The sequence below is a fragment of the Musca domestica genome, unplaced genomic scaffold, assembly GCF_030504385.1.
Source record: "Musca domestica strain aabys unplaced genomic scaffold, Musca_domestica.polishedcontigs.V.1.1 13, whole genome shotgun sequence".
NCBI lineage: Eukaryota > Metazoa > Arthropoda > Insecta > Diptera > Muscidae > Musca > Musca domestica.
Genome location: NW_026712172.1, coordinates 7,918,006 through 8,206,363, shown reverse-complemented (window position 1 = coordinate 8,206,363; position 288,358 = coordinate 7,918,006). Strand labels below are relative to the sequence as shown.

General features: G+C 35.2%; 2 protein-coding genes and 1 long non-coding RNA gene across 6 annotated transcripts; all 3 read left to right on the top strand.

The window, feature by feature from the left end:
* Positions 1 to 3,333: 3,333 nt before the first annotated feature.
* Positions 3,334 to 4,011, top strand: LOC101899565 (uncharacterized). The gene is made up of 2 exons (XM_005175262.4): positions 3,334 to 3,451; positions 3,572 to 4,011. Exons 1-2 carry the CDS (start codon positions 3,440 to 3,442, stop codon positions 3,854 to 3,856), a joined length of 297 nt encoding a protein of 98 aa, XP_005175319.1. The 5' UTR covers positions 3,334 to 3,439; the 3' UTR covers positions 3,857 to 4,011.
* A 61,348-nt stretch (positions 4,012 to 65,359) lies between these two features.
* On the top strand, positions 65,360 to 66,081 carry LOC131800765 (uncharacterized). Its single transcript, XR_009341526.1, has 2 exons — positions 65,360 to 65,650; positions 65,722 to 66,081. It is a non-coding gene; the product is annotated as an uncharacterized LOC131800765 (long non-coding RNA).
* A 22,281-nt stretch (positions 66,082 to 88,362) lies between these two features.
* Positions 88,363 to 227,405, top strand: LOC101900427 (ELAV-like protein 3). 4 transcript variants are annotated; one of them, XM_059118601.1, is made up of 8 exons: positions 88,363 to 89,123; positions 102,928 to 104,171; positions 208,698 to 209,977; positions 210,051 to 210,095; positions 210,161 to 210,418; positions 213,426 to 213,672; positions 214,258 to 214,302; positions 217,843 to 227,405. In XM_059118601.1, exons 3-8 carry the CDS (start codon positions 209,788 to 209,790, stop codon positions 218,165 to 218,167), a joined length of 1,110 nt encoding a protein of 369 aa, XP_058974584.1. In that variant the 5' UTR covers positions 88,363 to 89,123; positions 102,928 to 104,171; positions 208,698 to 209,787; the 3' UTR covers positions 218,168 to 227,405. The 4 variants fall into 4 exon arrangements, with proteins under 4 accessions (XP_058974584.1, XP_005183430.1, XP_058974585.1 ...); XM_005183373.4 differs by lacking the exon at positions 214,258 to 214,302 and having other exon boundaries at positions 88,364 to 89,123; XM_059118602.1 differs by lacking the exon at positions 214,258 to 214,302 and having other exon boundaries at positions 88,364 to 89,123; positions 210,146 to 210,418.
* The last annotated feature ends 60,953 nt before the right edge of the window (positions 227,406 to 288,358 follow it).

The following is a 288,358-nucleotide window of genomic DNA, read 5'->3' as shown; positions in this document are numbered from 1 at the left end:
AGAGGGACTATATTTGGTATTGGGTGAAGGGATGGAGATAAAATTCTGAAATTTGATATTGAGATCTCTGTTAGTATCTGGAATTGATATATGAAGGTGGCTTTGAAAATGTGTACTATAATTGAACGAAAAGTACTAAATTGCACTATATTTGGTATTGAGTAAAGAAAAAGAGCTGATATGCTTTAATCGAAATCCAAAAGTATTAAGTTGTACTAAATTGGATATTGAATGATCGGATAGAGCTGAAACCATGGAATTTTATATTGCGATAACTGTTGGTGTCTAAGATTGAGATATGGAACGGTTTTGAAAATGAGTATTAAAATTATACAAAAAGTACAATTGATAAAAATATTAAGTGAATGTATAGAGTTTGAATTCCGAAACTTGATATTGAGGTCTCTATTGATTTTGTGGCGGTAGTTTTGCAAATGCGTACTAAAATTGTTCGAAAAGTATTAAATAGTAGTACGTTTAGATCTCTGTTTGTTGTCTAGGATGAAGAGATGTGGATTGTTTTGGATATGCATACTAAATTTGATTTGGATGTCAGTGTTGAAGCCTGTGATTGGGAGAAGTATCTGGTTTTGGATATGCGTACTAATTGTACTAATTGGTTGGCAATGGGGGAAATCGCAGAGCTAAAATATCGAAATTTGATACTCAGGTTTCTGTTGGTATCTGGACGTTGAGATATGGAGATTGTTTTGAAAATGCGTACTTTAGCGGTAAAAAAAGAACTAAGTGCTACTAAATTTAATATTGGGATTGATTGATTGATTGATTAGGGATATTTCTGGAATCCTGGTATTTGATATAGATGTCACTACTGGTGTCTGCAGTTGAGAGAAGAAGGTGGTTTTGGAAATGCGTACTATGAACGTACGAAAAGTGCAAAATGCCACAAAAAGTGCCATTGGTTAATGGGATAGAGTTGGAATTCTAAAATTTGATGTGAAGGTCACTGTTAGTGTATTTGGTGGAGAGAAAGAGGTGGATTATTGTTCGAAAAGTATTAAATGGAACTAAATTTGCGTTGAGTGAATGGATTGAACTTATATCCTGAATTTTGATAATGAGATCACTGTTGGCTTCTAGGATTTATATATAGTGGTGGTCTATTTTTATTAGGAAAAGACGTTGAAATAGTTGTGACCAGAAAAATTGGTCAGCCATGTGACTAGAGAGGGTATATATCATTTGATACGGCCAAAACGTGCCTCATCGAAATAATGGTTTCCGATCTCTTAGCTCTCATGAAACCAAATCCCTTTCAGAAGATTTGGAGTCAATCTAGCGATGTCCGTACGTCCGTCTGTCTGTCTTTCTCGCTTGCTGGTGCTCACGATAACTCTCGGAGGAAGTATCCGATTTGATCCAAACTTGGTACACCGTAATATTAATTCCAAACTTAGATCGAGTTCGGGGATGGGTAATACCGGTCAAATGCTTCTGTTACATCCCACAAATTTTCAAAAAAAAAAAATAATTTGGTGCAATGGACAAAATCGGTCCACCCCATCCCCCACAAAGGGTCAATATTTTGAGTAATTTCAATTCTTTTAAAATGTGACGTAAGGGTCGATTGCGTTCAAATTACACACATCAAGGTCTGGTGTAATGATGGAATATATCTGTCCACTCCTTATGGTACCTCCCCCACAAAGGTTCAACATTTTCAATAACCACGAAGCTTGTAAAACGTGAAATGAGCATCCGATTCCATTCAGACTTGGCACGTCTCAATATTTCTTTCAACACAAGATCTGTTGTAAAGACGGTAGAGATTGGACCATTCCTTTTAGTACCTCCCGCACAAAGGGTCAAAATGTTGAATGTCCATGAAGCTCATAAAACGCGAAATGAACAACCGATTTCATTTAGACTTGGTACATCTCAATATTTCAATCAACACAAAATCTGCTATAAAGATGGTAGAGGTCGGAACATTTCTTCTGGTACCTCCTCCACATGGGGTTCAAAATTTTGGAAAACAAACACTTTTCCTAACACAAGGTCTGTTGTGAAGATAATATTTATCTGCGGACCCCTTTTGGCACCTGACGCACCAAGGGTCTGTCAAAACTTGCGAAACAAGTCAGCGATTCCTTACAACTTGCTATATCTAAATATATGTCTCTCAACCAGAAACCAGAGAGATGAATATGAAATTTCCCATAATTTGGTCATAAATGTTCGTTTTTCTTATAATTTTCGCCATACCAATATATTTATCTGTATTAGATGAAGCATGAAAATGAAATACTTCGTTGGACTATATCTGGTACCTCACGCACATTTTAAGATTTTCAAAAAATTATCACATATCTAATATAAAGTGAAGGAAGTAATCAATATAGTCCAAACCTGGCACGTGGCAATATTTATATCATATATTTTTAGGTCCGCTACGAAATGGACAATATTGGCCCATTCTTTCAAACCCTACTCCATACAGGGTCAAGAGTTTGAATAATCATAAAAAGAGTCAAAATATTTTTAAATAATCGAACATTGGCTGAGGGTATACATTTGTCAGCAAAATCGACCGATACTTTTATAATTGTTATATTTAATTTTCGATAACTATTTCGATTTTCGATAACTATAAATATAACTGTAATAGTTAATATTTATCTGCCAATTGTCCACCTTCTATGCCTTCCTGCAAAAAAATCTAACACACTTTGATGACAATCATGCAAAACTCATATGACAAAACCACCAACTGTCATGAAAATTAATTTAGTTATTCGATACCCTTTTTTGGGGGTGGCGGTCTGGTGGTCTGTACGCCCCAAACTGATGACAATGCAATGAAATGAAAAAAAAAAAAAAAAAAAAATTGAAATATTTGGAAATCAATGCCTCGTTTCTGTAACGGTCTTATAACAGTTTTAAGTGTTGGAAAATATGACAAGACATCAGCAGTAGGTTAGATATAAGACAATAGACCAAAATAATTATACATGACCGTTGTTACATACTAACGTACAGTACACACACACAAATATTTATAGCTATGTACGAATAATTATATTATAGTTTTCAAAGAGGGGTAATTGAAGCCATTGTTTAGTTTAAAATAAATGCAGAAATAAAACGACTGGTGCTGCTGCTGTGGTGGACAGAAGGGGGTATTACATTGCCCCACTACCATACTGAGGAGGGCTTGCCCAGACAGCTGCTGCTGCTACTTCTGATGATGTTGAGGTTTGCTGGTGACGGACGACCAAACTGAGAGGGCTCCGAGCATATTGCATTTTAATATTCACCTCAGCTGCACCCAATGCAACGATGCAAAGGCAAAGACGGCTCAGACGATCTTCGCCAGTATAAATATGGCCACAGTTCGTCTACTAAACGTCAAAAGCAATTAAGCTCTCATACAAAAAGATCACAATCTTTTGAATAATTCTAAAAACCAACAAACATAATGAAATATTTCGTAAGTGAAGAGAATAGGATAAATACGAAGCAAAGGATAAACAAGGATAACAAATTAAAAATTTGAAAAGAAATCGAAAATTGTTTGAATAAAATATTAAAGAAATCCTTTTCGTTCCAGAGTGTTTTGTGCATTTTCCTCATCTTTGCTTTGGCCGCTTGTTATGCTGCCTCGGCTGAACCCAAATCGGAGGTGGATGCCTCCCTGGCCGAGAAGAAAACAGAGAAACGTGGCATTTATGGTTTCGGTTACGGTCATGGTTTAGCCGGCTATGGTGGCTATTATGGCCATGGTTTTGGTTATCCTCATTATGGTGGCTATGCTGCTGTCCATCATGGCTATGCCGCTCCCTATTATGGTGGTGGTCATGGTTACTATCCTTATCATCATGGATTCTATCATTAGGAGCGAACGAGCCACATAGATTTACAAAACTTTGGATTTGTAAAAAATAATTTGTTTTTGTATATAAAGCGCATCCAAAGGATACCATTTAAAGAGAGGTCAGTTTATGTTTCCAATAACCCCAAAAACAATTGTAAGGGGAAACAAAGTGTACATATTTCAAATAAAAAAATTAATTTTTTGTAAATAAAAATAACACTTTTTTCATAAAAAAAGTAAATAATCAGCTAAGTTAGGCCGGGCCGAACTTTTTATACTCTCCACCATTTGGAAGAAACTTGAAAAATTTCAAAAGAAATTCCGTTAAAAAATACCGATCAAATGAAAACCGCTATATAGGGGATATACGAAGACGGGGTCCAGCATAAGTAATTTGCGTAATAGGTTGTAGTAAAGGTTCCGAACTTTATATACGAAATTTGAGACAATTCCGGTGAATAATGTCGCAAAAATGATGAAAATACCGAATATCTAGGGGAACTGTTAAATACTATACTAAAACGTGGACCTATTTAGACAATTTTCTTCTAAGGAGTAAAGTACTCAGAAGGTACCCCTTGTGTAGATTTAAAAACAATTCCATTGAAAAATTTGGCTGAAATCTTAAAAATACTGAAAAACTCGTGGACCTACACAGATAATTCTTTTTCAGGATGCGGTGGACAATTCCACCCAAAATGTAGCTAAAATCATAAAAATAATGAATATCGGAAGGTGCCGTTATAGGGGGGATATACGATATCGTGGATAATTCTCTTGCAGGAGATGCATTACTCGCAAGGAACTCCTTGTGTGAATTTTCAGACAATTCCGTTGAAAATGCGACTAAAATCATGAAAATACCGAATTTCGGAGTACCGTTATATAGAGGCTATACGATATCGTGGTCCTATAAAAAATAATTATCTTCCAGGGGATTAAGTACTCAAAATGAACTCCTTACGTGGATTTTCAGACAATTCCATTGCTAAATGTGGCAAAAATCATAAAACGACCGAATATCGGAAGGTGCCGTTATATGGGGGATATATAGACTATTCTCTTTCAGGGGGTAAGGTGTTCACAAAGAACTCCTTTTGTAGAATTTCAGACAATTTCATTGAAAAATGTGGCTAAAATCATCAAAATACCGAATAACGGTGGTGGTGGTGGTGGGGGGGGGGGGGGGGGGTACCGTCATATGGGGGGTATACGATATCGTGGACCGATACAGCCCATTTCGAACTTGATCTGCCTGCAGACGAAAGACAGATCTGTGCAAAATTTTAGCTTCCTATCTTAATTCGTTTTGACTGTAGCGTGATTACAACAGACGGACTGATGGACGGACGGACGAACGGACAGTGAATATATATACTTTGTTGGATCAAAAATTATTACTTCGATGAGTTACAAACGGAATGACGAACTTTATATAACCTCCATACTATGTATGGTGGAGGGTATAAAAATAGCTGAGTGGAAAATCGAAAACATATTTTTTAAATTTTCTTGCATTTTAGGGCAATATTACGGTAAAAACCGGAGGATTATTTTGGTCAAATATTTTATTTTTCCTTTTTCATTTTTTTAAAAATATCTTTCAAAACTCCCTTTAAACGGGGATCACAGCAAGTCGAAATGTTCTACAAAATGATTTGCAATAAAATTCGACAATAGGTCCTAGAATACAACGCCTTCTATATCCTCACATGATACCAAATGGAACCATTTTTCCACCATTTAAAATCTTTTCATAACCTTAAAGTTCGAATTTCCAAAAAACTAGTTAAAAATTATCAATCGGGTTTGTATACCCTCAGTCAATGTTCGATGAATTAAATATATTTTGACATCTGTTATGATTATTAAAATTTTTGACTCTGAAGTAGGTTTCGAAGGAATGGGCCAATATTGTCCTCTTCGTATTAGACCTACATAAATATGATATAAATATTGTGACGTGCCAAATTGGGAGTATATTGGTTACTTCCTTCACTTTATATGAGATATGTGATATATGTTGATGAAGTATTGAGATGTAACAAGTATAAATTGAATTGGAGGTTAATTTCGCGTTTTATGAGCTTCATGAATATTCAAAATTTTGACCCTTTGTGGGGGAAGTACCAGAAGGAGTGATCCGATATATCACATCTTTACAACAGATCTTGTTCTAGTAGGAATAATGGGATGTGTGAAATATGAATATGGAGAGAGAATATGACGAGAACCGGATGCTTATTTCCGATTTTATAATCGTTGTGAGGGAGGTACCAGAAGGAATGGTCCTATCTCTACCATCTTTATAACAGATCTTTTGTTGATAGAAATATTGAGATGTGTCAAGTCTAAATTGAATCGGATATTAAGTTCGCGTCCATCTCCGAACTTGATCTAAGTATGAAAATGTTATTACGATGTACCAAGATTGGCCAAATCGGATACTCCCTTCGAGAGTTATGGTGCGCACCAGCCAGCCGGACTGGCGGATGGACGGACATCACTTGATCGACTGCAAATGTTCTGAAACGGATTTGGTCCAAAGAGACTTAGGGTCTGAAATCGTTATTTCGTGATGCAGGTTTTGGCTGTATCAAATCTATACAGAATTGCCCATATTCGACGGACCTTTGGGCCCTTTGGGCCCATTCCAATCGACGAGGCTTTTCCGCAGGCAACATTCTTTGCGTCAATTGAATTTTGTACGGGAACAAATGCAAATCAATGCGAATAATCCGTTGTAAAGTGGACTGAGCCATGGCCAACTGCTGAGAACGGCGTTTTTGGGATGTTCTTGGGGACCTCTCAACACTGGCTCGTACGGCAGCGATATTCTCGGCCGATCGCCTTGGTCGACTTTTATATGGCCTCTTCGGATTAGAAAGAGCCTTACCAGTCGAAAATTTTTCGTATAAACGCTTAATGCTGTTCTTAGAAGGCGCACTTCTCACATTTTTTAATGTTTTAGAAGCACGTTGAGTTTTCACAATTGACTTCTTCTGTTGAATGTAAATTTCAACTATTTCAGAGCGCTCGCGTGGCGTGTATTGGTTCATGGTAAATATCTGCTTAGACTGACGCTTCAAACGCGGTATGTCATTAAGCGATGTGACATCTCTGTCAAAAGTTATGGCGTTGCCAGATGGGTCCGTCAAATATGGACAACCCTGTACAACCCGATTTCAAGTATATTTTAGATTTAAGCTATTTTCGGGGTCTTGGACACTTTTTTCATTGTTTTTTGCCCTTATGTGGCATCATGGTTTCTAAGTGGGTAGAAAACCTCTTCGCAAAAAATTTTTCGAAATAAGACCCATTTTGATCTTGACCAACTTCATCAATTGATTTGGCAAAAAATTTGTATTACATCTTACATAAAATTGTCCACAAAGGCATTTATTTAAGGATCCACAGTCCCCACATTAGTGTACCCGAAAGTCGACTCTAAACTAATGTGTGGTCAGAAAAGAAAATTTTGTATTATATTGAATATTTAACCCCCCGAAATGTCAAACTGGGACTCATTCAGTGGGAAATTGTTGCAGAAACTGAATATTTCTTTTATAGTCATTGAATCATACTACTATGAAAAATATGGACTTTATGGGGTCTCCAACGCACAATTTAAATGACAAAAAATGAATTTCCATCTTACGTTATACAACCATTACTTTGAATATTCTGACATCATTCTGCCCTGAATTATGAGGTGGACAAAACTAAATACCACGCAGCACGTTATTCTAAACCAAATTACAGCTCATTTGATTGGAAAATATTGCTAAGCTTTTTACGAAATCAAAAATTGAGATGAGTTTTGCAAATGGGGATATTATAGATGTTCTAAATCATATAGGTTTTTAACAGTTAAATTAAAGCCTATGGCTGACAAATAAGTTCAGGCTATTCAAAATATCTCAAACCGACGGTGGGTGAACATCTCTCCCGATCTCGATAAAATTTTGCAAAGATATTTCTGAGCTATATTTGATATATTTCCCTGAATATCGTTGTTACGGAGTGCATATTACGGTGGTGGGTAACAAATATGACAAATCGGATGAACAGTATATATGGGAGCTATTGCTATATCTGAACCGATCAAATTTAACATACTAGCTTCTAGACTCAATTCGGTCGTAAGTGCCAAGCTCCGTCCCATTTGGACAAATATTAGACGTTTGGTGCACAATAAAAGTAAATCGGATGAAGTTATATATGGGCGCTATATCCAAATCTGAACCGACCTCGATAAAATTTAGCAAATGTATTTCTGAGCTGTATTTGATATATTTTTGCTCCAAATATTGTTGTTACAGAGTGCATATTACGGCTATGGAGAACAAAACTAACAAATCGGATGAACAATATATATGGGAGCTATAGCTATATCTGAACCGATTTCGATCAAATTGGGCATACTTATTTTCAGGCCTAATTTGGGTGTATATGCAAAATTCCATACAATTCAGGCTGATATTACACGTTTGGTGCACAATAAAAGGCAAATCGGACGAAGACACATATGGGAACTATATCTAAATTTTGACCGATTATCTCCAATTTCAATAGGGTTCGTCCTTGGGCCAAACAAATGATTTGTGCAAAATTTCATCTGAATAGGCACATAAATGCGAACTGTACTTTGTTTACAAAAATACACGGACAAACTGAGGGTATAAAAACTTAGTACATTCATCATTGACTCTCATTCCAATTTTTTTTTTTTTTTGAATCTTAGACAGTCATTTATTTCACTACTCTTTAATATATAGATTACCTTCACATATCGCTTTTTCTTAATATTCGGCACTTCACCGATCCCAATTCCAATTTCCTAACAAATGTGCTGCAATCTAGGGTTCGTATTGGATGGAAATTTGATGGACCACGTTATGATATATGCAATACATGGATGTTCTGTTCCGTGCGATTTTTATACCTTACACCACATAGTGGAAAGGGTACTATGTCTTTGTGCATTTGTTTGTAACAGGGAGAAGGATCGAGATGTATCCATAGTTACTTCTGAGGATATGCATAGAATCACTTTCTGGGTCGATTTATGCATGTCAGTCCATCTGTCCGTCCGTTCATGAATTCTTGTGAACAAAATGAAGGTCGCATTTATTTTCCAATTGAGATTAAACTTTCCAAACAATATTTCTTTGGCCCGAGGACGAACCCCATTGAAAGTGGCGATAATCGAATTTGATTTAGAAATAGCTCCCATATATATTCAACCGATTTAGGGATAATTTTGCACCAGTCCAATTGTGCAAATAATGGCTAATATCAGCCAAAACGGAGCGGATTTCGGAACGTATGTACGTTTCCATTTTGTGGATCTCGGCTCCTATATATATTTTTGTGTAAAATAATCCTTCTCGAAGTATAAAAGCTGTAAGTACAAATTTGGCAATTTTCAAAAAATAAAATCCGTAAAAAATTCTGTTAAAATCTTAAAAATGCCGAATGTAGCCGTCTATACGACGACGTGGACCTACATAGGAAACATTTCTCACAACCTATTACAATATTTAAATGCGAAACCTGAAAAAAATCTGTTTATAATGTAGCTAAAATCATCAAAATACCATATATAGGGATGCACCATGGGGTTATTAAACGTGAACTTGCACAGAGAATTTTCTGTTATAGGCTGTAGTATCCATTGCGAACTTCAAATGCGAAATTTGAAACAATTCTGGTAAATAATGTCTCTAAAATAATCAAAATACCGAATATCGGGGGTACCGTAACATGGGGGCTATTCGAAGACGTGGACCTGCACAGACAATCTCCAGTCATAGGCTGTAGTATTCATTACGAAATTTAAATACTAAATTTGAAATAGTTCCGGTAAATAATGTCGCCAAAATCATCAAAATACCCAATATCGGCAGGTATCGTTATATGGGGGCTATGCGAAGACGTGGACCAATATGACCCATTTTCTGTCTTAAGCCGTAATATCTATTACGAACTTTAAATACCAATTTTTAAACAATTCGGGTAAATGATAAAATAATAATCCGGTAAATAATCGGGAGGTACCGTTATATGTGGGGGCTGTACGAAGACGTGGACCTACATTTTCAATTCCAAAAGTCCTGCAGGCGTAATACACATTTGGATAAAATTTTATCAACCTACTTCATTTCGTTCGGAAGCTAGAGTGATTTCCACAGACGGATAGACGGACGGACATTGCTAAATCGACATAGAAGTTTATGCTGATCAAGAATATATATACTTTGTAGGGTCTAAAATGTATATTTCTAGGTGTTACAAACCTCGAAAAACTTAATATACTCTCCATACTATGGTGGAGGGTATCTTTCTTCTATCTATATCTATAAAAGAGGAAAATGTTTGTATGTATGTTTGTTTGTTTCTAATTTATGGACTCGAAAACCGCTGAATAAATTTCCCTGAAAATTTCCATATATATTGCAACATCGCCTGAATGTAACATAGGCTATATACATTTTTGAATTTCCATTTGGAACTGGAGATATAGCATCAGAATCGGAGGTATCTCCCAAAAATTTAGATTTTATATGCACATATCTATTGATCGCTTAAAGATACAGTCTCCAAATTTGGAATGCGTAACGGAATTTGGAACAAAAATAAGTTTGCCAAATTATATTGTAATCGGTTCAGATTTGGATATAGCTCCCATATATATTTTCGACCGATTTCGTTCATTTGATGCCTCAAACACAATATGCATGTTCGATTCCAACGAAATTTGAAATGTGTGACGGGATTTGATCCGAAAATAAATTTGTCAAATTATATTGAAATCGGTTCAGATTTGGATATAGCTCCCATATATATTTTCGACCGATTTCAAGCACCAAACACGCTATGTATCCCCAATTTCAATGAAATTTGAAAAGTGTGATAGATTTTATCTAAAAAATTGATTTCCCAAATTATATTGAAATCGGTTCAGATTTGGATATAGCTCCCATATATATTTTCGACCGATTTCATGTATTTGATGCACCAAACACGCTATGTATCTCTAATTTCAATGAAATTTGGAATGTGTAGCGGAAATTAAAACAAATATACATTTGTCAAATTATATTAAAATCGGTTCAGATTTGGATATAGCTCTCATATATATTTTCGATCGATTTCATGTATTTTATGCACCATACACGATATGTATGTTCGATTCCAAAGAAATTTGGAATATGTAACGGGATTTTGATTTGAAAATAAATTAGTCGAATTATATTAAAATCGGTTCAGATTTGGATATAGCTCCCATATATATTTTCCGCCGATTTCACATATTTGATGCACAAAACACGATACGTATTTCCGATTCCAATGAAATTCAGAATGTGTGGCGGAATTTGGTTATAATAATAAATGTGATAAATTAATTGGAAATTAGTTAAGATTTGGATATAGCTCCCATATATATATTCTCGGGCGATTTCACATATTTGACGCACGAATTTCAATGAAATATGAAAGGTGTGACGGAATTTGATGTAAAAGAAATTTTTTAAAATTATATTTAAATCGGATCAGATTGGGATATGATTTTAATACGAACCATTGACCCACAACGCCTTAGGCTAACACACAAAAAAAAAAACACTAAAAAACACAACAATTGATTTGAAATACGCTTATTACGGGAAGTATGTGGCTATCTCGAATTCACTAATTGCAATAGAAATGCCACTCAACTTCAAAAGTTTACTGCACGCTTGGTATTTGCTATGAAATAAATAAATACGAAGGACAAACCCTTCGTGTATGTATGTCATGTTTCTGCTTTTCTAATGGTTTTGGTTATTTACGCATTAAAGTAGTGCAGTATTTTTTTTAATTTTTAAATTTGTTTTTTTTTCTTAACCAACATATATTCGTAAATAAAATTTAGAATGCATATAAAATCAAAAGGGGTAGCGAAGCGCACCGGGTTCAGCTAGTAAAATATATTTATCGTAGCTGAGATCCACAAAATGGAAATGTACGTACATACAATGTTATTTGGTAAAAAAGATAAAAATGTCTTCGTCAAATTTGGGGAAAATCGATCCAGAATTGGATATGCCTCCTAGATATTAGTTCCCCCTGAAACCAAACTATAACTGATCTAAAGCCAAATGTTGGTCGGTGGTATGATCTACTTTAAATATATTCTTTTGTTACGGGAGTTCTACTAAATATCCATAGTGGTGTAGGGTATCATATAGTCGGCCCCGCCCGACTTTTCCTTACTAGTTTAGGTTGTATCCTTTTCTGCCAAGAGATCATTCTGAATAGTATTCTCATGTATTCTCATGTCAGTTGTTCCAAGGCTTATTTGATTTTTCACTTCTTACTTCCGAATAAAATAATTTTCCTATGCTATTTATGAACATGTTTTAGTGCCCGTTTTTACTTACTTTTAGGCTACCAAAACCTACTAAAACTAAATTCAAATAGTCTGCACTTTAAATGCTTCCATGTTATGAAACAAAGTGATATTAATGTTTGCCTAAAAGCTATTCAGTATTTTCTAATAAATTGTTTTAGGTTTTATAGAAACAACCCCTTTTATATACAAATACCCTTCCGTGCAACCCCATCCGCTTTCCCACGAAAGCAAAAAAGAAGCCCAACAAGAATTCAAAACAAAAACAAAAAATGATTCAAGTAAAAGTAAAAACCCTTGTAACTGGTCAGTGACGTTTGCTTCCTAGTTGAACGATGTCTATGACAAGCAAAGGGTTGAGACAATGGTAATGGATGGCATTTGAAAGCTATGAAAATGAAAGGAGCCACGGAGACGGGTTTAACAAAACAAAGGATTAACCCGAAAACAAAATATTGACGATTAATTTGGGAGGCTGTAAAAACTCAACTCGAACACAGACATCAGAGAAAGCTTGAGGTAGCCTCACGATTGCAGTTGAAATGTTGTTTTTGTAAACAGACAGACAGACGGACGGACAACAACAAAAACGTAAAATGAAATCATCATCATCATCTTCTCTCCTGACAAGGGTTATTCGTTGTGCGTTTTTTTGATGGACAAATGCATTCAGCTTTGTCCTATGAAAAAGAGTGATGCTGATGATGCACCCCACTTTTCATTTCAAAAGTCCGACAGCGAGCAGGAAAAAAGGGGTTAAACGAAAGCAAGAGCATGTAATAAATTTGACTTTTATTACAAACCTTAATCGGAATGAATTTCCATGCCGGAATATGTAAATCCAAACTCGTTAGTTTCATACATCGAAATCTACTCCCCTTCGTTACTTGCAAAGCGAGATGGACGGGATGGACAAAATGAAAATATAGGACCCAGCGATGACGCTGACAACATGTCAGCAAGGATAAAAATAACTGTCCGTCTGGTTGAAGGCAATGCAAATTAAAAATACCAAATGTCCGCAAGTTTAATCCCAACCACAAAGGTGAGGATGTAATCTTAATTGTCCAGCACGCCAAAGGCAAATGGCAACTATTTAAAATAGTTTCGATGTGTTTTGAATTAATTTGAATAATTTATACATAGCAGATGGAAGAAAGAATGGAAGGGAGGAAAATGGGTAGCAATGGTGCTGAAATATTGTCTTTTAATTTCATGTCCGCCCAGAGGTATAGATAAATCCTTAATGAAAGGCGTATAAAAAAGCGCTATGTTTGATGCATCGGTATATATGATCTGAAGGATATCTTGGTAGTGGAATAGGAAGTTTGTTGTGCGGTATCTATTTAGAAGAACAGAAAAGGATACGTCTCTTATTTTTGGATCACAATTTTAGAAAAATTTCTTATTAAATTAATTTACTTAGCTTTAATCCAAAATGTGGCGCCCAATGTGAGAGAGATTGCCTGGAAATAGTATGCAAAGTGTGATTTTTTAGTTATTATTTTTTTGCAACACTGATTTAAACAGCTGACGCATGTTTCGTGTTTTGTTTCACTGTCAAACATCTTCTGTTTGTTTCTATAATTTAACCATGAATCGTCTATAGTTTGTGAACTCTTGAATTTTATTATTCAAATAATATGCAACTAAATTTGTCGAATTTTAGTTGCATAATGGGTTTCTTTGACAATAGCAGCAGCAGAGAAAATAAAAAGGCTCAGTATCCCTTTAATTTTTTTGGGTTAGTGTTTTATTTCTGCGGGGTTACTAATTTGTTATGAAAATTGTAAAAAATATGTCATGTCAATGCATTACCTTAGCTTTGATTTGTTATGTGGCGCCCAACGAGAACAAGCTTACATTGATACTTTCATGGCGCCTAACGTATATTATAATTATAATTTTTGGAGATGTTCACAAAATTTTGACCAAAACACAGGATTTGTTTCTGATTTTAAGTCACTCTACAAGTCACAATAGACAACAGACGAAGTATTGATTATATCAGAACATAATGCTAACAGTGAAATAAACTATTATCGTGTGAAAAATGCCAACATTTTTACCAAGGATATTCCAAGGATATTTTTCACACGAAAAAGACACTTCTGACCTTCACAATGGTGCTAATTTCGTTGACGTTTATAGCAGATATATTCAAATATACAGAGGAATCTGAATTTTCAAGTCCAATTTTTAATTCCCATTAAAAGACAGAGGGTGTATATATTCACAACTACCAAGAAATTTGGCATGGTCTCTGGGCTAAGGCCCTTTTGGGACTTCAGAAAATAAAATCATTTTATTTTAGCACGAAATTCATATCTGGCGCCCAACGTGTGAGAAATTGTTCGCAATTAAAATGTTTAGAATTGAATCGGGGACTCTCCTATTACAATTTTCTCTTTTAGATTAAACTGAAAATTAGGCTCAAAGCTATGACAATGTATTTAGTACTTTAGCCAAAGCATTTTGGTGAGAATTTTCCAGAAAAAAGTTATTCGTGATGGAATTCAAGCGCGATAGTGTGATTTCTTTATATTTGGCTGGAAAACCACAAGTGGCTATCGTTAGAGCACTTCAGCATTTAAATCTGAATAAATCTTTTGTGTCTCGTACCAATGAAGTGGACGGAAGAAAACAACAACATCAGCAGAAATGGTTCGAAAAGTGAAGAAGCGACTTAATCGAAAGCCGCGTCGCAATGGCCGAAAAATGGCTCGTGAGCAGAACATATCGCAATATTCCATTCGGCAAATATTGAAAAATGAACTCGGGTTAAAGCCATTGAAATTGCAAAAAGTGCAAGAACTTACACCGCAACAGATAGAAAATAGAGTCAAAAGAGCTATAGAGTTGCTTCGCTTGGCCGAAAGTTGTGAACTATCGAATTTGGTTTTCTCCCAAAAGAAAACATTCGTTGTCCAGCAGTTTGTAAACAAACAAAATGATCGTGTTTACTTGCCAAAGAGGTTAGCTGAAAATGTGCACCTTCGGTTGGCCACCAGAACTCAAGCGCAAGTGCCGGCCGTGGTGATGGTGTGGGCTGCCATAACAGCCGATGGTTGCTTTCCGCTCGTATAAATCGACCGTGGCATCAGAATAAATGCTGAATATTGCATTTCGCGAAAATATTGTGGAGGGTGTATTAAAGCCTTGGGCACGCAAACATGTTGGCCACCGACCACCCAAAAAAGGTTACAGAATGACGTCCCTCGCTTCATATTCAGCGCACAATGGCCACCAAAATCTCCGGATACCAATCCATTGGACTATTGTATCTGGAGTATTTTGGAAAGCAAGGTTGGCACTAAAAAATACCAAAGTGTCGATCACATCAAGCAAGCGCTTTGCCGGGAATGGGTCAAAAAACCACAGAGCAACATTCAGGCAGCGTGTGATAGTTTCATTAGCCGTTTGGAGGCCCTAATTTTTGCCAAAGGTGACCAATGCGAACAAATCTAATCTAATTTTAAAATTTGAAGGAGATTTCGAGAAGGCGACTTCGAGCTGGAGGTCCTCGAGCGGCTGAGTTTTCCCTCAGAGTCATCCTTCTCTTGATCTTCTTCTCTTACAATGGATTGAACGGTAGAAAAAGATACTGAGCACTTTTTCTTTGGGCGGCATTTTTAGTTTTTTTTTTTTCACAGAAATCATGACATCGTTGATTTAGAGATAGATGTCGGTAGGCGTCGTGAACACCAACGTAGCCAGGATTGGGGCCAAGGGAACCCGGAAATGGTAAATTTGTAGAGAATTTTGCTTGAAAATCTCAGTCAGCAGGGCCCCTCACAATTGGTTTCGAAAGGGCATTCTGGCTACGCCGGTGGTCGTGGAGATTCATTCTTTGATCAACAATTGGATAACAGTTTTGTATGTTTTCTTCTCAGCCTTTAGTAGGACATATATTCACAAGCTGCGAGTTTTTTCTGGGAAATGACACATATCTATTTTCTAAAAATATTTTATGCACGTGTTCGAAAAAACTGACAATGTCACAAACAATGACGAGCTAAACCTCATGTAGCCACCAAAAAACCCAACACAAAGTAATGCTACGCATGCGTTCATCTCTTTTGGGTTGAGGTTAATTGCAGTAATGCCAGTAAAAATGATAGTACATTCTATCTTAAAGCTTAAACTATTTTCAATATATCCTCCTCGCAAATGGAAATCGCAAACATATGGGAAACTTATCGTCAACGTTTGGAAAACGTTTTGCTTCAGGAAAAACGACCCAACATTTTCCAGAGCTGAGCGTGCCTGTGCATGTTTGTCATTCGTTTTTAATTTTTTTAATTAAAAACAAAAGAACCCTTCGCTGGGGTTAGGCCGATTGTTGGGTCTCCTTCCTGTGTGCAGCGGAACAGAACGGAGTGTGTGCTGGTGAGCGAGTGTTCTTTGTTCTGAATGTGAAAAACAATGGACGAAAATGGATTTTTACAGCTTTCTGTGACAAAATCATTTACATAGACAATACGTTTTTTATTGGTTTGCCTTTCGCCATTGTCCTGATGGCTTTTCTCCCTGTTTTCCAAAGTTTCATTTTTCTACCTCTCCGATCGAACTTTTCATGCCAGTCAGCTAGGAAAACGAAAATACCGTTCATTTTATTTGTTTTCAATATCTCGACAACATAAAAGGACACGTGCTCTTGTAACAAGGAAGAAGAAAAAAATGTGAAAAGACATGGGAAAGGATGTAAACGAATTGAAGTGATGTGAATATTGCAACATTAACAAAACGAAAGGTTACATCCCTTACCTTTGCAGACGAAACCATTTTTGAAGAAACATGCCTTGTTTTCTTGTTATCCTTTTGAAGGATGAAATAAATGGTCTTTAGGTAAGATAGGTTAGGATTTTAAATGATGTTATCCGGTTTCAATAAAAGGTTTTAAAGATAAAAAGATACAATTGGGTTTCTTTTAATAGAACTTATAATAAAAACTCAAAAATAATGGTTTTAGATGTGGACGAAATCGGTTTTCGGAATTAGGCCAGGTGTAAAAAAGGGAAACATTGGTTTACTCTTTTTTGTAACTCACTCACAGAAGGTCAAAGTTTAAATATTAATAACTCCCATAAAATCGGAAAGATGTTCCCGTTTTCTTCAAGCTTCGTGTATGTCAATATTTTTAACAATATTAGATACCGCGTAATGATGGAAACCTATAGGTCCAATGATTCTGACAAGAACTAATTCTTTTCTTTCATAAAGGTGTCCATTACGAACTTCAAATACCAAATTTGCAACAATTCTGATGAATAATGTCGCTAAAAGCATGAAAGTGCCGAATATCGGGAAATACCGTTATATGGGGGCTATACGAAGACGTAGACCTGCACAGACAATTTTCAGTCATAGGCTGTAGTACCCATTACGAACTTGAAATACTAAATTTGAAACAATTCCGGTGAAAAATGTCGCTAAAATCAACAAAGTACCGAATTTCGGGAGATACCGTTATATGGGGGCTATACGAAGACGTGGACCTGCACTGACAATTTTCAGTCTCAGACTGTAGTACCCACTACGAACTTGAAATACTAAATTTGAAACAATTCTGGTGAATAATGTCGCAAAAATCGCCAAAGTAACGAATATCGAGAGGTACCCTTATATGGGGGCTATACGAAAACGTGGACCTGCACATACAATTTTCTCTCTTAGGCTGTAGTATCCATTATGAACTTCAAATACCAAAATTGAAACAATTCCGGTGAATAATGTCGCTAAAATCATCAAAGTACCGAATATCGGGAGATACCGTTATATGGGGGCTATACGAAGACGTGGACCCGCACAGACAATTTTCAGTCTTAGGCTGTAGTATACATTACGATCTTCAAATACCAAATTTGAAACAATTCTGATGAATACTGTCGCTAAAATCATTCAAGTAACGAATATCGGGAGGTACCGTTATATGGGGGCTATACGAAGACGTGGACCTGCACAGACAATTTTCAGTCATTGGCTGTAGTACCCATTACGAACCTGAAATACTAAATTTGAAACAATTGTGGTGAATAATGTCGCAAAAATCCCTAAAGTAACGAATATCGAGAGGCACCGATAAATGGGGGCTATACGAAGACGTGGACCTGCAAATACAATTTTCTCTCTTAGTCTGAAGTATCCATTAAGAACTTCAAATACCAAATTTGAAACAATTCCGGTGAATAATGTCGCAAAAATCATCAAAGTAACGAATTTCGGGAGATACCGTTATATGGGGGCTATACGAAGTCGTGGAACTGCACAGAAAATTTTCAGTCTTAGGCTGTAGCACCCATTACGAACTTGAAGTACTAAATTCAGGTGAATAATGTCTCTTCCAGTCCATTTTCAGTACCTAAAGCCCTGCAGACATAATATACATGTGAGTAAAATTTTATCAACCTACTTCCTTTCGTGCGGAAGCTAAAGTGATTTCCACAGACCTAAAATATATCTGAGTGAAATTTGATCAGTCTAGTTCATTTCGTTATTCCGCATTGGTTATAACATCAGCTTCTAGCCTCAATTCTCTTCTCCAGCGACATCCCTTTCCCCACACCACTTTATTTTTCTATTTATTTAATTAATTGATTATTGCCTTCATTCTCCCCGACTGACTGGTGGTTAACCTAATTCACCATTCTTGCCATCTAATTTTGAGTGAGAAAATGTGGGCTGAAAGGAGTGGTGTGGATATGGCTAGGTTTATTGAAGACCTGGAGGCCTTCTATTGCCTTTAAAAGGCTTGGTAACCTTCTATGGTCTATAGAAGGCATGGAGATCTTCTATTGTCTTTAGAAGATCCGTAGGTCTTCTATGGTCCTTAGAAGACTGGGAGGCCTTTTATAAATTGTAGAAGATCTGGAGGCATTCTATGGTCTAGGCCATCTACAGGGTGGGATGAATAAACTGCAACCAATTCCAGACTGCAGTCATTTATAAGCCACTGGTCCGACAGCTGTTAAAATTATTCCAGTGATAGCTCTTTATATTTTTTACAAGCATATAAAAGCATTTTGGTGAGAATTTTCCAGAAAAAAAGTTATTCGTGATGGAATTCAAGCGTGATAGTGTGATTTATTTATATTTGGCTGAAAAACTACAAGTGGCTAACGTTAGAGCACTCCAGCATTTAAATGTGAATAAATCGTTTGTGTCTCGTACCATCGCTCGTTACCGTGATACTGGTAGCGTAGCCCGACGTCAAGGAAGTGGACGGAAGAAAACAGCAACATCAGCAGAAACGGTTCGAAAAGTAAAGAAGGGCCTTGATCGAAACCCACGCCGAAGTGGCCGAAAAATGGTTCATGAGCTGAATATCGCCATATTCCATTCGGAAAATATTGAAAAATGAGCTCGGGGTAAAGCCATTGAAATTCCAAAAATTGCAAGAACTTACACCGCAACAGAAAGAAAATAGACTCAAAACAACTAAAGAATTGTTTCGCTTGATCGAAAGTGGTGAACTTCCGAATTTGGTTCCCTCCGATGGGAAAACATTCATTGTCCAGCAGTTTGTAAATGAACAAACTGATAATGTGCGCCTTCGGTTGGCCACCGGAACTCAAGCGCCGGCCATGGTGTGGGCCGCCATAATAGACGACGGTCGCTCTCCGCTCGTATTAATCGACCGTGGCATCAGAATAAATGACGAATATTATCCGAAAATATTCTGGAGGGTGTTATCAATTCTTGGGCAGGCAAACATTTGGCCGCAGACCTTGGACAGTGCAACAGACTCAGCACCATCGCACTCAGCACCCGCCACCCAAGAATTGTTACAAAAAGAGGTTCCTCGCTTCATTTCCAGCGCACAATGGCCACCAAAATCTCCGGATACCAATCCGTTGGACTGCCGTGTCTGGAGTATTTTGGAAAGCAAGGTTGGCACTAAAAATACCAAAGTGTCGATCACCTCAAACAAGCGCTTCGCCGGGAATGGGCCAAAATATCGCAGAGCAACTTTCGGGCAGCCTATGACGGTTTCATTGGCTGTTTGAAGGCCATAATACGTGCCAAAGGTGACCAATTCGAACAAATCTAAACTTATTTTAAATATTGATGCTATTTCCGACATTTTATGCTTTCATTCATTCATATTGACTTTGCTGCGGTTTTTTATCTCACCCTGTATGGTCTATGTCATCGCTAAATCGACATAGAATTTTATGCTGATGAAAAACATATATTCTTGATGGGGTCTAAAATTTATATTTCCAGATGTTACAAATGGAATGACGAACTTAATATACCCTCAATACTACGGAGGAGGGTTTTAACAATTACCGGTAATTTGTCCAGTGGTCGCTCAGAAAATATTGGTTTAAACCCACGTTTTTTGGCCTCGTAGTCCTTCAAAAATACATGACATTGAAGATCTATTTGTCCTGTCAGTTCCCCAGTAAATTCACCATACTCGCTCATATTAATTAATTCTATTGTATGTTTTGTAATATGTGCTGCAAATGCACCCTACTTTTATTATGGGTTTTCCAAATTTTTAATAACTCGAATTCGAATGGATTGCAGTTGCTTTTTATTTTCATGCATTCTGCCCAGCGCTGCTGACTTTCAACCCTTAGTCCTTGGGCAAAAGTAAGCTATTAAGAGCCACCAAATGGAATGACGTGTGTCTGTCCATTCATCTCAGAGCGTGTGTGTGTGTGTTGCGAAGCTAATCATATGGAAATCATTATTCAATTTCAATTTTGTTACTTCAGGTGTGTCAATGTTGCAAATAAACTTTTCCAACCCATCTTCATGCCCATGGGGTAGTTGCATCGAATGATGCTAGAGGTGTTGGTGGTGGTGGTTTCAAGTTCGGGGTTTCCTTTTTTATTATTTTTTTTTTGTTTATCAAAAATCTTTGGAAAATCCAGATTAGAGGGTTCTCTATTTAATAAACATTTTGCTTTTTAGTTTTTCTTTTTATCGAAAACAAAATTCTTGTCACACTTCGTCCATTACCATGGGCATACATTAAAAGGTCCAAACGGAAGTTTGTTGTGGCACAAGGAGAGTAAGGGAGTATTTGTTCCGCACAGAGTTGTTGGATTTTAAACGGAATGTGAATTCAAAGATGTTTTTGTTTGGGAACGAGGTTTTCCATTTTTTGAGATGGGTTCAAAGATTTGTTATTTTAGGTTACTAAAATATTTGCGGATAGAATTGAAAATGAAAATATATGCTTTCAAATTTATTACAGCTATTGGAAAAGATTAAAATATGAAGATTTCAAATTTCCTTATCAATGTCATTAGCATAAGTTTCTGACATTGAAAAATCCAAATAGAGGGGTCGTGCATTTCAACAGGACTTCAACTTTTTGTTAAATTTAAATTTTTATTTTTCTTGTTTTTAAGAAAAAGAAAACTTGGAAATGCCAATAATTTAACAGCTGAATTATTTTCAAGGGTGTTGGGTGCTGTGAAAAGAAAACACCACCGCAGGAAAAAATTGAATAAAATCCTAATACCTACCATCAGAGAACTTCAAAGGTAGCATTTTTCTTTATTTGTTTTACACCCTCAACGTTTGCGGATATCTATGAATGTTGTATGTACACACATACCTTAGTACCACTATCAGCGAGGAATCATGATAAACGAAAACCAGAAGAAAGCAGAAAAGTTGCACATATGTATTTTTATATTTATTTACATGAATAAATTCAGACTTAATTGTAAAGCTCGCTGGTTTATTAGAGTGCTCTGCAAAACTGTTGGGCTAATTTTGATTTTAGGGGAATGGGGGATTTGCAAATTTGGATGACTGATGTTATCAGTGGTTTGGTTTCGATTTCATAGTCAATCTCTTTTATGAATCTTTTGCAACCTAGATCAGAGAAAGAAATCAGAAATTATTAGTGTGATGGTACCCTGGAAAATTTTCCAAAATGTTCACGATATATACACTTATGATCCTTAGGAAATATTGACAAAATACACGATTATCGGTATCGGAGTATCGGTGTATATATAACAAATAAAAAAGCAGTAAGTTCGGCCGGGCCGAACTTTGAATACCCTCCGCCATATGGAACGAATTAGAAATTTTTCAAAAAAAAAAAAAATATATATATAATCCATTAAAAATTCTTTTATAATCTTTAAAATATCTAATATAGGAAGGTGCCGATATATGGGGGGATATACGATATTGTGGACCTATAAAGACAAATCTATGTCTGGGTGTAAAGTACTCACAAGGAACTCCTTGTGTGGATTTTCAGATAATTCCATTGGAAAAGTGGCTAAAATCATCAAAATACCGAATATAGGGGTGTACCGTTATATGGGGGGTATACGATATTGTGGACCTATATAGACAATTCCGTTTCAGGGGGTAAAGTGCTCACAAAGAACTCCGTGTGTGGATTTTCAGACAATTCCGATGAAAAATGTGGTTAACATCATCAAAATACCGAATATCGCGGGGTACCGTTATATGGGGGATATACGATATCGTGGACCTGTATAGACAATTCTCTCTCAGGGGGTGAAGTACTCACAAGGAACTACTTCTGTGGATTTTAAGACAATTCCATTGAAAAGTGTGGCTAACATCATCAAAATACGGAATATCGGGAAGTACAGTTATATGGGGGATATACGATATCGTGGACCTATATAGATAATCCGAGGTATAAAGTACCCACAAGGAACTACTTGTGTGGATTTTCAGACAATTCCATTGAAAAATGTGGCTAACATCATCAAAATACCGAGTATCGGGGGTACCGTTATATGGGGGCTATACGATATCGTGGGCCGATATAGCCCACCTTCGAACTTGATCTGCCTGCAGACAAAATAGAGATCTGTGCAAAACTTTAGCTTCCTATCTTAATTCGTTTAGACTGTAGCGTGATTACAGCAGACGGACAGACGGACGGACAGGGCTAAATCGTCTTATAATTTTACGCTGATCAAGAATATATATACTTTGTTGGGTCTAAAATGATTATTTCGATGAGTTACAAACGGAATGACGAACTTAATATACCCTCCATACTTTTTTGGTGGAGGGTATAAAAAAGCAGCTACGTTCGGCCGCACCGAACTTTTTATACCCTCCGCCATGTGGAAGAAATTTAAAAAAATTTCAAACAAATTCCGTGCTAAAAAGAAAGCTATACAAAGACGTGGTGCTGCATAAGTAATTTTTGTCATAGGCTATAGTAACTGTTCCGAACTTTATATACGAAATTGGAAACAATTCCAGTAAATAACGTCGCAAAAATCATCAAAATACCGAATATCGGAAAGAACAGTTATATAGCCGATATCGTGGACCTATATAGGCAATTCTCTTCTAGGGGATAAAGTACTCACAAAGAACTTCTTGTGAGAATTTTCAGATCATTCCATTGAAAAATGTGGATGTGGTTTCCGCTAATGCGTGGTGGATAGGGACAAAAGTGAAATCGGCCGTTATGTCTCGCCTTTGTTGATTTTTTCCATTTTCCAGACTTCTGGAATGATGTGGGTGGTTAGCGACACATTTAGAACTTTCGTCAAGAACTCAACTCCCGGCGTATCCACTTGTGTCAACATCACCATCAGATTCCTTCAGGACCCAATGCCTTGGACGATTTAGCGTTCCGAATGACATTTGCAACATTACCCTTCGTGTAGTGTGGTGGTGCCTTCGCTTCACCCTGTCGCTTTTGGGTTGCTCGACAAATTGTCGGTTAAAATGTCCAGCGCAACTCTTCGGATCAGCCACTGTTATCCTATCATCCTTTTTTCCAGGTTTCGAGAACAATTTAACCACTACCCACAGCTTACTAATATCGGTTCCAATATTGCACAACTTCAGATAGTCTAGCCACATCGGCTTGGAATGATGATGAGGCTATGTGGTGGTGCCTCCTCGGGGGAAAGAGATGCGATACGACTCTTCGCTTCACCCTATTGCTCTCGGGTTGCTCGACAAATTGTCGATTAAAATATCCAGCGCATCTCTTCGGATCAGCCACTGTTATCCTATCATAATTTTTTCCAGTTTTCGAGAACAATTCAACCATTACCCACAGCTTACTAATATCGGTTCCAATAGACAGATAGTCTAGCCTTATCGGCTTGGAATAATGATGATGCTATTCCTGCTGCTTCTGCTGGGAAATATGGTTGTATTTAGCGGCCTCTTTGATTATGTCTCAGAAAATCCTTTCTGCTACCCGAACATTAGGTGGGCTTGGAAGTTCTCGGAAGCGGAGTTAGTTAATTCTGGCAGATGATTCAGTTTCGTTGGCAAAAGTGCGGCGTTAAGAGGTAATTCTTTTGACTAGAAGATTTGTTGTTGGTGATTCAAAAATATTTTATCTTCCCTATTTGGCGCACCCTATTTGCTTTCATTGCCAACGGCAAGTAACACAGCTTTTACAGCATGTTATTCATCAACCTGAGTTATTTATTAAAAAAAAAAATACATATTTCGTGTAAGATTCTGCGAGAGAGCGAGAGAACAAGTATATAAGTGTGTGTGTGTGTGTATGAGAGTGCGGGTGATAAATACTGGGGATGAGCTAATTCATGTAAGTGGGTGATTGTGTCCTCTACGGCCAGCAAGTTGAATATGAAAGAAATTTCCAAATAAGGGTGGGCTGGGGAGGTTGTTGCATTACTCTGTCTGTTCGATTGTGTGCGTGAGCTGTTTTGTTAAATTCTCTCCGTGTGTGGTAAATTATTCAAATTACAAAAATTAACAGGCCACCAGAAGAACTCAGAAAGCAAAGTGTGTGTGTGTGTGTGTGTGTAAAAAACAGGAAAAAGTTGAAAGAAGGAAGAGGCAGATAGATAAGAAAACATGACCAGAGGGGCATTTGCGATGGTTCACTCAGGGGGAGATGTAGAATGAGGGCAGGAAATTTATTTTTTTTTTTCATTTGCTGCATTCACTACTACAACTGCTGCTCGAGTTGGTGTTGCTGCTCCTGCTGTTGTTGTGTTTTGACGCTTTTTATCCATTCCTCGTCGGGTGTTGATGTAATGTTGTTGGGAGCAAAAAAAGCTGGATAGATGAAAGGAAGCCAGAAACAAAAACAAATTTTCTGCTTCTTTCTGCTTTTGTGGCGGTTCTTGTTTTTTCGTTTTGTTTTCACTTTTTTTTTTTGCGATGTTCTTTTGAAATAAGGCTAATAATAATACCAGGACTGTGAGTGTTGGCCGAGTGTTGGGAGTTGCAGGGAAATCCTTTCGCTTTGCTTAGAGTCTCATCCATTTGAGACGATTGTGTTTCGTTCGTTTTTATATCCTCCACCATACTATGGAGGGTATATTAATTTTGTCATTCCGTTTGTAACTCCTCGAAATACTCATGTCAGACCCAACAAAGTATATATATTCTTGATCAGCGTAAAATTCTAAGACGATTTAGCCGTCCGTCTGTCTGTTGTAATCACGCTATCTTTCGAACAAATTAAGATAGAAGGCTAAAATTTTGCACACATGTATATTTTGCCAGTAGGCAAGTTAAGTTGGTAAATGGGCCATGTAGGTCTACGTTATCATATAGCCCCCACATAACGGTACCTCCCTGATATTCGGTATTTTGATGATTTTAGCGACATTATTCAACGGAATCGTTCCAAATTTGGCATTTAAAGTTCGTAATGGATACTACAGCCTAAGACAGAAAATTATCTGTGCAGATCCACGTCTTCGTGTAGCCCCCATATAACGGTACCCCCCGATATTCGGTATTTTGATGATTTTAGCGACAGTGTTTGCCGGAATCGTTTCAAATTTGGTATTTGAAGTTCGTAATAGATACTACATCCTAAGTCTAAAAATGAGCCATGTAGGTCCACGTCTTCATATAGCCCCCATATACCGTACCCCCCGATATTCGGTATTTTGATGATTTTAGCGACATTATTTACCGGGATTGTTTCAAATTTCGCATGTGAAGTTCGTAATGGATACTTCAGCCCATGCCAGAAAATTGTCTGTGCAGGTCCACGTCTTCGTATAGCCCCCATATAACGGTACCCCCATATTCGGTATTTTGATGATTTTAGCTACCTTATAAACAGATTTTTCTTCAAGTTTCGCATTTAAATATTGTAATAACTTATGACAAAAGTTGCCTATGCAGGTCCACGTCGTCGTATATGCATTCGGTATTTTTAAGATTTTAACAGAATTTTTAACGGATTTTATTTTTTTTGGAAATTGTCAAATTTGTACCAAATGCTGGGGGGTATTCAAAGTTCGGCCCGGCCGAACTTACTGCTTTTACTTGTTTCTTCTCTGCATTTCATCCACATGAGCAGTCACAGGAGAAATTCTTAAAAATGCATATGTGTTCCTTTTCGCTCCTTCTGGTAATTATGTGCCTTGAGACCATGTTGTGCGGGCATATATGGGTTTGTCCAATGCAAATTCCCTTTTCATCTGGGATACTCGACTCGACTCAGTTGCTTTGGTGACGACTTTCAGTTCAGCAAGAAAGAAATTCTGTCAACGTGTCTTGTTTCATCTCTTGTTGTTGTTGTTTTCGTCGTCCTGCAGTTATCCTTTATGAATTTGTTGCCATCCGATGTTTGGCTTGGTGTTGCATTACAAAGTTATGCATGCAACAAATTGTTCTTTGTTGTCGTTGTTATTGTTTTAATAAACCACCATTGTTATGGATTCCAAACGAAAGCTAAACAATTTGCTGAGATTGAAATCAAAGGCAAAACAAAAGTGCTGACAACAAAAAATGCAGCAAACAGTCTCTGCCATTGTTGGAATTATGCAATATGGAGATCATTATGAGAAACAAAATTATATTGAATTTTAGGTTTCGCAGATTGCAGAGATCTATTTTGGAAAAAATTAGATGACTTGACATTTCTATTTAAAAATCTGAATTGGCATTTCAATACCAAATTTTCTGAATAAATATGCTGAATTGACTTCTCCTAAAAAATTTGGCGGAAATTTCTGTTTCTATAGAATATCTGAATTGACTTTTTTGATAAATAGTATTTGATGAACTTGGTCTTAAGAAATCGATTACTAAGTAGGTGTTTTCGACACAAAAATGATTTTCAGATAAAAAAGTCACCAGAACTGTCCTCATACCCTACACCACATAGTGGTACGGGTATTATGTCTTTGTGCATTTGTTTGTAAGCGATATATACCCATAGTTACTTTTGAGGATCTTCATCCAATCACTTTCTGAGTCGTCTGTCCGTCCGTCCGTCTGTCCATGTATTCTTGTGAATGCGACCTGCATGCATTTATTACCCGATGGAGATAAAATTTTTGACCCAAGGACGAATCCTCTTGAAATTGGTGAGAGTCGGTTCAAATTTAGATATAGCTCCCATATATATAATCAATCGATTTTGGGTTAATTGTGCACCAAATGGCCAATATCGGTAGGAATGACCTAAATTTGGGCCGAATTTTTTCCAGAAACAAGTACATCAAATTTGGTGAAAGTCGGTTCAGATATAGCTATAGCTCCCATATACATGTTTTAAGTTCCTCACATGCGTAATATGAACTCCACAAGAAATTTATTTGGTATCAGATATCAGGTACAGCCCATATATACGTCTGCCCAATTTTATTAAAATAGGTTCAAATTTAGATATATCTTCCATATATATTTTCAACCAATATCAGTGTAAATGACTTCAATTTTGGCACATCTGACCGAATTCTGCATAGAAACAAATACATCAAATTTGGTGAAAATCAGTTCAGATACAGCTATAGCTACTATAGCTATGGTTCATCCATTTTGGTCGTTAAGTCCCTTATATTTGTAGTATGCATTCGACGACAATAATATTTGGTACCAGATATTTTATAGAGCTCGGAAATACCTTTGCCAAATTTTATCGAAATCAACAAAGATTTAGATTTAGCTCACATATATATCTTCAACCGATTTCGGGTTAATTGTGCACCAAATGGCCAATAGCAATCCAATATCAGACCTAAATTTGTGGCACATCCGACCGAATTCTGTCTAGAAACAAGTACTTCAAATTTTTTGTGAGAATCGGTCAGATATAGCTGTAGCTCCCTCATATATGTCTTATCCATTTTGGTATTTAAGTCCCTCACATTCGTAATATGCATTCGACGACAATAATATTTGGTACCAGATATCTTATAGAGCTCGGAAATACCTTTGCCAAATTTTATGGAGATCGGCTACGATTTGGGTATAGCTCCTCCATATATCCTAAATCGGATTTATTGTGCAAATAATGGCAAATATCACTCAAATATCAAATATTCAGAAGTGAATTTCGGGGCGTACGTTTCCATTTGGTGGAACTCGGCTCCGATACTTATATTTTAATGTACAGGGTGAGATACAAAAACAGGATGAGATAAAAAAAGCCATACTTCTTAAATTTTTTTTTAAAGTTATTGCATGAAAGCAAAAAATTTCGGAAATAGCATCAAATTTTAGAATAAGTTTAGATTTGTTCAAATTAGGCACGAATTATGGCCTTCAAACGGCCAATGAAATCGTCACACGCTGCCCGAATGTTGCTCTGCGGTATTTTGGCTCATTTCTGGGAATCTCCAGGGTCTGCGGCCAAAATGTTTGCGTACCCAAGGCTTTAATACACCCTCTAGAATATTTTCGCGATAATATTAGACATTAATTCTGATGACACTGTCGATTAATACGAGCGGAGAGCGACCATCGGCTGTTATGGCGGCAACATCACCATGGCCGGCGCTTGAGTCCTGGTGGCCAATCGAAGGTGCACATTTTCAGTTGATCTCTTTGGGAAGTAAACACGATCATTTTGTTTGTTTACAAACTGCGGGACAACGAATGTTTTCTCATCGGAAAAAAACCAAATTCGGCAGTTCACCACTTACGGCCAAGCGAACCAACTCTTTAGCTCTTTTAGTCTATTTTCTTTCTGTTGCGGTGTAAGTTCTTGTACTTTTTGGAATTTCAATGGCTTTGCCGAATGGAATATTGCGATATGTTCAGCTCATGAGCCATTTTTCGGCTACTGCGACGGGGATTTCGATCAAGTCGCTTCTTTACTTTTCGAACCATTTCTGCTGATATTGTTGTTTTCTTCCGTCTACTTCCATAATGTCGGGCCACGCTACCAGTATCACGGTAACGAGGGATGGTACGAGACACAAACGATTTATTCACATTTAAATGCTGGAGTGCTCTAACGATATCCGTTTGTGGTTTTCCAGCCAAATATTTAGAAATCACACTATCACGCTTGAATTCCATCACGCATAACTTTTTTTCTGGAAAATTCTCACCAAAATGCTTTTGTACGGTTGTAAACAATATAATGAGCTGTCACTGGAATTATTTTAATAGCTGTCGGGCGAGTGGCTTAGAAATGACAGCAGACTGAAGTTGATTGCAGTTTTTTCATCTCACCCTGTATAGTCCAAACCTGGCACGTTATCATATTTATTTCAGATACGAAATGGACAACATTGGCCCGCTCTTTCGGAACTTTCTCCTTAAAGGGTCAACGGTTTGAATTATCATAACGCAACTCAATATATATTCAAACTAGCAAGTACCTTAACATTTTAGATTCTTTACAAAATTTTGTGTTAGGTCGTTTAATACCCTTCACCAAACATAGTATGGAGGGTATAATAATTTCGTCATTCCGTTTGTAACTTATCGAAATAATAGTTTTATGTCTAAAAGTATATGTATTTGTGATCAGTGTAAAATTTAATAAAAACGACTTAACCCTGAACGTCCGTCCGCCTATCTGTCCGCCTGTTGTAATCACAGCCCCCAAATAAAGATTTTCCTTTGAGCCGCATTTTCGACGGAATTGGTTGGAAATTTGTAAAGTTCCTTCAAAATTATGGAGTGTATTCAAAGTTTGGCCCGGCCGAACTTAACTTTTTTGGGATGTGACATATTTGGGGAAATGGTCGATATATAAAGCAGGGCTTGGAGGAGGGTCGCACTTTTATGTTCCCTCAATTTTGTTAATCTCTGATTATTTTTTTTCGGCAATTGTAACTAGTTACTAACTGATTTTTTAAACCCTTCACCATTCTATGGAGGGTATATAAGCTTTGTCATTCCGTTGTAACTCCTCGAAATATTCATAATAGACCCTACAAAGTATATATATTGTGGATCAACGTAAAATGCCAAGACGATCTAGCGATGTCTGTCTGTCTGTTGTAGTTACGCTATCTTTCCAAAGAATTGAGATAGAAGGATAAAATTTTGCATAGGAAATTGTGTTTTAAGGAAGGTTAAGTTTGAAAATTGGCCACGGCGGTTCATGTTTTCGTATTTCCCCATATAACGGTACATCCCCATTTTAGGCATTTTTATGATTTTAGCGACATTATTTCTCGGAATTATTTCAAATTTCATATTTAAAAGTTCGAAATGGGTACTACAGCCTATGACAAACATTTTTGTATGCAGGTCCTCGTCTTCGTATAGCCCTCATATAACGCTACCTCCCGATATTCGGTATTTTGATGATTTCAGCAACATTATTCACTGGAATCGTTTCAAATTTCATATTGGCAAATCATAATGGGTAAGACAACCTATGGTAAAAAATTTCGTATGCATGTCCACGTCTTCAGATAGCCCCCATATGACGGTACCTCCTGATATTCGGTATTTTGATGATTTCAGCAACACTATTCACCGGAATCATTTCAATTTTCGTATTGGAAAATCGTAATGGGTACGACAACCTATAGCAAAAAATTTCGTATGTAGGTCCACGTTTTCGTATAGCCCCCATGTAACGGTTTTCATTTGAGTGAAAGTTTTCGGAATTTTATTTGAAATTTTCCTTCCAAATGGGGGAGGATATTAAAAGTTCGGCCCGGCTGAACTTAGCTGCTTTTTTACTTGTTTTTAACGTAGACCTGTCGCCCGGAATGAGTAGTATTATTTGGCGATTAAACATTTAAAATTTTTTGCTAATGATTCAAAGCATAAAGAAGTATAGAAAAAGCTTGTTTGAAATACAATAAACAACACAAAAACGCTGCATAGCCTCTGGACTGCCAGGCCAGAGAGAAAGAACTACACAAAACAAAAACTTCAGCCTCATTATTGTAAACAAATCCATGGCTTAGAAAGAAGAATCATTTAACAAAAAAAAAAAAAAAGTAAAAAAGCAGTAAGTTCGGCCGAGCCGAACTTTGAATACCCTCCACCATTTGGAACGAGATAGAAAATTTTCAAAAAAAATTAAATCCAATAAAAATTCTTTTAAGATCTTCAAAATATCTAATATAGGAAGGTGCCGATATATGGGGGGATATACGATATTGTGGACCTATAAAGACAAATCTATGTCTGCGTGTAAAGTACTCACAAGGAACTCCTTGTGTGGATTTTCAGACAATTCCGTTGAAAAATGTGGGTAAAATCATCAAAATACCGAATATCGGGGGGTACCGTTATATGGGGGCTGTACGATATTGTGGACCTATATAGATAATTCTCTGCCGAGGTATAAAGTACCCAAAAGGTACTCCTTGTGTGGATTTTCAGACAATTCCGTTGAAAAATGTGGGTAAAATCATCAAAATACCGAATATCGGGGGTACCGTTATATGGGGGATGTACGATATCGTGGACCTGTATAGAAAATTCTCTCTCAGGGGGTAAATTACTCGCAAGAACTACTTGTGTGGATTTTAAGACAATTCCATTGCAAAATATGGCTAAAATCATCAAAATGCCGAATACCGTGGGGGTACCGTTATATGGAGGCTGTACGATATTGTGGACCTATATAGATAATTCTCTGCCGAGGTATAAAGTACCCACAAGGAACTATTTGTGTGGATTTTCAGACAATTCCATTGAAAAATGTGGCTAAAATCATCAAAATACCGAATATCGGGGGTACCGTTATATGGGGGCTATACGATATCGTGGACCGATATAGCCCATCTTCTAACTTGACCTGCCTGCAGACAAAAGAGAGATCTGTGCAAAGTTTTAGCTTAATATCTTAATTCGTTTAGACTGTAGCGTGATTACAACAGACGGACAGACGGACGGACGAACAGACGGACAGGGCTCTTCTTAGAATTTTACGCTGATCAAGAATATATATACTTTGTTGGGTCTAAAATGATTATTTCGATGAGTTACAAACGGAATGACGAACTTAACATACCCTCCATGCCTTTTTTGGTGGAGGGTATAAAAAAAACTTCAAATGGTGAATGAATACCGAAGCAGGTCAAAGGAAGACAAACAGGAGCATAGCGCAGAGGTTAACAAACCGCCCACATTTTACCTATGATGATAACAACGACAACAACAACAATGAAAATTGCTACTAATGGCACAAAAGTTGGTCAAAAGCAAGATAAACTTTGTTTTCAGTTAAAGAGGATAAAGGATTCAACAAATTTAAGCTCACAGAAAATAATTTAATTTTTTCAGGGGATGATTGTAGTGAAGGCCAGTTTGTCATATGTAAAGTAGTATTTTTTATCAAAAGCATGTAAAGTAATATTGAAGAATACTTTAATACTTTAGAATATTTAAAATCAGTATGGAGAGGGTTAAAACTTGGGCTAGGCCGGTCATATGAGAATGCATATTTTGCAGTTCTATCCGTTAAAAAAAATACGTTTTATTGGTTATTTGAGGGAGGTATTCTTTCTGCTGTATGTCACGTCTCGAATATCTTTGCTATCGATGTATATAAAAGAGTAGTGAAATAACTGACTGACTTACTGAGAAATAACGCCCAGATAAAACGGCTGAAGCTTGAATCTAGAAATTTGCACCAGCGTCAGTCTTAATGCTGGGTTTTTCAAAACTCGTACCAAGAGGGTGAAAGTCCTAAAATGTACTAAAAATTTGATATATTGTATTGGACAAACAGAATTCTTAAATTTGGAATGAGATTCACTGATGGAGTGCAGGATAGATGTACTAAGGAATTTGTGGAAATTAAGGTTAAGAAAAGTTCAACAAGTAAAAAAACATTAAGTTCGGTTGGGCCAAACTTTTAATACCCTCCACTTTAGGGTAAAGAAAACATTAGAGCCCATTATGACCCACATACAGGGTTGCCCATATTCGACGGACCCATCTGGCAACGCCATAACTTTTGACAGAGATGTCACATCGCTTAATGACATACCGCGTTTGAAGCGTCAGTCCAAGCAGATTTTTACCATGAACCAATACACGCCACGCGAGCGCTCTGAAATAGTTGAAATTTACATTTAACAGAAGAAGTCAATTGTGAAAAAAAATGTGAGAAGTGCGCCTTCTAAGAACACCATTAAGCGTTTATACGAAAAATTTTCGACTGGTAAGATTCTTTCTAATCTGAAGAGGCCATATAAAAGTCGATCTAGGCGCCGTACGAGCCAGTGTTGAGAGGTCCGCTTTACAACGGATTATTCGCATTGATTTGCATTTGTTCCCGTACAAATTTCAGTTGACGCAAAGAATGTTGCCTGCGGACAAGCCTCGTCGATTGGAATGGGCCTATGGGTCCGTCGAATATGGGCAACCCTGTATACCAAGTTTTAGACATATTCATGGGAAAATATGCCAAAAATCATCAAAATACCGAATATTGGGAGGTACCGTTATATGAGGGCTATACCAAATCGTTGATCTAAACATGCAATGTTTCGCCAAAGGAGCTAGAACCCCTTATGGCCTACAAATACCAATTTTCAGACAAATCCGTGAAAAAATGTGGCAAAAATCATCAAAATACCGAATATCGGGAGGTACCGTTATATGGGGGCTATACCAAAACGTGGACCTATAATTACAATAACTCGCCACACGAAGTGGGACCCATTATGATCTACAACTACCAAATTTTCATACATCCGTGAAGAAATGTGTCAAAAATCATCAAAATACCGAATATCGGGAGGTACCGTTATATAGGGACTATACCAAAACGTGGACCTATAATTACAATTATTCGCCACACGAACTAGGATCTGTTGTGACCTACAAAAACCAATTTTCAGACAAATCCGTAAGAAAATGTGGCATAAATCATGAAAATACCGACTATCGGGAGGTACCGTTATATAGGGCCTATACCAAAACGTGGACCGCTTTATCTCATTTTCAATACCAACCATCCTAGACACAATACAAATTGCTCTGCTAAATTTTGGCACTCTACGTCAAATAATGTGGGTTGTATCGTGATTTCAACAGACAGACGGACCGACAGACAGACAGACGGACATCGTTAAATCTACTTAGAATTTTATGCTGATTATGAATATATATACTTTATGGGGTCTACGACGAATATTTAAGGGTGTTACAAACGGAATGGCAAAGTTAATATACCCTCCCTTCCAAGGTGGAGGGTATAAAAATGGTACTATTCATCTAAAATGGTACTATTTGTTATTATATAAACGGGGAGAGCTAAAAACCGGTACGAAAATCAAGGTAAGAAGTTTGATATATGAAGGTGGTCTTGGAGAAGTGTACTAAGTGTGCGAACTGTTCTAAATTTCGAAAAGTTTGATTTAGGTGGACGAATGAAGCCTAAATTTTGTACTGGGGTCCCTGTTGATGGTAGGTTTGGGATAAAGAGGTGTTTTTGGAAATGTGTACCGGAAGTGCACTAAATGGTGCTATATTTGGTATAGCTTATAAATGGGTGAAGATATAGCGCTTGCAGTTTGAAATTTTGTGTTAGGGTCGTTCTTCATGTGTAGCTTCGACATATTGAGGTGGTTTCGGAAATTTGTATCATAATTATACGAAAAGTACTGAAGGGTACTATATTTGATATTGGGTGAAAGAATAGAGATAAAATTTCGAAAATTTGATATTTAGATTACTGCAGGTATCTGTGTTTGAAATTTGGCGGTGGCTTGGAAAGTGTCCCATATTTCTAGGAAAAGTATTAAATGATACTTAAATTGGTATTGGAGTGAAGGGATAGAGCTAAAACAATGAAGTATTATATTGTGATAATTGTTGATGTCTGAGCTTTAGATATGGAGGTGGTTTTGGAAATATGTACTATAATTTTACGGAAAGTACTAAATAGTACTAAATTTGGTATTTGGTGAGGCGATAGAGCAGGAATGCCGAAATTTGATATTCTCTTGGTATTGGGTGTGAGACTTTGTGGTGGTTTTGTATGTCTGTACTATAATTGTACGAAAAGTACTAAACGGTACTAGCTTGGTTGGTGTCTAGGATGTAGTGGTGTAGATTGGTTTGGATATGCGTTCTAAATGCTAACTATGAATTCAGTGTCTCCTAGAACTTATCATATTTGCTCCGTACAATGTGCAATATTTCAAAATTGTGACAAAAGTGTGGTGATATAGAACAAATTGAAAAAGTCAGGTTTTTAAAAAACATTTCGTTATATCTTGTTTTTATTCCTACAAATATTCGTCTGAGATTTTCCACGGATGGTTAGTGAATTTGGAAGTGTAATCTTAAAATTGGTTCTCTATTAAGATTGTATGGCTTTTTATCTTTACAACTTTATTCAACTCATCAATTTTTTCGAGTGTAAAATTGCCTGAAAACCCTCCTGTTTTCTTATAAAACTATAGTTTTATACTCTTACTTGCCATTAAGTGTGTGTGGAGGAGTTTCTCTGTATACATAGTTACATACACACTAATGGGCGTTGTGAGATACGTTTTAAGAGTTATCTTCGAACTGAGAATGTACGGAATAAATCATTCAATTCTGCTTCAATATAAAAAGCTTTAACTTATTGAAAATTAAATGTTTTGAATTGGTATGGCATCGAGTGTAGTTGGGAAGAAATATATTTATTTTTTCGAATAATGGAAAGATAATATAATTACCACCAGATTTACGATAAATCTTATTAAGAATAATATGCAAATAATGAAATTCTGTTTAAGGAACCTTTTCTCTACCATACAGAAACCAGTAAAGAAAGTCTTAAAGTAGGGCGGGCCGACTTTATGTAGGGTATCATAATCAGGGTATACTTTGCTAATTTAGTAGAGCTCCACATAACAATTAAAAGTTTTTATGGGTGAATTCAATCATTCACCCTATGATTATAATTATAATTTAAAGTTCAAAGGACTAAATATGCCGAAGCATTTGTATCTTTTAAATTCGGACTTGTATTGCCCATTTGGTGCACAATTAATTTGAAATCGGATAAAGATATATTTGGGAGCTATATCCAAATCTGAACCGATCTCGATAAAATTTGGCAAAGATATTTCTGAGCTGTATTTGATATATTTCCCTGAATATCGTTGTTACGGAGTGCATATTACGGCTGTGGGTAACAAATATGACAAATCGGATGAACAGTATATATGGGAGCTTTAGCTTTATCTAAACCGATCTTCACCAAATTTGACATACTAGCTTCTAGACTCAATTCAATCGCAAGTGACTCAATTCAATCGTAAGTGACTAGACTCAAATTCCGTCAAATTTGGACAAATACTAGACGTTTGGTGCACAATAAAAAGTAAATCGGACGAAGTTATATATGGGAGCTATATCCAAATCTGAAGCGATCTCGATAAAATTTGGTAAATGTATTTCTGAGCTGTATTTGATATATTTCCACAAATACTGTTGTTGCAGAGTGCATATTACGGCGGCGGTGAACAAAAATAACAAATCGGATGAACAATATATATGAGAGCTATAGCTATATCTGAACCGATTTCGATCCAATTTGGCATACATATTTTCAGGTCTAATTTGGGTGTATATACAATTCGGGCTGATATTACACGTTTGGTGCACAATAAAAGGCAAATCGGACGGAAATATATATGGGAGCTATATCTAAATTTTGACCGATTATCTCCAATTTCAATAGGGTTCGTCCTTGGGCCAAACAAATGATCTGTGAAAAATTTCATCTGGATCGGGCAATAAATGCGACCTGTACTTTGTTTACAAAAATACATGGACAGACGGACAGACGGACGGACGGACAGACATGCATAAATCGACTCAGAATGTGATTCTATGCAGATCATCAAAAGGAACTATGGGTCTTTCTCGTTTCCTTCTGCCTGTTACAAACAAATACACAAAGACACAATACTCTGACCACCTTGTGGTGTAGGGTATAAAAATATTGAATTCCCGAAATATACTTCGAGACGTAGTAATTCAGAGACAGTCATTAGACATATCTGATATGAGTTTTGTTAAAATGTTACCATGTTCGCAGTTGGAAACAATTTTTTTCTAGGGCTATTATGGGTCTTAGACCGTATATTCAATGTGACTTTATGGCAACGTTAAAGTACATAAAGGTACTAGTATTAGGTCCAAATTTTGTTATTACTTTGCAATAGATCAACCATCAGAATTAGAATTTTAAAATATTTGTATGTTAGTCAACAGTGAGGATTTTGAAAATTAGTTATATATAATATCGTTTTGTTCGATGAAGGAGGTGGTTTCGGAAAGTCATGCTATAAGTGTACAACACATACTAAATTTTGTTTCCGTTGTTTTCTGAAATTGCATTTAATTGGAATTTGAAGATACAAACTGTAATATCCGAAATAAGGTTAGAAATGTTTTATAAGAACAGTCAGAATATTATATTAATCAGTTCATCATTATTTTTTAATTTGTATACGGCCTTAGAGTTTAGGAAAGGACAGACGGGTAAAATAGACCATGATTTTTGTGTGTAATAATTCCAACATTATCATTCAATATTCTTAATGTTGAAAGTCAATTTCCGGCGGAGTCACAAATACATGATAAGGGCACTGCTGGCCTTTATGTTGATGCTAATATTGAAGATGTTCCTAAATATGTGCAAAATATAATTTTTCCAAGGGACCCTAAATATGGAGCATTGCATTTTTGTATAATCTTAGCATAATTCGGTCAAAAGCGGGATAATATATTTTATTATTTCAATAATAAAATGTACCAAAACAACATGTACAGTATAGTTCGAAATTTATTGGCGACAAAATTCAACCCAAAATTCATTTCAAATTGTACATTTATTGTTTAACATTTGAATTTTTGTAGTAATTTCAACAATTTCTATATACAGGGTGATATAAAAAAACTGCAACAAAGTCAAGTGTCATAATATTTATTTTTTTTGTTTAAATTTTATTGAATGAAACAAAAAATGTCGGAAATAGCATCAAACTTTAAAATAAGTTTAGATTTGTTCGAATTGGTCACCTTTGGCCCGAATTTGTAATGTACAGGAACATATAAAAATGCTTGTTAGCATTTTTTTAACCTTTGACTAAGAGAAGGACTACGGGAGCCTTTTAATTGGGTAGCTGCAGTCGTTATTGGGGGGGATTCTTGTCCGCTTTTAGTCAATGCGAGTTCGTCTACAGGTATTATTATAGACTCCCAGATAAATAAAAAAAAACATTATAATTGAAATATGTACCGAGTATGCAAAAACAAAGAATGAAATAGAATTCGAAATTAAAATGTGGAATGTTGTTTTGATCGTAGGCTTTAAATGATGTATCTTCTCTGATGTTTTGAGAAGTAACCTCGAAACCCACGCCTACCTTTGTCCATAATGGCTAATGTTTCATGGACCCCTTCTTCCACTATTTCAAATCTAAATTGTTAAGGTAAGGAAACGTCTATTATTAGTTTAGCAGTTCATTCTGAATTTAACAATGATTTATTCATAACATAATAAAATGAAAAATAAAATAATTCATTTAACAATGTGTCTATATATGTATAAATCTCAATAAGATATAGAACTATTGACTATTTTCAAACATAGTCAAAAATTATGACTTTAGACCAATAAAAGGGTTAATAAATTAAACTGATAGTAATTAATCTCACCATAATAAGAAACATTATTTTGTGACATCGTTTTGAGAGCAATACATCAATGTTAGTGTTAAAAAATATCAAATAGAGATATCAAAGCAAAACAATAAAAATACTATTTTAAAAGCAGAGATGTAATGCTCTCATATTCATATTAAACAGAGAAATGCAAACTCACCACGCTCTCCTTATGGATGAAGGCCTTCTCCTGGAAGCTGGATACTCTTGATGCTTATGTGAAGATAGAATAATAAATCTCTTAAGGTCGTGATAAATTTATCTCATGCGATACTGATTTAAGTTATTCTATGTGCAATAAAAAAATAGATAATTAACTAGATTTTATACTGAGTGCAAAATGATATACAGGGTGATTGAATTAATAATATTAATACATAATAATTAATACGATTAATTCATAATAATTAAAAATATTAATTAATAATATAATAAAAATGTTAACAATAATTAATTTAATAAAAATTGGTTAAATCGCCATAATTTAACATATCATATAATGAATATATATATGATTTCAGAAAAATGTAATTTTTAAGAGGAAAAACCCCAGTGTATATCAAATTGGTTATGATCATCCTAATGATTTAAAGTATTATACTATTGGGCGTATTTTTAGATTTTATTGAATTTTGCCTTGAAAGACCATACTTGCTGTTGCTGAAGTACCGTCAAAATTATTCATTCCTCCACGTACAAAATTGTATTCTATTGCCACACCAGATCAAGGGGAGAGGTTAATGCGGACCTTACGGGAAGTTGGAATATCTACGTTGGGTTATGTTGACATCAGTTGGTATTTTAATTTTGCCCTCTCTGAATTATGGACTGCAAGTTCTGTTTTTCTGGGAGTCACTACTACTCTGTGGGTAGAGTGTCCCGAGTTGTAGATTGTACTCTGCGGTAATGTGGATAAAAAGTCCTGGGAGTGGCAAATAGATGAAAATACCAAATATTCCTTAGAAGTCGGATGACGTCTTGTGGTGCTAACAGGTCCTTTCGTAGTTATTCTTCAGGGTGAATTTTGAGGTAAGGGTTTTGCACTATTACAAGGGTTTAGTGTGTACTTCAATTGCCCAGAACCTAATTTTCCTAAAATCACTTGTTCTGGTTCTTTCAGCAGTTTTTAATAAAAAGGAAGAATTAATTCTGAAGTTAGTCGAAAAGAATATGAATGTGAAAGAGAACATCAGATTTTATATATAGAAAACACAGGGTGTTGTTGTTCGTAATTTTTGCGAATTTAAATAGATTTTTGGATTTACAAAATATATATCAGATTGACTAAATAAATATAGCAGTACTCGAAAATGATATTTAAATTTTGATTTGAGTGTTATTTTGGAGAATAAATGTAATTACATGTTAGATGGGCCTTATGTTTTTAGTAACCCTCACCCAACTCTCCACAACAGTGTTGAATATAGTAAGGTGTGCGAAAGACAGAAAAGTTATGAATGAATGAAATGTCAACGAAGAGAAATATAACAAAAACAAAAAAATGTAATGAAGAGTTACAAACATTTCATTCATGATTTTATTTCTAAAAAATGTGAGATCGCTACAAAAAACATAAGTGAGTAAAAAACCAGTAAAGAAAGTCTTCAAGTCGGGCGGGGCCGACTTTATGATACCCTACACCACTTTGCTAATTAAGTAGAGCTCCACATAACAATTAAAAGTTTTTATGGGAGAACTCAATCATACACGCTATGATTATAATTATAATTTAAAGTTCAAAGGACTAAATATGCCGAAGCATTTGTATCTTTTAAATTCGGACTTGTATTGCCCATTTGGAGCACAATTAATTTGAAATCGTATGAAGATATATATGGTAGCTATATCCAAATCGGAACCGATCTCGATAAAATTTGGCAAAGATATTTCTGAGCTGTATTTGATATATTTCCCTGAATATCGTTGTTACGGAGTGCATATACGGTTGTGGGTAACAAATATAACACATCGGATGAATAATATATATGGAGGCTATAGCGATATCTGAACCGATCTTCACCAAATTTGACATACTAGCTTCTAGACTCAATTCGGTCGTAAGTGCCAAATTCCATCCCATTTGGACAAATATTAGACGTTTGGTGCACAATAAGAGGTAAATCGGACGAAGTTATATATGGGAGCTATATCCAAATCTGAACCGATCTCGATAAAATTTAGCAAAGGTATTTCTGAGCTGCATGTGATACATTTCCCCAAATATTGTTGTTACAGAGTGCATATTACGGCGGCGGTGGACAAAAATAAAAAATCGGATGAAAAATATATATGGGAGCTATAGCTATATCTGAACCGATTTCGATCAAATTTGGCACACATATTTTCAGGCCTAATTTGGGTGTATATGCAAAATTCCATACAATTCGGGCTGATATTACACGTTTGGTGCACAATAAAAGGTAAATCGGACGAAGATATATATGGGAGCTATATCTAAATTTTGACCGATTATCTCCAATTTCAATAGGGTTCGTCCTTGGGCCAAGCAAAAGATCTTTGCAAAATTTCATCTGGATCGGGCAATAAATGCGACCTGTACTTTGTTTACAAAAATACATGGACAGACGGACGGACGGACAGACGGACGGACGGACATGCATAAATCGACTCAGAATGTGATTCTATGCAGATCATCAAAAGGAACAAACAAATGCACAAAGACATAATACCCTGACCACCTTGTGGTGTAGGGTATAAAAATAAGAGATAAAAAGTGTGTACTCTTAATCAGTGGGGTTTGTTCTTTTTTTGTTTGTTTGTTTTGATTGCAGTGAGCCGGGGATCATAAAATGTGTTTTGGAAGGCAACAGAGGTACCTGCATATAACCTACAATTACTTTGCTGCAATGGAATACAACATTTCAAATGATAATTTATCATATGTTTTATAGCAAGCTAAAGTGTATTAAGTTTTTGTTCTGGGGAAATTTTGGATTAGTGAGAAAATATGTTCTGAAAATTACAGCCTTTCTGTCACCACGTCCACCACAAATTATAGCCTTCAAACGGCCAATGAAACTGTCATATGCTCCCCGAATGTTGCTCTGCGGTATTTTGGCCCATTCCCGGCGAAGTGCTTGCTTAAGGTGATCGACACTTTGGTATTTTTTAGGGACAACCCTGCTTTCCACAATACTCAAGACACAATAGTCCAACGGATTGGTATGCGGAGATTTTGGTGGCCATTGTGCGCTGGAAATGAAGCGAGGAACCTCATTTTGTAACCATTCTTGGGTGGGCGTGCTGAGTGGAATGGTGCTGAGTCCTGTTGGAAAGTCCAATGTCTGCGGGCAAAATGTTTGCGTGCCCACGTTCGATTAATACGAGCGGATAGCCATCATCGGCTGTTATGGCGGCCCACACCATCACCATGACAGACGCTTGAGTTCTGGTAGCCAACGAAGGTGTACATTTTCAGCTGACCTCTTTGGCAAGTAAACTCGATTGTTTTGTTTGTTTACAAATTGCTGGACAACGAATGTTTTCTCATCGGCAGTTCACCACTTTCGGCCAAGTGAAGTAACTCTGTAGCTCTTTTGAGCCTATTTTCTTTCTGTTAGGCTGTATGTTCTTGCACTTTTTGGAATTTCAATGGCTTTACTCCGAGCTCATTTTTCAATATTTGCCGAATGGAATATTGCAATATGTTCAGCTCACGAGCCATTTTTCGGCTACTGCGACGTGGGACACAAAAGATATATTCACATTTAAATGCTGGAGTGCTCTAACGATAGTCACTTGTGGTTTTCCAGCTAAATGTAAAGAAATCACTCTATCACGCTTGAATTCCAACACGAAAAACTTTTTTCTTGACAATTCTCATCAAAATTCTTTTGTAACACAATATAATGAGCTGTCACTGGAATAATTTTAACACCTGTCGGACAAGTGGCTTAGAAATGACAGCAGTCTGAAGTTGGTTGCCGTTTTTCCATCTCACCCTGTATAGTGGTGTAGGGTATCCAATGATGGGCTCCGCTTGTCTATATCGTTTGCTTTATCGTAGGGCTTAAATGTTAAATTTTTCAGAAATTTCAATATTTTCAATATAAAATTCTAAATCAATATAACAACGTCCTTTCGTTTTTTGAAATCAAGGTAGAGATCACAATTGTTAATAGAGATGATAGAGATTAGATCATTTCTTCTACTAGCCACCCCCCACATAGGGTTCAAGATTTTGAAAAACAAAACACTCAAAGAAAGCGAAATAAGTATCCCACTCTCTTCATACTTCACACACCTAAATATTTTTGCTAGCGCAATATCTGTTGTAAAGATGATATATATCTGTCAACCCCTTTTGGTACCTCACCCACAAAGGGTCACAATTTCCAATGCATATATCTGTCATAACTTGCGAAACAAGTCATCGATTCTTTACAACTTGCTATATCTAAATATTTCTCTTAACCACAAATCTGATATGAATATGTAATTTATTGGAATTTAGGATTTTGCATAAAAGATAATAGAAATGTTCATTTTCCGTCAAATTTTGCACATACCAATATTTATACCCTACACCACAAGGTGGTCAGGGTATTATGTCTTTGTGCATTTGTTTGTAACAGGCAGAAGGAAACGAGATAGACCCATAGTTCCTTTTGATGATCTGCATAGAATCACATTCTGAGTCGATTTATGCATGTCCGTCCGTCCGTCTGTCCGTCCGTCCGTCTGTCCATGTATTTTTGTAAACAAAGTTCAGGTCTCATTTATTGCCCGATCCCGATGAAATTTTGCAAAGATCTTTTGCTTGGCCCAAGGACGAACCCTATTGAAATTGGAGATAATCGGTCAAAATTTAGATATAGCTCCCATATATATCTTCGTCCGATTTACCTTTTATTGTGCACCAAACGTGTAATATCAGCCCGAATTGTATGGAATTTTGCATACACACCCAAATTAGGCCTGAAAATATGTGTGCCAAATTGGTTCAGATATAGCTATAGTTCCCATATATATTTTTCATCCGATTTTTTATTTTTGTCCACCGCCATCGTAATATGCACTCTGTAACAACAATATTTGGGGAAATATATCACATGCAGCTCAGAAATACCTTTGCTAAATTTTATCGAGATCGGTTCAGATTTGGATATAGCTCCCATATATAACTTCGTCCGATTTACCTCTTATTGTGCACCAAACGTCTAATATTTGTCCAAATGGGATGGAATTTGGCACTTACGACCGAATTGAGTCTAGAAGCTAGTATGTCAAATTTGGTGAAGATCGGTTCAGATATCGTTATAGCCTCCATATATATTATTCATCCGATGTGTTATATTTGTTACCCACAACCGTATATGCACTCCGTAACAACGATATTCAGGGAAATATATCAAATACAGCTCAGAAATATCTTTGCCAAATTTTATCGAGATCGGTTCCGATTTGGATATAGCTAACATATATATCTTCATCCGATTTCAAATTAATTGTGCTCCAAATGGGCAATACAAGTCCGAATTTAAAAGATACAAATGCTTCGGCATATTTAGTCCTTTGAACTTTAAATTATAATTATAATCATAGCGTGTATGATTGAGTTCTCCCATAAAAACTTTTAATTGTTATGTGGAGCTCTACTTAATTAGCAAAGTGGTGTAGGGTATCATAAAGTCGGCCCCGCCCGACTTGAAGACTTTCTTTATTGGTTTTATCTGTAGTCTATGAAGTATGAAAATGGAAGACTTCGGTCCGCTATATCTGGTACCTCACGCATATTTCCACATTTTCCAAAATTTTGCACATATCTCATATAAAGTATAAGAAATAGTCGATATAATCCAAATCTGGCACGTTCCAATTTTTATATCAGTTTTACGTCAGATAGTGGCCAATTGCTTCGGAACCTCCCCCATAAAGGGCCAACAGTTTTTATAATCATAACTCAAGGCTGTGTTCATACATCTGTCGAAAAAACTGACTGATAGCATTTTACTTGTTATACCCTCCACCATAGTATGGAGAGTATATTAAATTTGTCATGCCATTTTTAACACCTCGAAATATACATTTTGGACCCAACAAAGTATATATATTCTTGATCAGCATAAAATTCTATGTCGATTTAATATTGTCCGTCCGTCTGTCCGTCTGTGGAAATAACTCTAGCTTCCGAATAAAAGAAGTAAGTTGATAAAAATTTACTCAAATGTGTATTATGTCTGTAGGACTTTTAGTATTGAAAATGGGCCATTTAGTTCCAGGTCTTCGTATAGCCCCCATATAACGGTTCCCCCCAATATTCGGCATTTTGATTATTTTAGCGACATTATTTACCCAAATTATTTCAAATTTGGTATTTGAAGTTCGTAATGGATACTACAGCCTAAAAGAGAAAATGAGCCATGTAGGTCCACGTCTTCGTATAGCCCCCATATAACGGTACCTCCCGATATTGGTTATTAAGATGACTTTAGAAACATTATTTACCGGAACTATTTCAAAATGGTATTTGAAGTTCGCAATGAATACTACAGCCTATGACAGAAAATTGTCTGTGCAGGTCCACGTCTTCGTAAAGCCCTCATATTACTGTACCCTCCGATATTCGGTATTTTGATGATTTCGTAATGAATACTACAGCATTGTCTGTGCAGGCTTATGACAAAAGTTGAGTATACATGTCCACGTCGTCGTATAGACCCTAATATACGGCTACATTATTTTTAAGATTTTAACAGAATCTTAAATGGATTTTAATTTTTTGAAAATTGCCAAATTTTGTACCAAATGGTGGAGGGTATTCAAAGTTCGGTCCGGTCGATCTTACAGTTTTTTATTTGTTTTTTTTTTTTTAATTACCGAATTCGTTCCAAATTGTGGATTCTTTCCAGACGAACTTACAGCTTTTTTACTTGTTCATATTTTACGAGTTTCATCCAAATGGCGGGGTTCATTTAAAATTCGGCCCGGCTAAACTTAGCTACTCTTTCAATTCAACTTTCTCAAAATTGGTATTTGAAGTTAGGCCTTTTCTAGCAGACAATAAGCCTTTTCTAGCAGATAATTGGTAATACAGACCCGCACTTTCATATAGGTCCCATAAAACAGAACCACCCGGTATTCAGTAAATAGAAAATTTTTTAGGTATTTTTTACATTTTGCAAGTTCATTTCAAATTGTGGATGTCTGGTCGAACTTATCAGCTATTATACTTGTTTAGTTTTAGGTACCGAGTTCGTAAAATGCAGAAATCAGAACAATGTTTCCTAAACAATTTTCATATAATCTATGTGTATTTCATGAGCCTTCGAAGTAATTGTTTAAGCCTTATGTGGCGTTTCCACTGCACTTGATTCGCTCTCTATTCGTTGTTTGACCCTTAACTATGAAAAAACTACTTAATTCTTCACACAAAATATCCTGAGCAAACACTCATATTTGTACATTGTTCAAATCAAATCACTCTCAGAACAACGAAAAAATATGTCCCATCCCTAACAAATGAGAGCATTTATCGAAAAAATTAATTATGACATTTAAAAATTGAAAATAGAAAATTTAATGAAATTTTGAAAAATTTTGGGAAGACTGAAATTTATGAATGAAAACTACAATGTAGAATAGCGTATGTACATTCAAACTAAAGTAAATTTTAAGTGTTTGTTTTCTCTTTCGAGACGAGCTTAATGATCTGAAATTTGCAGTGAAAAGGAAAGCCAGATAGACACTATCACACACTCACCACTATGCGACGCGTTTCGCCGTTGGTTAAGCGGCTCATCAGGCATATTTGATGTGGATGATGGCTTACAAGGGCCGTTCTCTGGAAAGTAGTATATATTTCGAACTTATTGCAAATTAGCATATGCGAATTATACACTAGAAATTCTCCAGGTTCGACTCAAGTTCTATTGGCAGATCTTTTTCACAGCAACGTTTTGTTTTTGTAGTGATGGATTTTTTGTCCACAACAACTACATTGCTTCCAATGCATACACTTGTTTTAGTGCTGCTTTAGGAAGACGGGTTAATGGCTCTGAACGTAGAGACGGCAACTTCTAGTTGGCTGCACACAGAGGTCCGCGGTTCAAATCCCACAGCCAGGCTCGGCTGAATTTTTGAGTTTTGCCTTATTAAGGCGAAGATCATATGTTTTATGATTTAAGTGTTTGTTTTCTCTTTCGAGACGAGCTTAATGATCTGAAATTTGCAGTGAAAAGGAAAGCCAGATAGACACTATCACACACTCACCACTATGCGACGCGTTTCGCCGTTGGTTAAGCGGCTCATCAGGCATATTTGATGTGGATGATGGCTTACAAGGGCCGTTCTCTGGAAAGTAGTATATATTTCGAACTTATTGCAAATTAGCATATGCGAATTATACACTAGAAATTCTCCAGGTTCGACTCAAGTTCTATTGGCAGATCTTTTTCACAGCAACGTTTTGTTTTTGTAGTGATGGATTTTTTGTCCACAACAACTACATTGCTTCCAATGCATACACTTGTTTTAGTGCTGCTTTAGGAAGACGGGTTAATGGCTCTGAACGTAGAGACGGCAACTTCTAGTTGGCTGCACACAGAGGTCCGCGGTTCAAATCCCACAGCCAGGCTCGGCTGAATTTTTGAGTTTTGCCTTATTAAGGCGAAGATCATATGTTTTATTATTTAAGTGTTTGTTTTCTCTTTCGAGACGAGCTTAATGATCTGAAATTTGCAGTGAAATTTTGTTTTCTCTCTCATCCAAGGTACGCATTTTGTCCACGAGTTGAAATTGCCACAGAAAACAGGAAACAAAAGAGGCAATATTTTCAAAATGTGTGTATCGGCAGAAAAAATGTTTGACAAGTGTCTCTCCAGCAGAATTTAAAAATAGAAAAATACAAAAATATGTTCAAAATGTCAACATTCACACAAAAAGTTGGAAACGTGAATGAAAATTATAAAATGAATGTTTTAATAAATCTTTGGGAGAAAAATAATCATTTCTTCTATCCATATTAGTGAGAATTTAATGTATTTTAGTATAAATTCCCATTAAAATCAACAAACAAAATTTTGAAAAAAAGGAATTATTTTACTATGAATTACGAATCGTGCCGTATGAACGGGTTAATTCGTGTACCTAATTCTGAGGGCGAACAACGTTGTTCGGTTTCCAATGGAAACATGCTATTACTGTATTTAATGTTGAATTTTACATTTATTGGATTATTGTTAATTAGATAAAAACACGAAGAAAACATTCTAAATTCATAATAAAAAATAAAAAGTGCCCATCCAAGGTAAATATTTGATTTTTATGAGTGCGCTTAACAAAGAAATATTATTATAGCAGTTATTAAAAACTTTAATGCAGATACATAAAAACCGCATGTCAGCAGATACTTAACAACCACAATTATTGTTGAAATACAAATAATAAAATAAACTTATACCTATTTACATTTGCAGATATTTGGGATTTTATTGGCTTTATTATCCCACAAAACAAAAAGCGGCATTTTCCACAATTTCATTACTGTCATTCGATTTTTATGGATTAATTTTAAATTTTACGCGAATGTTTTAGTATTTCCTCGTTAGCGGAGAACATTTCAACCACATCACGGATTTTCAACAACCCGCATGAATTTGATGATGGTTTGCTGCTGTTAATCACGATGTCTCCGCAGCAAGGGGGAGCGTGGTGGGTGGATGGGAAACCAAAGGAAATCAAATAAAATTGTTCAAATATAAAATGCAAACGATTCATTTGAATATCGTCGTCCTCGCCGTTCTCGTTCTCGTTTGTCGACATCCATTTTTGGTTGGTAGAATGTGAGTGGTTTTGGGCTCCAATACCCATAATCGGTGTGCAGTAAATAATGTTGGGTGGATTTACACTGACTGAATCAAATTCTGTGGATACTTAAAATCAATACAAAATTCGAAATTCAATTCCACAAAAAATTATCAACCTTTAACTTGATTCCAACTTTAAATTTTTACATTTATCCACAAATTTGTTGGCCAGTGTAAGCCATGCCACTCCAAATTGAAATTTAACGACTGTCTTTATGTTTCTCCATTCATCCTTATTTAAATTTTCCGAACAAATACAATTGTAAATTGGAAATGAGAAATGAGAAAAAAAGAAATCAATTGCATTTCTTTAACGAATAATTTCAGGAAGTTTGAATTTCAAATTGCCTGTCAGCAATGCTGTGCCACATTCAATATGGATGTACTTACGTGTGTACATATATATGGTAGCTGTTTATTAAGGAGTAGAGGGGAAAATAATAGAGGAATAGAATTTAATATTAAAATTTCGAAATCCTTATTTATTAGGGGCTTCTCACAAAAATAATCAACATCGTATCATCAAATTGCGATGGCATCTAATTGATAAATGAATGGTGCCTTTTTCTGGCATGCATATCTAAATGTGGTAGAGCTGGAAAACAATCGATGGTTCTATTGATTTTTTATTGCCTCTGTCATTATCGATTAATTATTCTCATTATCGAAAACTATCGTATCTCCTGAAAAGACTTGACATTATAAATAATTTTAATTGTAAACCTGTAACTGAAAACCAGTAAAGAAAGTCTTAAAGTCGGGCGGGCCGACTTTATTCTACCCTACACCACCACTTTAAAAGTCTTTAAAGGAGAATTCAATCATACACGCTATTATTATAATTATAACTTAAAATTAAAAGGACAAAATATGCCGAAGCATGTGTATCTTTTAAATTCGGACTTGTATTGCCCATTTGGTGCAAAATTAATTTGAAATCAGATAAAGATATATATGGGAGCTATATCCAAATCGGAACCGATCTCGATAAAATTTGGCAAAGATATTTCTGAGCTGTATTTGATATATTTCCCTGAATTTCGTTGTTACGGAGTGCATATTACGGCTGTGGGTAACAAATACAACAAATCGGATGAACAGTATATATGGGAGCTATAGCTATATCTGAACCGATCTACACCAAATTTGACATACTAGCTTCTACACTCAATTCGGTCGTAAGTGCCAAATTTCATCCAATTGGGGCAAATATTAGACGTTTGGTGCACAATAAAAGGTAAATCGGACAAAGTTATATATGGGAGCTATATCCAAATCTGAACCGATCTCGGTAAAATTTGGTAAATGTATTTCTGAGCTGTATTTGATATATTTCCCCAAGTATTGTAGTTACAGAGTGCATATTACGGCTGCGGAGGACAAAAATAACAAATCGGATGAACAATATATATGGGAGCTATAGCTAAATCTGAACCAATTTCGATCAAATTTGGCATACTTATTTTCAGGGCTAATTTGTATGTGCAAAATCCCATACCATTCGGGCTGTTATTACACGTTTGGTGCACAATAAAAGACAAATCGGACGAAGATATATGTGGGAGCTATATCTAAATTTTTACCGATTATCTCCAATTTCAACAGGGTTCGTCCTTGGGCCAAACAAATGTTGTTTGGAAAATTTCATCTCAATCGGATAATAAATGCGACCTGCATTTCGTTCACAAGAATACATGGACAGACGGACGGACGGACAGACTGACTAACATTCATAAAACAACTCAGAAAGTGATTCTATGGAGATCCTCAAAAGTAATTTTGGGTCTACCTCGTTTCCTTTTGCCTGTTACAAACAAATGCACAAAGACATAATACCCTTACCACTATGTGGTGTAGGGTATAAAGACCACCAAAATCTCTTTTTGTTCATATAAATTTCATACATCGTACAAACCTTTGAAATATTTCAAGTTTTTATACCATTTTATACCTCCACCATAGAGGGTACTTAAGTTCGCCATTCCGTTTGTAACTTATAGAAATAATAATTTTAGACCTAACAAAGGATATATTCTTGATGAGATGATTTAGACCTTCTTCAATGTAATCACCTTAGAGTTAAAACAAATAAAGATGAGAAGCTAAAATTTTGCACAGATCAGTCTTTTGTCTGCAGCCGGGTCAAGTTCGAAGATCGGCCATATCGGTCCACGATATCATATAGCTTCATGTAGACAAATTTTTCAATGAAAGTGTCTGAAAATCCACATAAGGAGTTCCTTCTGAGTACTTATAGAGTATTGTCTATATAGGTCCATGATATCGTATAGTTCACATGCAGCGGTACCCCCGATAGTCGGTATTTTGATGACATTTGGGTCATTACTCACTGGAGTTGTTTCAAATTTCGCATTTAGAGTTCGCAATGGGAACTACAATCTATGACAAAAAATTGTCTATGCAGGTTCAGGTCATCGTATAGATCCCATATATTCGGTAATTTGACTGCAACCAACTTCAGACTGCTATCATTTCTAAGCCGCTCGTCCGACAGCTGTTAAAATTATTCCAGTGACTGCTCATTATATTGTTTACAAGCGTACAAAAGTATTTTGATGAGAACTTTCCAGAAAAAAGTTATTCGTAATGGAATTCAAGCGTGATAGTGTGATTTCTTAATATTTGCCTGGAAAACCACAAGTGGCTATCGTTAGAGCACTCCAGCATTTAAATGTGGATATATCTTTTGTGTCTTGTACCATCGCTCGTTACCGTGATACTGGTAGCGTAGCATGACGTCGGAAGAAAACGGCAACATTAGCAGAAATGGTTCGATAAGTAAAGAAGCGATTTGATCGAAATCCGCGTCGCAGTGGCCGAAAAATGTCTCAGGAGCTGAACATATCGCAATAGTCCATTCGGCAAATATTAAAAAATGAGCTCGGGGTAAAGCCATTGAAATTCCAAAGGGTGCAAGAATTTACATCGCAACAGGAAGAAAAAAGACTCAAAAGAGCTAAAGAGTTGCTTCGCTTGGTCGAAAGTGGTGAACTGCTGAATTTGGTTTTCTCCGATGAGAAAAAACATTCGTTGTCCAGTAGTTTGTAAACAAAAAAATGATCGTGTTTACTTGCCAAAGAGGTCAGCTGAAAATGTCCACCTTGAGTTGGCCACAAGAACTCAAGCGCCGGCCATGGTGATAGTGCGGGCTGCCATAACAGCCGATGGTCGCTCTCCGTTCGTATTAATTGACCGTGGCATCAAAATAAATGCCAAATATTATCGCGAAAATATTCTTTAGGGTGTATTAAAGCATTGGGCACGCAAACATTTTTGCAGCAGCCCTTGGACATTCCAACAGGACTCAGCACAGTCGCACTCAGCACGCGCCACCCAAAAATGGTTACAAAATGTGATCCTTTGCTTAATTTTCAGCGCACAATAGCCAAAAAAATCAAGGTTGGCACGTGTGACTTTTTCATTGGCCGTTGGAAGGCCACAATTCGTGCCAAAAGTGACCAATTCCTACAAATATATACCTATTCTAAAATATGATGCTATTTCCTATTTTTTTGATTTCATTCAATAAAATTTAAAAAAAAAAAAAATGTAAAAATTTGACGGTTGACTTTGTTGCAGTTTTTTATATCACCCTGTATATCCCTTTCTGTTTTCTTCTATCATGGGTGGTAGGGATTAATGCGTGAAATTCGATTTATAACATATGACCTTTGCTAAAGGCTTAAATTTAAGATTACCCTTCGAATCCTTAAACTGGATAGTGTTTCAAGTTTCACACATGTCGATAGTCAGGGAAAGGATTGAATTGCGTAACTCAGTCACAATCACAGTCATGTCATAGTGTTAGTGTACAATAGCATATTTGGTAAGCAAACAAGTAAAAAAACATTAAGTTCGGCCGGGCCAAACTTTTAATACCCTCCACCTTAGGGTAAAGGAAACATTAGGTGAAATGTGGCAAAAACCATTAAAATGTCGAATATCGGGAGATGCCATTATATGAGGGCTATACCAAAACGTGGACCTTTAATTTCAATGACTCGCCGCACGAACTGGGACCCATTATGATCTACAATTACCAATTTTCAGAGAAATTCGTAAAAAAATGTGGCAAAAATCATCAAATTACCGAATATCAGGAGGTTCCATTATATGGGGGCTGTACCAAAACGTGGACCTTTAATTTCAATGACTCGCCGCACGAACTGGGACCCATTATGATCTACAATTACCAATTTTCAGAGAAATTCGTAAAAAATGTGGCAAAAATCATCAAATTACCGAATATCAGGAGGTACCATTATATGGGGGCTATACCAAAACGTGGACCTTTAATTTCAATGACTCGCTGCACGAACTGGGACCCATTATGATCTACAATTACCAATTTTCAGAGAAATTCGTGAAAAAATGTGTCAAAAATTATCAAAATACCGAATATTGGGAGGTACCGTTATATGGGGACTATACCAAAACTTGGACCTATACATGCCATGTTTTGCCACACGTACAGGGACCCGTTATGACCTACATATACCAATTTTCAAACAAATCAGTGAAAAAATGTGACATAAATCGTCAAAATACCGAATATCGGGAGGTACCGTTATATGGGGACTATTCCATAACGTGGACCGATATATCTCATTTTCAATACCAACCATCCTAGACACAATACAAATTGCTCTGCTAAATTTTGGCGCTCTACGTCAAATAATGTGGGCTGTATCGTGATTTCAACAGACAGACAGACGGACATCGTTAAATCGACTTAGAATTTTATGCTGATTATGAATATATATACTTTATGGGGTCTACCATGGTACAATGATATCAAGGTAGGGCTATGATACCATATGATTTCATTTTTTTTATTTTCTTGGCTTAATATGTCATCTTTATTTGTTTATGTATGTGTTTTCTTTTCAATAACAAAAAAATTGTTCAGAAAATGTTCAAATTCGGATGTTTTCAAAATGTTTATTTCATCGTATGCATCGACAAAATGTAGAGTTTTTGTAGCGAAATAATCCTTTAGAGATATATAGAACCTGGTTTTGAAAAGAAGTGTTGACCTTTCATTCAGTTTTCGCGGTTTTCAATTATTTATTCAAAATAAATGCAACAAGTTGTTTGATTTTGTTATTGTTTTGATACTATTTCTGACATTACAAGCCAAACAGGTAGACCTCTATACTTGCAATTTTTTTTAAAGTTGACCTACCTTCTCTTCATTGTACCATGGGGTCTACGACGAATATTTAAGGATGTTACAAACGGAATGACAATGTTAATATACCCTCCTTTCCATGGTGGAGGTTATAATAAAATGTCAGTGTTCTTCAAAGAAAACTTTAGAATAGTTCTTTAGGAGATCGGGTGAAATAAAGGAAACTGATTTAGGTGATTTAAAATACTCCACCTGGGATCATTTTTAAATTCTATATTTTAAACAATTCCATTGAAGACTGTTGTTGAAATCATGAAAATATCGAATTTCGGGTTGTCCAGCTACTTCATTCCGTTCAAAAGCTAGAGCCATTCGATATGTTTAAAATGTCCGCCTGTCTGTCTGGCTGGTGCCCACAATAACTCCGAGTATCGAACCTTGCTGCATCGCAATATTTTTATCAAACATAGATCGAACTTGATAGGGCAAACTCTTGCCCTATTTTTAGAGATTTTGTGATGCCTCACAAAAAAAAGAGAAATAGGCCAATAAACGTGGATTTTTTAAATAATATTTTTCAAGGACCATCCCAACAATAAACTTGAATTTTTTAAAGATTTTTTTTGTTACTTTTAATATTTTTAAAGAAGGATTTTTTAAAGAATATATTTCAAGGATCAACAGCTCACCAAACGTGGATTTTTTAAAAAGTATTTTTAAGGTCCATCAGACCAAACAATTTGGATTTTAAAAGCAAATTTTTTTAAGGAACAACGGTGGATTTTTAGTGATATTTTTTGAAGGACTGCCGTGGATTTTTAAGAATATTCATTGAAGGATTTTTGAGGGACTCTCTTTGATTTTTTTTAAATTTTTCTTGAAGAACGAGAATTTTTTAATATTTTTGAAAGTCTTGTATATTTTTCAAAAGCTTTTTTGAAGGACTATCTGGATTTTTTCGAATATTTTTATCAAAAAAAACTAAACTCCGTAAAAACCTCCAATTTTCGAGCAATTGTGCTCACGAGCAAGTTTTGTACTAAAAGACATAAAAAAGTGGATCCATTGTATTTGTCAAACGATAGAGCAAGAATTATGAAATCTGGAATGAGGGTCGCTGCTGGAGTGTGGGATAGATGTACTAAATTGGTTTTGGAAACTCGAACTATGAGTGTACCAAAATCACTTACTTTGGTACCACTTGATTTTCTGTGAACGGATAGAGCTAAAATCTTGACATTGGGTATAATAATTAACTTGGGGAAGTAGAGTTGATATAATAAAGTGGATCTGGAAATATGTACTATGTGTATGAACTCTACAAAATTTCGTACAACTTGGATTTATTCAACGAAAAATTAGAAAATGTTGTTAATTTGAATGTGGATCTGGGAATATGTTCAACGTACTAAATGGTATTATATTAAGCATTTGGGGAAGGAATATAGTTGAAGTATGGAAATTTGGTACAAGAATCAAGTTTGGGGATGTATATAATTGTGAGAAATATACTAAACGGTACCAAATTAGGTACAATGTGGCTTTGGCTGAATCGATAAAGGTGGAATGTTATTATTTAGCTTGTAGCGTTTATATAAGAAGGCTTTTTGGAAAAGCGTTCTAAACGGGATCATAGCTAGTCAAAATATTCTGTACTTGTATTTATAGCCTTACAAGCAAGTGCCGCTACTTCGTCAGCGAAAAGTCCACCGAATAATTTAAGATTAGTTTCAAAATTATATGTTAGGCGTTTAAGTATTCAAAATGTGCAAAATCTTCAGTTGGACAGAATTTTTTAATCAAAACTTCATACATCGTACTGAATTTTCAGACTTTCAAGCTTATAATTATTATTCATTTTTTTCGGAAAGAATAATGGGAAAATGTTTGCATTTTACACTAAAATATTTTCAAAATTTTGCATTTTGAAATTTTCCGAGGTGGATTTTATTAGTAAAATCATCGTACAATGGACCCACATCAAATTATTCTGTCCAAAACTATTCAATGTCTTCATGAATAGGCCCTAGAAATCAACAGTAATCTCAATATCAAATTTCAGAATTTCAGCTCTGTAATTTTCCCTATCGCCAAATTTAGTACAATTATATATAGTACGCATATTCAAAACCAGTGACATCTATATCAAATTTTAGTATTCCAGTTCTATTTTTTTACCCAATACCATATTTAGTACTATTTGTACTTTCCGTACACTTACAGTACACATTTCCAAAACCGCCTCCATATTTCAATCCCAAATACCAATTATCCCAGCTCTATCCCTTCAGCCAATATCCACATTTCCAAAAACACATCCATATCTTAACCACAGACACTGACATCTATATAAAATTTTTATACCCTCCATCTTGGAAAGGAGCTTATATTAACTTTGTCATTCCATTTGTATATATTCATAATCAGCATAAAATTCTAAGTCGATTTATCGATGTCCTTCTGTCCGCCTGCTTGTTGAAACCAATATACAGCCCACATTATTTGACGTAGAGCGTCAAAATTTATTTGACAATTTTTATTGTGTCTAGGATGGTTGGTATTGAAAATGAGATATATCGGTACACGGTTTGGTATAGCCCCCATAAAACGGTACCTCCCAATATTCGGTATTTTGATGATTTTTGTCATATTTTTTCACTGATTTGTCTAAAAATTTGTATTTGTGTGTCCTTATGGGTTCTAGCTCCGTTGGCGAAACATTGTATGTATAGGTCCAAATTTTTGTATAGCCCCACATAGCGGTACCTCCTGATATTCGATATTTTGATTATTTTCCCCAAATTTTCCCATGAATATGTCTAAAAATTGGTATTTTGGGGTCATAATGGGTTTTAGTGTTTCCTTTACCCTAAGGTGGAGGGTATTAAAAGTTCGGCCCGGCAGAACTTAATGTTTTATTACTTGTTAGATTCCAGCTCTGTGGGTTTCAGGTGGGCTTAGTACTTTTCGTAATATTATATAGTACACATTACCAAAACTATCTCCATATCCCAATCCCAGATATCAACGGAGACTGAATATCAAATTTTGGGATTCCAGCTCTATTCCTTCAACCAATACCAAATTTAGTACCACTCAGTACCTTTGGAATGATAGTAAAGATTTCCAAACCGCGTCCGTATCATAACCACAGACAGTAACAGTGGCATCTATATTAGTACCATTTTCGTATATTTATAGTACATGTTTTCAAAACCACCTTCATATATCAATTCAAGATACTAAAAGAGACCTCAATATCAAATTTCAGAATTTTATCTCCATCTCGTCAGCCAATACCAAATATAGTACCTTTCATCCACACAGGGCAAGATGAAACCAGTAAAGAAAGTCCTTAAGTCGGGCGGGGCCGACTTTATGATACCCTACACCACTTTGCTAATTTAGTTGAGCTCCATATAACAACTAAAAGTTTTTATGGGAGAATTCAATTCAATGGACTAAATATGCCGAAGCATTTGTATCTTTTAAATTCGGACTTGTATTACCCATTTGGTGCAAAATTAATTTAAAATCAGTTAAAGATATATATGGGAGCTATATCCAAATCTGAACCGATCTCGATAAAATTTAGCAAAGACATTTCTGAGCTGTATTTGATATATTTCACTGAATATCGTAGTTACGGAGTGCATATTACGGCTGTGGGTAGCAAATACAACAAATCGGATGAACAATATATATATATAGGAGCTATAGCTATATCTGAACCGATCTTCACCAAATTTGGCATACTAGCTTCTAGACTCAATTCGGTCGTATGTGCCAAATTCCATCTCATTAGACGTCTGGTGTACAATAAAAGGTAAATCGGATGAAGTTATATATGGGAGCTATATCCAAACCTGAACCGATCTCGACAAAATTTATCAAAGGTATTTCTGACCTGTATTTGATAAATTTCCCCAAATATTGTTGTTACCGAGTGCATATTACGGCTGCGGAGGACAAAAATAACAAATCGGATGAAACATATATATGGGAGGTATAGCTATATCTGAACCGATTTTGATCAAATTTGGCATACTTATTTTCAGGCCTTATTTGGTTGTATGTGCAAAATTCCATACTATTCGGGCTGATATTACACGTTTGGTGCACAATAAAAGGCAAATCGGACGAAGATCTTTCCATTTTCAATAGAGTTCGTCCTTGAGCCAAACAAATGTTGGTTGGAAAATTTCATCTCAATCGGATAATAAATGCGACCTGCATTTTGTTCACAAGAATACATGGACAGACGGACTGACATGCATAAATCAACTCAGAAAGTGATTTTATGGAGATCTTCAAAAGTAACTATTGGTCTATCTCGCTTCCTTCTCCGTGTTACAAACAAATGCACAAAGACATAATACCCTTACCACTATGTGGCGTAGGGTATAAAAACTGCAACAAAGTCAAATCCATAATTTAATTTGTTTTTTAAATTTTATTAAATAAAAGCAAAAGATGTTGAAAATAGGATCAAATTTTAGAATAGGTTTAGATTTGTTCGAATTGGTTCCCATTTCCGGCGTAGCGCTTGCTTGAGGTGATCGACACTTTGTTATTTTTAGTGCCAACCTTGCTTTCCAAAAAAAAACTCCAGACACAATAGTCCAACGGATTGGTATCCGGAGATTTTGGCGACCATTGTGCGCTGGAAATGAAGCGAGGAACCTCATTTTTTAACCATTCTTGGGTGGCGCGTGCTGAGTCCTGTTGGAATGTCCAAGGTCTGCGGCCAAATAGTTTGCGTGCCCAAGGCTTCAATACAAACTCCAGAATATTTTCGCGATAATATTCGGGGTTTATTCTGATGCCACGGTCGACTAATACGAGCGGAGAGCCACGATCGGCTGTAATGACGGCCCACACCATCAACATGGCCAGTGCTTGAGTTCTAGCATCTCTTTGGCAAATAAACACGATCATTTGGTTTGTTTACAGAATGCTGGACAACAAATGTTTTCTCATCGGAGAAAACTAAATTCGGCAGTTTACCACTTTTGGCCAAGCGAAGCAACTCTTTAGCTCTTTTGAGTCTATTTTCCTTCTGTTGCAGCTGTTGCGATGTAAGTTCTTGCACGTTTTGGAATTTCAATGACTTTACTCCGAACTCATTTTTCAATATTTGCTGAATGGAATATTGCAATACGTATAGCGAGCCACGAGTCATTTTGCGGCCACTGCGACGCGGGTTTCGACCAAGTCGCTTCTTTACTTTTAACACCACTTCTGCTGATGTTGCTTTATAAATGTCCAAGCTCTCTTCACTCCGTAGACTGATTCTTCCTTCTTATAACAAAAAAAAATGGAAATTTCATTTTATTTAAATTAGATTAAATATCTGGGGAATACGAGAAACTCAACCATAGCTATGCATAGCGAAACAGAGGCAATTCCAAGAAAACAAAACAACAAAGAAGACGTAAAAGAATTTTCAGTTTATCCTCGGCAAAGTGTATCTAATGAATGAATGACGATTATTTTTTTTTATTTTTTATTTTGTTTTTCTGTCATTCAATGGAAAACGAAGAGAAGACGATACAAAAAAGAAAGAATGCAAATTAAATATTGGCAAATTGTTGTTGATTCTATGGTTTGTTTGTTTATGTGGCACTTGGTACTCCCCTTTCCCCCTCCACTATCTTAATTCTGGCAGTGGCATCCATCGGATAGACACACTCATACACTAAGGCGAGAGGGAGAGGGAGGGTGAACTATGGTTTCTTTAAGTCATTCGTGTGAGGCCGTAGTTTCCTTTTTGTGAAAAATAAACACTTTGCTCTATTTTTCATTTCGGGATGTGAAGATGCTGGTGGTTATGTATTCATGTTGTTGTTGTTTTTGTCGCAGCTGTAGACAACTCCCAAAAGGACGGAAACATTTTAAAAACTCCATAACCGTATGTTGTGGGAAGACTCATGTGGGAGGCGGCTGTGTGTAGGTGCTCGCCTGCCATCTGGGTAGCCTATTCAGAGAGAATTCACATTGCCGTACTATAATTGCAGTTGAGAGAGGTCCAGGTTTGAATTTGAAAAGCTTTTATCTCGACACATCGCAAAAGCTTTCACTGCAATGATGTTCAAGTTGTTTCCGAGTGCTATCAGTTGGCGCTGTTGTGGGAGACCGTTCGTAGGGACGATGGAAATCAATAACATCAAGGGTTGCATTCCGATTTGTTTTTATTTCTATTTCACAGCTTCGTGAGAAAATCTTCGTGAGAAAAATACATTTTGTTGGCTTTCTTCGAAATGATGACGAAGGGGATGTCATGGCATGAAGTTGTAGATGGTGGAGATGCTGATGATGATGATGATATTCAATTCGGTTGTGGGTTCAAATGTTGTTGGGATTTTTGTGCTGCTTTTATAGCTGCTCTTGCTGTTTTTCTTTGTTGTATATAGAACAGGATATTGAATAAAATATTTAGGAATGTACATCCTTATATACCAGAACAAGAGGAGCAGTAGCATCATATATTGTTACTATTGTACGTATGAATGTCAAAGTTTTTTTTTCTGATTTTTTTTATTTTTAATTTTTAAATGGATTTTTCGAACACATATTTGTATAGATTTAAATACCGTCGGTTGTTGTGGCAGTTTTAAGTGGTCACGAAAATATATTATTAGTTTTAGAAAAACAAATGTCATTATGCAATCGATATTAGCTGTTTGTGTTAATAGGAATATTGTGGCTATGTTTGTGCACTGAGAAATAGAAATTGAAATTAATTACAGGACGAGATAAAAAAATGCAACAGAGTCAAATGCCATAATTTTTAATTTTTTAAATTTTATTGAATGGAAGCAAAAAATGTCGGAAATAGCATCAAATTTGAGAAAAGGCTAAGATTTGTTAGATGTGCACGAATTATGGCCTTCAAACGGCCAATGAAAACGTCACACGCTGCCCGAATGTTGCTCTGCGGTATTTTGGCCCACTTCCGGCGAAACGCTTGCTTGAGGTGATTGATACTTTGATACAATAGTCTAACGGATTGGTATCCGGAGATTTTGGTGAATATTTTGCGCTGGAAATAAAGCGAGGAAACTCATCTTGTAACCATTACTGGGGGGCGCGTGCTGAGTCCCGTTGGAGTGTCCAAGGTCTTCGGCCAAAATGTTTGCATGCGAAAGACTTTAATACACCCTCCAGAATATTTTCGCTATAATATTCGGCATTTATTCTAATGCCACGGTCAATTAATACGAGCGTAGAGCGACCATCGGCTGTTATGGCGGCCCACACCATCACCATGACCGACGCTTGAGTTCCGATGGCCAACCAAAGGTGCACATTTTCAGCTGAACTCTTTGGCAACTAAACACGATCTCACGATTTCTCATCGGAGAAAACCAAATACAGCAGTTCACCACTTTCGGCCAAGCGAAGCAACACTTTAGCTCTTTTTAGTCTATTTGTTTTCTTTTGCGGTGTAAGTTCTTGCACTTTTTGGAATTTCAGTGGCTTTACCCCTAGCTAAGTTTTCAATATTTGCCGAATGGAATACCGCGATATGTTCAGCTCACGAGCCATTTTTTTGGCCACAGCGACGCGGGTTTCGACCAAGTCGCTTCTTTACTTTTCGAACTATTTCTGCTGATGTTGTTGTTTTCTTCCGTGCACTTTTTTGACGTCGGGCAACGCTATCAGTATAACGGTAATGAGCGATGGTACAAGACACAAAAGATTTATTCACATTTAAATGCTGGAATGCTCTAACGACAGCCAGCCAAATATAAAGAAATCACATTATCACGCTTGAGTTCCATCACGAATAACTTTTATTCTGGAAAATTCTCACCAAAATGCTTTTGTACGCTTGTAAACAATATAATGAGCTGTCACTGGAATAATTTTAATAGCTGTCTGACGAGTGGTTTAGAAATGACAGCAGTCTGAAGTCGGTTGCAGTTTTTTTCATCTCACCCTGTATGTTTCTTCTGATTTGGTGTTTAAGTCCCTCAAATTCGTAATTCGCATTGATATTTAGTACCAGATATCTTATACCTCTGCCAAACTTTATCAAGATCGGTTCAGATTTGGATATAGGCCCCATATATATCTTCAACCGATTTCGGGTTAATTGTGCACCAAATGGCCAATACCTGTCGAGTAGTCCTGAATATATGGTACATTCGACCGAATTTAGTCCACAGGCAAGAACATTAAATTTGGTGAAAATCGGTTCAGATGTAGCTATAGCTCCCATATATATGTTTCATCCAATTTAATGTTTGAGCCTGTCAAATTCGTAATACGCATTTCGACAACAATGATGTTTGGTACCAGATATCTTATAGAGCTCGGAAATACCTCTGTCAAATTTTATTAAGATCGGTTCAGATATCTTCAACCGATTTTGGGTTAATTGTTCACCAAATAGCCAATATCTGTCAAATAGTCCTGAATATATGATACATTCGACCGAATGTAGTCTAGAAGCAAGTACATCAAATTTTGTGAAAATCGGTTCAGATACAGCTATAGCTCGCATATATATATTTCATCTAATTTAGTATTTAAGTCCCTCACATTTTTAAAATGCATTCGACAACAATGATATTTGGCACCAGATATCTTATAAAGCTCGGCAATACCTTTCCCAATATTTTCGAGAACGGATATAGCTCCCATATATATCCTTAATCCAATTTCAGTTTTATTGTGTAAATAATGACAAATATCAACCCAAATGGAGTGAATTTCGGGACGTGCGTTTCCTTTTTGTGGAACTCGGCTCCGATATATATTTTTATACCCTCCACCATACACAGTATAGAGGGTATATTAAGTTCGACATTCCGTTTGTAACTCATCGAAATAATTTTAGACCCAACGAAGTATATTCTTGATCAGTGTAAAATTTAGCCCTGTCCGTCCATCCGTCTGTTGTAATCACGATAGAGTCAAAACGAATTAAGATAAGAAGCTAAAATTTTGCACAGGTCAAGTTTGAAGATGGGCTATATCGGTCTATGATATCGTGTAGCTCCCATGCAACGGTACCCCACGATATTCGGTATTTTAATAATTTTAACCATATTTTTCAATGGAATTGTCCGAAACTTTACACCAAGAGTTCTTTGTAATTACATTACCCCCTGAAAGAGAATTGTCTATATAAGTCCGCGATATCGTATAGCCCCCATATAACGGCACCTCCCGATATTCGGTATTTTGATGATTTTAGCTAATTTTTATACCCTCCACCATACTATGGAGAGTATATTAATTTTGCAGACATGTATATTTTGCGAGTAGGCAGGTTACGTTCGTAAGTGGGCCATGTAGGTCCACGTTCTCATATAGCCCCCATATAACGGTACCTCCCGATATTCGTTATTTTGATGATTTTAGCGACATTATTTACCGGGATTGTTTCAAATTTGGCATTTGAAGTTCGTAATGGATACTACAGCCTAAGACAGAAAATAATATGTGCAGGTCCACGTCTTTGTATAGCCCCCATATAACGGTATCCCCCGATATTCAGTATTTTGATGATTTTAGCGACATTATTTAACGGAATCATTCCAAATTTGGTATTTGAAGTTCAAAATGCAGCATAAAACAGAAAATGGGCCATGTAGGTCCACGTCTTCGTATGGCCCCCATATACCGTACCCCCGATATTCGGTATTTTGATGATTGTAGCGACATTATTTAACGGGATTGTTTCAAATTTCGCATGTGAAGTTCATAATGGATACTTTAGCCCATGCTAGAAAATTGTCTGTGCAGGTCCACGTCGTCGTATAAGCATTCGGTATTTTTAATATTTTAACAGAATTTTTAACGGATTTTATTTTTTTTTTTTTTTTTTTTGAAAATTGACAAATTTTTGTACCAAATGGTGGAGGGTATTAAAAGTTCGGCCCGGCCGAACTTACAGCTTTTTTTCTTGTTTTTTTATGGAATTGTTTTAAAGTCCACACAAGGGGTTCCTTCTGAGTACTTTACCCCCTTGAAGAGAATTGTCAAAATACGTTCACGTTTTAGTATAGCGCCCATATAACAGTACCCCAGATATTCGGTGATATTTGCGACATTATTCACCGGAATTGTTTCAAATTTATAAAGTTACAGGCAATGACAAAAAATTACTTATGCAGGACCACGTTTTCGTAAAGCCCCCATATAACGATTTTTATTTGAGCGATATTTTTTGACGGATTTTTTTTTTTGAAATTTATGAAGTCTCTTCCAAATGGTGGAGGGTATAAACAGATCGGCCCGTCCGAACTTATCTGCTTTTTTTACTAGTTTTAATATAATACTTCTTCAATTGATACCATGCACTCTATAGCAATGGTATTTGGCATAAAAGATTAAAATGTCTCCGTCAAATTTTTGAAAATCGATTCAGAATTGTATATGCCTCCTACATATCTCTTTCTGAAACTTAACTGTAACTGCTCGAAAGCCAAATGTTGACAGGTGGTATGATCTACTTCAAATAAATTCTTTTGATACGGGAGCTCTACTGAACATGGTGGCATGGTGGTGTAGGGTTTCATATAGTCGGCTTCACCCGACTTTTGACTTTTCCTTAATGTATTTTATTTTTTGATTCGTCTGTATATTTGGGTGTCTTTCCTTAATGGTGGAGATCCCAACCAATTTAGTCGCTATTTTACTTGTTGTTTTCAAATCATTAGAGATTCGGAACAGTATTATTTATAGATTCTCATTATTCGAAGTTTTGCCTAATATCATTTACCATTGTTGTGGCTATAATCTAGTATTTAATATTTATCAATTTTGTAAACAGAATATGTAAATACAATTAAAATAATACAAACATTAAAAATTTAACAAACTAACATTATGATGCAGGAGGATAAAATGCATAATAATCCAAAAAATAAGGTAAACAATTGCATTTCACAATCCATTTATTTCCTATTGATTATGGATACAGTATATATTACTACATATACACATATCGTTGTTGTTGTTGCTGAGTTCTCTATATACTGTAGGTTTATAAAAACGTATCGTTATCATTGTTCTATGTGTAGATATTTATGGACAATGGAGCTATGTATTTTCCTATACATTGGGAAATGCATAAAACAATGCTATGTATACACACCTACACATATACATATAACTCTCATTCACTCTCACACACTCCCACAAATTTGAAATGTCCATTTCTATTATTCGCCACATTTGATGTTAGTATTCACTGTACCTATAACTCATCTAGTGGAAGCTGATTCTTCTTTCTGCTTTCTCCCATGTCATCGTCAGCTTCCGACCATCCGTCCCTATCATGCCTCGGGAATAAAAAACGAAAATAGTTCAATGGTTTGCATGGTAGAAATACCAGGTAGCAACATAGGCGAAAATTACAACAAAGCAACTTTTTTAGAAACTTGATATGTCAAAGTTTTAACCAGGGCGAATTTATTTGAAGTATAAAATTTGGGGCAAATTGGTTTGCACCAATCAGAACTCTTCATTCTGAAACATTGAATAAGTTTGTTTTGGTTTATTCATATGTATATATTAGTTGAGATTAGTATATTTTTTAACATATAAACTGAAAATACTACAATAACTGGAAGTGTATACGTATTATACCATCAGTCATATCGCTAGAGAAGGTCTGTATAATTTCATATGACCAAAATGTATCTGATCGAAATAACGCCTCTTTCGACGAAATCCGTTTCAGGACATTTGGAGCCGACCCGTCCGTCTGTCTTGCTGGTGCGTACGATAGCTGTAGAATGGATCATCATCCAAACATAGTGCATCGCAATATTATTAACAAACATAATGCGGAGATGGGCAATGTCGTCCCACTCCTTCCGGTTCCTCCCTCACGACATTTTTAACAGCACAGAATCCAGTGCGAAAATACAAAATATATGTTATGTTATCACTTATTTTGTATTCTCTTAATAAAATAAATAATTCTCCTTGTAGCATTAGATATAGGTTTTTAAGAAATGTGTAAAGATTCCAAGTTATCCTTTTGTATTAGAATTAGGGTTGATGCTTTGCCATTAAAAGTGAGTAAATAATAAATGTACATATATGCGTGGAACTTGTGAATTTAAACCTGTGTGTAACTTCGGTGGATCTATCGGAATTGTGTACAATATAAAGGTCCCCACTGTATTTTAATGATCTTACTCACATTTACCCACGGAATTGTTTCAAATTTGGTATTTAAAACTTGCAGTAGATAGAAATCCACTTAGTATAAATATGTCTATATAGGTTCATGTATTGGTATGACTCAAATGTAACGGTTCCACACACTTTATTGGCATTTGAAATCTTTAACTGCATTCTCCTACCGATCTCAGTCGTATTTGTAGTTTAAAGTGGAACATGTTTGAATCCAGATACTTTTGTATAAAAATGTTTTCTTAGGTAATGGTGGAGGGTATTCAAAGCTCGGCCCGGCCGAACTTAATGTTTTTTATATATCATTTGATACGGTCAAAACGTGCCTAGCCGAAATAATGGTTTTAGACCCTAAGTCTCTTTGAACCAAATCAGTTTCAGAACATTTGGAGTCGATCTAGCGATGTCCGTCCGTCCGTCTGTCTGGCTAGCTGGTGCGCACGATAACTCTCGAAGGGAGTATCCGATTCGGTCCTAACTTGGTACATCGTAGTATTTTTGTCAAACTTAGATCGAGTTCGGAGATGGGCAATATCGGTCCACTCCTCCTGGTACCTCCCCCACAAAAGGTCAACATTTTCATTGAAAATAATTTACCGCATATAAAGATAACGGATTGTTGGATTTTCTTCAAACTTTGCAAATCGTAATATTTGCGTTACCCCAAGATTGGGTGGGAGAATGGACAAGATTGGACTACTCATTCTAGTACCTCCCCCACAAAGGGCCCAAATTTGGCGTTTGGGTTTAAAGTGATCCCACAAATCGCACTCCACTTCAACCTCTTCGTCTCTTCCTTGGGAACATTGAAAAATGTTGCTTGTCGTTCACTATCCTTTCTTTTGCAAACAGCACAGCACCTCATATTCTGTTTTTTTTATTTGAATTATATCACAAAATTTGATTTTTATATTTTTGTGTTTATTTTTTCCTCTATGATGTTGGAATTTCTGTTATGTATTTCTACGGCGAATTCGAATTACAACAACTTGTTTGACATATCAAGTTGACTACAGCTGGCCTGAAAGGGTTACCTTGTAATTCTACCATGATGGTTTGTGTTACAATTTCATGAAGCGAATTCAATCGTATGACTTTGAGAACAATGGAAACGATTTCGATTCAAACAATGGCGAATTACACGAAGTTAAATGACTTAAATGTGATGAAAATTACAGACATTTGTTACAATTTTTGAAAGTGGGAGGCTATAGCAAGTGCCTGAGAAATTTCCGATATTTTAAAAATTTATGACAAGTTTGCGGTTAAATTTAAGAATATTATTAAATTTCAGGAATATTAGAAAATATAAATTTTTTACTGGTCATTTGAAAGAAGAATATGTCATACTTTGTTGAGTGTTAATCAAAATTTTCAAAAAAATAAAATTTTATTACGCTCATCAATGATCACATCAAGAAGACAACATTGAGAAAAAAAAAGAGAATGACTTATACTAGATACAGTGGGACATACAAACAAATTTTTAAGACAAAATAAGGAAATACTTATACTTAACTCTGACAAAGGGGGAAAAACTTTAGCGATGCTTAAAACGGACTATGAAACAAAAATGAACAATATTGTCATGGATATGTGTATGTATAGACGCCTGAGGAAAGATCCAACAACAGGACTACAAGAAAAGAATAACAAACTAGTCATGAAATTGTTTGACTTAAACATAATATCTGAAAATGATAAATTTCGGTTGCTAACAAAAACATCGGTTCCTCCAAAAATATATGGACTACCGAAAATCCACAAGCAAGGTATCCCTCTGCGCCCAATATGTTCGTTCAATAACTCGCCAACTTATGAAATATCAAAATATATGGCATCAATTTTAAAATGTTTAACCAGGGAATCTAAATATAATATAAAAGACGCTGTAGAATTCAAATCAAAGGTTAACCACCAATATATACAGGACACTGAAATACTAGTATCGTTTGACGTTGTATCTTTATTTCCAAGTATTCCTGTGAATTTGGCAATTAACACAATAAAAGAAAAGTGGAACATCATTCAGGAATACACGAATATGCCAATGAATCTATTCATAGAAATTTTAACGATATGCATAAAGGACTCCAGATATTTTGTATATAACGACAAAATATTTGAACAATTAAAAGGGATGCCAATGGGATCACCTGTTTCCCCTATAATTGCTGATATTGTCATGGAAGAGTTACTCAATGCAACCATGAAAACATTAACTTTAAAACCAAGAATATTAACAAAGTATGTCGACGACATATTTTGCATTGTGCAGAAGGACCAGGTTGACAACACCTTGAAGACACTGAATTTGTATAACAAAAACATAAAATTCACAATGGAATGTGAATCGGACCTCCAATTACCATACCTTGACGCTGTTGTACTAAGACAAGGCAACCTTCTATTTCTAGACTGGTATCAAAAACCAACGTCTTCAGGAAGATTAATAAATTTCCATTCCAAACATTCACGTAGAATCAAGGTAAATACAGCCACTAACTTTATTCAGAGAGTTCTAAACATCAGCGACGTCAAATTTCATTCTGATAATATTAACAAAATCAATAATATCTTAAAGATGAACGATTTCCCTGAAAATACGATTAATCAACTTATAAGACACGTGAGATACAAAAGACTGGACATAATTGAACAAAAACCAGAAAAAATTTACAAACGTTCCACTTATATACCTGGCTTTTCAGAACGTTTCTCTTATTCAAATTTGTACAATAAAGAAAAATATCAGTTAGCATTGAGAAGCACCAACACTAACAACAATTTTTCAGCAGAACAAAATCAAAAACTCCTCAAGATGACAAATCCAATGTTGTATACAAAATAAAATGCAATGGCGACGGGTCCAACGTATGCAATAAAGTATATGTTGGGACAACAAAAACAAAATTAAAAACACGGTTAAGTGGTCATAAATCTGACCAAAAAGCTAAAGACAAACCTCTTGAACAGAAAACAGCACTTGCCGCACACTGTGCAACAACCGGACATACTCCTAATTTAAAAAATGTTGACATATTAACACAAGAGAACAATTACAAGCGAAGATACATGTTGGAAATGCTTCACATAAGTAATGTCCCCATTGAAAATAGAATGAATTACAAATCAGACACAGAACACTGTGCGCAAATTTATAGAAACACAATAGAAAGACACCGAAAAGTTTAGTCTGAAAATCTCTGTAATGTGATGTGGAAGTGAAATTGTTTTTAAGAATATAAACAAATGTAATTATTATAATTGTTAATTATGTTTAAAAATTTTTTAAAATATTAAAATGCATGTTATTTGTTTTTTAATGTTCAATCCCTGATGAAGATCGTCGATACCGATCGAAATATTGGAAATAAAATGATGAAACAAAATTAATTGTTTTTTATTCTACTGACCTCAAGCCAAAACAAAATAAGAAAGATAATTTCAAATATAATTTCGTATTTGAATTTTTGAATCGGTCCTGACAAAAATTACTTATGCAGGTTCACGTCTTCGTTTAGCCCCCCAAATAACGGCTACTATTTAAGCAGTACGGATTTTTTTTTAATTTTACAAATTTCTACCAAGTGGTGAAGGGTTATCTTGGAGTTATCGCGCACAACAGACAGAGAGAGCTACTCTGTAGCTATATGGCTGAGAGTGTAAAAAGAGAACTTGCTAAGTTCAGGGTAGTTATCAAATGGATCCGCGACCAGAAAGACAGAGCCGTTCTTTATTGTGGAGTAAGATTCCAAAAACGGAAATCAGTTATTATAAAAATCCTAATAGGTTTGGTATTAAAAATAGGACATATCGATCCACGTTTCGGTAAAGCCCATATAGCGTTGCTTCCTGATTATCGTTATTTTAAAAGTTTTGACTACAATTTTAAATCAAATGATGTGTTACTTGACATTTAGAGTTCCTAGTAGGTATAATCTCTTCACGCAAAAACATTTAGAGTTCTGAGTAGGTATGCTCTCTACACGCTGAAACTTTTCAAGATTTCTTCAGTATTTGATGTATGCCCCATATTAATGTACCTCCTATTTTTCGGTATTTTGAAGGATCCGGCCACAATTTTAAACTCAATTATAAGTAACTTAACATTTTTACTTTTGATCTGACAAAATCTCTCCCTGCTTAATTTTGTCAAGATAAAGTTATGTATTGACCACATATTCAAACTGCTGTCATTTCTAAGCCACTCGTCCGGCAGCTGTTAAAATTTTTCCAGTGACAGCTCATTATATTGTTTACAAGCGTACAAAAGCATTTTGGCGAGAATTTTGCAGAAAAAAGAGTTATTCGCGCTGGAATTCAAGCATGTGCGATTTCTTTATATTTGGCTTGAATACCACAAGTGGCGATCGTTAGAGCAATCCAGCATTTAAATGTGAATAAATCTTTTGTGTCTCGTAACATTGCTAGTTACCGTTGATCGACGTCAAGGAAGTGGACGGAAGAAAATAGCAACATCAGCAGAAATGGTTCGAAAAGTAAAGAAGCGACTTGATCAAAACCCGCGTCCCAGTGGCCGAAAAATGGCTCGTGAGTGGTAAATATTGAAAAATTGGGCATTGAAATTCCAAAAAGTGCAAGAACTTACACCGCTTGCTTCGCCTGGCCGAAAGTGGTGAAGTGCCGAATTTGGTTTCCTCCGATGAGAAAACAAACAAAATGATCGTTTTTACTTGCTAAAATGTGCGGTTGGCCACCAGAACTCAAGCGCCAGCCATGGTGATGGTTGCTCTCCGTATTAGTCGACCGTGGCATCAGAATAAATGCCTAATGGAGGGTGTGTTCAAGCCTTGGGCACGTAAACATGTTGGACCTTGGACATTCCAACAGAACTCAACACCATCGCACTCAGCACGCGCCACCCAAGAAATGGTTACAAAATGAGGTTCCTCGCTCCATTTCCATCGCACAATGGCCACCAAAATCTCCGGATACCAATCCGTTGGACTATTGTGTCTGGAGTATTTTGGAAAGCTAGACTGGCACTAAAAAATACCAAAGTGTCGATCACCTCAAGCAAGCGCTTCGCCGGGAATGGCCCAAAATACCGCAGAGCAACATTCGGGCAGCATGTGACGGCGTCAATGGTCGTTTGAAGGCCATAATTCGTGCCAAAGGTGATCAATTCGAACAAATCTAAACTTATTCTGAAATTTGATGCTATCTCTATACATAAAAGAAACTTGTGTTAGTTACTACGCTTATAACTTAAGAACCGCTGGACTAATTCGGAATTTTTTCTTGGCCAAAAAGGATAAAATCCAGAAAAAATTCGCATAAAAATTTGAAATTTGAACATTATCATATTTGATTTTGAAATGTACAATCGTAATATTTTATTTAGCATGATTTTTTCTATTTTGACTTACTTTTTCGAATGTACATTTGTAGTGTTTTTTATATTTTTTTATATCTGAATTCGAAAATTAATACCAATTTATTTAATTGACTTGATTTCTTGAGAACTGAAATTAAAGGCGAGTTACATTGAAGTGTAGTACCGAATTATGTGGTGGCGAAACGGAATAGATGATATCGAAATAATTTAATGCGGTAACACCAAAGATAAAAGATAATTACTTTTTCAAAATCGCTAAAAAATCACGAAAAAAGAGATCTCATGGCAAAAATTATAAAATCGGGAAAAAATTGAGAAAAATCGAAAAAAAAATTTCAATGGAATCGAATTTTAAAGTAATAGTACATTCTATTGACAAACTTCGTAAAGACCTTTAAACTTTTGCTGTAAAAACTCTTTGAACAAGTTTAATGGCTTGGCGGATTTTGACAATTCATGCAATTTTGGAATGGTATTCTGGTAAAGAAATCGCAGTAAAATATGCCAATAAAAATGTGAATGAAAAATATTTTTGGTGTGATTTTTTTTTTCAATTTGACATACTATATTGAAGTGAATATCTTTTTATACCCCACAACACTATGTGTTCACGAAGCCATGACAAGGTTACTTCTGATCTTTACATTGATGTTAACATCCAACAAATCGGATATATAGCAAAATATGTGCGATATATATGTCTATCAAAGAAGATATGCTTGAGAGATCTCTTATATGTCGAGAACGGCTGAACTGATTTCGACAGTTTTCATTAATTCAGAATGGCCTCTTGGCAGGAAACAAAAAACGTCTAAAAAAATCGCATAAAAATATCTCTCTAAAGATGAAAATATTGATTTTGTAAAATTTTCTCATATTTTTTCAATTTTGTCATATTTTTGGCATATTTTCATTTTGAATTAAATATTTGGTAATATTTCTACAGCTAACAAAACTAAGTAGTTAGGATATCAGGATATCATATACAGATCGCATTTATGGGATAAGATGAGGGTCAGAATAGAAGCCTACTCTTTTTGGAGATGATCGCCATACATTTAGGGGTTGAAATGGACCAAAAAACTGCAAAATTGTCAGCAGGTCGTAATTATCGCCCGATCCTCACGCACATTTGAATGGGGGTTACCGGACATTGCAAAAGCCAAGCAGTTTTGGATGGCCATCCAAAAATGTTCAATGTGTGAAATAGTTTTGTAGACAAAATACGAAAATGTCCATTCCAGTGACTTTTTGGAGAATTCACAAATACAGAAAAGACGCACTTCTGACTATTTCGTTAACGCTGATTTCGTGGAAGAATATAGTCAAATGTCTGTATCTCATATAGATGCGTTTCAGTCAAAAACCAATAATAAATATTAATCTTTTGCCACTTCTGAGAGATTATAGCTCTTTGGGAAATATTGGTTCCAGATCTAGGAAGACCATTTAAATGCAACATCTACCAATAAATTGGAAATTAGCAAATTAGTTTAAGTTGCTATTATTCGAAAATTAGAGAACGAAACCTGATGGTTTTCTTTTATAATTTGTCACAATATCTTGTGAAATTCTTTCGAGTATCTCGCCTATATAAACAGTATCGTTTATTATAGTGTTGTAGGGTATTCAATAAAAATCAATTGTTGTTTGTTGGTAACGGAATCAGTTGAAAACGGCTGGACCGATTTGCAAAATTTTTTGTACAAACGTTCGTCATACCCCGAGTTAGGATTTTAAAGAAAAAAATATTGACCACGCCTCCTTTTACGCCCACTATTACGATTTATCTAAAATCTTTATATTTGCCAAAATAGTGAAGATATCGGTTTTAGAATTATTACACAAGATGCTGTTGGCTTTCCATCCAACCCTAAGTACTTATTTAGGGGCCGAGGAACGCGCCTACTTTTAAATCTATCTCTCTATATGTAAAAGAAAGTTGTGTTAGTTTCTACTCTTATAACATAAAGACCGCCGATCTGATTTTAACGATTCGGAATTGCCTCTTGGCAGAAAAAAATAAAATCCAAAAAAACTGCGTAAAAATGTGAAATCTGAACATTTTCATTTTGACTTTTAAAATGTACAATAGTAATGTTTTATATTGCATATTTTTTTCCATTTTGACGAATGTACATTTGTGGAGTTTTTTTTTTGAATTCTAATATGATGTGTATGTTTTTTTGGGTAGTATAAAGCCACAACGGATAAAACTGTTATTTATAGATTTTATGTATTTATTCGTAATACCCAATAAATACATAAATTCTATAAATAAAAATTTTATCCGTTGTCGCTTTATATGAAAATTCCAAAATCAGGAAAAATCGACAATTTTTCAATGGAATCGAATTTCAAAATAATAGTACATTCTACCGACAAACTTCATAAGGTCCTTTAAAAATTTGCCGCAAAAAAATCAGCGAACCAGTTGATGATTCTTTTTCTTTTTTCTATATTGAAGTGTACATTTTTTTATTGGTTTGAATTCTGAATGAATAATATTAAAAAATGAAATGAGGGTCAAAACGATGTTAAATGCTTTCTACTCCAGGACCTACATCGTGCTTCAGCTGGAAGATGCGAACACATTTAAACAAACAAAAATGACCGAAGAAGCGTTATGAGGTTAATTTCAAAAAGTGGAACTGCTTCTTCCATATTACAATAAATTGTCAAATGAGAACACAAAATGCAAAATACATTGGGACTGCAATCAGTCAAATACCGACTATAAAGAACGCAAAATAGAAATTCTACCTAAACATTCAAGATACCTTTAATCGCTTTGGCAGGTCATGATATGGGTCATAACCCCTGATAACGGAACAACCCGATTTCAAGTATAATCTACATTTTAACCATATTTTTCGTACTAATTTTAGCTTACGTTGATAATTTAAGAAGAAACCATCTTTGCAAAAAATAATCACGTTTTGGTATCACCCTCATATGATTTAAGTTATTTTCGAGGTCTTGACCACTTTTTTCATTTTTTGGCTCTTATTTGACATCGTTGTTTCTAAGGGGGAAGAAAACCTCTTCTTATAAAATTTTTATTTTTCGGAAAAGTGCGCATCTTAGTCTAGGGGCTACCTGAGGTAGAAAATCATCTTACAGATAATTATCCTCATAGGCATTTATTTAAGTATAGTCACCACATTAGTATACCCCCAAGTCCACTTTCCCAACCAATGTATGGTCAGAAAAGAAAATTTGGTATTCTATTGAATTTGTAACCCCCAAGAGAATATTGGTTGGGAACGTAGATTTGGGATGTACGTCTATATGAAATAAACTCCGAAATGTCAATCTGGGACTCATTCAGTCGGAAATTCTGCCAGAAACATAACAAAATACGAAATTATAAAGTAACTTTATTGGATCTCCACCGCACAATTTAAATGACAAACAATTAATGCCCATCTTGCGGTAATCGGAGCAAAAGAGTATTTTTTTTGGCTATTCTGACAACATTCTGCCTTCAAGTATGAGGTGGACAAAACTGAATACCACGCAGTACGGGATTTTAATCGTTGGAAATACAAATTTTAAATTATAGCTCATTGGAATGCTTTTTACAATATCAAAAATTGAGCTGAATTTTCACATGGGACTATTATAGATGTTCTTTATCATGTAGGTATTTAACACTCAAATTAAAGCCTATAGCTGAAAAATAAGATCAGGCTATTCAAAATACCTAAAACCGACGGTAATTATCATTTTTGCCATGAATATTAATTTATATTTAGTCATGGAGTCATTATTCATAATCAAGTCATTACATATAATCAAAATCGGAGTCATTATAATGGAGTCATTACTTATAATCAAAATTTTGCCGCCTACATAAGTCAGATCTGTGATTTAATATGCTTTAAAGACTAAAAGTACGGGCCGGCAACGCGGACCGGGCCAGCTAGTTCTATATATAAAAGGAAGTTGTGTTAGTTACTACGCTTATAAAGAACCGCTGGACTGATTTTAACGATTCATACAAATTCGGAATTTTCTCTTGGCCGAAAAGGATAAAATCCAAAAAAAAAAAAAAAAAAAAAAAAAAATCGCATAAAAATTTGAAATTTGAACATTTTTATTTTGACTTTTGAAATGTACAATCGTAATGTTTTATTTAGCATGATGTTTTTCCATTTCGACTTACTTCTTTCGAATGTACATTTGTAGTTTTTATTTCTGAATTCGAATATTAATACCAATTTATTTAATTGACTAGATTTCTTGAGAACTGAAATTAAAGGCGAGATGATATCGAAATAATTTAACGCGGTAACACCAAAGATAAAAGATAATTACTTTTTCGAAATCGCTGAAAAATCACGAAAAAAAGAGATCTCATTGCAAAAATTATAAAATCGGGAAAAAATGGAGAAAAATCGAAAAAAATGTCAATGGAATCGAATTTTAAAGTAATTTTGTATTGCCCATTTGGTGCACAATTAATCTGAAATCGGATGAATATATATATGGGAGCTATATCCAAATCTGAACCGATCTCGATAAAATTTAGCAAATGTATTTCTGAGCTGTATTTGATACATTTTCTCAAATATTGTTATTACAGAGTGCATATTACGGCTGCGGAGGACAAAAATAACAAATCGGATGAACAATATATATGGGAGCTATAGCTATATCTGAACAGATTTCGATAAAATTTGGCATACTTATTTTCAGGCCTAATTTGGTTGTATGTACAAAATTCCATACTATTCGGGCTGATATTACACGTTTGAGGTACAATGAAATGCAAATCGGAAGATATATATTGGAGCTATACCTAAATTTTTCAATAGGGTTCGTCCTTGGGTCAAAAAAAAAAAAAATGATTCGTGCAAAATTTCATCTGGATAGGGCAATAAATGCGAACTGTACTTTGTTTACAAAAATACATGGACAGGGGGACAGACGGACGGATATGCATAAAACGACTCAGAATGTGATTCTATGCAGATCATCAAAAGGATCTATGGGTCTATCTCGTTTCATTTTGCCTGTTACAAACAAATACACAAAGACATAATACCCTGACCACCTTGTGGTGTAAGGTATAATTACAAATATTAGAAAGTAGCACGGGACCAAACTTTTGTTTAATCGTCATTGAATTATACTACGATGAAAAATATGGACTTTATGGGGTCTCTAACGCACATTTTAAATGAGAAAAATAAATAAATTACATTCTTACGGTAATGTGTGTAGAACAGTAATTATCTTTGACTATTCTGAAATCATTATGCCCCTAATTATGAGGTGGACAAAACTAAATACTACACAGCACGGTATTCTAAACGTTGTAAATACAAATCCCAAATTACAGCTCATTTGAATGGACAATGTTGCTAAGCTCTTTATAATACCAAAAATTGAGCTGAGTTTTCACATGGGGCTATTATGGATGTTCTATATCATATAGCTTTTTAATACTCAATTAAAGCCTATGGCTTGAAAAAAATTATGATCAGCCTATTCAAAATATCTAAAACCGACGGTGTGTGATTATTTATTACAATTTTTGCCATGAATTTTTATTTCTTTTTAGAAATTACTATGGAGTTATTTTACTTATAATTGTGCCGCTTACATAATTCAGATCTGTGTTCTATTATCCTTTAAAAAATGTGCATAAAAGACTAAAAGTACGGGACGGCAACGCGGACCGGGCCATCTAGTTTTCAATATTTTTTGCTTTCATTCAATAAATTTAAATATGTAAAATTATTGGGTTTGACTTTGTTGCAGTTTTTATACCCTCCACCTTGGAAAGGAGGGTATATTAACTTTGTCATTCCGTTTGTAACATCCTTAAATATTCGTCGTAGACCTCATAAAGTATATATATTCATAATCAGCATAAAATTCTAAGTCGATTTAACGATGTCCGTCTGTCTGTCTGTCTGTCTGTTGAAATCACGATACATTATTTGACGTAGCAGAGCAATTTGTATTGTATCTAGGATGGTTGGTATTGAAAATGAGATATATCGGTCCACTTTCTGGTATAGTCCCCATATAATGGTACCTCCCGATATTCGGTATTTTGATGATTTATGCCACATTTCTTCACGAATTTGTCTGAAAATTGGTATTTGTAGGTCATAACGGGTCCCTGTACGTGTGGCGAAACATTGCATGTATAGGTCCACGTTTTGGTATAGCCCCCATATAAAGGTACCTCCCGATATTCGGTATTTTGATGGGTTTTGTCACATTTTTTCACTGATTTGTCTAAAAGTTGGTATTTGTGGTTCATAATGGTTCCTAGTTCGTGTGGCGAAACATTGTATGTATAGGTCCACGTTTTGGTATAGTCCCCATATAACGGTACCTCCCAATATTCGGTATTTTGGTGATTTTAGACACATTTTTCACGAATTTCTCTGAAAATTGGTAGTTGTAATAGGTTCTAGCTCCGTTGGTGAAACATTGCATATGTAGGTCCACGATTTGGTATAGCCCCCATATAACGACACCTCCCAATATTCGGCATTTTAATGGTTGTTGTCACATTTCTTCTAATGTTTCCTTTTCCCACTAGGTGGAGGGTATTAAAAGTTTGTCCCGGCCGAACTAAATGTTTTTTTACTATTTGCCACAAGAGGTAGCACCCATTACGAAATATAAGTATACTTCTGGTTGAAAATGTGGCTTAAGTCACTAAACTACCTTTATATAAGGGAACTAAACCTTCAAATACAAAATACACATATGTGCAAAAGTTAAGTCTTTCATCTCAATTCGTTCGCAAGATAGAGTGATTACAACAGACAGACGGTAAAGGTGGTGAAAGACATCGCTAAATCTGGTATGGTCTACCATGAGTATTTCGAGGAGTTACAAACGGAATAAAAAAATGAAAATATCCTCCATACTTTGGTGGGGGTAAAAAATGGATTTAAATCACAAAACGTCACATTTATACGTAGCATTCCTTGTCAATAAATAAATAAATATTAAAATAATTATTTTTTTTACAAAACATTGAAAAAGTTGGAAAGAATTTTTCTTTCAAATTTGTCAAAAATTATTTGATTTAAAATTGTATTACAAATTAAAAAAACCACATTAACTAAAAAATTCGAGAACGATTTTAACAATGTGATACATCGTGGACTATTAGCCAGTCGAGGATGCCGCCTATTTCACGGTACCCTTCAAATGCTAATACATTTCCAGCAAATACATTTTCGCGATGCAAATAAGGATCTGTTTTCCATAAGACGAAAATCTATTGACGGTAAGTCTATTGGCAAATAATTGATTTTTCTCAACAATGGGCCGCAAACAATTTATAGGAGTCAAGGGAATTAATTTTAGGGATATTATATCCTGGTTGTCATTTAACTGATGTGACCTAAATAAACCTAGCAATAAGTCGGAATCTATAGAATATGTGATGAAGAGGATAGTCACAATAGATCGGACCGGATGACAATAAAAATATCCCTTGGGGCTGAAATCTCGTTCTATGAAATTGTGAAATGGAAAATATTATAAAGGAAAGAAATGTCAAATGAAAAATTTTAAACCTTAAAAACGGAAACCTTGACAATACATAAAAGCAAGTGGCTATACGTAAAAGTAGTCTCATATAACCCATTTACAAAAATCTCTTATTCAAGTTACGCTGCAAAAGACATACGAACATCGTTAAATCGATTTTGAATTTTAAAATTGAAGAATTTATATTCGCATTTTTCATAGTTTTGCATTAACAACAACAGGTCTTTATTATTTGAAAACTTCACGTTTTGAAAAAGCTTTCCAAGTGTAGGCTGGTCTCTTACTTGAGATTTGCTTGGAACTGTGTCAAGCTCATCCGTAAAGTATAACATTTACCAAAAGCTTAGCTCAAAACAAAAAATAATTAGTGGTAAAATCCAGTAGATTCTGATAGTACAGCTAAAAGAAGACACGTGTATCGGCGTTTTAAAAGCTACATCGAAAATTAACTCAAATGGAAGGAGGAAGTTCCCCCCCTCTTCCATACTTTTGGAAATTTTCGAATTAAGAATCCTCGGAGCCCATAAATTTTAGGTATAGAGTGTCTTCGGCAAGTATATCAGAGTCATAAGGATTATTTTGGTCGAAAAAATGTACGCCTTTAGCGGGCAACAATGGGGTATTTTTGGTTCTTTTTTTAAATTTGTTTAAAACTCTCTTTAAACGAAAGAAGACGTCAAGAGTCTTAGTTTTAACAAAACGCCAAAAACGAATATCTATATCTATAAAAGAGGGAAATGTTTGTATGTTCCGCTGAATAGATTTTTCTGAAAATTTCGAAGTATACTACAACATCGGCTGAAAGTAACAATTTTTATATAATTTTTTTTTAATTCCACATGGAACTGGAGATATAGCATCAGAAAAAATTTGATTTTATACATACATATGTATTGATCTATTAAAAATTTGGAGCAAAAATACATTAGCCAAATTATATTGAAATCGGTTCAGATTTGGATACAGCTCTTATATACTTTCGACTGATTTCGTTAATTTGATACACCACACACGATATGTATGTGCGATTGCAACGAAATTTGGAATGTTTGACGGCACTTGATCAGAAAATAAATTTGTCAAACTATGTGGATGTCGGTTCAGATTTGGGTTTAGCTCCCATATATATATTTTCGGCCGATTTCACATAATTGATGCCCCAAACACGATACGTATGTCCGATTCCAAGAAATTCGGCATGAGTGACTAAATTTTGTACAAAAATAAATTTGTCAAATTATATTCAAATCGGTTCAGATTTGGATATATTTGATTTGATTTGGATATAGCTCCCATATATATTATCGCTTGGTTTCGATTATTTGATCCACCAAACACGATATGTATGTCCGATTCCAACAAAATTCGGACAGAAATGCCACTCAAATTCTAAAGATAGCAGTTTTCTGCACGCTTGGCATTTGCTATTAAATTAATAAATCCGAAGCAGGGTTGGGCATATTGCACTAAATTTTTAGTGCACTAAGAATTAAATAATTAGTGGTAGTGCAATTTTTAATTCCACTACCACTAAAGGGTTAGTGGTAGTGAAAAATAAATTGCACTACCACTAACCCTTTAGTGATATTTAAAAAAAAATTGCACTACCACTAAATTTTAGTGGTAGTGAAATTTTATTAGCACTACCACTAAATTTAGTGATTTTTCAAATAAAATTTGCACTACCACTAAATTTTAGCGAAGCCAAAAAAAGCACTATGTATATAAGTATTATACCAGCTATAATGTAGTTTATTGAAGTGAGTAGGGAACAACAATCCAGAATATATAGTACATATTCATAAAATTTGATTACTTTTCAAAATAGCACTAATTTAGTGCTATTTTTTATGAAATACCACTAATTTAGTGCAAGTTTTTTCAAATACCACTAAATTTAGTGGTAGTGCTATTGAAATTTCACTACCACTAAAATTTAGTGGTAGTGCAATTTTTTTTTAAATATCACTAAAGGGTTAGTGGTATTGCAATTTATTTTTCACTACCACTAACCCTTTAGTGGTAGTGGAATTAAAAATTGCACTACCACTAAATGAACAGTGATAGTGAAATTATTAGTGCACTAAAAATACAGTGCATTATGCCCATCTCTGATCCGAAGGACAAACCTTTCGTATATGCTGACAAAATTTGGCATGTTCCGGCTTTTCTCATGGTCAACTGTTCCTGGCATTCGCGTGGTGAGGCCGAGCTATTTCATTTTTTACGCTTTAAAGTATTACAATAATTACGTTTTCTAAATTTTTGAATTTGTTTTATTAGTTCAGCTACCACTTTGTGTGATTTTGTGCGAAATCCCTACTTCCATTGTATTCAAAAATATTTTCATCAATGTTCCGAAAAACCCCGAAAATATTTCTTAATTTTTTTGATCAATTTTCCCCAGACTTTTTTCGATTTGTCGCCAAAGAAAAGAAATCCCTATTTCCCCTGTATGCTAATAAAATATTTGCATCAACGTTTTCAAGGAACCGAAAATATTCCCAATTTTTATACCCTACAACACTATGTGTTGGGGGTATTATAAGTTTGATTGGGCCAACAATTATGTAACACCTCGAAATATTGGTTTCCCACATAGGTACATATGGATCTTTCTATCTCGCCGAGCTAAGCCGATCTAGCTATGTATGTATGTCCGCCCGTCTGTTAATTTGTGTCGTCATGTTCAATTGTAATCACTCTACAGGTCGCAATTATGAAATTTAGAATGTGGATGGGGCTAGGGCCAGAATAGAAGCCTATTGCTTTTGGAGATGATCGCATAATATTTTCCTGATTTTGCAGTTGCTCTACAGGTCGCAATTATGGACCAATCATCGTGGAAGTTGGCATGGGGCTAGATCTTAGGTCTGTGCAGAAGTCTTTCAATTTTGATGGTTATCGGGTAATATTTAGTGGGTGAAATAGACCATAACATTTGTGTTAAATAAAAAAAAAATAAATCGCGAATAAGGCCAATTCTGATCGTTATGTAGATGCCAATAGCAAATATATCGGATGTATATAGCGAAATATATACAATGTGTATATAGAAAGGAGGTTAGCTAGAATGTTTATATCTCAAGAATGGCTGGACCGATTTTGACAAATTTTGTCAATTTAGAATGCCTTTTTGGCATAAAAGTATAAAATCTTAAAAGATCGCATTCAAAGATGTCAATAATGATGTAACTATTGGTTTTGTAGTATTTTGTGACATTTTTTTTATTTTTTTATATTTTTTATCGCATGCGACTTTTTCAGTTTGACTTATAATATTGAAGTGTATATTTTGTACACAGGTTGGGGTTATTATATACAAATTGCAATTATCGTCCGATCCTCAGGAAAATTTTCATAAGGGTAGGGTTAGGCTCAGATAGGCTAGGCCTATTGTATTAAAAGATGTCCGCAATATATTTAGCGGTTGAAATGGACCAACAACTAAAAATGTTTCTGATTTTGCAGCCGTTTTAAAGGTAAAAATAGAAAGCAAATTACACGAAATCTCGCATGAAGTTAGAGTTTAATACAGAGGGTAGAACGGACCACTACTTTTGTGTGAAAAAATACCAACATTACTTACAGGCGATATCCGAAATACACAAAAGGCGAACTTCTGGTTTTTTATACCCTCCACCATACTATGGAGGGTATATTAACTTTGTCATTCCGTTTGTAACTCCTCGAAATACTCATGTCAGACCCAACAAAGTATATATATATTCTTGATCAGAGTAAAATTCTAAGACGATTTAGCCATGTCCGTCTGTCTGTCTGTCCGTCTGTCTGTCTGTCTGTCCGTCTGAGATAGAAGGCTAAAATTTTGCACACATGTATATTTTGCCAGTAGGCAGGTTAAGTTCGTAAATGGTCCAAGTGGTAGGTCCAAGTTATCATATAGCCCCTATATAACGCTACCTCCCGATATTCGGAATTTTGATGATTTTAGCAACATTATTCACCGGAATTGTTTCAAATTTGGCATTTAAAGTTCGTAATGTATACTGCAGCCTAAGACAGAAAATGGGCCATGTAGGTCCACGTCTTCGTATAGTCCCCATATAACGGTACTCCCCAATTTTCGGTATATTGATGATTTTAGCGACATTATTTACAGGAATCGTTTCAAATTTGGTATTTGAAGTTTGATACTGCAGCATAAAACAGACAATGGGCCATGTATGTCTACGTCTTCGTATAGCCCCCATATACCGTACCCCCCCAAATATTCGGTATTTTGATGATTTTAGCGACATTATTTATTTCGCATGTAAAGTTCGTAATGGATACTTCATCCCATGCCAGAAAATTGTCTGTGCAGGTCCACGTCTTCGTATAGCCCCCATATAACGGTATCCCCTATATTTTTGTATTTTGATGATTTTAGCTACATTATAAACAGATTTTTCTTCAAGTTTCGCATTTAAATATTGTAATAACTTATGATAAAAGTTACCTATGCAGATCCACGTCGTCGTATAGGCATTCGGCATTTTTAAGATTTTAACAGAATTTTTAACGGATTTTATTTTTTTTTTTTTTTTTGGAAATTGCCAAATTTGTACCAAATGGTGGAGGTATTAAAAGTTCGGCCCGACCGAACTTACAGCTTTTTTACTTGTTTATGCTGATTTTGATGACGAATATAGCCAAATATCGGAGACAAGCATATCATATAGATGAGTCTAAATTTGGAGATACAGAAGGGCCTCTTGCTTTTAGAGATGATCGCAAAATATTTAGGTGTTCAAATGAACCAAAAACAGAAAAAAATCCTGATCACTCAATTGAAGCCAATCGACACTCCCGAGAAAATAGTTAAGGACAGGGAAGAGTTCTAGAATTTCGGATGACCATTTGATTGTATTTAGTTGTAAAATGGATCACAACAGCTAAGCGCACGACGGAGTTCGTAAATATTAAGCAAATATCCCTGAACAGAAAGCTAAGGGTAATATTTGGGCAGTGACATCATTTCTTCCAAAATGGATTTGGACATAAGGGGGCTCTTACATATTGTAGTGCTGTAGGGTATCATATGGTCGGCCCCGCACTACTGTAGCTTTTGCCTACTTGTTTGTTATCAAATTTTCCTCGGACTTTTTCGAGTTAGCACCTGAAAGTAAGATAAAATTTCATTTATTATTCTAGATCAAATTTCATTGTGAGTCTCTGAAAAAAGAAATTTGTATACTTAATATGTACCATAAAAGTAGAAACAATTTTTGTTAGTAAAAAACCTTTTTTATCTCTGAGAACTTTACTGTACATTTGCCAGTCTACATTGTGGATAGTAGTCGGTTTAAGATCAAAACTCCAAAAGAGTTTAAGGTTCTTAGGCCAAATTTTATTAACGCCCTTATATACTTTGGCCATATACAATGGTTTATGATATATTTTGCAATATTAAGGATAGAGTTTTGAAATTTGAAAGAGATCTATAGACTACCTCCAGAATCATTTTTACTCCCAGGGGTTATGTTTTTCCATAAAATTATATTAGTTATATAATTCTTTTTCAAGCTAAAAAATAAAAACTTACTTCTCACGATTCCTTGTACCTTTAACATAATTACCAAAGTAAAATTAAAATACTTCACCTAAAGCTTTCGCACGAAATGTAGGGTATAATAATGGATAAATGCATTTCCTAGGTTCATTCACCATATAAAGGAGAAAACTCACTCGCATACACACACATATATATACATTTTGCCACACATACCAATGCACAGCAGTGCAGCGTACACATCACAAAACAACAGCAATAAAAATCCGGTCAAAAAAGTAGGTAGACGCGATTGCAGTGGGATTGGTTAGAAGTGAAAATCGTTTGAAAACAGAGAGTCGGAGAGAGAGAGAGAGAGAGCAGGACATGTTGTTTGGTTGTGTGTGGTCGTGGAGAACTATGGAGATTTCGTTGGCAAAAAGAGCTGTCATAAATAAATTGAATTAATAGGTTCTCCAATAAAAAAGGATTCCTCTCCAAATAAATATTTGTGCTTTGTTGTGTGTTTGTTATTAAAATGTGCCTCTCTTCAAGGAAATGAATTAAAGCATGAAGAGGAATTTTTATTTCCATACAAACCGGCTAAGAAGTTTGAAAAAAGCTTTTAAATCCCTGTACCTGCATGGGTTGCCAATAAAAAGTGAACCAAAAATAAAAGAATTGAACAAATAACATGTAAAAAAGTAGCTAAATTCGGCCCAGCGGAAAATATCGCTCAAATGAAATCAGGTATATGGGGGCTATACGAAGACGTGGTACTGCATAAGTAGTTTGTGTCATAGGCTGTAGTAACTGTTCCGAACTTTATATACGAAATTTTAAACAAATCCGGTGATTAATGTCGCAAAAATCATGAAAATACCAAATGTCTGGGGGTACCGTTATATGGGCGCTATACTGAAACGTGGAGCTATTTAGATAATTCTCTTCTGAGGGTAAATTACTCTAAAGGAACCCCTTGTGTGGATCTGAAGACAATTCCATTATTTTTTTTTTTCAGAAATCATCAAAATATCGAAAATTGGGTGGTACCGTTATATGGGAGTATACGATATCGTGGACCCATATAGATAATTCTCTTCCATGGGATAAAGTTCCGCAATGGAACTTCTTGTGTCGATTTTCAGACAATTCCATTGAAAAATGAGGCTAAAATTATCAAAATACTGAATATAGGAAGGTGTCGTTGTATGGAGGGTATATTAAGTTAGTCATTCCGTTTGTAACACCTCGAAATATACATTTTAGACCCCACTAAGTATATATATATTCTTGATCAGCATAAAATTCTATGTCGACATTATTTACCGGAATTGTTTCAAATTTGGTATTTGAATTTCGTAATAGATACTACAGCATAAAACAGAAAATGGACCATGTAGGTCCACATCTTCGTATGGCCCCTATATAACGGTACCCCTCGATATTCTGTATTTAGATGATTTTAGCGACATTATTTACCGGTCCTCGTCTTCGTATAGTCCCCATATAACGGTACCTCCCGATATTGTGTATTCTGATGATTTTGGAGACATTATTTATCGGAACTATTTCAAATTTTATATTTGAAGGTCGTAATGAATACTACAGTCTATGACAGAAAATTATCTGTGCGTCTTCGTATAGCCCCCATATAACGGTACCTCCCGATATGCGGTATTTTGATGATTTTAGCGACGTTATTTACCGGAATTATTTCAAATTTGTATTTGAAGTTACTACAGCCTACAACAGAAAATTGTCTGTGCAGGTCCACGTTTTATAACCCCCATGGTACCTCTCTATATTCGATATTTTGATGATTTTATCTACATTATAAACAGATTTTTTTTCAAGTTTCGCATTTGAATATTGTAATAGCTTGTGACAAAAGTTGCATATACAGGTCAAAGTCGTCGTATAGACCAATATAGACCCACATTCGGTATTTTTAAGATTTTAACAGAATTTTTAACGGATTTTATTTTTTGAAAATTGTTAAATTACACCGGGACTTACAGCTTTTTTACTTGTTTTAGCATTGGTAAGTACTTACCAAAACGCCATCACGGGCCAAAATAAAGTTAAATTACCAGTAAAGGGAGGTCTAAAGCCGGCCCCTGATGCCCTACACTACTATGCATATTTAGTACAGCTACCCGTAAAAAATAAACGTTTACCTTTTTTGAATTCGTATTATAAATGGGAATCCGAGGAAAGAAATGAAACTCTGAACCGATTTCCACTAAATTTAAGCCGCTTGAACCTCTCGTACCCAATAACATTGCTTTAGAGTACATTATATGACTTTAAGAAGGAGTATATTTAAAAATATATATTGGAGCAGTAGATATATGCGAACCTAGTTTCGTCAAATGGAAACGTTCTGTTCAATGTGCAGAATTCCATCCAATTTTGGCTGATATTACATATTTGGCACACACCAACCGTGAAATCGGATGAATATATATATAAGAAAACTATTTTTAAAATTGAAGCGATTTCAATCAAATTTGGCAGAGGTATATATAGATATATCATAACCATAGACATATCATAACCAATTTTCACCACATTTGAAGTACTTGTACTTGAAGGAAAAGTCTCCGCATATAACTGTCTATATGGGTCTAAAATTTCGTGTCGGAAAAAACATCAAATTTTAGAATAAGCTTAAATTTGTTCGAATTGGTCACCCTTGGCACAAATTATGGCCTTCAGACGGAGATTTTAGTGGCCATTGTGCGCTGGAAATGAAGCGAGGAACCTCATTTTGTAACCATTCTTGGGTGGCGCGTGCTAAGTGCGATGGTGCGTAGTCCTGTTGGAATGTCCAAGTTCTGCGGCCAAAATATTTGAGTTCCCAAGGATTTATTACACCCTCCACAATACTTTCGCGATAATATTCGGCATTTATTCTGATGCTACGGTCGATTAATACGTGCGACCTTCGGCTGTTATGGCGGCTCACACTATCACCATGGCCGGCGCTTGAGTTCAGGTGGCCAACTGAAGTTGCACATTTTCAGCTGACCTCCTATAATTTTGCTTGTTTACAAACTACTGGACAACGAATGTTTTCTCATCGCAGAAAACCAAATTCGGCAGTCCGCAACTTTCGGCCAAGCGAAGCTACTCTTTAGTAAGTAAACAAAGCTAAACTCGAATTTCTACTGGTACCTAATAATAGATTTTCTGCTGATTGGACCAAATCGGTAGCACGAAACGTTAACTTTGGCGAAATAGGAATATTATTTGGTTTTGGCATCCCTGGTTGTAACCCATTTCCTTAATTTGTGGCGCTCTTTCTCACGCCTCTTTCTATTTTGTATCAAGCTCATTCTCTCGCTCTCTACCTCTCTGAATCCAGTGTAGAGTTTTGTGACATGACAAAACTAGGTGCCTTGTATTGCCGTTCTAGCCCAGTGGGAGTGTAGCCAGAATGTATGTAGGTGATGCAGAAATGTGTAACAAAAACAAAATCCTAGCTGGGTATGAAAAAGACATCGAAATCAAAATCCATGTCCTTTTCATTATTAGGACGATGCAGTGTGAGTGTCGATGGTGGCTGGTGGCTGACTGCCGCTGTGTGGGCCATGTGGGAAGAATGTGTGTCGCCAGCCCAGGCTAGGCATCATTGCCACCATCAACAGCGCCATACAACGCAACACCACAGTCGCTGTGATGTGATGTGTTATGTATGTGGTGGCTTGCTGGCTGGTTGGCTGTTCGTTCGGCTGCCTTGTTGGCTGGCTGGCTGGCTCAACATTTACTGTGTTGGGACACTTTTGCATTTCAGTACGAGTCAAGCGGTCTTCAAAGTATCCAGCAAAGAGAACGCGGTTCTTTTTAAGCGCGTTTTTATTAAATTCTACTCATATAATTTATAATTTGCGTCGCTATATAATTTCTCCTTGTTTCGTAGAATCAAACCAAAATCAATCAATCAATCAATCGATCAATTCAAATAAACACGTAAATCAACCACAATCGATTTGGAATTCCGTTGAATTGGGATTTAGCCCAAAAATCAAAAGAACAGTTTCGTTTCGAAATTTTCCCTTGAACGGAAATTGGACATCCTCAGGACAACGCAGAGCAAGTAAGTGCGGCGGTTCCTGGCACAAGACAACTTGGCAACAACTGGTTTGACCCACATCCACCAAAACAAAGAAAAAAAGGAAGCCAAAGTTCGGGAACAATTCCTAAAGTGAAAAAGACCTTAACAAAAATTTCTGATCTAAGAAACCATTGGGACACCTTGGAAACCAACTATAATTTTCCAAAGATCTCTATCTGGACAAAACATATGTCTTGTTGATTTTTTCGGTTCGTTCAATTCTCATTCACAAAATATCGGATTGGTTCGTTCAACTATACATATATGCACTCTATATAGACTACATACGTACGTACGCATATATAGATTGTCGATTGACTCTTAAGTTCGGTGTATAATTTTTCTCTACTTCGGAAAGTGGAAACCTATTTTCTACGAATATTTTCGCTATACTCCACCAAGATCGAATCGTGGCTCGCTGAACGAGAAATTAAGGTAAGTTGCATATAGGGTCCAGCCCGGAAAACCCGAACTCTATAAGGGAATTGGCCAATAATGTATCCCTTGAACTTTGCAAAAGTTTGCAGCTAGCTGCAGTTTGAGTCCAAGCACCCACCCCTCTCCGTGTTTGTGATTCTTGGCAAAATTGCAATTTGACCTACATTTGCGCTTTTGCCCTTTTTTCATGCCAGCCATAATGAGAGTGGAGGAGTGAAAATGCATGATTGTGCCAGTGCGTGTATGCGCTCCTTTAAAGAGAGTTCCTTGTTGTTGTGTTGAACCTATAGGTGCCGGTGATTGTATGTTGTTGTTGTCGTTGTTGTTTTGCGCACAGGTATACCTACACAAATGTACCACGCCCTAAACAACAAGCAAAATAACAATATTCACTTGCATGTCGTCAAGTGAGAGCAGAAGTTTATGAGAGAGAACTCGCGCAAAAAGAGAGTAATTTTTATCCTGTATATCCTCAAAATATTCATGTGTGTGTGTGTATGGCTGTGTTTTGCTTTTTGGGCTATTGCCAGTAACTTCTGTTAATGCCACTGGCAATAGTTTTCTTCCTCATTACTGCCGGTTTCCACCCGTCCCTCAAGTGTTTCCCGGTGCCATATGATTTTAACATTGCAAACCGCGCATACCGTTTTCTATCTATACCTCCTCAACACTTAAAGCGTATGATTGTTATGCAAATAACAACAGCAAAAAAATATGTAGCAGAGTTCGTGGTTTTTATTTTCGCCCTGAATAATTGAGTTGTTGAACTTTCAGTTAACGTCGATATGAGTTTGAGTTCGATGTCAATAACTCGACCCACGGAACGACCAACCGACATCCATTAACTCGGCTATTGCGTTTGAATGCATTTTAGCTGGGTCACTGATTTTCTTTTTTGAATAGAAATGGCTGACAGTTACTTTATAATTTCGCAATCGTGATTTGGTTGAGTTTTTTTTCTGAAATCATGGGTGTCAGTTTCCTAGGGGTCCTTGGGCTTAGACAGGTAAATGATGTCGCCCTCTTTGTGGAATATTTTCGTAGCAGTGGTTTGTACCAAAATCGGGCGGCGGGTTTCGTGTTCAGTGGGAAGTTACATTCTCAATCAGGTGTCGGTCTCTCGAAAGACAAGAATTTAAATCGTGTACTAAGATGTCAGACTCAACAAAGTATATATATTCCTGATCAGCGTAAAATTCTAAGTCGATTTAGCGATGTCTGTTGTAATCCCGCTATCTTTCGAATGAATTGAGATAGATGGCTAAAATTTGGCCCACATGTTTATTTTTCCAGTAGGCAGGTTAAGTTCGAAAATGGGCCATGTAAGTCCACGTTTTCATATAGCCCCCATATAACGGTACCTCCCGATATTCGGTATTTTGATGATTTTAGCGACCTTTTTTCCCGGAAGTAATTTAAAATTTGGTATTTGAAGTTCAAAATGGATACTACAGTTTAAGACAGAAAATTGTCTGTGCAAGTCCATGTCTTCGTATAGCCCCCATATAACGGTACCTCCCGATATTCGGTATTTTGATGATTTTAGCGACATTATTCAACGGAATTGTTTCAAAATTGGTTTTTGAAGTTCGTTATGGAAACTACAGTCTGTGACAGAAAATTTTCTGTGCGGGTCCAGGTCTTCGTATAGGCCCCATATATCAGTATCTCCCTATATTCGGTATTTTGTCGATTTTAGGTACAATACCCACCGAAATTATTTGAGATGTGGTATTTGAAGTTCGTAATGGATGCTGCTACAGTGACAGAAAATTGTCTATGCTGGCCCAGGTCTTCGCACAGCTCCAATTTAACGGCACCTCCTTATATACGATATTTTGATGATTTTAGGTACATTATTCACAGTTTATTTCAAGTTTCGAATTTGAATATGGTAATGGCTTATGACAAACAATGCCTATGTATGTCAACGTCGTATAGACCCCAATATAACGGCTATATTCGGTATTTTTAAAATTTTAACAGAATTTTTTAAGGATTTTATTTTTTGAAAAATTCCAAATTCGTTGCAAATGGTGGAGGGTATTAAAAGTTCGGCCCGGCCGAACTTACAGCTTTTTAACTTGTTGAAATTTCATTTGGAAGATATGGCATCAGAATCGTACATCCCAAAAATTTAGATTTTGTATGCACATATCTATTAATAGATTACAGATACAGTCTCCAAATTTAGAATGCATAAAGTCATTTGGAACAAAAATAAATTTGCCAAATTATATAGAAATCGGTTCAGATTTGGAATTTAAAACGAACACACATTTTCCAAATTACATTGAAATCGGTTTAGATTCGTGTTTAATGCACCAAACACGATATGTATGTTCGATTCCACATATATATATATGTATATATATATATATATATATATATATATATATATATATATATATATATAACTATACTCTGGGGGAAATTGTCGGATATCTCCTCTTTTTACACCATATCTTGCGTTGATAGAAATATTGGAATATGCTAAATTCTGAGACAATCGGAATTTTATTTCACATTTTAAAATACTCCCCTCGAGAGTTATCGTGTACACCAATCCGCCAATCGAAACGTGTACGCCAATCGACTCCAAATGTCCTAAAACGGGTTTCGTGCAAAGAGATCTAAGATCTAAAACATTTTCTTTCGACGAGGCACATTTTGAGGCATGTAGCTCTGTAACTACATGGCTGAGTGTTTTTATTGAGTGAAAACGTTTCCATTGATCTAAGTGGGCTTCCTAAATGTCCGTACCTATACAGGGTTGCCCATATTTGACGGACCCATCTGGCAACGCCATAACTTTTGACAAAGATGTCACATCGCTTAATGACATACCGCGTTTGAAGCGTCAGTCCAAGCAGATTTTTACCATGAACCAATACACGCCACGCGAGCGCTCTGAAATAGTTGAAATTTACATTCAACAGAAGAAGTCAATTGTGAAAAAAAATGTGAGAAGTGCGCCTTCTAAGAACACCATTAAGCGTTTATACGAAAAATTTTCGACTGGTAAGGCTCTTTCTAATCCGAAGAGGCCATATAAAAGTCGACCAAGGCGATCGGCCGAGAATATCGCTGCCGTACGAGCCAGTGTTGAGAGGTCCCCAAGAACATCCCAAAAACGCCGTTCTTAGCAGTTGGGCATGGCTCGGTCCACTTTACAACGGATTATTCGCATTGATTTGCATTTGTTCCCGTACAAAATTCAATTGACGCAAAGAATGTTGCCTGCGGACAAGCCTCGTCGTTTGGAATGGGCCCATGGGTCCGTCGAATATAGACAACCCTGTATTATTCATCCTATTTGTTGAATTTGTCCTCCACATCCGTAATATGCACTCCTTTGTAACGTTATTCGGAGAAATATATATCAAATACAGCTTAGAAACAACTTTAGAAAATTTTATCGAGATCGGTTCAGATTTGGGTATTGCTATTATAAGTCCTATTGCTATTATAAGTCCGCATGCAATAGATTTTGGCCAATACGACCGAATTCAACCTGGAAGAAAGTGTGTCAAATTTTGTGAAAATCGGTTCACACATAGCTATAGCTATAGCTCCCATATATATTGTTCATGCGATTTGCTATTTTTGTTCCCACAGTCGTAATATGCACTCAAAAACAACGATTATATGTGCGCTATAGGAAAACGTGGACCTAAATATTTAATGTTCTGCCATCGGAGCTAAAACCCATTATGAAGTACAAATACCAATTTTTAGACAAATCCGATATAAATCATTTTCAATACCAAATACAAATTGTTCTGCTAAATGTTGGAGATCTACGTCAAACAATGTGGGCTGTATCGTGATTTCAATAGGCAGACATACGGACATCGTTAAATCGAATTTTATGCTGATCATGAATATTTATATACTTTATTGGGTCTACGACGGGCATTTGTACAAATCCGAGAACAAATGTGGCTTAAGTGATCAAAATACCTTTATATATGGGCTATGCGAAAATGTAGACCCATACAATAATATTCCGCTACCGGATATAGAACCCATTATGACCAACAAATACCAATTTACTGAATATTTCGAAGTGGCGAATAATAGATGGAAGGGTGTTTAAATATAGTACAAAAAGTAGCGGACCTAAATGGCTACCTTGAGGAACAGCAGAATATACTGTTATATTTTTAAAGAGAATATTGTTAAAATAAAATTTTTGGGTACGGTCATGCAAATTAGACGAAATCCATTTTAGAAGAATTGACGAAAAACCCACAGAATCAAGTTAGATACTATACATGTTACAAAATGAGTTATTCTTTGTGTAACCAAAAGCTAAAAAGTTTGGGAATTGCACTCAGTCTTGTCCCAATAACACATTGTCACATATAACACATCTAGTGTTAAAATTTATGAAGTGGAATAATAAAGCCCAATCGCCAAATGAGTGGAAAATAAACTGGGATTAACGAAGCAAAACAAAATAGTTATAAAGGAGTAATTTCGGTCGGGCTAAACTTTGAATACCCTTGAATACCATTGAGAAGAGACCTGATAAATTTCAAGAAAAATTATACCGAAAAATACCGCTCTAATAAAAACCGTTATATGGGGACTATACGAAGATGTGGTAATAATTTTGTCATATGCTGTAGTAACGGTTCCGAACTTCAAATAAGAAGTTTGAAACAATTCCGGTGAATAATGTCGTAGAAATCATGAAAATACCGAATATCTGCGGGTTCCGTTATATGGGCGCTATACTAAAACGTGGACCTATATAGAGAATTCTCTTCTATGGAATAAAGTACTCACAAAAAAGTCTTTGATTAGAATTTCAGACAATTCTATTGAAATATGTGGCTAAAATCAACAAAATACCTAATATCGGAGGGCTACAGTTATGTGAGGGCTATACGATATCGTGGACCGATATAGCCCATCTTCGAACTTGACCTGCCTGCAGAAAAAAGATAGATCTTGACAAAATTTTAGCTTCCTATCTTGTTTCGTATTGACTCTAGCGTGATTACAACAGATGGACGGAAGTATAGGGCTAAAACGTCTTAGAATTTTACGCTGATGTCCTTGCAGACAAAGTACTGATCTGTGCAGAATTTTAGCTTCATATATTTATTCCTTTTAATTCTGGCGTGATTACAACAGACGGACGCTTATATGTACTTCGATGTGTCTAAAATTATTTTTTCAATCAGTTACAAAAGTAATGTCAAACTTTATATACCCTCCATACTATGTATGGTGGACGGTATAAAAATGGAATCCGTTAACAATCTGTTGAAATCTTAAAAATGCCGAATGTAGGATGTAGGATGTTAGTGTTATTTTGGGGTCTGTACGTAGATGTGGCCCCGCATAGACAATTTTCCATCACAGTTTGTAGTACCAATTAGGAAGTGCAAAACCTGAAATTTAAAACAATTCAGGAGAATACCGATAGAATACCGAAAATAGGAAGGTAACGATTTTTAGGGGTTATACGAAGACCTGGACCTGAATAGACAATTTTCTTTCATAGACTGTTGTATCCATTAGGAACTTCCAATACGAAATTTGAAAAAATTCCGGTGAATAATGTCGGTGAAATCAGTAAAAATGCTAAATATAGGGAGGTACCGATATCTGGGGGGGGCTATACGGAAACGTGGACCTGCATAGTCAATTTTCTGACATAGACTGCAGTACCCATTAGGATCTTCAAACACGAAATTTGAAACAATTCTGGTGAATAATGTCGCGAATATTGTCAAAATACCGATTATAGGAACTGCAGAGACAGGAACTTCAAATACGAACTTTAAAACAATTCCGGTGAATAATGTATCTAAAGTCATAAAAAACTAACGTAGGGAGGTACTGTTATAAGGAGGCTATACCTAAACGTGGACCTATATAGCACATTTTCAATGCTAAAAGTCCTGCAGATGAAACCCACATTTGAGTAAAATTTTATTAACCTACTTTAGTTAGTTCGGAAGCTAGAGTGAAGTCTACAGACGTGCAGACAGACGGTGGGTCATCAATAAATCGACATAGAATTTTATGCTATGTTGACCCTCTATTGGACTTAAATACATATGGTAAATACCTATATCGTCACATGGCAGGCTTGGGCTATATACTTTTCCCCCGTCACGTAATATGAGATATGTGATAATTTTTGGAAAATGTTAAATATGTGTGGTGTGCCAGATATAGTCGATCGAAGTATTTCATTTTCATAATTCATCTAATACAGATAAAAATATTGGTATGTGCAAAATTTGAAGGAAATCGGACATTTATATCCAATTTTATGCGAAATCACAAATTTCGATAAAATACATATTCATTTCAGATTTCTGGCTAAGAGAAATATTTCGATATAGCAAGTTGTAAAGAATCGCTGACATGTTTTGCATGCTATGACAGATGTAAGTATTGAAAATTGTGACCCTTTGTGGGTGAGTTACCTGAAGGGGTTGGGAGATGTATGCCATCTTCACACCAGATCTTGTGAGATGGACTTGGATGCTTTTTTCGCTTTCTTTGAGCGTTCTGTTTTTCAAAATCCAAAATTCTCCTATGTGGTGGAGGTACCAGAAGAAATGGTGCAATCTCTACCATCTTTATAACAGATTTTGTGTTGATGGAAATATTGAGATGTGCCAAGCCTGAATGGAATCGTATGTTATTTTCGCGTTTTATGAGCTTCATGAATATTCAAAATTTTGACGCCTTGTGGGGGAGGTACCATAAAGAGTGAACCGATTAGTTTAATCTTCACACCAGACATTGGGTTAATAAAAATATTGTGATGTGTGTAATTTGAAGAGAACCGGATGCTTATTTCGCATTTTATGATCGTTTTGGTTATTAAAAATACTAACCCTTTGTGAGGGAGGTTCTAGAAGAAATGGTCCGATCTCTACCATATTTATAAAATATCTTGTGTTGATAGAAATATTGATATGTGCTAAGTCTGAATGGGATCGCATGTTATTTTCGTGCTTTGTAAGCTTCATGAATATTCAAAATTTTGACACCTTGTGTGGGAGGTACCAGAAGGAGTCGATCGATAAATTTCATCCTCTAACCAGACTTTGGGTTAATAAGAATATTGTGATGTTTGTAATATGAGGACAATCGGTCTCTTTCATCACATTTCATAAGAGTTTGTGACGGAGGTACTTGATGGAGTGGACCAGTATGGTCCATTTTCGCACCTGGAGCAAAATTGGATTATGCCTTCTCTTTCTGTGCAGTAAATTATTTTATTTGAAAATATTGATATATTGTGGGGGAGGTACTAGAAGGAGTGGACCGATATTGCCCATTTTCGAACTCGATTTAAGCTTGACAATAATATTCAATATACGAAGTTTGGACCAAATTGGATACTTCCTTCGAGAGTTAACGTGCACACCAGTCAGCCAGACAAACGGACGGACATCGCTAGATCGACCTCTGTAGCCATATGGCTGAGGGTATAAAAATTAAAACCAATATTTTCCCTTTAGCATTATAGACAGGATTGATTTAACTTGTTTGTTTGTTCGGACCAAAACGACCTCTTTGGTTACCCAACCCGTATTGTTAACAGTTATATTGTCGAATACACTCTATATCTATAATACGGATTCTGAGGGATCTTAATCCAACAATTGTAAAAAATATAGAAGATATGGGAACATTTCGCCTTTATTTCGACTATTGCATTTTGTAAAGTTTCAAAACGATGTCGTATACTCTACTCTCATACTTTACTGGATTTTTTCAGTAATTATTGAAAAATAAAATAAAATTTGTCGCACTGTAATCGTATCATAGAATATATGAAAATTGTCTAAGATGTTGGCGCTTCTAAATAACTATTTCTGTGGGCTGGGAATTGAAATAGGTGCACCGTGTCATGTGGGCCTGTGGCACACGCTCTTCTGCACATTGCTGTCAATCCACCATCCAGATCTTAATTGTGCTGAAACTACTCCGCTTTGTCTGCTGTGATGCAAGGAGGATGGTCTCCGAGTATGGTATTCATTCTGTATTCCTCCATGACTTCTGTGACCGCGTCAGAGTGAATACCATTCGGTCCTGCGATATCCCTGTTGATCTAGAGGTTCTCTCATATATTTTTTTACATCGAGCCAAAAATATGATGTCATGTAAATGGCCGCCGCCACAATTTATTGTCATTTGAGCCCTTTTTATGGAATTTTTATAACATTGGCCAAAACTTCCGGCGATAGGTAATCCTTACAGATATTGTCTTTAAGAGTTCAAAGAGTCTGAGCTTTGTTGACATAAACCCACGACTTCGGGTGTAATGACTCTTCGTAGGTTGCGCGCGGATTTTCAGAGCGTAATTATACCCTACACCACACCCTACACCGTCTGTCCATGTACTTTTGTAAACAAAGTACAGTTCGCATTTATTGTTTGTTTAGCCCAAGGACGAAACCTATTGAAATTGGAGATAATCTGTCAAAATTTAGATATAGTTCCCATATCTTCTTCGTCCGATTTGCCCTTTTTTCTGCACGAAACGTCTAATATTTGCCCAAATAGTTTGGAATTTTACAGATACAACCAAATTAGGCCTGAAAATAATTATGCCAAAATTTATCGAAATCGGTTCAGATATAGCTATAGCTCCCATATATATTGTTCATCCGATTTGTTATTTTTGTCCTCCGCAGCCGTAATATGCACTCTGTAATAACAATATTTGGGGAAATATATCAAATGCAGCTCAGAAATACCTTTGTTAAATTTTATCGAGATCCGTTCAGATTTGGATATAGCTCCCATATATAACTTCGTCCGATTTACCCTTTTTTGTGCACCAAACGTCTAATATTTGTCAAATGGGATGGAATTTGGCACTTACGACCGAATTGAGTCTAGAAGCTAGTATGTCAAATTTGGTGAAGATCGGTTCAGATATAGCTATAACAACCATATATAATGTTCATCCGATTTGTTATAGTTGTTACCCACAGCCGTAATATGCACTCCGTAACAAAAATATTCAGGGAAATATATCAACTACCGCTCAGAAATATCTTTGTCAAATTTTATCGAGATCGGTTCAGATTTGGATATAGCTCCCACATATATCTTTATCTGATTTCAAATTAATTGTGCACCAAATGGTCAATACAGGTCCGAATTTAAAAGACACAAATGCTTCGGCATATTGAGTCTTTTAAACTTTAAATTATAATCATAGCGTGTACGAACTTTTAATTGTTAAGCGGAGCTCTACTAAATTAGCAAAGTCGGCCTCGCCCGACTTTAAGACTTTCTTTACTGGTTTTTACATCAAGTCGAAAATATGATGTCATGTAAATGGCCGCCGCCACAATTTATTGTCATTTGAACCCTTTTTATGGAATTTTTATAACATTGGCGAAAACTTCCGGCGATAGGTAATCACATTCTTTACAGATATTGTCTTTAAGAGTTAAAAGAGTCTGAGGTTTGTTGACATAAACCCAAGACTTCAAAAAAAACCGCACAAAAAAAGGCTGGAGCGGTCCATTTGGCCCGCAACGTCTTCGAAGAAAAAATATCCAATGACTCCACCAGCAAAAAACCATACAGTGACTTTGGTTAGGTGTAATTGTTCTTTGTGGGTTATGCGCAGATTTTTAGATTATTTACGTACCCGCTAAGATGGAAATGGGACTCACCACTCATGATTATTTTTGATAAAAAATCATCTTCTTCTTGGTGGTGATTAAGGGTGGTTTGAGCGTATGTTAGACGCGATTGGCGGTCAACAGCTAACAGCTGAAACACCATCTGGACTTTGTACGGAAACATTTTCAAATCTTGTACCAAAATTCGCTGTAAAGACTCCGCTGATACCTGTCGGCATGTCGTCTGGTCGATGTCGACGACGTTTTCATATTCTCTGCATAATGGATACTCCGTGGCAGCTTCTTTTGTTGCGCCAGTCTCTTCAAGGCGAGCGGCTAAACGTCGAAGTGTTTCACCAGTAGGCGTTGGAGGGTGATGAAATCTGCGACAAATTCACGTTGTACCAAAGTCACCGGCCGATTATTGGTCAAATAAATAGTCACCAATATTCCGCGTTCTGGAGCAGTGTAGCGTAAAATTGTTTATTAACGTCTATTTTGCATGTGTTTACTACAAAAATTTTGCGCCACATGTTCCCTCTCTCTAGATTTTTCCCTCGCAGAGGACATTAATAATAAGTGCGGACACATAAGAGTACAATCATCCGCGTACGTTATTATTTCTACACCGTCGTAGGTCGTAGAATACCAGAAAGGTGTAGGTTAAACATCACCGGAGATATGGTATGTGTGGAAATTGCATGTTGTTGTGCTTTGCAATTTCCGGATGCATGTTGATGATCAGCTACTGGAAAAACCTCTTTTATGGTGGTTCCTCGGTGGTTCCTACTTCCTAGCTACTTACTACTCCCATACTTTCCATGTATGGATCACAAATTACAATTTTGAAACCTGTCAATGTACAGGGTTGTCCATATTCGACGGACCCATCTGGCAACGCCATAACTTTTGACAGAGATGTCACATCGCTTAATGACATACCGCGTTTGAAGCGTCAGTCCAAGCAGATTTTTACCATGAACCAATACACGCCACGCGAGCGCTCTGAAATAGTTGAAAGTTACAAGAAGTCAATTGTGAAAACTCAACGTGCTCAACGTTAAAAAACTTGAGAAGTGCGCCTTCTAAGAACACCATTAAGCGTTTATACGAAAAATTTTCGACTGGTAAGGCTCTTTCTAATCCGAAGAGGCCATATAAAAGTCGACCAAGGCGATCGGCCGAGAATATCGCTGCCGTACGAGCCAGTGTTGAGAGGTCCTCAAGAACATCCCAAAAACGACGTTCTCAGCAGTTGGGCATGGCTCGGTCCACTTTACAACGGATTATTCGCATTGATTTGCATTTGTTCCCGTACAAAATTCAGTTGACGCAAAGAATGTTGCCTGCGGACAAGCCTCGTCGATTGGATTGGCCCAAAGAGTCATGGGTCCGTCGAATATGGGCAACCTAACTCTAATTCAAGTTTAGATTTCTTCAATTTTGGAGATTATTGGCAGAAGGTTCTAGAAATTATTTATAGTCGGGATTAGCATAATTAACGATGTACGTCTGTCTGTTGAAATCAAGTTACAGCTTATAATTATTTGACGGGCATACTAGTCAGCAGTGTGTCCAGAGCGATTGGTATTTAAATTGAGATATAACTATACCTCCGACATTCGGTATTTCGATTAGTTTAGTAACATTTTCCAAAGAAAATTGTTCACAGTTGGTGCTTAGACTTTGTAATGGGTTCTTCCTCATGTGATCGAAACGTTGTCTATATACAGGGTGAGATGAAAGAACTGCAACCAACTTCCGACTGTTTTCATTTCTAAGCCACTCGTCCAACAGTGACAGCTCATTATATTCTTTACAAGCGTACAAAAGCATTTTGGTGAGAATTTTCCCGAAAAAAAAGTCATTCCTGATACAATTCAAGCGTGATTGTGTGATTTCTTTATATTTGGCTTGAAACCCACAAGTGGCTATCGTTAGATCACTCCAGCATTTAAATGTGAAAAAATTCTTTTGTGTCTCATACAATCGCTCGTTACAGTGCGATTGGAAGTGGACGGCAGAAAACAGGAACATCAGCAGAAACGGTTCGAAAGTTAAAGAAGCGAGAAGCCGAAAAATGGCTCGTGGGCTTAACATATCTCAATATTCCATTCGGCAAATATTGAAAAATGAGCACGGAGTAAAGCCATTGAATTTCCAAAAAGTTAAAGAACTTACACCGCAACAGAAAGAAAATACACTCAAAAGAACTCAAGAGTTGATTCGATTGACCGAAAGTGGCGAACTGCCAAATTTGCTTTTCTCCGATGAGAAAACATTCGTTGTCCAGCAGTTTGTAAACCAAAAAAAGATCGTTTTTACTTGCCAAAGAGGTCAGCTGAAAATGTGCACCTTCGGTGGGCCACCAGAACTCAGCCGATGTTCGCTCTCCGCTCGAATTAATCGACCGTGGCATCAGAATAAGTGCCGAATATTATCGCGAAAATATTCTGAAGGGTATATTAAAGCCTTGGGCACATTTTGGCCGCAGTCCTTGGACATTTCAACAGGACTCAGCACCATCTCACTCAGCACGCGCCACCCAAGAATGGTTACAAAATGAGGTTCCTCGCTTCATTTCCAGCGCACAATGGCCACCAAAATCTCTGGATACCAATCCTTTGGACTATTGTGTCTGGAGTATTTTGGAAAGCAAAGTTGGCACTAAAAAATCACCCCAAGCAAGCGTTTCGCCGGAAGTGAGCCAAAATACCGCAGAGAACTTTAGGACATCGGTTTCATTGCCCGTTTTAAGGCTTAAGGTGACCAATCCGAACAAATCTAAAATTATTCTAAAATTTGATGCTATTTCCGATATATTTTGCTTTCATTCAATAAAATTAAAAAAAAAAACTATGGCGTTGGACTTCTTTGCAGTTTTTATACCCTGCACCACATAGTGGTAAGGGTATTATGTCTTAGTGCATTTGTTTGTAACATGGAGAAGGAAGCGAGATAGACCCATAATTACTTTTGAGGATCTCCATAGAATCACTTTCTGAGTTGATTTGTGCATGTCAGTCAGTCCGTCTGTCCGTCCGTCCGTCTGTCCATGTATTCTTGTGAACAAAATGCAGGTCGCATTTATTATCCAATTGAGATGAAATTTTCCAAACAAAATTTGTTTGGCCCAAGGTCGAACCCTATTGAAATTGGAGATAATCGGTGAAAAATTAGATATAACTCCCACATATATCTTCGTCCGATTTGCTTTTATTATGCACCAAACGTGTAATATCAGCCCGAATAGTATGGAATTTTGCACATACAACCAAATTAGGCCTGAAATTAAGTATGCCAAATTTGATCGAAATCGGTTCAGATATAGCTATAGCTCCCAAATATATTGTTCATCCGATTTGTTATTTTTGTCCTCCGCAGCCGTAATATACACTGTGTAACAACAATATTTGGGAAAATATATCAAATGCAGCTCAGAAATACCTTTGCTAAATTTTAACGAGATCAGTTCAGATTTGGATATAGCTCCCATATATAACTTCCTTCGATTTACCTTTTATTGTGCACCAAACGTCTAATATTTGCCCAAATGGGATGGAATTTGGCACATGCGATCGAGTTGAGCTAGTATGCCAAATTTGGTGAAGATCGGTTCACATATAGCTATAGTTGCCACATATATTGTTCATCCGATTTGTTTAATTTGTTACCCACAGCCGTAATATGCACTCCGCAACAACGATATTCAGGGAAATATATCAAATACAGCTCAGAAATATCTTTGCCAAATTTTATCGGTTTAGATTTGGATATAGCTCCATATATATATTTATCTGATTTCAAATTAACTATGCACCAAATGCCGAATTTAAAAGATACAAATGCTTCGGCATATTTAGTCCTTTGAACTTTAAATTACAATTATAATCATAGGGTGTATGATTAAATTTTCCCATCAAATCTTTTAATTGTTATATGGTTAAATTAGCAAAGTGGTGTAGGGTATCATAAAGTCGGCCCCGTCCGACTTTAGGACTTTCTTTACTGGTTTTTATCTCACACTATAGGTAATCAATTCGTTGTTGATCAACAACATATGCATGTACCAATTTTATATATGTATCCTAGATCTAAGTTGGGCGCCACAAAAGTGTGGACTGCTCACCCTTTCTTGTATCGTTATTTTTGACAATAATTTATTTTCATAATTACAGGTATCATCAGGAGTCAACGTTCTTCAAAAAATTTTGATTTAAAAGAAGAAGAATGAAAATAATACAGCGACAAACTAAAGGAGAAAAGAACGAATTTAATCAAGATTAAGGCGCTCACAAACTCAACAACAACAAATCTACAGTATTGAAGCAAACCAAACAAATAAAACTAAAAAATACAACAAATATTGAATTTTCACAAAGAGAAAATTCGCCAACAGAATCCCATTAAGAAAAGTTGTGGTCTGATCATAAAAAGAGTGAATATTTTTTAAGAACTACTCTCGCCCGGTTATTGCTAAGAAATATCCGACAGAAATACAAAGACAAACAATAATACCCTCCCCCGCCCCAAACACAAAATAAACTAAAAGATAAGCAATTTTCATAAATGGTGTGTATGTGCATTTTATATAGAAAATAAGTGTAAGACAACAAAACTAAGAAAACATTTTTTAAAAGAAAACAAGTCGTAAAACTCCCCACAAAAAAGAAAAAAAAAAATATAAAAATATTGATGTTTTATATATTTACACAAGGATATATGAGTGTTTAAGGATTTTGAGCAAAGACTTTCGTAATTAATAAAAACAAAAAAGAGTTGTATAAGCCCCAACAGGATCTCACTCACTACCAGTACACCCTTAACACAGACACCCACACACACCCACACACGTTTACAACAAGAAGGACTTCCAACGATTTTAAGCTAATCCAAGACGACGAAATTTTCTGTTGAAAAACCAACACGACAACTTTAAGAACTTTCTTCTTTTTAACAACAACAACAACAAAAAAGCAACAACAAACATTTCAATGGTTAACAAATAAAAGAACTTTTTTTCTTTGCAAAAAGGCCAAATTTATTGAAATTCATTATCAACAACAACAAAACAACTTTAAAACTATTTCTAAGGCAGAAGAAAAAACTATTTAAATTTAAAACAAAAAAGCACTGCAATAAAAGGGTTTGTGACTTTAATGATAATTTTTTAATAAAAAAAACAGTTTTTATAAACAATAAAAAGACATTTTATAAAAAACAAAAAAACTAATTAAACGAAAAATTCCAAAAAAAGTAAACAACAATTTTTAGACAAGAGAATAAATCAGACAAATATATTGTTAAGAAAAGGTGATTTTTTTAAAGAAGAAGAAAAGACGTTTCCTTAGAATCTGTGTGTACTAGAGGCGAGTTTAATCCGCATTAAATTAAATATCAACTGGAAGAAATATTACACCAAGTAAGGTAAGTTTTTGAGATTTTAGAAAATACATTAAATATTTATATTTAAATTGGGTACATGGCTACGAAATCAATTTTATATACTCTTCACACAGAGAAGAAATTACATTACTTTATGCTGCGCTAACTTGACTTGACAAATAACACTGTGCAAGCAGAAGTAAATTTTTCAGTTACTTCGAAGTAGATCTAGCAGACTATGAAATTAGAGGTAACAAGTAAAAAAGTTAGGTCGGGCCTAGTTTTGAACACCCAACACCATTTGGAACGAATTTGGCAATTTTCAAAAAAAATAAAATACGATAAAAAATTCTGTTAAAATCTCAAAGATACCGAATGTAGCCGTAATGTTAGGGTATATACGACGACGTGGGCCTTCATAGGCAAATTTTGTCATAAGCCATTACAAAATTCAAATGCGAAACTTGAAAAAAAAAATCGGTGAATAATGTAGGTAAAATCATCAAAATACTGAATATCGGGAGGTACCGTTATATTATGGCTACACGAAAACGTAGACCTGCATAAACAATTTTCTGTCATAGGCTGTAGTATCCATTACGAACGTCAAATGCCAAATTTGAAACAATTCCGGTAAATAATGTCATCAAAATACCGAATTTCGGCAGGTCCCGTTATATGGGGGCTATACCAAGACATAGAACTGCACAGACAATTTTCTGTCGTAGGCTGTAGTGTTCATTACGAACTTCAAACACCAAATTTGAAACAATTCCGGTAAATAATGCCGCTAAAATCGGGAGGTACCATTACAGGGTGAGATAAAAACTACAACAAAGTCAAGCGCCATAATTTTTACATTTTTTAACTTTTGTTGAATGAAAGTAAAAAATTTCGGAAATAACATCAAATTTTAGAATATGTTTCATAATGACCTTTTAACGTCCAATGAAACCGTCAGACGATGTCCTAAAGTTGCTCTGCGGTATTTTGGCCCACTTCCGGCGAAACACTTGCTTGGGGTGATTGACAATTTGATATTTTTTAGTGCCAACCTTGCTTTCCAAAATAATCCAGACACAAGAGTCCAACGCATTGGTATCCGGAGATTTTGGTGGCCATTGTGCACTGGAAATGAAGCGAGGAACCTTATTTTGTAACCATTCTTGGGTGGTGCGTGCTGAGTACTGTTGGGATGTACAAGGTCTGCGGCCAAGATTGTTACGTTCCCAAGGCTTTAATACACCCCCCAGAAAATGTTCGCTATAATATTCGTCATTTATTCTGACGCCACGGTCGATTAATATGAGCGGAGAGCGACCATCGGCTGTTATGGCGGCCCACACCATCACCATGGCCGTCGCTTGAGTTCAAGTGGCCAACCGAAGGTGCAAATTTTTAGCTGACTTCTTTGGCAAGTAAGCACGATCATTTTGTTTGTTTACAAACTGTTGGACAACGAATGTTTTCTCATCGGAGAAAACTAAATTCGGCAGTTCACCACTTTCGGCCAAGCGAAGCCACTCTTTAGCTCTTTTGAGTCTATTTTCTTTCTTTGCACTTTTTGGAATTTTTATGACTTTACCCCGAGGTCATTTTTCAATATTTGCCGAATGGAATGTTGCGATATGTTCAGCTCAGTAGCCATTTTCGGCCACTGCGATGAAGGTTTCGATTAAGTCGCTTCTTTATTCGAACCATTTCTGCTGATGTTGCTGTATTCTTCTGTCCACTTCCTTGACGTCGGGCTACGCTACCAGTAACGAGCGATGGTACGAGACACAAAAAATTTATTTAAATGCTGGAGTGCTCTAACCACTTGTGGTTTTCCAGCCAAATATAAAGAAATCCCTCTGTCACGCTTGAATTCCATCATGAATAACTTTTTTTTCTGGATAATTCTCACCAAAATTCTTTTTGTCGGACTTTTAAAGTATTCTAAGACCTATAGTAGAATCTTATACAAAAAAAAAAAAAATTAAAATATTTTGAAAGACTGTTGTCACATTAAAAGGTAGTTTCTAACCATATTTTGAAAAAAGAGACCCGAAATTACCCCTTTGACTATTCGCTTGTGGGTTAAAATTTCTGATGAAAATAATCCGCGTATTATTGTCTGAAATATTGCCGAAAACACTATATACATAAAATAAACGAATTTCCTGAAATTCTAATCCAAATTTCATAATCGGCATAATTCAACAAAGAATGTAAAAAATTGGCTAAATTATATATGAAAATATGGTTAAAAAATCTTGAAATTATTCCTTATCCTCATTTAGGGTATATATCTATAGCTCAAAATTTTTTTTTAAATATGTCGCTGTTGAAAACAATATTTTAGAAAAACAATTGATGACATTTTTTACGCCCTTCAGCATAGATTATGTTCCGTCATTCCGTTTGTAGCACCTCACAATATTCATTTTACCATTTTTCAATTCTAAGTCGATTTAGCAATGTCCGTCCGTTTTAGAACAATCTCTCTGCTTTGTAAAAAATGGGCAGCCTCCCTTCTGATCTCAAATTTTAGATTTTTGGGGATTTGTTCACAGTTTTATAATCGGGAAATTAGAGTTTTCGGAGTGTTTTACAGTGCTCCGAAAAGCATGATATTGAAATTTCAAAACACTGTACAATATTTATTTGTTATACCCTCCACCATACTATGGAGGGTATATTAATTTTGTCATTCCGTTTGTAACTCCTCGAAATACTCATGTCAGACCCAACAAAGTATATATATTCTTGATCAGCGTAAAATTCTAAGTCGATTTAGTGATGTCCGTCTGTCTGTCTGTCTGTCTGTCTGTCTGTCTGTCCGTCCGTCTGTCTGTTGTAATCACGCTATCTTTCGAACAAATTGAGATAGAAGGCTAAAATTGTGCACGCATGTATATTTTGCCAGTAGGCAGGTTAAGTTTGTAAATGGGCCATGTAGGTCCAAGTTATCATATAGCCCCCATATAACGATACCCCCGGAATCGTTTCAAGTTTGGTATTTGAAGTTCGTAATAGATACTACATCCTAAGTGAAAAAATGAGCCATGTAGGTCCACGCCTTCATATAGCCCCGATATAACGGTACCACCCGATATTCGGTATTTTGATGGTTTTAGCGACATTATTTACCGAAATTGTTTCAAATTTCGCATTTGAAGTTCGTGAAGTTCGATATTACAGCCTATGACAGAAAATTGCCTGTGCATTATAAACAGATTTTTTTCAAGTTTCGCATTTCAATATTGTAATAGCTTGTGACAAAAGTTGCCTATGCAGGTCCACATCATTTTCAAGATTTTAACAGATTTTTAAGGGATTTTATTTTTATTTTTTTTTTTGAAAATTGTTAAATTTGTACCAAATGGTGGAGGGTATTCAAAGTTCGGCCCTGCCGATCTTACAGCTTTTTTACTTGTTTGTGTTACTTTCTACAATTTAAAGTTCTATCTAGCTTAAAAAACACACTTTATTAAACCTCAAATGGCATTTAAATGAGATATATCATTTCACATTTTCGTATAGCCCCCATACAAGGATTCCTCCCGATCATCGGTATTTTGATGATTTTTGCAACATTTTTCCACGGATTTGTCTTAAAATTGGCATTTGTAGGGTTCCAGCTCCGTTGGCGGAACATTGTACGTAAAAGTCCATGAAAACGTGGACCTCCTGATATTCGTTATTTTTATACCCTCCACCATACATAGTATGGAGGGTATATTAACTTCGTCATTCTGTTTGTAACTCATCGAAATAATCATTTTAGACCCAACAAAGTATATATATTCTTGATCAGAGTAAAATTCTAAGACGTTTTAGCCCTGTCCGTCCGTCTGTCCGCCTGTTGTAATCACGCTACAGTCTAAACGAATTAAGATAGGAAGCTAAAATTTTGCACAGATCCCTCTTTTGTCTGCAGACAGGTCAAGTTCGATGGGCTATATCGGTCCACGATATCGTATAGCCCCCATATAACGGTACCCCCCGATATTCGGTATTTTGATGACTTTAGCCACATTTTTTAACGGAATTGTCTGATAATCCACACAAGGAGTTCATTGTGGTAAATTATCCCTTGGAAGAGAATTCTCTATATAGGTCCACGACATCGTATATCCCCCATATAACGGTACCCCCGGTATTTTGATGATTTTAGCCATATTTTCCTATGGTATTATCTGAAAATCCACACAAGGAGTTCTTTCTGAGCACTTTAACCCCTGAAAGGTAACTGCCTATATAGGTCCACAATATCGTATATCCCCCCATATATCGGCACCTTTCGATATTAGATATTTTAATTATTCATTCTGTTAAATTTTTAATGGATTTGATGTTTTGAAAATTTTCTAATTCGTTCCAAATGGTAGATGGTATTCAAAGCTCGGCCCGGCCGAACTTACTGCGTTTTTACTTGTTTGCCTTCCGAATGGTGGAGGATATAAAAAATTCGGGCCGGCCGAACTTAGCCGCCTTTTTGCTTGTGTAAGTGTAAGGGCTAAAAGAAATCTCAATCCGAATTTTTTCTTTTTCTTTTTTGAAATTTGTTCGTTTTGTAAAACATTTTAAATAAATAATGTGACAGGTACTATTTTTTGAAACCAATTGACAATTGATATTTTACTAGCTTTACGCAATGACCTGGAGGTCAAGAGGTATCACGTTGACCTATTCTACTTTTGGGGTCTACGATTTTATTCCTCGTGATAGATTCTTAGCGGTCTTCAGAAGCCAACCCACCTTGACCCAGTATGTTATAAATATTATACCTCATAACATCTTTGTTCATTTTTATATCCTCCACCTTGAAAATGTATTAAAAATGAGATATATCAGCCCACATTTTCGTATAGCCCCCATATAAGAATTACTCAAGATCTTCGGTATTTTGATGATTTTTTGCCACATTTGTCCACAGATTTGTATAAAAATTGGTATTTGTAGTTCGTAGTGGGTTCCAGCTCCGTTGTCGGAACATTGCACGTAAATCCCATATAATATTTCGTATTAACCCCATATAACGGTACTTCCTGATATTCCTTATTTTTATGTATTTTGCTACATTTTTCCACGGATTTTAAAATTAACTAAAGGCACTCGTTTCGGTATGGCCCATATAACGGCATCACTCACATTATGGGTTTTTTATAAGTTTAACTGCATTATCCAAACGGTTTTATTGTTATATGAAGTTTAATGTTGAACACTCTTGAATTCAGATACTTTTATATATAACTAGCTGAACCCGGTGCGCTTCGCTACCCCTTTTGATTTTTTTTACAAATATTGGTTGTTGGTTAAAAAAAAAAAAAAAAAAAAACAAATTTAAAAATTAGAAAATAAAAATTATCGCACTACTTTAATGCGAACCAAAACTATTAGAAAAGCAGTAACATGACATACATACACGAAGGGTTTGTCCTTCGGATTTATTTATTTCATAGCAAATACCAAGCGTGCAGTAAACTGCAATCTTTTGAAGTTGAGTGGCATTTCTATTGCAATTAGTGAATTCGAGATAGCAACATACTTCGCCGTAATAAGCGTATTTCAAATAAATTGTTGTGTTGTTTTTTAGTGTTAGCCTAAGGCGTTGTGGGTCAATGGTTCTTATTAAAATCATATCCCAATCTTATCCGATTTAAATATAATAAAAAAAAAATACTTTTACACCAAACTCCGCCACACCTTTCATATTTCATTGAAATTGGTGCGTCAAATATGTGAAATCGGCCGATAATATATATATATGGGAGCTATATCCAAATCTTAACTAATTTCCAATTAATTTGTCACATTTATTATTGTAACAAAATTCCGCCACACATTCTGAATTACATTGGTATCGGTCATATATATCATGTTTGGTGCATAACATGTATGAAATCGGCCGAAATATATATGTTAGCTATATCCAAACCTCAACTGATTTCAAAATAATTTGGAAATTTTTTCTGGTGACAGATTTTGTCTCTCTCGCTTTGGGTGCATCAAATATGTGAAATCGGCTGAGTATATATATGGGAGCTACAATCAAATCTGAGCGGACTTGAATATAATTTGTCAAATTTATTTTTGTACCAAATTTAGCCACTCATGCCGAATTTCATTGGAATCGGATATACGTATCGTGTTTTGTGCATCAAATATGTGAAATCGGCGGAAAATATATATGGGAGCTATATCCAAATCTGAACCGATTTTAATATAATTTGACTAATTTATTTTCTAATCAAAATCCCGTTACATGTGGCCGAAAATATATATGGGAGCTATATCCAAATCTGAACCGATTTCAATATAATTTGACAAATTTATTTTCGGATTAAATCCCGTCACACATTCCAAATTTCATTGGAATCGAACATTCATATTGTGTTTGAGGCATCAAATGAACGAAATCGGTCGAAAATATATATGGGAGCTATATCCAAATCTGAACCGATTACAATATAATTTGGCAAACTTATTTTTTTCCAAATTCCGTTACATATTCCAAATTTGGAGACTGTATCTTCAACCAATCAATAGATATGTGCATATAAAATCTAATTTTTTGGGAGGTTCCTCCGATTCTAATGGTATATCTCCAGTTCCAAGTGGAAATTCAAAAATGTATATAGCCCATGTTACTTTCAGGCGATGTTGCAGTGTATATGGAAATTTTCAGGAAAATCTATTCAGCGGTTTTCGAGTCCATAAATTACAAGCAAACACACAAACATTTTCCTTTTTAATAGATATACAAATGTTTCCTTTACCCAAAGATGGAGGTATTAAAGGTTCGGCACGGCCCAACTCAATGTTTTTTTACTCATTTTAAAGAAAATTTGAGTATCATAAAAGATAATTGATTGCTATAAAATTCATTATTAATGACATAATTTTCTGAAAATGTAAATAGAAATTTATGTAGTTCATCTTGCCTATTATCAAATATGCTGAAAAATCTATTCAATTTTCAAAAGTTTTCTCTTTTGAAAAAGCTTCTTTCTGCATAAACTAAAATGATGCAATGCACTTAAGGACACTTAACAAAAGCCATCAAACACATTTGCCATAAATTTTTAACGATTTCAAAATAAATTAGTCCAATTTATATGGTAGAACTGCGAATAAATTGTTCATACTAGGACTTTTGCAGTGTTGCACAACACACACACACATGTCAAAGTTTGTTAATGTGTGTATGTGTGAGAGCAGAGAACAGAGAATTAACAATGTACCATTTATTATAGGAAAATCAGAAAATGCACACAGATGAAGCGCCGAACAAGGACTTTTTGTTCAAATATAGAAAAAGTGGCATACACACAGACACATCATTTGTGTCTACATACATTATACACATGTATGTGAAATGCATATTGTTATTGCAAATTGAACCCAAACAAAATCATTATGTATTCTGTCATCTCATATATGCCAAATGCATATTTAAGTTATGTGGAAGGAGTGGTATTATACATACATACATAAAATATACATAGCCATTTTGTGTATACATACATGGCGGAACCACCTACCTACCACCAACATCACGGCCACCAGCACCACCCTAAATAGCAAATATGACCAAATTTGCAAAAGGATATGCAAAATGGTTTCACACACACACATTTATATCTCAGTCCAACGTCAGCGAGTACCCCGTCAGAGATGAGTTGATCTGCTACAAAGCTCAGACAGACAACCAGGCGCAGGACTTAACATTTCAAAGTGGTTACAGGGCAAGTGCATGTAGATGAAAATGGATCAGCAAATTTTATTTTAATTTATTTTTTCAAACACACACACACATGTTAATACATAATATACGAAGTGTGCTGCATGTGTGCGTTTCTTTTGAGATAAGTAAAATACTTTTTAATGTTTTAACGTTCTCGAATTCATTCATTCATAGGTAACAATTTTATTTTACTAATGGAAATGGACTTTTTTGTATTATTTTCTACGAAGAATTTAAAATGAGTTGCATTAAAAATTATTAAATTTAGTTTAGGAAATAATCTATATATATAAATGAAAGTTGTGTTAGTTACTACGCTTATAACTTAAGAACCGCTGAACTGATTTTAATGATTCATACAAATTCGGAATTGTCTCCTGTCCGAAATGGATAATATACAAAAAAAAAATCACGTAAAAATGTGATATATTAACATTTTCATTTTGACTTTTGAAATGTACAATAGTAATGTTTTATTTTGCATGATTTTTTTCCATTTTGACTTACTTTTTTCTAATGTACATTTGTAGTGTTTTTTATATTTTTTTATTTTTGAATTCGAATATTAATATCAATTTATTTAATTGACTTGATTTCTTGAGAACTGAAATTGATGACGGGTTACATGGAAGTGTAGTACCGAATTATGTGGTGGCGAAACGGAATAGATGATATCGAAATAATTTAACGCGGTCACACCAAAGTTAGAAGATAATAACCTTTTCAAAATCGCTAAAAAAAATTACGAAAAAAGAGATCTCATTACAAAAATTCTCAAAACGGGAAAATATCGAAAAAAATGTCCAATGGAATTGAATTTTAAAATAAAAGTACATTCTATTGACAAACTTTGTAAGGATCTTTAAACAGTTGCTGTAAAAAATCACCGAACAAGTTGAAGATTTTTTCAATTTGTTATTATTCTTTTGTCATTTTTTTTTTCAATTTGTATTATCATATTGAATTCAGTGGATTTTTTGTGAACGAAATAAAGAATAATTTTTCACTATATACAATTTTTCACCAAAAAATGAAATAAGTGCGAAATACGATTGTAACTAACACCTACCTTTCAACTCCAGGGCCTACATCGTGCTTCAGCTGGAAGATGCGCAGACATTTAAACAAACAAAAATGACCGAAAAAGACTAATGGGGCTCATTTCAAAGCGTGGACCTACTTCTTTCATGTGACAATAATCCGTCCAATGAGAGCTCAAAATGCAAAAATTTTTGGGACTATAATCAGTAAAGTACCAAATATAAAGGGTGCGAAATAGAAGAGCGAATGGGACTTTTAGTAAGAAAAGGATTTCTATCCTTCCAAAAATTCTTCCCGAACATTTAAGATACCTTAAATCGTTTTTGCATGACCTGCAATATGATATATGATATCGATCATAAATAACCATTGTATGATTTAAGCTATTTTTGGAGTCTTCGTCATTTTCTTCTATTTTTGGCCCTTATTTGGCATCTTTGTTTCTAAGGGAGTAGAAAATTCTCGGAGTAGGGCCCATATTGGTCTTGACCACTAAAAAATTGTATTTATGCTACCCTGGCGTAAGGAACCATCGTACAGATAATTGCCACATAGAAATTTATTCATGTAAAGTCCCCACATTGGAGTATCCCAAGTCCACTTTCACATCTAATGTGTGGTCAGAAAAGAAAATTTTGTATTCTATTGAATTTGTAACCCCCAAGAGAATATTGGTTGGGAACGTAGATATAGATGTACATCCCAAATCAAATAAATTGTGAAAAACAAGAACAAATTATAAATATAAGAAAGTAGCACGGGACCGAATATTTGTTGAATCGTCATTGAATTATACTATGATGAAAAATATGGACTTTATGGCGTCTCCAATTTACAATTTAAATGACAAATAAAATTAGTTCCCATCTTACGGTAATTGGAGTAAAATAGTAATTATATTATATTATAATTTGAAATATATATTATATTTCAAATTATATTTCAAATTACTGCTCATTTGACTAAAAACTAAAAATTAATCGACCAATACATGAACACTTATAACAGTCATATCTTTGAATAATTATGCTTTGACAAATATGCATAATAGACTAAAACTACGGGCCGGCTACGCGGACAGGGTCAGCTAGTTTTAAATAAATTTAAATACAAACAGGGAAAAAACAATCAGTTCGGCCGGGTCGAACTTTTAATACTCTCCTTCATTGGGTAAAGCAATCATTTTTATATAAAAGTATCTGAATTCAAACGTGCTCCACTTTAAACTACAAAAGACTGTTTGGATAATGCTGTTAAACTTTTCAAAAATCCATAAAGTGGGTGAGGACGTTATATGCGGGCCATACCAAAGCGGAATCCCCCATAGACAATTTTATACTTCAAGAATTGTCATCTACCAAATCTTCTTAAATATCAAGTTTGAAACAATTTTGTGCGTAAACGTGACTAGGATTATCAAAATACCAAATATTGGTGGGTTCGTTATATGTGCGCAATAGAAAAACGTAGACCTAAATATTCCATGTTCTGCCACTGGAGCTAGAACCCATTATAAAATAGAAATTCGAATTTTTGCACAAATCCGTGGAAAAATGTGACAAAAATTATCAATATACAGAATATCGAGAAGTACTGTTGTATGGGGACTATACAAAAACGTGGACCGATATATCCCATTTTCAATACCAACCATCCTACACACAATACAAATTGTTCCGCCAAATTTTGCAGGTCCACGTCAAATATTGTGTGGCTGAATTAGAATTTTATGCAGATCGTGAATATATATACTTCATGGGGGCTACGACGAATATTTAGGGATGCTACAATGGAATGACAAAGCTAATAGATCCTCTTTTTCATGGTGGAGAGTCCGACATTATAAGACGAAGGCTTTGGCGTTTTACAAACTTAAATCGGCATGCACTCGAAGGAAGGCGGGGAAGTTCCACACATTAAGTTTGTCATTCTGTTTCAAACACCTAGAAATATACATTCGTATAGTCCCAATATAACGGCACCTCCTGATATTTGGTATTTTGATGATTTTAGCGACTTATTCAACGGAATAGTTTCAAATTTGTTGTTTAAAGTTGTCTGTGCAGGTCCACGTCTTCGTATAGCCCCCATATAATGGTACCTCCGTATATTCGGTATTTTGATAATTTTTTTCAAGTTTCGCATGTGAATACTGTAATGGCTTATAACAAACGTTGCTCATGCAGGTCCCGTCGTCGTATAGATCCTAATATAAGATTTTAATAACATTTTTAACTATTTATACCCTACACCACATAGTGGTAATGGAGAAGGAAGCGAGATAGACCCATAGTTACTTTTAAGGATCTCCATAGAATCACTTTCTGAGTTGATTTATGCATGTGAGTCCGTCCGTCCCTCTGTCCATATATTCTTGTGAACAAAATGCAGGTCGCATTTATTATTCGATTGAGATGAAATTTTCCAAACAACATCTGTTTGGCCCAAGAACGAACCCTATTGAAATTGGAGATAGTCGGTCAAAATTTAGATATAGCTCCCATATATATGTTCGTCCGATTTGCCTTTTATTGTGCACCAAACGTGTAATATCATCCGAAAATTATGGAATTTCGCACATACAACCAAATTAGGCCTTAAAATAAGTATGCCAAATTTGATCGAAATCGGTTCAGATATAGCTATAGCTCCCATATATATTGTTTATCCGATTTGTTATTTTTGTCCTCTGCAGCCGTAATATGCACTCTATAACAACAATATTCAGGGAAATATATCAAATACAGCTCAGAACTATATTTGCTAAATTTTATCAAGATCGGTTCCGATTTGGATATAGCTCCCATATATAACTTCGTCCGATTTACCTTTTATTGTGCACCAAACGTCTAATATTTGTCCAAATGGGATGGATTTTGACACTTACGACCGAATTGAGTCTAGAAGCTAGTATGTCAAATTTCGTAAAGATCGGTTCAGATATAGCTATAACTCTTCCCTTTAAAGGGAGTTATTCATCCGATTTGTTATTTTTGTCCTCCGCAGCCGTAAAATGCAAATACAGCTCAGAAATATCTTTGCCAAATTTTATCGAAATCGGTTTAGATTTAGATATAGCTCCCATATATATCTTTATCTGATTTCAAATTAATTTTGCACCAAATGGACAATACAAGTCCGAACTTAAAAGACACAAATGCTTCGGCATATTTAGTCCTTTGATCTTTAAATTATAATTATAATCATAGCGTGTATGATTGAATTCTGCTATAAAAACTTTTAATTGTTTTGCGGAGCTCTACTAAATTAGCAAAGTGGTGTAGGGTATTATAAAGTCGGGCCGCCCGACTTTAAGACTTTCTTTACTGTTTTTTTTTTTTTTTGGTTTGAAAATTGCCAATTTTTTTCAAAATGGTGGAGCGTATTAAAAGTTCTGCCCGGCTGAACTTAAAGCTTTTTTACTTGTTAAATTTTGAAATTACTCAAGTTTGATTCTTAAAAGAAAAATCCAAAACTTAGATCGAAAGCATCAAAAAGAACCGAATTTTTTGTACCCTCCACCATTTGGAAGGAACTTACAAACTGTAAAATAATTCCGTTGAAACATTTTGAAATAATTTTAAAATTTCCGATATCAAATGTCACAGTTATATGGGGTTATACGCAAACGTGGATCTCTATAGTCAACTTATTGCCAGAAAAGATATTACCTATTGCGAATTCCGAATATGAAAGCATTCTAGGGAAAAATGTGGCTAAAAACATCAAAATATCGAATATAGCTATGCACCGTTTAATTGGGACTATATGAAAACGTGGATCTAGGTAGCGAATTATTTTTATAATCGAGGAATCTTAAACATAAAATTTCAAAATGCGTGGAAGATGGCGGGGAATTTGTCCTCTCTATTTAAGTTACTTTGCGATGTAAACTTTCAAAACGTCGATACAGGTGTCTTCTTTATTAACTCTACTCTCATATTCCGATATTCAGAATTGTTTTCCTGTTCAAAACTATGTAACTTTTGAACGGTTGTTTTCATTATCGTACAGGAAACCATTTTTGAACTTTGTTTTGTAAGGTTCTTCCGAATCTGTGAATTTCAGGCATATAATGTCTTCGGTAATATTGCAGAGAAAAAATCCGTGAAATATTTTGGTCTAAAATTTTACCCTCTTGCGAGTCAAAAAAAGGGGCCTTTTCTAGGTCCTTTTTTAAAAAAATATGACTACTCCCCTTAAAGAGAATTATAACAAGTCAAAATATTTTACGAAATTATTTGTCATAAGATTCTGCTATAGGTCTTAGAAGATGTAAAATGTTTAAATATTACCTAAACGCCAGGATCTCTTATATACAGGGTTGCCCAAATTCGACGGACCTTTGGGCCCATTTCAATCGACGAGGCTTGTCCGCAGGCAACATTCTTTGCGTCAATTGAATTTTGTACGGGAACAAATGCAAATCAATGCGAATAATCCGTTGTAAAGTGGACCGAGCCATGCCCAACTGCTGAGAACGGCGTTTTTGGGATGTTCTTGGGGACCTCTCAACACTGGCCCGCACGGCAGCGATGTTCTCGGCCGATCGCCTTGGTCGACTTTTATATGGCCTCTTCGGATTAGAAAGAGCCTTACCAGTCGAAAATTTTTCGTATAAACGCTTAACGGTGTTCTTAGAAGGCGCACTTCTCACATTTTTTAATGTTTTAAAAGCACGTTGAGTTTTCACAATTGACTTCTTCTGTTGAATGTAAATTTCAGAGAGCTCGCGTGGCGTGTATTGGTTCATGGTAAAAATCTGCTTGGACTGACGCTTCAAACGCGTTATGTCATTAAGCGACGTGACATCTCTGTCAAAAGTTATGGCGTTGCCAGATAGGTCCGTCGAATATGGGCAACCCTGTATTAAAGAGACATTTTAGTGTTAATGCCATACTTTATGCGATTTTATGCAAAAATCTCCGAAAAAACGTAATTTTAGAAAGATGATGGTAAAGACGAAATTATTCCGCATCAAATTTCATTATAAGTAAATTAACAAAATAAATCCGAAAATATTTCTTAATTTTTTGATACATATTTCTTTAGTTTTTTTTTTTTTCGAGTTGACGCCTGAAAATGGCATAATGTGCCTTTTTTAGGAACGAGATTTAAAAAGAAGAAATATTCCACACATAATTTTACTAAAAATCTCGGAATTAATCATACATCTAGGTATAAGAGTTTTTATGGAAATATCTCATAGCAATAGCGAAATGTATGTATGTACTTCAAGTCAAAATTATGTGATTGCTTGTTTTTCTATTAATTTACTACGTTTCCAATCAAAGACAAAATCTCCCTTTTTACTTATTTTTTTGGAGAAAGTTTCAAAGAAGAATTCTTGTAGATCAAATTTATTGTGAGTCTCTAAAAAAAATAATTTTTTTCAATATGTATCATAAAAAAATATCATCAGTTTTGGTTAAAAAAACAAGGTTTTGTTTATTTCTAAGAAATTTAGCAGATTTTTTTTTATAATTTCACTGTACAATATGGGATGTGGAAAATGTCAAATGGACTTTATAGAGCACGTTTGTAGACCAAAACGCCAAACGAAGTTTCGGATTTTTAGGCTAACAATTATTAAAGTCCTCTTATAATTTTGACTATGTACAAAGGGGCCACTAAAGTTTGAAATATCTTTTCCTATATTTAAGATTGGGCTTTCAAATTTGATAAAATCTTTGGATTAAATCCAAAATCATTGATACGGGAGACCCATTGTAGAAGATTTTTCCATGAACCCACAAAAAGTACGACTTTAGCTATATCATGTCTTTTTAATATACATATTCATGTATGTGGCATTTAGGTAAGATTTGGACTTTTGGCGTCTTCTAAAAACGGTGGAATTTTATAACAGGTGAAGTGAAACTGATGCTTTGTAGGGGAGTTTTTGCACTCACATGAAGAACGACTTTAACCTTAATAAGTAAACGAAGGCTATGGTTGGGTGGGGTCGACCATTTGATGCCCTATAACAATACAATTGGCGGTAAAGTTTTTGCAGATCAGAAAACTTTTGACTGGAATGACGACTCCTCTAAGAAACACTCCCATATCATTTTGAATCTAATTGCTTTTCGAAATTTAAAAAAAAAAAAACATCGGTACTGTTCTTACTACGTCAAATACCTAATTCGGTGCTTCGGAATGAACAGAAATTTCACATTCACATATTTTCGATTTCGCTAATTTGTAATCTTTTCACACAAAATTGTTGACCATTTAACCAGTTAAATATTATTCGATGATCATCCAAAATGCCTGGCTTCAGCGCTGTCCTAAATTCTTACTTCATAAAAATTTCCAGTTGAAGATGGTAGGGCAAAAGCAAAATCTGGACAATTTTTGGTTTTGTAGACCATTTAAAACACTAAATATTTTGAGAACATCTTCTAAAAATTTGCGATGTTTCCAGAATTTATTCTTTTCTGTCAAAAATCCATTCTGAATTTGTGAGAATTTACAAAATCCTTCCAGCCGTTCTTGAGTTATAAGCGCTCCACCAAACATCCTCTTCTTTGAGATTGTATTTTTTTTACGGTCAGAAGTGAACTTTTCGTGTATTTGTGATTTTGCTGCAATTAAAACAAAATATGGGCAGGGCTTCTGTCCTATGGATCCATGCAACATTTCAAGTCGATTGGTCTATAATTGTGGCCTCTAGAGCAACTGCAAAATAAGTTTTTTCTGTTTTTGGTCCATTTCAACCCCCAAATATTTTGCGATCATCTCCGCCAACAATAGACATCTATTCTAACATTGACCCCACTTCCATGCAAAATTTCGTGAGGATCGGGCCATAATGCGACCTGTAACGAAACAGACGGAAGTACATAGCTTGATCGACTCAGCTCGGAAGATCTGCATATAGTTTTGGTGTTACATAATTTTTAGTTCATTCAAACTTATAATAACTCTAACATAAATGCTCCGTTCTAGAACCTGAAAGAATTTACTAAATATCTGGCCAATTCTTTTTAAATGGAGTTTTAAATCATATTTTGAAAACAGGATAAAAAATAGTCCTTTGGTGACACGTTTAAGGACTAGGTCAGTTGTAAGATGTAAACTCAATGGAGCCCTCTTCCAAATGAACTTAAGTGTTCAAGTCTCCGTATTTTTTATTGATTTCAGTGAATCGATCAATAGAACCTATTATTTCGTGTACTTTACAATGCTGAAGCAGACAAAATTGACTTGAACCCTAACTAGTCTTTTAATATATTTCTTTGCCCAACCTAACATACACATGTATATACATGAATATTGGATAGGTTTTGGAAAGTGAGGTTAAGAAGAACGGCAGTTGGGGAGTTTTATTACTCTTCCTTTAGTGCTAGCCTTCTCAGAAAAAAGAGGCTGGGTAGCGTATAGATTTGCATGTGAGGTTAAATTAGAAAGTGTATACTAGTGTGTATGAGTCGCACATCCTGTTCATTTATATAGCCTTACCTTGTAGAATGGGAATAAAAATGCATAGGTAATCTTTTTTGGGGGAGTTGTGCGAAAACGCCAGGGGGAAATAGCCAAAAAGGCTTTCATAACGATTTGTATGGCATGCCAGGAATATTCTGGCCTGATGATGTGCCTCTCCACACTGCACAATGTGGTCAATCAGTCTGCACGATGATGATTGCTTATTGCAATTTCAGGGGTTGGTTGTGGTCTGTCTGTCTGTCTCTCGGTCTGTTTTTTTTTTTTCCTTTGGCCCACTGGGGGCGGATAGTAAATATTTTTTTCTTTGCCTTAATGGCCATAAAATAAAAATGAAATTCTCTATTCGCTGCTGTTTTCTGTTTCTTTTTTTTCTGAAAGGCCAGTAAAATTCCCGTTAAAGATGTAATTTTTGTTATTTATTTGCAAAGTGAAAGACAAACAAGTTTTTTTCCTGCAGTTTCAGAGTATGGAGCCATGGTGGTGGGTGTTAAGTTGGCAGCGGAAACATGCCGTCATTAAGCCTCTGCTCTAGAATGGGCCAATGTATCAGCAACACCAACACCACCACCCTCACCCCCACGCAAAGGCACAAAAGAGTTTGGCAACTTTTTATTGAATTTTTCTAACAACCAAAAACCTGTGGGTTGGCCTGTTTGGCATTTCTATCTGGCGGCGTTGGAAGCGAATTCGGAAGCCTCCCTCTGTTGTTGCGTTTTGTAACAATAAACTTTTTTAATTGCATTGTTGAAACATAAACGAGATATGTATTATTTTTCTATTAACTTTTCCTAGCAGAGTGCTAACAACGAAAAAGTTTTCTTTTGAGTAGTTTTTTTTATTTCTATGTTATTTTGTTTAGGTTCACGTTTGGAGGAAATAAAATAGAGTGAATTTTTAAGAAGGGTTGTGTTGCCGAGTTGTCGAAAGTTTTTTTTTTCGTTCTTTTTGTTTGATGGCGAAACAAAGGGATTTGGCGAAAAAGGAGACGAATTGAAATAGCTATTTTAAATGTCTAATTAAAGGCCTTTCAAAAGATTGTAAAAGTTTTTGCTAAATGGCTCCTTGTTTCGTGGCGGGATGGCGCTTGGAATGGATGTTTTATTTTTATCTGCCCCCATTTTCGTGAACATAATTATAGGTAAACGTTTAATTTGCTTTTGTGGAAAAGAAAAAAACTGTGTTATTTTTTTCGTTATATAATTAAACATTGGTATGTCTCCACTTTTTATACCCTCCACCATACATAGTATGAAGGGTATGTAAGGTTCGTCATTCCTTTTGTAACTGATTAAAAAAATAATTTTAGACATATCGAAGTACATATAAGCGTAAAATTCTAATACGTCCGTCTGTTGTAATCACGCCAGAAACAAAACGAATAAAGATATGAAGCTAAAATTTTGCACAGATCAGTATTTTGTCTGCATGGATTTCCCTCTGAGTACTTTACCCAAAGTGTAAAGATAGGACAAGACAGCGAAACAATATGGCAACCCTGTGAAAATACCTCTGTTGTTATGATATCATAACAACATAGTTACCAATGTTAACTGATTTAAACCGCTAAGGCAATATGCAAATTTTCGGAAAGATCTATGGAATAGAATTTTGAAACCTAAATGTTGGATTTTTCAAATTTTTATTTGTTATCCGTTTCTGTAATTGTAGTTTTTATATTAACATGTCTCTGCCATGAGCTGTTACTCTATGTATTGTAGACACAAACCATTTGCTCAAAATGCATTTTGTCTAGTCTTTACCATTTTAAGTCTTTGCTTTACCCCCTGGAAGAAAATTGTCTATAAAGGTCTACGTTTTAGTATAGAACCCCTGTGACGCTACCCCGAAATATTCGGTATTTCCAGGATTTTCGCAACAAATTTTGTATTTGAAGTTCGTAATGGGTAATACAATCTATCACGGAAAATTGTCTATGCAGGTACAGGGTTGCCCATATTCGACGGACCTTTGGACCCATTCCAATCGACGAGGCTTGTCCGTAGGCAACATCCTTTGCGACAATTGAATTTTGTACGGGAACAAATGCAAATCAATGCGAATAATCCGTTGTTAAGTGGACCGAGCCATGCCCAACTGCTGAGAACGGGATGTTCTTTGGGATGTTCTTGGGAATCTCTCAACACTGGCTCGTACGGCAGCGATATTCTCGGCCGAACGCCTTGGTCGACTTTTATATGGCCTCTTCGGATTAGAAAGAGCCTTACCAGTCGAAATTTTTTCTTGTAAACGCTTAATGGTGTTCTTAGAAGGCGCACTTCTCACATTTTTTAATGTTTTAAAAGCACGTTGAGTTTTCACAATTGACTTCTTCTGTTGAATGTAAATTTCAACTATTTCGCGTGGCGTGTATTGGTTCATGGTAAAAATCTGCTTGGACTGATGCTTCAAACGCGGTATGTCATTAAGCGATGTGACATCTCTGTCAAAGGTTATGGCGTTGCCAGATTGGTCCGTCGAATATGGGCAACCCTGTATATAGGTCTATGTTTTAGTATAGGACACATATGACGCTACCCCGAAATATTCGGTATTTCCAGGATTTTCGGGAGATCATGCATCGAAATTGCGTTAAATTTTGTATTTGAAGTTCGTAATGGGTACTGCAACCTATGACGGAAAATGGTCTATGCAGGTATACGTCTTAGTATAGCCACCATACAATGGCACCTCCCTTCATTCGGTATTTTGATGATATTAGCGACATTATTCGACGGACTTGCGTATTTATTTGAAGGCCATATTATTTGAAGGTCGGAATCGTTACTACAGCCTATCACAAAAATTACTTATCCAGCACCATGTCTTCGTGTAGCCCCCAGATATCATGGTATCTCCCTATATTCGGTATTTTGATGATTTTAACTAAATGTCTAAAAATTCATACTAGAAGTTATTTCTAAACACTTTACCCCCTGTTAGAGAAATGTCTATATAGGTTCACGATATCGTATAGCCCCCATACAACGGAACCCCCCGATATTTGATATTTTGACGATTTTAGGGACATTATTCACCGGAGTTGTTCAAATTTCGTATTTTGAATCCGTAATGGGTGCTACAGCCTACGACAAAAAATCGCGCATGCATTCCCCTCGTATAACCTCCATATAACGGTACCCCAGATATTCGGTATTTTGATGATTTTACGCACATTTTTCAATAGAATTGTCTGAAATTCTACGCAAGGAATTCTTCATGACGATATCGTTTATCCCTTACTTAACAGTTCCTCCCGATATTCGGTATTTTGATAGTTGTAGCCAAATGGAATTGTTTGAAAATCCACACATGGAGTTCTCTCTGAGGGTGAGGGCGAGAACTTCAGAATGCTGTCATTAATAAGCCACTCGTCCGACAGCTGGTAAAATTATTCCAGTGACAGCTCATTATATTGTTTATAAGCGTGTACAAAAAGCATTTTGGTGAGAATTTTTCAGAAAAAAAAAAAAAAAAAAAATATTCGTGATGGAATTCAAGCGTGATAGTGTGATTTCTTTATATTTGGCTGGAAAACCACAAGTGGCTATCGTTAGAGCACTCCAGCATTTAAATGTTAATAAAATTTTGTGTCTCGTAGCATCGCTCGTTACCGTGATACTGGTAGCGTGGCCCAAGGAAGTAGACGGAAAAAAACAGCAACATCAGCAGAAATGGTTCAAAAAGTAAAGAAGCGACTTGATCGAAATCCCCGTCGCAGTGGCCGAAAAATGGCTTGTGAGCTGAACATATCGCAATATCCCAATCGGCAAATATTGAAAAATGAGCTCAGGGTAAAGCCATTGAAGTTGCAAAAAGTGCTAGAACTTACACCGCAACAGAAAGAAAATAGACTCAAAAGAGTTATAGAGTTACTTCGCTTGGCCGAAAATGGTGAACTGCCAAATTTGGTTTTTGACAAAGAGGTCAGCTGAAAATGTGACCCTTCGATTGGCCACCAGAACTCAAATGCCGGCCATGGTGATGGTATTTTTAAATTTGATGCTATTTCCGACATTTTTTTCTTTTATTCAATAAAATTAAAAAAAAAATGTAAAAATTATGGCGTTGGACTCTGTCGCAGTTTTTTATATCTCACCCTCTTTTGGAGCTAAATTAGAATTCGAATTTCATGTACTTGATTCTAGATTTGAGTCGGTCGCATGTGTCAAAATTCAGATCATTTGAACTTATATTAGCCAATTTGTGTACATAACCCGAAATCGGTTGAAGATATATGGGAGCTATATTTAAATCTGATCCGATTATCACCAATTTCAATAGAGTTCGTCCTTGGGCCAAACAAATATTGTTTGCAAAATTTCATCCCAATCGGATAATAAATGCGGACTGCTTTTTATTTTCAAGAATATATGGACAGACGGACGGACAGACGGACTAACATTCATAAATCGACTCTGAAAGTGATTCTATGAATATCCTCAAAAGTAACCAGTAAAGAAAGTCTTAAAGTCGGGCGGTGCCGACTTTATGATATCCTACACCACTTTTCTAATTTAGTAGAGCTCGGCATAACAATTAAAAGTTTTTATGGGAGAATTCAATCATACACGCTATGATTATAACTATAATTTAAAGTTTAAAGGACTAAATATGCCGAATCATTTGTATCTTTTAAATTCGGACTTTTATTGCCCATTTGGTGCACAATTGACTTGAAATCGGATAGAAATATATATGGGAGCTATATCCAAATCGGAACCGATCTCGATAAAATTTGGTAAATATATTTCTGAGCTGTATTTGATATATTTCCCTAAATATCGTTGTTACGGAGTGCATATTACGGCTATCGCTAACAAATACAACAAATCGGATGAACAATATATATGGGAGCTATAGCTATATCTGTATCGATCTTCACCAAATTTGGTGTACTGCCTTCTAGACTCAATTCGGTCGTATGTGAAAAATTTCATTCAATTTGGGCAAATATTAGACGTTTGGTGCACAATGAAACGTAAATCGGACGAAGTTATATATGGGAGCTATAGCTATATCTGAACCGATCTTCACCAAATTTGGTATACTACCTTCTAGACTCAATTCGATCGTATGTGAAAAATTCCATCACATTTGGCAAATATTAGACCTTTGGTGCACAATGAAAAGTAAATCGGACGAAGTTATATATGGGAGCTATATCCAAATCGGAACCGATCTCGATAACATTTGGCAAAGATATTTCTAATCTGTATTTGATATATTTCCTTGAATATTGTTGTTACAGAGTGCATATTACGGCTGCGGAGGACAAAAATAACAAACCGGATGAACAATATATATGGGAGCTATAGCTATATATGAACCGATTTCGATCAAATTTGGCATACTTATTTTCAGGCCTAATTTGGTTGTATTTCATACTATTCGGGCTGATATTACAAGTTTGATGCACAATAAAAGGCAAATCGGACGAAGATATATATGGGAGTTATATCTAAATTTTTACATCACGCCAACAAAAATCTTATGGAGAGGTCACCGGTCGTAGGTCACGTATAATTATCGCACATGTGGCAAGTCGATTTCACTGGCTAAAAAAGAAACTCCCCGATACTTTTATTTTCTAATGTTTTCTTTACCTGATGGTGGAGGGTATTACAATATCGGTCCAGTTGAACTTTAGAACTCCACTTATATCAGTGAATGCATTTTGACCTTAAGGACTTACGGTTTAGCTTTTAATTATTCATTTCATGGTATTTAAAATGCACTTTTCATTTAATAAAAATTAAATAAAAATGTTAATTTATTACAACACATATTTATTATTTCGAAATCATTTACATTTTAATTCAATCAAAATTGTTTTCATCTCAACGTTCATTTGTCATCGTCAGTCAGACTGTCCTTTGAGAAGTAATTATTTCAATAACAAGGAGTCCAAACGAACAAACGCCGAATGAAATTCCAATTTCGGCTCATATCAGCAATTTTCATTTTCCTGCATTTCTTCTATGCCAAGTATTGACAAAAAAGCCAGTATATTTTTTATCATTCGTTTGTGTTTTGCTCCCTCTGGTCGTTACAGTTTTTTAGAATTTCAAATTATTTTTCGTTTTCTTCTATCCCGACAATTGGCATATTTTAATATTTAAATGGATTTTCCCTTCCTTTTGGAATTTTTCCTTTTTTTTTTTGTTTGAACTTAAGACGTCTTACTAAAAGCCGGATGGCGGAAGAAAGTGATTAACATAAATGTGTAATTTATAAAAGGAAGACGAAGTATAGAATAAAAAGAGCTCAAGAAGTAGTCGACAAGTCAACATTTCAAAATGTTAGTAAAATTGAAAAGAACTTAGGTAGGAGTGTTAGGGACAAACAAACAGTGAGTCAGAAGTTGGAGGGAGATATTGGGCAACGATTATATACCAATTACATTTGATGTTATTACCCATAGAGTGAGGAAATCATTTTGGCTTTGCGTATCATTGTGAGATGCGAAGCCGTAAAAGATACCGATAAAATTAAAAACCCATTAAGAAAAGGATCAAAGTATGGTGGAAATTTAAATTAACATTAATAACAAGTAAAAAAGCAGCTAAGTTCGGCCGGGCCGAACTTTTAATACCCTTCACCATTTCGAAAGAACTTGAAAATTTTCCAAAAAAAAGAAACATTTCGAAAAGTATCACTTAAATGAAAACCGTTATATGGGGACTATACGAAGACGTGGACCTGCATACGAAATTTTTTGTCACATGCTTTAGTGCCCTTAACGAACTTCAAATAATTACGGTGAATAATGTTTCAAAAATCATGAAAATACGGAGTATCGGGAGGTACTGTCATATGGAGGCTAAATCGCAAAATTCATGAAAATACGGAGTATCGGGAGGTACCGTTATATGGAGGCTATAGAAAACGTGGACCTGCATACAATTTTTTTGCCATAAGTTGTATTACCGGTGAATAATGCTGATGAAATCATGAAAATGCCGAATATCGGGAGGAACCGTTATACATGGACCTGCATATAAAAAATTTGTGATAGGCTGTAGTACCCATTACGAACTTCATTACGCTAAAACTATGAAAATACCGAATATCGTAGGGTACCGTTATATGGGGGCTATACGAATATCGGACCTGTATAAACAAATTTTTGTCATAGGTTGTAGTAGCCATTAGGATCTTCCAGTACGAAATTTGAAACGATTCCGTTACACATTCCAAATTTCATTGAAATTAGAGATACATAGCGTGTTTGGTGCATCAAACCGATCAGATCTGAACCGATTTCAATATAATTTGACAAACAAGTTTTTTAGACAAATTTCATTACACATTTCAAATTTTATTGAAATGTGGCGTACACAGCGTGATTAATGCATCGAATACTTGAAATCTTCCTATATCCAAATTTGAACCGATTTAAATATAAATTTGCAAATTTAATTTTTGTTCCAAATTCCGTTATGCATTCCAAATTTGGAGAGTGTATCTGTAATCGATCATAGATATGTGTATATAAAATCTAAATTTTTGGGAGGTACCCCCGATACTGGTGCTATATCTCCAGTTCCAAGTGGAATTTCAAAAATGTATATAGCCTATAAGTATACTTGGAAATTTTCAGAAAAATCTGTGCAGCGGTTTTCGAGTCCATAAATTAAAAACAAACCATCGTACAAACATTTTCCTCATTTAAAGATATAGGAGAAGATAAGGACCCTTATAACTCTTAAATGGAATTGTATAGGGAAATTGAAATTTCCCATATTCCATAAAAGCGAAGTAGCTAGAAAGTCATATTGAGACTATTTCATTGGCAAAAATTAAAGTTTTTCATGTAAAAAATCAAGAGTATCAGATGATTCAGAAGAAGTACTCTTGCAGACCAATGTAAATGAAACGAGTAAAAACAAGTAAAAAAGCAGTAAGTTCGGCCGGGCCGAACTTTGAATACCCTCCACCATTTGGAACGAATTAGAAAATTTTCAAAAAAAAAAATAAAATCCATTAAAAATTCTTTTAAAATCTTTAAAATATCTAATATAGGAAGGTGCCGATATATGGGGGGATATACGATATTGTGGACCTATAAAGACAAATCTATGTCTGCGTGTAAAGTACTCACAAGGAACTCCTTGTGTGGATTTTCAGATAATTCCATTGGAAAAGTGGCTAAAATCACCAAAATACGGGAATATAGGGGAGTACCGTTATATGGGGGATATACGATATTGTGGACCTGTATAGACAATTCTCTCTCAAGGGGTGAAGTACTCACAAGGAACTACTTGTGTGGATTTTAAGACAATTCCATTGAAAAATGTGGGTCAAATCATAAAATACCGAATATCGGGAGGTACCGTTATATGGGGGATATACGATATCGTGGACCTATATAGATAATTATCTGCCGAGGTATAAAGTACCCACAAGGAACTCAGACAATTCTGATGAAAAATGTGGGTAAAATCATAAAAATACCGAATATCGGGGAGTACCGTTTTATGGGGGCTATATGATATTGTGGACCGATATAGCCCATCTTCGAACTTGACCTGCCTGCAGACAAAAGAGTGATCTGTGCAAAATGTTAGCTTTCTATCTTAATTCGTTTAGACTGTAGCGTGATTACAACAGACGGACAGACGAACGGGCAGGGCTAAATCGTCTTAGAATTATACTTTGTTGGGTCTAAAATGATTATTTCGATGAGTTACAAACGGAATGACGAACTTAATATACCCTCCATACTTTTTTTGGTGGAGGGTATAAAAATGTTTAATAACCTCCACCATTTGGAACGAATTTGGCAATTAAAAAAAGAAAATCCGTTAAAAATTTTGTTGAAATCTTAAAAATACCGAATGCAGCCATTATATTAAGGTCTATACAACGACATGGACCTGCATAGGCAACTTTTGTCATAGGCCATTACAATATTCAAATGGGAAGCTTGAATAAAATTCGGGAAATAATGTAGCTAAAATCATCAAAATACCGAATACCGTTGACCTGCACAGATAATTTTCCGTCATAGGCTATAGTATCCATTACGAACTTCAAATACCAAATTTGAAACAATTCAGGTGAATAATGTCACATAAATCACAAAAATAGGGAGGTACCATTATATGGAGGTTGAACCAAAACGTGGCCCATTTTCAATACCAAAAGTCCTGCAGACATAATATACATTTGAGTAAAATTTTATCAACCTACCTCATTTCGTTCGGAAGCTAGAGTGATTTCCACAGACGGACCTCGCTTAATCGACATAGAATTTTAAGCTGATCAAAATAATATACACTTTGTGGGGTCTAAAATGTATCTTTCGAGTTGTTACAAACGGAATGACAACTTAATATGCCCTATGGAACATTTACTATGGTTGGGGGGGGAGGGGGGTATAAAAAATCAAGGGTATTCCGATGATACAGAAGAAGAACCTTAATCCTTTCATTTCATATCAAGTGGGGAATCTCAGCAGTTCTGCTTCGTAAGAATACATTTTTTCATGACCTCAAAACCCTTTGCGGAAAGTTGAAATGAATGGCCTAGATCATCCCCAAACAATTAGCCCTTGCTTTACATGATTTGATTTTTGTTTTTATTTTGCATTTAAACAGGAATAATTAAACATTTCCATTAATTACCACATAAATTTAAATACACCATATGGCAAATTTATTATGTGTACGTACGTACATATGTAAAGTAATATGCACATGTGGAATCAATGAGTACATATTATAGGCTGTGCTTTGGCCTCTTGTGTCCCCGAGTCAACATACAATTATTTGATTTATTTTTCTTTCACTCAGTTCGGATCCTCATTTTTTCTCCGCACCCCAAACCACTTCGTTACAGTAAATTTCAAACAAACATAATTTACATACTTTGGCAATTAATTTGCCTTATAATTTGTTATTCTTCCATTATCCTTTGCCCAAGTTACATTTACAGAGACAAACATACAGCAACAAAATAAAATTAAAAAGCAAATAAACATTCCATTGCTCGCTCACCCACACATCCATCCACTCTGCACAGCATTTTTAAATACTTTGTCAGCCATGAAGTTGTCGTCGTTGTCGCCATCATTCTGTCCATGACCGCATCGCATACCCACACCCTTTTCCTCCACTGGCCACCATCCGCTCACCCATTCGTTTACATCACATTAAAGACTGGCAATTGTTTTATTGTGTAATCGGCTCAAGCCTGCTTCAATTTTAATGAATTTATTTGGTAAACATCACATTTTTCAAACTCGAAAGATTGCAATGGCAGATGTCCTTCCCGCCAGAGTGAAACGCTAAGATGATGGTGGTAAGAAATTAAAAGCTTTTTTGTTTTTGTTTTTTTTTTATTTAGATCCAGTCAAGTATCTTTCGGTGCTAATTAGTTTTTCAAACACTTCAGTGCCCTTTTGTTAATTATCTTGGGGGGGAAAGTTGGAGTAATGAATGAATGAATGAAGGAAGCATTAAAAATTTAGAATACCGAAATACAAACAACCAAGTATCTCCATTAAAATACAACAACTTTGATAGGTTGTAATATACCACAACAACGTTTATTTTACCTCCGGGATATACTTTGGAGAATTTTACTTTTCCAATGAGAAAGATAAAAACTAGTCAAGTTTGCAAATATTAAGATAACTTAGAGGGTTGAAATGTTCTGAAATAAAAATCAAAATAAACAAAGGCTATAGTCGACCAGAACTGAGCATGTGATAACCCACAAATCCCATATTTGCGGTAAATTTTCGGAAGACCTGTATTCCTTTTATCACGAATGAACGAAACCCTTATAACTACCACTTTGAAATTTCTTTCAAATATAACGGCTCGTTATCTAATGTTCGATATATATGGATATAAATGCTGAGTTAATTTCCAATTTAATAGTCGCATGCAATCTTTTCTGAGCAATCCTCATGAATCTGAAATAATTTTTTTTCCGGAACACTATGTTAACTTGGAAATTATTACACGAATGATCCATTTAATTCTTGCCAAAGAGTTATATAGATTTTCGATCAGACCCACGGTTCAATTGCCCTAAATTTACGCCCTCTCTCGTATGAATGGGAATGCTAAACAGCAAAATTTTAATACTTATGTATATCTTCGGTTTCAGACTATATACTACGAAATCAGCATCAACAAGTAAACCAGTAAGGAAAGCTCAAAAGTCGGGCGGGGTCGACTATATGATACCCTACACCACTATGCATATTTAGTAGAGCTCTCGTAAAAAGGTTTATACAGGGCATTTCAGAGCTCTATGAGATATTTGGTACAAAATCAAAATCTATCTAATTCTATCGTGCATTTTACGAAATATAACTACCTGTGAACCGGATTTCTCCAAATTTGACGTATTAGCTTCTAGACTGAATTCGGTCTTATGTACGAAAATTCAGGTGATTTGGGCTGATATTGACCATTTAGTGCACATTTAACCCGAAATCGGATGAAGATATATATGGGAGCTATGTCCAAATCTGAACCGATTTCGATAAAATTTAAAACAGCTATTCATGTGCTCCATCTAATACCTGGTACCAAATATCGCGGTTGTGGAGTGAATATTACGAATGTAAAGGTCTAAAACACTAAATCAGATGAAACATATATATGGTTGCTATATCTAAATCTGAACCGATTTTCACTAAATTTGATATACTTGCTTCTAGGCTGAATTTGGTCCGATGTACTAAAATTCAGTCCATTTGGACTTATATCGGCCATTTGGTGCACAATTAACCCGAAATCGGATGAAGATATATATGGGAGCTATATCCAAATCTAAACCGATTTCGATAAAATTACAAACAGCTATTTCTGGGCTGTATCTTATATCTGGTACCAAATATCATTCTTGTGGAGTGCATATTACGAATGTGAGAGGCTTAAACACCAAATCGGATAAAACATATATATGGGAGCTATAGCTGTCTCTGAACCGATTTTCTCCAAATTTGTTGTATTCGCTTTAAGGCTAATCTCGGTCACATATGCCAAAATTCGGGCCATTTGGGCTAATATTGGCCATTTGGTGGTCAATTAACCCGAAATCGGATGAAGATATATATGGGAGCTATATCCAAATCTGAACCGATTTCGATAAAATTTAAAACAGCTATTTCTGTGCTCCATCTAATACCTGGTACCAAATATCACGGTTGTGGAGTGCATAGTAGGAATGTGAGGGACTTCAAGATCAAATCGGATGAAAGATATATATGGGAGCTATAGCTATATCTGAACCGATTTTCTCCAAATTTGATATACTTGCTTCTAGGCCGAACTCGGTTGGGTGTGCCAAAATTAAGGTAATTTGGACTGATAGTGGACATTTGGTGCACATTTAACCCGAAATCAGATGAAGATATATATGGGAGCTATATCTAAATTTGATCCGATTCTCACCAAATTCAATAGGGTTCGTCCTTGGGCCAAGAAAATATTGTTTGGAAAATTTCATCTCAATCGGATAATAAATGTTCACAAGAATACATGGACAGACGGACGGACGGACGGACGGACAGACAGACGGACTGACATGCATAAATCGACTCAGAAAGTGATTCTATGAAGGTTCTCAAAAGTAACTATGGGTCTATCTCGTTTCCTTCTCCATGTTACAAACAAATGCACAAAGACATAATACCCTTACCACTATGTGGTGTAGGGTATAAAAGCAGGTAAGTTCGGCGAGGCCGAACTTTTAATACCCCCCGCCATTTGGAAAGAACTTGAAAAATTTCCAAAAATTTCCGAAAATACCTTTTAAATGATGATCTTTATATGGGGGCTATATGAAGACGAGGGCCTGTGTAGTAATTTTTATACCCTCCACCATAGTATGGAGGGCATATTAAGTTTGTCATTCCATATGTAATACCTCGAAACATACATTTTAGACCCCACAAATATATTTCTTGATCAGCATATAATTCTATGTAGATTTAGCGATGTCCAGCGGTCTGTCGGTCTATCCGTCTGTGGAAATTTCTCTCTTGCTTCCGAACGAAATGAAGTAGGTTGATAAAGTGTTACTCAGATGTATATTATGTCTGCAGGACTTTTTGTATTGAAAATAGCCCATGTAGGTCCACGTTTTGGTATAGCCCCCATATAATGGCGCCTCCCTATTTTCGGTATTTTGATGATTTAAGCGACACTATTCACCGGTGACGTTTCAAATTTGGTATTTGATGTTCGTAATGAATACTACAGCCTATGACAGAAAAATGTCTGTGCAGGTCCACGTCTTCGTATTATACCCATATAATGGTACCTCCCTATTTTCGGTATTTTGGTGATTCAAGCGACATTATTCACCGGCGATGTTTCAAATTTGGTATTTGGAGGTCGCAATGAATACTACAGCCTATGACAGAAAATTGTCTGTGCAGGTCCACGTCTTCGTATAGCCTCCCGATATTCGGTACTTTGATGATTTTAGAGGCATTTTTCACCGGAATTGTTTAAAGTTTGGTATTTGAAGTTCGTAATGGATACTACAGCCTACGACAAAAAATTCTCTGTGCAGAACCACCCCTTCGTATAGCTCCCGTATAACGGTACTTCCGATATTCGAAGTTCGTAATGGGTACTAAAAACTATGACGGAAAATCGTTTGTGCAGGTTCACGTCTTCGTATAGCCCCCATATAACGCTACCCCCCAATATTCAGTATTTTGATGATTTTAGCGACATTATTTGCCGGAACTATATCAAATTTAGTATTTAAAGTTCGTAATGGATGCTACAGCCTATCATAGAAAATTGTCTGTGCTGGACCACGCCTTCGTATAGCCCCCATAAAATGGTACCCCCGATCTTCGGTATTTTGATGATTTTAGCGACATTATTTATCGGAATTGTTTCAAATTTCGCATTTACAGTTCGTGAAGTTCGATATAACAGCCTATGACAAAAAAATTTCTGTGCAGATCTACGTTTTATAACCACTATGGTACCTCCCTATATTCGACGATTTTGACGATTTTAGCTACATTATAAACAGATTTTTTTCAAGTTTCGCATTTGAATATTGTGATATAAGTTGCCTTGTGACAAAAGTTGCCTATGCAGGTCCACGTCGCCATATAGACTCTAATATACGGCTACATGATTTTGACAGAATTTTAAAATCCTTTTATTTATTTATTTTTTTTTTTTTTTTTGAAAATTGTTAAATTCGTACCAAATGGTGGGTATTCAAAGTTCGACCTGGCCGAACTAACAGCTTTTTTACTTGTTAGTTTTCAAGTTTCGCATTCGAATATTGGTTTATGACAAAATTTACCTATCCATTTTCCATGTCGTCGTATAGACCATAATATTACCACAACATTCGGTATTTTTAAGATTTTAACAGAATTTTTTCGGATTTTATTTTTTTGAAAATTGCTAAATTCATTCCAAATGGTGGAGGGTATTCAAAGTTCGGCCCGGCCGAATTTACAGCTTTTTTTACTTGTTCTTAAAGTATTTTGTACAACTTACGTTGTGATTGTTGATGCTTTTAGATCTGTATGGGGGAGGTTTCGAAAGGATTGGTTAATATTGTCCATTTCGTATCTGACTTAACGGTTTTGGTCCAAAGAGACCAGGGTCTAAAAAAATTCGATGGGACATGTTTTGACCGTATAAAATGACATATAAAAATAATGTGAAAGTGAACATGTACACAACCAAATGACTCATTGCAAATGTGGTTACCAATCCATTATTTTAACAAGGTATTGTCTCATGAAATATGTAGTGGTTTTCTTTAAATAACTCCTTATATAAGACTTTTTCTGGCCAAAGTCGATAAAGACTTAAACTTATGTAGTCGGGGCAAAGAATAACTACTTATTGAAATAATGGCTTGATAACCAAATTTGTAATGAACATTTTTGCTGAGTGCATACCAAAGGTCACAAAGTTTAAAACTTCTTATCACCTTCAATAACTGCAACAATAAAATTTAATGTAATTTTAATAAATAACCCACAATTTAATCCACTTTAAAGTAAAATCCCGTTAACAATTCGCTGCAAATGCCAAGCCGCCGCTTTTGTTACCAAGGTACACACTTGGTGAGCAAGGGGTCTCCTTGACAAATGACAAAAAACTCCCATTGGATTTTTTGTTTGCTGTTGTTCTTGTTGTTTTGGGACAATGTATGTATGTTGAATGGTCGGTTGTTATGTAAACAAGTCTCAGTTGGACTTCTGCCCTGTGCATGACAATTGTCTGGCGAATTGTTAAATACATATCTTGCATTTTCCAAAAGAGTTTTTCATGTCTTTGGTTAAAAAAAATACTGCCTTGTTTCCTGTTCACCATTTAACAATTTCATAGCGTTGGCCTGGACAACAAATTGCAGCAGAATAAAGTTAAAATGAAATAAAAATAAAATGTTAGTACCCTATATGGCCGTCAAAGTGAATGGTTGCTGTTAAATAATTTCGTTCAACTCTTTCCATTATGGTTTTGATTAACGAATTGGCACAACGGAAAAGAGAGGAAAATAAATCGTCATCATCTGCAGCAGCATCAACGTGGTTTCTGTCCACTCATATGGTCATTCAGTCCACCCACCACCAGCTTGTACTCGTTAGAGACACTGTTCGGCCAAAAAAAAAAAAAAAAAAACCAACAAAAAAGCGGACCACCGGAAACTGTCCTTTTCAATTAAACAGAGCTTAGAGACGTACAAAGGAAGATATTTGAGATTTTAGGGGAGGATTATCAACAAAAAAAGCTACGTTCCCATCCATTCGCTAAATCCAAATTTTGAGATTTTTTGGAAATGTTGTTCTGAATTGACAGCGGTTTCTAGTTTATACTAGAGATTTGAGGCAATTCAAGTACAGCGGAGCCAAAGCGACTCTCAAATTTTAATATGAGACTAGGTAAACGTACAGGGTGAGGTGAAAAAACTGCAAAAAAGTAAAACGCCATAATTTCTAGATTTGTTCGAATAGATTACCTTTGGCACCAATTATGGCCTTAAAACGGCCAATGAAACCGTCACACGCTGCCCGAATGCTACTCTGCGGTATTTTGGACCATTCTCGGCGAAGCGTTTGCTTGAGTTGATCGACACTTTGGTATTTTTTAGTGCCAACCTTGCTTTCCAAAATACTCCAGACACAACAGTCCAACAGATTGGTATTCTGAGATTTTGGTGGCCATTGTGCGCTGGAAATGAAGCGAGGAACCTCATTTTGTAGCTATTCTTGGATGGCGCGTGCTGAATCCTTTGGCAAGTAAACACAATCATTTTGTTTGGTTTTCAAACTGCTGGACAACAAATGTTTTCTCATCGGAGAAAACCAAATTCGGCAGTTCACCACTTTCGGCCAAGCGAAACAACTCTTTAGCTCTTTTGAGTCTATTTTCTTTTTGTTGCGGTGTAAGTACTTTTTTGGAATTTCAACGGCTTTACTCTTAGCTCGTTTTTCAATATTTGCCATATGGAATATTGTGATATGTTCAACTCAAGAAGCATTTTTCGGCCACTGCGACGCGGGTTTCGATCAAGTCGCTTCTTTACTTTTCGAACCATTTCTGCTGATGTTACTGTCTTCTTCCGTCCACTTCCTTGACGTCGGCCTACGCTACCAGCGATGATACGAGACACAAAAGATTTATTCACATTTTAATGCTGGAATGCTCTAACAATAACTACTTGAGATTTTCCAGCCAATATAAATAAATTACACTATCACGCTTGAATTCCATCACGAATAACTTTTTTTCTGGAAAATTTTCACCAAAATGCTTTTGTACGCTTGTAAACAATATAATGAGCTGTCACTGGAATAATTTTAACAGCTGTCGGACGAGTGGCTTAGAAAAGACAGTAGTCTGAATTTGGTTGCAGCTTTTTTTATCTCACCCTGAATTTTTGAGGGTCAAAACTGAGACCACATAAAGTGTTGGTAAATTGTGATATTGTATGAAATGTACCCCGCGACTATATTAATATGGTTTGACCTACTTAATAAGTTGTTGAAAACAGCGCTAAGGTTTTTCATAGTGGAAACTACATATAGCTACTTCCTCTCGATTTACGATAGTTTCAACATTTTTTCAATGTTATTGAAATGACTGCTGTCAAAGATCTGTACGTTATCTGCATACATGTGAGTCAGACTATTAGATATGTTAACAGAAGAAGTAGGTCGATATATCCTACATTCTCGGCAGACTATGCATTGATAGAAATATCGGGATGTGTCATGTTTGAAAGGAAGCGGATGACCAGGTCGTGTTTTAAGAGGTTTAAGATTGTTAAAAATTTTAACCCGTTATGGGGGCGGTACCAGTTCTTCATACCAGATCTGGTGTTGGTAGAAATGTTGGGATGTGCGGACTCTTATTTTACATTTAATAAGAGTTATATTGATCTAACATTTTCATCCTAGAACCTGTAAAAATATTGTCATTTGAAAAGTCTGCACAAAATTGGATGATCTTTCCGTTTTCTATTAGGATTTTTTTTTTAATTTTGATTTAAGAGAAGGGGTGTTGGGGTGGATTCAAAAGCACCAAAAGGAGCGGACTGATACTGACCATCCACGAAATCCATCTAAGTTTCATAATAATATTACGATCTACCTAGTTTGGACAAATTCGAATACTTCCTTCGAGAGTTACCCGCATCAGCCAAACAGACTGAGGGACGGACACTCCTAGATAACCTCCAAATGTCCTGAAGCGAATTTGGTCCAAAGTTATTTTGAAGAAGCATTTTTTGGCCATATCCAATGATATACAGGGTGGGATGAAAAAACTGCAAACCAACTTCAAACTGCTGTCATTTTTAAGCCACTTGTCCGACAGCTGTTAAAATTATTCCAGTGACAGCTCATTATATTATTTACAAGAGTACAAAAGCATTTTGGTGAGAACTTATTCGAGGTGGAATTCAAGCGTCATTGTGTGATTTCTTTATATTTGGCTGGAAAGCCACAAGTGGCTATTGTTAGAGCACTCCAGCATTTAAATGTAAATAAATCTTTTGTGTCTCGTAACATCGCTCGTTAGCGTGATACTTGTAGCGTAGCCCGACGTCAAGAAAGTGAGCGGATGAAAACAGCAACTTCAGCAGAAATGGTTCGAAAAGTAAAGAACCGACTTAATCGAAATCCGCGTCGCAGTGGCCGTGAGCTGAACATATCGCAATATTCCATTCGGCAAATATTGAAAAATGAGCTCGGGGTAAAGCCATTGATATTCCAAAAAGTTACACCGCAAAAGAAAGAAAATAGACTGAAAAGGGCTAAAGAGTTGCTTCGCTTGGCCGAAAGTGGTGAACTGCCGAATTCGGTTTTTCCGATGAGAAAACATTCGCTGTCCAGCAGTTTGAAAACCAAACAAAATAATCGTGTTTACTTCCCAAAGAGTTCAGCTTAAAATATGCACCCTATGGCGTTTGACTATAGTGGCTGAAGGTATAACAAGTAAAAAAACATTAAGTTCGGCCGGGCAAAACTTTTAATACCCTCCACCTTAGGGTAAAGGAAACATTAGAAGAAATGTGGCAAAAACCATTAAAATACCGAATATCGGGAGGTACCGCTATATGGGGACTATACCAAATCGTGGACCCCTGCATGCAATCTTTCGCCACCGGAGCTGGAACCCATTATGACCAACAAATACCAATTTTTAGACAAATCCGTGAAAAAATGTGGCAAAAATAATGAAAATACCGAATATCGGGAGGTACCTTTATATGGGGGCTATACCAAAACGTGGACCTATACATGCACTGTTTCGCCACACGCACAGGGGCTCGTTATGACCTACAAATACCAATTTTCAGACAAATCCGTGAAAAAATGTGGCATAAATCATTGAAATACCCAATATCGGGAGGTACCGTTATATGGGAACTATACCAGAACGTGGACCGATATATCTCATTTTTAATACCAACCATCGTAGACACAATAAAAATTGTTCTGCTAAATTTTGGCGCTCTACCTGAAATAATGTGGGCTGTATGTAGTAGGCGGACAGACAGGCAGGCGGACATCGTTAAATCGAATAATAGAATTTAATGCTGATTATGAATATATATATATATATATATATATATATATATATATATATATATATATATATATATATATATATATATATATATATATATATATATATATATATATATATATATATATATATATATATATATATATATATATATATATATATATATATATATATGGGGTCCACGACGAATATTTAAGGATGTTACAAACGGAATGACAAAGTTAATAGTATGGGGGGTATAAAAATATTTTTTTTTACATTATAAACCACAGTGCCTGAATATCACGCGATGTTTTATTGCATTTTGACTAGTTGTTTGCTTAAATTCCTTTTTAAATCCTCAAAAAAAGCTGTTGTAGCGAAAACGTTAGTGTTTACATTCCTTTTTTGGGGGCGAACGTTAAGGGATGTAAGCCCTCAAAGTTGTTTTCTTTTTCATCTGATGAATACAGTTTTACAAACTGCCTCTGAGTCTGATGCCAATATTTGTTTTGTTATTGTTGTTGCATTCGAAATTCCTATTTGGTGTTGTTATTTGAAGCTCATGTTGTTCTTGCTGTATTTTTTGTATATAAATCCCCTGCCAAAAAGTGTACGATGTGCTTGGATATGGCCTGTCCATTGAGATTTTTGTTGTTGTTATAGAGTTTCCTTTTTCAAAATTTTGGCCACTGGGCTGCTGTTACTGCGGCGTATGGCTTTGCTGTAGTTGTTGGTGGCTTCACTTTCAAGTGCACTTTGCTGGATGCATTAATTAAAAAAAGTTCTTCTCTCGACTCGACATTTGTCTGGCCAACAATATGCCCTGCTTAATGACGACGACGATGTTGATGCTGGCGATGATGCGATAGTGTGATATCAGATTTGCCTTTCATGCATTTGTGTACAAAGGTTCTTTCTCTTCCATAGGGGATGATTTTTGATTTTTTGATTGTTTTGCTTTTTGTATTACATTTCCATCAAAGTTTTGACAAATTAAAGTTGAAGATTCTGTTTTGAAGTTGTTATTAAATTTGAACAGAGAATGGCAGGACGCTTTTGGAGGACATACTTATGAAGGTGCAGTAATTAAATTAATTTGAAATAAGTTGTATTTCGTTCCAACACCTTACTAAAAGTTATATTTACAACTCATAAATTTTGAAATATTTATGTACGCTTTTTTTCTTAAATCGAAGAACGGCAATGTTAAAATAGTTATCAGTCTGAAGTTCAAAGTACTTCGAAAGTCTCAGCCGACAAAAATGAATTTTCTGAACTTATCAAAAAAAAAAAAAAAAAACAGTAAAGAAAGTCCTAAAGTCGGGCGGGGCCGACTTTATGATACCCTACACCACTTTGCTAATTTAGTAGAGCTCCGCATAACAATTAAAAGTTTTTATGGGAGAATTCAATCATACACGCTATGATTAGAAGTATAATTTAAAGTTCAAAGGACCAAATATGCCGAAGCATTTGTATCTTTTAAATTCGGACTTGTATTGCCCATTTGGTGCAAAATTAATTTAAAATCAGATAAAGATATATATGGGAGCTATATCCAAATCTGAACAGATCTTGATAAAATTTGGCAAAGATATTTCTGAGCTGTATTTGATATATTTCCCTGAATATCGTTGTTACGGAGTGCATATTACGGCTGTAGGTAAAAAATACAACAAATCGGATGAACAATATATATGGGAGCTATAGCTATATCTGAACCGATTTCGATCAAATTTGGCAAACTACCTTCTAGACTTAATTCGGCTGCAAGTGCCAAATGTCATCCCATTTGTGCAAATATTAGACGTTTGATGCACAATAAAAGCTAAATCGGACGAAGTTATATATGGGAGCTATATCCAAATCTGAACCGATCTCGATAAAATTTAGCAAAGGCATTTCTGAGCTGTATTTGATATATTTCCCCAAATATTGTTGTTACAGGGTGCATATTACGGCTGCGGAGGACTAAAATAACAAATCGGATGAATCATATATATGGGAGCTATAGCTATATCTGAAACGATTTCGATCAAATTTGGCATACTTATTTTGAGGCCTAATTTGGTTGTATGTGCAAAATTCCATGCATTTCGGGCTAATATTAAACGTTTGGTGCACAATAAAAGGCAAATCGGACGAAGTTATATATGGGAGCTATATCCAAATCGGAACCGATCTTGATAAAATTTAGCAAATATAGTTCTGAGCTGTATTTGATATATTTCCCTGAATATTGTTGTTATAGAGTGCATATTACGGCTGCAGAGGACAAAAATAACAAATCGGATAAACAATATATATGGGAGCTATAGCTATATCTGAACCGATTTCGATCAAATTTGGCATACTTATTTTAAGGCCTAATTTGGTTGTATGTGCGAAATTCCATAATTTTCGGATGATATTACACGTTTGGTGCACAATAAAAGGCAAATCGGACGAACATATATATGGGAGCTATATCTAAATTTTTACCGATTATCTCCAATTTCAATAGGGTTCGTCCGTGGGCCAAACAAATGTTGTTTGGAAAATTTCATCTCAATCGGATAATAAATGCGACCTGCATTTTGTTCGCAAGAATACATGGACAGACGGACTGACATGTATAAATCAACTCAGAATGTGATTCTATGGAGATCCTCAAAAGTAACTATGGGTCTACCTCGTTTCCTTCTCCATGTTACAAACAAATGCACAAAGACATAAAAAACGTAGGGTATAAAAACGCTTTGAAATGCCTTGCATAGTCAGTATCAAACCATCCAGGATTTGGCCAGGATTGGGCCAAAAATTATGTAACACCTCGAAATATTGTTTTCCTACATAGGAAAGTATATATGGATCTTCCTATCTCGCCGAGCTGAGTCTATCTGGCTATGTATGTCCGTCCGTCCGTCTGTCGATGTTAATTTGTAATCACTCTACAGGTCGAAATTATGGTCCGATCTTCACGAAATAGGGTCAGAACCCTATTTCTTTTGGGGATGATTGCATAATATTTAGGGGTTGAAATGGACCAAAAACTGAAAAAATTCTTGATTTTGCCGTTGCTCTACAGGTCGCAATTATAGACCAATCAAAGCGGAAGTTAGCATGGGACTAGAGCTTAGGGCTGGACAGAAACCTTTCCATTTTGATGGTCATCGGGTAATAATTGGTGGGTGAAATAGGCCACAACATTTGTGTTAAATAAAAGTCAAATTTTCCATTAAACCGCGAATATTTTTAATTTCGGTGAACAGGTCATTTCTGACCGCCGATATTAAATGTATCGGATATATATAGCGATATATACACAATGCGTGTATACAAAGGAAGGGGATGTTAGCTAGAATGCTTATATCTCAAGAATGCCTGGACCGATTTTGACAAATTTAGTCAATACAGAATTCCCTCTAGGCAAAAAAGAATGAAATCTAAAAAAAAACCGCATAAAAAGATGCCAATAATGCCGTTAATATAGATTTTGTGCGAACTTCTGATTTTTTTTGCTGATTTTGTTGACAAATATAGTCAAATATCGTAGACAAGCAAATCATATAGATGAATCTGAAATTGGAGATATAGAGGGCCACATGCTTTTGGAGATAATCGCAAAATATTTAGGGGTTCAAATGAACCAAAAACAGAAAAAAATCCTGATCACACAATTGAAACCAATCGACACGCCTGAGAAGAGAGTTAAGGACAGGAAAGAATCCTAGCATTTTGGATGACCATTGGATTATATTTAGCTGTAAAATGGACCACAACAACTAACAGCAGGACGGAGGGCGAAAATATTGGGCAAATGTCCCTGGTCATCCTCCAAAATGGATTTGGACATAAGGGAGCATCTAACATATTGTAGTGTTGTAGGGTATCACATGGTCGGTCCCGCACGACTATAGCCTTTGCTTACTTGTTTTTACATATTTTTTTTTAAATTTTATTGAATAAAATCAAAAAATGTCGGAAATAACATCAAATTTTAAAATAAGTTTAGATTTCTTCGAATTGGTCACCTGTGGCACGAATTATGGCCTTTAAACGGCCAATGAAACCGTCACATGCTGCCCGAATGTTGATCTGCGGTATTTTGGCCCATTCCCGCTTGCTTGAGAAGATCTACAATTTGGTATTTCTTAGTGCCAACCTTGCTTTCCAAAATACTCCAGACACAATAGTCCAACGGATTGGTATCCGGAGATTGTCCAGAGATTGTGTGATTGTGCGCTGGAAATGGAGCGAGGAACCATTCTTAGGTGGCGCGTGCTGAGTGTGATGGTGCTGAGTCCAGTTAGAATGTCCAAGTTCTGTGTGCCCAATGCTTTAATACACCCTCCAGAATGTTTTCGCGATAATATTCGGCATTTATTCTGACGCCACGTTCGATTAATACGAGCGGAGAGCGACCATCGGCTGTTATCGCGGCCTGCACCATCACCAAGACCGGTGCTTGAGTTCTGGCGGCCTACCGAAGGTGCACATCTTCATCTGACCTCTTTGGCAAGTAAACACGGTCATTTTGTTTGTTTTCAAACTGCTGGACAACGAATGTTTTCTCATCGGAGAAAACTAAATTCGGCAGTTCACCACTTTCGGCCAAGCGAATCAACTCTAGCTCTTTTGAGTCTATTGTATTTCTGTTGCGGTGTAAGTTTTTGCACTTTTTGGAATTTCAATGGCTTTACCCCGAGCTCATTTTCCAATATTTGCTGAATGGTATATTGCGATATGTTCAGCTTACGAGCCATATTTCGACCACTGCGACGCGGGTTTCGATCAAGTCGCTTCTTTACTTTTTGAACCATTTCTGCTGATGTTGCTGTCCACTTCCTTCACGTCGGGCTACGCTACCAGTATCACGGTAACGAGCGATGGTACGAGACACAAAAGATTTATTCACATTTAAATGCTGGAGTGCTCTAACGATAGCCAGCCAAATATAAAGAACTCACACTATCACGCTTGAATTCCATCACGAATAACTTTTTTTCTGGAAAATTGTCACCAAAATGCTTTTGTACGCGTGTGAACGGTATAATGAGCTGTCACTGGAATAATTTTAACAGCTGTCGGACGAGTGGCTTAGTAATGGCAGCAGTCTAAATTTGGTTGCAGTTTTTTCATCTCTCCCATATAATATAACAACACAAGATTCTATGTTGATTTAGCCATGTCTTCCCGTTTGTTCGCCTGCCAGTTTGAAACGTAATTGATTCATAACATTTTTTGAGATACAGTTTAGGTCTGAAAAATTTTGGGTATTGAAAATTGACATATGGGTTCATATTTTGATATAGCCCACATATAACTGTTCCGTCAGATGTATGGTGCCGTATTTTTTAACAGAATTTGCTGTAAGTTGACAATTTATGTTTTCTATATGGTGCAAACATCCTGCAAAAACTGTTAATAGACCCAAATCTAGGTATATATGACAGTACCCCTATATTCTGTATTTTAATGATTTATGTCGCATTATTCACCGAAATTGCATCAAATTTGGCCTCCCATCATATATGTATGATATTAGCTAAATTTTTCTAAAAAATTAACTCAATCTTGCAGTTTGTGGATTTCGTAATAGGCACCTCCCGTGCTGGCCTGATATTCGGAATTTCTAAATTTTTGGGTCATTTTTCAAAGGAATTTTCAAACATTCTGCAAGTTCCATTCAAATTGACTGCTTTTTTACTTGTTGTACTAATAAAAGTACCAAAAATATACAAAATGTGATGGAGCAGAGCCGGAATCTAGAAATTTGGTATGCTGGTCATTTCGGGTGTGAAGGGGTGAACAACTGTGGGCTGTATTACAATTTTCTCTCAAAAGCACTAAAACTACGCTAGACAAAATATTATACTTTTAGAGTTAGAATATTGATGTTTCGCAAAAAGGAGCGAAGCCTGAAATAAAGTAGAATTTTCTCAACTTCGTATTTAAAATTACTAAATATTTTGCTAATACATCTACAATTCTGATATATGGATTATAGCTCTGAAATTTTGGCTTAACTTTAGTTTATTAAGAACTTATTGATTTTTTGAAACGTTGTCCAGAGATAGGTGTTTGTTTTCTGATTCCGGGAAAGTATTTTTTTTACGGATACTTAACCAGAAAGTTCGGTTAGACTTGGATCTAAAAAACCGATATGGATAATCTATATCTATAAAAGAGGAAAATGTTTGTATGTTTGTTTGTTTGTTTGTAATTTATGGACTCGAAAACCGCTGAACAGATTTTCCTGAAAATTTCCATGTATACTGCAACATCGCCTGAAAGTAACATAGGCTATATACATTTTTGAAATTCCACTTGGAACAGGAGATATAGCATCAGAATCGGAGGTACCTCCCAAAAATTTAGATTTTATATGCACATACCCATTGATCGATTACAGATACAGTCTCCAAATTAGGTATGCGTAACGGAATTTGGAACAAAAATAAGTTTGCCAAATTATATTGAAATCGGTTCAGATTTGGATATAGCTTCCATATATATTTTCGACCGATTTCGTTAATTTGATGCCTCAAACACGATATGAATGTTCGATTCCAATGAAATTTGGAATGTGTGATGGGATTTGATCCGAAAATAAATTTGTCAAATTATATTGAAATCGGTTCAGATTTGGATATAGCTCCCATATATATTTTCGGCCGATTTCAAGCATTTGATGCACCAAACACGCTATGTATACCAATTTCAATAAAATTTGAAACGTGTGATGGATTTAAAAAAAAAAATTGATTTCCCAAATTATATTGAAATCGGTTCAGATTTGGATATAGCTCCCATATACATTTTCGGCCGATTTCATGTATTTGGTGCACGATATGTATGTTCAATTTTAATTAAATTTAAAATAAGTAACGGAATTGGGAGCAAAAATGAATTTGTCAAATTATATTGAAATCGGTTCAGATTTAGATATAGCTCCCATCTATATTTTCGACCGATTTCATGTATTTGATGCACCAAACGCGCTATGTATCTCTAATTTCAATGAAATTTGGAATGTGTAGCGGAAATTAAAACGAATATACATTTGTCAAATTATATTAAAATCGGTTCAGATTTGGATAAAGCTCTCATATATATTTTCGACCGATTTTATACATTTGATGCACAAAACACGATACGTATTTCCGATTCCAATGAAATTCGGCATGAGTGACTAAATTTGGTACAAAAATAAATTTGACAAATTATATTCAAATACGCTCAGATTTGATCATAGCTCCCATATATATTCTCAACCGATTTCAAGCATTTGATGCACCAAAAGCGAGAGAGGCAAAATCTGGCACCAGAAATAATTGCCAAATTATATTGTAATCAGTTGAGGTTTGGGTATAGCTAACATATATATTTCGGCCGATTTCATATATGTTATGCACCAAACATGATATATATGGCCGATTCCAATAAAATTCAGAATGTGTGGCGGAATTTGGTTACAATAATAATTGTGACAATTTAATTGAAAATTAGTTAAGATTTGGATATAGCTCCTATATATATATATTATCGGCCGATTTCACATATTTGATGCACCGATTTCAATGAAATATGAAAGGTGTGGCGGAATTTGGTGTAAAAGTAAATCTTTTAAAATTATATTTAAATGGCATCAGATTGGGATATGATTTTAATAAGAACCATTGACCCACAACGCCTTAGGCTAAAACTAAAAAACAACACAACAATTAATTTGAAATACGCTTATTACGGGAAAGTATGTTGCTACCTTGAATTCACTAATTGCAATAGAAATGCAACTCAACTTCAAAAGATTGCAGTTTATTGCACGCTTGGTATTTGCTATGAAATAAATAAATCCGAAGGACAAACCCTTCGTGTATGCATGTCATGTTACTGCTTTTCTAATGGTTTTGTTTATTTACGCATTAAAGCAGTGCAATATATATTTTTTTTTAATTTTTAAATTTGTTTTTTTTTTTTTAACCAACATATTTTCGTAAATAAAATTTTGAATGCATATAAAATCAAAAGGGGTAGCGGAGCGCACCGGGTTCAGCTAGTAATGATATAATTGGAAAGTTAATGAGAATACTTATCCAACAAGTGGTCATGATTGAAACGGTTTGGGAGTTGTATCAAAATTATCGTTTTTGGTACCCGAAAACTTAAAAAATCCCCAAAAATAGAACAAGACCCCAAAATGCTACAGCATGTGAAATTTTCATTCCTGGATCCAAAGATATAGGTATTTGAATCCAGTCGACCCGATTCTGTTCTGTTCAGTTCATTAAAATGATGTTTTGATGCAGTATAACAAGTAACCTTAGTGTAAAGGAAACATTTGAACCCATTATGACCCACAAATACCAATTTATAGACATATTCGTGGGAAAATGTGGCAAAAATTCTCAAAATACCGAATATCGGGGGGTACCGCTATGTAGGGCTACACCAAAACGTGGACATATATAAATAAAATACTGAATATCGGCAGGTACCGCTATATGGGGCTATAGCAAAACGTGGACCTATACATACAATATTTCGTCAACGGAGCTAGAACCCATTAGGACTCACAAATACCAATTTTTAGACAAATCCGCGAAGAAGTGTGGCAAAAAACATCAAAATACCGAATATCGGGAGGTACCGTTATATGAGAGCTATACCAAAACGTGGACCTATACTAAAATTTATCGCCACACGAACTAGGACTCATTATGAGCTACAAATACCTAATTTCAGAAAAATCCGTGAAAGAATTTGGCAAAAATCTTCAAAATACTGAATATCGATAGGTACCATTATATGGGGACTATATCAAAATGTGGACCGATATATCTCATTTTCAATACCAGCCAACCTAGACACAATACAAATTGTTCTGCTAAATTTTGAGGCTTTACGTCAAATAATGTGGGCTGTATCGTGATTTCAACAGACAGACAGACGGATATCACTAAATCGACGTAGAATTTTATGCTGACTATAAATATATATACTTTGTGGGGTCTACGACGAATATTTAGGGGTGTTACAAACGGAATGACAAAGTTAATATACATCCTTTCCAAAGTTAATATACATCCACCCAGAGGAGAAAATTTCGAGCTCCGGCCAAAACCGTCAATTTAAAATGTAAGCCAGTAAAAAAAGTCTTAAAGACGGGCGGGGCCGACTTTATGATACCCTACACCACTTTGCAAATTTAGTAGAGCTCCACATAACAATTAAAAGTTTTTATGGGAGAATTCAGTCATACAATCTACGATTATAATTATAATTTAAAGTTCAAAGGAAGCATTTGTATCTTTTAAATTCGGACATGTGTTGCCCATTTGGTTTACAAATAATTTAAAATCGGATAAAAATATATATGGGAGCTGTATCCAAATTTTAACCGATCTCGATACAATTTGGCAAAGATATTTCTGAGCTTGATATATTTCCTTGATATATTTCCTTGAATATCGTTGTTACGGAGAGCATATTACGGCTGTGGGTAACAACTATAACAAATCGGATGAACAATATATATGGAAGCTATAGCTATATCTGAACCGATCTTCATCAAATTTGACGCACTAGCTTCTAGACTCAATTCGGTCGTAAGTGCCAAATTCCATCCCATTTAGACAAATATTGGACGTTTGGTGCACAATAAAAAGTAAATCGGACGAAGTTTTATATGGGAGCTATATCCAAATCTGAACTAATCTCAATAAAATTTGTCAAAAATATTTCTGAGCTGTATTTGATATATTTGCCCAAATATTGTTGTGGCAGAATGCATATTACGGCTGCGGAGGACAAAAATAACAAATCGGATGAACAATATATATGGGAGCTATAGCTATATCTGAACCGATTTCGATCAAATTTGGCATACTTATTTTTAGGGCTAATTTGGGTGTACATGCAAAATGCCATACAATTCGGGCTGATATTACACGTTTGGTGCACAATAAAAAGCAAATCGGACGAAGATATATATGGGAGCTATATCTAAATGTTGACCGATTATCTCCAATTTCAATAGGGTTCGTCCTTAGGCCAAGCAAATGATCTGTGCAAATTTCCATCTGGATCGGACAAAAAATACATGGACAGACGGAGGGACATGCATAAATCGACTCAGAATGTTTCCGTTTCCTTTTGCCTGTTACAAACAAATGCACAAAGACATAATACACTGACTTCCTTGTGGTGAAGGGTATAAAAAGACTTTAGTTCACGTAGCCGAATTTAGTAGATTCTCTTGAAAAGAGCAATTGTAACACATGCGAAATTTTTTGGGAGGTTGAATGTGAAAATGGTTTCAAGGGTTTATATTCAATAAAAAATTTCCAATTGTGGAGGGGATACAAATTGTCTTAAAACTTATTTTTTTGTGAAATCCAAAAACTGCAACCGGGGAATTCTCTGTAATTATATTATATTGATTATCAAACCAGCCAGAATATTCAAAATTTTTTCAACACCTTACAATTCTCACCAGAAACTCTATATATTCACGATCTATGTAACGAAAATTGGGAATTCATACCACTCGAACCACTTTACTTTAAATTTTTAGACATAAGTGGTTTAGAAATTGTCCATGGTTAACGTTTTAAATCGAGGTCAAAAATGGAAACATAGCATTATTCAAAGAAATTTTGGTATATAGTGTGGGCAAATTCAAAAAAAAAAAAAAAAAAAAAAAAAAAAAACAAGTTAAAAAGCAGTAAGTTCGGCCGGGCCGAACTTTTAATACCCTCCACCATTTGCAACGAATTTGGAAATTTTCAAAATATAAAATCCTTAAAAAAATCTGTTAAAAATAACAAATATAGTCGTTATATTGGGGTCTATACGACGTGGACATACATAGGCATTGTTTGTCATAAGCCATTACCATATTCAAATTCGAAACTTGAAATAAACGGTGAATAATGTAGCTAAAATCATCAAAATATCGTATGTAAAAAGGTGCCGTTAAATTGGAGCTGTGCGAAGACCTGGACCAGCATAGACAATTTTCTGTCACAGGCTGGAGCATCCATTACGAACTTCAAATACCAATTTTGAAACAATTCCGGTGAATAATGTCGCTAAAATAATCAAAATACTGAATATAGGGAAGTACCGTTATATGGGGGCTATACGAAGACGTGGACCTGCACAGACAATTTTCTGTCTTAGGGTGTAGTATCCATTTTGAACTTCAAGTACCTAAATTTGAAACAATTCCTGTGAATAATGTCGTTAAAATCATCAAAATACCGAATATCGGGAGGTACCGTTATTTGGGGACTATACGAAGACGTGGACCTACATGGCCCATTCACGAACTTAACCTGCCTACTGGAAAAATAAACATGTGTGCAAAATTTTAGCCATCTATCTCAATTCATTCGAAAGATAGCGTGATTACAACAGACAGACAGACAGACGGACATCGCTAAATCGACTTAGAATTTTACGCTGATCTAGATTCTTGATCTTTGTTGGGTCTGACATGAGTGTTTCGAGGAGTTACACGCGGAATGACAAAGTTAATATACCCTCCATAGTATGGTGGAGGGTATTACAAAAAATATAAATAGAATAATTAAGTAAAATTCCGTTTGAGCCATGTGTCGTTTATTCTGTAAAACTGCAATTGCGAACACCGACTCTATGCATTTGAAATATTTCAGATACATTGTGTATGCCTTAAATATATTTACTGCATTTTCCTTTCCTCCACTTCTATTGCCTTCTTTCAAAGTTCATTTAGTTGGGTTTTCAATTTTCGCTGAATGCTAGGAATTATTTTTGATGGCTTCCCATTCTTTTGTAGTACTAACACAAATGTTTGTCGAAGTGAATGACTTTTGTGAAAATGCTTAATATGTATATGGAATTTTTGATTATATATAAGATATTTCTCTACTCTCTGCCAGGAGGTGTGTGTGTGTGTGTGTGCACGCTATTTGGTGGGACCTGCGATGCATCGAGCAAGGCAACGCCAGCACTTGCGGCATGCTGGTGGATGCCAACGGAAATGAAAGTTAATTTCCCAATTCCCATTGTAAGGGAATTGGAGGTTTTAATCAAAAATATCTCCCCAATTTAATATTTCCTGGCCATTGTATGGGCTTACATACATCCATATCCATAGCACATATATAACAACTGACTTGGTATTTCAAGCGTGTTGATTTCTATGTGTGCATACGTATGTGAGGGATCCTTAACTTAATTGTGTGACTTTCTATTGGCCTCCAAAGCATGTTCGGAAAAGATGTTGATGTTGTTGCTGATGCGAATGATGATTTTGGTGTTGATAGATATTTTGTACGGCAAGCAAGAAGTTTGAATTTCTTTTATTAAAGCGAAATTTCGTTTCATACATGACTGCAAGCCAAAAAGACGAGAAGAAAGAAAATTCCAATTAAATTTAAGAATAGTTCATTGAAGCAATGAACCTCCCCAAACACTCGCCCACACACACATTGATAAAGGTCTCTTAATAGGAAAACATTGTCAGAAAGGAATTCCAGAATTTGTCGTGTACGTGTACCCACCAACCCAACAGTTTCATAACAATTACATGTGTATGTATGGGTATACAGCATACTCTGAGGGATATTACACATGTATTGTATGTATGTACGTACATATGTACTTTGCCAAAACTTGGTTAAAGCCCAGGACAGACAAGCGAACCAACTTTGAAAACTTAGGAAAATGGGAAAGGAAGTGATGTTTCTCTTCATTCAACTTTTACATTGCGTGTTAAATGTTTTGTGCCGACAAAAAAAAAAATAGGCAAAGACGGCAAGCACAACAATTGCCAATAATTTGGAGGGTGTGTGTGTACAAAACGTATTTGTACGTGAGCATTGTTAAACACACACACACAATGTCACGTACAAAACTTCCACTTGCCATACTCCCAAAATTTTGGCAACAACAATTTCCTTTTGCAAACTTTTCCGCCCGCTCTAATTGTACACCATCCAATTCCATTTCTCTTGCCAAAAAACCGCACTCCTACACACACACACACATACACTTAAAGACTCACACCAATACACTCATTTGGTTCTCTATTCCATTACGTTATTTCGTTAATATGGAAAATTTCCGTATGGCAGATATTGTTTTCCTTTTTTTTCGGGGAGAAAAATCAATATGGCGCATGCGCATTACCCCAAGCAGGAATAAAACGAAATTATCCTGTTTTATGCTTATGTCCTAAAATGGAAAAACAAAATACGAAAATTATGGAAAACTTAAAATAAGCCAACCTAAGATTGCGTTGTTTGTTTGGCTCAATAAAGGTAAATTTTCTTAGGCACAAAGCTTAGATGCTTTGTTGAAAACAAAGCAGGTCAAACGAAAATATAGAGGATATTTAAGGAAACATTTCTGATTTCCATAACTAACCAATATTGGTGGTATTTAGTTAAAGTGCTGCAGGGATTTTTTTTAAGATTTCAGTGATTTAGGATTAAATTCTTTGATAAATATATATTTACATGGTACAAAATTAAAAAAAAAAAAAAAACAAGTAAAAAAGCTATAAGTTCGGCCGGGCCGAACTTTTAATACCCTCCACCATTAGGTAAAAATTTGGCAATTTCCAAAAAATAACAAGTAAAAAAGCAATAAGTTCGGCCGGGCCGAACTTTGAATACCCTCCACCATTTAAAACAAATTAGAAAATTTTCAAAAAAATAAAATCCATTAAAAATTCTTCCATTTGGGAAAATATTAGACGTTTGGTGCACAATAAAAGTAAATCGGACGAAGTTATATATGGGAGCTATATCCAAATCTGAACCGATCTCGATAAAATTTAGCAAAGGTATTTCTGAGCTTCATTTAATATATTTCCACAAATATTATTGTGGCAGAGTGCATATTACGGCTGCGGAGGACAAAAAAACAAATCGGATGAACAATAAATATGGGAGCTATAGCTATATCTGAACCGATTTCGATCAAATTTGGCATACTTATTTTCAGGCCTAATTTGGTTGTATGTGCAAAATCCCATACTATTCGGGCTGATATTACACGTTTGGTGCACAATAAAAGGCAAATCGGACGAATATATATATGGGAGCTATGTCTAAATTTTTACCGATTATCTCCAATTTCAATAGGGTTCGTCCTTGGACCAAACAAATGTTGCTTATAAAATTTCATCTCAATCGGATAATAAATGCGACCTGCATTTTGTTCACAAGAATACATGGACAGACGGGCGGACGGACGGACGGACTGACATGCATAATTCAACTCAGAAAGTGATTCTATGCAGATCATCAAAAGGAACTATGGGTCTATCTCGTTTCCTTTTGCCTGTTACAAACAAATGCACAATGACATAATACCCTGACCACCTTGTGGTGTAGGGTATAGTGGTCATTATAGTATGTATATACTTATGAAGGACAAAGCCTTCGTATAGTCCCATTTTAAAGGGTTTCATTTGAGATGCATGTCTTACAATTTTTTTTTAAGTTTTTCTAGTTCCTTAAAAATGATGGAGGGCTTTGTTTACTTGTTTAGCTCTACATTCATAATCTTCTGGATTTTCCTCGTAATTATTTGAAAAATTAATGCTTTTTCGCACAGTGTAATGGAATATTCCATTGATTGATTGATATGGGATATTTACAAAATTACATATTAGCCGAAGGAATTAAAATTGATTTTTACTTCCAAATTGAAATTGATCTCTCTTTCGTTTTTGATCTATTTTGATTTTAGACGCATTAAATGCCTATGCAATTCTAATCTGATTTGAATTTTATTCTTTTCTTTCAGATTTCCAACCACTGTGCAATTTTTTGTGTGATGTAACCGATATCCTTTGTGTTGATATTCTTAAGCGGCAGTCAAGTTGGTTTCTTCCCAAAAATACAACATTTCAGTTGATGGTATGCTCAAATCTCATAAATATTTACGATTACGGAACGTTCCGGTAAGAAGGAACACAAACGACGACAACTGCACAATAAAATGTAGCGAATAGTTGAAACATTAACATAAATCTGAAGTCATAAACTTTTGGGTGTGCCGCCTTTCAGTTGCTGATGGCATACATACAAAAAGTGTGCAGAGAAATCATTACAGTTATAAAAAAAATATTGGAGCCAGTAATGAGAGTGATAAGGATAGCATTGAGAGAAAATGAGAAAAGAATTCTCTCTCTCTCTGTGTCTCTAGTTTTCTGACAAAATTAAGAGAGAACTAATAACTAAGAGAATTCCTCCTCCAGAGAGCCAAAATCATTTCCATCATTATTCCCCGCTTGTGAAAAACTAATTTGAGAGCATTTTCCTTTATTTATGGAATAGAGTATTTTGTTCACAAAATGTTCTTGAACAAGGCGCCGGTCCTTGGCTCTTCTTGCTCACGACCTGTGAGAGCATTTTCTTTATTGGAAAGCCTTATGCGGCTAATGCAATTTGTTTGATTGCGACCAAACAAACCAAAAATAAAGCAAGAAAAAAAGGATTACATTTAAGCAAAGTAATTTTAAGTATATCTTAGTAAGACTGTGTAGATTTATGGGTTTAGTCGACAAATAAAATAGGATATAATGTTACGCAATCATAACGAACAAATAACCCAAGGATGAGCCAAGATTAAGGACAAAAGGGATGGGCTAAAGCAAAAAAACACAGATATGTTGTGTATGGTTATGTAAATTCTTTGGTCCTTTAAAATCCAGTGTAGTTCTTCATCTGTGTGTTTGCCCTTTTTCAAACAGCAAAAGTTCAATATCCTTTGCCAGTCAACGACAGTAAAACCAGGTGACTTGTTTTCCTTTTTCTTGCTTTTCTTTCTGCATGAGCAAACAAAACACTCCCTATTTGTATGTACGTATGTATGCATATATGCCCGAGTGTGTTATGTCCTTAGTGTTGATGTTGCTGCTGTTGTTGAATGGAATGTGTGCAAGAAATTATTTAAGGAGTTCCCTAGCATTCCGAAAACCGGCTGAGATTTTATAGACTTTTGCCATTTGCCAACACACACTCACAAAAGAATATTTACACATAATTATGAATGTGTGGAGGAAAAATTCATCTGTTTACCCAGTAACAGCTGTAGTTGAGGAAATTAAGTTGTACTGCTTCCCAAACCACCAGGACTCTTGGTAACCCAGAGGGGCTAAAACTAGAAAAAAATGTGTGTATGTGTGTGTGATTTGATATCCCATTTTTCACAACAGCACGGCTGGATGGATGGCTGGCAGGCAGGTTACATAAAGAAACAGCCTTCCAACCAACACCCACCCCTAATAAAAGAAAACACCATGCCATACTATCTTAGATTTATAAATCTTCCAAACAAAAAAGTGTTTTTTTTTCGTTCTTCTTTTAAGATTCATAAAGCAAACGAAGTTATTTTTGTGAATGTAATATAACACAAAACAGAAACCTTCTGCCGCCATCCCAATTGGCAATATTTTTGATTGTCGTTTCCTGAGGTCCTTTATCATTCGTCCTTCGTCAGAGCCGCCTTTCTCTCAAAATCGCACAAAAGATAAACCCGAGCTTGTTTTAAACATTCACAACTGTTTTGTTTGTTTATTAATGTAATAATTTATGCTCTCTCTCTCTCTCTCTCCATGGCTGTTTATAGGCCTTCATTGACGTGATTAAGTGGTTCCATAAAACAGCGGCATTAATGAACCTTAACAGTGTAACATATTGAGGGCGTTTGCTTTCGTATCATTATAGAATAAACAACATCATAAATTATCAACTAACTTGGAATAGAAATTACGTTTAGGATCTGCGTTTTAAACCTGTCCTCACTGGCATCTCACTACATCATCAGAGTATCTAAGATATGGGATAAACATTTTTTAAATTTTTTTATTGTTACAAATGTAAATTTAATAAAAAACGAGCTCGTAACAATATATAATAAAGGTCGAATTAAATATCTAAAAATCAAATTATTTTTATACCCTACAACACTATGTGTTGGGGGTATTATAAGTTTGATTGGGCCAAAAATTATGTAACACCACGAAATATTGATTTCCCACATAGGAAAGTATATATGGATCTTCCTATCTCGCCGAGCTGAGTCGATCTAGCTATGTATGTCCGTCCGTCCGTCCGTCCGTCCGTCTGTCCATGTTAATTTGTAATCACGCTACAGGTCACAATTATGGCCCGATCCTTACGAAATTTTGCACGAAGGTGGGGTTAATGTCAGAAAAGAACCCTATTTCATTTGGAGATGATCGCTAAATGTTAAGGGGTTGAAATGGACCAAATACTGAAAAAATGTCGGATTTTACAGTAGCTATACAGGTCGCAATTATAGACCAATCGACGGGGAATTTCGCATGTAGCTAGAGTTCAGGCCGGGGAAGAAGCCTACCAATTTAGGTGGTCATCGGATAATATTTAGCGGGTAAAATAGACCATATCTTTTTTGTTGAAAAAATTCAAAATTTTTCATTAAACCGCGAATATTTTAAATCACGGCGAAACCACAAAACCATTACAAGGTTACTTCTGATCTTTACATTGATGTTAAGATCCAACAAATCGAATATATAGCAAAATATGTGCGATATACATGTCTATCAAAGAAGATATGCTTGAAAGATCTCATATATGTCGAGAACGGCTGAACTGATTTCGACAGTTCTCTTTAATTCAGAATGGTCTCTTGATAGAAAAGAAAAAAACGTCTAAAAAATCGCATAAAAATATCTCTCTAAAAATGAAAATATTGGTTTTGTTACATTTTCTCATATTTTTTCAATTTTGTCATATTTTTGGCATATTTTCATTTTGAATTAAACATTTGTTAATATTTCTACAGCTAACAAAACTAAGTAGTTAGGATATCAGGATATCATATACAGATCTCATTTATGGCCCGATCCTTACGAAATTTTGCATGGGGATAAGATGAGGGTCAGGATAGAGGCCTACTCTTTTTGGAGATGATCGCCATATATTTAGGGGTTGAAATGGACCAAAAAACTGCAAAATTGTTAGCAGGTCGTAATTATCGCCCGATCCTCAGGCACATTTGAATGGGGGTTACCGGACATTGCAAAAGCCAAGCAGTTTTGGATGGTCATCCAAAAATATTCAATGTGTGAAATAGTTTGCCAACTTTTGTAGACAAAATACGAAAATGTCCATTCCAGAGACTTTTTGAAGAATTCACAAATACAGGAAAGACGCACGCTGATTCCGTCGAAGAATATAGTCAAATGTCTGTATCTCATATAGATGCGTTTCAGTCAAAAACCAATAAAAAAATTTAAACTTTTGCCACTTCTGAGAGATTATAGGTCTTTGGGAAATATTGGTTCCAGATCTAGGAATACCATTTTCGTGCAACATCTACCAATAAATTGGAAATGAGCAAATTAGTTTAAGTTGCTATTATTCGAAAATTAGAGAACGAAACCTGATGGTTTTCTTTTATTATTTGTCACAATATCTTGTGGAATTCTTTCGAGTATCTCGCCTATATAAACTGTATCACTTATTATAGTGTTGTAGGGTATTCAACGGTCGGCCCCGCTCGACTGTAGCCTTTGCTTACTTGTTTTTTATTATTTTCCAAAAGAAATAGGATGCTTTCCAAAACGAAAAACCAAGTTAATAGCCGCCATATATTATATTCTTGATCAGTAACAAATAAATATTTATAAATGGGAAATTATGAGTATGGGAAATTTCACCAGATTTGAAGTACTAGCTTTGAGGCTAAATTCGGTGAGATGTGTCGAAATGCATCCCATTTGGACAAATGTTGGATATATGGTGCACAAGAAAATTTAAATCGGACGAAGATATACAGAGTGAGATAAAAAACACCAGTAAAGAAAGTCCTAATGTCGGGCGGGCCGATTTTATGATACCCTACACTACTTTGCTAATTTATTTGAGCTCCACTTAATAATTAAAAGTTTTTATGGGAGAATTCAATCATACACGCTATGATTATAATTATAATTTAAAAAATTCAAAGGACTAAATATGCCGAAGCATTTGTATCTTTTAAATTCGGACTTGTATTGCCCATTTGGTGCGAAATTAATTTGAAATCGAATAAAAATATATATGGGAACTATATCCAAATCTGAACCGATTTCGATAAAATTTGGCTGAGCTGTATTTGATATAGTTCCCTAAATATCGTTGTTACGGAGTGCATATTACTGCTGTGGGTAACAAATACAATAAATCGGATGAACAATATATATAGGAGCTATAACTATATCTGAACCGATCTTCACCTTCTAGACTAAATTCGGTCGTATGTGCCAAATTCCATCCCATTTGGACAAATATTAGACGTTTGGTGCACAATAAATGGTAAATCGGACGAAGTTATATATGGGAGCTATATCCAAATCTGAACCGATCTCGATAAAATTTAGCAAAGGTATTTCTGAGCTGCATTTTATATATTTTCCAAATATTGTTGTTACAGAGTGCATTTTACGGCTGCGGAGGACAAAAATAACAAATCGGATGAACAATATATATGGGAGCTATAGCTATATCTGAACTGATTTCGATAAAATTTGGCATACTTATTTTCAGGCCTAATTTGGTTGTATGTGCAAAATTCCATACTATTCGGGCTGATATTACACGTTTGGTGCACAATAAAAGGCAAATCGGACGAAGATATATATGAGAGCTATATCTAAATGTTTACCTATTATCTCCAATTTCAATAGGGTTCGTCCTTGGGCCAAAAAAATGTTGTTTGCAAAATTTCTTCTCAATCGGATAATAAATGCGACCTGCATTTTGTTCACAAGAATACAGGGACAGACGGACGGACGGACGGACGGACGGACAGACGGACTGACATGCATAAATCAACTCAGAAAGTGATTCTATGCAGATCATCAAAAGGAACTATGGGTCTATTTCGTTTCCTTTTGCCTTTTACAAACAAATGCACAAAGACATAATACCCTGACCACCTAGTGGTGTAGGGTATAAAACCACAAGGTGGTCACGCCATAATTTTTACTGAATGAAAGCAAAAAATGTCGGAAATAGCATCACATTTTAGAATAAGTTTAGATTTGTTCGAATTGGTCAAATTTGGCACGAATTATGGCCTTAAACACACGCTGCCCAAATATTGCTAGCGCTAGCTTGAGGTGAACGACACTTTGGAATTTTTTAGTGCCAACCTTGCATTCCAATATACTCCAGACACAAAAGTCTAACGGATTGGTATCCGGATATTTTGGTGGCCATTGTGCCCTGGAAATGAAGCGAGGAATCTCATTATATAACCATTTTTGGGTGGCGGGTGCTGAGTGCGATGGTGCTGAGTCCTGTTGGAATGTCCAAGGTCTACGACCAAAATGTTTGCGTCCCCAAGGCTTTAATACACCCTCCAGAAAATTTTCGCGATAATATTCGGCATTTATTCTGATGCCACGGTTGATTAATACGAGCGGAGAGCGACCATCGGCTGTTATGGCGCTTGAGTTCTGGTGGCCAGCCGAAGATGCACATTTTCAGCTGACCTCTTTGGCAAGTAAACACGATCATATTGTTTTTATACCCTACACCACAAGGTGGTCAGGGTATTATGTCTTTGTGCATTTGTTTGTAACAGGCAAAAGGAAACGAGATAAACCCATAGTTCCTTTTGATGATAGTTCCTTTTGTTTGGCCCAAGGACGAACCCTATTGAAATTGGAAATAATCGGTCAAAATTTAAATATAGCTCCCATATATATCTTCGTCCGATTTGCCTTTTATTGTGCACCAAACGTGTAATATATGTCCGAATTGTATGGAATTTTGCATATACACCCAAATATGTATGCCAAATTTGAGCGAAATCGGTTCAGATATAGCTATAGCTCCCATATATATTGTTCATCCGATTTGTTATTTTTGTCCACCGCCGCCGTAATATGCACTCTGCAACAACAATATTTGGGGAAATATATCAAATACAGCTCAGAAATATCTTTGCCAAATTTTATCGAGATCGGTTCCGATTTGGATATAGCTCTCATATATAACTTCGTCCGATTTACCTATGATTGTGCACCAAACGTCTAATATTTGTCCAAATGGGATGGAATTTGGCACATACTACCGAATTTAGTCTAGAAGCTAGTATGTCAAATTTGGTGAAGATCGGTTCAGATATAGCTATAGCTTCCATATATATTATTCATCCGATTTTTTATATTTGTTACCCACAACCGTAATATGCACTCCGTAACAACGATATTTAGGGAAATATATAAAATACAGCTCAGAAATATCTTTTCCAAATTTTATCGAGATCGGTTCCGATTTGGATATAGCTCCCATATATAACCTCGTCCGATTTCAAATAAATTGTGCACCAAATGGGCAATAAAAGTGCGAATTTAAAAGATACAAATGCTTCGGCATATTTAGTCTTTTGAAATTTAAATTATAATTATAATCATAGCGTGTATGATTGAATTCTCCCATAAAAACTTTTAATTGTTATGTGGAGCTCTACTAAATTAGCAAAGTGGTGTAGGGTATCATAAAGTCGGCCCCGCCCGACTTTAAGGCTTTCTTTACTGGTTTTTTTTTTACAAACTGCTAGACAACGAATGTTTTCTCATCGGAAAAAACCAAATTCGGCAGTTCACCACTTTCGGCCAAGCGAAGCAACTCTTTAGCTCTTTTTTTGGAATTTCCATGGCTTTACCCCGAGCTAATTTTTCGATATTTGCCGAATGGAATGTTGCGATATGTTCAGCTCACGAGCCATTTTTTGGCCACTGGTCAAGTCGCTTCTTTACTTTTCGAACCATTACTACTAATGTTGCTGTTTTCTTCCGTCTAGTTCCCTGACGTAGGGCTACGCTATCAGTATCACGGTAACGAGCGATAGTACGAGATACAAAAGATTTATTCACATTTAAATGTTGGAGTGCTATTACGATAGTCACTTGTTGTTTTCCATCCAAATATAAAGGTTCGCAAGATCCTTTAAATTATTATATATATAGTCAGGAAGTTCTTGAATATTTTTTTAAATAAACCTTGGTTTATTTATAGCCTTGAAGTCAAAAGAAATATACATTTCTAAAAAGTCCACAAATCCGGCTGGAAAAATCTACGATCTATATCTATGGCAAACATTTTTATAAATTCCAAAATGTATTTATATTACAATATTAACAGTTTGTGTATAGTCAGGAAGTCTATTTTTTTATCAAACAATTTATTTATACCGAGGAAGTCCTTGATGAACTTAAAAAAAATTCTCGATTTATAGATGTAAAGTCCTTGATTTTTTTTTAGGAAATCCAACAATTTTTTATGTGTGGAATTTAATGAAAAATATTGGGATTGGACTCCTAAAATAACATTTATACTGTAATTGTTGATGGCATTTGCGACCGCTTCAGTATGATTGCCACTCAGACCTGGTATCGTAAACTGGAAGTTATCTCTTATTGTGTTGGACCTTCGTCTCCAGATCATTTAGGTCCTTCTAGACGCTAGTTGACTCACACGATTACACTCAAGCAGGTACTGTGACAAAAGGATGTTGCTATGCTGATGTACGGGAAGGACCTTCATCTCCTCATGTAGGTGGTCCACTGGTATATGCGACAAGCGCCGCAAGATAGGTGTTCCATGAGTATCGGGAGATGGCCTGACCCAGGAGATATGACGGGTTGCGAAGACACGTCACTTATCAGACCGGCTGACAAAATCGATAAGTTTGCCGAACTGTGACACTCTCCTTTTATTCGAAGGAGATCTTTCCTCAATCACATAAACTTTATAGGCTGCAATTTTTCATTGAGCTTGGTTTCCTGCACCGCTGCAATGAAAATATTCCTCCGATTCATAAATTACATTATCTCATATATTTCGGCTCAGAGTGGGGATCGCAAGAATGATACACAATCCGGAGTTTGAAAACATTAACATATGGCTTAAGGTTCTGTGGTATAGGTTGCTGTTCGAGAGATTGCGATGGAGTTCCGTATTCCGACGACGACTTAGATGGGGACGACGTAGGCGTAGATTCGTTGGGGCAGCAACATTGCAACCTAATCCTTTTAGCAATAGTCTGGCAGTTTTTAAATAATTCGGAAAGAGTTCTCAAGTTCACCCATTATATGTATCTATTACATTGCACCGAAACACATCTGTGGTGGATAACTTTCTGATAAACCGAGCAGAACCAATGTCTGGGATTTTTTTCGATCCCGGCATGGTCACCAAAAGGAATCCAAAGTAGTAAACAGCTAAGTTTGACCGGGTTGAACTTTCCCTCCACCATTTGGAAGGAACCTTAAAAAAATACTTCGAAAAAGACCACTAATTGAAACCCGAAGATGTGGACTTGTATACGCAATTTTTTGTCTTACGCTGTAGTATCTATTACGAACATTAAATACAAAATTTGAAACAATTCCGTTAAAACATGTTGCTAACATCGTCCAAATAGCGAATATCGTGGGTTCCGTTGTATGGGGGCTATACGATATCGTGGCCATATATAGAATTTTTTTCAGGTTGTAAAGTACTCAGACAATTCTGTTGAAAAATGTGGCTAAAATCATCAAATCGGGGGTACCATTATATGATGGCTATACGATACCGTAGACCGATGTACAGGGTTGCCCATATTCGACGGACCCATGTTTTTTTTAAAAATCAAAGAAAAAAATAAAAATTTGGCGGTTGGCAATGTTAATCATTTAATTTGTTCCAAGTAGATTTGTTTACATCAATTTTTGAATATGATATCTCTCAAATGGCCGCCTCTGGCGTTGATAACGTATTGTGCCCTTTTTGCTGCATTTTCCAACGTTTTTGCCAACATTTCGGTCGGAATAGCGGCTATTTCTTCACGAATGTTGTCCTTGAGCTCTTCTACGGTCCTTAGCTTGTTAACGTAAACCTTTGATTTCAAATATCCCCACAAGAAGAAGTCAAGCGGCGTCAAATCGGGCGAACGCGGTGGCCAGTCCAAATCACCACTTTTCGACATCAAACGGCCCGGAAACAAAACCAGAACTGCCTCATACGCTTTCGACGAATAATTGGCATCACAAAATTGGTCATCATGTCGCGATAACGCTCCTGATTGATGGTAACACCAATGCCATTGCCATTTTGGAAGAAATACGGCCCAATGACCGTTTTCGCACTAACGCGGCACCAAACGGTGACTTCTTCGTCATGAAGAGGCACTTCTTGAATCTCCTGAGGATTTTCAGTGGCGTAAAAACGGCAATTTTGCTTATTTACGGTCCCATTCAATGTGAAATGGGTTTCATCGGATATGATAATTTTGTTCCAAAATTGCTCGTCATCTTCGGCCATTTCGATGACTCTTTGGGCCCATTCCAATCGACGAGGCTTGTCCGCAGCCAACATTCTTTGCGTCAATTAAATTTTGTACGGGAACAAATGCTAATCAATGCGAATAATCCGCATAGGCTCGTACGGCAGCGATATTCGCGGCCGATCGCCTTGGTCGACCTTTATATGGCCTCTTCGGATTAGAAAGAGCCTTACCAGTCGAAATTTTTTCGTATAAGCGCTTAATGGTGGTCTTAGAAGGCGCAATTCTCACATTTTTTAATGTTTTAAACGCACGTTGAGTTTTCACAATTGACTTCTTCTGTTGAATGTAAATTTCAACTATTTCAGGCGTGTATTGGTTCATTGACATCTCTGTCAAAAGTTAAGGCGTTGCCAGATGGGTCCGTCGAATTTGATCTGCGTACAGACAAAATATTGATCTGTGCAAAATTTTAGCTTCCTGTCTTAATTCGTATTAATTCTACCGTGATTACAACAGACGGACAAACGGGCGGACAGGGCTAAATTGTCTTTAAATTTTAAGCTGATTTAGAATATATATTTTGTAGGGACTAACTTAATATACAAAGGAACTAGTGGATCTGGTGGGTCCAAAAAGACAACTTGGAATTTGTATACGCTGAGGTGGCCGAAACTGGGATATTGTCGCTCTAGGTCAATCCGGTCCGTAAAATTTGCTGCCGTAGAATCGAATACCTTTGGTCGGGTAGACAGCAGAATAAATGGTCATATGATTCCCGTTTCAATAAAAACGTATATAATATTAGCAGGATAGCTCCATTGCTCCAGAATTTATATTGCAAAATTCCTTAACATTTCCAAGATGCCATCGTTAAGTTAATTAAAATGTCATCCAGCTATGTGTCCATTGAACATCCTCCATTCTTAATTGTATTTGCTTCTAACGTGATAAATTCCAATAATAAATTAGTAATCTAAAAAAAATCTCAACCAAAAAATCTAATCTTTCTTAAAGACGGAAGTAATTTAAAAGAAAAATATACCATTCAGTGATGAAGATAACAAACTTCCAAGTTGTGGTCTTCCAAGTCCCCGCGAAGGAATAATTACGTTTTATATTTTATTTCAACTCAGTTGATATTCACTGACATTTCTATTGCATTACCTTTACGCTTTACTGGCATGACATTCTCGTAAGCATATCATGCTCATGCTCCCAACTCCCACTTGAATATCCTCTTTCTAGAGAAATAAAAAAACAATTTCTATTCACACACACAATCAACCACTACACGTGTATCTATGCCTCAGTCCACTGACATGGAAAATGTAAATAAGTCCATGGTTTAAATACAGGATACAGGAGACTATATTGTTGATGTCAAATATTAACCTTGTAATGGCCATAAACACGTGTAGATTATTCAGCAGTTTTTCTTAGTCCTTACCATCCTTAGTTATATTTCTTTACGCTTTGTTTTTTCATCTATGTTTTATTTATTTTTTTTTTTTTTTTGGTAAATGTCATAATATCTTGGAACGTGTACTGCATAATTAAGCGTTTTAGCAAACCGTTATGACATTAGGCCAGTCACTTGGGTTAAGAGGCATTCTCGTTGATAAGAAATGAAATTAAATGTTAGATAAACTTAATGCAGGATTTAAGAGGGCTGCGCCTGTGACTTTGAGAATATAACAGGATGAGATAAAAAAACTGCAACAAAATCAACCGCCAAATTTTTTCCATTTTTTTGTTCAATTTTCTTGAAAGATAGCCAAAAATGTCGGATTTTAGAATTAGTTTAGATTTGTTCGAACTGTTAACCTTTGCCACATATGATGGCCTTCAAACGACCAATGAAACCGCACACGCTGCCCGAATGTTGCTCTGCGGTATTTTGGTCCATTCCCGCCGAGGCGCTTGCTTGAGTTGATCGCCACTTTGGTATTTTTTAGTGTCATCCTTGCTTTCCAAAATACTCCAGACACAACAGTCCAACAGATTGGTATCCGGAGATTTTGGTGGCCATTGTGAGCGGGAAATGGCCAAATTTTTGCGTGTCCAAGGCTTTAATACACCCTCCAGGATATTTTCGGTATAATATTCGGCATTTCATTTCTGATGCTACGGTCGATTAATACGAGCGGAGAGCGACCATCGGCTGTTATATCGGCCCACACCATCACCATGACCGCCGCTTAAGTTCTGGTGGCCCACCGAAGGTGCACATTTTCAGCTGACCTATTTGGCAAGTAAACACGATCATTTTGTTTGTTTACAAACTGCTGGACAACGAATGTTTTCTCATCGGAGAAAACCAAATTCAGCAGTTCCCCACTTTCGGCAAAGCCGAGCAATTCTTTAGCTCTTTTGAGTCTATTTTCTTTATGTTGCGGTGTAAGTTCTTGCACTTTTGGGAATTTCAATGGCTATACCCCGAGCTCATTTTTCAATATTTGCCGAATTTGCGACGCAGGTTTTGCGACGCAGGTTTCGATCAAGTCGCTTCTTTACTTTTCGAACCATTTCGACTGATGTTGATGTTTTCTTCCGTCCACTTCTTTGACGTCGGCCTACGCTACCAGCATCATGGTAACGAGTGAGGGTACGAGGCACAAAAGATTTATTCATATTTAAATGCTGGAGTGCTCTAACGATAGCCACTTGTGGTTTTCGAGCCAAATATAAAGAAATCAAAATATCACTCATGAATTCAATCACGAATAACTTTTTTTCTGGAAAATTTTCATCAAAATTGTTTTGTCACTGGAATAATTTTAACAGCTGTCGGACGAGTGGCTTAGAAATGACAGCAGTCTGAAGTTGCAGCTTTTTCATCTCACCCTGTAAATAGTTTCCTATGTCGGGGACCAATATTTCGAGGTGTTACATAATTTTTGGCCCAATCAAACTTATTACCCCGAATACATTGTGTGGTTGGGTATAATTGAAATTTAAAGAACTTAAAGAATGGATTTCTCTGGGGAGCCGGTTTGTTATGGTTTGCAGGGGTAATTTTATTTATGTTCCATGACAGAGGTGAAAACCTTAATTATGTATTTATGTCTACTAAATGACCCTTTGCTGTTGTCCGACAGATGTTCTGAGAAATAAAGGGTGACAATAGTAATTTATGACTATATTATGATAAATAGAAAATACAGAGAATTAATTTTAAAATAGTTTTTTTTTATGAAAATTCAAATTATATTTATTTTAATGAGCTCCAACGAACAATCCTTTTCGTCTGCCATTTGTGAGTTATAATTTTCTGTTATATACAATTAATGTCTATAAAACCATGGTAGAATCACATGTTTAAAATTTTCAAAAAAAAAAAATTAATCTGACAATCTCATTGTCAAAGTATTTATTTTAAAATCCATTGTGTATTCCGAAATCAGAGATGGGAACCTGTTTTCTACATAGTGTAATTTAACATAGTAAATTACAGAAAATGCAGAGCTGGATATGTCTATTTGAAAAGACTTTATCTTCTCCATTCTACCATGGATTAAACCCTTTGCAAAATATCTTTTAAAAGCAAAACTTATTTTTATACCATAGTATGGTGGAGGGTATAAAAAACTTAAGTATACCTTAAGTTTGTCGAAACATACATTTTAGAACCCACAAAATATATATATTCCTGTTCAGCATAAAATTCAATGTGGATTTATCTAGGAATGTCCGTCTGTGGAAATTACTCTAGCTTCCGAACAAAATGAAGTAGTTTGATAAATTTCTAATTATGCCTGCAGGACTTTTGTTATTGAAAATGGGCTATCTAGATCCATGTTTTGGCATAGTCCTCCCGATATTCGGTACTTCGATTAATTCAGCGACATTTTTCACCGGAATTTTTATACCCTACACCACAGGTGGTCAGGGTATTATGTCTTTGTGCATATGTTTGTAACAGGCAAAAGGAAATGAGATAGACCCATAGTTCCTTTTGATGATCTGCATAGAATCACATTCTGAATCGATTTATGCATATCCGTCCGCCCGTCCATCTGTCCATGTATTTTTGTAAACAAAGTACAGTTCTCAATTATTGCCCTATCCAGATGAAATTTTGCACAAATCATTTGTTTGGCCCAAGGACGAACCCTATTGAAATTGAAGATAATCGGTCAAAATTTAGATATAGCTCCCATATATATCTTCGTCCGATTTGCATTTTATTGTGCACCAAACGTGTAATATCAGTCCGAATAGTATGGAATTTTGCACGTACGATCAGATTGAATCTGAAAAATATTATGCCAAATTTGATCGAAATCGGTTCAGATATAGCTATAGCTCCTATATATATTGTTCATCAGATTTGTTATTTTTGTCCTCGGCAAACGTTATATGCACCCTGTAATAACAATATTTTGGGGAAATATATCAAATACAGCTCAGAAATACATTTGCTAAATTTTATCGAGATCGGTTCGGATTTGGATATAGCTCCCATATATAACTTCGCACATACGACCGAATTGAGTCTAGAAGTCTCTATGCCAAATTTAGTGAAGATCGGTACAGATATTGCTATAGCTCCCATATATACTGTTCATCCGAATTGTTATCTTTGTTACCCACAGCCGTAATATGCACTCCGTAACAACGATATTCAGGGAAATATATCAAATACAGATCAGAAATATCTTTGTGAAATTTTATGGAGATCGGTTCCGATTTGGATATAGCTCCCATATATATCTTTATCCGATTTCAAATTAATTGTGCACCAAATGGGCAATACAAGTCCGAATTTAAAAGATACAAATGCTTCGGCATATTTAGTCCTTTGAATTTTAAATTATAATTATAATCATAGCGTGTATGATTGAATTTTCCCATAAAAAACTTTTAATTTTTATGCGGAGCTCTACTAAATTAGCAAAGTGGTGTAGGCCCTCCCGACTTTAAGACTTTCTTTACTGGTTTTAAAGTAAGTATTTGATGATCTTAGTGGGTACCATAATCTATAACAACAAATTTCGTACACAGGTCTACGTCTTCGTAAAGCCCCCATATAACGGTACCTCTCGATACGCGGTATTTTTATGATTTTTGCGACATTATTTACCGGAATCGCTTCAAATTTCGTATTTGACGTTCGTAATGGGTACTACAACCTATGGCAAAAAATTTCGTATGCAGGTTCATGACTTCGTATAGCCCTCATATAACGGTACCTCTCGATAGTCCGTATTTTGATGATTTCAGGAAAATTATTCACCGGAATCGTTTCAAAATTCGTATTTGATGATCTTAGTGGGTATTACCATCTATGGCAAAAAATGCCGAATGCAGGTTCACGTCTTCGTATACTTCCCATATAAGGTTACCTTCCGATAGTCGGTATTTTTATGATTTCAGCAACATTATTCCCCCATATAACGGTACCTCCCAATATTCGGTATTTTCATGATTTTAGCGACATTATTCACCGGAATTATTTCAAATTTCGTATTTGAAGTTCGTAATGGGTACTACAGCCTATGACTAAAAATTTCGTATGCTGGTCCACTTCTTCGTATGGTCTACATAAAACTGTTTTCATTAAGGTGGTAGTTTTGAAATTTTCCAAGTTCCTTCCACAGGGTGGAGGGTATTAAAAGTTCGGCCCGGTCGAACTTAGCTGCTTTTTTACTTGTTTCGTTTACTCTTAGAATAAAACATAAAATAAAATAATAATAAAAAGAAGTTGTGGCCTTTTCTAAACTTAATAACCAAGTACTGACTCAAACTGAACTATTGTTATTCCAATCAGATAAAATAATTCAATTAACACATTTTCCCATAGCAAACATAAATTTCCTTTGCTTCAATCTTTTCTTGTGCCAAAATATATATATTGTTCTTTCTATTCAAGCATATAAATAGTCACGTATTTTTACATACTATATTTGTAATTATTCTATTTACACACATACATAACTACAATGTTCATAAGCATGTAGTGCATAATTAAGAGCAAGACAAAGCGATTGGGTCGATTATGAAATACCAAAAACGACGGACAATAACGAAAGAAAGAAAGCAATGACCTGCAATAAAAGCCGTTCATTGGGAATTTGTTACCGAACAGTGGCCGCACAGGCATGACACAGTCAAATAAGGACAAAAGGTGTCTGATGACCCACCGCACCGCACACACAAAACATGTGAAAATAAAACATAAAAGAGAATAGAAAAATGGGAAACTAAAAACCAGGAAAAATTACTGCTACGAACAGGACACGCGCTCTAATTATGAGCATTGATAACAAGCAAACGGTTCGTTGGACGGTTGGTTGGTTGGTTGTTCGTTGTCTGCATAACAACACTAATACCCATGTAGAAACAGGAAAATCCGTAGTTTGGGAGTTCATTAACCCAAAAAGCCATGTTGTTGTTTCTAATGTTTGCGGTTATGCAGAACTAGTTTTATTTGTTTTTGTGCCTTTCTAAGAAGTTGAGACTCTGGCATTTTAAAGTCCTTTAGATCCAGTGTCAGCTGTTTAAGGTGTAACTCCATTTCGGTATCCATTTGTTTGTTGTTGTGGTTACAACGTGTCATATTGCCATGCCACATTTGGAAATCTGTCAAAGTGAAACGTACTCATTTCTTTGTTTTTTTTTTTTTTTCATTTTTGTGGTGTTATCCAATTTATTGGATTGTCAAATGAATGCCTATTGAAATGCCAAATAATTGACATATCGTTATCCTGATAAAAAAAAGAAACACAAGAGTGGATGATTTGAATGTTAAGTTGGGGGGAAAAGAGGAATTTAACACAGAATACTCAATGGCGTATCGAATAACAAATAAATGAGAATCAAACTTTCTATAGGGGTTGTCATTTGAAAATGCTCGAAATATCCATAGCCTGAAGCATTTAGGCACATTTTGCTTACAATGGTGAAATTTATTTGACTCAATCCAAAAATTGGTTTGTTTAGTAAAGTTTAGTATAGCTATTGACAAATTAAACGACAATATATAATTGTAGCCATAATACTGTAACAGAAATTTTCCAAAAAAGTAATAATAATAATAATAATAATAATAATAATAATAATAATAATAATAATAATAATAATAATAATGATAATAATAATAATAATGATAATAATAATGATAATAATAATAATAATAATAATAATAATAATAATAATAATAATAATAATAATAATAATAATAATAATAATAATAATAATAATAATAATAATAATAATAATAATAATAATAATAATAATAATAATAATAATAATAATAATAATAATAATAATAATAATAATAATAATAATAATATAATAATAATAATAATAATAATAATAATAATAATAATAATAATAATAATAATAATAATAATAATAATAATAATAATAATAATAATAATAATAATAATAATAATAACAATAATAATAATAATAATAATAATAATAATAATAATAATAATAATAATAATAATAATAATAATAATAATAATAATAATAATAATAATAATAATAATAATAATAATAATAATAATAATAATAATAATAATAATAATAATAATAAAAATAATAAAACGTATCAAAAATACACACTTCTTCTAATGTTCCAATTCTGGTTTGTGAGTGCCCGTAAATATAGAGAAAATCCGAGTTTCTTGGATTTTTAAATTAACTTAACTTTTTAACAAAGCATTTTTTTATATTCGACCGTTAAAACATAGCATATTTACATTGGTTTAAGTGTGAAAAGAAAGAACAGGAAATTTTTTCGCCCTCTACACTGCAAACAGTAGTGTTATTTATTTTGCTAAAAAGGGAATATTATAAGCATTCAAAAAAAACCACCTTGAATACAAAAGTTTGGAAACAATGAAAGCACGAAAAGCTCTTCGTTTTTGTGTGGGATGCCATATCATCCCATGACGAATTAACTGAAGATAATATTATTATCGAAGTTATTTTTTTTTTTTAACAGCCATTCCTGTTTTATAAATTTGCATAGGTATATAATACATATTAAAATATCCGAGGTAAGTTGCTGCAAATATATGAAAATGTTCTGCAAAACCTCTCTCTCTCTTTCTGTCAGTGAATAGGGACGCCGTTAAGATATTACACGAATATTTGAAATGCTAGGATTTAATACTAGGATTTGCAATGCAAACATTGACACGGACGATGTAATGGAGTGCTGTGATTTTTTGAGAGCCTTCGTTTTCATGTTAAATTTGAGTTTTGTTTGCACATGCTAGTGAAAATGTAAATTACTCTAAAGTGTTCAGTTACACAATTTGTTATGAGAAAAAACAATTCAAATTAATCCCATTGACAAAATGAAAACAAGTACAAGCATGCCCAAATGGCATGTTGAGAACAGAAATGTAAGGATACATTAAATAGCGTTATATAATATCTTTCTCAAATGCGTTGAGGAATTAATGCAGATAGAAAAATAATTTCAACTTTTATTTAAAAAACTTCTTAGAATTTATTGGATTCTATATTTAAAAACAAGTAAGCAAAGGAAGCCCCTTTATGTCCAATTCCATTTTCGAAGATTTTGCTTTTGAAATTATGCCCCGAAGCACTGCCCAAATATTATCCTTAGCATTTTGAACAGGGACATTTGCCCTGTATTTACGCACTCCGTCGTGCTGTTAGTTGTTGTGGTCCCTTTTTGCAGCTAAATATAATCCAATGGTCATCCAATATGCTAGAATTCTTCCCTGTCCTTAACTCTCTTCTCAGGCGTGTCGAATTTCTTCAATTGTGCGATCAGGAATTTGTTTCTGTTTTTGGTCCATTTCAACCCTAAATATATTGCGGACAACTTTGAAAACGATAGACCTAGCCCTTCTAAGCCTAACCCTACCCTTGTGAACATTTTCTTGAGGATCGGACGATAATTGCAATCTATATATAACCTGTATACACCTAACCTGTATGTTGTCAAAGATCTAAAATGGTAAAGGCTAGACAAAATGCTTTTTGAACAAATGGTTTGTGTCTATACAACCTAGATAACACCTCATGACAGGACCATGTTAATATAAAAAACCGATTTATAGGAAAAAAGACAAACAAAAGTTTGAAAAATCCAAAAATTGGATATCAAAATTCTGTCTATAGACATTCCCAGTTAATTGCATATTGCCTAAGCGGTTTAAATCGCTTAACATTGCTAAGTATGTTGTTACGATATCATAACAACAGACGTGTTTACACAGGGTTGCCATATCTTGACTCTGTCTTGTCCCATCTTTATACTTCTATGTCTTTGATTTTGTAAGGTGAAAAATATTACAAAATATACATTTCAATATTGAAATTGAAAAAATCGCATGCGCTAAAAAATATAATAAATAAAAAAAAAATTTCACAAAATACTACAAAATCTACATTAACATCATTATTGGCATCTCTTTATGCGATTTTTTAAGATTTTATTCTTTTATGCCAAGAGGGCATTCTGAATTGACAAAATTTGTCAAAATCGGTCCAGCCATTCTTGAGATATTAGCATTCTAGCTAACATCCCCTTCCTTTGTACATACACATTGTATATATTTCGCTATAAATATCGGATATATTTACTATCGGCATCTACATTACGGTCAGAATTGACCTTTCCGTCCATTTTGTGATTTCACCGGGACTAAAAATATTCGCGGTTAATGGAAAATTTGACTTTTATTTAATACAAATGTTATGGTCTATTTCAACCACTAAATATTATCCGATAACCATCAAAATTGGAAGACTTTTGCTCAGCCCTAAACTCTAGCCCCCTGCTAAATTCCACGTCGATTAGTCTATAATTGCGACCTGTAGAGCAACTGCAAAATCAGGAAATTTTTCCGTTTTTGGTCCATTTCAACCCTTAAATATTATTCTGACCCTAGCCCCACCTCCATTCTAAATTTGGTAAAGATCGGGCCATAATTGCGACCTGTAGAGTGATTAAAAATTAACATGGACAGACGGACATACATAGCTAGATCGACTCAGCTCGGCGAGATAGGAAGATCCATATATACTTTCCTATGTGGGAAACGAATATTTCGTAGTGTTACATAATTTTTGGCCCAATCAAACTTATAATACCCCCAACACATAGTGTTGTAGTGTATAAAAATCAGAAAACTAACACTTAAATGAAAACCGTTATATGAAACTATACTATAACTATAAGAAAACGTGGCCCTGCATACGAAATTTTTTGTCATAGGCTGTAATACCCATTACGAACTTTAAATGCGAAATTTGTTACAATTTCGGTGAATAATGTCCCAAAAATCGTGAAAATACCGAGTATAGGAGGGTACCGTCGTATGGGGGCTATACGAAGACGCATACGAAATTTTTGCGTAGATTGTAGTACCCATCAAAATACCGAAAATCGGTTCGGTTTAGGTTTAAAATGCAAGAAACTTTCATTTTCTCTATAATTACCGTTATAAAATCAATTTTCGAAGTGACACAGAAATTCCAAAGGCATATTCGTCATCTGTGGGCTCCCACAAACCACAATTAGAACTATACAGCAAGTGTGTTTTTTACTGTCGCACAGTGTAGCGATAGGAAACCCCCTGTAGATTACGAAAGAAGAGCTAACAATCCAAAATACAGTTAAGCTTGGCGGACGAACTTTTTATACCCTCCACAATTTTGGAATTCACTTATGCAAAAATATGTCTGTAATTGCGGAAATTCCAGCATTCGAGGAGCATGCAAAGAAAAGTTGGCTACAAAATATCAAATATTAAGAAGATATGAGCTATAGAAAAATCTTGACTTATATAGAAAATGTTTTATATAAACAAAAATACCCATTACGGGATTCAAATGCTGAATTTCTATAAGTTCCGTTAGAAAAATTGTCTAGAATCATTAAAATACGGAACACTGGGAAGTATCTTCATATGGGGACCATGGAAAACGTGTACATATAGGAAATGTTCTGTCTCAGGAGGTAGAATATATTTTCAACTCTAAACTCCGAATTTTGAACTATTCTGTCAGAAGTTGTGGCTAAAATCGTGAAAAAATTGAATATCGGGGGACAATTATATGGTGGCTATACGAAAAATCCAAGGGAGATCCTATTACGAACTCTAATTACCGAATTTTTAACTATTACGTTACAAAGTGTGGCTAAAATCCACAAAATACCGAATACATATGAAATGGGTTATTTACGAATTTTAAATACGATATTTGAAACAAATCCGGAAAATATTGTTGCTAAAATCATCAAAGTGCCGAATATTGGGAGGTACCATTATATGGGGGCTAATGGAAGACGTTTACACCTGCCCACTGGCAAAATACACATGTGTCCAAATTTTAGCCTTCCATCTCAATTCATTCGAAAGATAGCGTGATTACAACAGACGGAGTTTATTATACGCCGATTAAGAACGGATATACTTTGTTGGGTCTGGCATGAGTATTTCGAGGAGTTACAAACGGAGTGACAAAATTAGTATACCCTCCATAGTATGGTAGAGGGTATAACAAGTAAAAAAGCAGCAAAGTTCGGCCGGGCCGAACTTTTAATACCCTCCACCATTTGAAAGAAACTTGAAAATTTTCAAAAATACGAAGTAGTGGATCTGCATATATTTTTTTGTCATAGGCTATAGTATCGATTCCGATGTTTAAATTCGAAATTTAAAACAATTCCGTTGAATAATGCCACTAAATAATCATAACATCGAATATCGGGAGTTATCGTTATATTTAGGACAATGCGAAGACGTGAGCCTGCATGTTTTATTTTTGTTTGTCATAGGCTGTAGTACCCACCGATTAATAGCCAGATTTTAATCCGCTATTGGTAGACAAAAACCGCCTGATACTAGGGGATTTTACCATGAGTTGTGGCATTCTGTCCTAGGTAATGACCAGAGGTTATCAGCGCTGGCAGACCGGAATAAACGAGGATGCCCCACCCGAATAAGAAGAGAGTGTCGCAGTTTGCCAGACTTAACTATAGTGTCACCCGGTCTGATCAATGACGTGACTTTGTAACCCGTCATTTCTCTTGAGTCAGACAGTCTCGTGATAATCGTCTCCACAAGCCGGTCGCCCGATTTCATAATTTCTGAACGCCGAACTTCCCTTAACCATGACCAGTGAGCGGTCAGAATTCGGAGAGTTCACCAACTTTCGCTTCGAAGGACTGGTCTGCGCTTCTGATGTTCGGGTAGCAGAAAAGATTTTTCGAGATATCATCAAAGCTGCAGCCGCTCGTTATATACCTGTTGATCGAATATCCCAAATACGACCAAATTCCCCAGCAGAAACAGCGAGACTAGCAATGAACCACCTCGTTCCAAGCCCACTGATCCAAGAATCATTGAATTGGCAGTGAAAGTCCACAGCAGCAGAAGACGAAAATGGCTAAACTATCTGAGGGGTTGCAACATCGGAACCGATATGAAAAGGCAATAGTTAACGGTTAAATAGCTCTGGGTTCAAATAGAATCTCAATGATAATGTTGAAACAACTCTACACGCCGGTTCTTTAGTATCTAACAAAAGTTCTCAACTTGTCGCATTGCTCCCGATGCCTGGAAAATGGGCAGGGTTGTCCCGCTACTGCAACCAGGCAAAGATGCCAGGAAAGACGAAAACACGTATTCCGTCCACAACATAGTACCACAACAGCATGGTACGTCATATCCACACATTTCAGTCGATGATTAAATTAAAACAACCCGTGTCACGGAACAGTGTTGGTAGCCCACGAACGATCGAAGGCGTTTGATACAGACAATGTAGAGAGACCTACTCTCCTGCCAACTTTGAAACGTAGGATAATCGACTAATGTGTGTACCCCCGTTGTACGTAGTTTTCCGAAACAAGAAGTCCAAACCCCGTAGAATATAACAGGGAGTTCCCCACGGGGGGGCGATATCTCCGGAATGCCGATAATTGTACGGTAATGGTATCGTGATCAGTTGTTTATGACATATGTGTTAAGTTGAAAACCGATCTCGCGGAGGTTATGTATATTTATTACTATATATTAAATTTGTCACTCCGTTGTTTTTAACTTCCCTAAATATTCGTCGTGGAACCCATAAAGTATATATATTCATGATCAGCACAAAATTCTAAGTCGATTTAATGATGTCCGTCTGTCTGTCTGTTAAATCACGATACGGACCACATTGTTTGTCGTAGAGCTTATTTGTGTCTAGGATGGTTGGTATTGAAATATATTGGTCCACGTTGTCGTATAGCTCCCATACAAGGGTACCTCCCGATATTCGGTATTTTGATGGGTTCCAGCACCGGTGACAAAACATTGTATATATATGTCAACGTTTTTGTATAGCCCCCATATAACATACCCTACCGATATTCGGTATTTTGATAAGTTTCGTCACATTTTTTTACGGATTTGCCCAAAAATTGGCAAGTTGGTAGTTCGTAATGGGTTCTAACTCTGGTAGCGGATCATTTTATACGTATATACACATTTTCGTACAGCCCCCACAAAATGTACCTCCCGATATTCGGTATTTAGTTCGGATTTAGTCACATATTTCAACGGATTTGTCTAAAAATGTGTATTTGTAGTTCATAATATGTTCTGGCTCCGGTTGCAGAACATTGAATATCTAGGTCCACGTTTACCTGTAGCACACATACCGGTATTCGGTATTTTGATTATCTTAGTCACATTTACCCACGAAACTGGTATTTAAGACTAGCAACAGATACTAATCCTTTAAGTATAAAATTGCCTATATAGATTCCCGTGTTGGTATGGCCCCAATATATCGGCTTTACCCACTTGATGGTGTTTTCGAAAGTTCAACTGCATTATTCAACAGGTTATACTGGTATTTGTAGTTTAAAGTGGAACACTTTGAACCCAGATACATTTATATATAAAAATGTTTTCTTTACTTAATGGCGGAGGGTATTAAAGTTCGGTCCTGCCGAACTACATGTTATTTTTACTTGTTTTCTACTAAATATAATTATTACAGTAAAAAAGCGAAACATCCCAAAATGTATATAAAACAAGTTAAAAAGCAGTAAGTTCGGCCGGGCCGAACTTTAAATACCCTCCACCATTTTGAATGAATTTGGAAATAAAATCCTAAAAAAAAAACTTTGTTAAAATTTTAAAAATACCGAATATTGCCGTTATATTGGTGCCTATACGACGTGGAACGGTGAATAATGTAGCTAAAATCATCAAAGTATAGAATATAGGGAGGTACCGTTATATCGGAGCTGTGCGAAGACCTGAACCTACGTAGACATTTCTTTGTCATAGGCTGTAGCATCCATTACGATCTTCAAATACGACATTTCAAACCATTTCGGTGAGTATTGTACCTAAACTCGTCAAAATACCGAATATAGAGAGGTACTGGTATATGGGGCCTATACGAAGACCTGGACCTGCATAGACAATTTTCTGTCACAGACTGGAATTTCCATTACGAACTCTAAATGCGTAATTTGAAAAAAAATTTGTGAATAAAGACACTAAAATCACCAAAATACCGAATATAGGGTGGTACCGTTATATGGGGGTTATACGACGTGGACTTGCACAGACAATTTTCTGTCCTAGGCTGTAGTATCCATTGCGAACTTCAAATACCAAATTTTGAACAATTCCCATTGATAATGTCGCTAAAATCATCAAAATACCAAATATCGGGATGTACAGTTATATGGGGGCTATACGAAGACGTGGACCTGCACAGACAATTTTCTGTCTTAGGCTGTAGTATCCATTGCGAACTTCAAATACCAAATTTTGAACAATTCCCATTGATAGTGTCGCTAAAATCGTCAAAATACCGAATATCGGGAGGTACCGTTATATGGGGGCTATATGAAAACGTAGACCTACATGGCCCAATTACGAACTTAACCTGCCTACTAGAAAAAAAGCACGTGTGCAAAATTTTAGCCTTGTATCTCAATTCGTTCGAAACATAGCGTGATTACAACAGACAGACAGACGGACTGACAGACAGACAGACAGACGGACATCGCTAAATCGACTCAAAATTTTACGCTGATCAAGAATATATATACTTTGTTGGGTCTGACATGAGTATTTCGAGGAGTTACAAACGGAATGACAAAGTTAATATACCCTCCATAGTATGGTGGAGGGTATAAAAACAACAAAATAACTGACAAGCCCTTTTTTCATTTTAATGAAAAATATTGAATTTCATTTCTGTTGACATTTCTTTTGTTTTTCTTTATTTAAATTATGCATAAATGATCAAATATGTCCTCTAATTTCCAAATCCTCGAAACCTTAAATATTTCAACATATTTTATTTTGTTTTGTAAATTTCCTCCAGCAACCCTTGTTCGTTCGTTTGCTAGGCCTTAAGCATTTTAATTTTCATTGAGAGCTAATTATGCAAAACTTGAGATGGATTCGAGAGTGAGCAAGCGAGTGAGTTTGTGTGTGTGTGTATCCTCAAGAGTGTGTGCATATTTAAATAAATAATTTGACAGAAAACCATAACTAAAAAGTCCTTTAATGGCAAGAAATCACAGAATACAAAAAAAAAACAAACCCAAGCCATATGTTTTAATTTTCATTGCATATTTTCAGGCGGTGGGTGTTTTGGAAGTATACCCTACATTATAAAGGAAAGGAACTTCAATTGCATTAGTAGTAGGAAAGTCAAAATGAATCTTGAAGATCACTATGTCATCAGATACCCGTTCATCTTTTAAAGCCTCTCTAATTCCTTAATTGTTTGCTATTTGTCTGCAGGTCTCATTGTACTCCATATTCCTTGAAAATCTTAAGATCTATGTTGTTGGAATATTTTCTGGCAAAAAGTTTTGCAAGGGTCATAGAGTTCTCCCAAATTCCCTTAACAAATATTTTGGATCCTGTTCGTTGTCGATTTCATGTCATGCAAGTACCTTGATTTTAAAGCGTGTTACAAATTCTTGATATCTGCTTAAATTTTAATTTTCCCTATTTGCATTGTTCCACCCATCTATAAGATTGATTGTTGTTTTTGCTTTTAATTTAAACAGCAGCAGGAACAACAACAAACGTCATTAATGTGTATGAGTCCTAATGCAACAATATTAAGTCAACCGAATAGGGCAACGACAAAAACAAAAACCAGAAAGAGTTTGAGACATACTTGAAATGTGTGTGTGTTGAGTTGAAAGGACATTATTAAGGACTTGCGGTAATAAATCTGTATGAGGGCACATACATTTACCCGCTTCAGTGGTCTGTCTAAAGCATAAGCAGTGGTTTGTGGCTCCACCCTCCTCTTGTCAATCCAAATGGATTTTAACCCCAGTAAAATGCCAAAGGGCCTCAACATCACACCATATTTGTTGTGAGATGTGGACATTTTTTTCATTCAATTTTAAAAGCATGAAAACTTTTCAATTGTCCTGACAATGTTTGTATTGACTTGAATCCGGTGATGAATGTCGCTTGAAACTAGACACGACAGCTAGTATTACAGGTACATATACAATGATATGGCACATATGTTGAAATATTATTACAACCTAAAACATTAGACTTTATCAGTAATTAAAATTTGACTCGGGTTGTTATGTTTTTAGATTTAGAATTTTGGAAATTTATATAAAATTCATATAAAATTCAAACTCAAATTTTAAATAAGATTTTCATATATAACAATATAATTGATTTATTAAGTTTTTCAGCACTGCCACCTATAACACTACTTACTTATTCAAACATGTTTTTTTTTTTTTTTTTTTTTTTTTGGAAAAATTGAATTTGTGCTTTCTTTCACTGCACTTCAATCTTAGTTTTTATACCCTCCACCATAGTATGGAGGGTATATTAAGTTTGTCATTCCGTTTGTAACACCTCGAAATATACATTTTAGAGCCCACAAAGTGTATATATTCTTGATCAGCATAATATTCTATGTCGATTTATCCATTTGTCCGTCTATTCGTCTGTCCGTCTATCAGTCTGTTCGTATATCCGTCTGCTAGCTTAGATCACTCCATACAGATCAATAAAATTTTACTCAAATGTAAGTTATGCCTGCAGGACTTTTGGTATTGAAAATTGGCCATGTAGGTCCACGTTTTGGTATAGCCCCCAAACAACCTCCCTACTTTCGGAATTTTGGTGATTTTAGCGACATTGTTCTCCGGAATTGTTTCAAATTTGATATTTGAAATTTGTAATGGATATTACAACCTATGACAGAAAATAGTCCGCGGAGGTCCACGCCTTCGTATATCCGCCATATAACGGTACCTCCCGACATTCGGTATTTTGATGATTTTAGCCACATTATTCACCGGATTTGTTTCAAATTTGGATACTAGAGTCTATGACAGAAAATTGTTTGCGCAGGTCCACGTCTTCGTATAGGCCCAATATAACGGTACCACCCGATATTCGGTACTACGAAGATTTTAGCGTCTTTATTCATCGGAATTTTTTTTTTAATTTGGTATTTGAATTTCATAATGGATACTACAGCCTGTGCCAAAAAATTGTCCGTGCGCGTTCCAGCCTTCGTATAGCCCTCATATAACGGCACCTCCTGATATTCCGCATTTCGATGATTTTAGCGACATAATTCATAGGAATTGTTTCAAATTTGGTATTTGAAGGTCGTAATGGATATAACAGCCTATGGCAAAAAATTGTCTGTGCAGGTCCACATCTTCGTATAGGCCCAATATAACGCTACCACCCGATATTCGGTACTACGAAAATTTTAGCGACATTATTCATCGGAATTTTTTCAAATTTGGTATTTGAAATTCGCGATGGATACTACAGCCTGTGCCAAAAAATTGTCCGTGCGCGTTCCAGCCTTCGATAGCCCCAATATAACGGCACCTCCCGATATTCGGCATTTTGATGAATTTGGCGACATTATTCACCGGAATTGTTTCAAATTTGGTATTTGAAGTTCGTAATGGATATTACATCATATTACAGAAAATTCTCTGTGCAGGTCCAAGCAACCAACTTCCTACTGCTGTCATTTCTAAGCCACTCGTCCGACAGTTGTTAAAATTATTCCTTATATTGTTTAAAAGCGTAGAAAACCTTTTTGGTGAGAATTTTCCAGAAATGAAATTATTCGTGATGGAGTTCAAGTGTGACTTCTCTATATTTGGCTGGAAAACCACAAGTGGCTATCGTTAGAACACTCCAGCATTTAAATGTGAATAAATCTTTTGTGTCTCGTATCATCGCTCGTTACCGTGATACTGGTAGCGTAGCCCGACGTCAAGGAAGTGAACGGAAGAAAACAGCAACATCAGCAGAATTGGTTCGAAAAGTAAAGAAGCGATTGGATCGAAGCCCGCGTCGGAAAATATTGAAAATGAGCTTGGGGTAAAGCCATTGAGCTCGGGTTGAAGTGCAACAACATAAATAAAATAGACTCAAAAGAGCTAAAGATTTGCTTCGCTTGGCCGAAAGTGGTGAACTGTCGGATTTAGTTTTCTCCGATGAGAAAACATTCGTTGTCCAGCAGTTTGTAAACAAACAAAATGATCGTGTTTACTTGCCAAAAAGATGTGAACCTTCGGTTGGCCACAAGAACTCAAGTGCCGGCCATGGTGATGGTGTGGGCCGCCATAACAGCCTATGGTTGCTCTCCGCTCGTATTAATCGACCGTGGCATCAGAATAAATGCCGAATATTATCGCGAAAATATTATATCCTTGGGCACGCAAACATTTTGGCCACAGAACTTGGACATTCCAACAGGACTCAGCTCCATCGCAATCAGCACGAGCCACACAAGAATGGTTACAAAATGAGGTTCCTCGTTTCATTTCTAGCTCACAATGGCCATGAAAATCTCCGGATCTCTGGTTGGCACTAACAAATACCAAAGTGTCGAACACCTCAAGCAAGCGCTTTGCCGGGAATGAGCCAAAATACCGCAGAGCAACATTCGGGCAGCGTGTGACGGTTTCATTGGCCGTTTGAAGGCTACAATTGGAACAAATCTAAACTTATCCTAAAATTTGATGCTATTTCCGACAAGTTTTCCTTTTATTCAATAAAATTAAAAAAAAAATTGAAAAATTATGGCGTTTGACTTCGTTGCAGTTTTTTTTATCTTACCCTGTATGTCCACCTCTTTATATCAATCTTACTTCCAATCCGTTTACATGATACCAAATGCTTCGTACTTTTATGCACTAATAGATGGAATTTCCAAAAATAATCGGACTCATCTACACACGGACAAACAAATTTGAAGATTCTAGGTTTAACTGTTGAGCCTGGGGCTAACCATTTGACAGTTTACACTTATAAGCCTTGGTTATAACATCAGCTTTTGTATAAAGTTTGAAGAAACTAAATCGTGCATTCCAGAGAACATCAATGACAAACACAATGCAATTTTTATACCCTCCACCATACTATGGAGGGTATATTCAATTTGTCATTCCGTTTGTAGCTCCTCGTAATACACATGTCAGACCCAACAAAGTATATATATTCTTGATCAGCATAAAATTCTAAGAAGATTTAGCCATGTCCGTATGTCTGTCCGTCTGTCTGTCTGTTGAAATCACGCTATCTTTCGAACAAATTGAGATAGAAGGCTAACATTTTGCACACATGTATATTTTGCCAGTAGGCAGGTTAAGTTCGTAAATGGGCCATGTAGGTCCAAGTTATCATATAGCCCCCATATAACGGTACCTCCCGATATTCGGTATTTTGATGATTTTAGCGACATTATTCACCGGAATTGTTTCCAATTTGGCATTTGAAGTTCGTAATGGATACTACAGCCTAAGACAGAAAATTATCTGTACAGGTCTACATCTTCGTATAGCCCCCATATAACGGTACCCCCCGATATTCGGTATTTTGATGACTTTAACGAGATTATTTGCCGGAATACTTTCAAATCTGGTATTTGAAGTTCGTAATGGATACTACACCCTAAGTCAAAAAATGAGCCATGTAGGTCCACGACTTCATATAGCCCCGATATAACGGTACCCCCCGATAATAGGTATTTTGATGATTTTAGCTACATTATTTAACGGAATCGTTCAAAATTTGAATGGTATTTGAAGTTCGCAATAGACACTGCAGCATAAAACAGAAAATGGGCCATGTAGGTCCACGTCTTCGTAAAGCCCCCATATAACGGTACCCCCCGATATTCGGTATTTTGATGATTTTAGCGACATTATTTACCGGGATTGTTTCAAATTTCGCATGTGAAGTTCGTAATGGATACTTCAGCCCATACCAGAAAATTGTCCACGCCTACGTATAGCCTCCATATAGCAGTACCCCCTATATTCGGTATTTTGATGATTTTAGCTACATTATATACAGATTTTTCTTCAAGTTTCGCATTTAAATATTGTAATAACTTATGACAAAAGTTGCCTATGCAGGTCTACGTCGGTATTTTTAAGATTTTAACAGAATTTGAAACGGATTTTATTTATTTATTTATTTTTTTGGAAATTGCAAAATTTGTACCAAATGGTGGAGGGTATTAATATTATTACAGCTTTTTTACTTGTTATACCTTAAACCGCACGGCTACAGAAAGGCATTTGATACGGCCAAATCGTACATCATCGAAATAACACTTTTATAATCCATGGCTCTTTAACTCAAGGGATTTGGAGTCGATTTGCTTGTGTCCGTCCGCCCGTCTGTCTGGCTGGTGTGCACGAAGAGAATATTCGCAATGGTCTAAACTTGTAATATTATGAAATAGTGCAAAAATGGACAATATCGCTCTACTATTTATCGTACCTCCACAAAATTTTGGAGAAAGATTTTAATGCCTGACTCTTCTGTAAAGAATTCTGTTCTCTTCTATCCCCCGAGCAATCCATATTACCATATTTTTCACAATAAATCCAGAGCCCCACTAAAAGACAATTAAGTTCACTGACGACTAAATTGAAATTTTGTTCTCCCTGTGATTCTCATTCCAAAAAAAAATCTATGTGCCGAATTTCCAGGCTTCGGCATTTTCAGCGATTTTAATCTGGTTTCTCTAAACGAGGAAAACTTATATTCCATATTCTTCCATTCATAATGTAACATAACAACATTACACATTTACAAAAATCTACGAACATTGCATTATTTACGACAGTATCTTTGCCTTTTTTTTTCCGTTTGTAAAACAAAGATGGTGTCAGCATTTTAGGACGGCTCTTTTCGCTAATTGTCGATTCCTTTGATTTCCAAATGAGATATTCTTTTTTTTTGGCAAATTTGAAGATGGAAAATGAAACATCCTTTTTATTTTCGCAACATAATACAATTAAGCAGGAAATTTTATTTTTAAATGCTTTGTCTTTGAACATTGAACAAAAGCTGATTAGTACGCACAATATTTCACAGGGTGTCGTATGTCTGTTTGTGTGTGTGTGCGTCTTGCTTTGAAGTCTGAACTAATGGCCAAATGCAATTATTATTGGTATTGTCCTCTCTCTATCGCCCGCTCTCAGTTGGTGTCGGTTGAGGCCTGGATGGAAAATAGAGAGGAGTAAAAAAATGTATCAAGCAAAGTCATGACATTTCCCCATCCCTTCATTAGGTAGGGAATTCTGCTCACCACAGAGGCCAAGCCCTCTTAACCCTCCCTTTCCCTATGGCAAAAAGTTGGTGTATTGAAAATTTTACAAAGATTTCCAATTTTCACTTCTGTGTATTTTTAAACGGTCCTTTACAAATGCCCGCCGATTTTTCATTTGAAATGCACTCTAGAATAAAAATCACATTTGACACGCCCGAATAAAAAACAACATTTGAAAACGCAAACGAGAGCCTTCGCTGTGATGCTGCACAACCAGAAGAGGGCGAATTATTTTTTTTTTTGCAAGGATTCCAAATGTTCAACAAGGATACCAAATGAAATATGATCCCGCATTCAATTACAATGACATGACACCTAAGGAACAACAACACACACAACAAGGACCAATAAACATTTTGTTCAAATATTTCAAAATGATTTCTAAAAAAGCGAAAATTAATATTCAAATCTTGTTGAATCCGAGATTAATAACTGACAGAAAATCATAATGGTCCTACTGACTAATTGAAACTGCTTAGCAAGGATATGCTAATTTGGTATTTGGCAAAATATCGCAGTTAATTCCCTTTTCGGAACTGGTCGCAACCCCTAAAATTGGAAAGTTAGACTAACAAGGGATTTTGTGCGAATAGCTATTACGTGTTGTTGTTGTTGTAGCCCTTGCAGTAATGTCATCAGGAAAGTCATTAACAGGAATTTATGACTGGCATGCATTGTTGAAATGCGTGCAACAAAATGAAAATCAATAATCGTTACATTTTTCGATGTTTCGATGATAAAAGTTCAACGAAGTATTGGAAAAAATATTACTACATATGAGAAAGGTAAAAAAATATTCCTTGCAAATTTGGGATAATTTTGTTATGTTTTAAATGGACATCTGTTTTGTACACACTTGGTATTCGAATGTTAAATATGGTTTCTAAGATGGAAAAGCTATATATTTAGAATTAGAGAAATATATTAGTGCAAAAAAACATCACAAACGCATTATGAACTTCGAAACAATTTCGATCAATTCCATTGAAATATGACTATTACGGTTAAATGTGGCTATTACGAATTCGAAATACTTTGTGATAATTATGTTGGAAAATGTGGCTAAAATCGTCCAAATACCGAATACAATGCTACAATTATATGAGGGTACTACTATTATATGGGGACTACCGAAGACGTGAATTTATATGGGAAATTTTCTGTCATAGGAAGCAGTGACCACTGGTAATTCCAAATTTCGAATTTGTAATAATTTTTATGAAAGATATAGCAAAAATCGTCAAAATACGGAATACAGCAAATTCAGTTTGAAAGTGTGACTAAAACACTCAAAAAAAGCCTTAAATTTACCGGCAAAATTATATGAGGACTATACCATTTTGGGTACATAATGTGTTCGCCAATATTTCTTGCAAAAATCTCGCGAGCTATCAGTTGAGCTATAAAAGTGTTAAATTGATCTGTTCAAACCCAGCGATAGCTCCCATATACAGGGTGAGATGAAAAAACAGCAACCATTAAAAATTACTCCATTAAAAATTACTCCATTAAAAATTACTCCAGCTCATTATATTGTTTACAAGCGTACAACAGCATTTTGGTGAGAATTTCCCCAAAAAAAAAAAAATATTCGTGATGGAATTCAAGCGTGATAGTGTGATTTTTTTTTATATTTGGCTGGAAAACCACAAGTGGCTATTGTTAAAGCACTCCAGTATTTAAATGTGGCTAAATCTTTTGTGTCTCGTACCATCGCTACGCTACCGTGATACCAGCAGCGTAGTCCGACGTCAAAGAAGTGGACAAAAAAAAAACAGCAACATGAGAAGAAATGGTTCGAAAAGTAAAGAAGTGACTTGATCAAAACCCGCATGCAATGGCCGAAAAATGGCTCGTGAGCTGAATATATGGCAATATTCCGTTCGGCAATTATTGAAAAATGAGCTCAGGGTAATTCCATTGAAATCTAAAAGAGTGCAAGAACTTACAGCGCAACAGAAAGAAAATAGACTCAAAAGAGCTAAAGAGTTGCTTTACTTGGCCGAAAGGGTTGAACTGCCGAATTTGGTTTTCTCCGAGCAGTTTGTAAACAAACAAACAAAATGATCGTGTTTAGTTGTCAAAGAGGTCAGCTGAAAGCGCCGGCCATGGTGACGGTGTGGGCCGCCATAACAGCCGATGGTCGCTCTCTGCTCTTATTAATTGACCGTGGCATCAGAATAAGTGCCGAATATTATTGGACAGTGTATTAAAGCCTTGGACAAGAATGTTTACAAAATGAGGTTCCTCGCTTCATTTCCAGCGCACAATGGCCGCCAAAATCTCCGGATACCAATCCGTTGGCCAATTGTGTCTGGAGTATTGTGGAAAGCAAGGTTGGCACTAAAAAATACCAAAGTGTCGATCGCCGGGAATGGACCAAAATACCGCAGAGCAACATTATTGGCGGCTTGAAGGCCATAATCCACAGTTCTCTGCATACTGGGAACTCATAGTCCGAACATACAGCAAATTCGGTTTGAAAGTGTGAAACACTCAAAAAACCTTAAATCTGCCGGTACAGGCCTATACCAAAACGTGGGCCTATATATAGCCCATTTTAGGTACATAATGTTTTCGCCAATATTTCTGGCAAAAATCCGGCAAGCTTTCAGTTGGGCTATTAAAGGGGTAAATTGATATTTTTCTTCAAAACCCCAATTCAGCCTAGAAACAGGTATATCAAATATTGTGAAAATCTATTTAAACCTAGCGGTAGCTCCCATATATATGTTTCATCCGATTTGGTATATATCTCCCTTCCAATCGTAATATGTACTCCACAACAATGATATCTGGTATCAGATATGAAACGTTGATTAAAAATACCTCTACGGATGTTTGTCGACATCGGCTCAGATTTGGATATAGCTCCCATATATATCTCTATCCGATTTTACGTTTATCTTGCACCAAACATGTAAAATCATAAATAGGATAGATTTTGGCATATTGATAGGAATTTGACCGGGAAATAATACGACAAATGTGGTGAAAATTGGTTCAGATATAGTCTTAGCTCCGATATATATGTTTTAATTTAACCCTTCCAAAATATGTTCGACATGTATCAATGGTATTTGTTAGGGGAGATTCGTCAAATTTAGTGAAAGTAGTGGATATAACTGCCGTTTTTATTTCCCCTCGATTTCAGATCATATCTTCTCTATTGCCATGATACGCATTCAAAAATAATCATAGTTGGCATGGTAAACTTCACAAAAATTCCCACGGTAAACGTTTACTTGCATATTATGCATTGTAGTGTAGGGTTTCATATAGTCGGCACCGCCCAACTCTTGACCTTCCTTTACTGGTTTATTTTAAGCTATTTCCGGCTTTGATGTATGCTTTAGAGTTTTGGTGTACTCTCTGGCCTACAGCTAAATTGTATGACAAACAATTTTGTATAATATTTTGATCTGATACGTTTACATATTTAGATCAACTTTCATAATCTACCCGTTGTTTTCTCCGGTAATTATGATTTGTGTTGCACAGAGTAATGGAAATTAATACTGCATAACCAAATAGCAAAAAAACAGTCCGATGTCTTCGAGATCTAAACGAATTTCATTTCTGAGGTCTTGGGGCCAGCGACGCTCCAGGTTAGGTTAGGTTAAATGACGTGCGGTTACCATATGGCAACCGCTCCACTCGGAGACCTATAGGTCCATTGTGTTTATCCTAAAAGAATGTTAAGAAATGAGGAAAAAGTAATTGGTAGAAGAGGTGAAGATAAAAGATAAAGTTGTAGAATGTGATCTACGGCTGAGGAGTTTGCCGTGTCGTCTTTAGCCACTTGAATCATCTGGCTAATTGAAGGATTACTATAGGGTCAGTGTTAGAAAAAGAAAACAGGTCATGTGACACTAGTTCTCCCAATAGCCTGTGTCTCACATTAATGAGTGCTGGGCAGTGGCAGAGCAAGTGTTCGACTGTCTCGATTTCTTCTTCATCTTGACAGATCATACAGTAGTCAATGTCGTCGCTGTCCCATTTCGAGGTCATAGCCCTCACCTTACAGTGACCTATGATGATACGCACCACAAGTTTTAAATCAGATTTTGACAATGACATCAGCGACCTTGTTCTCTTCCCTGAGAGTGTGGGCCAGATTCTTTTGGGGATGGTGCATCCCATTTCGTCCAGCCATTTTGTTGGATTCTCTCAGAGTAATGTCTGTGAATAACCTGTAGGAAATGGCATGGTGGTGGTTTAACCGAGTTGTCTACTTCAATTGTAGTTGATTCGGATCCCAGTCTGGCCAATTCGTCTGCAGTGTCGTTACCTGGGATGTTATAATATCCAGGAACCCAACAGAGCTTGATGGGCAACCCAGAGTTTTCCAAGGCTTCCCTGCAGTTCAAAACAGCCCTAGACTTGATAGTAAAGGACATATATAGTCACCGGACCGCTGACCTTTATGCTCCTCGTGACCAGCAGGTCTATGGCCTATTTGACCGCAACGATTTCCGCCTGAAATGCGCTACAGTTGTTTCCAAGCTTGTAGGATTCACGAACATTAAGGGTATCACAGAAGACAGCAGCTCCCGTACAACACTCCATCTTTGAACCGTCGGTATAAACAGCTATGCCGCGGAAAGGTGGGTTGTTATGGGCCCAGGCGTCTCTATCAGGTATGTGTATGTGAGGTGGGTAGAAGCTTAATCGTGGTGAAATATAGTCGTGGTGAAATATAGTCAGCGACGCTCCAAGTGAAGAAATCGCTATGTGTTAAATCAAAAGATGTCGATGGACAATTTTGATCACCTTTCCTAATAATGTCATTTTTAGGAAATGTTTCTCCTAAAAGAATAATTGCTTCATGGATCGAAGATCATTGCTTATGTGGATCGAAGAGCCATCTTGTTGAAAATAAACTTTGTGCAGATTAATACCATCCAATTCCGACCAAACATAAATCATGAAACTTTGAAAAAAATAATCTTGGCATTCTTCCACAATTTGATCACAAACTTCTTCCGACTGTTTGTATATGAAAAATTGCACTAAATTCATGGTTGTATAGTGAGTGGAGGGTACTCCGAGCATAAGTCAGTGTCCTAGGAAGCATAACTTTTCAAAAAATATTAAGCGTTTCAGTAAATACTTTCCCAATATCCCACTGTGTTGGTAGCTTTTCTTTATCTCTTTTTATCCGGGCACTGTTAAATGTAGTCGACCGTTTTTTCCCGGTAACAAACACTGGCACACTCAAACACATATGCACACACATACACACACACTTGTGTCCCCAAGAGCTTTGCATTGTGTTCCTTTCTTTTTGCTTAAATTGCAGTGAATTATGTCCTACCCCAGTTGGGATGAAGGAAAACCTCAGCTCGCTAAGAAATACTAAATTGCAGTAACAACAAAAACAACATGGCAATCGTGTTTGACTTTTTGTTATAAATATATGGAAGGGTGGTAGTGGTGGTGACAGAGGCTAAGGTCCAGCACATAAGCACTGAACTGCAGGGACGTAATGCACGCACCAGGATGTGATGTGATGGGTGTGTGTGTGTGTGTGCGTGCGTGCATGGCAAGGGATTTAGAAGAAGTGAAACGTAGCAAACCAAAAAGAAAATACACGCAACAACAATGCCTGGAAGGATTGTTGTTGTAGTTACTTTTTTGTTATTTTGGAACAGTTTTTAGCCCTTCTGCCGGCAGAAATTTAGTTAACGACGTCGATGATGATGATGATGGCGACGACGACAGCAACCATAACAGCGGGCACCAGGCACGCGTTTACATGACAACAGACATTAAAGGATACAGGTGAGAGAAAAAACAAACCAAGCGTGGTTTGAGTATGGGGTGAAAAACTGGAAACTAAAAACCAGGATATAAAAAGAAACCTAAAAAAGTTTTTCCAAACCATTTTGGGGATACTTCCTTCTTTTCGTGGTAATTATTTTCTCTTAATAATAAACACCCCTCAGCTAGAAACTCTCTTAATTGTGATGGCTCTCTTTGCGGCTGATTTTTCCCAAAAGGGTGTGAATGCCGGCATTGTTTCAACAGCCACAAAAGCGTTAGCTAAAAGAGTTCAGCTATATGTCTTGTTGGGGTTGTTGTTCTCTCCTCGTGCTCTCCACACAGGATATTCCAATGTTTCCAATTCGATTGCACAGCGAACGGGAGTTAACGTGCCAGGACATCGGGCAGCTGGGCACATACTGTTATCAATCGACAAACCATAAGGATCGTCGTCCTCAGTCGTACGTGTTCGTTTGTTGCTTTCGTTCGTTCATTTTTCGAGAACATTCAGTTTTAATAATCTTTAGTTTATTGTTTTCGGACTCCTCTGCACTCTATAAATGCAATAATTTTGTGTTGAAACCAACCAAAAAGGGAAAACTAGCTAGGAAAATACCCAACAAATCCAAGGAAACCTAAGAAAATATAAAAACAAAAAGCAAAAACAACATCATCACCAACAACAAAAAAAAAAAACACCTTAAGTAGGTTTTCAGTTTCAACCTCTAGTCCATTCAAAACTCGGTTCACAATTTTGACTTAAGTTTCGTTAAAAATTGATTTTTGACAACAACAACAACCAAGACAAACCAATACCGGCTTCCAAACAAATCAAAGAAAAAATAAAATAAAAATAAACACTACTCAAATCCGAGTTGTATTTGGCAAAACTGAAACAGAACAACAGCCAAAAAACAAAGAACACCACCAACCAAAAGTAAAACAAGGAGGAAAAAAGATTTTATCGGGCAGTTTGCAATACTATTTTCTAACGTAAAAAAAATTATTAAAACAACATTCGTAACAATTTATTCAAGATAATTGTTAAGAATACAAAAGGCCAAATTATTTAAAACAATCTAAACTTTGTTAAATTAATACAATTCTCTTCGAAAAATATCTTCGTCTATGTGTGCATAAATTGTGTTCAACGTCGTGTTTTTCTAGTCAAATTTTGTTGAGTAAAAAAAAAAATAATTAAATAAACGGTTTAAATAAAATTTTCCCCGCTACCCATTTTCTTTTGTCTGCTAACATTCGGTTATATTTGAAATTTAGTATAAAATACATTTCCGAGAGACTTCAGGGTCTACGTTTACTGGTACATGGAACAAAATATCTTCAGCAAATAGAAATGTAAGTATGGGAATATAAATATTTGTATCCGTTAGAGGGGTAAAGAAGACAACAATCTTAGGTCATTTGAAATGAATAACTCCCTAAAAGTAGGCTGCATTTAAAAAAATAAAATCCCAAAGGCAGGCCTGTCTACATATCTGGTTCGAGTTGTAAATAAAGTCAATTTTTCCCATTTTATATATATTGTTCTTCCAATAGTATATACTGTACAAAACTATATATAATATAGGGTGTGATAAAAAATGCAACAAAGTCAAACGCCATAATTTTTATTTTTTTTTAATTTTATTGATGTCGGAAATAGCATCAAATTTTAGAATAAGTTTAGATTTGTTCGAATTGGTCACTTTTGGCTCGAATTATGGCCCTCAAACGGCCAATGAAACCTTCACACGCTGCCCGAATGTTGCTCTACGGCAGCTATGATCAGCCTCGGACGAAAAAGTATAAACAAACCAACACGAACTCGCAATGAGAATAAGAATCAGTCGTCGATGAGACACCGACGAATGAAGACGTGTGTGGCTGCACGCATTGCTACCGTTGATGCACTTAGCGAAACAATAGTTTAATTTGCATTATTTTATTTCAGCTTAACTACATGCCAGAATGCTACAATCATATTTTATGGTTAAAAATGCTTTCGATAATATTCAATGCATTTTATGTGGCAAAATAAAAAATATGACGTCATTTTAAGAATTTTTTTAATGTAAATATTAATCTTTTTATTAAGTGTTCCCTGTTTCAAAAGCCTTAAATCTCCATTTTTTATTTAACTACTTTTGTATCGATTATTTTTAAATTAATCAGTGAATTGTTTTTTTTTTTTTTTACATTTAATTTTTTTATTTATATTTTTAGTTGAATTAAAATAAAATTTATATATTTGTATTTATACAAAACAAAACATTTCCCCCTATAATATGGTAGTACACTGTAATAATAATAATATCATTATGCATTAGTTGCCGCCAACAACTCATGAAATTTCTTTGAGTGGACGTTCACTCTCTCGCACCAATACACATTCATTTTTTGTTTTGAGCATCCCTGCTCTACGGCATTTTGACCCATTCCCGGCGAAGCGCACGCATGAGGTGATTGATACTTTCGTATTTTTTAGTGTCAACTTTGCTTTCCAAAATTCTCCAGACACAATAGCCCAACGGATTGTATACGGAGATTTTGGTGGCCATTGTGCGCTGGAAATGAAGCGAGGAACCTCATTTTGAAACCATATTGCTCTACGGTATTTTGGCCCATTCCGGGCGAAGCGCTTGCTGGAGGTGATCTACACTTTGGTATTTTTTAGTGCCAACCTTGCTTTCCAAAATTCTCCAGACACAATAGCCCAACGGGTTGGTATCCGGAGATTTTTGTGGCCATTGTGCGCTGGAAATGAAGCGAGGAACCTCATTTTGTAACAATATTTGGGAGGCGCGTGCTGAGTCCTGTTGGAATGTCCAATGTCTGCGGCCAAAATGTTTGCGTGACCAAGGCTTTAATACACCATCGAGAATATTTTCGCAATCCTATTCGGCATTTATTCTGATGCCACGGTCGATTAATACGAGCGGAGATCGACCATGGGCTGTTATGGCGGCCCACACCATCACCAAGGCCGGCGCTTGAGTTCTGGTGGCCAACCGAGGGTGCACATTTTCAGCTGACATCTTTAAGTCAGTCAGATTTTGACTATTGATGTCTTCTGAAACCTATGGTAGAATTTTATGACAAATAATGTTTTTAAGCAAATTTTAAAAGTAGGGCCTAACTGACCCCTTTTCAGAGATTCAAAGGAGTCAAGGAGTCTTAATACGAAATGTTCAAAAAAGTGGGAAATTTCCTCCTTTCCCCGTAAGAGTAAAATATTATGTACTACTTATAAAAATTATGTTTGCATTGCCCAATGCGTTCTAAAGGAGAAAAATTTCCAAGGGATAACAGATATACATGATTTCGGCAAAATATTGTTTAAAAAGCATACACATAATGTTAAAATCGTATGTAAAGTTACTTTTTTCACATATATGTTAAACATTTTTATCACATGCTTTAAGGAGCTTCACACAATTTGTAGTCGGCAAGGAAACGCTTTATAAATAAATATAATATCTGTATATTATATAGCACATAGTACAGTATACAGGGTGAGATAAAAAAAAACTGAAACAAAATAAAACGCCATAATTTTTCCTTTTTTCAAATTTTATTGAATGAAGGCAAAAAATGTTGGAGATAGCATTAAATTTCAGAATAAGTTTAGATTTGTTCGAATTGGTCAACTTTGGCACGAATTATGCCTTTCAAACGGCCAATGAAACCGTAACACGCTGCCCGAATGTTGCTCTTCGGAATTTTGGCCCATTCCCGGGCGAAGCACTTGCTTGAGCTGATCGACACGTTGGTGGTTTTGAGTGCCAAACTTTCTTTCCAAAATACTCCAGACACAATTGTCCAACTGATTGGTATCCGTATATATTGGTGGCCATTGTGCGCTGGAAATTAAGAGTGAAACCTCATTTTGTAATCATATTTGGGTGGCGCGTGCTGAGTGCGATGGTGCTGAGTCCTCTTGGAATGCCCAATGTCTGCGGACGAACTGTTTGCGTGGCCAAGGTTTTAATACACCCTCCAGGATGTTTCCGAGAGAATATTCGGCATTTATTCTGATGCCACGGTTTATTTTTAAGGTTTATTATTTGGCAGTTCACCACTTTCGGCCAAGCGAAGCAACTCTTTAGCTCTGTTGAGTCTATTTTCTTTCTGTTGCGGTATAAGTTCTTGTACTTTTTGGAATTTCAATGGCTTTACCCCGAGCTTATTTTTTCAATATTTGCCGAATGGAATATTGCGATATGTTGTCGCTTCGCTTCTTTACTTTTCGAACCATTTCTGCTGATGTTGCTGGTTTATTCCGTCCACTTTCTTGATGTCCGGCTTCAGACTTAAACGCTTGAGTGCTCTAATAATGGCCACTTGTGGTTTTCCAGCTAAATATAAAGAAATCACACTATCACGCTTGAGTTCCATCACGAATAACTCTTTTTCTGGAAAATTCTCTCCAGAATGCTTTTATACGCTTGTAAAGAATATAATAAGCTGTCACTGAAATGATTTTAACAGCTGTCGGACGAGTGGCTTAGAAATGACAGCAGTCTGAAGTTGGTTGCAGCGTTTTCATGCCCATATTCGACGAACCTTTGGGCCTTTTGGGGCCCATTCCAATCGACGAGGCTTGTCCGCAGGCAACATTCTTTTCGTCAATTGAATTTTGTACGGGAACAAATGCAAATCAATGCGAATAATCCGTTGTAAAGTGGACCAAGCCATGCCCAACTGCTGAGAGCGGCGTTTTTGGGATGTTCTTGGGGACCTCTCAACACTGGCTCGTACGGCAGCGATATTCTCGGCCGATCGCCTTGGTCGACTTTTATATGCCCTCTTCGGATTAGAAAGAGCCTTACCAGTCGAAAATTTTTCGTATAAACGCTTAATGGTGTTCTTAGAAGGCGCACTTCTCACATTTTTTTTCACAATTGACTTCTTCTGTTGAATGTAAATTTCAATTATTTCAGAGCGCTCGCGTGGCGTGTATTGGTTCATGGTAAAAATCTGCTTGGACTGACGCTTCAAACGCGGTATGTCATTAAGCGATGTGACATCTCTGTCAAAAGTTATGGTGTTGCCAGATCGGTCCGTCGAATATAATCTGTATCGAATAATATCTGTATATTTTATTACATTGTACAGCATGTATTTGGACATCCTTTAAGTTTAAAAACTCTAACACGATGTGGAAACTGGCTTAAGCAAATTGTCATGAATATTTTAAATATTTGTTATCTGTTTAGCCTTACCTTTGAATTTCAATGTTTTTTATGAGCTCCTCAAAGTATGCTATAAAATGTTGAAATATAAAATGTGGAAAAAGTCATTTTACATGTGTTTCTAGCATCATGTGTAATCTGGCTTTTACTCTCTGTTACAGAGGGTATTTTTTTGTTCAAAACGAAACTGACACCTTTGCAATTTTTGCTGATCGTTACCAATATCGTCAATGGTCACATGGCTTTTTCAGCTTTTCGATATGATGACTTTGGTGCATAACAAACTCTATTATTGAAAATCAAGCTCTCAAGTAAATGAGGATCACACTCAATTCTTTAAAATAATATATTTTGCATATGTACTTCAAGGGACTTACACCCATTAAATCAAACCCTACAAATTGAAGATTTGTGGGGTTGATAGATACAATGAACATTTGTTCTTTTGCTTTTTTTCATAAATAACGTTTGGAAATACAAATATGCTGTAACTGCTCGGCTTTGTGAGCAAAATTAATAAAATATATTAAAGCCAATATGCATTTATGGAACCTCTTAAATAGAATCCCTACTTTTAGGAATTCGATACGTTTTTTCTTCATAGTAACAGAACCTTTTCTTTTCATTTTTTACATTGTCGTTGAAATTATCACAATTTGTTATGCTTATCGAACATTAACAATCTCCATATTAAAATTATTACAATATCAGCTGTCGTTTTAGGGGACAAGGCATAGAAATGAAATGAATGACAGGGGGAAAATAAATAACAGCAGGGTTCTATTTCAGTCTAAATAATGCGTTATTCTGGAGTATCATTATTAGCAGACGGTTGTAAAATATTCAAGTAGCATTCAAGTAGTAGTAGTAGTAAACAAACGAATCTTTTCTAAGAAACATTTGTGATATTAATTTTCTTAATTTTGCTAAAATTAATTTAAAATTAAGGGGCAAACAAATCTAACAAGTATTTTATGTGTAAATTAATTACATGATTAAGAATTAAATTTATATATCAATTATTATAATATAAATAAAATGTACATATTTTTTTTAAATCTATTTTATACTCAACTTTAAGCGTCACACCCTTCTTTGGAAATTTTTATCTATCTATGTGACCATCATCACCATCAACTCTCAGCTGGATTTGTTTCTTTGTCATAGACCATTCTGCTTTGTTATCCTGGCTGTGTGGCTTCAGCAAATAGTGGTTGACGGCAAGAATATAGTGTCGGCAGGGTTGTTTAACAGCGCCAGCACTTGATGTTGACTCTTTTTTTCACTTGTTTGCTCTGCTCTGCTAGGCCAAACCGAGTCAAATTGCTTGAATAGATACAGAAAAATATATTCCATACTTCCAAGCTGGTGGTATTGCTGCTGATATTTGCCTAGCTAAAGAGATTCTCTATTAAATGATGATTGTTTCCCTGGAAACTAAGAAGTATGAGTTGGAGAAGAGGAAAATCATCACTTCTTGGTACTCTGTGTGTGTGTTTAACTCTTCCCCCATCCATATTATACGTAATAGTTCAAGCAAAGCAGGAAGCTGTAGCTGTTTTTATGTATCACAAATTCGCCGCCACCACCCTGTCACTGCTTTGCCGGCATATCTTTCCAGTTTTGCTCTCTTGAAGCAAAAACCACTGGCCGGTAGATTCCCCAAAAAAAAAAATACTACATGAAAGAGATGTCCTTTATTACATTTAGCTATTAATTGCCTCTGTGGGAGAGGGATGGGGTGTTGGTTTTCATTTTATTTTTGGCGCATGCACTAAAAATAACACAATTTCAGAGAATTATTTTTCCATTGAGAATTTTCACAAAATATGGAAAAGGGGTGAAAATAAGGAAATGCAAAAAATCAAATAAAATGATATAAATGGGATTTGCAATAAAAGGTGAGGGATATGGTAACACAATATTTCAGAAATTACAGAAAAGTCTTTTCCAAAAAAAAAAAAAAAAAAAAAAAAAAAAAAAAAAAAAAAAAAAAACAAGAAGAAAGGATCAATGGGAAACAGGCTAAAATACGTAAAGTTCGACCCTCCACCATGAGGTAAAGGGACGGTTTAAAAATTAAAATATCGGACTTAAATATTCGGTCCACTTGCATTTTTGCCAGTGAAATCGCTTGGTAAAAAGTATTCACACCCCGGTATAGGTTTCCTGCGAAGTATTTGATATGTATTTTAAATTTTAAATAACAAATTAAAAAAAAAAAAAATAGTTAAAATGTGGCTAAAATCGCCAAAGTTCCACATTGGAAGATACCGTTATATGGGGGAAGAGGAAGACGTGAACAATAATTCCCCAAAATGTTCGAACTCTAAATACCAAATTTTTAAGCAATCCCGTTAAAATGTGGTTTAAATCATCCGAATACCGAATAATGGGATGTACAATTAAAAAAAAATTAAATGTGAGTCAGCCCACTCCGACTCGCATATAAAATTCAGAGAGTCATTATGTTTTTTTTTTGTCAATTCTTTCAACATCTTTTTTTTGTTCGGAAGATAAGAAAATTTGAAGAATATATCGCAGTTTAAAATACGAAACAAGATCTAAAAATTTTGGGCAGATTCTGGTGGAAGTTTAGAAAATAAACCGGGTAAACCAGTCATAATTATGAAAATGTATAGTAGAACCCATTATGACCTACAAATACCAATTTTTGGACAAATCCGTTGAAAAATGTGGCAAAAATCATCACAATATCGAATATCGGAAGGTACCGTTATAAGAGGGCTATACAAAAACGTGGACCAAAACATACAATGTATCGCCACACGATCTAGAACCCATTATGACCTACAAACACCAATTTTTAGGCAAATCGTGAGAAAATGTCCCGAATATCGAAAGGTACGGTTATATAGGGGATATACAAAAACGTGGACCTCTATATACAAAGTTTCGCCACTGGAGCTAGAATCCATTATGACCAACAAATTCTAATTTTTAGACAAATCTGTGAAAAAATATGGCAAAATCAACCAAATACCGATTATCGGGAGGTACCGTTATATGGGGGCTATACCAAAATGTGGACATATACATACAATGTATGGCCCACGAGATCTAGAACCCATCATGACCTACAAATACCAATTTTTGGACAAATCCGTTGAAAAATGTGGCAAAAATCATCACAATATCGAATATCGGAAGGTACCGTTATATGGGGGCTAAACGAAGGCGTTGACCTGCACAGAAAATTTTCTGTCATAGGCTGTAGCATCCATTACGAAATTCAAATACCAAATTTAAGTTCCGGTAAATAATGTCGCTAAAATCATCAAAATACCGAATATCGGGGGGTACCGTTATATGGGGGCTATACGAAGACGTGGACCTACATGACTCATTTTCTGCCTTAGGATGTAGTATCCATTACGAACTTCAAATACCAAAATTGAAACAATTCCTGTAAATAATGTCGCTAAAATCATCAAAATACCGAATATCGGGGGGGGGGGGGGGGGGTACCGGGGGTACCTACATGACTCATTTTCTGCCTTAGGATGTAGTATCCATTACGAACTTTAAATATTAATTTTGAAACAATTCCGGTAAAAAATGTCGCTAGAATCATCAAAATACCGAATATCGGGGGGTACCGTTACATGGGGGCTATACGAAGACGTGGACCTACATAGCCCATTTTCAATACCAAAAGTCCTGCAGACGTAGTACACATTTGAGTAAAATTTTATCAACCTACTTCATTTTGTTCGGAAGCTAGAGTGATTTCCACAGACGGACAGACGGACGGACATTGCTAATCGACTTTGTGGGGTCTAAAATGTATATTTCGAGGTATTACAAACGGAAAGACAAACTTAATATACCCTCCATACTAAAGGTGGAGGGTATAATTAAAATGACAACAAAATTATATCAACACTGCAAAAACAAGAATTCGAGCCACAATATTATCTAATATATTTCCTAATGTTCTTCTTAAACAAACAAACACACCCTTTCGCTCAAAAAAACTATAAACATCTAAATTCTAGCTATTTTTCTGACATTTTCTTTCATTAACAAAATACAAAAAATCCTCCATCTCACTTATAGGTATATAAATTCTAACCCCCACCATGCAATCCGTATTGTAACCCATAAATCTAGCAAAGCCAAGAGAAGATATATTCTCTAAACCATTAACATATTTTATACATTTGCATGTCTCTTTACTTTGTTTGATACATTAACATTTTCTTTCTGTCAAAAGGGGACCATCGGGGGAAAAATGTGTCACGTGTTTTTGTAATTAGCTCAGCAGCAAGCCAAAGCACCAAACCCTTCTCAACCCGCAAAACACTTAAATTTCTTCTGTTTTTTTTTTTTTTTTTGCTGGGTTCCTTTTTTCATACCTATCTTTCGTTTTACAGCATGTTGCATGTCCTGGCATTGTCTAATAAACAAAACGCCAGACTGTCAGCCAGACCCGGCCGGCTTTCATCCCCTGTCGAATGATCCATGAAGTATGAAGAAAAAAAATGGAAAACAATCATAAAAACGAGGTCAATTTTTTTCGTATAAAAGAATATAAGTGTATGAAAATAAAACCGAGTAGAAAAAAATATGTGTTGAGACACATTCGCACATACTCAGCGTGTGTTGGCTCGTCAAAAGTGTCAATTACATGTCGGAGGGTATGTTTTTATTTTCAAAAGTTCTTTGGTTTTTTTTTTTTTTTTTTTTTTTTTTTTTGTTTTGATGTCTCCCCCATCAGAATGTTGTTGTATTCCAGTGGTAGGGTACATTGCGTTGTTCATATCCATGTTTTGAAAATAACTGTCTCACAGTGGGGTTATTAAGAAATTAAAACAAGTACAAATGGATTAAGTTCTTTTAATTCCCTTCAAGATGAGGTAAAGAAAACCTTTAAAAATAAATGAATGGGAATTGAATATTGGGCCAACTTCTATTTATACCCTACACCACATGGTTCGGTTCGAAATCGGTTCAGATATAGCTATAGCTCCCATATATATTGTTCATCCGATTTGTTATTTTTGTCCACCGCAACCGTAATATTCACTCTGCAACAACAATATTTGTGGAAATGTATCAAATACAGCTCAGAAATACATTTGCCAAATTTTATCGAGATCGGATCAGATTTGGATATAGCTCCCATATATAACTTCGTCCGATTTACCTTTTATTGTGCACCAAACGTCTAATATTTGTCTAAATGGGATGGAATTTGGCACTTACGACCGAATTGAGTCTAGAAGATAGTATGTCAAATTTGCTGAAGATCGGCTCAGATATAGCTATTGCTCCCATATATACTATTCATCCGATTTGTCATATTTGTTACCCACAGCCGTAATATGCGCTCCGTAACAACGATATTCAGGGAAATATATGAAATACAGCTTAGAAATATCTTTGCCAAATTTTATCGAGATCGGTTCCGATTTGGATATAGCTCCCATATGTATTTTTATCCGATTTCAAATTAATTGTGCACCAAATGGGCAATACAAGTCCGAATTCAAAAGATACAAATGCTTCGGCATATTTAGTCCTTTGAAATTTAAATTATAATTATAATCATAGCGTGTATGATTGAATTCTCCCATAAAAACTTTTAATTATTAAGTGGAGCTCAACTAAATTAGCAAAGTGGTGTAGGGTATCATAAAGTCGTCCCCGCCCGACTTTAAGACTTTCTTTACTGGTTTTGTATATGAAATTGGTTGGCAAACAAATATTCAAAATGTCGTTAAGTCAATGTTACCGGTTTCCTCCTATAGTGGTTATTATCTTTTGCAAGTTTTAAATATGAAATTTGAAAAAAAAAAATCTGTTATACATTTAGGTAGAATTACAAAAACACTAAATACTATTCGGAGGTACGCCTTATGAGTGATAACAGAAATAACCATCCTTTTTCACCAGTCTTCTGCCACAAATTATTTCTCTGCAAAATGTGGCGAAAACCATCATAATACCGAACATCAGGAAATACCGAAACATGGGGGGATATACCCCTATATATGATCTGCCGTAGGATGTAGAAACAAATCTGTTAGGAATTAGGGGAGGGGGGGGTGTCTATATGAAAAAGTGGACCAACATGGCACATTTTTTAAATTTTATTGAATGAAAGCAAAAAATATTGGAAATAGCATAAAATTTTAAAATAAGTTTAGATTTGTTCGAATTGCTTGAGGTAATCGATACTTGAGGTAATCGATACACTTGCTTGAGGTAATCGATACTTTGGTATTTTTTAGTGTCAAACTTGCTTTCCAAAATACTCCAGACACAATGATCCAACGGATTGGTATCCGGAGATTTAGGTGGCGATTGTGCGCTGGAAATGAAGCGAGCAAACTCATTTTGTAACCATTCTTAGGTGGCGCGTGCTGAGTGCGATGGTGTGGCCAAAATGTTTGCTTGCCCAAGGCCATAATACACCCAAGTTCTTGCACCTTTTGGAATTTCGATGGCTTTACCCCGAGTTCATTTTTCAATATTTGCCGAATGGAAATGGATATGTTCAGCTCACGAGCCATTTTTCGGCCACTGCGATGCAGGTCGCGATCAATTTGCTTATTTACTTTTTGAACCATTTCTGCTGATGTTGCTGTTTTCTTCCGTCCACTTCCTTAACGTCGGACTACGCTACCAGTACCAGTATCACGGTAACGAGCGATGGTACGAGTCACAAAAGATTTATTCAAACTTAAATGCTGGAGTGCTCTTACGATAGCCATTTGTGGTTTTCCAGCCAAATATAAACAAATCACACTATCACACTTTATCAGCATTTATTTAATGCATCCTTTAAGTTTAAAAAATCAATTTACATATGACTCTAAGACGATGTGGAAACTGGCTTAAGCAAATTGTCATGAATATTTTAAATATTTGTTATCTGTTTAGCCTTACCTTTGAATTTCAATGTTTTTTTATTAGCTCCTCAAAGTATGCTATAAAATGTTTAAATATAAAATTTGGAAAAAGTCACTTTACATATGGTTCTAGCATCATGTGTAATCTGGCCTTTACTCTCTGTTACAGAGAGTATTTTTTTTCAAAACGAAACTGACAGCTTTGCAATTTTTGCTGATCGTTACCATATCAATGAAAATCATCATCTCACCCGGTTTGATCACTTTAATACAATTGTTCGAAAGTAATAAGTAGCACAATTCTGAATTTTAATATTTAGATAACCTTTGGTATCTGAGGTTGAGATTCGGATATGGGTTTGAAAATGCGTACTATGTTTGTAGAAAATACTAAATGGTACTATATTTGATATTGTGTAAAGGGATAGGGTTGTAATCCTCAAATTTTATACAAAGGTCTCTGTCGTTATCTAGAATTGAGATATGGAGGTGGTTTTCGAAATGTGTACTGTAATTGTATGAAAAGTAATAAATAGTCCTTAATTTGGTACTGGCTGAACGGGTTAGTACCAATACTACGACAAAATAGTACCAATACTACGACCGACGTTAACATTTTAAGAAATGCTCATTTTTGATCGGAGAATGTGGATGGAACACTAAAAACTAATTTTAACGAAGTTTATCATTAGAAAAATGTTAAATGTATTTTCCTTATTTATTTTTCCAAAATATTCATTCCGTTTTCCACTGTCTACTCTCATGCATTTCTTAATTACAATTCCCACCCTAAGAAACAAACCAACACACACACAAACAATATTATTATATATGTATATAGATAAATGTCACATTAATAAGAAAAATGCCTGAATAAATTGCTTTGAGCTGTATATCCGTGAGTGTGTGTGTGTGTGTGCAGTTATCTTCTTGGTGTTGGTGGGTATCATCTATTTTCATAGATGACAAAACCTTATCTGACTCTTTAAATGTGGCGCGGCTGACAAACGCCGACACTGTAACTGTCAACTTGTCCTCTTCATCATCATTAACATATCCTTGTTTTTCCAACTTTCTCACACACACTCACAGAGAGAATATACAATGTATTAACGTGGGCTTTTCTAGACTTGTGTTTTGCTTTATTTTTTGTCTCCCTGTTTTATTTTGCTACAAACAAATTAGACACAAGCAAGAAAGAAAATGTGTGTCTTCTTTCTATTTCGAGTCACATTTTTTTGCCGTCTCCCTTTTCTCATGTCTTTCCTTCTTTTATGATGATGAACAACACCCAGTTTTAGGTTTCTGGTATTTGTGTTTTTGTAGAAGAGTGGGTGTGTGTTTCGTACAGGATAAATGTAGGTTGAATATTGAAAATTGCTTAGCGAAAAATTTGAGTTTTAATACTTGAAAGGTGATATACTTTTTAAAGGTTAATACTTATCCTTAACACTGTAAAATTGTTCAAAATCTCATAGATGAACTTGTAGGTGTTATGACATTTACTAAATAGTTTTTTTTTTTCTAAAACGTGGAAATGTATGTCTAATGTAAAGGATCTGCAGTCTTTTTACTGTCATTTTCTCCAAAGAAGAAGTAAATTCCACATTTCTTACGGAAAAAATCTTTTCGTTGTTAAGGGTGGAAAAATGACACCCCGAAACATTTTTTTTATTTCCAGAAAATTCCAAATAAAGCCAAATCTAAACATATATGTTGAATTGGCCTAACATACAGACATGCGATACATTAATATACATACACACACAAACTTTTAATGTGGATTTTTTTCTACCACTGTGATATCTCTCCAAATGATAGGCAACCCCCAGATCAACACAGCTAATGTCATTAAGGTCCTGTCACAAACAACAATTGTACTGATAAAAAAAGAACCCATTGGAATGTAAGGCAGTCTATGCGGATTTTCTTTTACCCCGAACAAAAGCAAGTTTTAATGCACTTCCTTACCACGCAGCACTGCAGTTGGAAAAACCAAGGGTTGTTTTCTATGACACTTTTGGTTGGAAAAGCCAAATGTGAATGGATGTGTATGAGAGAGAGAGAGACAGAGAGAAATTGTATTCATCTGAAACACATGATAGAGGTCATTGAACTGAAAACGTATAATATGCGAGTATATGACATTATGGGACGTTAGTAATTTATTTTTATACCCTCCACCATTCTATGGAGGGTATATTAACTTTGTCATTCAGTTTCTAACTCCTCGAAATATTTTTAATAGACCCTACAAAGTACATATATTCTGGATCAGCGTAAAATTTTAAGACGATCTAGCGATGGCCGCCTGTCTGCCCGTCTGTTATAATCACGATATTTTTTGAACGAATTGAGATAGAAGGCTAAAATTTTGCATAGTTTACCAGTATACAGGTTAAGTTCTTAAATGGGCTATGTCGGTCCACGTTTTCGTAGCATAGCCCCCCATATAACGGCACCTTCCGATATTCGGAAGAAATTATTTCAAATTTCCTATTTGAACTTCGTAATAGGTACTATAGCCTATGCCAAATATATTTGTATGCAGGTCCATGTCTTCGTATAGTCCCCATATAAAGGCAACTCCCGATATTCGGTATTTTGATGATTTAAGCGACTTTATTCACTGGAATTGTTTCAAATTTGGTATTTGAAGTTCATAATAGATACTACAGCCTAAGACAGAAAATTGTCTGTGCAGGTCCAGGTCTTCGTATAGCCCCCATATAACGGCTCCTCCCAACATTCGGTATTTTGTTAATTTTGACGACACTATTCATCGCAATTGTTTCAAATTTGGTATTTGAAGTTCGTAATGGATACTACAGCCTATAGCAGAAAAATATAACGGTACCTTTCGATATCGATATTTTGATGATTTTAGCATCATTATTCACCGGATTTTTTTTTCAAATTTGTTATTAGAAGTTCAAACAGTGGTATACCTAAGACAGAAAATTGTCTTTGCAGGTCCACGTTTTGGTATAGCTCCTATATAACAGCCCGACCTCGACCCGGCCGAACTTAATTTGGTTCAAGCTTTGAAAATCCGAATATTTATATCACTACTTCGAGTCGAACACCTCCTCCACAAAGAGTTAAAATTTTGAATAATTATAAATTTTACAAAATGTAAAATAGAAGACCGACTACCTTTAAATATCGCATATCTATGTAAACCCTAGAAAACAAAAGTGACCTCAATATTAAATTTCACGATTTCAGTTCAATTCCTTCATCCAATACCAAATTTGGTAACATTTAATACGCAGCTCAAGACCAATCTACATTTCTCCAATTTAGACACCAACAGTGATCCAAAATTGGAACTATTTATTTCGAAAACCACCATTAGATCTTAACACCAGATACCAACAGAGAACTCAATATAAAATTTCAGGATTTCAGCTCTATTTCTTCACTCAATACCAAATTTAGTACTATTTAGCACTTTTCGTACAATTATTGTACATATTTCTTAAATCACCACTATATCTCAATTCTACATATCGACAGAGACTTTAATGTCGAATTTGAGGATTACAGTTCTATCCCTTTACCCAAAACCAAATTTAGTACTATATAATATTCTTTTCGTACAATGGAAATGCGTACAATTCCAGGTGGTTTTGGAATTATCTCAATCTCAATTCCACATACCGACAGAGACCTCAATATCAAATTTCGGGATTCTAGCTCTATACCTCCACCCAATACCAAATTTAGTATCATTTAGTACTTTTTGTACAAATATTAGACGTATTTACAAACCACCACCAAATCTCAAACACAGATACCATCAGTAATCTTAATATCAAATTTCAGAATATTATCTCTATCTCTTCACACAATACCAAATACAGTACCATTTGGTACTTTTCGTACAATTATAGCACACATTTCCATATCCACCTTCATGGACAGCGACCCTAACAACAAATTTCAGATTTCAAACACTATTTATTCACCAAATACTAAGTTGTTCCGAATATAGTACGATCATAAGGAACTCCTGAAGAACCCCAAAACAAAATTTAAAAATTCCAGCTTCATGCGTTCACCCTAAATCAAACTGTTCCAAATTTAGTACAATTCGCAAAATTATTACACATTTCCAAAACTGCCTTCATATATCAAGCTTAATTGATTCTCATGAATCTCATGCTAAATTTCAAGTTTTTAGTTCTGTCCGTTTAAATAATACCAGAGGGTACCATTTAGAAGTCCACAAAATGTGCAATACGCATCCGTCTCTCTTCAGATTTCGCACATCCCAATATTTCTACTAACACAAGGTCTGGACCTACACATACTATGTTTTGCCAAAGGAGCTAGAACCCATTATGAACTAGAAATACCAATTTTCAGACAAATCCGTGAAAAAATGTGGCAAAAATCATCAAACTACCGAATATCGGGAGGTACCGTTATATGGGGGCTATACCAAAACATGGACCTATAATTACAATGACTCGCCACACGAACTAGGACCCATTATGATCTACAACTACCAATTTTCAGAGAAATTCTTGAAAAAATGTGCCAAAAGTCATAAAAATACCGAATGTTGAGAGGTACCGTTATATTATTATCAAAACGTGGGCCTATACATTCAATGTTTCGCCACACGAACTAGAACCCACAAATACCAATTTTTAGACCAATTAGTTAAGAAATGTGGCAAAAACCATCAAAATACCGAATATCGGGAGGTAGCGTTATATGGGGGCTATATCAAATCATGGACCCATACATGTAATGTTTCGCCACCGGAGATGGAACCCATAATGACCAACAAATGCCAATTTTTAGAAAAATTAGTGAAGAAATGTGGCAAAAACCATCAAAATACCGAATATCGGGAGGTACTGTTAAATTGGGGCTATGCCAAATCATGGACCCATACATGCAATGTTTCGCCTCCGGAGCTGGAACCCATAATGACCAACGAATACCAATTTATAGACAAATCCGTGAAAAAATGTGGCATAAATCATCAAAATACCGAATATCGGGAGGTACCGTTATATGTGGACTGTACCAGAACGTGGACCGATATATCTCATTTTCAATACCAACCATCCTAGGCACAATACAAATTGCTCTGCTAAATTTTGGCGCTCTACGTCAAATAATGTGGGCTGTATCGTGATTTCAACAGACGGACAGACAGACAGACGGACATCGTTAAATCGACTTAGAATTGTATGCTGATTATGAATATATATACTTTATTTGGTCTTCGACGAATATTTAAGGATGTTACAAACGGAATGACAAAGTTAATATACCCTCCTTTCCAAGGTGGAGGGTATAAAAATAGGCATCCGATTCTCTTCAAAATATTTCCGCTAACACAATTTTTGAAAGGAAGTTATTAAGTTCTCTTAAAAACGGCAAGCTTACATTTTGAACACCATCAAAGATTTTTATTGAGCTTGTTAAGAGTTATATAGCTTAGTACGTATAAGTGTACCGCATTTCAATAAAATTGTAACTAATGTGTACTATTTTCCACTCCAATCAAAACACAACACTAATGTATATTTTTTAACTTGCCTCTCGTTACAGATTTGATATAAAACTAAATGAAATTTATACAAATTGAGTAAGCAATCGAGCAGCTATTAATTGTACACCAAGTGAAAAATACAGATATTTTATATTATTCCAAAAAAAAACAAAAACAAAAATCAAGAAAATTCCAAGAAAAACAAACAAACAAACAAAAAATCAAGAAAGAAAGTAATCTTGCAAATCAACACCACCAAAGAAAACCAACTATTACAGAGCTAATTTAAAACAACAACAACAACAAAAATATATAACGAATTGACAACAACCAACCACAACAACAACCAGAAAATTTTAAGGAAAACAAACAACAAAATAATCATTTATACACTTTAATAGAGACTCAAAAAGGATTTAAGGATTTAAAGATTTTTTGAGTATAAATCAACCAAATGTTCCATATTGAAATACAACAACAGTAACAACAAAAAACAATTTATAAAATTTAAATAATTATAGTCAAATAAAAGAAAACCAAATTTACGCTAAACCAAAAAAACCAAAAAAAAAAACTTTTTTGCATTTTTGCAATTTTATAAAACAACAACAACAACAGAAAAAATAAATCATTCCAAAAACAAACTTTTCACCCATTTCACCAAAACCAAACAACTAAAGGAAAATCCAAAAAAACAAAATCATTAGCAAAATTTACTCTTTTAACTTTTTATTATTATAACAACAACTAAAAATTTAAACAATTTTAAATAAATTACCAAACAACAACTCTTATAAATTGATGATCCATACAAAGATCTAAAACTCCAAACTCCAACCAACAAAATTACCGTGAAATTTCAAAACAACATAGAACAGAACTACGCTTTTTTAAATAAAAAACAAAAACCACATTTCTTATAAACTTAACAAGAATTAAAACAACAACAACCACAACTTGTGCTAAGCACTGATCTTCAGAGAACAGAAAACGAAAAGCTTCAAGTTTGACTTCAAGTTTGCGTGGACGGGCTCACATAAAGCCTAAGGCCATCACAGGAGCCAGTTTTCTCTCATCGCCCCCCCGGTTCGAAGGAAATCTTTCAAAATTACTCTCCAACAGCAACAAACCACCACCAACACCAACAAAATGACCAATGCCATGGACATTGTTATCAAAAACGGCAGCACCAATGGGTCTGTCGATGGCAACGATGAATCTCGCACCAACTTGATTGTGAACTACTTGCCGCAAACCATGACGCAGGAGGAAATGCGTTCCCTCTTCTCGAGCATTGGCGAGCTGGAGAGTTGCAAATTAGTGCGCGATAAAATTTCCGGTGAGTTTTTCCAAAGAAACCATCCTCAGATCGTGGTATTCATTCCAATTTTGTTTCATTGTTGCCTTTTCAGTGCTGCCAGCTTCGTTGCAGGCCTTGAATCCAGCCTTGCAGCAAGGTAAGTTACTTGATTTTATATTCGCATTCTCTATTTTTAATATAAAAAAGTCCTTCCGCTTGCAGGTCAAAGTCTGGGCTATGGTTTTGTCAACTATGTTCGGCCAGAGGATGCCGAGAAGGCTGTCAACACCCTGAACGGTCTACGTTTGCAGAATAAGGTCATCAAAGTCTCATATGCCCGTCCAAGTTCGGAGTCAATCAAGGGTGCTAACCTATATGTATCGGGTCTTCCCAAAAACCTATCACAGCCAGACTTGGAGGCGTTGTTTGCACCATATGGCAAGATAATAACATCTCGTATACTCTGTGATAATATATCCGGTAAGTAGATGAGAATTACCGTATTCCGAATTATTTTCGATTTAAAATTATTTTTTTATTTTGTTTTAAATTTTCTATCAAGCGGAATGTGATTTTATATTTTAGTTTTAATCTCCGCCAAACGATTAAGGGAATATTCAATTTGTTTTTCCGTTTCGTAACGACTCTTAATATTCAGCGGAGATGCCACATAGTTTCGGTGAGGGTAGAACCCCATGTAGATTTTGCCATGCCCGTCTGTTAAAATCACAATACCGCTTGCAATATTTAAGATTACGCCCATGCTAAGAGGAGAATTTACAAACCAAGAACTAAAAAACATTAAGTTCAGCTGGGCTGAACTTTTAACACCCTCCACCTTAGGGTAAAGGAAACATTAGAACCTATTATAACCCACAAATACCAATTCTTAGACATATTCGTGGCAAAAATCATCAAAATACCGAATATCGGGAGGGACCGCTATATGGGGCTATACAAAAACGTGGACCTATACATTCAATGTTTCGCCCACGGAGCTACAACCCATTAGAATCCACAAATACCAATTTTTAGACAAATCCGCGAAGAAATGTGGCAAAAATTATCAAAATAAAGAATATCTGGAGGTACCGTTTTATGGGAGCTTAACAAAACGTGGACCTATACATACAATGTATCGTCACACGAACTAGGACCCATTATGACCTACAAATACCTACAATTTGACAAATCCGGGAAAAAAATGTGACAAAAACAATCAAAACATCGGGAAGTACCATTATATGGGGGCTATACCAAAGCGTGGACCTATACATACAGTGTTTCGCCACACGAACACGAACTAATACCTATTTTCAGACAATCCATGAAAAAATGTCTCAAAAATTATAAAAATACCGAGTATCGGGAGGTACCATTATATGGGGACCATACCAAAACGTGGACTGATATATCTCGTTTTCAATACCAACCAGCCTAGACACAATACAAATTGTTCTGCTAAATTTTGACGCTCTACGTCAAAAAAAATGTGGGCTGCATCGTGATTTCAACAGACAGACGGACATCGATAAATCGACTTAGAATTTTATGCTGATTACGAATATATATACTTTATGGGGTCTACGACGATTATTTAGGGATGTTACAAACGCAATGACAAAGTTAATATACCCTCCTTTCCAAGAAGGAGGGTATTAAAATCAGCATAACAAAATTCGAAACTTTTATCGCGCAAATTGATATTCACTCAATATTCCGAATTGCTCTTTTAACTCGTGATTAACATCTGAAGCATACTTTTAAGCGCTACCAAAAAATGACTGACTGGATAATCTTGTAATTTTGTAGGAGGGTCAATCTTGATTCGTATGAGCGTGATAAGGCTGCGTTTTTGGAAAATCCTACCAAAAGAAGACGAACAGTACTAAAACTTATATACTTTGTATTGGAAAAAACGAGATGAGCCAGACATTTAGAATGAGTCACTGATGGAGTGCAGGATAGATGTAGCAAAGGGTCTTTAGAAATTCGAATTTAAAGTTTACAAAAAGATCTATAATGATACTGAGCTTTCTAAATGGTACCATGTGGTTTTGTTTGAACGGAGAGAGCTGAAAACTTGAAATTTAGATTGAGAATCAAGGTTGGAATGTAAGTCTGATATATACGAAGGTTGTTTTGGAAATGTGTAATAAGTTTGCGAACTGTACTAAATGGTACTAAATTTGAAACAGTTTGGTTTAGGGTGAACGGATGAAGCTGGAATTTTGAAATTTGGTATTGAGGTTCTACAGAAGTTCCTGATGATCGTACCATATTTGGTACAACTTAGTATTTGGTGAACAAATAGTATTTGAAATCTGAAATTTGTTGTTAGGATCGCTGTCGATGGAGGTGGATTTGGAAATGTGTACTATAATTGTACGTAAAGTACTGAATGGTACTGTATCTGGTATTGTGTGAAGGGATAGGGATAATATTCTAAAATTTGCTATTTAGATTACTGATGGTATCTGGTGGTGTTTTGGAAATGCGTCCAAAATTTGTACAAAAAGTACTAAATGATACTAAATTTGGTATTGGGCGAAGAAATAGGGCTGAAATCCTCAAATTTGATATTAAAGCCTCTGTTGGTATCTGAAAATAAGATATGGAGGTGGTTTTGGAAATGTGTACAATAATTGTACGAAAAGTACTATATAGTACCAAATTTGGTTTTGGGTGAAGGGATAGAGCTGTAATCCTCAAATTTGATATTTAAGTCTCTGACGGTATGTGGATTTGACATATGGAGATGGTTTGAGAAATATGTGTAACAATTGTACGAAAAGTTCCAAATAGTACTAAATTTGGTATTTGCTAAAGGAATAGAGCTGAAAACCTTAAATTTTTTATTAAGGTCTTTTGTTGGTATCTGGTGTTAAGATCTGGTGGTGGTTTTGTAAAACCACTTTGTAAATAGTTCTAATTTTTGATCACTGCTGGTGTCTAAAATGTGGAAATATAGATTGGTCTTGATATGCGTGTTAAATATTACCAAATTTGGTATTGGGTGCAGGGATAGAGCTGAAATTTGATATTGAAGTCACAATTTTTTTGCTAGGGATTACATATGAAGTTGTTGAAACAGTTTTGGTTTAACTGATATCCTCTTTGGTAATCTTCATTTTTGAAGACCTTTTGGTCTAAAAGTAAATATTTTGCTATTATTCTTTCCAAAAAAGGAAAAATGTGTTCAGTTTTCAAATAGCAATGACAACGACGCAAATCTGGGCCTTAGTGTACACATGCAAAACGCATTTATTATTCTTGAGTAGCTTTTTTGCGTTTTCAATTTAATTTATTTTTTCCATTATTTATTGTTTATTTTTATTTTAATTTTAGACATTGAAGTTATCAAAAAACTTTTATTAAATGGCATAGGTATGTTTTCGTTTTTGTTTTCTTTGTTTCTTTGTTTTTTGTTTGTTTTCCAAAAAATAACTATAATTTCATATAAATAATTTCATGTGTAACTTTTCAGGTCTCTCGAAAGGTGTTGGCTTTATACGTTTCGATCAACGCAACGAAGCCGAACGTGCAATTCAAGAACTCAACGGCAAGACACCCAAGGGTTATACGGAACCAATAACTGTTAAATTTGCCAACAATCCAAGCAATAGCGCCAAAGCTCAAATCCCACCACCGTTGGCTGCTTATCTGACACCACAGGCAGCTGCTGCGACTAGACGTCTGACTGCCGGAGCTTTGCCATCGGCTGGCCGCATAAGGTATGTAATAAATATCAAATGGAAAATATTTGAAAATCATCTGATTTTTTTTCGAGCAAGATAAAGATTAGGCATGCTTTAGGGTAAACATTTTCCCAGGGATATTGTCAAACAATTTAGCTCTTTTCCCCCCGAAAAGGGATCACACTTCCCCTTGTACCATTCCCAAAGTACTCCAACTTTACTTTAGAAGAAAATAAACCCAAACATCAAAACTTTGGACACAAGTTTTGGCGGATAAACCCCAGTATTCCCTTACACCACGTATCCACCACTAACCGTTCTCCAAAAACTAACAAATTTCTTAAATTTTTTTATTTTTAATTTCTTTCAAGCATTTTCACATAATTTTTGGTTTTACACTAAAAGAAAATTTATTCTCAAGATCTATTTACATATTATTTACCAATAAAACAACAACAACTACATATTTTTCTCTAACAAAAACTATTTTACTAATATTAAAATGAATTTTTGTGTATTTTTTATATTTTTCAAAATGTTTTTCTTTCTATTCTTTTTCTAAATTTTTTCGTTTCGATTATTGTTTTTGTGTGTTGGCCACATTGATTTTTATAAATTTAGCATTGGAAAAAGCCCCCTGTTTGCCATTAACAAGGGTTTACAAAGGTGAATTCATTTTGTTATTTATTGTTTTATTTGTTCTGAAAAAAAAATTATCAAAAAAAAAAAAAAAAAAAAAAAAAACTAAAATTATTATTACCAAAAAAGCAACTAAAGTTTTGGCATACAATTTGTTTTTGGCAACGTTTCAATTGTAGTGATTTTCCTTGTTTGGTTCTTTATTCTTCCGATGATTTTTCTTTCTTGAGATGTGTTTTTAATTTTTGTTATCGATTTTTAATGTGTTTCGATGTTGATATTTTTGCTATGATTTGTTATTTCCTTCTGTAAAAAAATTAAGTTTTAAATGTAACAAATTTATGTTTTTTTTTTTATTAAATATTTTTTTTTTATTTAAATTTTAATAAAACCATAATCAACCGTCATTTTGTGTCTTTTGTAAACATCTATCACAATCACTTATAGGTCAAGGGGAACATTTGTTTTCAGTTTTATATAATTCCTAATTAATTCGATATTAGGGGTATTCACATTTAGCACAAATATAATTGCAATTTTTTTTTCATTGGAATAGAGTTGTTGACATTTTCTGGCGTACAGTTAGGACTATGACATGTATAAAAAATACTGGCTACTTTATGTGAAGGAATTGTTCAGCAACAATTTCCTCAGAGAGTAATAGCGCCTCTACATACTTTATTCGATTAATAAGGCGTATTGTGATTGGTATTTATCAAAATAAACCCGGATAAAGATTTTGTGTAACCCCCTTACCGACCGATGGTCCCATCTCTCCTTATCACGGGATTAGCATGCACATCACACACCAAACCATGGAGGGGGCATACAATCAATCATGTATACAACATCTACAAATTGATTAAAAGACAACCATGCAAATATCTCGCAACAAACCATAGTATGGAGGGCATATCAAGTTCTTCATTTCGTTTGTAACGCCTCGAAATATACATTACAGACACCAAAAAGTATATACAGGATGAGAAAAAAAAAAACTGTAACAAAGTCAAACGCCATAATTTTTAACAATTTTATCCCCTCCACCATACTATGGAGGGTATATTAATTTTGTCATTCCGTTTGTAACTCCTCGAAATACTCATGTCAGACCCAACAAAGTATCTCTTTCTGTCTGTCTGTCTGTCTGCCTGTTATAATCACGCTATCTTTCGAACAAATTGAGATAGAAGGCTAAAATTTTGCACGCATGTATATTTTGCCAGTAGGCAGGTTAAGTTTGTAAATGGGCCATGTAGTTCCAAGTTATCATATAGCCCCCATATAACGGTACCTCCCGATATTCGGTATTTTGATGATTTTACCGACATTATTCACCGGAATTGTTTCAAATTTGGCATTTGATGTTCGTAATGGATATTACATTATAAGTCAAAAAATGAGCCATGTAGGTTCACGTCTTCATATAGCCCCCATATAACGGTATCCCCCTTTATTCGGTATTTTGATGTTTTTAGCGACATTATTTTGCGGAATCGTTCCAAATTTGATATTTGATGTTCGTAATAGATACTGCAGCATAAAACAGAAAATGGGCCATATAGATCCACGTCTTCATATAGTCCCCATATACCGTACCCCCCGGTATTTTGATGATTTTAGCGACATTATTTATCGGGATTGTTTCAAATTTCGCATGTGGAGTTCGTAATGGATACTTCAGCCCATGCCAGAAAATTGTCTGTGCAGGTCCACGTCTTCGTATAGCCCCCATATAACGGTACCCCCATATTCGGTATTTTGATGATTTTAGTTACATTATAAACAGATTTTTCTTCAAGTTTCGCATTTAAATATTGTAATAACTTGTTACAAAAGTTGCCTAAGCAGGCCCACGTCGTTGTATAAGCATTCGGTATTTTTAAGATTTTAACAGAATTTTTAACGGATTTTATTTTTTGGAAATTGCCAAATTTGTTCCAAATGGTGAAGGGTATTAAAAGTTCGGCCCGTCCGAACTTACAGCTTTTTTACTTGTTAAACTTTATTGAATGAAGGCCAAAATGTCGGAAACAGCATCAAATTTAAGAATAAGTTTAGATTTGTTCGAATTGGTCACCTTTGGCACGAATTATGGCCTTCAAATGGCCAATGAAACCGTCACACGCTGCCCGAATATTGCCCTGCGGTATTTTGGCCCATTCCCGGCGAATCGACACACTGGTATTTTTTACTCCAGACACAATAGTCCAACGGATTTTTGGTGGCCATTGAGCGTTGGAAATGAAGCGAGGAACCTCATTTCGTAACTATAATTGGGTGGCGCGTGCTGAGTGCGTTGGTGCTGCTGGAATGTCCAAGGTCTGCGGCCGAAATGTTTTCGTGCCCAAGAATTTAATAAACACTCCAGAATATTTTCGCCATAATATTCGGCATTTATTCTGATGCCACGGTCGATTAATACGAGCGGAGAGCGACCATCGGCATTTATATCGTCCCACACCATCACCATGGTCGCCGCTTTAGTTCTGGTGGTCAACCGAAGATGCAAATTTTCGGCTGACCTCTTTGGCAAATAAACACGATCGTTTTGTTTGTTTACAAACTGCTGGACAACAAATGTTTTCTCATCGGAGAAAAACTACTTCGGCAGCTCACCACTTTGGGCCAAGCGAAGCAATTCTTTAGCTCTTTTAAGACTATTTTCTTTATGCTGCGGTAAGATCATTTTTCATTATTTTCCGAATGGAATATTGCGATATGTTCAGCTCACGAGCCATTTTTCGGCCACTGTGACACGGTTTCGATCAAGTCGCTTCTTCACTTTTCGAACCATTTCTGCTGATGTTGCTGTTTTCTTCCGTCCACTTCCTTGCGTCGGCCTAAGCTACCAGTGCCAGTATCACGGTAACGAGCGATGGTACGAGACACAAAAGATTTATTCACTTTTAAATGCTGGAGTGCTCTAACGATAGCCACCTGTGGTTTTCTCGCCAATATAAAAAAAATCACACTTGAATTCCATCACGAATAACTTTTTTTTTGAAAATTCTCACCAAAATGCTTTTGTAAACAATATAATGTAAACAATATAATGAGCTGTCACTGGGATATTTTAACAGCTGTCGAACGAGTGGCTTAGAAATGAAAGTAGTCTGAAGGTGGTTGCAGTTTTTTCATCTCAACCTCTATAATATAGACAAAGATTTTTACCAGAATCTAGAAGGGCTGCTGTTGGAGGCTCACATTATAAATTCGATTTAATTATTTTTGATTTTGATGTGAATACCCCTTTAGAATTGTAGATGCAATTCCCTTTGACCTCTGTCTCTCACTTCTACACGTTAGCATGCAGCAAAAATAAATAAAAAAAAAATACTGACAAAAAACTTCTTAGTATAAGAAAGCATTTTTTAGAGAAACCCAAATAAATGTAGAAATTACGAAACTTTTAATAAGCTCTAAGCGGAAACAAATTATTAAAAGTTTTGTGTATTACTTTTGTCCCAAAATAATATAAAAAATACGTAACATTTATTTTTCTATAATTAATATAAATATATTTTGTTCAATTCTTTTCTTTCCTACCACATTTAACTAATTTAGGTATTCTCCATTGGCTGGTGATCTCTTGGCCAACTCCATATTGCCGGGTAATGCTATAACGGGTTCCGGTTGGTGTATATTCGTCTATAATTTGGCACCCGAAACCGAGGAGAACGTCTTGTGGCAATTGTTTGGCCCATTCGGTGCCGTCCAATCGGTTAAGGTAATCCGTGACCTGCAGACCAGCAAATGCAAAGGTTTCGGCTTTGTTACTATGACCAATTATGATGAAGCGGTTGTGGCTATACAATCATTGAATGGTTATACTTTAGGTAATCGTGTTTTGCAAGTAAGCTTTAAGACCAATAAAACAAAAACAGCTTAAGCAGCTCATCGACAGCAGCAGCATCAGCAACTAAACGCAACAAAAACAACTACAACAACAGCAAATAACATTTTAAGCATAAATGTTGTGGTCGGCCAAAAGACGACTAAATCATCGAAGAGTAACAACAACAGCAACAACAAAATTACAAGACAGATATTTTAATGCACGTTAACTCAAGGAGTAACTCCCACAAAGAAAAAAACAAATATACAAATAAGTAACTAAATTAATGGTTTTGAATAAGGCAAAGGTTATAAATAAAATAGAACAACAAATGGTTTGATGAAAAAGACTGAAGTAAATTTTACATTAACGTTTCTTTGGCCTCCTCTTGATGGGTTAGGTCATTTAAGGGCTTTTCCATTGTTCCTTGTTAAGATCTAAAAATGTCCTAAAACCATATCATTGTAGGTGTTTCAAGCTTGACCAGTTTTAGTTGAGAGCTTTTTTTCGAACAACGTTGATCTGGATCCGAAGCATAGAGATCATTCGCCTCAAAACTTTCATATATATATATATATAGATAGATAGAGAGAGAGAGAGAGAGAGAGAGAGTTAATAAATGGAATGTGTTAACAAATGCTTGAGTTGCATTAAAGCAGTCGAGAACAAGGCCCCGCTCACCAGCCAATTTCTCTTTGGTTTTAGAAATCATCAACAAATCAGTGTCTTCTGCGGACTCATATTTGTGCAGTGCTGATTAAAGCTGCAATGAGCATAGACCAGAGCTGAGCAAAATAATATAAAGAGAAAATTAAATTTTACAATATATTTCAACTTTTTTTAAAACGAATATTGTCTAAAATAGTTATTAGACCTGTTTTTTAAAGAGTAAATTGAATAATACATAGGCTTTGATTGATTGGTTGTTTAACAAAAACTAAGAGAAATTGGCCGCTTGCGCCAGAACACCTTCGTGCTCAACATTGGCATAGACTAATGAATACGTAGACAACAGAATGCTGGTTTTGTCTTTATATCCAGATGGCCAGAAGGAAAAAACCAGCAAGTAGAGCTACTCGAAGTCGAAACCACATTTAATCGTTTTCCTAGAATTGCACTGGTTTAATATTTTTAACATTTTAGATTCGAGTGACTTTAATATTTGCACTCATACTCCTGAAATGACATCTGCTGATTCGAATTATTTTCGATAAGCCGTGGGAGCATTCCGTTGTCTGTATATTCATTCGTCTATGCCAACACTGCTCAAAACCGTGTCCTAGCACATGAGTCCAAAAAAAGAGATTATTTAAGAGAAAAATAATAATGACAAAGTGAATTATTACAAAAAAAATATAAATTATGTCTTAACACGGAGTTTTTGATGATTTTAATAAACTAGGAGAAATTGGACTGCTGAGCGAGGGCTGATTTTTAAGCAGCGCTACTCTCTTTCTCCCATAAACACAGTGCATAGACTCTACCAGCCCTGCTCAAAACCGTGTTCTAGAACATGAGTCGAAAAAAACGATAATTTAACACAAAGTTAAAATTCTGTTTATCTTTCTATTTTACTATTCCATTTAATTGTTTTTGAACATGAATGATTGCAAAATAATTTATAATGCAAATGGATAAAAAATATTTGTATAAATAACGGCTTAACTCTGTTTTGTTCTTGATTTAAATAATCAAAGAGAAATTTGACTGTAAAGAGATATTTTTTCTTGAGTAGCGCTGACTCTATGCACTGGGTTTATATCAGAGAGTAGTAAAAAAATGTTCTCATTACTCTTCCTTTCAAATTTTAATATGAGAGAGTGAGAAATTATTACTCAGAAAATTGGTGGCGATGGCAATCGGTAAATTTATTTATTTAATGCATAGATGCTCAAGAAAAATATCTCTTTCCATTCAAATTTATCTTTGCTTCTCAAGAACAAGAACAAAACAGTGTTAAGTCATAATTTATACAAATATTTTTTATTCATTTGCTTTATAAATTATTTTGGCAAACATTTATGTTAAAAAAAAAAAAAACAATTAAATGGAATCGTAAAATATAAAGAAAAACAGAATTTTAATTTTCTATAAATTATCTCTTTTTTTTCGGCTCATGGTCTAGCTAGCCCGGCCCCGAACGTGGAAAAGCAACCCCCACATAAACTCAGCATTGAGACAGTTTTATTTTGCCCACAAAAATTTAAACACACAATATCTATTACCTCCAAAATAGCGTTGGGTTAGGGTTGCGTTTAAATCTCTTAATGGGTTAACAAAATATAATCTCGCAAGATGGCTGGTCTACATTTCCTTCTTAATCAAAATTAAGATAGCTTTTGCTTCATGCTATATATAAGAGAATTTCATTGAACCACCTCTATTTCCTTAATCAATGTATGTTGTATTGGAAAAAGCTTTTGACTTACCAGCAAGCTTTTGATAACATTTGCTTTTAATTCCCTGTCATTCTAAAAAAAAAAAAATTACTTGCGATGACGTTTCATTTCCACACTTCTTTGCATCGTCTGTAATGTTTAACTTTCAGTACCGAATTATTTGAGTTTACGTGCTTTCTAGAATATCTGTCTGAGAGAAACCAAAACTTCGTAAAATTATGCTTTGACTTCTTTATACTCAATACATGTTGTACAATTTAAAAAAACGAAAAATACTAGTCAAATTTTTTCTTTAATTTTTAAAATAAATTATATAATACGCTAATTTTTCCTTTTTCTTTTTGTGAAAATGCACACATTACGAAAATATTTAATAAAAATACCAAGAACAAAAACAACAACAACAAGAAAAATCTTTGTTACTTAGTAAAGTATAAAATGCTCTTTTTAGACAATTCAAATACGCAAAGCAAAAGAGATAGCGAAATAACTCCATATTCATCCCATATGAAAAATACAATACACATGAGTAGAGCTATAAAAGTAAAAGAGGACAAGCAAAAAAAGACGGGAAACCAAATAAACCTCCTTCCTAAATAAAAACAAAAACCAAGCCACCCAATTAACTTAAATGCGAAATAAATATGGAAAACTTTATACTAAAACAAATTCTAGTAGACCTCCTTATAATGAAATGTCTTTAAAAAACTACAACAATAACAACAATACTAAAATCGAGACACAAATGCAAACCGAAACAAAAATTCTCAAAAACCGCGCACATTGTGTAGAGCAAATTAAATTTATTATTAAATTATTATTACTTAATTAATTAATTATATTACATTTAATTATAACTTAAATACAACAAAATATATATTTTAATTGTCTATGTTTATTTACATTTAACTCTCTTTCTCTTAAAAAAAAATAAAAATAAATAAATAAAATAAAATCATTATGACAAACAAAAACTTAGTAAACATAGTTTTAATTTTTTTTCAAGTTATTTATTTAATTGAAGGAAAACCACAATTTATTCTACTTACAAATGAAAACAACAAGCATACACTTAAAAACAACAACAAGAAAAATATAATTAATTAACCATAAACTTTATTATATCAATGTTTAATTATTCTTCAAAAACAATACTGAAAGAAAGGAAGTAATAATAAATAAACCAAAAAAACCAAAGCAAGAATGGAAAAATCCAAAAACAATTTTAATATAACAACAACAAAAAACCAAGAGAAAAACAAAACAAAAAACCTAAAAAAAATCACAAAAATATATTTGTATGTGTGTAGAATTCTCTTTTTTAATTAGCCATACATATGTATGTTTATGTTTAACCGTTTAATTGTCGCATTACTTAATTAATTAACTACTTATACTAATTTATTGTCAAATTCATATAGCAACAACAACAACAAAATATATTTCTTTTATTAAAAACAATTTATCCATACAAAACAAAAAACCAAGCTAACAAACAATTCTATTATTATATATATTGAACAAAAAAAAACATACATACTTATATATAAAGAGAAACCTAAACAAAAAACAAAACTCAAAACTTAACAAAAGTTTTATTTAATCGCAACTTATTTAAGGGAGGTGCTGGCAATTGGCAGGGGCGTAGCATGCAGGGCATACAGGGTATTGAGAAATAATTCAAATTATTTTTAAAAGAAATCTAAAAGACTGTCATCACATCAAAATAAAATAAAGAAAAAAAACATTTCATTCACCTAAGACTAGTTTGGTGCTACAGAGCTTATCATAGAGAGAGAGAGAGTAATAGTAAACAACAACACCACCTTTTCAAAAAAGAAGATAAGAAGATCTCACAACGCTGGAGATGTGAAATGGTTAAAAAGGGCCAGAGGTTGTAATTGTTTGTTTGTTGATTATACAAAAGTCTACGGGAATTTCAAAAGAGTTTTGATGCAATTTATCTATGGCTCCATCTGTTATTGAATTCCCAAATGAAAGAAGAAAACGAGCGCAAATTTTCTGTAAATCTCAATTCATATATTCACCCATTACATTTGGAGTGAGAAAAAGTTGTCAATAGCGTATCTACATCCAAAATGAAATAAATTATGGGTTTGGAAGACATGGTTCTTCCTTCCATATAAATCCAAAGGCAATTAATCTAGAAAGAGTCTGAAAACAAGCAGGAAAGAGTAGTTTTTGTGGAACGAAGGCCTTATTCTTAAAAACTGACTATTATTTAAAGTAAACTTTTCACGTTTGAATTGGAACCAAGAACCAACCAATTGACTATAAAATCATTGCCAAATCGGCCTTAAAATCGCCTTTCGAGAGTTTTTCATCGACTAAAAGGCGATATAGATTGACAAACTATAAATTGCCTTGCAAAATCATGAACATAAGGATCAATGCTAAAAGTCTAACCAAGCTCTACCCAAATAGAACAATACATACTTTTAGGCTTCGCCGGCAATAGTTCTGTAGCAGAACGCACTAGAATCTGCCCCAATTTTTTCTATGGATTTAGCACATATGACTTTTACAAGATGGCAATAATATTTTGACATTTTCACCATCTTTCTGTACTTTCTTGTGTTATATTGTATATTATTGTATATTACTTTCTTGTGTTATATTGTCACATCGCTTAATGACATACCGCGTTTGAAGCGTCAGTCCAAGCAGATTTTTACCATGAATCAATACACGCCACGCGAGCGCTCTGAAATAGTTGAAATTTACATTCAACAGAAGAAGTCAATTGTGAAAACTCAACGTGCTTTTAAAACATTAAAAAATGTGAGAAGTGCGCCTTCTAAGAACACCATTAAGCGTTTATACGAAAAATGTTCGACAGGTAAGGCTCTTTCTAATCCGAAGAGGCCATATAAAAGTCGACCAAGACGATCGGCCGAGAATAACGCTGCCGTACGAGACAGTGTTGAGAGGTCCCCAAGAACATCCCAAAAACGCCGTTCTTAGCAGTTGGGCATGGCTCGGTCCACTTTACAACGGATTATTCGCATTGATTTGCATTTGTTCCCTGCGGACAAGCCTCGTCGATTGGAATGCGCCCAAAGAGTCATCGAAATGGCAAAAAAAAAAAAAACATGGGTCCGTCGAATATGGGCAACCCTGTATATTATTTTTAAGGTACTTCCATTTGGTAAAATCGTTGCATACAAACACGACCTACATATGCGTACATACAAAGACCTAAAATGGTAGAGCCTAGACAAAATGCTTTTTGAACAAATGGATTGTGTCTACAATAAAAAACTGCAACAAAGTCAAACGCCATAATTTTTTCTCTTTTTTTTTAATTTTATTGAATGAAAGCGAAAAGTGTCGGAAATAGCATCAAATTATAGAATAAGTTTAGATTTGTTCGAATTGGTCACCTTTGGCACGAATTATGACCTTCAAACAGACAAAAGAAACCGTCACACGCTGCCCGAATGTCGCTCTGCGGTATTTTGACTCATTCCCGGCGAAGCGCTTGTTTGAGGTGATCGACACTTTGGTATTTTTTAGTGCCAACTTCAAAAATACTTCAAACTCAATAGTCCAACGGATTGGTATTCGGAGATTTTGATGGCCATCGTGCGCTGTAAATGAAGCGAGGAACCTCATTTTGTAACCATTCTTGGGTGGCGTGCTGAGTGTGATGGTGCTGAGTCCTCTTGGAATGTCCAAGGTCTGCGGCCAAAATGTTTGCGTGCCCAAGGCTTTAATACACCCCTGCTTTCCAAAATACTCCAGACACAATAGTCTAACAGATTGGTATACGGAGATTTTTGTGTCAATTGTGCTCTGGAAATGTAGCGAGGAACCGCAATTTGTAACAATTTTTGGGTGGCGCGTGCTGAGTGCGATGGTGCTGAGTCCTGTTGGAATGTCCAAAGTCTGCGGCCAAAATGTTTGCTTGCCCAAGGCTTTAATACACCCTCCAGAGTTTTTTCGCTATAATATTCGGCATTTATTCTGATGCCACTGACGATTAATACGAAACATCACCATGGCCGGCGATTGAGTTCTGGTGGCCAACCGAAGGTGCACATTTCAGCTGACCTCTTTGGAAGTAAACACGATCATTTTGGTTGTTTACAAACTGCTGGACAACGAATGTTTTCTCATCGGAGAAAACTAAATTCGGCAGTTCACCACTTTCGGCCAAGCGAAGCAACTCTTTAGCTCTTTTGAGTCTATTTTCTTTCTGTTGCGGTGTATGTTCTTGCACTTTTTGGAATTTCAATGGCCTTATCCCGAGCTCATTGCGATATGTTCAGCTCACGAGCCATTTTTCGGCCACTGCGACGCGGGTTTCAATCAAGTCGCTTCTTTACTTTTCGAACCGTTTCTGCTGATGTTGCTGTTTTCTTCCGTCCACTTCCTTGACTTCGCGCTACGCTATCAGTATCACGGTAACGAGCGATGGTATGAGTCATAAAAGATTTATTCATATTTAAATGCTGGAGTGCTCTAACGATAACCACTTGTGGCTTTCAGCCAAATAAGGAAAATTTCACAGTTATCAGGAAATATAATTGAATGTTCGAAAATATCAGCTGATGTTATTTATTTCCTTAATTTGGTAATAGCAAATCAATGTGAATGGGAATTTTCACGAAATGTTATTTTGTGAATGGGAATTCGCATGATAGAACTCCCATTTATAGGAGTGATTATGCAAAAAGTTATCTAACGCAAAACTGTGTGGTACAAGGTAAGCATCCGAGATAAACACAGTATAATTTTAGCTTCGTAACCGCTGAAATATCTGCAAGCTCAGCCGTAGAATTTATAATTGGGCGCCATTCATACCTAAAGATCAGAATTATAATTCTTTGTATTCCTCATCATTTAACCAAAAAATCGTTTGAATATTCTGAAATGTGCATCGGTTAATAATGTCACAGGATTGGAAATCAATTTCAATTATTCAAATTTCAGCCCCGCCCCAGTTTCAACGGAAGCTGCCAAGTCGAATTAGAAGAGTTTCTATTTTATAGTTGTATTGTCATCAACATTTTTCCGGAGATTTCCAATCCTCTAATCGTGAATACTTATAAAAGATTTAAATAATGTTCTCAACTACTAGTCTATCGAAAAATTAAATTAAGGAAAATTAGCAAATAAGAACCGTTGAAGATCCAAAAAGGCACAGAAAATGTTCAATTGAGTTCGAAGGTTTACATAAAAGTCCTTCCCTAAAATGTCATGGGCAAATAAATTTCCCCAGCCTTTATAGGTATTTCTAATTGCGGAACTTTTTAATTTGGCATCGCCAGTAGTTTAATGTTTAAATAATAACTACAATTGCTTAACTAACTTAACTGATTGTATTGCCACAAAACTCTACACGATTCTCACAAATAATAGTAAAGCAGGATATATTTCTATTATAATTAACCGGTGAAAAATGTCTACTAAGTTCCCACTAAAACTTCGGTGATGGTCTAACTTTTGAATATTCTTTTGGAAATAATTAACAATTAAAAAAAAAATTCTATATAAAAAAACAACTTCTAACCTCCACAGTAGTGGTAAACAAGTTAGGAAAGTATCAGGTAAGAGTAATTAAGTATTACAAAACTATATTCCAAAATGACCCTCTAGACTAGAGTACACAAAAACATATTTTTTTTAATAAACTATAACTACGATAATTTTCAAAATATACTATTTTTACAACTAAAGTATATATATCAAATTGCAATTTTAAAAATATTGTGAGAGCAATTCGCATTGCCAACTTCATATTCGTTAGACCACATGATCATAGACAGTGTAGCCATATGCTGCAAATTGTAGGACTTAACCATAACAGGTCAAGCTTTAATCGTGAAAGTACAACACTGTTGTCACTTGTATGTGGTAGCAGCAGTATTGTATTTCGTTCAGTCAAAAATGGCAACAGTGTTGCATTTGCCCGCCGAAGTCACGATTTAAGCGTTGTTCAGTTTCACCCTAGAGAGTTATGTTAACTTCATTGACTACTTGAACGATTTAATGTCAAAGAAAATAATGTATTTTCGCAATATTTAGATCTGATCATTTGATCAGCTGCCAAATTATATTATTGTAATTAAAATCTCATCTCTCAGATGATAAACAACCATTTACTCTAATTCGGAGAACACCTCATCGTTGCGTCTTAAGCCACGACAACCTATGGCCTTATGATCCTCCCTCTCTAGATTTTTGAGATTTGAAACATCATTCTTCTGGAATAAAAACGACATCAAATTCAATATCCCTTATGTGCGACATGTTACCTAGTCTATCTTCCCCGAAACCCCAACCTCTCCTATATATACATACTTATAAACATAACAACAAACAAATTTATACACAACATTTTCCAACACCAACAAAGTATGCAAAAGTTGCAAAAGTCCATTTTTAAGGATTTATGGAAATACCAAAAAAAGAATGGCGCTAAAATAATAGAAGACATAAAGATATATAGTGAATGTCATAACATAACACAAAAATATATATAATAATTATACATTTATAAATAATTTAATTATGAAGATATTTTTTTTTTGCAATTACATCAATTCTATTTAAATGAAATGCAACAGCAACAAATATTATTATCAATTAAATAATTAAATTAAATTATATTATTATTCTCATTATTATGATTATACATTCTCCTTATTATGGTGATGATTACAATTAATTATTATTCTATAGAATATTAAACAGTAAATGTGTGTAACAAAAATTTATTTTAAATTTATGCAAATTAACATTGTCAGCAACAAATTGAAACATAAAGAAACTACAACAGAGAAATCTTAACTAAACAGATGAAGAAAAAACTCGCATTTTATTGTTTCAGAAGAGAACAGAATAGAAACGAAAACAAAACCAAAAACTCTATATGAAATATTCAATAAAAAATTGTATTTTGTTTTTTTCATTGAGAAAAACAAAAAATAAAAAAAAAACAAACTATTATGGATATATATTCTTATATGAAAAACACTTGGCAATGGACGAGAAAGTTGAAATTAAATGAAATAAAAAGGGTTGGTGCAAAGGTCAAGGTAGATAAAGACACTATTCGATTATACTTCAAAGATTCTGTTGAAAAAGAAAAATTGGGATCTGCAAGAGGAATATTGTATTTTTGTATATATCTATGTATGAAAAAAAAATGAGAAGAGTTTTACCGCTCTATCAAAAGGTCAATTTCCAATTTTATATTGAAAGGGGAAATTCTGTGCATTTTAACATTTTCTTAAGGAAAACCTCCCCGAGTTGATAAAACTTGGAATGTATGAATTGAATCAACAACTATTCTCAACACGGCTCTGTACGCGTTTTACGGGTACCACGCGGGGATTAGAGGTAACGAGATTGCGAACTTTTCGCCAAAAAAAAAAAAAAAACAGACTGGGAATTAGCAACCGTAAACTTGGACAATCTAATGCTGGTAAATAAGTCACGACTAGAGTTAAAGTCATGGGAAAAAAAAACTACAAAATTTCTATGGAGAGATCCCAATGAGGTAAAACCGGCAACTGGATCTACATAGCTCTTTTGTACAATCTAGGATGTATAGTAAATAACAGCATATGCAGCGCATGCGAGGAAGATGATGAAACGTTGGAGCATTTTCTCTGTCAATACACAGAGTTTGCAAATATCAGATCTCAATTCTTAGGGAACAACTAATCAAACCTTAGCCATATTGCACAAAACGATCTAAAATAATAACTTTTAGTCTAGAGCGCACAACAGACTTATACTAGTGTATGTTTACCACGACATGTGGCAATTTCGGCCCCTCTTTATACCCTACACCCTTATGTCTTTGTGCATTTCTTTGTAACAGGGAGTAGGAAGCGAGATTGTTGCTATAGTTGCTTTTGAGGATCTTCATAGAATCATTTTCTATGTTGATTTATGCCTGTCAGATCGTCAGTCCATCCGATTGAGATGAAATTTTGCAAACAATATTTGTTTGGACCAAGGACGAACCCTTTGAAATTGGTGATAATCGGATTAAATTTGGATATAGGTCCCATATCCACAACCGACTTCGGTTAATTGTGCACCAAATGGTCAATATCAGTCCAAATGACCTGAATTCCGACCGAATTCAGTCTAGAAGCACATATATTTGGGGAAAATCGGTGCAGATATAGCTATAGCTCCCATATACAGGATCGGTCAAAACCTAAGCACCCCCTCAGTACATGTTTTTTAAATGATACTATTTTTAAGAAAACAAAGTTATTAATTTTTTTTTATTTTTTTAATTATTTATATATTTGTTATTGAAAAACACAAACTTAAGGAATTCAGAATTTAATAAAAAAAGTTAAAATTAAAAAAAAAATATTTTAAGTCGCAAATGGAAGCGGACTAAACTAAAGCACCCCCTAATATTGTGTTTGGAAATTTTACTATGCTACTGCGACATTACTGTATTAGTTAACGGTACACTCCAAAAATGCAGCAGCTAATAAGCTGCAGTGTTAAGAAGAAGAACTTATGTAAAAAAATTATTATTATTTTAAAGTTTTCGTTTAGATAAGAGTAATGGCACGCAATAAGTACTCAAGTGAATTTAAAATTAGAATTCTTGATGATTGGAGTGCCGGCTTATCAAGACATCAATTGAGTGCAAAATATACGATCAACAGATCAATTATTTCTAGGCTAATTAATTGCAGACTGGTCGCACATCTCCTACTCATTCTGGGGGAAGGCCATGTGAAACTTTGCGACAGGAAGACTCCTTAATCAAAAGGACAATTCAAAATGATTCTACAGCATCTTCTAGTCACATACGAAGCCGCTTATATTTAAAAATTAGCTAAAGAACGATTCGCAGAAGGGCGGTAGAGGCCGGATTATTCAGTCGACGACCAGCAAAAAAACCTTTCATATCGTCAAAAAATAGAAAAGCCAGACTTGAATTCGCAAAGGCCCATCTCAGCTGGAGTGTCCAAAAATGGAGGACTGTGCTGTTTTCTGACGAATCTAAGTTTAATTAAAAGGATTCAGATGGTATAAGGCGTGTACGCAGACCAAATGGGCAAAGGTTGAATCCTAAATATTGCAAAGGTACTGTAAAGCATGGAGGCGGAAACATAATGGTTTGGGGTTGTTTCTCTGGGCAAGGGATTGAGTCAATTCATAAGATTAATGGAATTATGGATCGTTTCATGTATCGTGACATATTAAAAGACGTGATGTTGCCTTATGCTGAAGAAGAGATGCCACTACAATGGACATTCCAGCAAGATAACGACCCCAAGCTCACGTCAAAAGTGGTTAAAGAGTGGTTTCAGAACAATTTCATAAAAGTTCTCCCTTGGCCTGTCCGATCTTAACCCAATCGAGAACTTATGGGAGATCGTTAACTCAACAATCAACCGAGAAAAATGCAAAACCAAAGAACATTTATTTGAAGCCGCAAAAATAGCCTGGGAAGCCATATCACCTGATATAATTAATAATTTAATAAACATTATGCCTAAAAGATGGGCGTGTGTCATCCAGAATAAAGGATTCGCAACGAAATATTGATTTCAATCGTTTTTTTTGCACCTTAAAATGGTGGTGCTTTAGTTTAGTCCGCTTATAATTTCGACTTAAAATATTTTTTGATTTCTAACTTTTTTTTAATAAATTCTGAATTCCTATAGTTCTTGTTTTTCAATAATAAAGATATAAGTAAATAAAAAAAATTGTTTTAAATTTTGTTTTCTTAAAAAAATTAGCATTTTAAAAAAAGTACTGAGGGGTTGCTTATGATTTGGCCGATACTGTATATGTTTCATCCGATTTGGGGGTTTAAATCACTAACATGTGTAATATGCACTCCAAAAGAATGATACTTGGTACCGGACATCAGATACTGCTCGAAAATATCTCCGACAAATTTTATTGAGATTGGTTCAGATTAGGATACAGCTCTTACAATAGATTTACCCAATATCGGGTTTATTGTGCACCAAATGGCTAATATCAGCCCAAATGGACTGTGCTTCAAATTTGGAGTAAATCGGTTCCGATATAGCTATGCCTCCCATATATATGTTTTATCCAATTTGGGGTTTATAGTCCCTCACAAGCAATGATCTATGGTACCAAAAATCAGATACAACTCTAAAATTAGTGTAAAAATTTTGTGAAGATAGGTTCAGGTTTGGATATAGGTCCCATATATATACAACCGATTTCGGGCTAATTGTGCACCAAATGGCCAATATCAGTCCAAATGACCAGAACTTGGCATATCCGACCGAATTTAGTCTAGAAGCAAGCCCAAAAATTTGGTAAAATCGGTTCAGATATAGCTCGAAATTTTATAGAGATCGGTTCAGATTAGTATACAGCTCTTACAAAATCGGTTCAGATGTAGCTATGTCACCCATATATATGTTTTATCCGATTTGCGGTTAATACACAACAATGATCTTTGGTACATAATTTTAGCTACTTAATTTTACCATGAGGCCAATCATTACATTGAATCCGCCCTTGTCATTATGTAATGCATTCAATGTGAATAGATTTTTTTGAATAATATAATCTAATATTTGGTTAGAGCGAAATAGAAATGTTAAACATAAAAAATATGACGCGTGGGCATAGGGTATTGTCTTATCCGTAAACTGGTGCTTAGAAACTATCACATATATTATTCGTATAATGTGATCACAATTTGCGAAGGGGAAAGTTGCAACTCTATTATTCTTTTAATTAAAAAAAAAAAAAACAAATTAAATTAAAAATTTACCTTTCTTGCAGAGCATCTATTCTTGTCTATTGTTTTGACCTTAACAGGACGATTTTGTTTACATTTCGGGTGGACAATATTTTAAAACCATTACTGCTGTCACATACCATTGGCATGTCTACAATCAAATCAAAATTGGGCCCCAATCCCCCCCTTGACAACAATATGGTAAAATTTTGTTGGCGAAAAAATAAGTGAGTATAAAACTATTGTTTTGCTATACTCCCTATATAGATTTTCGTATGCCTAATTAGATGAATTTTTAGGTCCCCCACCCAACAATAAATTACAACGTACAAAAAAATGGGCAGATGACATCAGACGGAATATTGAGGATGCTAGCGAGGTAAGGATTCATAGTTGCTTAGAGTTGTAGTAAGTTGGCATCATCATGTTTTTTGGTTTTATTATATTTTAGTGTAGTCCTGGTTGAGTTGTATCAAATTAGAGTTCATATTGAAGTTTTTGTTGAATTTGTAGTTGATAGTTTCGGATTCACCATGTCTAGATTCTTCTTCCATGAAATGAAAAATATTTCCTTGATAATGTTTTTCATTTGACATTTCTTCATTTTAGAAATTTTCATTTCACATTTTCATAGAACGACAATTGAGTCCCAGGTTTCATTAGCTTAAAACAGGATATACAGTCTAATAAAGAACCTTTTATATCAAATTTGAAACATGTATGGACCTCATCAGAAACATTTATTTGAGTGAATTTGAGATAAAAGATAGGTAGAATTTTTCCAAAAAGTGGTGAAAATTCCAAGAAACTCGTTTTGAGAATAACGCCATCTTGATTTAGAAACGGTTGAACATAGACATGTCTGCCCTTAAAGAGGGGTAGCAAATCTTGTACTTAATTTCATGATGGCACCATCTTAATATCGATATTGATGGAACACATATGTCTCTGATGAATTGATGAGCATACATTTAGGCGATTTTAAAGACCTGAATATTTGAATTGTCATTTTTACAACTGGGTATGCTATGAAGGAGAATTGTTTATTAAACATTAAATTATTCAAAAAACTTTGAATAACCTCGCCCCCTAAATAAAATACATTTCTTATTTTTTTTTTCTTAAAGAGAGGTAGCAAATCTTAATTTCATGATAGCGCCATCTTCATATCAATATTGATGGTACATATTTGATCTCTGATGAATTGATGAGCATACATTTAGGCGAGACCTGAAAATTTAAATTGTCTTTTTTTGGCGTAGTAATTTTGAAAGAAATTTCTGAGTCAACTGGGAGCGAAATTGACGAAAATATGTGTGTTCTGTTTCCTAGTTTTACTCGATCATTCAAAAGCGTTCGACACTATCGACCATTGACGATGGGGACAATTTGCGAGGGGGGAGTGGTCATGAAAAGGGGGTGGGTGATATTGTACGGAAAAACTATGCACATATAGAAATACAAGAACGGTATGACAAAAACTAAAAGAGTACACGACAATAGAGCGAATTTTGGTCCAACTTAAAGAGGAGGAAAATGTGCTCACTCCAATTCTAGTGAGATCGCAGTAAATATTTTTTTTCTGCTCCCAGGAGTGCTCCCGCTCGAATTCGAGTTAAATTCCCTTTTTCTACAAATACGAGCGAGTTTTTCTGTGGTCTGGTTCTTTGCCTTTTCTTAATGTAGGAACTGTGCCATCTTGATTTAAATATCGGGTCAACAAACATCTGATAATTGATTGTAAATACTACTAGGCGAAGAATCAAATTTTCTTCTCGAACGTTTAGATAATACATTATATACATTCTTATGTCTCATTTTGTACTTAATTTGATACTAACGCCATCTTGACTTCAATATTGGCTGAACATAGTCACCTCTACTAAATTGATATGCATACTTTAAGGAGAAGTAAATACTTGAATTGCTGAAAAAAAGATTAGGAATTCAATTATTTGGATAACTTTTTCTCCAATTTGTATTTCAATGGATACTCTTTTCGAAGTTTGTGAAAATTCCAAGAAGGTAGTGAAACTTTTGCTTAATTTTATAATAGCTCCACCTTTACGTCGTTTTTAGGCGAATATTTTCTTTTGTTATTAACATCAAAAATGATGAGCAGGCTTTTAATATGGGATTCCTTTCGTTATCTCACCCCCACAAAGGATCAACATTTTGAACATCCATGGAGCTCATAAAACGCCAAATTAATATCCTATTCCATTAAGACTTGAACATTTTAATATTTCTATCAACTTAAGATTTGTTATAAAGATGATAGAGATCGGACCATTCCTTCTGGTACCTGCCCCACAAAGGGTCAAAGTTTTGAAAACCCCAAACGATTATAAAATCGGAAATAAGCATCCGGTTCTCTTAATATTTCACACATTCCAGTAATTCTACTAACGCTAGATCTAATGCAAGGATGAAATGTATCGGACCACTCCTTCTGGTACCTTCCCCACAAAGGGTCAAAATTTCGAATATCCATGAAGCTCAGAAACAGCTAAATTAACGTTCGATTCCATTTCAAAATTTGGCACATCTCAATATTTGCATCAACACAAGATCTTAATATTTCTCTCAGCCAGAAAGCTGAAATGAATATGGAATTTATGATTTCGCAAAAAATTGGATCTAAATGTTAGATTTTCTGTAAATTTTGCCCATACCAATATTTTTATCCTTATTAGATGAAGTATGAAAATGGAATACTTCGGTCGACTATACCTCACGACACATCTCATATAAATTAAGGGGAGTTAACAACATAGTCCCCATCTGGCACGCCGCAATATTTATATCATATTTATTTATGTCCGATACGAAATGGACAATTATGGCCTATTCCTTCGGAACCAACTCCATTCGAATGATCATAACAGGAGTCAAAATATGTTAAAATAATCAAACATTGGCTGAGGGTATACATCTGTCAATTAATGAGACTGATTCTTTTTAACTTGTTATTATACACTCCCTCATAGTAATGAGGGTATATTAAGTTTGTCATTCCGTTTGTAACACCTCTTGATCGGCATAAAATTCTGTATCGATTTAGCGATGTCCGTCCGCCTGTCCGTCTGTGGAAATCACTCTAGCTTCCGAACGAATCGAAGTAGGTTGATGAAATTTTACTCAAATGTGTATTATGTCTGCAGGACTTTTGGTATTGATAATGGGTCATGTAGGTCCATGTTTTGGCATAGCCCCCATATAACGTACCTCCCGATATTCGGTATTTTAATGATCTTAGCGACATTATTCACCGGAAATGTTTAAAATTTGGCATTAGAAGTTCGAAATGGATACTACAGCCCAAGCTACATTTTAGCTACATTATTCACAGTTTATTTCAAGTTTCGAATTTAAATATGGTAATGGCTTCTGACAAACAATGCCTGTGTCTACGTCGTATCGACGGGATGGTGATAACTTGAAGGTCGCCACATGTTGTTAGATCTGGAATAACTATGATTTTGTTTACAGTGAGTCCATGTTTTGGCATAGCCCTCATATAACGGTACTTCCCGATATTCGGTATTTTGATGATTTTCGCTACATTATTCACCGGAATTGTTTCAAATTTGGCATTAGAAGTTCGAAATGGATACTACAGCCCAAGACAGAAAATTGTCTGTACAGGTCCACGTCTTCGTATAGCCCCCATATAACGGTACCTCCCGATATTCGGTATTTTGACGGTTTTAGCTACATTATTCACCGTTTATTTCAAACTTCGAATTTAGATATGGTAATGGCTTATGACAAGCTATGCCTATATCTAGGTCGTATAGACCCCGGCTATATTTGTCATTTTTAATATTTTAACAGAATTTTTAACGGATTTTATTTTTTGAAAATTTCCAAATTCGTTCCATATGTTGGAGGGTATTCAAAGTTCGGCCCGACCGAACTTACTGCTTTTTAACTTGTTTTTAATTGTGTATTCTACCATGCCCTTTGTTTCTTTTCCATAAATTCCATTGTTTTTATTTTATTCAATTTCAATATTTTTCGTCTATTTCATCACACATACATCCATTTTCGTTCATAGTTATTCATAATTAAAAAAAAAAAAACTCAGAAAAACATGCAAAAATATTTTATAAAACGAAATGATATATAAGATTTTTTAAAACTTAATGGTCCCCTAAAAATTTTATTCTTATTAAAAATATATATATATTTATTATTAAGAGATATAAATTATATTAGCTATGAAGATGGTATATGAAATAGACATATAATTGTGAAAGATATATATGGAGAAAAATAATGAAATAAATAAATATATATTTACTATGTGACAAACAACTAAAAGAAAATTAAGAATTAATGGGCTAAATCTAAGAACACCAAATTTATAATTATTTACATGAATACATACATACATATAGATATCGATATGATATGAAAGAGAATAACTTTTTTAAATAATATATTAGAGAAATTTATTAAGAGTAAAACATATAAAAGATAAAAAAATATATTTGAAAAGAATGAAATATTTATATATTTAGAATTTTAAGTAAATGAAAAAAAAAAGTATATCAAAAGGCAATATTTATGGAGGTTGAAACAATACCAAAACTAAAAATAAAAAAACAAAGAAATAAAAACAAAACCAAAACGTAAACGGAAGCTTACCCTGAGGACTAAAATATAAAAACATCAGCAGCATAACTGTGTCATAAATGTCATTTATATAAACAAGATCAACAACAACAACAAAAACAGCAGCAAATAAAACAAAAACACAGCTATTGAACATCATTGGTTAACCAAACAACATCAACAACATCATTCCCAGAGACTTCATTAGAATAAGGATTCCCAAAAAAAAAAAAAAAAAAAACTTCAAACTAACAACAACAATGCCCTGGAGTATTAAAAACACATTATTGAAATGCAAAAACATTCACTCATACTCATAGAAAAAAATATCTTTAAGGCAAATATAAAATATATTATATATCTAATATTAAATGTTATAACATTGAAGATGAAACTGCAAGAAATAAACGAAATTTATATATAATGCAATATATACAAAATAATATTATACAACAAACCAACAAACGTTTATATATTTTAATGGACTAGAAATAAAGACACATAAATCTCATTACTACAGCATATAAATGTGTATTTTCTATACATACAAATCGTATAGAAATTAAAAAAAAATTATACACACATAGAGAAAGAATTATTGAAATAATAAAGAAATATATATATGTACGTATGGGCGAGATTATACATAAATCGGACAAAAAAAAAAAAAAAAAAAAAAAAAAAACAATATATATTTATTGATAATCACAAGTAAATAAAATCATGTTTTTTTATCATTCATACACACAATCACAAATACAAGTGAATCAAAGAGAAATTAAATGCATTCATGCTACATGTGCAACGGATGTCATCGTAAAAAACAATTATATAACAACAACAACAAATTATACAAATAGTATTTATATTTAAATGGACAGTTCTATTCAACGATTATATACAAATAAATAAATGCATAAATAAAACCAAAACAAAAAATAAAATATTTTTTAAAAGCAAATTCGTATGAAATGAAAACAGACATACCAAGAAACCAAAATTTTTAAGTAGAAGAAACCACAATGCAAACCAAAAAAAAAAAAAAATCGAAGATGTTAGTGATTGTTAAGATCTTTGTCAAATAGAAGGTTTCATTAAAAAAAAAAAACAATTATAAATGACACAGGGAAAACTCTGATCTATATATCCCTGGTCTCAATCAACTTAAATATACAAAGCCATAGAAGTATAAAGATGGGACAAGCCAGAGTCAAGATATGGCAACCCTGTAAAAATACTTCTGTTGTTATGATATCGTAACAACATAGTTAGCAATGTTAAGTGATTAAAACCGCTTAGGCAATATGCAATAATTGGGAAAGTCTATAGAAAATAATTTTGAAACCCGATTTTTGAATTTTTCAAACTTTTGTTTGTCATTTTTTTCTATAAATGTGTTTTTTTATATTAACATTGTCCTGTCATGAGCTGTTATCTAGATAGTATAGACACCAACCATTTGGTCAGAATGCATTTTGTCTAGTCTTTACCATTTTAGGTCTTTGAAATATATTTACCAATGGTCTTAAAGTCCGATTCCACTTTACTTCCGTTTCGTATGTAAAGGAATTTTTTTCATATTTTACATTTAAAAAAAAGTTAACATACTTTAAGGCGCTCGTAAAAAATTTCAAACCTAAAAGTAAGGCTTTACTATTTAAAAAATGTACCATACATCACCATATAGGATTAGATATAAAAAAAAAAACTGCAACAAAGTCAAACACCATAATTTTTACATTTTTTATACCCTCAGCCATATGGCTACAGAGGGTATATATCATTTGATACGGTCAAAACGTGCCTAGTCGAAATAACGGGTTTAGACCCTAGATCTCTTTGGACCAAATCCGTTTCAGAACATTTGGAGTCGATTTACTGATGTCCGTCCGTCCGTCTGTCTGTCTGGCTGGCTGGTACGCACGATAACTCTCGAAGGAAGTATCCGATTTGATCCAAACTTGGTACATTGTAATATTTTTGTCAAACTTAGAGCGAGTTCGGAGATGGGCGATATTGGTCTAATCCTTCTGGTACCTCCCACACAAAATGTCAAAATTTTCAAAGAAACGAATTTATTGCACAGAAAGAGAAAGGATAATCCGATTTTGCTCGAACTTTGCGAATTCTTATATTTACATCAGTCCTAGGTCAGGTGCTAAAATGGACAGTATCGGTCCACTCCATCAAGTACCTCCCCCACAAAGGGTCAACATTCTGAATAATTATAACTCTTATAAAATGTGATGTAAGAATCCGATTGCTTTTGCTCTAACTTTGCAAATCCTAATATTTGTGTCAGTCCTAGGTCAGGTGCTAAAATGGACAGTATCGGTCCACTCCATCAAGTACCTCCCCCACAAAGGGTCAATATTTTGAATAATTATAACTCTTATAAAATGTGATGTAAGGTTCCGAACGTCTTCAAATTTCACACATTCCAATATTTTTATAAACCCAAGATCTGGTGTTGACATGGAATGTATCGGTCAACTCCTTCTGGTTCCCCCCTTACAAAGTGTAGAAATTTTGAATATCCATGAAGCTCATAAAACGCCAAATTAACATCCGATTCCACTTAGACTTGACACATCTCAATGTTTCCATCAACACAAGATCTGTTATAAAGGTGGTATAGATCGAACCATTTCTTCTGGTACCTCCCCCATACATAGGGTTCAAGATTTTGAAAAACAAAACACTCAAATAAAGCGAAATAAGCATTCAACTCTCTTCAAATTTCACACATACAAATATTTTTGCCAACACAAGATCTGTTGTGAAGTTGATATATATCTGAACCCCTTCTGCTACCTCACCCACAAAGGGTCACAATTTTCAATAATTTTATATGTCATAACTTTCGAAACAATTTAGCAATTCTTTACTATTTGCTATGTTCAAATATTTCTCTCAATAAGAAGCCTGATATGAATATGAAATTTATCGGAATTTATGATTTCGCATAAAATTGAAAATAAATATCCTTTCTTGTAATTTTGCCCAATATTTCTCAATATTTGTATCAGATGAAGTATAAAAATGGAATATTTCGGTAGACTCTATCTGGTACATCACGCTCATTTTAACATTTTCTAAAAATTATTACATATCTCATATAAAGTGAGGGAGTGTGTCGATATAATCCATACCAGTAACGTCGGAATATTTATATCATATTTTTGGGTCCGATACGAAATGGACAATATTGGTCCATTCCTTCGGAACCTGCTCCATAGAGGGCCAAACGTTTGAATAATTGTAACACTAGTCAAATATATTTCGATTATTTAATCGAACATACTTTTTAACTTGTTTTTAATTTTATTGAATGAAAGCAAAAAATTTCGGGAATAGCAGAAAATTTTAGAATAAGTTTAGATTTGTTCGAATTGACACGAATTATGGCCTTCAAACGGCCAATGAAACCGTCACACGCTACCCGATATCTGCGCTCTGCGTTTTTTTGGCCCATTTCCCGCGATGCGCTTGCTTGAGGTGATCGACACTTTGGTATTTTTTAGTGCCAACCTTGCTTTTCAAAATACTCCAGTCACAATAGTCCAACGGATTAGTATCTGGAATTCAAAGTAGAATTGTTTAATTGATGATTTCTCGTAGACAAGAGGGTTAACGACTCGTGAAAAAGCGGGAACTATGATGTAGCGGTGTCGGATTGTTCACAATTCGTAATTGGGCTGTTGATGTGAAGTGTGATTTGCGATCGAAGGTGATCGGGAGACCGATGATCGGATGCTGGCGTTCGGGATGGTGACAACTTGAAGGTCACCACATGTGCTAAGTGAGCACAACTCAGCACAATTTACCGCATCTCGATATTTGAATTTTTACAAAAATTACAGTAATTTTTCTGAAAAATACTGTTTTTTTTTTTTGAAATTGCCATATTTTGAAAACGGTTAAAGATATCGAGAAAAAATAAACGGCACAAGTTAGCACAAATCAAGGACAGCCCAGCACAACTCTTATTTTTTTGAAATTCGAAAATTGCAATTCTGGCATACTTTCGAAATTGTCGTTTTTTTCGAAATTGGTAAGAAAAAAATTTAACGGCACAAATGAGCACACACCGAGTACGACTCAGCACAACTTTATTTTTTTCGAAATTCGAAAATTGCAATTCTCTCAGATTTTTTTCGAAAAAAATCTTTTTTCGAATATCTCAGAAATTTTTTCGAATTTCCCAAAATCATCAGCTAAATATTCTTTCTGCAGTAGCTATTGAGAAGAATAAGATCCTCCTCCTAAAAATTAGTTTGAAAAACGTCTTAAACAATTTTTATTCTTTCTTAAAAGCTTAATAGATGTTTTTAGTATTTTCCTGATATATCCCTTTTTAATATTTTTGGTTCTCATTTTTAGGCGGCTGTACAGCAAAATAAAATTGTAGCTTTTGATTATTAATATTTTTTTTAATCAAACATTTCTAGAACTTTTATTACTTCCATTCTCTTCTCCTAATTGGCAGAGATTGCCAATATTTGTTGGTTCTGTTGATATGACAAAGGTCTTCAAACTATAACATCGATGAGAAACACTAATCGAGTTTATCAGGCTACAAATAAACCAAACGAAAGATGAAAATACAAAATAGTTATCCGATAAAAAAATATAAATTCATTCATACTCTCACTCACGGTGACACGAAAAAATATTATAACGCTCCCGCCCCAAAAACCAAACCAGAAAAATTACAAAAAAAACAAAAAAAAACAACTTAAAAACAAATCAAATGAATTGACTCTTTTTATATGAATAAAAACCCAAGTAAGTAATATCTTAAATATCCGAGTGAAAATTATTACAAATAAAAAAAAAACATAAAACAGCTTCCAAAGTATTTAGATATATCTAAAAAGAAAGAGATTTAAAAGAAAATATATATTAAAGTTAGTGTGTAAGAAATCGAAAATATTTTAGAAAATCAGCAACAAAAATATATATATATATATATATATTTATGTTTATCATATGCATAGATCAATTTTAATAAAACAATATCAAAATCCCCTAAAATTAATTTATATAAAAACGGTGCAAGAATGGACGGACATAAAGGAAATCCCCATGGAAGGCGATATATAGAAGAAATTTATATTAAAAATAACAAAAAAAAAAAATAATTTTTTAGTAGTTTTTAGACATCAATGTAGAGAAAAATAACATAAAAAACATAAATAAATATATATTAATTGAAACATAGAATATATACAATGAAGGCGAGTCGGAGGAGTTTTTTTAAAATAACAAAAACAAATATAAAAGACAAAAATAATAAACTCTAAGAACTAAACAATAAATGTTTTAAAATCTATGTCTAATAAAAATTTAAAAGCTATTGAGATATTCTGGAATCTAAAAAATAAAAAAAAAAACGAAATAAAAACTATGTGCGTGATCGATAATTAATTCGCATATGCTACTTCACAATAAGTTCGAAATATATACTACTTTCCAGAGAACGGCCCTTGTAAGCCATCATCCACACCAAAAATGCCTGATGAGCCGCTTAACCAACGGTGAAACGCGTCTCATAGTGGTGAGTGTGTGATAGTGTCCATCTGGTTTCCTTTTCACTGCAAATTTCTGATCATTAAGCTTGTCTCGAAAGAGAAACAAACACATAAATCATAAACATGTGATCTTCGCCTTAACTAGCCAAAACTCAAAAAAAAGATAATAGATTTTGTTGAGTTCGCTGGAGAGTATACATGCGGCTAGAGATTATATACCAGGTTCCCCAACATTTGCAGTATTGAGAAATGAGTTTGCTTTCCATAAGTAAGACTGAGATGTTCAAATTTCTTTCAATTTTTCTCAGGTTACGGTTTAAATGGCTCATTCGTATAGTACGGACCGGATTTATCCGAAATACCAACTCACTGTATACATGTTCCTTGTTATTGTAATAACATATTGAGGAGGGATCGCACCAGAAGTTGAAGTGGGTAATTAACTTTGGCGTTACGCCATTCTGTTCAGGCCATACATGCACTCTCAAGTCTGGAACTATCGAGGATTGAGGATGCCTCCCCACGAATAAGAGGAGAGTGACACAGTTCGCCAGACAAAGGCATAGTGTCACCAGGTCTGATAAGTGACATGACTTGGCAAAGCGTCATTTCTCTTGGGTCAGACCAATCGTCTCCATAAGCAGATTGCCCGATTTCATAACCTCGGAACACCCTACTTAACAATAAGAAAGCTCACTGGCAAAATCATCAAAGCTACAGACGCTCGCTATAGTATACCTTCTGATCGTATACACGAAGAAAGACCAAATTTCCCAGCAGAGGCAGCGGGACTAGTAAACATGAGTAACCTGTGAGTCATGGTAAAATAGGCTCGAACCCTGGGAAAAGGATGATAGTCACTCAGTCACTTTTAACGACGTAACGTTGACCGATCCGAAGAGGTGCACTGTATATTTTAAGAAGAATATTATGTCATATCAAGTCTTTTCCCGCAGAAGTGGCACCACCACAGTCTATGGTGGGTGATGTTGCAAATGCATTCGAATCGCTACGTCGTTGAAAACGTTGTATCCAGACAAAATCTCAATGGTAATGTTGAAACAACTGGATACACTAGGAGTTGAATACCTGACAAAAGATCTTAACATGTTCAAAAATCGTTCAAGAAGTCTGAGAATCGGGTCGGGTGATCCCTCTACTAAAGCCAGGCAAGGATGTCAGCAAAACCGAATCAATCAGGCCAATCATTTATTGCCAGTAGCAAAGACTTTTGAAGGCTTACTACTCCACAGAATCAGATAAAGCAGCCCAGTTGCCAACCAGCTACACGAATTTCGTCCACAATGTAGTACCACATCAGCATTGCATACCATAGGATTAAACAATAACAATCCATGTCATAGAACAGTGTCAAGTCAAAGTTTGATACAGTAACCACACCACAGGTTTTTTGGATGTAGAGGGAACTAACCTCCGGACAAGTTTGAAATCGTGTATGGCAGTCGCACGTACTATTCCGGAACAGGAAGTCCGATCTCCGTAGAGTGCAATTTGGTGTTTTCCACGGTGGGGTGATATCACAGGAACTGTTTATCCCCTACCTTTCTGGAATTTCTTGCCCTCCACACAGATGAATATGCAGGTCGAGCGAAATATAATTTCGACCACGAACTACCCCAAGATCCTATGGGTCACATTCGACAGCACTTTCAAGTCGTCCGTACAAGCCAAGACTATCTGCGAAAAAATGTAAAGTAGGGACTAGATCCTCAAAGAGCAGGAAATCTTATGCGGACAAGAACATCTTATTGACTTATAGCACGATAGATCGGTCAGCTATACGACCCCAGTGATCTGCGAATACAAGTGCTATGCAGTGGAGGAACCTGCCATAATGCTCTCCTTAGAACTTCGACAGATGGAGACACGGATACCGTATTGACTTTATTATAAAGCGAAAAGTCGGTCTGTGATCAGCTATTCGGTCCCAATGTGCTCTGCGAATAAAAGTTCTACGCAGTGAAAGAACATTCAGACTTGCCAGAATGCTGAACTGAGAACTGCGACAGATTGCCTCCTCATGACGCCAGTGGATCATCTACGCGAGGAGGCGAAAGTCCTACCGGATGTCAGCATAATTATATGGTTTCGTAGCAGTATTCATCCAAACCAAGAAGGACATACATGATCTAGAGAGAGAGATATATCCAAGGCTATTAAAGATTGCCTCTGGATTAAGAAGCTTATCAGGCAGGTCTAAGTGGCATTCATACTGATGCAGTCACAGATGCCATCAACAATTACGCTATGAATGGTTTCCTCGGAGTGCACCCCCCATCCATTGCAGGATAGGTTTAGAGTAATTTCATTGAGAATAGTGCATACAAAGATGTGCGATACGCCAGGTGTGTGACATAGGCCCGTATAAAACGCTGTACCTCTTTAATTGCCCTATCAAACCTACCCCACTCACACCCGAAGATGTTTGGCTACAGTCGATGAAAATAGCCGAATTGTTAAATCCAAAGGTAGAACCGGTCACAACATGTTTAGCTGTTACAACAACAACTAAGTCGGTCCAAGAATTTGTCTATGCCGCTGGCAGGTAATGCGAATATCTCCTGTAGGTTCCCCCACTTCTACACTATTGCCGACAAGCTACAAAGAGTCCAACCGTTAGAATAAGGAGATTGGCTTTAAAATGGAATATTCTCCATAATCACATTATATTTGGAGTGTAAATAAAAAAATAAAATAAATAAAATAAAAATAATAATAATAATAATAATAATAATAATAATAATAATAATAATAATAATAATAATAATAATAATAATAATAATAATAATAAGAATAATAATAATGATAATAATAATAATAATAATAATAATAATAATAATAATAATAATAATAATAATAATAATAATAATAATAATAATAATAATAATAATAATAATAATAATAATAATAATAATAATAATAATACTAATATAATATAATATAATATAATATAATATAATATAATATAATATAATATAATATAATATAATATAATATAATATAATATAATATAATATAATATAATATAATATAATATAATATAATATAATATAATATAATATAATATAATATAATAATAATAATAATAATAATAATAATAATAATAATAATAATAATAATAATAATAATAATAATAATAATAATAATAATAATAATAATAATAATAATAATAATAATAATAATAATAATAATAATATAATAATAATAATAATAATAATAATAATAATAATAATAATAATAATAATAATAATAATAATAATAATAATAATAATAATAATAATAATAATAATAATAATAATAATAATAATAATAATAATAATAATAATAATAATAATAATAATAATAATAATAATAATAATAATAATAATAATAATAATAATAATAATAATAATAATAATAATAACAATAATAATAATAATAATAATTATCTTTATGAGATGACGGTCTTTATATATCATCACTTACATGTTCCCTTCATAACCTCCATAACCTATTACGTTGTCACATTCTTTCTTTCTGAATTGGTCTTATGCCTAAACAGGATCCAAAAATCCAAAGGCTCATTGTGTAACTTACCAATCTCACTTTGATAGTCAGCCCACCAGTCGTACTTATGATACGACACAGATGCGGCTTGTATTGCGTCATTGCTTCGAGTATCTCCACTGTACTTCTAGCTGAATTCCCACTCTAGTTATTTCTTTGGACAGAATAAAATAGTACGACTTTTCGGCACCACAGGGCACCCATCATTGTAGTTCTAATTTACAACTCCCCGATTACCAGTAACGCAAAATTAATTGGTTATGCATTTTTTTAAGATCCCAGAACTTCTTAAACAGTTTCCGACAAATATATTTATATAACAATTTATAATTAGTTAATATTCATAATGCATTATTTTACTTCTAGATTTCAAGATTTCATAGACTATAAAAATATATACATTTTATTTACAACTCACTCTCTATCTATACAAATTGTATAGCCATATAAGTTTAGTGACATCTCTAGTATTTAAAATTAAAGATACATTTAATTTAGTTAAATTTATATATAGTATATAACAAAAATGAAAAATATTCATTCCAACGGAAATATTTATTAACGGTTTTAGGCAATTGCCAAAGAAAAACAAAAAAAAAAAATCATAGGAAGTGTTTGCAAGAGGCTGGACCAGTTCATGTCAAATTTACGATATTGCCAAAATGGTTGTGTGCAGTTTTAGCTTATATAAAACAAAATAATAAAAAAAAGTTCATGCTATGTCGTAAATTAGGCTCATGTCTTTCCTCCATAGACAAAAACGTCAGAGCATAAAAGAAACAAAATTTATAACATAAAAGACTTAAAGCAAAAAGAAGATATTATTTTTTATAAGAATTCGAGGGAAGACAAGATCCAGCAAACTTTTACGATATTCAAATGGGAATATCGTAAAATGTTTGAAATGTGAGGTAGTCCGCCTCGTAGAGTAAAACTTCCCCCCACACAAAATCGAAACAAAAACACAAGAAAATATATATCTATTTACATATATCTAGAAAAAAAGATAACATATATTATTTTTTTACGATAAAAGTTCTTGTCAGTAATGAAATAAAAACACATATTTTTTTTAATCTTAAAAACAAAAATCATAACTAAAAAATATAAACAATAAAATACTCATAGGCATGACTCGAAGGTTTGCAAGTTGGCCAGGCTCTTTTATGCATTGCCAACCCCTTTCAATATGGAGGCTAGGTTGGCAGGTTATGTTAGGGCTAGGCAACAACACTTCTTACAAATCATAAGACAAATTTTATTATACTCTTTATGTTTAGAAAAAAATTAAATTTACTTAGTTAGGCAAGACACATATAGTCAGCTTTGCAAGTTGCAAAACTTTCATTGCAGACTTTCCATGTTTTGCAAAAAATATTTTTTTTTCAGTTTTTATAAAAATCATAAATATCATACTACGTATTTTTTTCATTATTACTCCAATGCAAAACAAAGAAACAAATGATAAGAATGAAATAATGACAAAACTATAGTAAAGAAGCAGAATATATATATATCTATGTTTGTTCCATTGAAATGCATAACAAATAAATTTTTATAAGAAGCAAAATTACAAAAAAATAAATAGAACCATGTGTCCTACAAAACAGAACAAAACAAGAAAAGTAACACACATTATTTCCTATAACAAAATAACAAACGTAACAAAAAAAAAAAAAAATACAACAAAACAAAAATCAGCAATATTACAAGAAAAACAAAAATATTTTATTTACCTATATGAAACAAAAGAAAACAAATATATATTAAATGTCTACAAAAATTTAGAGTCTATATGAAATGAAAACAAAAGAAATTACAAATACCAAATAAAGATATATACGTATATACATACATTGATGATTCAAATACCACCATCAACTTCCTAAAAACATAAATCAAGCATTACAAAAAATAAAAAAACAACAATTATTTGTCTCTCCCTTTCTCTTTCAACCACAACAAACAAACGCAACAAACAGAGATTTAACAGAAATTGAAACAAAACAAAATAAATAAATATATCTATACATACATTCATATATATATTTATTCATTAAAAAAATATTATAACAAATATAGAAGCAGAACACATATATATATAAAAAAATAAACAATGGATAAACATGAAAATGAAATATATGTATGTGTAATATTATTATTGTATTTGTATTTTATGTATTAGTTTTTAGTTTCACAATCTTTTGCTCTTTCATTCCAAACAAAAAACACAAGAAAAATATAACAAAAATAAACGGAAAAACGAAGATATAAATGCGTTTCAATTTTATAGACCACATTTTTTTCCAGTAGCCACAGGTAGGTGAGACACACTGTGGGATTCAAACTCAACCATACTTTTTACAGCCCAGCGGATTTTTTAGCACATACATCTTCCATCTGAGACCAATGACAATGTAGGTGCGACCCATCCAAAGCCTGTATACAATTTCTACTTACATTTACACAGCGATGGCCTAGGCCATCAGACGAGTCCGAAATCTATCAACATTGTAAGCGAAGGTTGGATGGGTCCGATTCCATCAATATTTTATATTGTGGAACTTAAATTTCAGCCGTTTTTTTTTTATTAAAACAGTGTTTTCAACAATAAAATATTCTTATTATAATTAGAAATAATGCATAAAAAATAAATTCATAAAACTTATTCAAAAGACGTGGGAAGACACAAAGCTTAAACTAAAGGAAAAAATTAATTTTTTCCAGTTTTTTTTTATTGTAGGACATTGTCTTAGGGAATTTGAAACAACTTCTAATTTTTTTTGGCGAAATCCTGTTCATTGAATCCTTCACATATGACAGCTTCTGAAATAAGGATAGAAAATATAGAACAATTTTATACCCTACACCACAAGGTGGTCGGGGTATTATGTCTTTGTGCATTTGTTTGTAACAGGCACAAGGAAACGAGATAGACCCATAGTTCCTTTTGATGATCCGCATAGAATCACATTCTGAGTCGATTTATGCATGTCCGTCCGTCCGTCCGTCTGTCCGTCTGTCCATGTATTTTTGTAAACAAAGTACAGGTCGCATTTATTATGCGATTGAGATGAAATTTTGCAAAGATCTTTTGTTTGGCCCAAGGACGAACCCTATTGAAATTGGAGATAAACGGTCAAAATTTAGATATAGCTCAAATATATATCTTCGTCCGATTTACCTTTTATTGTGCACCAACCGAATTGTATGAAATTTTGCATATACACCCAAATTAGGCCTGAAAATATGTATGCCAAATTTGATCGAAATCGGTTCATATATAGCTATAGCTCCCATATATATTGTTCATCCGATTTGTTATTTTTGTCCACCGCCGCCGTAATATGCACTATGCAACAACAATATTTGGGGAAATATATCAAATACAGGTCAGAAATACATTTGCTAAATTTTATCAAGATCGGTTCAGATTTGGATATAGCTCCCATATATAACTTCGTCCGATTTACTTTTTTTATTGTGCATCAAACGTCTAATATTTGTCCAAATGGGATGGAATTTGGCACTTACGACCGAATTGAGTCTAGAAGCTAGTATGTCACATTTGGTGAAGATCGGTTCAGATATAGCTATAGCTTCCATATATATTATTCATCCGATTTGTTATATTTGTTACCCACAACCGTAATATGCACTCCGTAACAACGATATTCAGGGAAATATATCAAATACAGCTCAGAAATATCTTTGCCAAATTTTATCGAGATCGGTTCAGATTTGGATATAGCACCCATATATATCTTTATCCGATTTCAAATTAATTGTGCACCAAATGGGCAATACAATTCCGAATTTGAAAGATACAAACGCTTCGGCATATTTAGTCCTTTGAACTTTAAATTATAATCATAGCGTGTATGATTGAATTCTCCCATAAAAACTTTTAATTGTTATGTGGAGCTCTACTAAATTAGCAAAGTGGTGTAGGGTATCATAAAGTCGGCCCCGCCCGACTTTAAGACTTTCTTTACTGGTTTAATATTAAACAGTTATACTATAGAATAGACTAATGGACTACATTTTAAGGTAATATAATATCACTTTTCAATAAATATGTAAGAAAAAATTTAACTTACCGAAAATGGCCATGTTTAAACGTTTATATTCCTTAAACGCTTTTTTATTTTGGGTACCATCATAGTTGTAAGATAATATTATAGAAATGTCAATAATCTTACAGAAGTTTTTAATAAGGCCATCTGGTGAAATTATAATTTTTATGATACTAATCTGAAAGAATTTAAATTATTATTGGATTACAACGGAGAGTTTTTAATATTCTTACATATTTTCCAAAATCTGCTACAATTTTGGAATGCATGGAATCTGCTCATTTAGTACAATATCATTGTGTTCCAAACAGTCCGTCCTCAACTTTGCATTTCGTTTTAAACTGTCTGCTTCCACTTTCTTTAATCATCTTAAATTTCTCCTACTGAATCCTGACATTTTATTTAACTTATTTAACACACAACACTTACTATATTCTTATTTTATTAACTTTTTTCAATATTCACAACTTTCACTTTCAAAAACACTTCAAAGAATAAAATTTTGCTTTAAAAAGAAAGAAGCATCAAAAATGAATAACGGTACAACACCGGCTGCAACAACACACACAAAAAAAAACTTTACAAAACAATACAAAGGCATCCGATTCAGATGCATGTGCGATGGACACATTTTATTATATTTTGTTTTGTTCTTTAATTCTAATATGGATTTTGTTCCACAATGTAATAATGCGACTCATCCAAATCGGATGCTAGTTGTATGCTATAAACCACTGTTATTTCATTTTTTGCTATTGACAAAACAGCATACATTTGGATGGGTATTAAATTGTAATGGCCAGCAGACTGCTGGGAGTTTAGAAAAATCTCTCACATACGCAGTCAGTGCAAATTTGGCAGTATAATTTCTGCTGGGTGTGCTGAAAAAAAGCAGACTTTTATAAAAAGCATAAAAATATCGGTTAAAGACAATTTCAAAATGACGATCAAAGGATAATTATAGTTCTTTCTGATATAAAAATCGGTTAAACAAAGACCAATAAGGAAAAGTCAAAAGTCGGACGGGACCGAATACATGATACCCTATACCACTATGCATATTTAGTAGAGGTACAGTAACGAAATTAACTCCATATGGGCTGATATTAGCCATTATTTGCACAAAAAACCTGAAATCGGATTAAGGATGTACAGTTTTTTTTTTTTTAAATCAAAGAAAAAAATAAATATTTGGCGGTTAGCAATGTTAATCATTTAATTTGTTCCAATTAGATTTGTTTACATCAATTTTTGAATATGATATCTCTCAAATGACCGCCTCTGGCGTTGATGACGTATTGTGCCCTTTTTGCTGCATTTTCCGTCGTTTTTCCCAACATTTCGGCCGGAATAGCGGCTATTTCTTCACGAATGTTGTCCTTGAGCTCTTCTACGGTCCTTGGCTTGTTAACGTAAACCTTGGACTTCAAATATCCCCACAAGAAGAAGTCAGGCGGCGTCAAATCAGGCGAACGCGGTGGCCAGTCCAAATCACCACTTTTCGACATCAAACGGCCCGGAAACAAATTCTTCAGAAAATCGATTGTTATGCGACTTGTGTGCGGTGGAGCACCGTCTTGTTGAAACCAGAACTACCTCATACGCTTTCGACGAATAATTGGCATCACAAAATTGGTCATCATGTCGCGATAACGCTCCTGATTGATGGTAACAGCATGGCCATTTTCATTTTGGAAGAAAAACGGCCCAATGACCGTTTTCGCTCTAACGCCGCACCAAACTGTGACTTTTTCGTCATGAAGAGGCACTTCTTGAATCTTCTGAGGATTTTCAGTTGCGTAAAAACGGCAATTTTGCTTATTTACGTTCCCATTCAATGGGAAATGGGCTTCATCGGACATGATAATTTTGTTCCAAAATTGCTCGTCATCTTCGGCCATTTCGATGACTCTTTGGGAGCATTCCAATCGACGAGGCTTGTCCGCATGCAACATTCTTTGCGTTAATTGAATTTTGTACTGGAACAAATGCAAATCAATGCGACTAATCCGTTGTAAAGTGGAACAAGCCATGCCCAACTGCTGAGAACGGCGTTTTTGGGATGTTCTTGGGGACCTCTCAACACTGGCTCGTACGGCAGCGATATTCTCGGCCGATCGCCTTGGTCGACTTTTATATGGCCTCTTCGGATTAGAAAGAGCCTTACCAGTCGAAAATTTTTCGTATAAACCCTTAATGGTGTTCTTAGAAGGCACACTTCTCACATTTTTTAATGTTTAAAAAGCACGTTGAGTTTTCACAATTGACTTCTTCTGTTGAATGTAAATTTCAGAGAGCTCGAGTGACGTGTATTGGTTCATGGTAAAAATCTGCTTGGACTGACGCTTCAAACGCGGTATGTCATTAAGCGATGTGACATCTCTGTCAAAAGTTATGGCGTTGCCAGATGGGTCCGTCAAATATGGGCAATCCTGTATATGGAAGCTATATTCAATACTAAGCCGTTCTCGATAAAATTTGGCAAAAGTATTTCTGAGGTCTATAAGATATTTTGTACCAAATATCATTTTTGCCGAATGCATATTACGAATATGAGTGACTTTAACACTAAATCGGATGAAACATATTCATGGAAGCTATAACTATATCTGATACGATTTTCTCCCAATTTGATGTATTTCCTTCTAGACTGAATTCGGTCGGATGTACCGAAATTCAGGACTTTTGGACTGATATTGGCCATTTATTAACCCAAAATCGGTTGAAGATATATATGGGAGCTATAGCCAAATATGAACCGATCTTAATAAAATTTAGCATAGATATCTGGTCGCAAATATCATTGTTGTCGAATGCATATTCCGAATGTGAGGGACCTAAATACCAAATCGGATGAAACATATATATGGGAGCTATAGGTACATATGATATGATTTTCTCAAAATTTGATGTACTTGCTTCTAAACTGAATTCGGTCGGATGTACCAAGATTCAGGACTTTTGGACTGATATTGGCCATTTAGTGCACAATTAATCGAAAATTGATTGAAGATATATATGTAGCAATATCCAAATCTGAACAGATCTTGATAACTTTTGGCAGAGTTATTTGTGACCCGTATCTGATATCTACATCTGAACCGAATTTAACCAAAGTTAATGAACTTGACTCTAGACTGATTTCAGTCGGATGTGCCAAAATTCAAACTTGGTGCATAATTAACCCGAAATCGGTTGAAAATATATATGAAAGCTATATCCAAATCTGAACCGATCTTGAAAAAATTGATATACTGTTTTCATAGCTGTATCTGATGCCAAAGATCATACACCTTCCAGAAAATTTTCGCCATTTATTCTGATGTCGATTAATACGAGCGGCTGTTTTGGCGGCCCTGACCATCACCATGGCAGACGCTTGAGTTCTGGTAGCCAATCGAATGTGCACATTTTCAGCTGACCTCTTTGGCAAGTAAACACGATCATTTTGTTTGCTTAAAAACTGCTACTACGACGCGGGTTCTGATCAAGTCTCTTCTTTACTTTTTAACCCATTTCTGCTATATACAATATAATGAGCTGTCACTGGAATAATTTTAACAGCTGTCGGACGCGTGGCTTAGAAATGACAGCAATCTGAAGTTAGTAGCAGTTCTTTTTATCTCACCCTGTATATTATATTACAAGAGTTCAGTCTCTAAAATCAAAAACAATCGCTTAAATAACAATAGGATGTTATTAATTAAGCAAATATACGCTAACATAAAAATTTGATTGGTAATTAAATAAATTCGGTTAAATTAATAAAAAGAAAAATTTAGACTTTAATAAAAAAAACATAAAAATAATTTTATAAATTTTCAGATTTCATATTTTTGGTGAAAATGACGATCAAAGATAACTATAGTTCATTCTGATATAAGAATCGGTAAAACAAAAACAAATTAAATATTACGTTTATAGTATTACATTAGCATAAATAACAATTCAGTCCTTCGTGAGAAACATAAAAATACAAGAATCTACATCTATAAAGGAGGAAAAGCTTTGTATGTTTGTAATTTATGAACTCGAAAATCGCTAAGCCGGTTTTCCTGAAAATTTCCAAGCATCATACAACATAGCCTGAAATTAACATAGGCTATGTACAGTTTTGAAATTCCACTTGGAACTGGGGATATAGCATTAGAAACGGAAGTACGTCCCAAAAATTTAGATTTTGTATGCACATATCTATTGATCGATTACAGATACAGTCTCTAAATTTGGAATGCGTAACGGAATTTGGAGCAAAAATAAATTTGAACAAATATATTTTCGGCCGATTTGATGCATTAAACATTAAATTTCAATGAAATTTGGGAAGCGTGATGGATGGATGTGTTGTGATGCCAAATTATATTGAAATCGCTTCAGATTTGGATATAGCTCCCATATATATTTTCGACCGATTTCACATATTTGATGCACCAAACACGATATGTACGTCCGAGCTATTTGTTACAATAATAAATTTGACAAATTAAATAGACATTGGTTAAGATTTGGATATAGCTCCCATATATATTCTCGGCCGATGAACCTTCCATTTTAAAGATTTATGGAAGGTGTGACGGAATTTGGTATAAAAGTAATATTAATCAAATTATATTGAAATCGGTTCAGATTGGGATGTAACTTTATTAAGAAACATTGACCCACAACGCCTTTGCAATTTATTAGGTTAACGGTAAAAAACTACACAACAAATAACGGGGAAATATGTTGCTACCTCGAATTCACTAATTGCAACAGAAATGCCATTCAACTCCAACAGATTGCAGTTTCCAACACGCTTGGCATTTGCTGTGAAATTATGTTCATGTTCACGCGTTAGTAGACCGTAGATGTTCATGCGTTGGTAGACCGAGCTATTTGTTTGTTTACGCAGTAATGTATTACAATAAATACGTTTCTTAAATTTTTGAATTTGGTTTATTTTTTTTAAACCACAAAATATTCGTATATAAAATTTTGAATACATATATAATTAACAAGTAGAAAAGCTGTAAGTTCGGCTGGGCCGAACTTTGAATACCCTTCACCATTTGGAACGAATTTGGCAATTCTTAAAAACAATAAAATCCGTTAGAAACTCTGTTCAAATCTTAAAAATGCCGAATGTAGCTGTTGTATTAGAGTCTATATGACGACATGAACCTGCATAGGTAACATTTGTCAATAAGCCAAATTCGAAACTTAAAAAAATCGGTAATAATGTAGCTAAAATTAGCTAAATACCGAATATCGGGGGGTACCGTTATATGAGGGCTATACGAAGGCGTGGACCGGCACAGACAATTTTCTGTCATAGGCTGTAGTATCCATTACGAACTTCAAATACCAAATTTGAAAGAAGTCCGGTGAATAATGTGGCTAAAAACATCAAGATACCGAATATCGGTATGTACCGTTATATGAGGGCTATACGAAGACGTGGACCGGCACAGACCATTTTCTGTCTTAGGCTGTAGTATCCATTACGAACTTCAAACACCAAATTTGAACTTACAGCTTTTTTACTCGTTACTTGTTCTTTTGCTCGTTTTTCTTTCATCATAAGATATGAAGATTTTCTTTTACACGGCCTATTTGCGATTGTCTGCAAAAATTAAACAGCTTTATTATATTATGGATTATTAGCTTAATCCTTGGTTACATTTTCTTTGCCTTCATCTCGTCTCGTTTGCCATTGTCATGACCCAGCCAGGAGCAATTTGTTATGGTTATGTGCGCACATCATACCCCGTGCGCCACTTTTTCTTAAGCATAATGTTTGTCTTTGTACATTTTTTGGGATTTGTATTAATTTAAAGTCATACATTTATATTCTGAGAAACAGAATGTTATCCTAGTAGATTTATTATGCCCATTAAAAACCAAGTAAGTTAATTTTTTCAGAGCTTCGTCCTTGTACATTTCTCATGATTCTTGTATCGAAATCAAAGCAGAATGTAATGGGTAACATTAAAGAGTAACATCGATTATGTTAAATATACAAAAACTGATATAAAGTTAAATATGTAAAAACAGAATTATTCACAACAGAAAGCAGAATAGAAAATGTGCAAAATTAAAAAAAAAATGGGTTTGTCCGGGCCAAACTTTCAATACCCTTCAACACAGAATAATTGTAAGCTCTAAATACCAAATTGGAAGCAATGTTAAAAAAACTCAATAAACTAAACCTTAAACCTTTTGATTTTTATACCCTCCACCACCTATAGTATGGAGGGTATATTAAGTTCATCATTCCGTTTGTAACTCATCGAAATAATAATATTAGACCCAACAAAATATATATATTATTGATCAGCGTAAAATTCTAAGACCTCTCCGCCCGTCTGTTGTAATCACGCTACAGTCAAAACTAATTAAGATAGGAAGCTAAAATTTTTGAAAAAAAAATTATCTTTTGTCTGCAGGCAGGTCAAGTTCGAAGATGGGCTATATCGCTCCACGATATCGTATAGCCCCTATATAATGATACCCGATATTCGTTATTTTCATGATTCTAGTCACATTTTTCAATGGAATTGTCTGAAAATAAACACAAGGAGTTCCCTGTGAGTACTTTATCCCCTGAAAGAGAATTGTTTATATAGCTGCACTTTATCGTATGTTCTCTACGTAACGGCACCTCCCGATATTTGGTATTTTGATGATTTTAGGCGCATTCTCCAATGGAATTGTCTGAAAATAAACACAAGGAGTCAATGTGCGCACTTTATCCCCTGGTCTACGATATCGTAAAGCACCCATATAACGATACCCCCGATATTTTGTATTTTACTGATTTTTCAGTGGAATTTTCTGAAATTCTACACAAGAAGTTCTTTATGAATACTTTATTCCCTGAAAGAGAATTATCTATATAGCTGTACGACATCGAATAGCCCCCATATAAGGGTACCCCCCTATATTTGGTATTACGATGACTTATGAGATGTTTCGCACCGGAATTGTTTCAAATTTCGAATATAAATTTGAATTTTTGATTTTTTTTTGAAGTTTTTTAAATGTTTTTTCCAAATAGTGGAGGGTATAAAAAGTCGGCCTGGCCGAGCTTAGCTTCTGTTTTACTTATTAAGTTCATCATTCTATTCATAAAAATCCACACAAGGTGTTCTTTCTGAGTACTTTACTTCTGAAAGAGAATTTTTTATATAGGTCCACGATATCGTAAGCCCTCAAACAACGGTAACCCGCCGATATTCGGTATTTTGATCATTTTAGCCAAATTTTTCAATGGATTTGTCTGAAAATCAACACTGGGGTTCTTGCCGAGCACTTTACCCTCTGGAAGGGAATTGTTGGTATAGGTCCACGATATCGTATTTTGATGATTTTAGCCACATTTTCCAATGGATTATCTGAAAACCCCCACAAGGAGCTCTTTCTGAGTACTTTACCCTCTGGAAGAGAATTGTTTATATAGGTCCACGATATCGTATAGGCCCCATACAACGGAATGTGGAATGTGTGACGGGATTTGATCTGAAAATAAATTTATCAAAGTATATTGAAATCGGTTCAGATTTGAATATAGCTCCCATACATATTTTAGAGAGATTTCACAAATTTGACTCACTAAACACGATATGTATGTTCGATTACAATGTTATTTGGAATAAGTGACGGAGTTTGTTAAAAAATAAATTTGCCAAACTATATTGAAATCGGTACAGATTAGGATATAGCTCCCATATATATTTTGGACCGATTTCGTTTATCATGAAAAAATTTAATAAATTTCTCTTAGTAAAAAAACTTGTTTACTTTTGAACAGTGTATCACTTTTCTCTCTTCGCTGCAATTTTTTTATAATTTATAAATAGCCAGTTTTGTATTAGGAAATAATAGGAATCAAACCCCAAAAGGTGTGTTGGGTTTTCAGGCTTAAAGTTGTTATAGTCCTTATATAGTCTTGACCATATACAAAGGGACCCCTATAGTTTGAGATATATTTCCCAATATTTAGGATAGAACTGTGAAATTAGAAAATAGAGAATTGGAATTGGAATTATAGGGATTTTTTTTTTTTTTTTTGACTAATAGTTAAATTCGGTGAAGAATAATTTTGTCTTTGACGTCATTTTTCTAAAATTACGCTTTGTTAGGATTTTTGTACAAACTCAAACAAAGTACGGCTTAACCCTTATATGTCTCTTTAATGTATATTAATTCCTGACGTTTAGGTAAGATAAAAACTTTTAAATCTTCTAAAACCTATAGAAGAATTTTATGACAAATAATTTTTTAGAATATTTTGACTTGCTACGACTACGTTCAAAGGGAGCAATCAATCAATTTTAACAAGTAAACCAGTAAAAAAACATTAAGTTGGGCCGGGCCAAACTTTTAATACTCTCCACCTTAGGGTAAAGGAAACATTAGAAGAAATGTGGCAAAAACCATTAAAATGTCGAATATCGGGAGGTGCCATTATATGGGGGCTATACCAAATCGTGGACCTACACATGCAATGTTTCGCCAAAGGAGCTAGAACCCATTATGACCTAAAAATACCAATTTTCAGACAAATCCATGAAAAAATGTGGCAAAAATCATCAAATTACCGAATATCAGGAGGTACCATTATATGGGGGTTATACCAAAACGTGGACCTATAATTTCAATGACTCGCCGAACGAACTGGTACCTATTATGATCTACAACTACCAATTTTCAGAGAAATTCGTGAAAAAATGTGTAAAAAATCACCAAAATACCGAATATCGGGAGGTGCCGTTATATGGGGACCGATACATCTCATTTTCAATACCAATCATCCTAGACACAATACAAATTGCTCTGCTAAATTTTGGCGCTCTACGTCAAATAATGTGGGCTGTATCGTGATTTCAACAGACAGACGGACAGACAGACAGACGGACATCGTTAAATTGACTTAGAATTTTATGCTGATTATGAATATATATACACCTAAGTCTGTTTTTACACGGTAGATTGGTTCCAGAAGAAGCCGTGTAAAAAAAAAACGTGTAAAAAAGACATTGGTCTTATACAAAAATGGGTGATTTGTTCCTAATCTCTAAAACCTATTAAAATTAGTGAAAAACAAGAATTTTAAGAACAAGAATTCATGAAATCACCGATTGCTTAATTGCAATTTCATTTTTCTTTATAGTTCTTATTGTGGCTTCATTTAAAGCGAATGTTTCATCAAGAGCAGTTGAGCCTTCTCCATTTCGAAGGCGATCTAAAATTTTAATCTTGGTTTCCAAAGAAATTGCCTTCTCTTTTAGTTTTTTATCTGACATTTCCTTTTAGGGATACATAAAATATTTAACAAAATTAAAAAAAAACATAAATAACTGAATAAATACAAAATATTTTTTGGCTTACCTTTTATCTTAATGCGTTAAAATTAAATTTAAAAATTTAAGTACATAACATTTCAAATCGTGCTAAATGGAATAAAATTGTGTAAAAAAATTAAAAATATTCAATTTTCAAACCGTGTTATATCAAAACCGTGTACAAAAAGACCGTGTAAAAACAGACTTAGGTGTACTTTATGGGGTCTACGACGAATATTTAAGGATGTTACGAACGGAATGACAAAGTAAATATACCCTCCTTTCCAAGGTGGAGGGTATAAAAATTAGCCAAAAAGACCTCTTTGTTGACTGGATTCAGAGTTTTAACCCTAACCCCTAACAAAAATATTCCTCGTACTTTTATCTGCAATATTGCGAAGACAATGTGTATAGATTCCTAGAAATCAATCCTGAAAATTCAAAAAATGTTGAAGAGACAAAATGTTTATATGACAAAAGTCCTGCAGAATTAAAATACGTGGGAGTAAAATATGAAAACCTACCAAATTTCATTCAGAGAATAGAGTGATTTCTACAGACGAATAGACAGACTGACGGACAACGCCAAATCGTCATTACATTTTATGCTGATCAAGATGATGTACAATTAATATCCTCTGAGGTGTTACAAACGGAATGACAAACTTATTATACCTTCCGTACAATAGTGGAGAGACTATAAAGCTACCTTAACACACGATACTGAGTATGACAATGTACTTTCATGTAAAAATCAATTGGTTCTCCTTGCTGTCTCCCTCAAGTTCAATGGGCCAGCAGCATCAACTGAAGTGCAATAGTGCCTAACAGAGTCAATATACTTTCGTGCCAATTGTGAGAGTGCACAACGAAAGGGTTGCTTGCAATGCAAACTCATCATACCAAAACCATTCAATGAACCAGCAGTTGCTATCAAACATTGTTTGAACTTTTACCTTTAACACAGCACGGACCAATGGCTTTGTTACCAGGAATAAGGGTAGCTAATTTATTGATGTTCAAGAGTTGCATGACACCGCCTTTGTCATTGGTTCAATTGGAATTATTTACTCTTCATTCTTTCAGATAATTTAAAAAAGGAAGTAAATATTAATGAAATTACCTGTATTATGATTTAGTGTTGATTACAGTTAATAATATCGATTATATACATATATATATTCTAAGAGGATACAGCTGTAATAAGTGATATCTAGTGTAATAAATAATCTAGTAAAAAAGTTGTAAGCCGGGCCGAACTTTGAATACACTCCACCATTTGGAACAAATTTGGCAATTTTCACAAAAATAAAATCCATTAAAAATTCTGTTAAAATCTTAAAAATACGGAATGTAGCCGTATATTAGGGTCTATACGACGACGTGGACCTGCATAGGGTCATATTATTTTGCCCCTACTGTAACTAACTCACTATTCTTTACTTACAAAACTTACTAGACATCTCTGATTTAATCCAACTTCTTTAATTCACAATTCCTCTCGGAGAAACTTACTGTTATATTCCCGCTGTCTCTCTCTCTCTCTCTCTCTCTCTCTCTTGCTCTTCAGCGGACGTGTTCTCCAACTCCACTTTAACTCCCAAGTTATTATATATATCATATTTTCATGCTCATCAATTTCAATTGTAGAATATTTACTTTTGTAATACAATGTAGTTTGTTTAAAGATCAGTTCTTAAAGAGATCTCAAATTGGAAAGTTGTATAATTATTTATCGGTTAAATATTAAGTCTTTAGCCGAAATAATACATTTTTAATAAAATATTAAAATACGTCTTAATGTGTTTTATTACAAAATCATAAAACATAACAATAGGCAAATTTTGTCATAAGCTATTATAATATTCAAATGCTAAACTTGAAAAAAAAATCTGTTTGTAATGTAGCTAAAATAAATAAAATACCGAATATAGGGAGGTACCATACGTGAACCTGCATAGACAATTTTCTGTCACAGACTGTAGTTCCCATTACGAACTCTAAATACGTAATTTGAAACAATTCAGGTGAATAATGACGCTAAAATCATCAAAATACTGAATATTGGGAGGTACCGTTATATGGGGGCTATATGAAAACGTGGATCGACATGGCCCTTTTACGAACTTAACTACTGGCAAAATAAACATGTGTGCAAAATTGTACCTTTCAATCTCAATTCGTTCGAAAGACAGACAGGTGGACAGACAGACAGACATCGCTAAATCGACTTAGTATTTTACGCAGATCAACAATATTTATACTTTGTGGGGTATGACATGAGTATTTCGAGGAGTTACAAACGGAATGACATAGTTAATATACTCTCCATAGTATGGTGGAGGGTATAAAAATATATTTTATTTAAATGTATAACCAGTAAAGAAAGGGCGACTTTATGATACCCTACACCACTTTGCTAATTTAGTAGAGCTGCGCATAACAATTAAAAGTTTTTATGGGAGAATCCACGCTATGATTATAATTATAATTTAAAGTTCAAACAACTAAATATGCCGAGGCATTTGTATCTTTTAAATTCGGACTTGTATTGCCCATTTGGTGCACAATTAATTTGAAATCGGATAAAAATATATATGGGAGCTATATCCAAATCGGAATCGATCTCGATAAAATTTGGCAAAGATATTTCTGAGCTGTATTTGATATATTTCTCTGAATATCGTTGTTACGGAGTGCATATTACAGCTGCGGGTAACAAATATAAGAAATCGGATGAACAATATATATGGGAGCTATAGCTATATCTGAACCGATTTTCACCAAATTTGACATACTAGCTTCGAGACTCAATTCGGTCGTAAGAGCCAAATTTCATCCAATTTGGGCAAATATTATACGCTTGGTGCACAATCCAATGTAAATCGGACGAAGTTATATATGGGAGCTATAGCGATATCTGAACCGATTTCGATCAAATTTGGCATACTTATTTTCAGGCCTAACCTGGTTGTATGTGCATACTATTCGGGCTGATATTACACGTTTGGTGCACAATGAAAGGCAAATCGGACAAAGATATATATGGGAGCTATATCTAAATTTTGACCGATTATCGTCCTTGGGCCAAACAAATGATTTGTGCAAAATTTCATCTGGATAGGGCAATAAATGCCAACTGCACTTTGTTTACAAAAATACATGGACAGACGGACGGACGGACATGCATAAATCGACTCAGAATGTGATTCTATGCAGATCATCAAAAGTAACTATGGGTCTATCTCGTTTCCTTTTGCCTGTTACAAACAAATGCACAAAGACATAATACCCTGACCACCTTGTGGTGTAGGGTATAAAAAAGTAAAGTGATTGAGTATTCATCAACTCCCATCAACTGAGAGTCACTCTTGGCCCATAGGTGTCAGATAAGCTGGGTGATTGGAAATTCGTGCTAGAATGATAGGAAAGGTAAAAGAATTACTAAATATGGTACCCTTTGTATTTGACCCCTTGTATTTGACCCGTACAACTAGAACTCTTAAATTTGAAATGAGGGCAATAAAGGAAGAATCAAAGTGTTTTTGGAAAGTGTAAGAAAAGTACTAAAATATTTTCCATTTGGTACCATTTCCAATCATGTGAACGGTTAGGGCAAAAAACTTGTGTTTGATTAAGGCCAAAAAAAACTTGAATTTGGGAATGGGAATCAAACTTGAGGAGGAGGCTCGATGTAATGAGGTAGTTTTGCAAGTGCGTACTCATGTATATGAAATGTACTGACCGGTACTAAATTTGGTACAATATGAATTTGGAGGAACGGATGGAGATGGAATCTTGAAATTTGAGTGAGGGAGTGTAAGATTTGGATGTGAAGGTAGTTTTCAAAATTATAACTTATGTGCACGAAACGTACAAAAAATCACTAAATTTGGTACACTTTCAATTTTAGGGAAACCCAATAGAGTTGGAATACTGGAAATAATCTTATTACAATTGCATTTGTTGGGTAGGGGTATGTAGAAAGATTTGGAAATTGGTTCTTATGTATACTAAATGGTACTAAATTTGATACAATTTAAATTTTGGGAGAATCAGTGGAGTTGGATGTAGGATTGGGATATGCTGGTAGTTTTGGAAATTTCTACTTATTTGTACTAAAATGTACTAAATTTGATACAATTTGGAATCCTGAAATTTGGAATTAAGATTACAGTGTAGGATTGGGGTATGTTGGGAGCTATGGAAATTCGTACTTATGTGTACTACATGGTACTAAATTTGGTACAATTTGTATTTGAGCGAACCAATAAGAGAGGATTTCTGAAATTGGGAAATTAGATTTCTGTTAGTTTGTATGTCTAAGGTATTGGAAAAGGTTTTGGAAATTTGAAGTGCAGGATTCATTTGTGTAGGAAGTTTTGGAAATTTGTAGATATGTGTATTAAATTTGGTACAATTTGGATTTGTGCGAACCGATAGAGCTGGAATTCCGAAATCAGGCATTAAGATCACTGTTGGTATCTGTGGTAAGGAAATGTGGTGTGTTGATGTTGGAAATGTATACTAGTGATATTGAGTTCATGTATAGAGCTGAAATCCTGAAATTCGATATTGAGGTCTATGCTGGTTTTTGTGGTTGAGATCTGGTCGAAAAGTGAAACATGGTACTAATTTAGGATCCCTCTTTCTGTCTAGGTTGGAGAGATATAGATTGGTTTAGACAACGTGTAATAAATGTTACTAAATTTGGTATTGGGTTGAAATTGGATGTTGAAGTCACTGTTAGTTTCTAGGGTTTACATATGGAGACCTTAAAATAATTTTACACAGAAAAAATGGGTGTGGGACCATTGCTCAATGGATTTACTAATATCCTCCTCGGTACATTTCAAAATGAAAGATTTCGGAGACTGTTTGGTGTTAAAGTTAAAAAAATTAAAAAAATCCGTTAAACATTCTGTTGAAATCTTAACAAGTAAAAAAACTGTAAGTTCGGCCGGACCGAACTTTTAATACCCTCCAACATTTGGTACAAATTTGGCAATTTCCAAAAAAAAAAAAATTAAATCCGTTAATAATTCTGTTAAAATCTTAAAAATACCGAATGCCTATACGACGACGTGGATCTGCATAGGCAACTTTTGTCATAAGTTATTACAATATTTAAATGCGAAACTTGAAGAAAAATCTGTTTATAATGTAGCTAAAATCATCAACTTTCCGAATATTGGGAGGTGCTGTTTTATGGGGGCTATATGAAGACGTGGACCTACATGGCTCATTTTTTGACTTAGGATGTAGTATCCATTAGGAACTTCAAATACCAAATTTGAAACGATTCCGGTAAACAATGTCGCTAAAATCATCAAAATACTTAATATCGGGGGGTACCGTTATATGGGGGCTACATGAAGACGTGGACCTGCACAGATAATTTTCTGTCTTAGGCTGTCAAATTTGAAACAATTCCGGTGAATAATGTCGATAAAATCATCAAAATACCGAATATCGGGAGGTACCGTTATATGGGGGCCATATGAAAACGTGGACATACATGGTCCATTTACGAGCTTAACCTGCCTACTGGCAAAGTAAACATGTGTGCAAAATTTTAGCCTTCTACCTCAATTCGTTCGAAAGACAGCGTGAATCCAACAGACAGACGGACGTCACTAAATCGGCTTAGAATTTTACGTTGATCAAGAATATATATACCTTTGTTGGGTCTGACATGACTATTTCGAAGAGTTACAAACGGAATGATAAAATTAATACACCCTCCATAGTATGGCGGAGGGTATAAAAAGGTGTAAAACGAACTGTTAGAACGAATCTAAAAATTTAAAGTAGACTTTACGCTGACGAAGTAGCGGGCGCTTGCTAGTATTAAACAATTATTGGCCGGAAAGATTTCACAGTACTGCAAATTAAACTGACGACATGTGTTATTAAATTGTTGGGACGACTATGTGATATCCTACAACGCTAAATTATGTTAGAAGCCCCCTTATGTCCAAATCCATTTTGGAAGATTTCGCTTTTGAAATTATGCCGTACAGCACTGCCCAGATATTACCCTTAGCGTTTTGATCAGGAATATTTGTCCAATGTTTACCCACTCTGTCGTGCTGTTAGTTGTTGTGGTTCAGTGCACAGCTAAATATTATCCAATGGTAATCCAAAATGCTACACTTTTTCCAAAATCAGGAACATTTTTAGTTGTTGGCCCAATTCAACCCCTAAATATATTGCGGATATCTTTAAAAACAAAAGACCTAGCCCTTTTGAGCTTAACTCTACCCTTATTTTTGTGAGGTTCAGACGATAATTGCAATCTGTATATAATAACTCCAACCTGTGTTGTAAGTTGAAAAAATATACACTTCAATGTTATAAGTCAAATTGAAAAAATAGCATGCGATAAAAATTATGAAAAAAATATCACAAAATACTACAAAATCTATATTAACATCATTATTTGCATCTGTTTATGAGATTATTTTTAATTTTATTCTTTTATGCCAAGAAGCCATTCAGAATTGACAAAATTTGTGAAAATCGGTCCAGCTATTCTTGAAAGATAAGCATTCTAGCATATATCCCTTTCATTTGTATTTACACATTGTATATATATTTTCCACATATATCCGATATATTGACTATCGGCATCTACGTAACGGTCAAAATTGATCCTTTCGTATATTTGTGATTTCGCCGGGATTAAGAATATTCGCGGTTTAATGAAAAATTTGACTATTATTTGACACAAATGTTATGGTCTATTTCAGCCACTAAATATTACCCGATGACCATCAAAATTGGAAGGCTTCTGCCCAGCCCTAAGCTGCCCATGCCAACTTCTGCTTCGATTGGTCTATAATTGCGATCTGTAGAGCAACTGCAAAATCAGGAAGTTTTTTAATTTTTGGTCCATTTCAACCCCTAAATATTATGTGATCATCTCCCAAAGCAATAGGCTTCTATTCTAACCAAAACCCCACCTCCATTTTCAATTTCATGAGGATCGGGTCGCAACCTGTAGCGTGATTACAAATTAATATGGACAGACGGGCGGACATACATAGATAGATCGACTGTTACATAAGGTGTTACATAATTTTTGGCCCAATCAAACTTATCATACCCCCACCACATGGCACTTTAAGCGACATGTTGTATTTGATCAGATATGTGTATATGGAATCAATGACATCAATAATAACCAGTCGTGACGAACATCAATACATCAGCAAAAATTAACTTGTCTGTGTTTTTATTATATCATTCAATCGGGATTGTGATTCATGTCACAACCTATTTAAATTCAGGACAGGATCCTAAGCAAAAACATAAGAAAATATTCGTCTCCTGATTTTCAATGGGAAATCTGTGAAATGAATATTAATATTATCACAATGTAGTTGATAAAGTTTTGTTTGTTGTTGTGATTGACCTTTTGGTCCTGTATTCAAAGATAACAGCGTATAGTCTTCGATAGTAGAATAAATAATAAATATTTAAAATTGCATAAAACAATCAGTATAAGTGCGAAATTATTGTATGAATTACGTTGTAATTAATTTGGGCAATTGGATGTAAAGTTTACACAAATAGAGCATTTTATGAATGTTATGGTAATTAAAAATGTTTATCCTTTGTGAGAGTGGTAGGAGAGTAATAGACCGTTTTGATTCCAAAAATCTAGACCTATTTTCGACTTTCTTTAATTTATACAAAAATATTGGGCTGGGGAATTTAAAAGGAAATCAGAAATTGATCTTCTCTTTAAGAGGGTTATTATCATTAACAAGTAAAAAAGCTGTAAGTTCGGTCGGGCCGAACTTTTAATACCCTCCACCATTTGGTACAAATTTGGCAATTTCCAAAAGAAAAAATCCGTTAAAAATTCTGTTAAAATCTTAAAAATACCGAATGACTATACTACGAAGTGGACCTGCATAGGCAACTTTTGTCATAAGTTATTACAATATTTAAATGCGAAACTTGAAGAAAAATCTGTTTATAATGTAGCTAAAATCATCAAAATACCGAATATAGGGAGTACCGTTATATGGGGGCTATACGAAGACGTGGACTTGCACAGACAATTTTCTGGCATGGGCTGAAGTATCCATTACGAACATCACATGAGAAATTTGAAACAATCCCGGTAAATAATGTCGCTAAAATCATAAAAATACCGAATATCGGGAGGTATCGTCGTGGACGTACATGGCTCATTTTATGACTTCGGATGTAGTGTTAATTACGAACTTCAAATACCAAATTTGAAACGATTCCCGTAAATAATGTCGCTAAAATCATCAAAATACCGAATATCGGGGGGTACGGTTATATGGGGCTTATACGAAGACGTGAACCTGCACAGATAATTTTCTGTCTTAGGCTGTAGTATTCTCTACGAACTTCAAATGCTTAATTTGAAAAAATTCCGGTGAATAATGTCGCTAAAATCATCAAAATACCGAATATCGAGAGGTACCGTTATATTGGGGCTATATGATAACTTAACCTGCCTACTGGCAAAATATACATGTGTGCAAAATTTAAGCCTTCTATCTCAATTTGTTCGAAAGATAGCGTGATTACAACAGACAGACGGATAGGCAGACAGACAGACGGACATGGCTAAATCGTTTTAGAATTTTATGCTGATCAAAAATATATATACTTTGTTGGGTCTGACATGAGTATTTCGAGGAGTTACAAACGGAATGACAAAATTAATATACCCTCCATAGTATGGTGGAGGGTATAAAAAATTTGAGGTAGTGTGAGGGAAGATTAGAAGGAGTTGAACATAGTTCGTTTCCATAAGCAGTTTTTGCCTCACATATAGTGTTTGACATATCAATGGAAACTTTGGCTTAAATGTATGATTTCCTTCCTTCCACTACAAATTCTCTGAATTTGTGAGAATAAAATTTTAAATAATAACAAGTAAAAAAACATTAAGTTCGGCCGGGCCAAACTTTTAATACCCTCCAACTTAGGGTAAAGGAAACATTAGAAGAAATATGGCAAAAAACGATTAAAACGCCGAATATCGGGAGATACCTATAATTACAATGAGTCGCCACACGAACTGGGACCCATTATGATCTACAACTACCAATTTTCAGAGAAATTCTTGAAAAAATGTGTCAAAAATCTTCAAAATACCGAATATTGGGAGGTACCATTATATGGGGACTATATCAAAATGTGGACCTATACATACAATGTTTCGCCACACGAACTAGGACCCATTATGTTAAAAAAATACCAATTTTTAGACAAATCCGTGAAAAAATGTGGCAAAAAAATTAAAATACCGAATATCGGGAGGTACCTTTATATGGGGGCTATACCAAAACGTGGACTTATACATGCAATGTTTTGCCACACGCACAGGGACCCGTTATGATCTACAAATACCAATTTTCAGAGAAATTCGTGAAAAATGTGGCATAAATCATAAAAATACCGAATATCGGGAGGTACCGTTAAATGGGGACTATACCAGAACGTAGGCCGGTATATCTCATTTTCAATACCAACCATCCTAGACACAACACAAATTGTTCTGCTAAATTTTGGCGCTCTACGGCAAATAATGTGCGCTGTATCGTGATTTCAACAGACAGACAGACAGACAGACGGACATCGTTAAATCGACTTAGAATTTTATGCTGATTATGAATATATGTACTTTTTGGGGTCTACGACGAATATTTATGTTACAAACGGAATGACAAAGTTAATATACCCTCCTTTCAAAGGTGGAGGGTATAAAATTCATGCAAAATAAAACATTACTATTGAATGAGAAAGGAAAACCAACCGAATGGTTTGGTTGTTGATTCAATTCTGTTATACCCTCCACCATACTATGGAGGGTATATTAATTTTGTCATTCCGTTTGTAACTCCTCGAAATATTCATGTCAGACCCAACAAAGTATATATATTCTTGATCAGCGTAAAATTCTAAGACGATTTAGCCATGTCCGTCTGTCTGTCTGTCTGTCTGTCTGTCTGTCTGTCCGTCTGTCTGTCTGTCTGTCTGTCTGTCTGTTGTAATCACGCTATCTTTCAAACAAATTGAGATAGAAGGCTAAAAATTTGCACACATGTATTTTTTCCCAGTAGGCAGGTTAAGTTCGTAAATGGGCCATGTAGGTCCAAGTTATCATATAGCCCCCATATAACGGTACCTCCCGATATTCGGTATTTTGATGATTTTAGCGACATTATTCACCGGAATTATTTCAAATTTGGCATTTGAAGTTCGTAATGGATACTACAGCGTAAGACAGAAAATTATCTCTGCAGGTCCACGTCTTCCTGTAGGCCCCATATAACGGTACCCCCCGATATTCGGTTTTTTGATGATTTTAGCGACATTGTTTACCGGAATCGTTTCAAATTTGGTATTTGAAGTTCGTAATGGATACTACATCCTAAGTCAAAAAATGAGCCATGTAGGTCCACGTCTTCATATAGCCCCCATATACCGTAACCCCCGATATTCGGTATTTTGATGATTTTAGCGACATTATTTAGCGGAATTGTTCCAAATTTGGTATTTGAAGTTCGTAATAGATACTGCAGCATAAAACAGAAAATGGGTCATGTAGGTCCACGTCTTCATATAGCCCCCATATAACGGTACCCCCCGATATTCTGTATTTTAATGATTTTAGCGACGTTATTTACCGGGATTGTTTCAAATTTCGTATGTGAAGTTCGTAATGGATACTTCAGCCCATGCCAGAAAATTGTCTGTGCAAGTCCACGTCTTCGTATAGCCCCCATATAACGGTACCCCCCATATTCGGTATTTTGACGATTTTAGCTACATTATAAACAGATTTTTCTTCAAGTTTCGCATTTAAATATTGTAATAATTTATGACAAAAGTTGCCTATGCAGGCCCACCTCGTCGTATAAACATTCGGTATTTTTAAGATTTTAACAAAATTTTTAACGGGTTTTATTTTTTGGAAATTGCCAAATTTGTACCAAATGGTGGAGGGTATTAAAAGTTCGGCCCGGCCGAACTTACAGCTTTTTCACTTGTTATTTAAAATATTTGTTCCTTACGTACTACTGAAACTAATCTAACTTAACCTAGTCGCAGCCACACAATTGTTCTTATCTATTCTAATATTGAATGGAGAACATTGCAGGGCTGCTTTACATTTCATTCAAGTGATCCTGTGCATCTACTGAGCGCATCGATATCTGTGCGTGTGGGTCATAACCTTTATTATCTGACACATTATCGTATGCGTCAGCACACAAGATCACCCAACTGTTCACATGTGGTATTTTATGGCGGCTGGGAAATATGTAATTTTTGAATATTTATTGCTTATTGCTAGTTTTTCCCAGCGCCTCAACCGCACTCAAAAGTATGTACAAAGTATTTTGTACAACTATAGTTCATTCCAAAATTCAAAATGAAAATGTTCAAATTTCACATTTTACGCGATTTTTTTTTGCATTTTATTTTGCTTGCATTTTATTTATTTGTCAGAATCGTGTATGGCTTCTTTGTTCGGGATACCTGAGTATTTTGTTGTTGCAAAATTGGTCAGGCTTAATCCCTTTATTGTTGTTTTTATAAAAACAACGTTTGTTTATTAGTGGAGAACGATGGTAATGTTTACCAGGGGTAAGGCAGGGAATACCTAGGTTTCGGAAAGAGCCACCAATCCTCATCAGTTCCCTCGTTTTTTGTCTGGGATATTGTCCCCAGAAGTTATTTTAAAAATAACTTCTACGACAAAAACATTTTTTACCCAAGTGACGAGATCATAAGCTCAATAGAAGAGGAACCAATTTTTCAATGGGGGGCAGAGACTTTAAGGTCAACACACTACTTATTATTCTCATCACTTTTCAAGTGGTTTGGCGATACACTGCTCTACTGGGTATTCTAAAAACCATCAATTTTTTTTGGCCGGAAATTGGTACATACACCACACCATTGATAAAACAAAATTGATTTTGTGTAAAGTGGCTTTCGGTGTTGAATGTGTATTTATGCTTAGCATCGTCTCGAGTTCAACATTACTAAGTGTTTTTCAACAGCTTTACTGGGATAAGTGGATTTATTTCTTAAATCTTATTTTATCAACAAACTAATTTTCAATTATTTCACGGTACCTGTCCCTTTTTTGTGTAAAGCTTATTATACAAGATTTCATTGAATATTTGTGGACACTGTCCTGTTCTTTTAAAATGTCACTATTGGGTTTAATAAATTAGAAAAACATTTTTCTATTAATCAGCTCGTAGTCAGATTGTTATAATTTCTCCTTTAGTATCGCAGACATACCAAACAAACTTCAAATTGTCATATTTAATTAAAAACCAGTAAAGAAAGTTTTAAAGTCGGGCGGGGCCGACTTTATGATACCCTACACCACTTTGCTAATTTAGTAGAGCTCCGCATAACAATTTAAAGTTTTTATGGGAGAATTCAATCATACACCCTATGATTATAATTGTAATTTAAAGTTCAAAGAACTAAATATGCCGAAGCATTTGTGTCTTCTAAATTCGGACTTGTATTGCCCATTTGGTGCACAATTAAATTGAAATCGGATAAAAATGTATATGGGAGCCATATCCAAATCGGAACCGATATCGATGAAATTTGGCAAACATATTTCTGAGACGTATTTCACATATTTCCCTGAATATCGTTGTTACGGCTGTGGGTAACAAATATGACAAATCGGATGAACAGTGTATATGAGAGCTATAGCTATATCTGAACCGATCTCGATAAAATTTAGCAAAGGTATTTCTGAGCTGCATTTGATATATTTCCCCAAATATTGTTGTTACAGAGTGCATATTACGGCTGCGGAGGACAAAAATAAGAAATCGGATGAACAATATATATGGGAGCTATAGCTATATCTGAACCGATTTCGATAAAATTTGGCATACTTATTTTCAAGCCTAATTTGGTTGTATGTGCAAAATTCCATACTATTCGGACTGATATTACACGTTTGGTGCACAATAAAAGGCAAATCGGACGAAGATATATATGGGAGCTATATCTAAATTTTTACCGATTATCTCCAATTTCAATAGGGTTCGTCCTTGGACCAAACATATGTTGTTTGCAAAATTTCATCTCAATCGGATAATAAATGCGACCTGCATTTTGTTCACAAGAATACATGGACAGACGGACGGACGGACAGACGGACTGACATGCATAAATCAACTCAGAAAGTGATTCTATGCAGATCATCAAAAGGAACTATGGGTCTATCTAGTTTCCTTTTGCCTGTTACAAACAAATGCACAAAGACATAATACCCTGACCACCTTGTGGTGTAGGGTATAAAAAAGACGAATCAAATATTTGAGAGTAGTATCATATCTGAAGGAAGTAGACCTAAGAAAAACTTGCTCGGTTTTTATACCTCGGCAGAGAATTATCTATATAGGTCCACGATATCGTATATCCCCCATATAACTCTACTCCCGATATTTGGTATTTTGATGAGTTTACCCACATTTTTCAACGGAATTGTCAGAAATTCCACAAAGGGAGTCCCTTACGGGCTCTTTACCCCCTCAAAAAGAATTGTCTATATAGGTCCACGATATCTTATATCCCCCATATAACGGTACCCCTCGATATTCGGTATTTTGACGATTTTACCCACATTTTTCAACGGAATTGTCTGAAAATCCACACAAGGAGTTCCTTGTGGGTACTTTATACCTAGGCAGAGAATTATCTATATAGGTCCACAATATCGTATAGCCCCCATATAACGGTACGCCCGATATTCGGTATTTTGATGTTTTTAGCCACATTTTCAACGGAATGGTCACAAGGGTTTCTTTGTACACAAGGGTTTCTTTGTGAGCACTTTACCCCCCGACAGATAATTCTCTATATAGGTTAACGATAGCTCCCATATAACGGTACCCCTCGATATTGGGTATTTTGATGATTTTAGCCACATTTTCCAATCGTCTAAAAATCCACACACTGGGTTCTTTGTGAGCACTTTACCCCCTGAAACGGAATTGTCTATATAGGTCCACAATATCGTATATCCTCCATGTAACGGTACTCCCCTATATTCGGTATTTTGATGATTTTAGCCACTTCTTTAAATGGAATTATCTGAAAATCCAGTACTTTAAACCCAGACATAAATTTTGTCTTTATAGGTCCACAATATCGTATATCCCCCTGTTTTTAGGCTTACCTTTTTGCCTTTTTAAATCATAAGAAAGTATTTTGTTTTTTTTTTTGTGTCTTAATTTATTATTATTTAGATTTTTTTTGTTTCTAAGTTTTAATTCACAGTTTTCCAATTAATGTATTCTTAAATTAATTACTTTGTAACTTTTACAATACGATAATTTCTTTGTACAATTTCACCTTCTTGTTGTATGTTCTTGTTTTGTGTTTGGCTCTTTATGTTATAAATTCACTGTTTTATATTTCTATTTTTTGTAAACGTTATGTTATTAGTCTTGTTATTTTGTGTTTTTGTATTGACACTTTCACTTGTCACTCGGGGGGGAAACTCGCGTTCGCGCTAAGAATACGATTAGAATTCATTACTCTCCAATTTGCATCGTCACATCAAACCTGTTTTGGCTGTTGACGATGCTTATTTATTGGAATTCAGCATTGGAATTTACCGGTGGCTGCATAAATGTATGTGTGTATGTGTAAGTGTTTACATTATTTACATAATTTTGTTATGATGCCATTTATGCGGCCGCCGGTAAATATCCAACCAACAGTGTTGGGCAAATTAATAGCAATATTATGAACACCCCCCATATATCGGCACCTTCCTATTTTAGATATTTTAAAGATTTTAGAAGAATTTTTAATGGATTTAATTTTTTTTTAAATTTTCTAATTCGTTCCAAATGGTGGAGGGTATTTAAAGTTCGGCCCGGCCGAACTTACTGCTTTTTTACTTGTTATTAATAAATACGGTAGATTAATAGATTTTCTGTTTGATACCCACAATACTACGGAGTGTGTGATAACTTTGGCTTTGTGGTTCCATTTTTATATCCTCGTCGTAAAATGTGTACAAATGTAAGTATGATTTCAGCAAGGCAATATAAAAATATAACATCATTTATTTGATTATTTGTCATTTTTGAATGGCTTTCCATCTCGATTACGATTCGCTCTAATCCGTGTTATGTCGTTTAACAATTTCCCTTTTGACTAACAATCGGTGTGGTAAGACCAACAATAAAACCACATTAATCAACACGAAATATCAATGTCAATAATTAATTTCTCATTAGACCCACATTCAATTGTATAAATTATTATTTTATTGATTTTGTGTGTGTATGTGTTTCATAAACACATATGAAATATCTTAATTAGTGACGATAGCCGATCCAGTATCATTTATGTTAAGTCGATCCATATATAATGACAATATGATGTGCCTAATTTAATTCATACTGAATTTTTCATCAGTTATTCGGATGGTGGAGACGATGCGATTTAAGAAAATTTGTTTATCAATGTATTCAGTTGTATGTATACAATATTAATTATATTTTGTTCTTTTCCACCATACTAATTCAATTCCAGTGCCATACAAAAATTGGACAGTCCTGAACCACCTGACCTCTGGGAGTAATTGATTTATAAGTGATTGAAGTTTTTATATATGGCATTTTCAGATTAAATGAAACCTTTTGTATTTGAAGTGAAACCTTTTGCAACCGAAGATTTAGTGAAAGAAACCTAACAAAACATTAGTAGGATTAAAATTACATCAACTAATTAAACTAAAATTACATCAACTATTATATACAGGGTTGCCCATATTCGACGGACCCATGTTTTTTTTTTTAATCGACGAGGCTTGTCCGCAGGCAACATACTTTGCGTCAATTGAATTTTGTACAGGAACAAATGTAAATCAATGCGAATAATCCGTTGTAAAGTGGACCGAGTCATGCCCAACTGCTGAGAACGGCGTTTTTGGGATGTTCTTGGGGACCTCTCAACACTGGCTCGTACGGCAGCGATATTCTCGGCCGATCGCCTTGGTCGACTTTTATATGGCCTCTTCGGATTAGAAAGAGCCTTACCAGTCGAAAAATTTTCGTATAAACGCTTAATGGTGTTCTTAGAAGGCGCACTTCTCACATTTTTTAATGTTTTAAAAGCACGTTGAGTTTTCACAATTGACTTCTTCTGACGCTTCAAACGCGGTATGTCATTAAGCGATATGACATCTCTGTCAAAAGTTATGGCGTTGCCAGATGGGTCCGTCGAATATGGGCAACCCTGTATAGCGAAATATGTACAATGTGTATATACAAACGAATAGAATTCAGAATGCCCTCTTGGCATAATAGTATAAATCGCATGAAAATATGCCAATAATGATGCTAATATAGATTTTGTAGTATTTTGTGACATTTTTTAATTTTTATACCCTCCACCATACTATGGAGGGTATATTAATTTTGTCATTCCGTTTGTAACTCCTCGAAATATTCATGTCAGACCCAACAAAGTATATATATTCTTGATCAGCGTAAAATTCTAAGACGATTTAGCCATGTCCGTCTGTCTGTCTGTGTGTCTGTCTGTCTGTCTGTCCGTCTGTCTGTCTGTCTGTCTGTCTGTCTGTCTGTTGTAATCACGCTATCTTTCGAACAAATTGAGATAGAAGGCTAAAAATTTGCACACATGTATTTTTTCCCAGTAGGCAGGTTAAGTTCGTAAATGGGCCATGTAGGTCCAAGTTATCATATAGCCCCCATATAACGGTACCTCCCGATATTCGGTATTTTGATGATTTTAGCGACATTATTCACCGGAATTATTTCAAATTTGGCATTTGAAGTTCGTAATGGATACTACAGCGTAAGACAGAAAATTATCTCTGCAGGTCCACGTCTTCCTGTAGGCCCCATATAACGGTACCCCCCGATATTCGGTTTTTTGATGATTTTAGCGACATTGTTTACCGGAATCGTTTCAAATTTGGTATTTGAAGTTCGTAATGGATACTACATCCTAAGTCAAAAAATGAGCCATGTAGGTCCACGTCTTCATATAGCCCCCATATACCGTAACCCCCGATATTCGGTATTTTGATGATTTTAGCGACATTATTTAGCGGAATTGTTCCAAATTTGGTATTTGAAGTTCGTAATAGATACTGCAGCATAAAACAGAAAATGGGTCATGTAGGTCCACGTCTTCATATAGCCCCCATATAACGGTACCCCCCGATATTCTGTATTTTAATGATTTTAGCGACGTTATTTACCGGGATTGTTTCAAATTTCGTATGTGAAGTTCGTAATGGATACTTCAGCCCATGCCAGAAAATTGTCTGTGCAAGTCCACGTCTTCGTATAGCCCCCATATAACGGTACCCCCCATATTCGGTATTTTGACGATTTTAGCTACATTATAAACAGATTTTTCTTCAAGTTTCGCATTTAAATATTGTAATAATTTATGACAAAAGTTGCCTATGCAGGCCCACCTCGTCGTATAAACATTCGGTATTTTTAAGATTTTAACAAAATTTTTAACGGGTTTTATTTTTTGGAAATTGCCAAATTTGTACCAAATGGTGGAGGGTATTAAAAGTTCGGCCCGGCCGAACTTACAGCTTTTTTACTTGTTTTATATATATTATCGCATGCGATATCAATTTGACTTATATATTGAAGTGTATATTTTGTAATATTTTTTCTCCTTACAACACTGGTTGGGGTTATTATATACTGATTGCAATTATGGTCCGATCATCACGAAAATTTTCTGAAGGGTAGGGTTAAGCTCAGAAGGGCTAGACCTATTGTTTCAAAGATGTTCGCAATATATTTAGGGGTTTAAATGGACCAACAGCTAAAAATGGTCCTGAATCTGCAGCCGTTACAGACGATATCCGCAATTCACAAAAGACGAACTTCTTGCTGTTTTGTGCTGATTCGTTGACGAATATAGCCAAATATCATATAGATGAGTCTAAATTTGGAGATACTGAGAGGCCTCTTGATGATGATCGCAATATATTGCTCAAATATTAACCAAATTATCCAAAAGCAGAAAATTTTCCTGGTCACACAATTGAAACCAATCGACTCGGTATTTTGTATGAGAAGAAAGTTAAGGACAGTGAAGAAGTCTAGCATTTTGGATGACCATGCGATTATATTTGGCAGTAAAACGGACCACAACAACTTGCAACACGAAAGAGTTCGTAAATTTTGGGCAGATGCCACTGATAAAAAGCTAAGGGTAACATCTGGGCAGTGCTCCGTGATATAATTTCAAAGGCCTCGAAAAAATGTTTTTTTTTTATTTTTTGCATCTAAGAAAATTTAAAAAATAAAAAAAATCATTTTTTCGAAAAAGGTTCATTTTTGCTGAAACAGTTTTCATTTCCACTGCAAAAGGTTTCATTTCCGCTGGAAAAAGTTGCATTTCAATTGCAAAAGATTTCATTTAATCTGAAATCTTCAATTTAATCCAAAACTATTTCAACGTCACGCCGTTGCTGCTCGCAGTGACCAAGGTGCGTCACAGAAATTAGTTTATTTCACAGCTTGAATAAGGAGAATTGCTTGATATATTATTTTAGGAGAGATACCTCGATTTATTATTTTTTATTTTTCAACTTTGATATATTATTTCGGAATGGTCCTGGAAAGTGATGGGGAGGCTACAAATATTCGGGGGTTCTGGCTCCCAGCAGCTAGGGAAACTCGCTGGTTTAAATATGGGGGTACTATATAAGGTGCTGGAAACATGGGTGCGCTGTTTCACGTGGGAATGGCCTGGGGGACTTCTAAGGATTGTAACCCTGTCGCTAAATGGCATTGGGAAACTCACTCACAGTGGTCGAGAGTCTTACCTGGTATAAAATGGTGTACTGCTTTGGTGTCGTACCACGGTCTTATTAATTCACGCACTCGATTGTGTTTCCAGTCTTCATTTGATTGATCCACACTCGTAGCGGGCCACTCCTTTTATAGGGATCGGGTTCCTTTGCTGTTTACAGGGCGAGACAAAAAAACTGCAACAATGTCAAACGCCATAATTTTTAATTTTTTTTTTTAAATTTTATTGAATGAAAGCAAAAATTGTCGGAAAGAGCATCAGATTTTAGAATATATTTAGATTTGTTCGAATTGGTCACCTTTGGCACGAATTATGGCCTTCAAATGATCAATGAAACCGTCACACGCTGCCCGAATGTTGCTCTGCAGTATTTTGGCCCATTCTCGGCGAAGCGCTTGCTTGAGGCTTTGGTATTTTGTTGTCCCAACCTTGCTTTCCAAAATACTCCAGACACAATAGTCCAACGGATTGGTATCCATTGTGGGATGGAAATGAAGCGAGGAACCTCATTTTGTAATCATTCTTGGTTGGCGCGTGCTGAGTGCGATTATGCTGCGTCCTATTGGAATGTCCAAGGTCTGCGGCCAAGATGTTTGCGTGCCCAAGGCTTTAATACGCCCTCCAGAATATTTTCGCGATAATATTCGGCATTTATTCTGATGATCGATTAATACGAGCGGAGAGCGTCCATCGGCTGTTATGGCATCACCATGGTCGGCGCTTGAGTTCTGGTGGCCAAACGAAGGTGCACATTTTCAGCTGACCTCTTTGGCAAGTAAAAACGATCATTTATTTGTTTACAAACTGCTGGACAACGAACGTACAGCGTGCGACGGTTTCATTGGCCGTTTGAAGGCCACAATTTGTGCCAAAGATGACCAATTCGAACAAATCTAAACTTATTCTAAAATTTAATGCTATTTCCGACATTTTTTGCTTTCATTCAATAAAATCTAAAAAAAAAATGTAAAAAATATGGCGGTTGATTTTGTTGCAGTTTTTTTATCTCATCCTGTAGTTGACGAAAAACATACGAAAGAAAAACACCAATTCTATGTGTTTATAGTAATTTCAAAATTTATTTAAATAAACATCCAAACGGCCAATGAATATTTTGGCCCATTCCCGGCGAAGCGCTTGCTTGAGGTAATCGACGCTTTGGTATTTTTTAGTGCAAACCTTGCTTTCCAAAATACTCCAAACACAATAGTCCAACGGATTGGTATCCGGAGATTTTGGTGGCCTGTTGTGTTGTAACTATTCTTGGGTGGCGCGTGTTAAGTACAAGGCTCTCTTTAGCTCTTTTGAATCTATTTTCTTACTGTTGCGGTATAAGTTCTTGCACTTCTTGGAATTTCGATGGTTTTCCCCTAGGCTCATTTTTCAATATATGCCGAATGCAATATTGCTACATGTTCAGCTCGCGAGCCATTTTTCGGCTACTGCGACACGGGTTTCGATCAAGTCGCTTCCTTACTTTTCTCCACCTCCACCTCCACCTCCACCAGATACTTCAATATTCCAGGCCATTTGTAATACACCTATCACAAACCTACCACCAATAGGGACTCCAATACAATATTTCAAAATTCAAGCTTCATCCGTTCCGTTCAAACTATTCAAAACTTAGTACCATTTGGTAAAGTTTTGTGATGGCGGAAGTCACAGGCTCGTTTCCGGTCACACAGACATGTCTAGTTCCGGTAATAAGCGGAAATTATTTATATTTATAAATACCTTTTTTTAGTAAATACTAGCTGGCACAGTCCGCGTTGCCGTCCCGTAGTTTTAGTATTTAATCTATAGTTTTTAAAGCATAATAGTTCACAAATCTGGCTCACATAAGTGGCACAATTTTTAGTATAAATGCAGACTCGCTTAAATAGAAATAAATACGTCTTTCAAAAAACCTGATCATATTTTTCAGTAGGAGCTTTTAGTTTGAGAGTTAAAAACCTAAATAATATAGTATATATATTAAAATATATACATTTACTGTTTGTAATAGGCCATTGTAAAATGGTTTTCTACCACTAAAGTAGCCTAAACACACATTTAAAGTCAAATCGATTCGAAAATATAATCACAACCCTCGAAATAGGTAAAGTCAGGAGGTACTTTTATATAAGCGCTACTCCAAAGCATTGATATTGAAAATTTTCCGCGAAGAGGTCTTCTACCAGAAGCTAGATGTTAAAATCACCGGAAACCTTTACGTAAGAGTTATAATGAAATAGGGTCCTATACTATTTGAAAGAATTAGAAAGAGGCTATATCATCTGAGGGGGCTATATCACAATGTAGACCAACCTGATACATATTTTGTACAAATGATTCCTCATGTAACCCCTAGGACTGTATCAAATTAAAAACTTTTTTGTAACTTTTGCGGAGTATGGGGCAAAATATTTGCGGACCTTTGTGTATGGAAAAATTTCCTAACCCCAAGATTGCCTGCGGCGCAGTGTAATTATTGACGATAGCGCATGGTGCCCGTGTAACGTATAACGTTACCTATGATTTAATGTTACTTTTAAGGGTTCGGAAGAATTTTCGGAGTATATGAATCCAACGAGATACCTGAGAGAGTTAGTAAAGCCACCAGGAAGAGAAAAGAGCGGGTTGTCAAAAGCCGCTCAAGTACACCTGGGTCAAGTCCAGTGAGTTGCCGAAGCGTAGCCATATGGGTCCGCCGAATATGGGCAACCCTGTAATTACACAAAACAACTTGTACCAAATGTGGTACCATTTTGAAAAATTATAGTACACATTTTAAAAACATAAATAACAATCAGGTCCACTAATTAAAACATCTGACTTCTTTCACAAGTTATAAGAAAATCAAGTAAAAAAGCAGTAAGTTCGACCGGGCCGAACTTTAGATACCCTCCACCATTTGAAACGAATTAGAAAATTTTCAAAAAATAAAATCTGTTAAAAGTTCTTTTAAAATCTTTAAAATATCTAATATAGGAAGGTGCCGATATATGGGGGATATACGATATTGTGGACCTATAAAGACAAATCTATGTCTGCGTGTAAAGTACTCACAAGGAACTCCTTGTGTGGATTTTCAGATAATTCCATTGGAAAAAAGTGGCTAAAATCATCAAAATACCGAATATCGGGGGGTACAGTTATATGGGGGATATATGATATCGTGGACCAATATAGACAATTCTCTGCCGAGGTATAAAGTACCCACAAGGAACTCCCTGTGTCGATTTTCAGACAATTCCGATGAAAAATGTGGGTAAAATCATCAAAATACCGAATATCGGGGGGTAAAGTTATATGGGGGCTATACGTTATTGTGGACCTATATAGATAATTCTCTGCCGAGGTATTAAGTATCCACAAGGAACTACTTGTGTGGATTTTCAGACAATTCCGTTGAAATATGTGTGTAAAATCATCAAAATACCGAATATCGGGGGGTACCGTTATATGGGGGCTATACGATATTGTGGACCTATATGGACAATTCTCTGCCGAGGTATAAAGTACCCACAAGGAACTCCTTGTGTGGATTTTCAGACAATTCCGTTGAAATATGTGTGTAAAATCATCAAAATACCGAATATCGGGGGGTACCGTTATATGGGGGCTATACGATATCTTGGACCGATATACCCCATCTTCGAACTTGACCTGCCTGCAGACAAAAGAGGGATCTGTGCAAAATTTTAGCTTCCTATCTTAATTCGTTTAGACTGTAGCGTGATTACAACAGACGGACAGACGGACGGACAGGGCTAAATCGTCTTAGAATTTTACGCTGATCAAGAATATATATACTTTGTTGGGTCTAAAATGATTATTTCGATGAGTTACAAACGGAATGACAAACTTAATATACCCTCCATACCTTTTTTGGTGGAGGGTATAAAAACATAAATAACGATCAGGTCTACTAATTAAAACATCTGACTCCTTTCACAAGTTATAAGAAAAATAATTAATGGAAATTGTGACCTTTTGTTCTGGAGGTGCAAGAAGGGATGGACTGAATTGAATCATTCGTTAGATAAAATATATTGGTGTATTTTATATATATGTGTGTGTATTTTATGAGCTTTTTATACCCTCCACCATATACAGTTCGTCATTCCGTTTGTAACTCATCGAAATAATCATTTTAGACCCAACAAAGTATATATATTCTTAATCAGCGTAAAATTCTAAGACGATTTAGCCCTGTCAGTCCGTTCATCTGTCCGTCTATTGTTATCACGCTACAGTCTAACGAATTAAGATAGGAAGCTAAAATTTTGCACAGATCTCTCTTCTGTCTGCAGGCAGGTCAAGATCGAAGATGGGCTATATCGGTCCACGATATCGTATAGCCCCCATATAACGGTACCCTCCGATATTCGGTATTTTGAAGATGTTAGCCACATTTTTGAATGGAATTGTCTGAAAATTGACACAAGTAGTTCCTTGTTAATACTTTACCCCCTGAGAGAGAATTGTCTACATAGGTCCACGATTTCGTATATCCCCCATATAACGGTACCCCCGATATTCGGTATTTTGATAACTTTACCCACATTTTTCAACGGAATTGTCTGAAAATCCACACAAAGGAGTTCCTTGAGGGTACTTTATACTTTAGCACAGAATTATCTACATAGGTCCACGATATCGTATAGCCCCCATATAACGGGTCCCCCCCGATATTGATGATTTTAGCCACTTTTTCCAATGGAATTATCTGAAAATCCACACAAGGAGTTCCTTATGAGTACTTTACACCCAGACATAGATTTGTCTCAATAGGTCCACAATATCATATATACCCCCATATATCGGCACCTTCCTACATTAGATATGTAAAGATTAAAAAAAAGGGATTTTATTTTTTTTGAAAATTTTCTAATTCGTTTCAAATTGTGGAGGTTATTCAAAGTTCGGCCCGGCCGAACTTACTTCTTTTTTACTTGTTGTTATTCAAAATGTTGACCCCTTTGTAGGGGAGGTACTAGAAGGATCTGTCCGATATCTGTCATCTTTACAATAGATCTAGTGTTGGAAGAGATATTGGAATATGTGAAATTTAGAATAAATCGGATGCTTATTTCGCATTTTATGAGCGTTTCGCTTATTCATAATGATAACCCTTTGTGGTACCAAAAGGAGTGGAAGAATTTATCCTGTCCTATTGAGATTTGCAATTTGGGTGCTCCTTTCTTGTACTATGGGGTAAATTCTCTCCTATGAAAATTTTGACCTTTTTTTGGGGGAGGTATCAGAAGGAATGGACCGATCATGCGCATCTCTAAACTCGATCTAAGTTTGACAATAATATTACGACTGATGGTATAACAAAAAAAAAAAAATAGCTGTAAGTTCGGCCAGGCCGAAATTTTAATATCCTCCACAATTTGGAATGAATTTGACAATTTTCAATAAAATTAGATCCATTAAAAATTCTGTTGAAATCGTAAAAATACCGAATGAAGCCGTTATATTAGGGTATATACGACTACGTGGACGTATATAGGAAACTTTTGTCATAAGCCATTAGAACATTCAGATGCGAAAATTGAAAAAAAAAACAAGTAAAAAAGCAGTAAGTTCGGCCGGGCCGAACTTTTAATACCCTCCACCATTTGGTACAAATTTGGGAATTTCCAAAAAAAAAAAAAATGAAATAAAATCCGTTAAAAATTCTGCTAAAATTTTACAAATACCGAATGCTTATACGACGACGTGGACCTGCATAGGCAACTTTTGTCATAAGTTATTACAATATTTAAATGCGAAACTTGAAGAAAAATCTGTTTATAATGTAGCTAAAATCATCAAAATACCGAATATGTGGGGTACGGGGTATGTGGGGGCTATACGAAGACGTGGACCTGCACAGACAATTTTCTGGCATGGGCTGAAGTATCCAATACGAACTTCACATGCGAAATTTGAAACAATCCCGGTAAATAATGTCGCTAAAATCATCAAAATACCGAATATCGGGAGGTATCGTTATATGGGGGCTATACGAAGACGTGGACCTACATAGCCCATTTTCTGTTTTATGCTGCAGTATCTATTACGAACTTCAAATACCAAATCTGGAACGATTCCGTTAAATAATGTCGCTAAAATCATCAAAATACCGAATATCGGGGGGTATTGTTATATGGGGGCTATACGAAGACGTGGACCTACATGGCCCATTTTCTGTTTTATGCTGCAGTATCTATTACGAACTTCAAATACCAAATTTGAAACAATTCCCGTGAATAATGTCGCTAAAATCATCAAAATACCGAATATCGGGGGGTATTGTTATATGGGGGCTATATGAAGACGCGGACCTACACGGCTCATTTTTTGACTTAGGATGTAATATCCGTTACGAACATCAAGTACCAAATTTGAAACGATTCCGGTAAACAATGTCGCTAAAATCATCAAAATACCGAATATCGGGGGGTACCGTTATATGGGGGCTACACGAAGGCGTGGACCTGCGCAGATAATTTTCTGTATTAGGTTTTAGTATCTATTACGAACTTCAAATGCCAAATTTGAAACAATTCCGGTGAATAATGTCGGTAAAATCATCAAAATACCGAATATCGGGAGGTACCGTTATATGGGGGCTATATGAGAACTTGGACCTACATGGCCCATTTACGAACTTAACCTGCCTACTGGCAAAATATACATGTGTGCAAAATTTTAGCCTTCTATCTCAATTTGTTCGAAAGATAGCGTGATTACAACAGACAGACAGACAGACGGACAGACAGACAGACAGACAGACAGACACACAGACAGACAGACGGACAGACGGACATGGCTAAATCGTCTTAGAATTTTACGCTGATCAAGAATATATATACTTTGTTGGGTCTGACATGAGTATTTCGAGGAGTTACAAACGGAATGACAAAATTAATATACCCTCCATAGTATGGTGGAGGGTATAATAATCGTTAAATAATGTAGCTAAAATCATCAAAATACCGAATATAGTGAGGTACCGTTATGTGGGGGCTATACGAAGACGTGGACCTGTACCGACAATTTTCTGTCATAGGCTGTAGTATCCATTACGAACTGCAAATACCAAATTTTAAACATTTTCGGTGAATAATGTCGCTTAAATCACCAAAATACCGAATATCAGGGGGGTACCGATATGTGATGGCTATACGAAGACGTGGACCTGCACAGGCAATTTTCTGTCATGGGCTGTAGTACCCATTACAAACCTCAAATACCAAATTTGAGGTACCATTATATGGGGGCTGTACCAAAGTGTGGACCTAAATCACCCATTTTCAATACCAAAAGTCCTGCATCAACCTACTTCATTTCTTTCGGAAGCTAGAGTGATTTCTACAAACGGATAGACGGACAGACGCACGGACATCGCTACATCAATATGAAGTTTTATGCTGGTCAAGAATATATATATATACTTTGTGGGGTCTTAAATGTATATTACTTAATAAAATGAATGACAAAGTTAATATACCCTCCATAGTACGGTGAAGGGTATCAAAACACATGGAATTGTTGTTTTTCTTTCGTATTTTTTTTCGACACAACTATACAGGCCTTTATTTTCTTGTACGAATCAGTGTTAATTTGGCATGTACATTTGCACAATGACAATTTTAATCGTTTCGCATTTTAGATAAATAAGGTACAGCAAATCTGTCTGGAAACGTATCCAATTCTTTTCGCTGTCATTCGAAAGAAGTACTTTCATTAGATTGTATTACATTACAGCCTATTTCATCCTAACATGTCTGTAGCAATTTCAATTTGTCGTCAGTCCAATCAATGAAGAACTTTTTGTCACGTCAAATTGTTAAATAGAATTAGCTTCGTAAGCATTTCGAGGACATTTCATGACAATATACCAAGAACAACAATAAAACTCTAAGTAACTTGAAAAGATTCGCAGTTGTTATTTTTGTTGTATTATTTCCTATAATCAATCAGTCAGCAAAAGGAAATGAATTCCTAAAATAGGACATTCACTGACATACGTATAAAAAGCTAGCAAAATTATTGGATCAAGAAACCAAAATCATGGAAAAATAAAGTAAGCAAGGGTATTTTGAGGCAGATTAAATTAATTGACCGCTTGGTAGATTCACAAACTTAACAATTCATCAACGCCCAGACGCAACGGCTGAAGCTAGAATTTTTAAATTTTGGGTTTTTCTGGGTTTTTTGAAATCCGTACTAGAACGGCACGAAAAGTTGAGTGAGAGGTACTAAATATGGTATCCTTTGTGTTGACGAAATATGGTATCCTTTGTGTTGACGAGCTAGAACTCTTAAATTTAGAATGAGGGTCACTGATGGAGTGCGTGATAGATGTACCAAAGGCTTTCTGGAAATTCGCACCATAAGTGTACGAAAAATACTAAAATGTACTACATTTGGTACCATTTCGTATAATGTGAATGGTTAAAGCTAAAATCTTGAAATTTCGGAATGGGAATCAAGGTTTAGGCGAAGAGTCGATGTAAGGAAGTAGTTTTGGAAGTGTGTACTCATGTATACGAAAAGGAAAGAGGAATTAATGGAGCTTGAATCTTGAAATTTAAAATTAACATTACTGGCAAGGTGTAGAATTGATATAAGGAGGTTTTTTTTTTTTTGAAATTTGTACTAGGTGCTAGTAAAGTTGTAGCTGATAGAGCTGGAATGTTGAAATTTTGAAATAAAATTACAATTGCATTGTACGACTGGGGTATGAAGGTAGTTTTGGAAATTCGTATGTATGTCTACTATTAGATTAGATACAATTTAAATTTTGAAAGAACCGGTAGATTAGGAAATAAGGTTCCTATTGGATTGTTTGATGCAGATAGTTATAAAAACTCGTACTTATGTGTATTAAATGTTACTAAATTTGATACAGTTTTGATTTGGGGAAATCCATAGAGCTGATATCCTAAAATGTGGAAATAAGATTACTGTCGGAGTTTTGAAAATTCGTACATATGTGTACTTATTGCACTAAATTTGGTACAATTTGGTTTTAGGAGAACCGAAATCAGAAATTGGGATTACCATAGGAGTCTAGGATTGGGGTATGTAGCAAGGGTTAAAAATTTGAAATCATGCATATTACATGGTACTAAATTTGAAACAATTTTACAATCTTGAAATTGTGCATGGGGGTAAATTTTGGTGGGTAGGGGTGAGTTTTTGAAAATTCCGAAGAAAAGTGTACTAGAATTCTAAAAACCACTGAATTTCGTACCTTGCTGTATTGTTATACCCTCCACCATACTATGGAGAGTATATTAATATATTTTGTTTTTCCGCTTGTAACTCCTCGAAATACTCATGTCAGACCCAACAAAGTATATATATATTCTTGATCAGCGTAAAATTCTAAGACGAGTCATGTCCGTCTGCCTGTTTGTCTGTCTGTCTGTTGTAATCACGCTATCTTTCGAACAAATTGAGATAGAGGACTACATTTTTGCAGACATGTATATTTTGCCAGTAGGCAGGTTAAGTTCATAAATGGGCCATGTAGGTCCAAGTTATCATATAGCCCCCATATAACGGTACCTCCCGATATTCGGCATTTTGATGATTTTAGCGAAATTATTTAACAGAATTGTTTCAAATTTGTTATTTGAAGTTCGTAATGGATACTACAGCCTAAGACAGAAAATTATCTGTGCAGGTCTCCGTCTTCGTATAGCCCCCATATAACGGTACCCCCCGATATTAAGTATTTTGATGATTTTAGCGACATTATTTACTGGAATCGTTTGTAATTTGGTATTTGAAGTTCGTAATAGATACTACATCCTAAGTCAAAATATGAGCCATGTAGGTCCACGTCCTCATATAGCCCCCACATAACGGCACCCCCGATATTCGGTATTTTGATGATTTTAGCGACATTATTTAACGGAATTATTCCAAATCTGGTATTTGAAGTTCGTAATAGATACTGCAGGATAAAACAGAAAATAGGCCATGTAGGTACACGTCTTCGTATAGCCCCCATATACCGTACCCCCCGATATTCGATATTGTGATGATTTTAGCGACATTATTTACCGGGATTGTTTCAAATTTGGCATTTGAAGTTCGCAATGGGTACTTCAGCCCATGCCAGAAAATTGTCTGTACAGGTTCACGTCTTCGTATAGCCCCTATATAACGGTACCCCCTATATTCGGTATTTTGATGACATTATAAACAGATTTTTCTTCAAGTTTCGCATTTAAATATTGTGATAACTTATGACAAAAGGTGCCCATGCAGGTTCACGTCGTCGTATAGGCATTCGGTATTTTTAATATTTTAACAGAAAGAATATTTTTTTTTTGGAAATTGCCAAATTTGTACCAAATGGTGGAGGGTATTAAAAGTTCGGCCCGGACTAACTTACAGCTTTTTTATACCCTCCACCATACTATGGAGGGTATATTAATTTTGTCATTCCGTTTGTAACTCCTCGAAATATTCATGTCAGACCCAACAAAGTATATATATTCTTGATCAGCGTAAAATTCTAAGACGATTTAGCCATGTCCGTCTGTCTGTCTGTGTGTCTGTCTGTCTGTCTGTCTGTCTGTCTGTCTGTCCGTCTGTCTGTCTGTCTGTCTGTCTGTCTGTTGTAATCACGCTATCTTTCGAACAAATTGAGATAGAAGGCTAAAAATTTGCACACATGTATTTTTTCCCAGTAGGCAGGTTAAGTTCGTAAATGGGCCATGTAGGTCCAAGTTATCATATAGCCCCCATATAACGGTACCTCCCGATATTCGGTATTTTGATGATTTTAGCGACATTATTCACCGGAATTATTTCAAATTTGGCATTTGAAGTTCGTAATGGATACTACAGCGTAAGACAGAAAATTATCTCTGCAGGTCCACGTCTTCCTGTAGGCCCCATATAACGGTACCCCCCGATATTCGGTTTTTTGATGATTTTAGCGACATTGTTTACCGGAATCGTTTCAAATTTGGTATTTGAAGTTCGTAATGGATACTACATCCTAAGTCAAAATATGAGCCATGTAGGTCCACGTCTTCATATAGCCCCCATATACCGTAACCCCCGATATTCGGTATTTTGATGATTTTAGCGACATTATTTAGCGGGATT

Excerpts from the sequence above, each read along its gene's own strand:
- LOC101900427 (XM_059118600.1), top strand. The coding sequence starts at position 209,788 with ATGACCAATGCCATGGACATTGTTATCAAAAACGGCAGCACCAATGGG. Across the intron at positions 213,673-214,257 it reads CCATCGGCTGGCCGCATAAG|CATTGGAAAAAGCCCCCTGT; the intron begins GTATGTAATAAA and ends TTATAAATTTAG. Across the intron at positions 214,303-217,842 it reads ATTAACAAGGGTTTACAAAG|GTATTCTCCATTGGCTGGTG; the intron begins GTGAATTCATTT and ends TAACTAATTTAG.